The 288,358-nt window shown below is 40.3% G+C and overlaps 3 protein-coding genes across 10 annotated transcripts; 2 read left to right on the forward strand and 1 right to left on the reverse strand.

Moving 5' to 3' along the window:
• The first annotated feature begins 14,619 nt into the window (after positions 1 to 14,619).
• Positions 14,620 to 210,039, forward strand: LOC132819011 (single-stranded DNA-binding protein 3). Of its 8 annotated transcripts, none has more exons than XM_060830250.1 (18): positions 14,620 to 14,769; positions 15,099 to 15,171; positions 15,401 to 15,462; positions 21,513 to 21,597; positions 160,806 to 160,895; positions 168,450 to 168,530; positions 174,180 to 174,239; positions 180,732 to 180,798; positions 180,882 to 180,955; positions 186,043 to 186,131; positions 186,430 to 186,478; positions 197,002 to 197,037; positions 199,491 to 199,545; positions 202,065 to 202,135; positions 202,371 to 202,449; positions 202,786 to 202,814; positions 207,418 to 207,519; positions 209,114 to 210,039. In XM_060830250.1, the coding sequence occupies exons 1-18, from the start codon at positions 14,714 to 14,716 to the stop codon at positions 209,213 to 209,215; spliced, it is 1,260 nt and encodes a 419-aa protein (XP_060686233.1). In that variant the 5' UTR covers positions 14,620 to 14,713; the 3' UTR covers positions 209,216 to 210,039. The 8 variants fall into 8 exon arrangements, with proteins under 8 accessions (XP_060686233.1, XP_060686234.1, XP_060686235.1 ...); XM_060830251.1 differs by having other exon boundaries at positions 186,067 to 186,131; XM_060830252.1 differs by having other exon boundaries at positions 209,060 to 209,207.
• A 23,543-nt stretch (positions 210,040 to 233,582) lies between these two features.
• Positions 233,583 to 251,947, reverse strand: mrpl37 (mitochondrial ribosomal protein L37). Its single transcript, XM_060829731.1, has 7 exons — positions 251,535 to 251,947; positions 245,393 to 245,576; positions 242,680 to 242,795; positions 240,769 to 240,954; positions 240,300 to 240,454; positions 238,124 to 238,327; positions 233,583 to 233,890 (listed from the first exon to the last, which is right to left on the reverse strand). Exons 1-7 carry the CDS (start codon positions 251,857 to 251,859, stop codon positions 233,813 to 233,815), a joined length of 1,248 nt encoding a protein of 415 aa, XP_060685714.1. The 5' UTR covers positions 251,860 to 251,947; the 3' UTR covers positions 233,583 to 233,812.
• A 157-nt stretch (positions 251,948 to 252,104) lies between these two features.
• LOC132818700 (NADH-cytochrome b5 reductase-like) lies at positions 252,105 to 267,246 on the forward strand. Its single transcript, XM_060829732.1, has 7 exons — positions 252,105 to 252,206; positions 258,872 to 259,048; positions 260,121 to 260,278; positions 263,755 to 263,842; positions 264,078 to 264,182; positions 264,809 to 265,012; positions 266,214 to 267,246. Exons 2-7 carry the CDS (start codon positions 258,875 to 258,877, stop codon positions 266,415 to 266,417), a joined length of 933 nt encoding a protein of 310 aa, XP_060685715.1. The 5' UTR covers positions 252,105 to 252,206; positions 258,872 to 258,874; the 3' UTR covers positions 266,418 to 267,246.
• The last annotated feature ends 21,112 nt before the right edge of the window (positions 267,247 to 288,358 follow it).

Here is a 288,358-nt window from a genome sequence, read left to right on the forward strand (position 1 = left end):
AGGCAGCATCCAAGGGATAGGAAATTCGACATTTCGGGCATAAGCCCTTCATCAGGCTTATGCCCGAAACGTCGAATTTCCTGTTCCTTGGATGCTGCCTAACCTGCTGTGCTTTAACCAGCAACACATTTTCAGCTCTGATCTCCAGCATCTGCAGACCTCATTTTTTACTCCTCTTTTTAAGGTCAGCTGGCACAATACAGACAGGAGTCTAACATTTCTTTCTTTTATTTCTGATCTGTCAGACTTATTCAATAAAACCATCCAAGGGGCTAAGTTTTGTTGGCCCTTCATACAACAATGCCTCCACTTCTAACAAGTTCACTGGCTGTAAAGCACTTTGGAATGCTTGAGGTCGTGTTCGCAATATACAAATGCAAGATTTTTTTAAAGTAGATATAGTGAGATCACCAATGCCATATTGTCATCCCTTCACGGCGGGTATCCGCCTGAATAATGAAATAGTGTAGTACAGGATTCTGTCGGCGGAATCAGTGGGAAATACAAGCACAGTTCCTCCATGCTGCAGTCTTTGATCCTGTGGCTGTTCAGAAGAATCCACTGGTGGCGAGACATTTATGAGAGAGAAGTGAGATGGCAAAATTAAAACGCGACATCCTCCAGCCCACTGCAATTTCCGAAAGGCTTTTGCTGAAGCCAATGCTTGCAGAATACTGAGGCGAGCTGCTGTCCCTGGGGCTACAGTGAGTGTGACGCAAGAAAGAAGGACTACTTGCGTTCACGCTGCAGGATTACAACTACATACTTCAGCGGTCACCACAGCGTTCACTGGCTCTGGTCCTGGCAAGTTAGTGTTAAAACAATCGCCGTAATAACGTCACATTTAAGGTCCTTACATCTGTCCCTCAGTTAGAGCGCTGGTGATTCACGCTGCGCCTGTGGGTGTGCTATGAAACCGCTATCAATGAATCATAGAATCCCCACAGTGTGGAAGCAGACCATTCGGCCCTTCGAGTCCACGCCGACCCTCTGAAGAGCTTCCCACCAGCCCCCGACACTTACCTCCCTAACCCTGCATTCCCCATGGCTAATCTCTCTAGCCTGAAGTGGGTACTGGAGATTAGAGTGGTGCTGGAAAAGCACAGCAGGTAAGGCAGCATCCCAGGAGCAGGAAAACCGACATTTCGGGCAAAAGCCCTTCGTCAGGAATCTGGAAACGTGGACTCGACGGGCATCCCACCCCATAGAGTCAGAGAGGTGTACAGCATGGAACAGACCCTTCGGTCCAACCCGTCCATGCCGACCAGATATCCCAACCTAATCTATGGGAAGAAACCGGGGTGAATCCCAAAAGCAAGCTTTCTGCAAAGTGCATACTCTGCTGACTGCAGGTGGTAACACATCGCCTGGTGCAATACCAAACTCTGCTCGCCAGGGACTCCCGCCTAACCTGATTTCTATGAATGCTGAAATTCGATATACAGCAGGATGACTCCTGGTTAGGGAGGAGGGTAAAAACAAGTCAAGGTTTCTAAAACGTCTCACTACTCCGTGACTCCTGCTACCCACGTATCAGATAACAAAACAGTCAAGGCTCGGCTGGCTTGTTCACACACATCTAATGCACAAGCAACAGCCAGTTAGATAAGATACAGAAAATTCCCATTGGCAGTGCATTCTTAAAATCGGTTTGTTCCTTTTGAGGGAGAGGTTGGGAGACAGTTCAGATTCAGCGTTAATACATTAAGTTTCGTTTTAAAATAGACGCGTGGGCTTCCAACACGGCCAGTCCCCCAGTATTATAAAAATTCCCTCCTGAATGAGATTCTCAATCCCAGCCACAGAGTTAAATGTGGGTTACAATGGTGCCCATTCATTTGTCTAATTTTCGCAAATATTGTTTAATGTGCAGGAGGTTTGCTCAAAACCTACAAATGTGCTATTTGTTTTGGTTATTTTAGCCATTAGAGTTCAGTAACCTCAAAGGCAATCCTGTTAACAGGGGACTTCCTGTAACAGCTCATTAATACCACAGCTTCCCCGCCCGCAGTCTGACTCAGCACAAATGGAACTAAGTGACACCAGGATTCATTGTGGGGGCAGCAAAATCGCTGCTATAACTGATGCACGGTGGAATATAGAGGTTACGGTTTGCACGTGGGCTAACACACCTTATAGTTCGGGGAAATAAAAGATGAAAAATTCCCCACTCCCAGGCACTATTCATTACTGTACTAACTCTCCATAACTTTGTGTGTCCTCTATGTCTCTGGAGGAAGCTAAGTGTTATCTTTTATATAAACTATGTTGAAAAATGTGTTGCTGGAAAAGCGCAGCAGGTCAGGCAGCATCCAAGGAGCAGGAGAATCGACGTTTCAGGAAGAAGGGCTTATGCTCCTGCTCCTTGGATGCTGCCTGACCTGCTGCGCTTTTCCAGCAACACATTTTTCAGCTCTGATCTCCAGCATCTGCAGTCCTCACTTTATCCTATAAACTATGTTGGCCTTCGTTTAACCCTCATTCATTTTGCTTCTTCCTATGCTCTGTTTGTGTTTTAGGAAAACCCTCCCATATTGTAGGAATTCTGATTGAACCCAAGTGAGATTTAACTGAATGCCCACATTCTAATAGATTTGTCGCAGCCTGTATTGTCTGAGAGCAACGATCAAAAACCCTGAAATATATTCAGAATCATGTACTTTTCTCACAAAAAACAAACTGAAAATGGAATTTGGACTTTGAGCATTGTAAGGGAGATCTCAGGTGGTTCAGATACAGTATCTTGAGTCTTAGCTACAATAAGGGATTTTGTTAATTTCAGTATGATACATCTAACTGAAAATATAAAGGAACATTCATTCCGTAACTAAAGAAGCATCTTGATTCTGGAATTGCCCTTTATATTGGTCACTGATCAATGGTAACTTTGAAGAATTTATTATGCTCTAATCTTTTCCATTCAAACAGAAAACCCCTTCACTTGATCACATTTAAAAACAATGCAAATAAGCTTCAAGAAAGTGAGGAAATACAATAGATAAAAACTGAAAATAAGACTGTTCAGTGGTTTTTGGGAGAAATTTCACTCTGGCTTTGTACTGAGCCACACCAACCAGGTTGATTCCTCAACTGTATTGAGCTAGCTGAAGTCTGTTGGTAGACAAGCAAGAAGAACACAAGGAGGTGGAGAAATTAATGTTTCAGGTGTAATCCTTCTTCAGTTAGCAAGTCCATTAGCATTGTAGGTACAAATTATATCTATACTTCTGGGTAATGTTTCAGATGTCACCTGCTCAGAGTGCAAGTTGAAGTATATTAAGTGAGGAGAGCATTAAGTTGCCTTTGATGGCCTCACAGTTAAATAGACTATTTCACATTTAAAAAGGTTCTTATGTGTGATATGAAAAGGAACCCAATGCCTTGGAACTGGAAAGTGTTGGTCACCTTCTGATACCACATTCAATTGGCTATTCTCTGTATGTGAGCAAGTTGAGAAAGTGATTATCAGCAGAGTTTTTAAAAAAATCCTTTTGTGGGATGTGGGCATCGCTGGCTGGCCAGCATTTATTGTCTGTCCCTAGTTTGCTTTGAGAAGGTGGTGGTGAGCTGCCTTCTTGAACTGCTGCAGTCCACCTGCTGTGGGTTGACCCACAATGCCGTTCGGGAGGGAATTCCAGGATTTTGACCCAGAGACAGTAAAGAAACGGTGATATATTTCCAAGTCAGGATAGTGAGTGGCTTGGAGGGGAACTTGAAGGTGGTGGTGTTCTTTAATTCTGAGGACATCACAAGTGATGAACAAGTATTCACTTTTAAGAAAGTAAAGCATTAAGGATACTGAGAACATTGGCTGATTTCCCCTTCTCTTTTGCACAGAGACTGCACGCCCATGTTTCGTGTATATATCTTTGAACTTGTCGGTGGCAAACTGAAATGGATCCCAATAAGACTCCAGTTAAAGTCTATGACTAACTGTTTTAAGTAGACTGATCTGTGTTTTCTAAAGCTAATGATGATGGCCAATTCGTGGAAGCAGGCCAAGCTAATGTTTGCCAATGTTTGTTTTAGCACAGAGCTTGCTGAGTGGTAGAACACACCCAATGAAAGGCAAGAGTGGAGATAGAATATCAAATAACACAGAGCATTATGAACACTCACTTACTATAAAGCATGCAGGGTGCACAGAGGGAACAAGACAGCCAGTCTTCTTCCAGAGTTCTCTACCAGGAATCAGGTCCAACCCACAGCGCCATGACCTCCACCCACCATTAGGGCAAGGAGGCAGTACTCGATCTATCCTGGGCAGAATAAGGCTTGAACTCCATGCTATTGGCATCATTCCAATTCACACTACCACTCCAGTCAACTGAGCCACTGGCTCCAAAGTAATCTGAGTTTCTATGACAACATACACTTTTAGTCACATGTTTGCAACCTGGAGCAATGGATGATGATGGTAGAAGGAACAATTTATTTTCATCATATGGCTAACCATGAATTTCTGATGCTTTTGCCTCCTGCCATTGAGGTATGTTGGAAGGATTTACAAATTGGTATTCAATCTGTGCTATCTGTGCCATCTTCCATAGCCATCAAGTCCTACAGTGGAACTTGAATCCAAAAGCTTCTCATTTAGAGACACAGATGTGATCACTTTGTCACAGGATCTCTCAAGGCACCCTGTACCTCATCAAAAAGAAACAAAAGGTTACATTTCAACAGCGAACAATAACTTGAAAAATCCAACATTAGCTCACTGCTGACAATATCATAGCTCTTGTCTATTGTTTTGCACATGGCAAAAAAACATATGAGTTTGTGGTTCACACAACACCATAGTTTGGAAATATGGCAGCAAGTCACAGCAGATAGTCAACTATTGATCACACAGGGCTTTGTAGATAGGCAAGTCATCTGTTCATTATTGAATAGTAAAAGCTTTATTTTTGCCATGTTTTCTGCCTTATGTGGATAAATGAGGGAACTGTACAGTAAAGTTTATAGAGATGTGAGGTTATCTATTTTTGACCAAAGAAAAATCAGGCTATTTTCTAGATGGTGTGAAGTTAAAAACAGTGGATGTCAAAAAAACTTAGGTGTTCAGGTACATAGATCTTTAAAATGCTATATACAGGTCCAGAAAATAGTTATGAAAGCTAATGGAATTCTAGCCTTTGTGTCTAGAGGACTGGAATATAAGGATGCAGAAGTTATGCTGCAGTTATACAAAACCCTGGTTAGACTCACATGGAGTACTGTGAGCAAATCTGGGCACCATACCTTAGGAATGATAGATTAACCTCAGAGGGAGTACAATGTAGGTTTACAAGAATGATATCTGGACTTCAGAGGTTAAGTTATAAGGAGAAACTATATACATAAGCCAATTTTTGGTAGAATTTAGAAGGTTAAGGAGTGATTTGATTTAAAGTCTTCAAGACATTAACAGGAAAAGACAGGATAGATAAAGATAAATTATTTCCACTAGTTGGGGATTTTAGAACCGGGGCCACAGTCTGAGAATAAAGGGCAAGACCATTCAGGAGAGATGTTAGGAAGCACTTAAGAATCTGAGAGACGTACTGCACAGAAACAGACCTTCGGTCCAACTCATCCATGCCGACCAGATATCCCACCCCAATCTAGTTCCACCTACCAGCACCCAGCCCATATTCCTCCAAACCCTTCCTATTCATCCAGATGCCTTTCAAATGTTGCAAGTGTACTAGCCTCCACCACTTCCTCTAGCAGATCATTCCACACACACACACACCACCCTCCGCATGAAAAAGTTCCCCTTAGGTCTCTTTTATATCTTTCCTCTCTCACCCTAAACCGATGCCCTCTAGTTCTGGACTCCCCCACCCCAGGGAAAAGACTTTGTCCATTTACCCTATCCATGCTCCTCATGATTTTATAAAACTCTATAAGGTCACCCCTCAACTGCCGATGCTCCAAGTTTGTGAGACATGATTTCCCACGCACAAAGCCATGTTGACTATCTCTAATCAGTCCTTGCCTTTCCAAATACATGTACATCCTGTCCCTCAGGATTCCCTCCAACAACTTGCCCACCAAGGTCAGGCTCATTGGTCTATGGTTCCCTGGCTGGTCCTTACCACCTTTCTTAAATAGTGTCACCACGTTAGCCAACCTCCAGTCTTCCAGCACCTCATCTGTAACTATCGATGATACAAATATCTCAGTGAAGGGCCAGCAATCATTTCCCTAGTTTCCCACAGAGTTCTAGGGTACACCTGATCAGTTCCTGGGGATTTATCCACTTTTATGCATTTCAAGACATCCAACACTTCCTCCTCTGTAATATGGACACTTTGCAAGAGTCACCATCTATTTCCCTACATTCCACATCTTCCATGTCTTTTTCCACAATAAATACTGATGCAAAATACCCCTTTAGTATCTCCCCCATTTCCTGCGGCTCCACACAAAGGCCACCTTGCTAATCTTTGAGGGGCCTTATTCTCTCCCTAGTTACCCTTTTGTCCTTAATGTATTTGTAAAAACCCTTTGGATTCTCTTTAATTCTATTTGCCAAAGCTATCTGATGTCCCCCCTTTTTGCCCCCCTGATTTCCCTTTTAAGTATACTCCTACTGCCTTCACTCTCTTCTAAGGATTCACTCAATCTATCTGTCTATATCTGACATATGCTTCCTTCTTTTTCTAAACTAAACCCTCAATTCCTTTAGTCATCCAGCATTCCCTATACCTACCAGCCTTCCCTTTCACCCTGACAGGAATATACTGTCTCTGGATTCTCGTTATCTCATTTCTGAAGGCTTCCCATTTTCCAGCTGTACCTTTACCTGCAAAGATCTGCCTCCGATCAGCTCTTGCCTATTACCATCAAAATTGGCCTTTCTCCAATTTAGAACTTCAACTCACTTCTATACACAAGTGGTGGTAGATGTTTGGATCTCTCTTCCACAAATGGCAGTGGATGCAGGATTAGTTGTTCATGTTAAATCTGAGAGAGAAACATTTTTGTTAAGCAGAGATATTGAGGGATCTGGCCAAAGACAGGTATATAGATTTAGGCCAATGATCAGCTATGACCTTGTTGAATGGTGAAATAGACTTGAGGGCTGAATGGTTTACTCCTATGCCTGTATTCTAATCTATGTACATAAACGGTTTACTTTCATATTGTCACAATTTGGTACTCTTTGTCCCACAGTGTAGTTAGAGGTGAGGCTATAAAACAAAAAAAAGGCAATTAATTGAGTTAAGATTCAATACTTAAATGAATAGATTTGATAAAAAAAATCTAAATGAAAATAAGGCAGTGATAGAATTAAAATGGATATTGCTACACCTCTACCTTGTGCACGTAACTTAAGATGCCCTGAAAACCAGTTATAATCAACTCTGTCTAATGCAAAGAAATAACATGGGCAAATTACAAACCTTGAAACTGAAATTATACAATAAGCAACCAATGTCTGGGAGCATCTATCTGTGAAACTTTGATTGTGATTGAATGTGACCTTGATTGCTGGAACGGACACATTTTTGAACATGATAGGCAGATTATGCCAGAACACAGAGACATGAACCCAGCACTGACCTTGGGGAACCCTGTTGATTTTCTGGTTTGTCCTTAGCTCTCTGATTAAACAGAGAAGAAGTGAACAGTAGGCATGACTTCAAAAAAGCATATCTATAACTAGTTTTGGAGAATCCCAATCCGGAATACTCAGTTCCTCTTCATTAAGAATGTCAACAAATATGTAGAGACTGTACAGTAAAATAATGGATTGAGGAAAAAATCAGAAAGGAAAGTAAATTTCATAACAAAAAACTGACAAAAATGTCCTGAAGCACAGGGCAAATGGCGCATATTTGGCAGTGGAGTAAGTTCTAAATAAAATAACAGGGTATCAAGAAATGTTTTCATTAATGAGAGTACAATCCTCAGTAACTTGTCAACAATGATCTGTATCTGCATGATATGTCTTGAAATTATAAACTGATCCCTATCTTCCTCCTAGACTTCATTAAGCTTTACCAATAAGAATCACAGCCACTGCAATCAACGTATGTATTTTAGTATACTTTAAAACATGTGGCATAATGAGACATCTGCAAGAAATTTGGATAAGAATGTGAAATAACATGCATGTTTAGAATAAACCAAAGAAGCCATTGCTGTTTAAGAATTATTTCAAAGATCAGTTGTTACCTGCAATTGCTGAGTTCATCATGTTGAACTGGCTGAGAGGCCCAAATTGGGGAGATTTAATGGAGTCAACTGTTTCAAGTCTTTCACTGAATTATTGAAATAATTGAGTAGCATAATCACAAGAACGAAAAAATATCTAGGAGTCGAACTACAAACGATTGGCAAAATTCTTGAATCTCTTTGATTAAATGCGAGTTTCAAAACTTGTCATCCACCTGGAAATTTCGTCCTACCTTACACAAACATTGTGAAAATACATTATGAGATACATGAATAAGAAGTAAGTGCAAGAACTTGAAGATTATTTTTGGGCCATCAATAAAATTACGTCATGAACAGCTCATTCCAGAACTGAAGGAATTGGCAGAACTTGACAGAAAACAATAATAGTCTTCCAAATCCCAACACTTGACCAGCTAAATTCAATAATAATAAAGCATGCACTTCTTTGGCTCATCTACCACATTGTTGAGTCTGCTGGAGAGGGCAGGCTTAACTCAATTTCCCATCAGTAGAATTCATTCTTAAGGAAACCACACCTGCATAGAATATATAAATTTCGAACATACACAGGCCACTCAGCACCCCTCCCCAAGTCTGTTGCACCATTCAATAAGATCATGACTGAATCTGATTAGGTCACACTTCTGCCAACTTAGAGATCCTTCAATTTCCCCTGTTATCAAGTATCTATTAAATCTTGCCTTAAAATCATGCCAAGGCACTGCTTGAATTGTCCTTTGAGAAAAAAAGTGATCACACTCATAACCCTCTGTCGAACTATTCTCTTTATCTCTGTCTTAAATGGGTGACTACTGGTTTTAAATAGACATCCTCTGTTCTAGATTGTCCCATAAGAGGAAACACCCTCTTCATATCCAACTTGTCAAGACTCCTTGGTACCCCATATCTTCAAGGAATGTCCAAGCTGCAATGGTTATAAGCCTAGTCGGTTAGTCTATCCAATCAATCCTCATAAGACAACATGCTTGCTCCAGGTAGTCGTCAAGTAAACCTGCTCTAAAATGCTTCCAACACATTTACATCCTTCCTTAAGTAAGAAAGACAATACTATACACACTAGTCAACATGTGCTCTCATCAATAACTGTGTAACTGAAGCATAACCTCTCAATCTAAATTCACCTTGCACTAAATGAAACTTGCTAATAACCTTCTTAATTACTAGTTGTATCAATATGAATCTTTTGCAATTCTTGCACTAGGACACCTACGTTCCTCTGCATTACAGAGCTCTGTAACCTCTCGCCATTGAGTTAATGTAGATCTTTTTTATTCTTCCTGCTAAAATGCACAATCTCACCTTTTCCCACATTATATTCCATTTGCCAGACCTCTTCTCGATCTCATAAACAATCTATATTCCTTTGTAGTCTCCTTATGTGCTCTTCACAATTTACTTTCCTATCTATCTTTGTATTATCAGCAAATTCAGCTTCTGTCCCTTCATTCAAGTCATTTTTCTAAATTGTAAAATTATGACCTCAGCAGCATTCACTACATTTTGCCAACAAGAAAAAGACCCATTTATGCCATTATATATTTCCTGTTAGCTAATTAATCTTCCACCATGCCAATATGCAATCCCTTATACTGAACGATGAATATTTATTTTCTGTAATAACCTTTGGTGTGGCACTTTATCAAATGCCTTTTGTACATATAAGTACAGTTCATCCACTGGTTCCCCTTCGTACATTGCACATATTACTTTTAGAGAACTCCTGTAAATTGTGGATGTAGGTTTGCTTGCTGAGCTGGAAGGTTCATTTCCAAACATTTTGTCCCTGTACTAGTTAACATCTTCAGTGGGCCTCTGGGGAAAGCAGTCCTGATGATTCCTGCTTTCTATCAGCAGTGCTTTGCCTGTAGGCCAAATGAAGATGTTACCTAGGAGGGTGATGAAATGGCTGGAAATGAACCTTCCAGCTCAACGAGCAAACCTACATCCAGAACCTCAACCTTAGCTACAAATCTTCTCAAAACTCCTGTAAATTGGTTAGTTTTTTTTGCACAAAACAATATTGACTGTGTCTGTTTTCTATACCCTGAACTTTTCTACATATGGACTTCAGTAAGGTGTTTGACAAGGTTCCCCATGAGAGACTGATTAGCAAGATTAGGTCTCAAGGAATAAAGGGAGAACTAGCCATTTGGATACAGAACTGGGTCAAAGGTAGAAGACAGAGGGTGGTGGCGGAGGGTTGTTTTTCAGACTGGAGGCCTGTGACCAGTGGAGTGCCACCAGGATCGGTGCTGGGTCCTCTACTTTTTGTCATTTACATAAATGATTTGGATGCGAGCATAAGAGGTACAGTTAGTAAGGTTGCAGATGACATCAAAATTGGAACAGCAAAGAGGGTTAACTCAGATTACAACAGGATCTTGACCAGATGGGCCAGTGGGCTGAGAAGTGACAGATGGAGTTTAATTCAGATAAATGCGAGGTGCTGCATTTTGGGAAAGCATATCTTAGCAGGACTTATACACTTAATGGTAAGGTCCTAGGGAGTGTTGCTGAACAAAGAGACCTTGGAGTGCAGGTTCATAGCTCCTTGAAAGTGGATTCACAGGTAGATAGGATAGTGAAGAAGGTGTTTGGTATGCTTTCCTTTATTGGTCAGAGTATTGAGTACAGGAGTTGGGAGGTCATGTTGCGGCTGTACAGAACATTGGTAAGACCACCGTTGGAATATTGCGTGCAATTCTGGTCTCCTTCCTATCGGAAAGATGTTGTGAAACTTGAAAGGGTTCAGAAAAGATTAACAAGGATGTTGCCAGGGTTGGAGGATTTGAGCTACAGGGAGAGGCTGAACAGGCTGGATAGGATAAATAGACAAAATCTTTTCCCTGGGATCGGGGAGTCCAGAACTAGAGGGCATAGGTTTAGGGTGAGAGGGGAAAGATATAAAAGAGACCTATGGGGCAACCTTTTCACGCAGAGGGTGGTACGTATATGGAATGAGCTGCCAGAAGATGTGGTGGAGGCTGGTACAATTGCAACATTTAAGAGGCATTTGGATGGGTATATGAATAGGAAGGGTTTGGAGGGATATAAGCCAGGTGCTGGCAGGTGGGACTAGATTGGGTTGGGATATCTGGTCGGCGTGCACAGGTTGGACCAAAGGGTCTGTTTCTGTGCTGTACATCTCTATGACTCTAATTGCCTTGCTCTAACTTCTTTAGTTATAACTTTTAAAATTTTCCCTGTCAGATGTTAGGTTTCTTGTGCCCGGAAGCTTCCTGCTATCTCTTTTCAGTTTTGAACAAGTAAGTTATATTTGCTATTAACCAAAATAATGCAATCTTCCTGAACATAGGAAATCTTTGGAAACTTAGAACCAAAACATCAATCATCTCACGAACTATTTTTAATTCAGGACAGCCTGCAGCCTACAACGATTTGGTTTAGTATGAGCTCTCTGAGATTTTAATTTTCTAGATTTCCTCCATCTCTTCCATTTCATGATTTACAGCTATTCTGGGATATTACTTGTATCTTTTACAGTGAAAGTTGATACAAAATATCTGTTCAATTCACCTGCCATCTCCTTATTTTCCGTAAGCAATTCTACAGACTCACTTTTTACAGAATGAATGTTCTTTTTTTTATCTCTTTTAATATCTATAGAAACTATCATTACCTATTGTAATATTTCATGTTAGTTTTCTCTTGTACCATTCCTCCTGCCCCATGTTGTTAATCTTTTGGTCTTTTTAAAACATTCTGTCCAAACATATATCACCCACCAACTTTGTGCAATTATGTGTTTTTTTCAAGTTTTATATCATGTTCAACTTACTTAAAATTAACCATGGCGGGGGTCCAACCCTTGTTTTTTTTCTTTCTTATTAGAATTTATTCTATTATACTCTGAAGTGTCTGCTTCTGCATCACTACTAGCCTACCTCTTAACCTAATTAGCTAGCTAGCTCACTGTGGTTCACTCTGCTTTCATATTCTCACAATTGCTTAGAATTGAATAATTTAAAGGTCCCGGTCTCTGACCCACATTTCTCTCCCTCAAACGAATGTAAGATTATGATGGTTGCTACTTAGGAGTACCTTTTCCATAATATAGTTATTAATTTTATATTATCGAATGATGCAAAGTTTACATAGCATGGAAGGTGGTGTCTAAGAAACTAAATGAAGCAGAAATTACATAAAATTGCAGGATCCAAAACAAGGTATGTTGACATATTGAAGTTTTTTTTCTTATCACAAATTATTAAATGATTTGTGGGAAAGGAACCTTACCTGAGGGCAGGACTTGGAAGCTTGTTCTTAAATTTTGCACTTAAATTAGTGATATGAACTAATAAGTCTACACAAAAGAAAATTTTAAAATTAATGCAAAAATGACTAGTAAATTTTGGTCTTAGGACTTTACAGGACTGCTGCTGTTAACTCAATTGTGAAAATTTGTAAATACAAGGAATCTGAAATGAAACCAAAATTTTATGTTAGTATCCATAAAAACAAGGGCAAGTTCCAGTTGTTAAGTCTTTGTCAGAGTAGCTGTTGAATAGAAATCTTCAGCCCCTAAAGCATAATGTGCCAGACGACTTTAAGAGGTGAGTATGGAACATAGCAAAGAATTGTGCTAGTATTCAGTTGCAGCTTGCATGGGCTGTGGTTATGCAAATTATATTAGGTATTAGGTTCACATATGAACACTTCTGATAGTCTCCCCAAATTCAGATTCCGCAGGCTGACATTAAAAGTAATTAAAAACGAGCATTTTAAGTTAGCTATACAAACCTCGATTCACTGGACGGGTTTGTGCAGCATACTTAACACTACATAGCGTTAAGTTTAAAGTAAAGGTATGAGGATATTGTTCAAGATTTGGGCTTTTCGTCTTAATAAGGAACCCTCGAAATAATTGACTTCAAGGCAATGAACTAAAGTTCAGAATTAAAAACGGTGACATCTTTAAAAAGGGATAGTTTTGATTTGCAGAATAATATTCGTAAAACAGTATTTTAACTGGGTTCTATTTCTTCGTGGTTACACGGTTATATCTACTTAAAAAAACAGACTTTGTCAAAAAAAGTTAATTTAAAGCCGCCCCAAGGCAAGGCTCACCGATTCAAACAATAATTCTGGTTGTAGTTACATAAATTACCGATTAATCTGCATATAGTTATCTACACAGGAAGCAGTTCTGAATAATTTACTAATCCTGGAAGCTGGAGAAGTTAAAGGTTGAGTCTAGACGGTTAAAACTCGCTTTGATTGTGCACAGGATGGCTCAAGCTTTTTCACTGTGTTTGGATGGAAGTCTGATATGGTTAAGATCTAAAAGGCTTTAGCAAACTGGGAAACGCCACTGCTTCCCGGGTATCTTCCTGAATGAGTTGCAATTTGGAGAATCAGGTCCATCTTAATGGAAAACTACTGTACTGCACATCACGTGCGTGCAAACCGGTTTCGATCAGTTCCAAACTGTTGCATTTCTCGTTCTCTTATTCACACAAGGGAGCCTTAAAAGGGGAGCTAAATGTATTCCGCCACACAAGAAACTATTAGAGCATTGCGAATAATGAATGAGTTTTTGTGCAGCTCAATTCTGGAGTCAGTCCGTCTCCGCGCGTTGTATTTTTACCTGAAGCACATGCTTTGCGCTGCATGCGCTTTTGTTCATGAGTTGGGAATTTACAACATTGATTTCAAAACCGAGTGCTCAGGATCGGATTTTCTGCAGATCTCCAGTTAACTCTGTATGAACCTTCTCTCTCCTTTTCAGTGCCCGAGGGATGGGGTGTGCGGTGGCGGCTAGGGGGAGGAGGAGGAGGTGCTGATTGGGGGGGGGGGGGGGTGGTGGAGGTGGGAGGTAGATATTGTTAAAGCAGAGAATTTACTTTTGAAATAAGCATCGACAACACGCTGACTACTGAGCGAAAATAACTAGAGAGAACAAAAACGTAACATGCAGGAAGCTGAAGCACTACATAAAATGAATGCACCAGGAGAAAGGAGTGAGAGTTAAACAATAGGATTGTGTTGAGTGTTTGTTTGGAGTGAATGCTGTACTCCGTCCCAGGTTTTCACAGCAGCCACTGAGCAGGGGGAATGCCGCCCTCGCCCGGAATAGCATAAGGGGAGGGGGTTTTAGAAACTCCCGGGCGCGCAGTTTCGAGGCTCCCCCCTTGTCGATGTATCTGATCCGCCGACCAATCAGCGCAGCCGGTCTCTGTAACCAAACCGGCCAGTCACTCCGGCGGGAAGCTCCCGCCCACCCGCCCGCCTCCGATTGGCGGAATCGGGAGCAAGCGGCGGCTGACTGACGGGCCGTCCCGGGTGGCGGTTGGTCTGCGCGGACGATTGACGCAGGGCGGCGGTCGCCGGTTGGCCCTTGCCCCTGTCACTCCGGTTGGTTGGAGGGGTGGGGGGCGGGTCCCGCGGCCGCCCTTTCCGCTGCCGGGGCTGGGCTGCGTGCGCGGACGCGGCGATGGGGTCGCCCCGGGTTTGATGGTTTGACAGGTGCCCGACTGCCAGGCAGCTCCTTCCCCAAAAAAGCATGTTCGCCAAAAGCAAAGGTTCGGCGGTGCCCTCGGACGGGCAAGCTCGAGAAAAGTAAGTTTAATTTTTGTTATAACAAAGATAAGGAATTTGCTCACCGTTTAACTGGCTCCCCGGGGCCAGACAGCGGCCGCTGCAGATCGTGGGGATTAAATCTCTTTTCATTATTATTATCATTAGTATTTATGTTTGACTCGCACGCTGTGGGTTTCCGCTTCTCCAAAGAAACTGAATGAAACATTGTGTCCGGCGGGGCTGCCTGGGTGTAGTGCCGCTCGCTGACAAACCCCCCAGCTCCTCTCCTGCTCTCTCCCTCTCTGCATTCCCGTGTAATAAATAGAAAGCCCTTGTAACCGGCTCCTTTGTGTCTCCTTCGCCCGCAGGTTGGCTCTGTACGTGTACGAATATCTGCTTCATGTCGGGGCACAGAAATCCGCACAGACCTTCCTCTCAGAGGTAACTGCATGTCTCCATCACTCCGCTTTAGCCTTTGTTTCTCAGGCGGACAATCTCGCCTCCATTTTGAATTGTGTTAACCTTTTGCCATTTATTGTGGCTACAAAAACAAAAAAAAAATCCATTCAGCTGACTAGTTCTCAATGCAGCCTGCCCTTGCTCTCTTCTTACCACCTCCCCTCCCCGTTTCCTTCCGTGCTTACTCTGAGTTTTTTTTTAAATTTTGCAGATACGATGGGAGAAAAATATCACATTAGGAGAACCTCCTGGGTTTTTACACTCCTGGTGGTGGTAAGTAGATAATTTTAAGTGTCCCACATTGGGCTTGTGCAGAGTTTCCATCATCGCTCCAAGTAATAAATATAGATACTTTTATTCTGTTTTCTTTTTGTAACTTTTTGGCAACATTGTATCAAAAATACTGATACTGGGGTCCATACAAAGGGCTTTACTAGCAACAGGCATCTCTTGTTAAAAATCGGAAGTTTTGGTGCTGATTAAACGCCTTTTCGTTAACGAGTTTATAATTTATGGGCTTTTTGAATCCAGCTTACACAAGTTGTTTTCATGATGCGTTTTGAGCCATGCAGCTTTATGCTAGGGTTTCGAGAGTACATGAGATCATTTCACAAAGATCGCAGAGACAGAAAATGTTACCTGTATTCTCCCTCCCCTCCCCCCCAAGTTACTGTACTGCGTAGCGTTTACAAACTCGAGTTGCTTTGCTGTTGATTTGGAACTTTCGGGTGCAGTGTATAGGAACTGTTTACTATGTAGATTTAAAATGCAAAACGACTGCTCTCGGACCCTCTTGTTACTTTGTTAACATGGATAGGAATCTTGACTATTTTTGATCGGTTATTGTTGTTGGTTCAGTGCAAAACTGTGCCTTTTGAAGGTTGAATCCCATCCTGGCTTGCAACTTTTGTCCCCTTTTATTGAGCATTCCACCTTTAGCTCAGTGTGGGTTCCACGGGTGGGAGCAGTTTTCCCAGCTCCTCATCCCAAGTAGTCAGTGATTAATCTGGTAATACAGGCAAGTTTGATTGGGTTCTTCACTGAACAGAAAAAAAGTGGATGCTGGAAATCAGAGGGAAAAAAAACGATTTGCTGGGACAGCTGAGCAGATCTGGCAGCATTTGTGGAGAGAAACCAGAGTTAACATTTTGGTCCAGTGAGCCTTCAGGAGTGAAGGAGCAAAGTTCTGAAGAAGGTTCACTGAACCTGAAATGTTAACTCTGCTTTCTCTCCACAAATGCTGCCAGATCTGCTAAGTTTTTCCAGCAATTTCTTTTTTTAATTGGACATTGGACAAGAACCCACGTACGTCCATTTGCGATAGTACTTGGAATGTTGAATGGGTACCATGGCTAGTTAACTAACAGCTTCAAACCCACTACTCCCGAAAACATTGTCATTGTGCCATCGTGCTGGATGAGATCAACCAAAGACAAATTGGAGACTGGAACTTGGAATCTCTGCATACTGTGGCTCAGTTTTACAGCAGAATTACTTTATTGGCATCACTTTTACTGTTGGCTATTTGTTTATGGTCATGTGGTGGTTTCTCTGTTTTGAGGGCAGAAGGGTGAGCTAATATTGCTCTCACTCAATACTATATTCAGCTTCCTAGGTGCAATTAAGCACCTTAGTGAAAAATTGAGGAGTCCCCACAGCGGTATTCCTTCTATTAACTGATTGTAGTGATGCTGATTGCAGCTATGTAGCCACCCACACAGTCCTGTTGAAACTAAAAGAGGAAATTGCAGCTGCTTGGGAATATATGGGGGTGGGAAAGATCCAAGAGAATTTCATACTGGACATATTTAGTGAATTGGGAGTTCTATTGCCATATAAGTGATATGTATCTATGATCAGATTGAGATATGTACAGCTGTCATCTTAATAAGCAGACTTTTAGTATTGAACAATTTGTAATCTGTCAGATAATTAACATGTTGGCAAACATTTATTTGTATGCTTATTTGTACATTTGCGTAGCATTTTGGGCAGCCTTAATTGACAGTAATTAGTCTTTTTGCATCATTTACTGTGGGCTGGATGCCAAGATGCCCAAATGAAGTTTCGGGAATTTTTGCCGATGTTTTCCATCCTCCCTGCACCCCCATTCAATCCCCTGTGATGGGAAGGACATCCACTTTTGCTAGATAGCCTCAGACAATATCATTTGTTATTGACTGTTAAACAAAGTGGTTAGCACTGCTGCCTCTAAGCGCCAGAGACCTGGGTTCAATTCCCGCCTCAGGCGACTGTCTGTGTGGAGTTTGCACATTCTACCCGTGTCTGCGTGGGTTTCTTCCGGGTGCTCACGTTTCCTCCCACAGTCCAAAAATGTGCAGGTTAGGTGAATTGGCCATGCTAAATTGCCCGTAGTGTTAGGTGAAGTGGTAAATGTAGGGGAATGGGTCTTGGTGGGTCACGCTTTGGCCGGTTGGTGTGGACTTGTTGGGCCGAAGGGCCTGTTACCACACTGTAAGTAATCTAAATCTACAAAATCAAACTTGTTCTGAAGTGTTGCTGGATTGAAACATTAACTCTGCTTTTCTCTACAGATGCTGCCAGACATGCTGAGTTTCTCTAGCAAATTTCTGTTTTTATTTCAAATCAAACTTGGGGCCCATATCTTCCTAGTGTTTGATTTGCTTGGTATTACATATGAAGGATTAATTGCTTTAGCGATTAAGTGTACATAAGAATGTTATAAGCCATCCAAAATTCTTCTATGCACGACTTACTAAACTGAATTCAGTGGTGGAGTCATACCACTTCTATCTACCCCCCCCCCCCCCCAAAAAAAAAAATCAGGGATGACTTACTTAGACTCTGGTTGAAAGAGTTCTGAGATGGCTTATCAGTCCAATGTGTGCTCTGCAAACTTTATCGCATACTACTCTGGTGGTGCTTGAAGGGTTGAGCAGATGAGTTGTTTTGGAGGTTTGTGTTCTCACTCCGTAGCTTCACACATGCACAGTTCTAAGCCCCACAATGCTTTCAGTGCCTTCCTAGATGAGCCGTGTCAATTTTAATTGGTCAAGAGTCAGGGTCTCCCAAGAATTGGGGTATGATTTACCTCTTTGGGGTGTTCTGGGAATATTCTTAAAACATTTTTGCTATCTTCGTGGGAATCCCCTGGGACCAAGTTCTAATTAGAGCTGTCACTTTGAAAATCCAGTATTTGCAGACAAATGGCATGTTGCCCAGCAGAACTGGTTTTGAATGATTTGTGCCTTGATGCTGGGTAAGTTGACTTTGGGGAGGATGCTGCTGTTGGAGTTCTTTTCTTGCCACTGAATTTGAAGGATCTTGTTGAGCTCTTCGACTGCTTTTGAGATACTTGTTGTAGGTTGTCCATATCTCAGTGAATGGAGTGTTGAGATCACCATTTTTTGATACACCAAAGACTAATGTCATAGTGTCTGACCCTTGTTCTCAAAAACTCTTTCCCCATTTGGCTGAAGATTGACCCGGCACATGTTACTTATTAGACTGAGAATCCCATGATCTAAAGTTTTTAATTTTCAGCTTCTATCTTCACTAAAATACCTTTGTAACCAGGAGGCACAAACAATTATGTGAATGTGCAAGTGCATCATTTCATTATTGCTCTATTGGTAACTTGATCAGCTGTTGTTTGTCTTGTTTTTGGGAAAGTCTGATATATTGTTGAATATAGTCCACCCTAATTCTAGACAGTCAGTGGTTTTCTTGGGTCCTTGTATATTTTGTTAAAAATATTAGAGAAACTGAAGCCACCTTGAAAATGTAACTTAAAAGGAGTCCTCATCTTTACATATTAAAGAGCCTAAACCAGCATATCCCATCCTAAAAGATGCAAGACTTGATCTGAAGAAGGTTTGTTTAATATATCATTCCAACTAAGTGACACCGTAACCCTTTGGTTCTAAATTCTGTCTCTTCTGGTCCTGTTGCACCACCATCTGACGAAGAGGCAGTGCTTCCAAATAAACCTGATGGACTAGAACCTGGTATTGTGATCTTTAACTTTGTTCATGCCAGTCCAACACCAGCACCTCCAAAGCATTGTTAAAAATGAATCTTCAAAGTGACAATGATTGCAAAAAATGGCAGCTAATTTGTTTTTGTTCATTTGCACTCGAGTATCTTGGGTTCATTTATTGATGAAAGACAAAAGATGATGTATTCACTTGTTCTGCTTTTCAGGCTTTGCTACTGATTATTTGTTTTACATTTTTATGCTGAAAATTATCTATGCAATCCCAGTGGAACGCTGATGTTTGGAACTTAATGTACTTCTGTAGAGATTGTAACATTTCTTTGGGCTTTGTCTGATTATGTGAACCAATGTGTCATAATTGTGTGAATCACATGACTATATTTAAGCTGTTGGGCTGTGTACCAAAAAAAATTATCATGTTAAACACTCAAAGTGGAAAAGTAGCATAGAACATGCAGCTGCTCTGGACCGCCTCTACACTTTTTTTTTGGGCAGGTCTCGCGTAAAGGTAGTAAGGCTTACCTAATGACCTAAGACCTATGTGTAGGCCGAGAGGCAGCATTGGCTGACGGCAAATGCTGTTAGCAGAGCAATGTTCTAATATTTTTCACTGAATTAATACTTCAAACTTTCCTGGCAGATGCTTGGGCTAGATACACTGTGTGAGATTTGAATCATATAGATCAGGTTCAATCTATGCTTTTGCTGATCTCTGCCTTGATAGTGGGGTGCCATAGTTGTCCTCCATGACCCCAGGCTAGGGAGGGAAGGACCAGCTAGATTTACTGATTATTATGCATGAAATCCTGTTGGAAGGGTGTGTTAAATGGAGGCAGATTCAAGGGAATATTCTGAGTTTCAGCAAAATACCAATTAAAAAAAAGTTAATAGTTGAACCTCAAGTAGACGGACTGAAACATAAACTTAATGTAACTGAAGTCATTCTGAACCAATGTCACTTAGCATCTTGCACAAAGTAATTAGAATTGCCTTTCAACTGAGTCTTGGTGGCAACTGCTTGGGAGCCATTCAAGAGGCAGTTGTATGGGAGATTCAAAGTTGTATAGTTGAACTAAATTATGCAGTGAGCTTTTGTGTTTTGTGAGGTGGGTAAATGTAGGATGAGGGTTTATTAAGAATAAAAGGCTCTGGGACGTCACAATGCGGAAGTAGCCCGATCAGTTTCAGACTGATACCCCCAACTCTGAGCAACATGTGGGAGCAAAGCAATATCTCCCCCTTTCTATTCCTCATCCTGGGAGGGAGAGAGAAGAGGGAAGGCACTGTACACTTGTACCAATTGGTGGCGGAGAGTGTAGAATGCAAGCGAAGGGGTTTCGGATTCGCTCTCTCATCAGGCTTTCTGATCCTCATGGCATTTATCAGAACTGGAACGTGAAAAGGGTCAGAGATTTGTCCAGTGTTATTAAATTGTTAAATATTCAAAAAAAAAGAATAAAAGGCTCTGACACGGCTCTGGTGGAATAGCTTGCTGTTACCATTTAGATGGACAGTCTTGTCTTTTAGCAGATGATAGTGCCTGTGAAATTGAACCTCCTTATGAAGATGTGCTTTCTGAAGAAGGTTGGAACTTTTGATAAAAAGTAGGGTTAGGAAGTTGGTTTTTATCATATTTTCAATAACTTGCTTTTAATTACTAGAAATTAGGGACCCTTACAAGTAGGTCCGCTTAAGATAAGGCAGGATTTCAGTTTGAAGGCTGTGAATTTGTGTAGTAGTACAATTTGGAGAGCTATCAATGGGACCCTATTTATATAAAATAATGATTTGACTAGTTTGCAAATTTATGGGCTCAGTCAGGTAAATGTTTTAGTTGAGCATCTGCAGGTAGAGGCCTGTGGTGGAACCTGGGGATTTGTGAAGTGCAGCACACACTATGAATGGGACTAAGCAGATGCCTTCACAGAGACTGAGAAGTTATGCGTTGGAATTGTAATTGTTTTCTAGCAGCTAGTATTTACAGTCTAAGTCGGGAATCTTGGAATTATTTAGATATTACTGAAACAGAATACTATTACCACTTTTAACTCCTGTCATTTGGTGTAAATATACAACTGTATACTCTTTAGTCAGTTGCTTTTTAAACCCGAGTCTATTAACTACTACTTAAAGTTGTGACTGCTTTTGTGGTTTTGATGCCAGTATACACCTTATATTTATATGGCTTATCATTGAAAGCTGTGTTTTCCTGAGCATAATGTATTGCAGCATAATGAGCTATGCTAACAAACAGTATCAAATGTTTTTTGCATGTGCATGCCTGGAGTATACTTTTGTTTTGCCTAGAAAGAAATAGTAACAGATCTTTTTTCCTTCCCTATAGTGTATTTTGGGACCTTTACTGTGCAGCTCCAGAAAGGCGAGACACGTGTGAACATTCAAGTGAAGCGAAAGCCTTCCATGATTATGTGAGTTTCAAAAATTCCTGCGAATAATTGTAGGCTCTCAATAATTCTGTGTGCAGGGTATGCCAAATGGAATGCCAGTTTTGAAATCAGATGCTTTTCTTTGCAGGAAACTATTTCAATGCTGTGAAATTTGAGATACAATCTCATAATTTATTGGTGTGTAGTCTGAAAATGGTTGATTGTGGTTTTCTGGCCTGAAATTGTAATGGTTGATTAGGAAACAATTTTGGTTTTGAGAATACTGTCGAATTGTGTGATCACTACTTTATTACATGAAGCAAGTGAAAAAACATTTTGAGGACAACAATTATACAAATGTGGACCTTGTGTTTTAAAAGTTCAATTCAAAGGAATTTGAGTTACTTTGGGTTTGCTGTGGCTTTACATGAGCCTTGCCTTCTAATCTGTTTAAGTGGAAGTTATTTGCCACTTGCCTTTTGGAGATTGTGTACTGGTGCTTGTAACTTTTGGTAGGTGCCTGGAGCATATCAGTACAGTGAAATAAGCTTGCATTGTTTCCAAAATCTAGAATTGAAACTTTCAGCATTGATTATTGGAGATTTAGCTATCATTTAAGAATAAGCTATGGAAATGTTTGACACAGAATGGAACTGATTTTTGTGCAAGATCAGGAATAAAATAAACCTTGTGATGGAAAAGGAAAGTGGAAGCTTCTATAAATTGACATCTCGATAGATTTTAATATAAGCATTTTTGAAGTTACTTAGTGATTGTGCACAGAATGGAAATGAAATACATAATGGAGTAGAATTTGTCACAGATTTTTAGTTTACTTTGTTTTCTTTCCTTCTGGTGAGTGGCAATGGCATGTCCGTGTTAATGAATGGCGAATAGTGCAAACTGCATCCTCAGTGTAAAGCTTGTACTACAAAAGTAAGCTGCCTTTGTGGGATTCACTTATTTTGGAAAGTGTTGTCATGTGTTTTAAGGCTTTTTCAATAATTCATTTCTTTCATTTTACAGCTGTGTCCCAAATTAGACAGTTGGGTCTGAATGGTTGCTTATCTGTAGACTGTTTTTAAGCATAACCGTCATGAATCTTGAAATATACAGGATATCTGTTAACATTTAGGCAATGGTGTTTTCTTTTAATACTCTTGATGCGGGCATTGTTGGTTGGCCAGCCTTTATGGCCCATCTTGAGTTGCCCTTGAGAAGGTGATGGTGAGCTGCCACCATGACCTGTTCAAAGTCCACAGTAAACCCAGAATGCCACTAAGAAGGAAATTCCAGGATTTAAACCCAATGACAGTGAAGGAACTGTGTTGTATTCCCAAGTCAGAACAAAGTGGCTTGGAGGGACCTTGCAGGTAGTGGTGGTCCTATGTATTTGCTGCCCTTGTCCTTCTGGATGAAAGTAGTAGTGGGTTTGGAAGGTGTTGTCTAAGGATCTTTGGTAAATTTCTGCAGTGCATCTTCCATATAATACATATTAATCCTGGATGTTTGTGAACGTGGTGCGAGGCAAGCAGACTACTTTGCCCTGGTTGTTAGGTTTCCTGAATGTTGTTGGATGTGCTGTTATTCAGGCAGGTGTTCCATCACACTTCTGACTTGTCTTGTAGATGGTGGACAGGTTTTGGACAGTCAGGACATGAGTTACATGCACAGTATTCATAACTTCTGACTTCCTCTTGTAGCTGCTGTATTTATATGGCAAGTCCAGTTCAGAGTTTGGCCAATGGTAACCCCAGGATGGTGTGCTAGCTTTACTGCCACAACTATTTAGTGTGCTGTTTATTTTAAAGTTAATTGGTATGTCTCTCTGGTTCAACTGAGTTGGACCTTTCTGTCATCTGCTTGCTAATGGAACCTGAAGTAGAGTTAGTGTGCTTGTATAAGAGTGAGAGCTCTATCTTCTCAGCATTGTTGTGCTAGAGACTAGAAAATTTATAACCCTAGCACGAGGTTTTATTTGTTGACCAGGTGACAACAACCTGTTGATGATTAACTGAACTGTAGGTAGGACTGAATGGTTGGAGCCAGGCTAAAGCGCCCGATTGAGTATCAATAGTTTGAGAAACCAGTTTGAAAAGGTATTGTTGAAGTGTACTTGTCACATAACATTGCTTATATTCTGCACACATCACTAAACTTGCAGTTTGACATTGTAAATTATTCTTGTTTTTAGTTTTGCCGGTAGCCTCTAAGTGGAATGATATTATGTATTTTTTTGTTTAAGTATTTGATTTACTTTATCTAAAAGTGTAAAATGAATATAGAACTTCAGGTTTTACGGACTTTCAGAGCATTCATTGCTAAAGTTAAGAAAATCACAACTGCAAATGTTGTCGAGTACTGTGTCTAGTTTTCAGTAAATATTGGTTTATAATGTACAGCTGTCATGGAAAGTTATTTCTTTGCCATATAATAGCATCTGAGGTGACTAATTTTGAATGCAAAAGTTGACACATATGGACAAGGCTTGACAGTTTTGAGCTAAAAGGTACATGATTAATCAAAGCTTGCTTGAGATTTAACAAACTTAATGTCTGACTGCATTGTTTTTGTGGTTTTAAAGGATTAAAAACATGGGTGATGTTGCTATCAATCCTCTTGATAAGTTAGCTGTTTGTCCAGCAGAACTACAATTATGGTGCTTTAGTTGTCCTCGATACTTCTTGGAAATCATAAGTGTAGTGCGTCAGTTTTCAGATGACACTAAAATGAGTGGTAGTGCAAAGTGTGCAGAGAGCTCAAAGTCTAGAGAGGGGTATAGATAGGTTAAGTGAGTGGATAAGGATCTGGCACATGGCATACAATGTTGGTCAGTGGAGAATTATCCATTTGGGTAGGAATAACAGCAAAATGGACTATTAATTGTGAAAAATTGCAGCATGCTGCTATGCATAGAGACCTGGGTATCCTTGTGCATGAATCACAAAAAGTTGATTTATAGGTGCAGCAGGTCATTAAGAAGGCAGATGAAATATTGCCCTTCATTACTAGAGGGATTGAGTTTAAAAATAGGGAGATTATGCTGCTGTTATGCATGGCACTGGTAAGGCCACCCCTGGAGTACTGTGTACGGTTTTGATCTCCTTACTTGAGAAAGGACATACTGGCCCTGGAGGAGCTGCAGAGGAGGTTCACTAGGTTGATTCATGTAGTTGAGAGGGCTGGCTTATGAGGAGAGATTGAGTGAGTAGACTGGCACTCTACACATTGGAATTAAGAATAATGAGAAGAGATTTTATAGAAACATAAAACTAAGAAGGGAATAGGTAAAAGCAGGGAAGTTGTTTCCACTGGTGGGTGAGACTAGAACCAGGGGGCATAGCCTGAAGATAAGGGGGAGAACTTTTAGGATTCAGTTGAGGATGAACAACTTCACAAAAAGGGTTGTGAATCTATGGAATTCCTTGCCTCGTGAAGCAGTTGAGGCTACCTTGTTGAATGGTTTTAAGGCAAAGACAGATGTTTGAACCCCAAAGGAATTAAGGATAATGGTGAGCAGGTGGGTAATTTAAGCTGAGTCCACAAAAAGATCAGCCGTGATCTTATAGTGGCGCAACCTCGATGGGTCAGATGGCTTTCTCCTCCTATTTCGTGTTTTTGTTTCTTAAATGGCTGTGAAGTTAAGTTGCTACCTGGTAAGGTGTGATCCCTGGTAAAAGTCTCATGGTGCAGTGACACTGTCACTACCTCTGGGCCAAAAGGTCTGGGATGAAATTCAAACTCTGATAAGATGGCCAATATATTCAGTGAAACATGGATGACCGAGGAGCTCAGATACCAGTTGAGCTGTGTACCATTGATGTCACTGCTGACAAATGAGAGCAAAAATAGCCTTTACCCCAAAATCAGATTTTCCGTTTTTGTAAAGTAAGCTTGCGCACAGTCAGAACCCAAAGGTTGCTAATCCTAACCTTTCTTGAGACTTGGTTTTTGAATTGAATCCTTGCTTGGTGTGGCTCAAAAACAAACAGAGTTCCAGGTTTAGTCATGGTCTGATCTGGGTTAACTGTTCTTTAACTGAGGTTGAAGTTAGGGTATTAAAATTTGGCTGCCCACCTCTTGAGTGGAGAGCATAGCACCAGCTACTCGTATAATGATTCCTACTGGAAATTGAACATTTGATTAGAGCAGAATTGGGCTAGTCTCTGACACTGCCTTGATAACTGCATTAAGAATGTCCATTTGGATGATTAGTTGACTGCAAAAGGGAGAGAATTTTGGGAAGTAATAGGCCACTCCCAGAATTGAAATAGCACTGCTTATCCCCATTGTCCAATGCTGACAGCATTCATAATAAGCGTTTGTAGAATGTTGCTGTGATCATTTTCACAGCCATTTGGCCAGTGATTCTGTGGGAAGGCCAGAAGACATCTCCACATTGGCACAGTCAGGATCATCTTTAGGAAATCATTCTAATGCAGGCTCACTGGAAGCTGGAGCCCTGACGTTCTTCTGGAACACATGATTCAATGGCAACTTGCCAGATCCATAAAATATGGTTTTTCAAATTATTCTGAATGTTTATGGACTGGATACTTTCTAAAAAGGCTACAATTAAGACTGCCCCTTAAGGCATAACGTTCACGTTACTGTACCTGAAGGAATTATGGATTTGCATCTTGCATGTCTGTGTGTGGGTGCTTTTGTCGTGGAGGATCTATGCCCAGAGTTGACTGCTTGCCTTCTCTCCTTGAGATTTTTCCATGATTTGAGAGCAAAGTGCTGAAAATTTGACATAAGAACAGAAAATGCGAGAATTACTTTGGCTTTGAGAGTGGGAAATCATGTCTTACAAACTTGATTGAGTTTTTTGAAGAAGTAACAGAGGATTGAGAGCAGAGTGTTAGCTGTGATCTATATGGACTTCAGTAAGGCATTCGACAAGGTTCCCCATGGGAAACTGGTTAGCAAGGTTAGATCTCACGGAATACAGGATACAGAACTGGCTTGAAGGTAGAAGACGGAGGGTGGTGGTGGAGGGATATATTTGAGTGGAGGCCTGTGACCAGTGGAGTGCCACAAAGATTGGTGCTGGGTCCACTAATTTCATTTCCAGAAAAGATTTGGAAATGAACAAAGGTATAGTTAGTATGTTTGCAGGTGACACCAAAATTGGAGGTGTAATGGACAGCGAAGAAGGTTACCTTAGATTACAATGGGATCTTGATCAGATGGACCAGTGGGCTGAGAGAGGCTGATGAAGTTTAATTTAGATAAATACGAGGTGCTGCATTTTGGGAAAGCAAATCTCAGCAGGACTTATACACTTAATGGTAAGGTCCTGGGGAGTGTTGCTGAACAAAGAGACCTTGGAGTACACGTTCATACTCCTTGAAAGTGGAGTCGCAAATAGATAGGATAGTGAAGAAGGCGTTTGGTATGCTTTCCTTTATTGGTTAAGATTATTGAGTACAGGAGTTGGGAGGTCATGTTGCGGTTAGGCCACTTTTGGAATATTGCATGCAATTCTGGTCTCATTCCTATCTGAACTATCCTATCTAATCTAATCTAATCTAATCTTAAAATGAACCTGAAAGGGAGCTATAGGGAGAAGTTGAATAGGCTGGGGCTGTTTTTCCCAGACCGTTGGAGGCTGAGGGGTGACCGTAAAGAGGTTATAAATCATGAGGGGTATGGATAAGGTAAATAGGCAAAGTCTTTTCCCTGGAGTGGGGTAGTCCAGAACTAGAGGGCATAGGTTTAGGATGTGAGGGGAAAGATATAGAAGAGTCCTAAGGGGCAATATTTCCGCGCAGCAGGTGGTGCTTGTGTGGAATGGGCTGCCACAGGAAATGCTGGAGGGCTAGTACAGTTGCAGCATTTAAAGGCATTTGGATGGGTATATGAATAGGAAGGGTTTGGAGGGATATAGGCCAGGTGCTGGCAGGTGGGACTAGATTTGGTGGGATATCTGGTTGGCATGGACGGATTGGACCAAAGGGTCTGTTTCCATTCAGGCATCTCTGTGGAGAGAAATAGTTAAAAGCTTCAGACCTGCAACTTTCTGTGAATAGTTCTGGTGAAAGATTGCAGACTTGATTCTATGACTGTTTCTTCCACAGATACTGCCTGAGCTGCTGAGTGCTTTGTCTATGTCTGTTTTTATTTCTCAGTTGCTTGTTTTAAGCAACCAGAGCCTTTACTGTAAAACCTCATCTTGCTACTCACCTAGTAGTTAAAATATGTTCGAGCTATTATCAAAATAAGCACTAAATAAATGTTTTATGTAAATTTACAATGATTTGTATACGTCTTGTGAATTGATGGTGTAACTTGTGTACTAAATTTCCGTTGCTAGCAATTTCCTGTTTTGCTTTCTCTCAGACCTCAAAGTTGGGACCCAAATGCAGCTCCAGCTTAAAGGGTTTCACTCATCAGAAGTCAGCACTTTATCCATTTGCTTGCTCGTGTTGGTGTTGATGGGCAGTTTGGCTCTGGGCACAGCAGTAAAGTTTGTTTTCACCTAATGTACATAAACACTTTTTTTTCTGGTAGGGATCACTGGATGTAAGAACCTTTCTTAAAATTGTCTTTTTTTTAAACTTGTAGCCTGGGAACATAAAACTAATTATTCTAAGTGCAGCAACAGAGATAACCTGACTGATATTTGGATTTGATACCCTTTAGATTGCGTCTTATAGTATCCTATTGGGCAATGTGTTTAATTGCCAAGCCATTGAAATAGATGCATTTAGCTGAGGCTTATCACCATTTTGCTCTGTTTTCAGTAATTCAATGCAACTGTCCATGTTTTAGCACGATGCAACTATTTGTGATGTATGTGACGTAATCTAACTTCACTGTTCTGCTGTGTGTGTCGATTACAATGGTGAGAATTGGGGTTAATTACCTGTTTAATCAGAGCAATCGTTTGGTTCAAAATTGAAATGCACAATTATCAGTACTTTTTTGCTGCCAGCCCCAAAGCTATTGACTTGAGCTTGGGCATAACTATACAGCTGCCAGATTTGGGTGTATATGTGAACTATGATCACAGGCTACAGGACCACAAAACTGCAATGGTTAAACCTAAGCCGAGCTTGCTCATTATCTGCTTGCAATCTCTTCCTGGTTGTCACTGGCTCCGGAATGTGGATTTTTTTTCTTGCTCTCTGACTCTGAGGCAGTTCTAAGTATTTTTGAATCGATCTGTTCAGACATGTTATCGTACATCTCCAGAGCTGGTGGGACCTGAACTTGGGACTTCTGGCTCAAAGATAGGGATACTACCATTGTGCAGCAAGTGTCTCTGAGGCAGCTCTACACGTAAAAGTGTCACGTCGAGGCCCCATCTGAGTTCAGATAGTCGGGACTTTAGGACGAAATGTTATCGAATTATAGCCCTCCCTGGTATTTTACTTTGGGTACATCCACCAACAACTCAACATTAAAGAATTCTAGTTTGCCTTGAACATAATGTTCTGAGTTCTGTGAAGTTCATTGCAACCACTTGTCTGGTGTAATTTATTCTGTAACATGCACCAACTATACCATTATTCATGTGAGGAGTGTGTAATTGTATGTTTGAATTTCTGAGGTTTGAACTTCATTTCGTGAAAGAGCTTTTTAACCATAATGACGAAAAATTGAGCAGTTACTGCAGTTTAATTTGTCATGGGTTTTCGCTGGAGTGAGTCAGTGAGGTGATAGGTGACTGCCGGATTGAGTTTCTGTTGATTTCAATTGTTGGACATGGTTAAAAAGAGTTATTTCAAAAGGGCGCTAATCTTTGGGGTGGCATGGTGGCTCAGCGGTTAGCACTGCTGCCTCACTGTGACAATGACCCAGGTTCGATTCCAGCCTCGGGTGACTCTGTGGAGTTTGCACATTGCTCCCTGTATCTGTGGGTTTCCTCTGGGTGCTCCAGTTTCCTCCCAGAATCCAAAGATGTGCAGGCCAGGCGAATTGGCCATGCTAAATTGCCCATAGTGTTTGGCGCATTACTCAGCGGTAAATGTAGGGGAGTGGGTCTGGGTGGGTTATTCTTTGGAGGATCGCCATGGCCTTGTTGGGCTGAATGGCCTGTTTCCACACTCTAAGGAATGTAATCTTAAAAAAAAAGTGAAAATTATGAACCATCTTGATGTTTGTCATTCACCTTTTATTGTGTTAATGTACAATATGATCAAAATACTCTGGGATGTTTAAGTTTTCTATATTTTGCTCAACCCAAGTTTTAATTAAAAACAAACGGTGTAGAGTGACCAAAAGTGCATTTTGTTTTGAATGTGAAATTATAGTATTTTAAAATTTGCCACTATTAGTTATTAGCTTCCTGCAATTTATTCAGTGTTCAAACAGCAGATGCCCCAGGGTTAAGAGGGTAGAAATTCATTGCTTTCCTTTTCAGTTCCTGTTCAGTCCCACAAATGACAGAAGCAATTACCTACCTATCAAACTGTCTCTCGATATTATTGGAAGGCTTTTTGACTCTGGAAGTTACTCAATTTGAATCTTTGGTAGTTATTCTAGTATCACAAGCACTTTCCCAGTCATGGTTGTTTCCTTTTCTGACTGTATTGCTGACGCCAATTATAGCAACTGTTATCACCCTGACTGAGTGCAGCTAGCTCAAAATGAATGTGGGAGTTAACATGGTGCTCCTGTTTTGTACTTCGTTGCTTATATCTGGGCCACTGAATGAGCTTTGAAATGTATTTTTAAAGAGTTCTGTTGTGAAAACTTCAGAAATCTCTAGTATAGGAAACAGACTAAGTAGGTGGCGTACAGGGATTATTGAAAAACTCAATAATATAACCAGGGATAGCACTTTGCCCACATCCTGTGCAACATGGGAAGGAACAGAGAGCAAACGGAGAAGAATCCACCCTTTGCTTTTCTTAAGAATGTATTTAAGTGGACTGAATTCTTGACTGAACAGCATTAATTACACATCAGATTATTTTGGCTTGTATATTTGCAGTCTTCTGTAACAAAAAAAAATAATACAAAGGAATCATGAAGTTAATGTGTCGACCACTGGAACTGTGTAATGGGTTAATTAGTGTTGGAAAGAGTGGGGACAGGTTAATATTTTAACTTGGAGGACTGACTTGGGGTTACAGTGCAGCATCAGTGCAAACACAATGCTGGAGAAACCCAACAGGTATGGCAGTATTTGTGGGGGGAGAGAGAAAAACAGCATTCATGTTTTGAGTTCAGTGTGTTTCTGGGTTTTTGAAGAAAAGACATAATAGATTCAAAATGTTAACTGTGCTTCTCTTTGCACACATCTGCTAAATTTCTCCATTATCATTTAGATTTCTACCATCCACAGTGTTTCGCCTTATTGTACCATCAGCATTGTGTTATGTTGTCCACTTTTCTGACTACATGAACTAAAATGTGAAGGTTGGGTGGTGCTGATATAAAAGACAATGAATGACCAACTGTTTCAGGCAACTGACCGTGTTTGTACTCCTGGTCTCTTGGAAATGGTTTCAATGATGCAGGTAAACACTTGATACAGCATTGTATGGCTGTTAGGCATGCAACAGATGGTTCAATGCATTAATTATTTTATTACAACTTCTCCCTATAGCTCTACAAGTAGCTGAGCTTAGTTTAATTCTAGTGCTGATGGTTGGATTCAGCTGCATTTGGAAAGGCAAGGAAGAGGAGGCACTAAAATTGGCCAAATTTTCATTTGAGTTAGAAGATGCAAGGTGTTTTGATTCTTAGGAGTCTTGCTGGAAAGTGCATTTTGTGTGGATTGGTGAGTACTTAATCTGAGCCCATTTTGGTTCCCTGACTTTGACAACAGCTATCCATGATGAATGCCTGTTCGGGCAAAATACCCAAGGACATTGTGGAACTGGGACCCAGTAATGAGCCATCAACTTCAAAAAATATGGTGCAGGGAACGTTGGAGATAGAGGGGGAATAAAAATTTGGCTGAAGTAGTCTGTCACTGCGGCCGCTTTCTATTTTGTTTAAACTGAATCTTTAAAGGGAATGTATCTTAGTTTGGGAACAAATCTTCATATTTGTCCTTTGAGAAATTTTTAAACAGATCTGTGCAAAGTGTTCCTCAACTGTACAAATGTTAAGGAATAGCTCATGTTGGGTTGAAGTAGATTGTCAGTTTATTGGGATTTTGGTGCAAGTTGTTTAAAACCTTTTTATGTAATCAACTTAATAAAAATGGGCGGCATGGTGGCACAGTGGTTAGCACTGCTGCCTCACAATGCCAGAGACTTGTGTTCAATTCCCGCCTGAGGCGACTCTGTGTGGAGTTTGCACGTTCTCCCTGTGACTGCATGGGTTTCCTCCGGGTGCTCTGGTTTCCTCCCATAATCCAAAAATGTGCGGATTAGGTGAATTGGCCACGCTAAATTGCCCATAGTGTTAAGTGAAGGGGTAAATGTAAGGGCATGGGTATGGGTGGATTGCACTTCGGCGGGTCGGTGTGGACTTGTTGGGCTGAAGGGCCTGTTTCCACACTGAAATAAAAAAGTCATTCTTTATGAATTTGTGGATGAATGGATTTGATTGTATGAAGGAAGTACTGCTAGATTTTATAAGAAAAATTGATAATGGCCTGCTAACAGTGCAGAGAAGCTGACTTGGGTGTAACTTTTTAAAATTCATTTGCAGTATGTGGGCGTCACTGGCTGGGCCAGCATTTATTGTTCACCACTTTTGATATCGTTACATTAATATAAAAATATTGCTACTTGGGAGTTCCAGGATTTTTATCCACTGACTATTGCTAATTCTGCACATATTTCCAAGTTAGAATGATATTTGGAGATGACCTTACAAGTACTTGTGATAAGATATATCTGCTACTCTTACCCTTTCTTGGTAGAGTTTGCAGATTTTGAAAATGCAGTCTAAATATCCTTGGTGAGTTGTTGTAGCGCATCTTGTCAATGGGACATGATGCTATGACTGGTATTGGTAGAGAGATTGAATGTTGGTGTTAGATGGGGTCCCATCAAATGGGTTACTTTAATTTAGGTGGTGTAGCACAACAAGTGTTGTTACAGCTCCACTCATCATTCTGATAAGTGCATTAAGATGTCAGCAAAATGAAGACGTTCTGTTTTTCACAGACTTATTATAATTGGGATATGTTAAATTTGCAAAATATGTAACACCTTGTCAACATTCTGGTTTACCTCATTCTTTTTTTCCACCTCACCATATGGTTTCTGACACTTATAATGTTTGTTGTCACAAATCTATGAACCTCCTAACATTATTGTTTCTGACTTCCGCGAGTTGCTCGAGGAGCTTTAATAGCCATGGGTTCCCTTTCCTCGAGGAGCATCTCCTCAAAATGGTATTGTTACCAAAAGAGTTGTTTGTCATCTGTGCACCTCACATTTTAAAGGGGCATAATTTCACATTAATTAATTTGGAAGTGCATTGGTAATAGAGCACCATTATCTGAACAAGAATCCACAAACAACCATGAGATGATATGCTGATTAGTTTTTGTGACAGAGATTTAGAAACTATAAAGAAATTAACTCATTTCAACATTTACTTCAACCACTGGAGCTAGTAACCAACTGGTACTTCGTTTAATCCTGCATCTAAAGGATAGCAGGACTACACAACTCATGATACAGTACTTCCTCAATGCTGCAATAGGGTATGAGCCAAGTCCTGGTGTGTTGCATGAATCCATAATTTTCTGATTTTGGAAGTGAGGTCAGTAATTAACTGAGCTTAATAGATGTCCAGGTGGTTACGATATGTTGATAATTGTACAGACAGCAAAATACAACTTATACTGTGCATCAAATGCAATTAATATTATATATTGGTAATTATTGAAATTGGAAACATTTTCTGTCAATCATCACCAATCCTCCTCCCCACGACAGAGCCGTGTTCTGTCGGAATCTCCTTCCACAAGGACCTCCTGCTACACGTCAGTGGCTATTCGTTTTATTGTCTTACTATATTGTGTGTGTCAGCTATCTGATTGACTGTGGCATAATGGGAGGAGCTGATCTGATGCTCATTCTGTAGGTGCACTGGCTATGACTTGGAGGAGATACCTTGCTTTGTACTTTGCCTCTTTTTTTTGCTGAAGGGCACTGAGGCCACAGGTAGTGTTTCAACTACTACCACAGGTTAGATTGAACACATTGACTTGCAATGCTTATTTTGTACTACAGTTAATGATCAAAATCTTTTTCGAAGCTTGAAGAACTCATGGAAACGTCAGCATTCAAGCTAAAAATTAACTGTTAGTAGAATGAACAAAAATAGTGAATATTCTGTGTTCTTAGAATTGATGCTTTAAAAGGCAAAAAAGAATGTTGTTCAGCTCAACAAACTTGTCAGTTTTTTTTGCCCCAGCCAGCTTCTATAGCCCCATACTTTCCATTCTTATTAATAGCTCTCCCTCAAACAACTAATCCATTTTATTTTGAAAGAAGAAATGAACCCTGATTCGTAGGGTGGAACATGGAAATGTCCCAGTAATGCAAAGCTTCAGCATGACTTCCGGAAGGGAAATGGCTTAATTCTCTGTATCCTTTTAAAAGTGGCACCCAAACTGCACACTGGTCCTTGCATTTGACAACTAATGATATTGAGCCATTCAGTAAAATGGATGGGGTATGCAGTAAATAATAGAATGAATTGTAACAACTGAAAATGAGCATATTGTCGAGCTCCTCCATCATTCTTAAAAACGTTCTTGCCGACACTTTTTCATTTTGAGACCTTCTGTTTTGGAGCCTTTAAATCTATTCCCCTTTGCCATAAAATGACATAACTGGAATGTAATAGCAATTCAATTTGAGCTCAACGGTGACAATTTATAAAAGGAACCTTTTTTTTAAAGAGCTAAGAGACTATTTGAGCTCCTGCTACAGCCAGGACAAAGATTATGTCTTCTATGCAGATTGTTATGTGGCTTGAGATTTGTCACCTGTCCTCAGATATAAGGCTGTGAGATTCAAGATGTGGGGAGTGGATGCACTGGTACGTCAACAGCCAAGGGTTACTTTCAGCTCTGCTCCTCCACGACCCTGGAATGTTTATCAGCGTTTAGAGACGCGCCTTGGCAGTGATTCTCATGTTTATTCATCCTTCCTTCCCTGGTTTACCTGAGTGTTAGCAGATTTTTCACACTAAGAAACGCATCTGAGAAGTTTCTAGCCTTATTGGTTGAAGTGAAATGTTTGCAGGATCCAGCATTATCAAACAATTGTTTAAAAACAGTGACAACATGTCAGATTGGCTTCCTGCAAGGGGATCTCTCACACAGATACACACAGCCTTGGGGTAGTAGCATTGTTTACCAGGGCAGTGTAGCAACTAGTTTTGAATCCAGTGCTTGATTTTTGTTTCCTCCCACTGGTTTAAAATATTGCAAGTAGGAGCAGGAACAATCCCCCCCCCCCCCCGCCCCAACGTCTGTTTGTCTGTCCGTGTCTCTCTCTCTCTTCCGCCCCCCCCCCCTTCCCCAAACAACAAACCAACCTTGAGCTGAGAGAATGTTTGTTTTTCATGTCTGCAGAGCTTGGCGTAGCTGATGCCCACTGCAAGCTGCCTTTTGTTTGTAGAATGTTGCTCATTGTGTGCTCCCAGGATGACATGGCCACGTCTAATACGGGCCAGCGCTTGGATGAGTCTTTGTGTAAATTTGGGGCAGTTATTGCTTTTTAATTTGTACTCTGAGCTGTCTAACTCTCTCCTGGGAGAATAGGGTGGGGTTTTGGAGGGTGGGGTCAGCAGCCTTGGGGTTTAAAAAAATCCTAATAACAAATTTGTAGCTTTAGATGGTGTTTGGGCCTCCATCCAATTCTTTCCACGATCTCTGTTTCTACAGGACAAAAGGAAGACAAAAGAGGGAAATTTGCAATTCGTATTGGGGGCTGCAGCATGATTTGCTTTGTGAAACAACAAAAAAAAGCTTCAGTTATTTAGACTCTTCCATTCAAATCAGGCATCTGCCCCTTATGTGCTCTTGGTGAAACATCGTAAACTCTTTGCTTGCTTTCAAAATTAGTGGTGTATCTCGATTGATTTTTCTTTAGTTTGGAGTTTAGAATGTCGGGGGAGGGTTGGTCAGCCACGATCCTGCTGAGTTTTCTAGTGAGCACTCAGTGTTAAACCCTGGTGCACCGTGGGCTGGTTATGTGGGGGAGGGGGCTTCGTTAAGGCACATCTTACCTCCAGGATTTTGCAATCTTCCACTGATTGGGTTTGTTCAAGGTCTTGTGAAATATTTACTTATTGGTTCAAGCAGAGAACTGCTTCAGCAAGTAACTACTGCAATGAAGTTTTTGAGATACTGACTCAACTATCCTTTGTGTCATGCTATTCAATTGCATTGTGTATCCCCACATTGAATGTCATCTCCAAGTACGGGCTGACGTGGTTTTAAAGTTACTTTAAATTTAAAACCCATATTTCTAAGGCAAATGGGCTGTGTTTGCCATCAAAATGCCAAATTTAACCGAGGGGACCTAAGCAAATGTTGCCTGATAAACCTGATTTTGATCTCTCCTAATATGCCTTTTCCAACTGATATCATCAGCAAATGGTTGGTTTTCACCCTTTGCCTGTCTGCCCTGTAGTCCCCAGTCTTTCCAGATTAAGCCATTGAGATCATTTGGAGTGCCCCCACGACTGCCTGAGCTAAACTAACACAGCAGATCATACAATTTTTGTAGCCTATTCTGCTGCACAGTACTGTAAATAGGAGGAGGTAATTATCTACTAAATCTAACCTTGGCCAGGTTTTTGTAGCTGACTTTTGAAAAGTGCTAAATAAATTAAATTGTAGAGTCCCTGTGACCTGTTTTTATAATCCCAGCAAGCCTAAACATATTCTTGTGGCTTGAAACCCCTAGTTAAGTGGTGTCTTGAAAAGTGCCTGGCCTTACGCCTGCGTTGTGAAATTTGGCATTCTTTATCATTTGAGCGATTTCTGTAGGAAGAGAACCGCGTTTTTAAAATTCTGAGCTTCCCCAGATGTTAAGGATTTTATCGCACAGTGCTGCCTGGTTGGTCAGCACATACTAAAAGCTCTTCATCAGATCTTAACTGTTGTAAGTGCCTTTAGCACAGTTTAGTCCTGACCCTAAGCTCTGTTTACATCTCTGTAGAAGAGGATATTCCTTCATTCCAGATTCTTGCCTAACCTGACTCGTGACTTCCTTTTGTCTGTTCATTATGGAATTCACTTGGGACAGCACTGCTGTATCAGGCAGACTGTCGATAGATATTGTAGTCTAGCACAAACCTCTCAACTTGCCTGAAGATCAGAAATATTTCATTTGCATTTAATTATTGAATTCCAGGTTTTTTTATAATTCTATAAGTGCGTTTTATTTTTGACCTGAAGGCATTATCAACGTTTTGCAACTTACCTATTTCTGAAAAATTTCTCTTCACTGAGTCTATTATTTAAATTAGCCACTACCTCACCTCCATATTTACTGTTCTTATTCCACAACTTATTTTCTCGGCTACCAACTGTCCACTTAAACATCTCCCTCACCCCTCTAGCAATACAAGTCATCTGTTTACTGAGGCAGGAATCTGTCTGCTTGCACAGTCGTTAATTTGCATTTCATCATTAAATACAAACTTCAGTTTGTCCTCTTCATCTTAATCGACACTTTTTACTGGGGAAACATTTTTAGAAAATATTTTAGCGACCTATTCAGGGATGTTATTATATACTTCTCTCTGAGGTAAAAATTTTACCATTGCACCATAAGAGCCTCAAAAATTGGCCCTTTAAAATTCATTGGATATGGGCATAACTGGCTATAGCAGTATTTATTGTCCATCTTTAATTAATGAGGGGACAGGTAAGAGCCAACCATGCAGCTATATATCTGAAGGCCCATGTAGTCCAGAGCAAGTAATTACAACAGATTTCATTTTGATCTCTTTGTCTTTATTATCACTTTATAATCCTTCTGCCATTTTGCTAAACAGTGTCTGAAATCCAGTCCTGTCTGAGTCATGGCTTCCTCCAATTAAGTATTGGGAAGATGGAAGACATTGCCTTTTGTTCCTACCACAAACAATGCTGTTACTGACAATTCCATATCCTCCTCCTTTTATTGTCAGGTTATATTACATGTCTGAAAAGTGAGGTGCTGGAAAAGCACAGCAGGTCAGGCAGCTTCCAAGGTGCAGAAGAATCGACGTTTTTGGGCATAAGCCCTTCTTCAGAAATGTGATGGTGAAGGGCTTATGCCCGAAACATCTATTCTCCTGCTCCTTGCATGCTGCCTGACCTGCTGTGCTTTTCTAGCACCACTCTCTTCGACACTGATCTCCAGCATCTGCAGTCCTCATTTTCTCCTGTATTAGACTATTCACAAATACTAATTCTAATTAGTTTCTTGACCTGCCTGCTCTGTTACTATTAAAATGTGTCCTGTCCCATTCACTCATCACTCCTGCTTCTCTGTCTGACTTTAGCTGCTTGGTCTCAGATCTCCAACTTAAAATTCTTATTCTTGTGTTCGCATCTCCTTTTAACTCTCCCCTTCCAAATTTGTATTCTTATGACCCCTCTCTCTTCACTGCTTCCAAGAAATTTTTATTTCTCAGTCCAGATTAATTAGGTTAGTATAAATTCATGACGTGAGCACTGTTCCCTGGATCAGTATTTATTGCCAATCTGTAGTTATCCTTGAAGTTGTGCTAGACTGCCGCCTTGAACCACAGCAGTCCATTTGATGAAGGTGCACCCATGATGCTGTTAGGGAGGGGATTCCATGATTTTGATCCAGTGACAGTGAAAGAATGGTGATATATCTCCAAGTCAGTTAATGATCGGCTTGGAGGAGAACTTGCAGATGGTGGTGTTTCCAAGTATCTGCTGTCCTTGTCTTTCCAGTGGTAATGGCTGTGTGCTTGGAAGGTACTGTCTAAGGAACTTTAAATTTCTGCGGTGCATCTTAGAAATAGTTGCTACTGACCATTGGTGCTGGAGGGAGTGAATATTTGTGAATGTTGTGCCAATCAAAATGAGCTGCATTGTCCTAGGTAGTGCCAAAGTGTGTGGTGCTGAGAAAGCACAGCCAGTCAGGCAGCATCCAAGGAGCAGGAGAATTGATGTTTTGACCAAAAGCCCCTCATCAAGAATGAGGGCATTGCTTTTCTAGCACCATGCTGTTTGACTCTGATCTCCAGTGTCTTCAGTCCTCCCTTTCTCCTTGTCCTAGCTATAGATGTATAGCATGGAAACAGACCCTTCGGTCCAACTCTTCCATACCGACCAGCTGTGCCCACCTAATGTAGTCCCATTTGCCAGCGGTTGGCCCTTATCCCCCTCAACCCTTCCTATTCATATACCCATCCCAGATACCTTTTTAATTGTTGTAAATGTACCAGCCTGCGCCACTTCTTCTGGCAGCTCACTCCATACACACACCATCCTTTGCATGAAAAAGTTGCCCCTTTGGTCTCTTTCATATCTTTCCCCTGTAGTTCTGGACTCCCCCACCCCAGGGAAATGTCTGTTTATCCTGTCCATGCCCCACGTGATATTAAACCTCTATAAGGTCACCCCTCAGCCTCTGAAGCTCCAGGGAAAATAACCCCAGCTTATTCAACCTCTCCTTATAGCTCAGATCCTTCAACCCTGGCAACATCCTTGTAAATCTTTTCTGAACCCTTTCAAGTTTCACAACATCCTTCCGATAGTGTCAAGTTGGAGTTGCAGTCATTCAGGCAGGTGGGGGAATATTCCATCACACTCCTGATTTGTACCATTTTTTAAATGGACAGCCTTTGGGGAAGTTGAGAGATGATTACTTGCTGCAAGATTCCTGGCCTTTGACTTATTCTTGTAGCCACTGTATTTATATGGCTAGTCAAAGTTACGTTCTGGCCAATGGTGACCCCCATCGTGTTGGTCGTAAGGTATTCAGCAATGACAATGCCATTGAATGACAAGAGGCAATGGTTAGATTCCACCTTGTTGGAGATGGTCATTGCCTGACTCTGGGTGCAGATGCTACTTGTTAGTCAGAACCTGGGTATTGTCCAGGTCTTGTTGCACGTCGGCACAGACTGCTTCAGTATGTGAAAAGTCACGTGTAAGGCTAAACATTGTGCAATTGTTCAGCAAATGTTTGCACTTCTGACCAACTGGCAGAGCGAAAGTCTTTGATGAGGCTGCTGATGTTGATTGGCCTTAGAATACTACCCAGAGATGTCCTGGAGCTGAGATGACTGACACCCAACAACCACAGACATCTTTATCTTATAGACTATGGCTCTATCTTTCTTTGTGCTCGGCATGACTCTAAACAATAGAAAGCTTAACCCCAGTTCCTAATGAGTCTAGTTTTGCTCGGGCTGTTTGGTGCTGTATTATTGTCAAGCCTTGATGTCAAAGACAGTCTCTCACTCCTCTGGAAGTCAGTTCTTTAGATTAACTCGCTACATAGCTGTCCAAATGTTTTGCCATTTCAAGGCACGAGTCAGGAGTGTGTTAGGATCAATGCAGCTCCAAGAACATTAAATAAACTTGACCTCACCAGGTCAAAGCAGTTCTTTCAATTGGTGACCCATCTACCACCCTCAAAAGTCATTCCCTCCATCCTGATGTGCAGTGGCAGCTGCGTGGAGCATATACAAGATGTACTGCAGCCACTCACCAAGACTTAGAATTTCCCAAACTTGCAACCTCTACTAGCTAGAAGAGTAAAGGCAGCAGTTGCCCCCACGTTCCTCTCCAACAACTCACCGAGCTAACCTAGAACTATAACATTATTTCTTCACTGTCAAAAATTCCTACTTTGGGCATAACTAGAGCACACTGCAGCAACTCAGCAGCATCATGTCTATGGCATTTAGAGATTGACAACAAATTCTAGCCTGGTCAGTGAAAGCTGCATGCTATGAAAGAATAAGAGTTGACCAGACCTATTTCCTCCCTGACCCCTCCATTTTCCTGACCTACTCAAAAATCCTTCTCTGAACAAGACTTTTGATACCTTTCCTTGGAATGTTTCCTCATTTGGTTGGACATCTATTTGTGTGTCTGTGAAATAACTTTTGCTCCATGAATTGAAGGTAAGAATACGTATTCCAAACTGATTTTTAAAAAAATCAGAGTAAATATTCAAGTATATTAGATACCTAACCATCCCGCAAAAATGCTTAAAATTGTTTTGGATTTACTGTAGGGCTGAATGTATGTCGTTCTAATGATTTGATTTCTAATTTGATGGTCGCCTGTGAGAAATCAAAGAAATAAGTGAAAGGACCAGCTTTTGTGTCAAATATATTCCGCATCATCATGGTGTACTTAAGACATGCCATGAATGCCAATTTTATAAAAGTAATTGTTTTTTAATAAGCCAACCTAAAAAAGGTGCAGCTGCAAGGGAACTTGCTTGTATCCCTGCTTGTTTTTCATCTTTGAGTGAAGCAATTGGACCTCTGCTTTTTTACAAAGATATCTGCCTTTGTTAATTTGGATGAACTGTGTACGTTTTTTTTCCTCTGTAGTAAATGTTGAGCGTTCTTCTCAATTTCAGACTTGTATAGAATGTGCTAAACTTGAAATTGCTGCAAAAATTACACCTATTATGATTCTGAATCTAGAGATTAATGTTCCCACCTTTCCTGTCAAGGTACTTGTTGTTTGTCTGCCTTCTCAGTGTGAATGGTACATCTTATATCATTACAGTGGAATTTTTTTTGGTCAATCTTTGCTGGAGGAAGGGCAAGGTGGAAAAGACACTGCTAATGAATTGTGTGTACTGACAGTTTGTAAAAATGGTTGGTTTTCCAAGCTTGAGAAGCTCATTTAGCAAGTTTTCCGTTTCTTGTTGACAATAAGTATTGTGTGAAGAGAGAAAAATAAGACTCCAAAGAGATCTGATATTTGGTTTCCCTTTCGTCTACAAAGGAGAGAAGGGATACCATATAAATGATTTCCCTTCTGTTTATCCCATGGATCCATTAACTGAGAAATTGGCAGCAACATTTCGTCAGCAGATGTACTGCTGTTAACTTATTTGGGGAGGTGGTGAAAACTGGAAATGTCCATGTAGGATTGGATCTGATGTTTAATTATAGAGAATACAATGATTTGTGATGTTTGAGAGAGGAGAAAATACATGGTGAAAAGTTAAGCAGCGTTGCAAAATGATTTTAATTACTTTCTTTTAAAAAAAACTCTGGTTCCTAAAGTGGTGGTATTTGTTTTCAAGTTGATCCCAAAAATAAAATGTAAATGATCCTTAATATTCCTTGATGGGGACCAGGCCCTTGAAAATTAAGTGGTTTCTTTGTATTCATGGTGAAGTGCTGATGGAATTGTGGACAGGAAGCTTTGCCATGTATAAACAGTCTGGTAAATCGGAAGCCTTAAACAAAAGCAAAAAGCGTCCATCTAAGTGAAAAGGTTTAATGTTTCAAGGGAAGAATCTTGTCAGACATGCAATGTTTTCTTGGCTTAATATTCTACATGACTGCATAAAGTCACTTTAATATTTTAGTGAAAATGTTTCACAGGATAAATGTAGATTGTTGCCTTCCTTAATCTACCAACAGATTGCCGGTAAAGCATGGATCCTGATTTGTTGCTTGTATTTGGTTCATGTAGCATACAAAATGAGGTTGGTTAGTCTAGTTTGAATAGGCAAAAGTGAGGACTGCAGATGCTGGAAACCAGAATTTATATCAGAGTGGTGCTGGACATCCACCAATGTCATTCTATCTGTTGCTCCTGACGTGGTCTCATCTACACTGGGGAGACTGGATGCCTCCTTGCAGAGCGCTTCAGGGAACACCTCTGGGACACCAGCACCAATCAATCCCACCATCCCAGTCCTAACTTTTCAACTCCCCCTACCCACTCTGTCGAGAACATGGAGGTCCTGGGTCGCCTCCACCGCCGCCCCCTCACCACCTGATGCCTGGAGGAAGAACGCCACACCTTCCGCCTCGGAGCACTTCAACCCCAGGACATCAGCATGGATTTCACCAGTTTCCTCATTTCCTCTCTTCCCTCTTCCTCCCCTTCTTTCCCCCCCCCCACCCCCTTTCCTCAGTTCCAACCTTCCAGCTCAGCACTGTCCTCATGACCTGTCCTACCTGCGAATCTCCCTTCCCACCTATCCGTACCCACCCGTTTTTTGCCCTGGAGGCTTCCTGCCTCTATTCCTGATGAAGTGCTTTTGCCCGAAACATTGATTCTTTTCCAGCACCACTCTGACCTAAAACCTAGTTTGGATGCCAAGAGTACTTGAATTTAGCAAAATGGAAGTGACCTTATACTCAGAACCAAGTTTGCTGCAATCATATCTATTGCCAACTTGTTTGTTTGGGACAAAGTGATGTATTTGTCTGGAGCTGTTATGATTTGGATGTAACTGCTTTTTCATGGACAATGCACGGCTTTGTTATTTGTTCCTTATTTTTGTTTTTCTTGTCTTGCTGTCTGTCTGACTCTTGCTGTTCTGAAGGGATTCAAGTATGTGGTTTCTTGACACTAGTACCTTGCCTAAATTTGCTTTTCTTCACTTGTAACCTTTTGTGGAGTATCAGAAGGCTATTTAACAGGGGAATGCAGCACCCAATTACATCTTGTCCTCAAATGATGTTGCCATGTGTACTTTACAGGGTTCACTGCATAGTAGTGAGGAATGGGAATTTGGACATTTTTGTTGCAAATCTCCTGTTTTCACCCACATTTTGCTTGGGGATATTGTAACAGTACTTGCTGTTCATTTGCCTTTACTGAAGCCAGGTAACATAACAACAGGCATGAAAAATTGGACATTCCTGCACACTTGACTCAGTCTCGTGTCCCGCAGTATCATTCATGGAAAGTACACTTTCTAAATGTTGTGGGAATCCTTTGGCTATCTCCTAAAAATATTCTGAAATGAATTCATTGGGTACATGTAATTTGAATGGCAGAAGGTTACTGACGTGGTTGTTTCATAAAGATAACACTATAAATTAACATAGTTATTTTCTTGAAGTTCAACATGATTTCACTCATACATTTTTTTCAATGTTTTGGTAAAGCACTTGCATGTCGGATTGTTGATCCACACAGGACCCATCAATTAAACTTTTATGAAGGATTGTGTGGTGAAGCAGTAGTGGTACTAACCTTTCCAATCTTTCCAGTCAAACTCGAACCAAATCCTGGGATGAAAATCTCTATTGGTTACAAAATGACAATGATTCCCAGTGTGTACTGATGCAACATAATACTGTCTGAAGTTGGGCATATACTGATCAGCTAACTCAAAGTATTAGCCACAGCATGAGGATATATTTGCTGCTTCTGATTACCATTTGTAGAACTGAGGGAAGACAGCTGTTCCTTCATTGAAGATCAGATGCTTAGAATAAAGTGTACAGGATGTACACACTTTTCCACAGACTTCATGCTTTTCAAGTGTATAGCTTCAATTTTCATAATTGTGCCCCAGCACTGAAATTCCAGACAGCATGAGGGTCATGGGTAGAAGGAAATGATGGCTGGAGGGAACTTGTTGGGGTGATCTGGCCTGTCTAAAATTTAGTTGAACAGACTGCCTAACCATAGTAATGTGCTTGATCTACTTGTGATGTTCAGTGGACTGATGGAGGTACATCCTCATACTTCTGAGGTCTCTTGAAATTTACAGATTTGTATTGCAGCTAGAAATGACTCAACCTTTTATCTATGGCCTCAATGCAACATTAAAGTCTATGAAGACCTTTGGCATTTTTATTGAAGGATCTGCGTGAATACAAGAAATTGTTCCTGAAGACATTTATTCGATTTAGCTGTGCATCCAGCATGACTTGCGTATATGGTCATGAGTAAAGTACTTGGTTTAAATGAAATTTGATGTCTATGTATTGCCATTACTTGCATCTACAAGATCTTTGTGCACTTTTAATATGTAGTCCATTAAGATTGATTGCCCTCTTTGTAGAAAAATGTATGTCTTGTCTGCATCCTTTTTGGCTAGTCATTTCTTTCGTGAAGATGTCCAAAGGTCTGCAGAAATGTGCTAAATGTATTAATTACACTGATAGTGGGTGTTGCAGCAAAGAATGTTCAGTCTAGTGTGCTTTCTGTCTCTGGATAGCTCCACACTTGTCATGGGCACTAATCACTGCCTCTGCTTTCATGCATAAATGTTTTTCTCATGACAGGAGCAATTAAATATATCTGTTGAATTGACCCAATGAGGTTTTGGGAAATTTGCAATCTGAATTATTGTGTGCAAGCCATTAGCAATTTTGTATAACTTGCTTGATTCTAACACTAGGGGATAAATGTTCCAAACTGGTTATAATTGTGGGAAGATTGTTTTGCTAAAGTTAATTATACTTTAGGTTCACAGAGGCATTTTGATGTCTACTGAATTGAAGTATTTGTGCAAACACAGACTCCCTCAAACTAGATGAAGGGAGTGTGCCTCGCTTTGGGGGTGTGGATCATGGCTGGCTTAAGTTACAGGTCAAGTTCATACAGAAACTGCATTGTTGAAACAATGTGCATCTTTCGCAAGTTGTTCACAAGTTAATAGTAATATTTGTCTGAAACATGCAGTCATCTGTAAATTTGCCCTTCGTTCCCCTGAGCGAGGGAGGGAATAGTTGGCTGTGGTTCTGGCCCACAGACAGAACTGGCTTGGCTCTGCTGCCCTCATTGGGCAAAATCTTTCTTGGCATCTTTTGCAAAAGGAATGTAACATCTACAAGGACATGAATGTCTGCCAGTGGAACAACTGTACATTGCATGAAAGACCTTCAGTGCATGCCAGCACTTCAGATCACATTGGCCAGTACAATTGGAATTTGATCCTGCAGCACCTTGGGTGTGGTTGGATCTCTGTGTATGACATGTTTGCATTTTTAAATTTCACATCTCTTCCTTGTATTTTCGCCAAAATATCTAAAACCCTCCCCAAAATGTATGGACCTATGATGATATAGGTATTTGTAGTGGATTGGAACCTTGCTCAAGTGGATACATTTCCCCCCGCCCCATCTGCCAGCTCCCTGTTGCCCCACCCACCAAGTTTAATGATTTGAAAGGATATGGTTATCCATGACAGCCCATTGCTTTCTGGTATTTTTCCCTAGTGCACCTTTTCTTATGAGTTTAATGAGGATTTGCAACCTACTGGTTATAGAAAATAACATCAGAACCAAACCAAATCCAGTCAAAGAGGAGTGCACATGCAGATCACCAAATAAGTTGCTTAATAGCAACAAGAAGAGGGTGCCTGGGACAATTGTAGTACCCCCCTCCTGTCACTTCAGGCAAGAATTGCTCATTTGGAGTAGATTAGAGATGAAGAATGACTCTTTCGAGGTTCATTGAATAGTTGTTTACAATCACTGTTGACCTGTTACATAGCAAAGCTACTTCATTACTGCATATGAGCTTTGACAGTGATCATTGACAGGTTATGCAACCTGGGAGCCATGTCAAATTGGCCTTATTCTACCCTCCTTTAGTGTTCCCATGTGTGTGCTTAACAACCAAGTTTTTAGATAGCAATCAGGAGGAATCATAATTGTTCCCAACTTAGAAGCATGTACAGCAGTTGTACCCTGTGCCATTGCCTTAGCCAAGAATTGGTGAGCTTGGCCAGGACCAGGGATAGACTACGAGGTTGACCAGAAACGAATAACCATGCAGATGGGTCAGGGTGCTGACAAATCTGAAACAATGTTTATATATAATATGAACAAAAAATTTGCCCTGGGAAGTCTAAATGTTTTAGAAAATCTTATGTTCTTACCCTGCAGTTAATCTTCCAAAGTAAAGTAGGATCCTACCTGTGTTTTGTTTTGCTTGGTTAAAATTGGCAGTAAAATATATTCAGTTGTGAGGGCTAGTATGCATCTTGTCCACTTCATTGTCTGCTGCAGGGGACCAGTGTGTCTCCAGTTTGGAAGGATACCATTTGTTCAGTGTGATTGGATTTGTGGGGCTAAGGGCAAGTGAGCATCTCTGGGTGGGTGGATGGGCAGCATGAAAGGGAAGATGGGTATTGTTATTGGTATATATGGTTGTGCTGGTGGCGAATGAAGGTATTTTCAGGAAGATGGTGAGTGGTGATACTAAGCCACTTTCCTGATGTGTGACCATTGGGACCGTTCTGTGGGATGTTCATGTCATCCTATTGACACATGCAGCTACTTGATACGTTTTTTGGTTCTGCTGTTACTAAAATGCATGAGCATGGCCATAGAGGTTGCCAAGGGAATTGACTAAAAAACACTTCACAATGTGTTTTATTTTAACACCAACTTTGCAGCCTCAAGTGCTGTCAATAAAACTGAAAGAATGTCACCTGTCCTCAAAAAAATTGAGGATCCAGCCTTGAAAGGTTTTTAAGTGAGAAATAATTTTGAATATTGATAACAAATTTCCTGTTAATTGTGTATGCAGACTTTGAGATTTTTCATGTAAATGCATTTATTTTTGGAAGGGAAGTACTTGAGTGTGATCTCATTGAACATATCTGTCTGTTATTTTTCTTTTGAGTACAGCTTGCATGGAAAAAAATGGCAGCAAATATTTACCTATGGTGCACATTGCTTCCCGCTCTCTCTTCCCTTGCCCATCTGCCCTTCTCCTTCCAATTGGATAGTTATATTACAATGCAGTTCTAATGTTTTAAATTTCTAGGGCATGTATTGAGAAACTGCAAAGTATGGCTGGTGGTGAGCCCCATAAATTATTTCATACCGTGTTGTTTATAACATTTAACCATCTTAGTCTTATTTCATTCTGTAAAGATGCTCTTAGTGTCAAGTTCCTTTGCCACTGGTAGGAACTTGATGTGTTTGTTATATTGTGATTTGTTGAATGCATGTGGTTTGAAGTTATAGATAAATAATTTTAGTGAAGAACAAATAAAGTCAAGTGGCTGGACTTGAATACCAAAATGGTTGTAATTTAACAGATGTATGATGTGTACGTTGGTGAATATCTTCCAGGCAGGGATGGAAAAGTGACAGATCTTGCACTCAATGAGAAATGGACTGGATGTGAGTTCATCCACTATTGTAAAATGAGCTGCTCACAATTGATCCCGAACATTGTGCATATACCCTCATCCTGGAAAAAGTGAGGACTGCAGATGATGGAGACCAGAGTTAAAAAATGTGATGCTGGAAAAACACAGCAGGCCAGGCAGCATACGAGGCGCAGGAGAATCGACATTTCGGGCATAAGCCCTTCCTGAAGAAGGGCTTATGCCCGAAACGTCGATTCTGCTGCTCCTCGGATGCTGCCTGGCCTGCTGTATTTTTCCAGCATCACATTTTTCAACAATATACTGTCATCCTGTCCAGTTAGGCTAAATTCAGATTCACTTGCTTGTTGGGCAGGTGCTAATATTGCATTTAGAAGGCAGATACTCATTCCTTGCGATGAAGAAAATTTCAACTGATATAGTTTGGTGTAAGTTACAGATGTGGAGTGGAGGCAACTGTGAGTAACTTGGATGAATTGGTAAGCACTGTGAGGTGGAATACAATTAATGAAGCCCTAATTATACTGGCAGACAGATTACTGCCCTCTAGAGTTGGAATGAAATAGGTCTAATTTGTCCAATTTGTAAATGTGTGAAACATATGCTTCAGCCAATTCCAGTTTTCCTAATGTAATATTTTTTGAATGTACACATGCATGCATTGTTCACAGCTCAGTAAATAAATGGACTGTGGTATGGCCATGCATTATAAAGGTCAGGGGAACTTATGTAGCAAGTGCCTCATCAGCACTTGAGAATGGGGGGGTGGGGTGGGGGAAGCTAGGATGAGGAAAGGTAGACCCTGAGCTAATTCTGCCTTCCTATGAATGGGTAGAAGGATGCGGTGATGTGATCCAAGGTGGATATGAAAGGATAATTGTGGAAGAGGTCCATTTGGAAGATGCAGGATAGTATGCTCTGGTGAAACAATCAGCCAAGTTTCTTCTTCCTGGTCTGGAGGTCTGCTTTGGAAGAACACTGTCTCTGGATGTTGGTTTATGACTTGATACAACTTAGTTGTATTTGTCCTATGTTTTCACCTTGCTCAAATTGAATTGCTGTCTCTTTCCTGACTGCGATTTTACAACCTTTTGTTATGTTCTATATTACAGCTAAAATGCAATATAACATTAAAAGACATAATTATAATTGTCATTGTGGTACAAAGGTCTCAGTTTCCATCTTAACTGGGGATTGTTGAAGCATCACATGTTGACCAAACATACTACTGTTTAAATCAGTTTGTAATATTAGCCCAGAAAATTAAGTGCTTGTGATGGTAATACATATGTATACTTAGATCTATAATGAATGTCTGTTAAATCTGCTGTGTTGCTCATGTTTAGTTCTTGTGGGAATTGATTGTACCTGATGAAACAAAACATCAAATAACCCTACAAAGGCAAAAGCTCACATGACAGATCACCTTTAGAATAAGGAGAAAGTGAGGTCTGCAGATGCTGGAGATCAGCTGAAAATGTGTTGCTGGAAAAGCGCAGCAGGTCAGGCAGCATCCAAGGAACAGGAAATTCGACGTTTCAGGCATAAGCCCTTCATCAGATTCCTGGTGAAGGGCTTATGCCCGAAACATCAAATTTCTTGTTCTTTGGATGCTGCCTGACCTGCTGCGCTTTTTCAGCAACAGATTTTCAGCACCTTTTAGAGTAAACCTCTGAAGAATTAATTTGCTTACATGACTTTGATTTTGCATTTATATCAAAGTACGAGTTTCTGTGAGCTTTGATAATGTGCAGTCACTTCTTTATCAATATGGAAGGATGCATTATAAGTATAAGATTATATTACATGAGTTTGTGGCAGGTGACTAGAAGACTGGCAAAAAAATTATTTATTTCACCATTTTCTTATTTGGTCAGTCAATTTCAAAACTGAAGTTTCTGCTCAAAGGATTTTCTCTTGCTTGCTTTTGTCCTTGGTGTCTTTTCTTTTCATAACGAGCACTGTTTCTCATTTGGTATCTAAAATTGATTTGAATAGATCTGCCATCCTGTTTTACATGAACACCTACCAAAGTTATTTAAAAATCCCTCATTGAAATGTTGTGTGATCACAATGATAAGTGAGACACAGAGGACCTTAATACTGTGTATTGGTCTTTGTCTGACAGCCAGGTTTACTGCAACAAAAAACAGAAACTCAACAGGTCTGGTGGCACCTGTAGAGAGTTAATGTTTTGAGTTGGATGACCCTCTTTCAGAATAACTGCATCCAGATGGTGTACTTCACAATTGTCCTCCACTTATTAGGGAGCCAACTCCCTATTGGTATCGTTTTAATGTGAACTTAGAATCAAGGATTTTGCTGTGTTCTTGAATCTGAAGTGCATCTAATTGCTGGTTGTTTTTCTTTACTTTGTTATATTCAGTTCTTTCCAAATTGAGTGTTTATCATTTTAGCATTTTATCAATAGCATTGTGCTTATTGCCAACTTTGTCAGTAGGACCAAACCCATTTACTGATAAGCTTGGTGCTGAAATAGGGCGCATCAAAGCTATCACAATCAGATTATTTCTTGCTGTATATCATGCAAGCTTGTGAATGGTCTAAAGCTGTCACTATCAGTCCTGAACAGTGCCCAGTCTACCTCAAATTACCCGAAACAGTAATGTGCCTCGAAGATTTGAGTAAAAGGTCAAGTTAGCAAACTACTAGTTGAGAATTTCCAGATCTCTGATTATTATCTGGCTTAAAACAGTTTCCTTAATTTATCTTTTACGTTTTCCAAGACCACTCATTTGAAAAAGAAAACTTGTGTTACCCTGTTAAAAAGGATCTGATTCCAAATCAGAAGGCATTTTTCTTCCCCTAGATTTTTGCAGATCATGAATTTACATAGACGGATGCATATAAACTGTGATTATTAATGGAAGTCCTGACATTAGTTCATTGATTTGTATACAATAGGCTGTATACGAAGTTGTAGAATATGCTAAAGAGGTCCTTGGATGATGAGATGTTTGGGTTATACAACTTTTGTGTTAATTTAAAACTAAAACTAAATTTTTCTTCAGTGCTACAAAAAATTGCATTTTCACTGTACCGTTTGTGGCAATGGCATATCTGAGTGCTTTTCTGTTCATTAATTCACTGTTGCAATGCAAGAACTCTGGCAAGCAGATTGTTCAACAATGTGTGATAATGGCCAGATGTATTTTGTGATTTTTTTTGAGAAATAAATATTGACCAGAAAATAGCAGGAAGATTGTCATGCTCTTCAAAATGGAGACACAAGATCCCTTATACCCATCTGAGAAGCAATTGGTTTCTCATCTGAAAGGTAACATTTTGATAGTGTAGCACTCCCTCATTATTGTCCTGGAATGTCAGCCTAGATTGTGCTTCAGTTTCTGGAAAAGGACTTGAACGTCTTGTTTCAAAGAATGTTAGCATTGAACCAAAGCTGACAAATGTTAGGTCCAAAAATGTTTTCTTCAGATGATGCAGTAATGCAGAAGGTTTGTATATCTTGGAATGTGCAATGATTAGCTATTTGGTTTAAATGTGCTGCAGTTAAATTATTTTCCATGGCTGTACTGTGTTGGGGGGACAGTCAGCTCATTTGTCTGTACAGTTGTTTTGCAATGCGGAATGCTATCGATATGGGTTCAATTCCCACTCTGGTCGAGGTAACAGTGAAGGAATCTCCTTTTTCACCTTTTCCCTTTGCCTGATGTGTGGTGACTCTTGGGTTAAGCCACCACTGGTTATGTCTCTTTGAGAGAGCACTCCTGTGATGGTAAGAGTATGGTGTCTTTACTGTATTTAGCGTTGGTGTGAATTTTATTTGTTAATGCTATGCAGTATGGAGGGAGGTCCTGTTGGTTAATTGAAGCTGACAAGTGTTTAAATTGTTGTCAGCTTGCACGAAAGCAGTTCTGTTTGGGTTGGTTACTCAAGATCATGCAACAAATTACTGTACATCCGCATGTGTGGATTTTTTTGCTCTTGTATAATCTTTCTCTTCTGTACTGAGGTGAGTTTTGGTCCTTGAATACACCCAAATTTGCTTTGCTTTGTAACTATAAAATAATTAGAACTGGTCAAGTGAGTATCTCTATTGATTTATGTGGGCTGCTGTGGAAGTTGGCTAAGAGACGTGTTTTTATGGTTTTGGATGCAGGGTGTTTTGATGTATTATAGCTTTCGACTGCTTTTGATGCACATTTGGTTTATTGAAAGGTGAAAATGAATGGTTAAAAATTGAGTTTGTGTTAAATGGAGACAAATTTAACAGGAAAGCCTTGCATAATTCCAGAACTCTGCTCTTTGCCACTTTGCAGTGTATTTAAATCTGGTTACAGTTTACATTGTGCTTTGCTGCTTGGTTGTATTGTTTTACACTGAGAAGCCTTGTGTGAGAACTTACTCCATTTGAACTGTGAAATGATTACAATGAATTGAATGGTGACTCATCTTAGAAGTTAATGTGTTCTGAGCAGTGAATATAATGAATGCAAGAACAGGCCGAGGCCAACTTAGCCCCTTGAGTCCATTCTGCCATGCAATGAGATCATGGTTGATCTGCAACCTATATATATATCCTTCTTTGCCCAGTATCTGTACAATTGCATATTATATATTAAACACAAATAAAAATGCACTTCATATTAAATCCAGTTTTTGTAAATGAGTTATTAGGTTTTGTTATCTAAAGATATTTTTTCTATAACGCTCTCATTTGTGATCTAATATCAGCTACTGACCGAGTTCAAACTTGCATAGAACACCGATACAGGCACTTCGTGCCCTGTGCTTCTCTTTTAGGTGGAGATATCTTTCCTAATTTCAATTCTGAAATGTCTGGTTCTGTTTTTTAGACTACTCCTGGAACTAGATGCTCTCCATCTATTCCATCAGTTCCCCTTAACATGTTGAGAACTTAGAGAAAGTTCTATATTTCAGGGTATGCAACTCTAGTTCATATAATAATGGTAATTTAACCCTTTTGAGCTAGATATGCAAGATGATAACATGTGATAGGAGTAAGAATAGTCACTGAATCCATTATCAAAGTGTACTGCTGGTAAAGCACAGCTGGTCAGGCAGCATCCGAGGAGCAGGAGAGTCGACATTTCGAGCTTAAGCTCTTGAGTAGGAACATGGGCACTTAGGCCTCCCCCACACTCCTGATGAAGAACTTATGTTCGAAACATGGACTGTCCTGCTCCTCGGGTGCTGCCTGACCAGCTTTTCCAGCAGTGCACTTTTTGACTCTGATCTACAGCATCTCTTCGCTTTCTCCTAGTGAAATCCATTGAGCCTACTCATCCATTTATTACAATTGTGGCTGATCTTGGACTTCAAATCCATTTTCTTACTGCCTCCATATTCCTTGAAACATTGGTCTACCTCAACCTAAATGCAGCCTGAAAAAACATGAAAATTCGATCTGAATGAATGACACTCAGTGCACAAATCCTGGAGTGGTCCCATCTGAACTGCTCAGTATGTCCTTCCCGAACAGGTGTGGGCTATTTTCTAATCAGGCGTTATCTCAGTAGGACTCGAACCCAGGCCTCCTGGACCAAAGCTTGGGATACTAACATTGCATCATAAGAGACCTAAACGTTTGTTTTAACCAAGGTTGTTATAGGTGAAACATGTCTTTTACCCTCTAGACGGCGAGATGTTCTAGCTCCCCTGCCTTATTAGGATTTTAGGATGAAGCCCATCAGGACCAAGCTGCCTGTCAGCATGCAGTTCTAATAATATGTTCAATACCACTTCTCTGTGATTATAGTTTTCATGAATTCCTTCCTTCCTTTCCATTTCCTGATTTACAGCTATCACTGAAATGTTACTAATCAGCCTGGTCAGATGTGTTATGACACTACCTGGTGGGATTGAACCCAGGCCTCCTGCCTCCGATATAGGGACACTACCACTACACCACCCTGTATCTTTTCTAGTGATGGACAATACCTGTTCAATTATTTTCTGTTACCTTATTTTCTATTATAATTCTAATTATTAGACTCACCTACAGGACTAATGTTCACTTTGCTTTTTGACCATCTGTAGAAACTCTGATTGCTTTTATATTTCGATCAAGCTTTCTCTTGTGCTCATTTTTCATTATTCAGATTAATTATCTGACTTGCCACTCACTTTTGGACAAAAGTATGTTTTTTATTTCAAAGTTTGATGTTGTCTTTTAACTATTTTTAATTAACCATCCATGTCTTGTGAAACATACTCTGCATTAAACAGTTCTGTGTTTAACTTCATCAACTTGCATTTAGCTCAATATCCTTTTCACATTGACAGATCTCGGCTACTTAATCTCCAGTTTAGCATCATTATTATTTGGCAAGCAATTTCTGTTTTTTGTAGTAGGGTTTTCTGTATTTTCACTCTTTGCATACAAAAGTATGCCTGGGCTTCTCTCATGAATGGCTTTCCTTTAACCTTAAGGACATCCTCCGTACTAGACAATGCACGTTTTCCCCCCCCCCCCTCTCCATTCTCCAATAGAATGTGTTTCCCTACCAACCCTATTGGTTCTCTTTGAAAATACTTAATCAAATTATCACTTTTCCAGGAAATGCAAAGCCAGTTTGTTCAATCTTGCTCACTTGCGCGCGCACACGTGCAAACACATAATGTGGCTGTTGGAGCCCTGATAATATTCTGGTGAATCTGCAATACACTCCTTCCAAGACCAACATATCCTTTTTAAGGTATGGTGGCCAGAGCTGTACACTGCTCCGGATGTGGTCTGTCTAAGGCTTTGTATAGTTGCAGCTAAACTTCCTTCCTTTTATATTCCCATCCCTTCATAATGATTAAAATTTCATTAGCCTTTTTGACTTCTGTTTTGTACTTGAATACATGTTTGTGACCTGTGTTTGTAGAGCTTGAAGTCTGCTTGATTCCCCACCGATTCTATTTTATGCCATTTTAAATAAGGGCACCCTTGTGTTCTTGCATTCACATGCATCCACCACATGTTTGCTCGCTCAATTGATCAATCAGTGGTCCCTTATAATTTTATATTCTCCTCTACACTGTCTGCTTTGTCACCCCGAACACCCAGCTCTCACTTCAATTTGGATAATTCTGTCAACGCCAGTATTTATTGCCTCAAAAAATGGTGTTGAGCCACCATTGTGAACTGCTGCATTTCTGTCTGTCAGAGCTGCACCCACGGTGCACTTTTAACCATTCCAGGATTTTAAGCCACTGATCATGAAGGAGCAGCAATATATTTCCAAGTCAGAATAGGGTGCAACTTGTAAGTAGTGGTGTTCACATGCATCTGCAACAGTTACTTTACGTGTATAAAGTTCAGTTAGTAGTTGAGGCCCCAGCACAAATCCTGAGGACACTACCAGTCATATCCTTACAATTTAGATACATACTTTTTACCTTGTCCCATGTGTCCGGCAGCGCTCTAATCTCCTCACCGTGTTGTCAGTTCCATGTTAATTGTTATGTCGCTTATGTGAAACCTAGGATAGCCTTGTCTGAAGCTTAGAGTAAACAATGATCTGACTGAAGTTAATGAGACCCTAAATAAGCTTGGTAAAGTGGATATGGATAAGATGGTTCCTCTTCTGGGGGAGGTCAGAACTAGGGGAGTTGCATGGTTTGTGATCTCTATGCCTAATAAGGTGGAGGCAGGGTCAATGAATATTTTGAAATTTGGTAGTGAGAGTCTAGGGACCAGGTTCCCATATTGGTTCTAAACAAAATGCCAGTTGAAAATCAATTCTTAAACCAAAGCATGTGTGATCTCCTTTTTATAAACACCTTGGCCTATCTGGGAATAGCTAAGTTCACCTCTCTGGCTACAGCCACAGAACATACTGAATAACTGAGCATCCACATTCCTCTGGAGTAGAAAATTCCAAAGGTTTGCCATCCTCAAAATGAAGAAGGTTTCCCTCAACTTAGTCTGAAATAGTAATTCCTTTACCCTGAAGTTGTGCTCCCTAGTTGTAGACTTGGTCAGGGAAACAACCTTCTGTATATACCTGTTGAAACTCTTTTAGACCTTGAGCTTCAAATAATTTATTTCATGGTTTGGAGATGCTGGTGTTGGACTGGTGTGTACAAAATTAAAAATGACAGCATCAGATTATAGACCAATAGATTTAATTGGAAGCACTGGCTTTTGGAGCGCTGCTCCTTCAGGTGATTGTGGAGCATAAGATTGTAAGACACAAATTTATTGCAAAATTTACAGTGTGATGTAGCTGAAATTATATATTGAAAAATACCTTGATTGTTGAAGTCTCTCACCTGTTAAAATTCTTTATAATTTCAGCTACATCACACTGTAAACTTTTGCTATAAATTCTGTGTCTTACAATCTTATAGTCCACGCCACCTGATGAAGGAGCAGCGCTCCGAAAGCTAGTGCTTCCAATTAACTCTGTTGGTGTAGAACCTGGTGTTGTAATTTTTAACTTTATTTCATGGTTCAGACTTGCTTTCAGCAGGTTGAAGCTATATGAGAACCATGCCTGATTTTTTTTTTCATTTTTTTTGAGGGACTACTCTATAGTCCTTAATTATCAATGAAATTGACTTAGGTGTATTTTGCAAGATTGCGCATCTGGAAATTATGTTCAAAATAGAATATGCAAAGAAAGGAGCTACATATAGATATGGGCCAGTGGATCATAATCACTGAGATTTGTTAATCCCATATCATACTAAGTAGATTATGAGTACTTGAATAATAGAGCACAAAAAGAAGCCATTTCACCCTTCTTTCCAATTGTATTGGTTTGTGATTGTTCTGATTTTTCACAAGCTTGACATCCCCTTGTTTGCTGGATTCATTTTTCTTTAAATGTACAATTTCAAAGCATGTTTGTGAAAGTCCAGGAGAGTATGCCTTGAATACACCAGTAATAGAAATCTCGAAAATTGGAGCAGTGAATGGGGATAAGGGTTCACTTCCAGGTTGGTGGTCATGATGAGTGGGACTCCACAGTGATCAGAGCTGGGACTGCAACTTTTTGCAATATGTATCAATGACTTGGAAAAAGGAAGGTAATGTACTGTAGTCAGGTTGTAAAATGGTTACAAACACATAACCTGCACATCTTTCGACTGTGGGAGGAAACCTGTGTGCTCACATTCTGTGTATGTTGAGGGGGTGGCTAGAGCTCTGTAACCTCTTGAGACTGAGCTCAACAGTAGTGTGCTGCATCACCTAGATAGTGGTTAGCACTGCTGCCTCACAGCGCCAGAGACCCGGGTTCAATTCCCGCCTCAGGCGACTGTGTGGTGTTTGCACATTTTCCCTGTGTCTGCGTGGGTTTCCTCCGGGCGCTCCGGTTTTTCCTACAGTCCAAAAATGTGCAGGTTAGGTGAATTGGCCATGCTGAATTGCCTGTGGCATTAGGTGAAGGGGTAAATAAAGGGGAATGGGTCTGGGTGGTTTGCACTTCGGTGGGTCGGTGTGGACTTGTTGGGCCGAATGGCCTATTTCCACACTAAGTAATCTAATCGAATAATGGAATTGTTTTTGCAGTACTTTTTAATTCTTACAAGACAAAAGAAGTGTAGGAAGCTAGAAACCAATGCAGACACGGGGAGAATGTGCAAACTCCACAGAGACAGCTACCCAAGGGTGGAATCAAACCCAGGTTCCCGGTGCTGAAAGGCAGCAGAGCTAACTACTGAGCCACCGTGCTACCCACTCTAATCCTCTTGCCATGAAAGCCAACATGTCGTGGGTGCCTTCACCTGCTGTGACTAGTGTGCAAAGACACCCAAGTCTCGTTGCACATGCACATTTTACTTCATCTGCCATGTGTTTTCTTGCTCACTAAACATGTCCAAACCACACTGAAGCATTTCTGCATCCTCCTCACAATTCACCCTCCCACCCAGTTTTGAATCATTTGCAAACTTGGAGATGTTATATTTATTCCTCTTATCTAAACTGTAACTGTATATTGTGAATAGCTGGAGTCCAAACATTGATCCCTTTTGTACGCCACTAGTTATTGCCTCCACTCAGGAAGAGTCTCATTTATTCTTACTGTCTGCCAACCAGTTCACTGTTCATGTCAGTGCACTACCCCCTCATATCTTGTATTTTCATTTTGCATGCTATTCTCCATGTGGGACCTTATCGAAAGCTTTCCGACTATCCAAATAGATTACATCCACTATCTCTCTCTCTCTCTCTCTCTGTCTGTCTGTCTCTCTCTCTCTCTCTCTCTCTCTCTCTCTGTCTCTCTGTCTCTCTGTCTCTCTGTCTCTCTCTCTCTCTCTCTCTCTCTCCCTCTCTCTCTCTCTCTCTCTCTCTCTCTCCCTCTCTCTCTCTCTCTCTCTCTCTCTCTCCCCTCCCCCCCCCACTCTCCCCCCCCCCCCCCCCCCCCCCCCCCCCCCACCCCCCCCACCATCTTTACTAATTACATCCTGGAATGTCTAGGAGATCGTCAATCATGATTTCCATTTCTTAAATCCGTGCTGATTCTGTCTGATCCTGCCACTGTTCAAGTGCTCTACTATTGAATAATTTATAGTGTGCTCTAGCCTCTTTCCCCATGTCTGTTGTCAGGATAGCCTGTATGTAATTCCCTGTTCTCACCCCTCTTTTTAAAAAAAACGATTACATCAAATACCCTCCAATCCTTCAGAGCTGTTCTAGACTCCACAGAACCTTGAAAAAAAACTGTACAGACTTTGGACCTGTTTCTTTGGAATTCATGGAATAAATTGGAAATTTAAGAAAATGCATTTCTCATATCTGACAAATATGCAGGATGATTGCAAACAAATACTTCAAATTAAAATATACTTTCATTAAAAACCGGAAGTAGTAGGGCCTTGTGTTAGCTGTGCTCTGTTATTGAGAATTTTGCTCTTTGTTTAGCATTGCATGATTTTTCACAAATGACAGATGGAATTTGCTTGCTGCTTGGCTGATATGTAATCGCTAGACTGTTGAGCAATGCCAATGCTGAAAAGTTATTTTAAATTTCTGGTGGGGGCCGCGGATGAGCAGTCTGGGTAATCTGCACACGAGTGTGTAAGCTTTTTGTGTGGGTGTGCGACTCTGAGCTCAATTTGAAATTATGGTTATAATAATAGAACTGATTATTAGCCAATGATCAATTTTTTGACAAAGTATACTTGTAGCAAACTATTTTTTAATTCTGAATATGCTATTTAGGAGCCATATTTGACGCTTGTATGTAGTTTTGTTTCTCTGTTTCAGCGAGTATATTGTTCTTCGTTTTATAGTGTGAAGCAGAGTTGTTTTCAATGTTGCACTTGTCTGGACAGTCCATTTCTAATTTCAAAATTAGTATTTGAAATGGAGTGCTGTCCAGAGCTTTACATGAGGGGTCAACCATTGTCATTACCTTTTCCATGGAGTAGTGCCTCTGTTTGAAGAGTGCAGCTGAGACCAGGATCCATTATTTAGAAAATTTGGAATTCAGGAGCAGGATAACATCCTATATGTTGAGGGTGTGGCTAGAACAAAGTCATCTGGAAACCACCACCACCTGAGACCAAGCTCAACAGTAGTGTGCTGCATTATCTCGATAGTGGAATTGTATTCGCAGCACTATAATCTTTTTAATTGTTAGATGGCAAAAGAAGTGTCGGGGCTATAAATCCCATGTGGTTGCCTTCTGAGTTTGGTTTTTATATATATATATTATAAAAGTTTTCTCTTTTACCAAAACAAACCAAAAGTTATACAAGTACACAAAAGTAGAAATAATATCGTGCTATTATACTATGTTACAGTAACATTGACAATAAACTGCCTACTATTATTCAAGATACCATTGTCTCATATTTTCTTAACCCAAGTTAGCATAAATTCAAATTAAATAAAATAACCAAGTTGCAATCCACTAAAATTAAATTACATTGCATTGGACTGTATTACATTACTTCAGTCACTGTGCCTCCATTAAGACTCCAGTCCATGAGAGCAATGGTTATTATTGTACCTGTATCCCCGGACCACCACATACGTGCTCGTAGCTATAAAGGCCCTAGTCAGTACTGCTGACAGATCCATGTCTATGTAATTTAGAAAGGGCTGCCATGTCTTATAAAATTGCTCTCTTCTGTGACACACCATCCTCGTCAGGTAATCATGAGAGACGTGCTCCATCACCAGTCTGTGCCACCCTGCAAGATCTGGAAACTTTTCTGATATCCAGTTCAGTAGATGTTCTTCCTCCCACAGTGTAAGAATATTGAATAACCTTTTCCTATGCTCACCCAAAGAGGAAAGTTTCAGTAGTCCCAAAAGGAGGGACGCAGGTCCTCCCTAACTTCCATTCACAGGATCCTCTCCAGCTCATTCATTGTGGCCCCCCAGTACCCGTGGATCTTGTAACAGGACCAAAGTAATACGTAAGGGTGCCAACATGGTTTTTACGTTTGGGACATTTCAGGAAAGATCCTTTCTTAAACTTCGATAACCTCTCTGACGCCATATGAACCCTGTGGTGGATCTTCAGTTGAATCAATATGCCTTATTGCATATTGAAATTTTCTTTACATTCCTCCATATGTTCTCGCATGTTTCAGATGAGATTTCTTCCCCTAATTCCTGATTCCAAATCTCATGGGGTCTCTCCTTATCCCTGAAGGCATTCCCTCTCTGCAGATGATATGTGGGACTAACTGAGAGAGCGCCCTCACACCAGAGCACTCTTTGTTCTGTATCTGACTTGTCGGGCTGGGCCAAGAGGATGGTCACTTTCTGTATGTAATCCCTCACCTGAAAATATCAGAAAAGGTCCCTATTATGGATTCCGTATTTCTGACCTAATTGGCTGAAAGACGTCAAGACCGTTCCCTTAAATAACTCCCACAGGTGATTCCTTTACCCTCCCATGCTCTGAAGCTGGAGTGCATTGACCCCAATCTAAATCCTGGGGCTCCCACTGACTGGGTGAACGGCGAAGTCTTAAGCAAATTGCCCTCACCCGGCCACATTATCCTCCATGCTTTTTATAATAATTCGGATTCTCTGTGCTCAACTGCAGATCTCATCTTATCCATGGAACAGTAAGTTTATGAGGGGACATCTCACCTGCGAGGCCTCCACATCAAGCCATATCGACTTCGAGTCATTCCACACCCATTCGTCCACATATGACAACAGGGTGCCTATTTGGTATCTGTTCGGATCTGGTAGGACCACAACAGGCCCCCCCCCCCCCCCCCCCCCCCACACCCATGTCCCCTCCTTAATATCCTGTGAAAGTTGTACCATGGTAAATTTAATTTGGGGGCACATATGGCACGAAATAAATGATCCAAGCTATCCTGCAAACCTCCGCGGCACATGTTTGTGTAATAACAACAGGAGCGTCCTTATAGGATATAACAGCCGCGTAAGAATGTTCGTCTTAATCAAGGCTATACGGCCGAGCTATGAAATGGGTAGTCCCTCCCATCACTGCAATCCTGCTTTATTCTCTCAAACAACTGCACGAAGTTAGCTTCGTACACCTGCGAAAGTAAGGGGTAATAAAAATTCCCAGATAGAGAAAACCTTTCTGTGACCATCTCAAAGGAAACTCTATTCCGTCTTCCAGCTTCGGTACTTCCACCAATCTCCCCACGGGCATGACTTAGGGTTTTGTGAAATTTATCCTGTATCCCAAAAAGCAGCCAAATAATTTAAATTTTTTGTATTAGCAGGGGTATGGACTTTTCGGGGTTGTCAAAAAAAAACAGAAAGAGTGACTTTGTGTTCCCCAACTCCCACCTTTGGTGCCATTATTTCAGGGTCCTTTCAGATAGCATCCACCAGTGGTTCAAGTACCAAGGCAAACAGCAGCAGTGAGGGGGACATCCCTGTTGGCTGCACCTCCTCACTGCTTGAGTTAACCCCATTCGTGATAACTGCCACCTTGGTGTCTTTGTGTAACACTGCCACCCACCTGGTGAAGGCCCCTCCCAGGCCAAAATAATCTAGAGCAGCAAAGAGATATGATCATTCCAACCGATCAAAAGCCTTTTCTGCATCCAGGGAGATCACCGAACCAGGAATCATTCTCTACTGACATATTTGCACTAATTCAACACCAGCCTGATATTGTTGGAGGAGCTGCGGCCTTTGATTAAAAACCCGTCTGGTTCTCTTTTATAATAATGGACAACACTTTCTCCAACCTCCGAGTCAACACCTTTTGATTGGACTTTAAAATCCACATTCAGCAATGAGATGGGCCTTTACAATGTGCAATGCTCGGGGTCTTTCCCTCTCTTTTAAAATAAGGGAGATGTTAGCCTCCCTTAGAGAGGGCGGAAAGCAGTCCTGGCTATACATCACCAGCAGTGGATCAGCCAACATGTGTATGAACTCCTTGTAAAACTTGGGAACCCGTCTGGACCGGGTGTCCTTACCACCTTGGAGCTGCCTTACTGCCTCTTACACATCCTGTACTGTCAGAGGTGCATTTAAAAGGGAGGCGTGAGCTGCGTTTATAGTGGGGAAGTCCAAGTTTTCAAAAAAGGATTCCATTCTCGCTTCTCCATCCCCACAGCCCTCCGACTGGTATAACTCTGCATAGAACTCTCAGAATCTGGCATTGATCTTTCTCAAGTTCATTGTGACATTGTCAGTTCTCTCCCTGATCGATGCAATGGACTGCGGAGCATTTTTCTTCCGGGCCAGGTATCTACCTGGCTTATCCCCATATTCAAACAGTCGTTGCTTTGCAAAGGAGACCCTTCTCTTCACCACTTGTGTGAGCACTGAGTCCAGAGCAGCCCAGAGAGCCATGACCCATTGTAATTTGACCACGGATGGTCTTGTGTAATATGCTGATTCAGCTGCCTTCAGCCAGGCCTCAAGCATCCGCTGCTGCTCTTCTCTCTGCCCACTCCTTCTCATTGTTGAGTATGAAATAATTATACCTCTTAAAAATGCTTTGGTGGTTCTCCCAGAGCACTGAGGGATTACTGGCCATACCCCAATTGATGTCTCAAAAAATCCCTGAGCTCCCTTGTGATATACTGTACAAAGTTGTCATCCTTCACCAGAAAAGGACCCATGCACCAGTGCCACGTGCTTACTCCACTACCTTTTTTGGTTTTAACATCTAAATATACTGGCGCATGGTCCGAAATGGTTATGCTCCCATTCCTGTAGGCCAACTCCAAGTCCAAATAAATTGACGGAACAAAGAACATATCAATTCTTGTGTGGCACTTGTGTGGGTTTGAGTACAAGGTGAAGTCCCTCCCATTCGAGTGGAAACGCCTCCACACATCCACTAACCGCAACTCCTCACGTGTCCACTAACTGTCGAGATTACCAAGGTGTACCCGACAGCCCTGTTGGCATCCTGTCTACCGCAGGGTCCATGAGACAATTAAAGTTTCCTCCTACAATTGTACAGAGCCATTAATTTAGAGACTGCATCAACTACAAATTTGAGAGGATGCGTCTGGGACAGTGAATGTTCAGGATGCTATTCTCTTCTGTGTATCAGAGCCTTGAGAATGACGAACCGTCCATACGCATTCTTGATTTGATCTGTCACTTGAAATGGGCGTTTCTTTCCTATCAGTATGGCCACTCCTTTGCTTTTGGAATTAAAGATGGAAAAGAACACCTTATGGTATCCCCCTGCTGTAACTTCAGATGTTCCCCATCAGTCATGTGAATCTCTTGCAACAGCACGATGTCTACCCTTTCCTTCCTAAGATTTGAGAGCATTTTCTTTCCTTTTAATGGGGAAAATGGCTCCCCTTTAATATTCCAGGAGCACCATCTGAACAGATTGCTAACCATGACCGCGCACGACAGCCTGCAGTACCCTGAAAAGAAGATGCCCATTCAATTTGTGACAAGTGGAGGAGTAACAAACTTTATCAAATCTAAAGACTATTCCTACAAACACTACCAAAACTACTAAAACTAAAAAAGTTACCTCTACTCCTGACTTGAACAAATAAACACAAAAAACACAAATCTCCAGAGATGTTCCCTCTTACCCATAAGCGGCATCCGCTCACAACCATTCTAGCACTTTCTAGTTAAGGCTGCGCCCCAAACCCAACCAATGGGGAAAAAAAATTATCTACGTGCCTACAAGTTAACAATGAACGCCTATCTCTCCCCCTCCACATCTCAACCCCACACACTCCTTTACATCAAAGGAGTAACCACCCCTCACCCAGCAAAACAGAACAATAAATGACTAATAACCACCAAACAGACATAATTTAAAACATTCTGGATTTTTCACCATAGCAATACCAAGTCTATAAGGCCACAGCCCCAAAAGGCAAAGAACAAAGAGGAAATATTTTTAAAAATTATGCCACTGTCTGCATGTGTCTTTTCCTCCTCCTCCCCCTTGGCCAAAGTCTATTATTTCAGCGAATTCAAAAATTATTTTACTTTTTCCACCGAGTCGAAGTTGTAGACAGTTTCCCCCATAATTGAACCGTAGTACTGCCGAGTACCTCAGAATATTGAATGTTTAAATCACTTAATTTTTTTCTTTAAGAAAAGGAAGACCTTTGATGTAATTATGGCCCAGAAAAGTCATGAAAAACATCAACTTTTAACCTTTATAAGCCAAGGTCTGTGGATCTCCTCCCAGTCGTCTGGCTGTTTCTGTTATTAATTGCTTTTCCTTGTAATGCTGGAGTCACACAAGGACCAGGTGGGGGCATTGGGCTGGCTCAGACTTGAGCGTCGCAATCCGGTGGGCCCGCTCCACACACACCCGGCCTGACTCCATCTCCAGCCCCAACAACTCCAGAAGCCATCTCTCGAGAAAGTCAGCCAGGTCCTTCATGCTCCAGTAAGCCCAAGGTCAGTAGATATTTTTTTCCCTTTTTAACCTCTATTTTTGAGGTAGTTTACTTGTTCCTGCAGGGCCCGTACCTGGCCTTCCAAGGTTTGGACCTGCCTCTCTGAGCTCTCCCTCGCGGCCTCTGAGGCCTTGGTCCTCTGTTCCATTGCTTCTACATGCTAATCCAGAGTCCAGATCTCCTGCTCATGCTTTGTCAGCATGGCAGTAATGGGTTTCAGCGCTTCCTTGATTTTTTCCATAGAGTTTGGCGAACTCGGTGATTAAATGCTGTTGCTCCAATGAACTTAAGGGCGCCACCACCGAAATCAAGGTAACAGCTGGGGGCGTGCCTGACATAGAAGGGGAGTGCCCTGCCTTTTGCGCTCCCTTTGCTCTCTTTCCCTTGGATCTATTCATTTCAGCTCAAAATCTGTCAAATCTTAATTTAAAAGGGTCCTAGGTACCAGTTTACATTACAAACTTTCCTCAGGCGTGGCTAATGGGAAGGTGGGGGTGGGGTGGGGGGGTAGGTAAGATCCGACTTTGCTTGGGGTATGGCACAGAGCCCAACACAGCAGACTGTTTGGACTGCTGCCATCTTGAATCTCTCCCTGAGTTTGGTTTGATCTCTTAAAGAACCATCACTTTTTTTCAGTGATCAAAAACCTGTCTGTGGTACTATTTGGACCCTTTTTTTTTTGTCATTTTACTACCATTTATTTCACAAGGATTCAGTGCAAAATTTTCCTGTTTAAAGTGTTTGAATCATGCTGGTAACCTGCTCCTGGATAGTTGGCGAATTTGTTTTAGCACTGTGGATGATGGAAATTCAGTGATACAAGAGAACATGCAGGAGGACAAAGTGGAAGGTTATGGTAATTGAACAATAGTAGAGTTACAAACTGGGGTTCAAATCTCTTGAAAATGTGGATGTCATTGAATGTCTTGCAAAAACTTGTGCTGTAAGAAATTAATGGATAAGGTAAGTATTATATGAGCAATCCATACGGCTGCTGATTGTTATAAGAGTTGGCTGCATGATTGCTAGAAGATGGATTTGTAGTCACCATCCTCTTCTAGGGCAGGGATCTACAGGGCTTGTTTTACCATGTGTGGCAGAGGAAAACCACTTGTTAGTCTACTAAGGAGAGGGTTTTGACAGTAACTATGTAATGTTACATGAATATGAAAGACATGATTTGGAGGTGCCAGTGTTGGATTGGAGTAGACGGAGTTAAAAATCTCAGATTTATTTGGAATCACTAGCTTTTGAAGTACTGCTTCTCACCTGATGAGGTAGTGAACAAAGAAAATTACAGTACAGGATCAGGCCCCTCGGCCCTCTAAGACTGTGCCAATACATATCCCCTCTCTAAATTGCCACCAATTTTCTCAGGATATGTATCCCTTTGCTCCCTGTCCGTTCATGCATCTAAGTACATCTTAAATGATGCTATCATTCCCATCCCTTTCGCCTCTGCTGGCAACGCATTCCAGGCACCCACCACCCTCTGCGTGAAGAACTTTTCCCCTCTCACTTTGAACTTGTGATCCCTAGTAATTGAGTCCTCCATTCTTTGGGGTGGGGGGGTGGTGGGGGTGGGGGATGGGAAGTTTCTTGCTATTCACCCTGTCTACACCTATCATGATTTTGTAAGCCTCAATGAGGTCCTCCCTCAACCACTTCCTTTCCAATTAAAAAGAGTTCTGCAGATTGATAACTATCTCACTACTTACTTACAAGTTATGCATGAGGAAAAGTGGCCACTATAGGCCATTTATATGGCCAGTATAAGTTTTGTTCATTCATAACTATTAATGATAACCATGTGAGAAATATTAGTGTCTTCACATTTCCTTAATAGACAAGGGAACCTGTGAGACAAACACAATAAATGTGGTTACCTGACTGCAGGGGAGTTGCTCATGAAATTAGATTCTCATTTTAGCATTAGTATCAATGTAGAAGTAAGCTAAATCATGCAAGAGAGAAAAGCTTGACTGGTTTTGTCACAATGTGCCGAATAGTGGCCTCCTGTGCACTAAATGTCTGAGGATAACTTATTGTGATTACTTATTGTGGTCAATAGTCTGTTAATCTGGCAGCTGTGTTTCTTGCATCAAGCCTTAAGGTTGTGTCACTGGCCAGTGGTGTGAAGTAATGAATAATGTGGAGTGGGCTATGAAAATAGAGGAAAGATTGCTCACTGCTTGATGTTTGATTTTTGTTTTGAAAGACTGATCATGTACTGAAGAAGTTTCTTTAAAGTTGAATATCGGGAAATTGCCAAATGGATTAAATTTCTAGTAAAAGCTACAAATTATTTTCCCTTTTACATGCTATATTTGTAGTTCCCACCCATTTGAAACAATTGCACAAATCTAAATATGAAAAGGTTGGTGTAGGGTCTGATTCTCAGTTCTGTGAAAGCTTTTAGGTTTGTCAACTTTTACTTGTAATTGAGACTGCAACGATCAGAAGATTCCAGTGTGCTGGTGCTGACTGTCGCAGGATTTTTGAATATCCTAACTGGTAAATGCAGAGCATCATTTCACATTCTTGCTGTTACTGTGCTGCAATTATATATTTTTCTAAACACGTTTCCATGTTATTGCACCATTCTGCTGATAGAGATGGGAGTTGGAATGCAGTCACTGTAACATCTCTTGATGAACTCTTGGTTTCTGCAGCTGCTGTGCTGTGCGCTGGTTATGTCTGTTTCCTATTGAAACAGAATTTGGTGCCAAATCATCTGTAAAGTTTAAACTTTTTAAAAAATTGTGCCAGAGCATTAGGGTGCATTGTTCTTGACATTGAACAAAAATGTTCAGATTTTCTTCCAAAAGTTTGTTACAAACAATTAGAAATTGGTGTAATTTTTTTATAAGATGGAAATTACAAAATTCTTGAGTGTAATCATTGTTTTGCTGCTGTAAACTGGATGTTCATGGAAAGTGTCGATGTGTAAGTGAGATTGTAATTGAAGATTGTCAAAATTTTCTGGAGTCAAGCAATTGTTTAATTAAGGAACGAGTCTTCAAGATGGAATTTTTTTGTGGCGATGTGAGATTGAGGTTTGAAGAATTAAGATTCCGAAGATGATCTAGATTTGATGGGTCATGCTGAGACTGTCTGGTCCCTAATATGGGCCAGATCAAAATTTAAATGCTTGTACATCAAAATAATCTCTTTTAGAACTGGATAAAGGTGAGGTCCGTATCCTCAATTAATTTCAGCAGATTTTCAGCTATGTAAAGCAGCAGGAAGCTATCACAGATCCCACTGCACACTAATTGATAACCCTTGCCCTGTTGCTTTCTATAAATTTCATTTTTAAGCTGTAGCTGATGCATGTTGACTGCATTAATTATTTTAATGACAGTTAATTGAATTTAAATTGACTGGTTCTTATACAATTTTTAATTTGGTTCTGACATAGACATTGAGAGAAATTTTCTGTTTGTTTTTTTACATCTCGGCCTTCTATTTTCTGTGTCTTGCTATCTGTCTCTTTCTGCTTAATAGTATGCGAAGCAGGGTATAGTATTGTCTTTTTTTGTGTGTTAACTTGTATATTTTAGCTACTTGGAGTCATTGTATTTAGCCATTAAAGGAGCCAGCTAGCATCATAAACTGGATGTTAATTTTGTCATCTAAATTCTCTCCAGTTTCTCCTAGTTGCAGTTTATGTACATGTCAAAATTTATCGCTGGTAGGTTTTGATGGTATTAGTGTCCACTTTTTTGTTTTGAAAATGTGAAGCAAGTCTTACACAGTTTTTGCCAACAAGAGCTGTGCAGGATGTCAATTTCATTTTTAAAGAATATTTGTAGTTTGGACAAGATAGGGGTGACACCACTAACTTTAATCATTGTGTGCTTATGTGAAATCTACTTTAATGATGCCAATCCTATATTATTGATATTTTCATGGGATATGAGTAATGGGACTTCTTCCACTTCTGACATTAGAGTTGAACATGAAGGTGGTGAGATTGGGCTCAGTGTCTGGCTACCCATAGTGGAATATGTTGTTACTGTTTCGTTGTCTAGGCTCCATGGATACATCAAGCATTGCTAAGTTCCTGGCATAATTGGGAAAACTGTAGCACAGGTTAAGGAGGGGGACATTGCAGTTGTGGGGAAAAAGTGTGTTAGGAAGATAACTGAACACTTTTTAGAGAAGAAGAAAAGAATCTTGTGATGAGATAGAGATAACCTACTGAAAGGACCAGGAGCTCTTGAGTCCAGTGGTTTATCCTTGCTCATGCAACAAGTAGCATGTTCACATCTATGGTTCTAAAACATTTCCAGGAAGATGAGTCTTTTTATGCTATTGTCAAACCCAGGTGTCAACAAACTAAATAGAATGTTGAAGCTATTGGATTCAATAAGAATGTTTCTAAAAACCGATGAAGGTCTCGATTGAGCTATGGATTTTCTACTTTGGTCCTGGCTGTAACTCATTGAGTAGGCCTCGAATCTCAAGTGCATGCTTCTCATATCAAAAGAAGGTCTTCACTATTGATAAAATATTGTGAGACCCTGTTTTGGAGAAAGGCCAATGTCATCAGCATTTCTCTTTTAGGAGGATGAGGGACATCACAAGTTCAATCTCTTGACTCTGTGATGTCCTGTTATTAATTGAGAAGCAAATTTTGACAATATTGGCCCAGATCTTCCAATAGAAAGATAAGACCATAGCTGAAGAAGCATACATGAGTTCCAGGTCTGAGATTATAAACACATCCTGTCAGAGCCAACTTGGCAGGAATTTCCTGCGAAGTTGAAATTTCCTGTGGATAATTAGCTGGCTTCTGGAATACTCTGCAAAATGTCCCATCTCCAAGTAAGAGTCAGAGAATTTGGAGCGTTCCAACTCACTTACCAGTAAAATATTGGCAAATTAAAACCCACTTGGGAAATTTCAAAACTGGTGGCGTTAAAGGTGTGTGAAGAACTATGATTGTTCAAGGTGAGAATGCCAAATTTTGAGGTACTGTGAAGGAATCCGTTCTCAGCATGAATACATTGCTAGCTAACTGGTATGTTTGTAACTACAAAGTTAAAAATCGTGCATAACCAGGTTCAAGTCCAATAGGTTTATTTGGAGGTACAGCTTTCAGAGCACTGCTCTTTCGTCAGATAGCTAGTGGGGCAGGATCATAGGGGACAGAATTTATAGTAAAAGACCCACATCATGAGACAAAAAGCACAGGCAACATCTCAAAAGGTAATATTTCAAATTTTCTTCCTAAGAGTTGTTCCATATGATAGTGTTATCGTTGTCATTTGTGTTCCATACAATTTGTGTGTATATATTCATTTTAGTTTATCTCTTTATTCAGTGAAAGGGGACTGATGTTATGGTGTGTGCTTATGAATGTTTCAAGTATCCTGATTTAATTATGATTATGGAAATAGTCACAGGAAGTGATGTAATGTGACAGATACATCAGCCGTCTTAGTTGGTCTGCACAGTGAGCAGTGCAGATAGCAACAGGAAGAAGCCACTCCATTAAAGATCTGTGTCTAACCTTTATCCCTGCCATCAGCTTCTCTTATAATGCAACACAACAGAAACAAGCTTGGCAATCGAAGGATTCTACTCTAATTGGAAAACACTTGTATAATGTTGCAAAATTTAGTTTTAATTTTGAGATATTCAAATGTACTTTTGCATTTCCTTTACTTGAGCAGAGGCATTTTCTCAGTTCAGATCAGGTGATATTGATCTTTTAAAAGGTGCATTAACTTATTGTTGGAATAATAACCAAAGTAAAATAGAACTTCCTTTTCATATTTTGCTCAGTCATATTAATGGCTGCATATAATTAATGTCACAATTGTAGCCTTTTTGTTGATGCTGGGATTTTAGTAAAGATTTACTGGCGGATGTGAAAATGTTATTTTGACTTGGGGGGAGAATCAATCAACACTGTTACTAGGCTTTATCTTTTCAAGTCAATTTTGCTCTGGAAAAAAGATTTGAGTCGTGTAACATAAGGATGAAAAATTGACAGCATGTCTTGATAGTAGTGTAAATGATCACGAACTTGCATTTAGATTCCACTTCTCATGTCCTCAGCATGTTCAAAAAAGTATACTTTTGAAGTTGGATACTGTTAGCTTGACGAGCATAACGGGTAATTTGTGCACACCAGAGCCATGAGCAGTTGAGAAATGAGTGACCAATTAATCTGATTTTGATGACATTTGGTAGAGAGATAAACACTGGCCAGGACACTGGTAATGCATTTTGATTCAAAATTGAATATTGAATCACAAAATACAATTCCCACAATGTCTGTCTACCAGTACACCTATCTAGTACCAGCAGTAGTAACTTTGGCTTTAGGAAATAGTTCCTTTCTGCTTTTTATTAAAATATGTAGTAATTGGGCTACAAGTCTAATCTCTTAACTTTGATTTGTGCTATTAACCAGATACTATTTTCTATCTCTCTCTCTTTCCAGCAACCTACAGACAGTTTCACCTGTATTAAAGGTCCTGGGGATATTGCAGGAGCATTTGGCATTTTTTTCAATTGAATTTTTTTTCAACTTAGTGTTCCAAATTTAGGACTTAGATTAGATTAGTTGAAATATTTATGAAATAATCACCTTGTGCTTAACTGTAGCTAAGGAAGTAAAGTACAGAACTAAATTGGTGATTTAAATTGATGCAAATCAGAGGTTGCTAAGGCCAGAGTTTGTCTTCAATTCTAGTTACCTGATGTTAAACATTTTTGTATTAACAGAATTACACTGAGCAGTCAATATTGTATCAAGATTTTAAAATTGGTGTTGTCAAATCTCTCCATAACCTTGACACCTGATCTAATGTTAGCGATTCCAGCCCCACAGCCCTCCAGGATGTCTACACGCTTCTAATTTTGGCCTCTTGAGCATCACTAGTTTTAATTGCTTCACTTTCTGCTTTCAACTGCTAACATCTTAAACTCTTAAATTCATGTCCTGAATCTGTCTGCCTGTCTTTCCTCCCATAAGATTCCTTAACACCTATCTCATCAAACATTGAATCATCATAAAATTGCATAATTGTTAGAGCATGGATGGAGGCCAATTGACCCATCATGTCTGTATCATTTTTCTGGATGAGCAATTCATCTTGTGCCATCATTTCCTGGTGATCCTACTTCCTTCCTATCTACCTTTTACATCTTTTTCAGACAGTAATCCAATTTCCTCTTGAATTCTTCAAATGACCCTTCCTCTACTACACACACTTGCAAGTGGCTAGGATCTGGAATGTGTTGCTACGTGAAAAATTCTCTCTTCATAATATCATTGCTACTTCATTATTCATGGGATGCTGATATCACTGGCTACGCCAGCACTTTTGTCCCTTAATTGACCAGAGAGCAGTTAAGAATTAGCACCATTGCTGCGGGTCTGAATCATATGTAGGCCAGACTAGATGGAATGACAAATTCATTCCCTAAAGGGCATTAGCGATCCAGAGATTTTTTTCAACAATTTACAATGGTTTCACAGACCTTATTAAACTTTCTTAATTTCTTTCTTTGCGAGTTACTTTAAATCTAATTCCTCAGTTCTTTGATCCTTCCATCAATGTGTTCAGTTTTTGCCTGTCTGCTCTACCCAGGCCCCTCGTGATTTTGAAAACGTCCATGAAATCGCCTCTCGACCTTGCTCCTTTATGGAAAACAGTTCCAACTTCTTCAGTCTACGTAACTAAAATCATCTTTAACCTTCCAGCTCCAGGGAGTACAACTCTAGTTTGTGTAAATTAATGTATACTAAATAACCTCATAAGTTAAACCTTGGTAAATCTGCTGCACCTCATCCAGGATATTCTTCCTAAGGTTTGGTTCTTAGAACTGTTCGCAATAATCCAAGTGTGACCTAACTTGTAAAACTGAAACATTTAGTTTCTATACCCTTATCATAGTAGGCTTTGTAGAAAACGCAATTGGAGAGGGATAGGGTAGCCCCAACTTTCTTGAATTATTTCACCAGATTTCTGCTTGCCTCAAGAACTGCCATTTCATCAATGTTAAATACATAAGAACTAGGAACAGGAAATTCAGCCCCCTGAGCCTGCTCTCCCATTTGATACAATTATGCCTGATCTCATCTCAACACCACTTTCTACCTGCTCTCAATAACCCTTTAACCCATTTCTAATTTAAAAATCTGTCTATCTCCTTAAATTTATTCCATGTCCCAGTATCCACAGCACTCTCGGGCATTGAATTCCATAGATTCATGACTCTTTTGAGAGAAGTAATTTCTCCTTGTGTCTGATTTAAATCTGCTATATTTGATCCTACAATTATGACCCGTCATCCTGGACTGCCCCACATGAAGAAACATCCTTATATTTACTTCATTATCCTCTAAAGTATCATGTATCTTGTGGGTGGCACGGTGGCATAGTGGTTAGCACTGCTGCCTCAGCGCCAGAGACCAGGTTCAATTGCTGCCTCGGGCAACTGACTGTGTGGAGTTTGCACATTCTCCCCATGTCTGTGTGGGTTTCCTCCCAGAGTCCAAAGATTCACTAATTCAGGTGAATTGGCCATGCTAAATTGCCCGTAGTGTTAGGTGAAGGGGTAAATGTAGGGGTATGGGTGGGTTGCGCTTTGGTGGGTCGGTGTGAACTTGTTGGGCCTGTTTCCACATTGTAAATATGTAATCTAATCTTCTCGAACTCTTCTAAACTCTAGAGAGCGTGGGCCTAAATTGCTCAATCTCTCTTCAGAGGAGAAAGTCCTCTGGAATCAACCCAGTGAAACTTCTTTGAATTCTTATGCAACTACGTCCCTCAAGTAAAGGGACCAAAATTGTACGTAATACTCCAGGAATTGTCTCACTCATGCCTTTTACATTTGCGGCAAACTGCCCTACTTTCATAATCTATTCCTTTAGCAATAAATGCCAAAATTCCATTTGCCTTCCTTATCATCGATGCATACATAATATTTTTCCGCATTTTGTTGTATAAGGACACCCAGATCCCTCTGTGCTGAAGCAATCTGAAGTTTCACTCCATTTGGATAATAGGTTGCCTTTCTTTTCCTCCATCCTAAAATTACCTCACACTTATCCATGTTTAACTTTATCTGCCAGATTTTACCCCATTTATCTAATCTATCCATATTCATTTGTAATTTTCTTCTTTCTTCATTGCAACTTACTTTGCCTATTTTCGTGTCATCTGCAATTATGGCTGTCATGCTTCATGCCCACCTGTAAATCATTAATGTAGATGGTAAATAGTTGGGGTCTAGGATCAAGTCCTGTGGCTCCCCACTAGTTATAACCAAAAACAGGTGTATTAAACCTGATGCTACTTTTTGTTGGTTAGCCAATCTTCGATCCAAGCTAATAAAGTATCTGTGACCTTTTCCTTTATTAGCTTTTTGTGTGGCACCTTATCAAATGCCTTCTCACAGTCTAGATACACTACATCTATAGTATTCCCATTGTTCATATTGTCTACTATATCTTCCAAAAACTGCAGCAAATTAGTCAAACATGAATTATCCTTCATAGCACTCTGAATAGTAATTTGACTTGCCAAATCTTTTGGTAATACTTCCTTACTAATGGATTTTAACAGTTTTCTAATGTTGCGTTAAATTAATTGATCTATAGTTTCCTCCTTTCACCTCCCCTTTTTGAATAAAGGTGTTACGTTAACATTTTTTAAGCCATTGGAACCAGTCCTCCTTCAGTGAATTTTGGAATATTATAGCCAATGGATGACTTTCTCTGTACTATCTTTTAAGATATAGGCCATCAGCCCCTGAAGACTTGTCTACCTTCAATCCCAATAGTTTGCTCAGTACTTTTTCCCTAGTGGTGGTGATTGTTCTAGGTTTCTCCCAGAGGCTGAACAGGCTGGGGCTGTTTTCCCTGGAGCTTTGGAAGCTGAGGGGGTGACCTTATAGAAGTTTACAAAATTGAGGGGCATGGATGGGGTAAATAGGTAAAGTCTTTTCCCTGGGGTCAGGAATCCAAAACTAGAGGGCATAAGGTGCGAAGGGAAAGATATAAAAGAGAACCAAGGGACAACATTTTCATGCAGAGGGTGGTACGTGTATGGAATGAACTGTTTGAGGAAGTGGTGGAGGCTGGTACCATTGCAACATTTAAGAGGCATTTGGATGGGTATATGAATAGGGAGGGTTTGGAGGAATATGGACCGGTTGTTGTGGTTCTGTTCGCCGCGCTGGAAGTTTTTGTTGCAAACGTTTCATCCCCTGGCTAGGCAGCAACATCATCAGTGCTTTGGAGCCTCCTGCGAAGCGCTTCTTTGATGTTTCTTCCGGTATTTATAGTGGTCTGTCCTTGCCGCTTCCGGGTGTCAGTTTCAGCTGTCCGCTGTAGTGGTTGGTATATTGGGTCCAGGTCGATGTGTTTGTTGATGGAGTTTGTGGATGAATGCCATGCCTCTAGGAATTCCCTGGCTGTTCTCTGTCTGGCTTGCCCTATGATAGTAGTGTTTTCCCAGTCGAATTCATGTTGCTTGTTGTCTGAGTGTGTGGCTACTAGGGATAGCTGGTCGTGTCGTTTCGTGGGTAGTTGATGTTCATGTATGCGGATTGTTAGCTGTCTTCCTGTTTGTCCTATATAGTGTTTTGTGCAGTCCTTGCATGGTATTTTGTAAACTACATTAGTTTTGCTCATGTTGGGTATCGGGTCCTTTGTTCTAGTGAGTTGTTGTCTGAGCGTGGCTGTTGGTTTGTGTGCCGTTATGAGTCCTAAGGGTCGCAGTAGTCTGGCAGTCAGTTCTGAAACGCTCCTGATGTATGGTAGTGTGGCTAGTCCTTTTGGTTGTGGCATGTCCTCGTTCCATGGTCTGTCTCTTAGGCATCTGTTGATAAAGTTGCGCAGGTATCTGTTTTTGGCAAATACCTTGTATAGGTGTTCCTCTTCCTCTTTTTGCAGTTGTGGTGTACTGCAGTGTGTTGTGGCCCTTTTGACCGGTTGCTGGTGGGTGGGCTAGATTGGTTTGGGATATCTGGTCGGCATGGATGCGTTGGACCGAAGGGTCTGTTTCCAGGCTGTACATCTCTATGACTCAATGACACTGCATTACTTGATGGTACTAATATTCTCCTCCATGAAAACATAATGAAAATATTGATTTTTATATTGAAAACATTTCATCATACATCTGTTCTATTATCTCTTATATGGCTGAGTCTCACCTTTTTGATAATTCTCCAATGACTTGAGATGTTTAATAAATCAAGTGTATATATCAAGATAGGGTCAACGTTTTGGCTGCTGGACCACATTTGGTGCAGGGCATGAATGCTCAAGAAATGAACAATTAATTTAAAGATAGGTTTTGGTATGAATAAACAGCAAACAAATCACAACCTTCATCCTGATGACTATACCATTATAACAATACTTGAAAATAGTAATGTAACTGAACATAACCTCTTTTTCAAGTATTCTTGACTTGATATGGACAATGCAGTTGGTCACCCCTCTTGATGGCATCAAAGCTCAGATTGCTACTTTTTGTCTCACTCCATAGATGCTGTTTGACCTGCTAAGTACTTGCTGCACTTTTTTCTTTATTTCAGATTTCCCAGTATTCACAGTATTTTGCTTTTGTTTTGCCAACATAAATGGTACTCATGTTCCGATCTGCAATGTGGTGTTGTAAGAACCACCAAGAGAACAACAGTGGGAAAAAAAAATAACATATGGAGGGACCAAATGTTATTTCTGAGGCAGTTGCCATGTCCTGGGGACGACTATGATCAGTATCCGCGTGCTCTTAGCCCCAGTTTTCTAATGTTCTACATCTGGTTACACATTCCTGGTTTTAAAGTAAAATTGCAAAATTAAAAACCCAACTTCCAATCGTACACTTAACTTTCCAATACATTGATCATTCTTCTTCAAAAAAATCTTAAACCCTAGCTGCATCTCTGGTAGGAACAGATGATGCTTTCTGTACTCTAATCTTTGCAAGTGCATAAGCAACTAAAAACAAAATACCTCATCTCTTAAAATGTAAAACATCAGCTTGTGGAGACTTAATTTATGACTCTGTGACTGAAAAAATATATTTTGCATTTGTGGATTTGCTTCAGGTAGTAGCATTTGTTTCAATATTTCAACCCTTTGTCCAGCACCTAAACTGGGGAAACAAAGCTATATCAACATTGACTTAGGTTGTAACAATATTAATGAAACATGTGGAAAAATAATTTGAAATATTAAAATTATGACAGTACACACTTGCAAAACCAAAATACAAATCAAAATTGCAGTGTTCTAACAAGTAATCTAAGCAGTCATACACTGACTTTCGCTCCTTTACTTGTCTTTACTTTTTTTAATATGCACACTCCATCCACAGAAAAATCCCAGCTCTAATCACTGGTTAACTTCAACTTTCCTGCCAGTACTTCGGTTGCCTTTAAATGACCGCTGCATTTTATTTTAACGGTAGCACCTGACACTGAGGGGCCAGATTTCATACACATTGAACATACACACTTGGTTTGCATGAATGTCTCCTCACCTTCATTTGTATAAATCATTCTCTTAACTGGTCTGGTTACATGCTTTCACTAGTGTAGCCCTACAAATGAAAATTTTCAGGGGTTGCCTTTTCATAAATGCTTCAATAAGAAGTTATGAGACAAAGCTAAAGAAATTGGACTGATCTTCATTGAAGAAGAGGTTTTATGGTATGCAATGTAAATTTTTTTCTAAGGTCTGAGCAAGCTAATTTTGAATAATTGTCTAATATAAAAATATTACATTTCTTGAGTTTGAGTACATTACAGTTGCAAAAACAAAGTTAGGTGGAGCCATTCCAGTCAAGGAATACAATGCAAAGGAAGGCAATTGGAGTGAATGGTGAAAATGGGTCTAAGAGATCGTCTGATAACTTTAATGCGAGTTCATTTCAAAAAAAGTTAGGTGATCTAGTTGGGTTGAAAACTCCAAAACGGGTAACTGGTCTTGTTGGTGTTTTCCTATACTGAAACGTATTTTTGCTTATTTGTATAATAGGCATTTTGAGGACATGGACAACTTTGGTCAAGTTGTCTGCAATAGGACTACAAACATGTACAGGATTCTGGTTCTAGCAGGAAAAGTTAGTTCAGCAAAGTGCTTTGTTCTTTATTTTCTAAACTGTCTCAACCTCTTTTTAAAAAAAAAGTACACTTCCATAGGCTGCAATTCATTTTGTTTCTAAAAATGTGACTATTCAGGTTGCTTCTGGTATGGTATAAAGACGTGATGAACAGCTGACTCAAAATGGATTCAACAATAGAATAATGAAGTTTGTGATCAGGCTTCATAGAACTTCAGTGGCAAACTCACCTGGTTCAGGAACTAGGTAAAGACTAATTTCTATCATTGCAATTCCAGCAGCAGCAATTGAGCACCTTTTGAGGAAATGTGAAGACCACCTCTCTTCCACTGATGGATGAATGCACCTTTATGGATTGGTATTAAGATATTGTTTCACATTCAGTAATCTCTTTTTTTAAATAAAAGAGAATAGGATGGGTACGTAAAAGGGATAAAGAATTATGAGCATTAGGGAAGCTACTGGGGAATGGGGCGAATGGATATTTCGAAAAAACAGTTGGTATAAACACAAAGGGCTGAATCTCCTCCTATGCTGTATCATTGGGATTCTAGGTATAGCAGGCAAACCCTTGGTTTAATCTTTAATCTGTACAATTTTGCCTAATTAATTGTTGAGGTTGGCTTTGGCATCCATAGAGGAGGAGAAAATCAGCTGGGGTTCCTGCTCCTGGTTGCTGTCCAACCTTTTCTGGAATCTATTTGGATTTGTGTAAGTGTCGTGTGCATGGGCTGCTGGCTCCCCAAGATCTCATCTAGCAACTGTAATGTAAATCTGTCAGGTTTGTTAATGCAGGTGTAGGGGGGAAAAAAACTGATGGGCAAAGAAAAAAAAACAATCTCAGTAAATCTAGTTTGTTTAAGCTATGGTTGCTGTCAGCTTTAAGTTCTGTAAGTGAAGAAAAATGAGTTCAAGCAACCACCAATTCTGGATGATGGAATGCAATCTGGGCTTGGCAGCACAGGAATGTCAGTTCTTGGGGATTTTCCTTCAGGTGAAAGTGGGAGGGGCTAACTACTCCAGATCAAGACTTGCCATGACCTCAGCAGTTAAATGGTAACTGCACCAGGTGGAATATGTTGAAACATGCCCCATGTTGACAATCTTTGCGACATGCATTAGAGTCAACAGTTATTGCCTTTTAACCACTGGAGTGTCGAATCGGTAATGTCTATCGGAGCTTAAACTACAAACTGTCAGAAGGATGCTTTGTTCCAAACCTTGAGAGAGTTGATCATGTAAAGTGTTGACCTAAGTTTTCAGGCAATTCAATTCGATGGCTGTGTAGTTATTTCTTCCAGTTTGTATCAAAAGTTGGATTTTAAGTCCATCCTTTAAAGGGTTTTTAAAGTATGTATGATGTATGCCAATAAAGCACCTATAAAATATTACTTTGAAAACACAAGCTCAGCAGAATTTTTATGAAATTCAAAAGAGCATGGGTCTGCATTATTTGGGTGTAATTAAGCAATGTATCACATCCAGCTGTGTTACTGCTTGAGCAACTGCCCACTCTCCCTCCTATTAAGGAAGTTGTTGATGTATATTGAAAATATTACATTTAACAGCATTATCAGTACGTGGATAAATATTGTATTTATGGGCATTGATGTTTATATACACTGTATAGAAGAAAATTAGGTCTACATAGAGGTTCAGGTAACTTTAAAAATGTTAATTAAAGCAATGGTGTAGCATTTGAGCTGTAAAATGTTTGCTGAAAATCCTTGATCATCATGTTAGAGTGCATGTAGGTGGGTGGTGGAAGGGGAAGACAGGAGGATATTTATTCTATTCATTTTCTTGTTGCTAGCAGCTGATTATTACACCAATGCTCAGCCTTGCAACTTAAAGTTTCAGTCTTCATTTTACAGCACAAATAGTGAATGTAGGGCTTTGGGCATGGTTAAAAAAGCAGTGGGCACTCATTGCTGCACAATTGCTCCAGCCGGCAAGTTGCAAATTTTTCTGAACCAGATGTGTATTTGGCAACATTTTCTTAAAACCATGCGGTGGTTAATTGCAGTTCTGCTTGTAATGGAAAAGATCTATGATAATCCTGCACGAGGAGTAGTACCACAAGCAAGGGGAAATGTGCATCACGTTTGGCTGTTCTTATTCCATTAGATGACTTGGGAGTGGTGCAGAACATCGGTGCAGCTGTAGTGACTCTTGTGTACCTAGCACGTTATGAAGGTTTGGTTTAAGCACTCTTAACAGGTACTGCATCAGTCATTATCCAGCAGGGGACTGATTATGGCTGGATTGTACTGCTGTGGATGAAGTCATCTTTAATCTGACCAATTGGTGTCATGGTTTTGAGCTGCATCAAGTCGAGGAGCAAGTGATGGAATTTCCATCTCATTTGTGAAGTACAGAACTCTCTCATGAAGCTCATCTGGAGTAAATTAGGTGACCATGTCAATACGTTTGAAAATGACTTTTAAGAGTTTTTTTTTCAATTCTGAGTAATATTCAGGGCAAGTCCTGACCTGGATTGAAGTGTCGATGGATGAAGGGCACGCTGTAAAATGAGTTTAGAGAGCCAGGACGTAACCTGACATCACGGCTCCATTTCAGAACAGCATCCCTTACTGCGTGACACTTTTTCCCCCACATTTTGTTAACTGTCCTACTGTCTATTTTAATATTATGAATTGTGTAACATTGAGTTCTTCACCCACTGTGACCCATTTGATTTATTTTCCTTTGGGAACCTTATAAGCAAGAGTCCTTTCTATCACTGGGTGGTTCAGAATTCAACTGTTCCAGATGCCAGAGAATGTTGCTGTAAGTCATGGCATCAGTCAACTATTCTGGCGGGTTGATTATTCTGATGATCAGTAGTCTGCTCTTATAACTACTATATCCTGCTGAGCATGTTTGCTAACCATCTTGATGGTTGTTGAAAGTAATGCTGGTTGATTGAATAAGTCAGTGTCCAATTTTGTTGCCTAGCTTTAGACAGATACTGGCAGTATTCAAAAACAAGCAGGAATGGTATGTGAATAACTATGAATGAACTCTGTTAACTCTGGTTGCTTTGTTTATATTTTTTTGAGGTTAATTAACAAGATGCTGCAAGGAGAGAGTTACAGAATGCTTGCAGTTTGTCTTAACGTTTTTATTAAGCAATCATGTATTTCAACACAAATTATCAGGGAGTGTTTGTGAAACACAATAAATATTATACATTCCTTGAACTGGCTAGTACCAATTGGAGTAAGATTTAGACACTTGTAAGAATTGTGATGTTTCAATTACCAATTAGTAAGAGATTTATCAAATCATGAGGTGAATAACAAGGGTCTTTTGACTAGGGTTGGGGATTTAAAACTAGAGGCCATATTTTTAAAAATGAGAGTAGGAAGTTTCCAAAATGTCTGGGGACAACATTTTTTTGAGTGGTTCATGTGTGGAATAACCTGCCAGAGGAAGTGGTGGATGCAAATGCAGTTTTAAAGTTTAAAAGTGTTTTAGATATGTTTATGTGTGGGAAAGGTTTGGACAGATATGGGCCAAATGCAGGCAGGTGGCACTAGTCTGGTTTGGGAACATGGCATGGACAAATTGGACCGAATGGCTGTTTCTGTGTTGCATGGCTCTATAATTTTGTCCTGAGCAAAGAGAAAGCTGCTGCTTTCTGTCTGCAAAGGGTTAAAAAGGGAAGAGTCTCCTCAGCATAGGCAGAACTACAGCAGCTGCAACTTCTACCACATTTGCATTTACTAGTATTTTTGGAGTGACAGTTAAAGATAAAGAATTAAATGTTTATCCGGTGCTTTCCGTATCAAATCAACGAGTGGCAGGCAGATCAAAATTTTAAATTTCTTACAAATTGACATTACAACAAAGAAAACTCATGATGCATTTTAGCTTGAAGCTACTCTTGTAAAGTGAACAAGAGCATGAACACAGTGATTAAATGCTGCAATAGTTTTGTGGACATACGTTTGATGGAACGTGAACTGTTTTTTGCTTCAGTTCCCATTTGGCCTTTGCAGGAAGGCATCTTCAGTAACTTTAATTAGAAATATTTTGTATCATGAATGCTTTTTGCAGCTGACAAGCAGGATACCAGTTGCTTTTTGCCCTGCACCCTTCTGGCCTCCTTTTGGTGCACTGTGATTTGTCTTGTTGGAGTTGTAGGACCATAAAAGATTGAAGTCAGTTTTATTGATGCTGGCTGCTGTGTTTGACTTGAAAATGGCATCCCGCTGGGACTTGTGGTCAATGTTGTCATGTGATTGATGCCTGCCAAACTGCCAGTTTAGCAGATTGAGAGGGGTGGAGAACAGCAGATGCTGGGCTCTGTGTTCTATATGACACAGACTGCACTCGAAACAGCAGATGGGAGCACTCTCCTCTGTCTTGAGCAGCGTATTGCAGTGCTTTTTTTGTTGGAGCAGAGCAGCTCCCACAAAGAATAACAAGCTCTTCAGACACTTTCATATTGATTAAATAGCTAACGTTCAGTGAGGCTGCAAAAGAGTACTGAGCAAGGGAATATATCTTTCCATGCTAAAATTTTTTCCCCACCTTAGTTGGAGTGGGAAGTAGTGTGAGGGAGGGTTGTATAATCCACCACATGGGGAACGGAAGCCTTGGCAAAGAGCCACAAAAGATGAGTTGTGAAGTAACTGGAAGGTTGTTTATTATACTACTTGAACTGCTGCTTAAAGCGATGGCAGGCAGGAGCAGCATGAATGGGCTAGCTTCGCTGATGTGGAGCAGGGGATCAGTTTTTTTTAGGGGGGGGCACATCACTTTTAAAAAATTTTCTCAAGGGCTCTGGTTTGGTTTTCAGGGGCTGCATTTTCATTCTCTCTCACTCCTTTATTAGGTGCTGCAGTCACATAGTAACATTACCTTCTGTATTTGTATTGACATATGGGTTATTGCCACTTTTGGAATATTGCATGCAGTTCTGGCCTCCTTCCTATCGGAAAGATGTTGTGAAACTTGAAAGGGTTCAGAAAAGATTTACAAGCATGTTGCCAGGGCTGGAGGATTTGAGCTATAGGGAGAGGCTGAACAGGCTGAGGCTGTTTTCCCTGGAGCGTTGGAGGCTGAGGGATGATCTTATGGAGGTTTACAAAATTGAGGCATGGATAGGATAAATAGGCAAAGTCTTTTCTCTGGGGTCGGGGAGTCCAGAACTAGAGGGCATAGGTTTAGGGTGAGAGGGGAAAGATATAAAAGAGACCTAAGGGGCAACTTTTTCACGCAGAGGGTGGCACGTGTATTGAATGAGCTGCCAGAGGATGTGGTGAAGGCTGGTACAATTACAACATTTAAGAGGCATCTGAATGGGTATGTGAATAGGAAGGGTTTGGAGGGATATGGGCTGGGTACTGGCAGGTGGGACTAGATTGGGTTGGGATATCTGGTCAGCATGGATGGGTGGACCCAAGGGTCTATTTCCATGCTGTACATCTCTATGACTCTATGAACTTGTACAGAAGTGGAATTAGAAGACTTCAATAATCATTGTCGCTCCATTTAACTTAAAGCCACAGCACACAAGCAAAGTATTAATATTCTAGACATCATAATATTTAATTTGGCACAGCGTTAGGCATAAATTCTCAGCAGATGCATTTTTTCAAAAATAAAATAACTGAGACACTCCAATGACCCACAAAGCCATAACCAACATGTGCATTTTCCATGGAGTGGTGAGGTAGCAGCTAACCAGTTGCATCTTTGTGTTGAACAGTCATTGCACCTTGAGTAATTCAGTGCCCAATCGTTTCAAAAATTACATTTATGGGATGTGGTTGTCACTGGCTGGACATCCTGAGTTGCCGTTGAGAAGGTGGTACCAAAGGCAGCTCACTACCATCTTAGAGAACAACTCGATGGGCAATAAATGCTGCACTAGCCAGTGACAGTGAGATACGATAATACACAGAATATTTATGGAATAAATTTGATCTAAATTAAATTATCAAATTGACAGTCGCTGTTTAAAGTGCACCCACTGCGTCACTCCCCATGCTTCCACCCACCATAACAATTAGTAGCAGTGAGACAACAGGGTAGACAAGCCACTGTAACAGAGCATCATGCAGCTCTCTAGAAGATATGATCACCAGTTCAGGACAAGTTACCATACCTTCCAAAGCATTACCATGAAGTTTGAAATGATAATTTTATGAACTAGTGAACTTGTCTTTGTATTATGATTGAATTGACAACATACACCGCCACCACTCTCCACCTCTTCCTCCGCTACATTGATGACTGCATTGGCACCACCTCATGCTCCCGTGGAGAGGTTGAGCAATTCATCAACTTCACCAACACATTCCACCCTGACCTTAAATTTACCTGGACCATCTGACACCTCCCTCCCCTTCCTAGACCTCTCCATCTCCATTAATGATGACCGACTTGACACTGACATTTTTTTACAAACCCACCGACTTCCACAGCTACCTGGATTACACCTCTTCCCACCCTATCTCTTCCAAAAATGCCATCCCGTATTCCCAATCCCTCTGCCTCCGCCGTATCTGCTCCCAGGAGGACCAGTTCCACCATAGAACTCACCAGATGGCCTCCTTCTTTAGAGACCGCAATTTCCCTTCCCACATGGTCAAAGATGCCCTCCAACGCATCTCGTCCACACCCCGCACTTCCGCCCTCAGAGCCCACCCTTCCAACTGTAACAAGGACAGGGCTGGAGGATTTGAGCTATAGGGAGACGCTGAAGGAGCTCCTGGTGCTCACCTTCCACCCTACAAACCTTTGCATAAACCAAATCATCTGCCGACATTTCCACCACCTCCAAATGGACCCCACCACCAGGGATATATTTCCCTCCACACCCCTTTCCGCCTTCCGCAAAGACCGTTCCCTCCGTGACTACCTGGTCAGGTCCACACCCCCCTACGACCCACCCTCCCATCCTGGCACTTTCCCCTGCCACCGCAGGAACTGTAAAACCTGTGCCCACACCACCTCCCTCACCTCTATCCCAGGCCCTAAAGGAGCCTCCCACATCCATCAAAGTTTTACCTGCACATCCACTAATATCATTTATTGTATCTGTTGCTCCTGATGCGGTCTCCCCTACATTGGGGAGACTGGGCGCCTCCTAGCAGAGCGCTTTAGGGAACATCTCCGAGACACCCGCACCAATCAACCACACCCGCACCAATCAACCACACTGCCCCGTGGCCCAACATTTCAACTCCCCCTCCCACTCTGCCGAGGACATGGAGGTCCTGGGCCTCCTTCTCCGCCCCTCCCTCACCACCAGACTCCTGGAGGAAGAACGCCTCATCTTCCGCCTCAGAACACTTCAACCCCAGGGCATCAATGTGGACTTCAACAGTTTCCTCATTTCCCCTTCCCCCACCTCACCCGAGTTCCAAACGTCCAGCTCAGCAGTGTCCCCATGACTTGTCCGGACTTGTCCTACCTGCTTAGCTCCTTTTCCACCTATTAACTCCACCCTCTCCTCCCTGCCCTATCACCTTCATCCCCTCCCCCACTCACCCATTGTACTCTATGCTACTTTCTTCCCATCCCCACCCTCCTCTAGCTTATCTCTCCATGCTTCAGACTCACTGCCTTTATTCCTGACGAAGGGCTTTTGCCCGAAACATCGATTTCGCTGCACTTTGAATGCTGCCTGAACTGCTGTGCTCTTCCAACACCACTGATCCAGAACATGTACCTATGTATAACCATGTACATCTGGCTGGGATGTGTTTTTATCATTGCAAAATTGGGGAGTGTTATGTCTCAGTTAGCATGTCAGTAAATTTTTGAGAAATGTTCATGATATCATCACAGTTTTATAGCACATGACCTGAGGGTTTAAAGGTCTCATGTCATCTTAATTGGAATCACTTGAAGCATGACATTCCAATAAAAGTGTGCTTTTTTTTTGTAATCTAATACCTTAATATGAGCCCAGACATTCATCTGTTATTGTAAATTAGTGAACAGTGTGGTATGGCAACTGCTCTTCCCAAGATCTCACGAAACTACAGAAGATCGAAAACACAGCTCAGTCCATCACTCAAAACGGTCTTCTATCCAGTGACTCCGTTTATACTTCCTGCTGCCTCAGGAAAGCAGCCAGTATAGTCTAAGGCCCCTCCCCAAAAAACCCTGTGATACTCTTCTCCATCATCATTCATCGGGTAGAAGATATAGAAGTTGAATACATGTACAAACAGATTCAAGAGCAGCTGCTTTGCAATTGTTATCAGACTTTTGAACAGACCTCTCAAATGTGTGTTGTGCTCTGTCTACAACTCTGCAACTGTAACACTCTGTTCCACTACACTGATGCACTTTGTATGGTACGATCTGCCTGTACAGCACTCCAAATAGTACTTCTCACTGTATCTCTGTACATGTGACAGTAATAAATCAATGCAGACTTTATGCTGACTGTGTCTTGTTTTGTTTTAATGCTAATCAAAATCCCTAGACTTGCCAACTTCTCTTTTGAATCTAATCAACAATAGAGTTTCCACAAACGTTTGGCTTGGAGAACTCCAAGGATTCATCACCCTGAAGAAATTCCTCAGAAAAACTCTCATCTCAGTCTTAAATAGCTTGCTTCCTTTCCTGAAATTGTGATCCCAGGTTCTGGAGTCCCCAGTTGAGGGAAACATTCTATTTATAGATACCCTGTATTGACTGCTCCCAATGTTTGCCTACAGTCTGTACGTTTCCCTTGGCTATGCTGCTCTAAGATATTTAACTACGTTAACTATTATGAAGTACAATAGTTTATCCATTACTCACCAACAGCTCCTTCTGTACTGAAATAGAAGCCTGATAATGGATAGTGAACAAATCAAATAGAGGGAGAAAAGAAATCACATCCTCCCCACGTCATTAAACTCACCTATAAAACTGTAAGATTCAGGAGGAGACGGTGGCTGTTCAGGCCATCAAATCTGCTGTGCCATTCAATGAGATAAAGATTGTTCTGATAATCCTCAATTCAAAGTTTCCTGTCTTTTCCCTGTAACCCTCAGTTCACTTACTGATTTAAAATAGGTTTATCCTAGCCTTGAACATAGTTAATGACCCAGCTCTGTTGCCGCCTGTGGTAAAGAATTCCACAGATTCACTCCCTTCAGGACAAAATTGCTCCTTTTCACCTTGAATGGGTGGCCCCCTATTCGAAGATTATGCCCTTTGGTCCAAGACTATTCCACAATGGGAAGCAACCTTTCTGCTTCTAGCCCATTAAATCCTCAAAGAATCTTGTATGTTTAAATAAGGTCACCTCTCATTCTTCTAAACTGTAATCAGTATAGACTCAACCTTAATCCCTTTATTCCTGGATCAGCCAAGTAAATGTTTTTACAGACTGCCTTAAATACCAGTATATTTTTCCTTTGATAGAGTCTCAAAATTTCTGCTTGAGATCTGCACTCCACTTGTACCTCTACTCTTGGGAGCTAAGTGCAAGAACTAGATTGAATTTGTTGGCTGAATTAGCTAATCAGCCTTGACTGGTGGAGCCTATTTGCCCTGTATAAGGCTGGGAAAAACTTGATTTTCATCAATTTTTACATCCTTATGTGAAATGTTTAAATGCTTGCTACGTGGTATATCCTAAAAGACAACTGTGTTTAAATAGCACACTTTTGAGAGTTTTACTTCAGGTCGCCTCACTCCAGAAAACACTTACCCCATTGATTAAAAGCTTTGCATATTTCTTAAAACCAATTTGAGCCCAATTAACTCTTAATATCCATCACCCATTCCCTCACTCCATTCGGTCTTAGGCATTCCTTCACACCATATTAGATACTAATAGAAACGGAAATCGCTGGCAAAACTCAGCGGGTCTGGCAGCATCTGTGGGAAGAAAGCAGAACTAGCATTTTGAGTCCACTGATGCTTTCATTCAATTGTTTTTGTTTTAGAACCCCAACATCCGCAGTTCTTTTGTATTTTAGATACTTACAGATTCCGCTTTTAGAGAAATCAGTCCATTCTAAGAAAATAAAGTGACGACAGATTATATTCACATTTTTTCTCACATTAAATTTCCAAGTGCCCTTCTCTGCTCTGCCTGACTATATTACAAAGAAAGCAGCAAGTTCCAAGTAACTATCAGCTGACTGCTGCTGTCCACCCATTTCAATTTGGGAAGATTCCATTCTGTCCAGCTGTTTTAAAAATCACTATCAATCCAAGTCTCTCTTTCACGCACTCAATTTGTTTGGCTTATGTTACCTATAGTGACTCATCTTTATGTAGCACTTTGTTGGGCATAGCTGTTGAATCAATTTCTTCCAATAAATTTGCTAAGAAAATATCTACCACTTCACCAAGAGTGAGAGTGTCTGTCCGGATCAGGTACAGTTCAGAACATTTCTGATCTTTTCAGCTTCCCAATCTAAAGGGCAACCTTCCTTTCTCACAGGAAAAATTTTAAACCCTCCTGCACTTGGGAACCACCAGAGATTGACATAAGCATCACTCAAAGTAATAAGTTTCATGTATCTTATCCCAATAATGGAAACTTTACAATGCATTTGTAACTTTTTTTTTCAATTGTTTGCACAAATGATAGCCCCCACCTTGGGAATTTTTATAGTTGCTCTCAACTCGAGTACTGGTACCTGGACTTGTGTGCTGTCCCGTTTGACTTCGCAATTCCTTCATTCGGTTTTGGAGGCCACTGCATCTTTTTCTGAAGCTGTACTTTGACTCTCAGCAATGGGGTTAACAGTGATGCAAAGTGACACTGATCCATTCTGCCTGATTTCTAATTGAATGTACTCAAAGGCCCCAAAAGCCTGACTTGCAGCTTTGAATTCAGCTTTAAGTGCATTTATGACAATACTTCAAATTCATTACTCCAGCCTGCAGAAAACCTATGTGCATCATAAAGATGCCTGAAAGTTTCTCTCATGATGACAGTAAAGCATGCTAGTGTTTACTTTTAACTGAAGAAACCCAATTTTAATAGGACAGATTTTACTGAGAAGCGTCAAGCTCTCCAACCAGAATTTAGGCTCTTGACACATTTATTTAGCTTAGAATGTCCCGACCATGTTTGCTTTTTGGAAGATGAAGATGCAGTCGTCACTTCAGCTTATGTCAATACACCTTTTAATATCAATTGATTTATACTCTCAAGTACTTATTAACAAAACAGAAAAGGGTTTCAGAATTGCCATGGGTGAACCTATCCTTGTATCTGATTTCTCTGTTTTTCTTCAAAGCCTTATGCCCCAACTCGTCTTGCTTTGTCTTTATAAATCCAAATTTATGAAGGTGACAAGGGTCACCTTTTTCCATAAACTGACCTTTTGTGATGAGGCTGGTTGTCACCTGTTGATATCTCTGTCTATTCTCTGAATTCTCTCCAACTTCGTAGTTCTTGTTGTTTGGCATCTTTTATTAATTTTACTTCTAATTTGTTTGAGGCTACTGAAGACTTCTCAATCACATGGGCTTCTGCTCCTGGTAGTATTCCTGGCATATACTATACTTGACCTTAGTAAATTATACCCTCTATATTTCTGCCATTTTCTGCACTGTTACAGTTTGACCACCCCTTCTTTAAATAGGATTTCTTCCAATGATCATGTCATCTTTCCAGAATAAGTTCACTGCCATGCCCATTGTTTGAGCTTATGCATAATTTTCTTGCCTTTGTACTTCATATTCCCAATCTATAAGTCTAATCTTCAGTCCCTAATCCTCTACATTCATCGAGCTTTTATTTTCCAGGAGCTTTCTCCATTTCCCACATTTCTCCATAGACTGGCCTTTTATGGTAAATATTTGACTTTGGTATTCACTTTTGATAGTTGTCCCTTGGGTCCAATGGCTTCATGTTGACCATCAGAACTGACCTGCCACCATCAGACGAACTCTCTGTGACGGTTTTAATCCTCTGAACTCTGCAATATTTGGGTATACTCAGCAATCTTGAGCGTACTGGAAAAGTCTAATTATCATGCTTTATTATTTTTCCATTTTTAACCATAACCTTCTGCCACACTCTTCAATCTTCCACCCCTTCCCTCATATTCTCTTCCCAGACTGAAAGTGGTTTTGAATATCTCTTCTTGTATCCTTAAGACTTGCCAAATTCTGAGACTTGGACTTTAATGAAGGCCTTTCTGCATGGATAACCTCTGCTGGTGCAGATGATTTAAATTGGCTTATCTGCCAAAATGTTAACTATTTTGCCAACTAGCATGTTCTTTCCCCATGTACCCCATTACTAAAAGAGTTTTCTGCTGCAGTGTGCATAACTATTAGGTTCATATTTACACCTCTCAAGTTGTCATGAACAAACTCTCACCCCACTCTTTTAAAAAAAAATTCAGTGAGAATTTTTTTCCCAGTGGTTTAGGTCGGATCCTGTCCACAATCCTTTTGTTTTAATCTTTACTCGATATTATTGTTTTTGACCAAATCTACAAAGTGCAAAATGAACATTTTTATCTTTATCCCATAATTTTAATTCAATGATTGCCACCACCTTGGAATTCCAAGGATAGACTTACAATAAGACTGTGACAGTGTCCTTAGCTATTTCTTACAAAACTCCCATCCATCATGGTGTCTTCTCCGTGATCTTATCATATAGCCTATCCCCTATTCTTGAATTCTTTATTAAGAGTTTTAATTATTTGAATCAGGTGAACAAATTGCCTATGTATTTTAACACTTGTAAACTTCTACACCTCAATGTCATAACATTTCTTAAATGGAGAAAGTATCTTCCATTAAGTGACTGCAGCAGTATCCTGATTATGTAAATCACAAATGCACAGACTCTCCAAATAGAATAGTTTTGTTATCCATGACTACTTCCATCTTCATCAATGGTTTCATTAAGAACAAGGCTGTTGAATCAAAGATTTGTGTCATCAAACCCCCCCCCCCCCCCCGCCTCCCCCTGCCAAAATAACTTGGGAGTTGTGTTAGTTGTAAAGTTATTTATCCCAGTCGTCATTACTGAGTCTTGGTAGCATTTGAGCCAGACTATTTTGCACATCATAGACATGCATTATCTAATGCTGCATGTTTGAAAGACTCTGCCATCGAAACATTTTATCACTGGGATGAAACCTCTTGTGACCAGTGTAGTGCCCTCTTTTGATATATATCTTCTTCATCTTTCTCTAAATTTCCCTTTCGTTTGTAGTTATGACTACCTTTATTGTTGCATTTGGGGGGCAGTTTGTGGTGTAATGGTAATTTGAATCACACTCAAAACATTAGCAGAGTAGCCTCACCACCACCATGAGCATATCTGGGGTTTTTTTTATTTTTGTAAATCCCAAATTCTCTTTTCTTCTCAAAATTATCAGTATTTCTGTTGTCTTTTCTGCTACAGTTCTCTTTTCATACTTTTTCCTGTGCTGTATAATTGGCAATTTTGCCAGTTTAACATTACGTACTGCATTATCTGTTGTATTACAGATTGCCCCTGTATGCTATGAGTGCTACTGGGAAGGGTTCATTTTCTAGAATTTTTTAAATGCTTCTGACATTTATTCTAGTAGTATGTTTATGACCAAATTTACTTCAAAACAAGCAAGCTCATCCATGCCTAGTACTTTGGCATTGTCCAGTGACTTAAATATCAGCACAAATTGGGTAACTTTCAAATGATGTTTGAGGTCTTGCATACAACCTACCGAATTCCATTATGGCCTCTTCCATGGCACTGTCATCAGTCTCGCTATTTGTCAAAAATCTGACCACACTTAAAGGCAATAATTCAACTTATTAAATAAGTTTTATCCAGGTAAGTTAAGTCTGTCCAAACCTTCATTCATGTTCAAATTATCACATTCCAATTCCAGAAAACAAACTGCTTCTGTCTGGTAATGAAAGTACTAAAGCCACAAAACACACTGTCCACTGATGAGTAGCTCCCCATATTTATACAAATAATTCAAATCCATTTAACTCTTAATATATCCATCACCACCTCTCACATTCCATTAGGTCTCAGGAATTTCTTCAGAATATCTGGATGCCACACTACAAAACCAGTTTTCCAAAGATATTGACACTTCACAACTTAGCAGAGTTTGATAAGTGCTATCCACCCCCTAATGTATGTTATGAAGGAATAAGTGTAAATGAATGGGAAGGGTTTGGATGGATATGGGCTGGGTGCTGGCAGGTGGGACTAGATTGGGTTTGGATATCTGGTCACATGGACGGGTTGGACCGAAGGGTCTGTTTCCATGCTGTACGAATCTAAGAGTCAAATTGCCCTAATCCTACAGGACCATAGGTTTGTTCTCTTGATAAAGAGAACTTGTTTAACCAGAGAGTCACCATGATTCAGATGAGGGAAGAAGTTGAGCACGTGAACCCTTCATGGTAACCTCAACTGGTGCAAGAATGTGTATCTCTCACTTTGGCATGACTGTATATCACAAACCAGCTGTCTAGCTAAACAAGGTCACCAGCACTGCCAAGGATAACATAGGTGTTGCTATTGTCAGATAAAACACTTTGAAACAAACACAGAATGCTGGAGAAACTTGGGTCTGGTAGTGTCAATAGAGAGAGAAAAACTGAGCTAACGTTTTGAGACTAGTATGACTATATTCCTCAGAACTGGATTTTGATTTACAACAAAGAACTCTGCTGGAGTTGAAACTGACATCAGTCATTATCTCAGTGACTTAATATTTATCTGGTTCCCATTTAAGTATTTCATTGTTGAAAAATGTTAAACTGCTCACTCATTCCCCATCTTTGTATTCCCCCCCCCCCCCCCCAATGGTCAGCAGCCTTGTGGCCTACCTACCCCAGATTCTTCTGATGAGCTTATTAGCAGCAAATGTGAGAACACTGGTCTTTGGAGGAGTGGTTCCTTGGGGATTCTGACAGTTCCATGTGCATGGAGGTCAACTTTCTCTGATTAGTCATTCATATGCTTGAATTTTTCCAAGTTTTTGAAGCCTTTTGAGGACAAACATGCTCTCTGCAGCCATGGCCACTTTGTGGGTAGAAGTGGAGCAAATATATTGTGCATCAGTAAGTCTCAGATTATCTTGGATCGTTCTCAAGATACCTTGCTAATAAAATATCTATTGACTGGAAGTTCAAACACCTGCAGGCATAAGTTTGAGGCAAATTAAATGAAGTGTCAAAATGCTAATGTGCATCACATTTAATTTGATTTTTCTGAACATGAGAATTACTTGTGTTTATTTTATTTCCTCTCCTTTAGATGCTCTTAGAGGTGGTGAGGCTTGCAAGAGGAAGTTAAATATCTTTCAATTCTTTAAGCACCTAACCAGCATTGAGCCTCTCAGCTCAATAGGACATGGGTTTGATGTAATGCAAAACCGCTCTGCATACTCATTAGGCATTTCCAAGTTGAGTAATGTGGCGATTAGTGGTACAACTAAAATATGTCTCCCAATAGCATTAAAATTTGTCCAATTGCAACAAACATATGTCCCATCTGCCAAGGTTGGCATATTCTCTGTCTTCCCCTCACCTGTCCACTTGTTCTCCTTTTCCTTTCTCTTTGTATCTTTCTCTCCAGCACCACCCCCCCACTTCTCCTCCTCCTCCTCCACCCCCCCCCAAAGAAAAAAGTCAAATGGAAAAACTTGAGGATTTGCTTCTCTTTTGAAGCACATTCTTCTGAGAAGTTCATTCATTTAAGGATTTTAATTTTTTTTTAGAAAGCTTGAGCATTTATGTAGGTTGTTTAAAAAGCCTAGATTTGGTAACATAGGAACTAGAGCATGAATTTCACTTACTATTTAACAGAGTCATACAGCACAGAAACAGACGCTTTGGTCCAACTCATCCACACTGACCATGGTGTGAAACTAAACTAATCCCATCTGCCTGCATTTGGCCCATATCCCTCCATACCTTTCTTATTCATGTACTTATCCAAATGACTTTTTAATGTTGCAACTGTACCTGCGTCTACCACTTCCTCTGGTCGTTCATGTCATACACAAACTATTGTATTTTAAAAAAAAGTTGCCCCCCAAAAAAGTTGTCTTTCTAAAATCTTTCTCCTCTCATGTTTTTAAAAAAAAGCCTCAAGGTTTGAACTCCCCACCTTAACGAAAACACCTTTTGCTGTTCACCCCTCTCCATGCCCCTCATTTTATAAACTTTGATAAAGTCACTCCTCAACCTCCTTTGCTCCAGTGAAAAGTATTCTAGCCTAGTTTTATGCTCAAACCTTTTATTCTCGGCAACATTTTGATAAATCTCCAGTTTAATAATATCCTTCCTAACACAGTGACCAGAACTGCACACTACTGCAGAAGAGGCCTCACCAACATCCTGTCCAACCTCAACATGATGCCGCTAATCCTATACTCAAAAGGTACGAGCAATGAATGCAAGCATACTAAATACCTTAACCATCCTGCCTATCTGTGATGCAAATTTCAAAAGATTATGTACTTGAACCACTAGGCCCCTGTTCTGCAAGACTGCCCAGGACCTTACCATTAATTATATATGTTCTGTCCTATTTGTTTTCCCAAATGCAAATAAATTCACATTTATCCAAATTAAACTTCATTTGCCACTCTGTAGCCCATTGACCCAGTCGACAAGATCTGTGATCTTAGACAACCTTCTTCACTGTCCACTATACTATCAATTTTGGTGTCATCTGCAAACTTACTAACCATACCTTGTATATTGTCATCCAAATAATTTATATACATGTTAAACAAAAGTGGACTCAGGACAGATCCCAGTGGAACACCACTGGTTACAGGCTTCTAGTCTGAAAAACAACCATCCTCTGTCTCCTACCAGAAAGTGAACTTTGTATCCAATTGGTAAGCTCATCCCAAATCCCATGGAAACTAACTTTACTAATTAGTCTGCCATGTGGAACCTTATCAAAGGCTTTACTTAAGTCCAAGTAAACAACATCTATCCCTCTGCCCTCATCATTCTTTTGGGTTACTTCCTCTTAAAAGGTCAATCAAGTTTTTGAGACTCCATTTCCCCCTCACACAACCACGCTGACTATTCCCTAATCATTCCTTCCTTCTCGAAATATGTGTAAATCCTTTCTTTCAGAATCACTTCCAACAATTTACCCACCACTGATGTCAGACTCCGGTCTATTGTTCCCAGACTTCTCCTTACAACCTTAAAATAAAGGCACTACATCAGCCACCATTCAGTCCCCTGGCACCTCACCCCTGGTTATCGGTGATACAAATGTCTCAGGAAGAGGCCCTGTAATTTCCTCCCTAACTTCCCACAACATCCTGGGATATACTTCATCAGGTCCTGGAGATTTATCCACCTTTCTAAGGTCTCCAGCACTACTTCTATAATATGAATTGTTTTCAAAAGATCAGTATTTATTTGAGTTCCCTAGCCTCCATTTCTTTCTCTACAGTAAAAACGGATGCAAAATATTCATTTAATATCTCTCCTATCTCCTGATGTTCAACATAAAAATGTTGTCTTTTTGATTTTTAAGGGGCCCTATCCTCTCTAGTTGCTCTCTTAATGCACTTGTGGAATCTCTTTGGATTGTCTTTGGCCTTATCTGCCACAGCTATCTCATCCCCTCTTTACCATTCTGATTTCCTTAAGTGTGCCCCTACACTCTTTATACTCTTTAAGAGATTCAGTTGCTCCCAGTTCTCTAGCTAATATGATTCATTTTTATTCTTGATTTAGAACCTCAATATTCTTACTCATGCATTGTTCTGTAATCCTACCAGCCTTACTTTTCAATCTTAACAGGAACACCATGTCTCTGAACACTTGTTAATCACATTTTTGAAAGTCTCCTACAGATGCAGAAAGACAGTCTTCTATATATAAAAAAAACTGAAGAACTGTGAAAGCTGGAAATCTGGAACAAAAATAGAAATGGTTAGAGAAACTCAGCAGATCCAGCAGCCCCTATGGAGAGAAAGTTGAGTCAGCGTCTCTGGTCCAGTGACCCCTCACCATGCGGATTCTGAGGAAGAGTCACCGGACCAGAAATGCCAATCCTGATACCTCTTCACCGATGCTGCCAGACTTGCTGAGCCTCTCCAGCAATCTCTGTCCTTGTTACAGCCTTCTATAATATGGAGTTGTCTACTTCTTGGCACCAAATGTGTTCTAACCAAGGTTCAATCAAGATTAGTGCAGACTATCTCTGTCTGCTTTTAGAGCCCGTTTTAGAAGAAATTAATACCCACCAATGTTTGTTTTAAAGACTTGGTGACCTGCATCACTGCTTTTAGTGGCATGTGTCTGATCCCCATGCTCTTCAACCTGTTAGGACATTTGTTTTCCCAGGAGTATGTGGCCAATTTATTCCTCCAACAAAAACTGTCTGGGTTCATACATAGTGAGTAAATTAGCTAATCGTATGCCTAACCTCTACAGGTTTATTAGTGCCGTCCGATATTTTGTCATAATTCTACTCTTTTATAACTACCATGCCCATCCAACTAACTTGGTGTCACCTGAAAATTTATGTTATATTTCCTGTGTGAGTCGAAAGCATTTCTCGAAGGCAGCTACTCTTTTGGATTGAAATTTAATTGAAATAAAATCAGTTTAAATCTTAAAACTACATGTCAAAGTAGTCTTTGATTCTTATTACTGTTGATTATTTGGCATTCAATTCCTTAGTTTTTTATGTCTATTTCTATTGTATTTAAAAAAAAAAGCCCATTTCAGGAATCAAGACATGGTTCAATGGAGTCAATGATCCAAATGGTACAAGCAACTCTTAGTTACTTCAACCAAATGAGTATAATTTTGATAAAATTGCTGATCTAACTTCAAGTTGAATTTCCTTATTCCTGTATGTGATACATACCTTGCTGGTAAGGCTGGTATTTGTTACCCTCCCCAAAGTTGCCCTTGAACCGATTGGATGTCTAGACTATTTCTGAGGGCTGTTAAGCATCAACGAGATTGGGGGTCCGGAGTCACATGTTGGCCAGACAAGTAAGGACAGCACATTTCCTTCCCTAAAAAGGACATTAGTGAATTCAGTGGGCTTTGCTATTGAATATGAAACCATGATCCTAATAAAGATTTTGTTTCTATTTGTGAAGTGCAGCTATAGATTGCCTAACTGATGTTTTCAGAATTGTGAAAAGAGTTGAAAGGAAAAAGAATTGCTGTAGTTGGGCACACATTGAAATGGTGCAGCTTGGCATCGTGGGGAAATTGGGTGCGTTATCCTGCATGTGTAGGGTTAATGTTGTAAAGTTAGTTATCAAGTGGAAGTACCTTGGAGGAGAAGCACTTATGGATTCGAAAGACAATTGACTGAAGTAAGGGGGAGTTGGCAATTAAGAACAAATTTATTAAAAGTATTTTTTCCAATTCCTAAAATTCTCACTGTTGAGTGCAAATCAAATTCATAATTTTTCTTTTTAGCTGTGAATCTACCAGCTCATTTTAAATGTGGTGCATATTTGGCAAGATAATAATTAGAAACTTTCTTTTGAGAAAGTATGTTTTGAACATTTGTGTGTTCTGTCTCTCAGATTTAATGAATCAAGTAGAGGGGGTGTGTTAGCTTCACAAGTAAACCAGTATTTTCACTTTGCATGTTGTTTGAAGTTGAGTGCAATACCTGCCTGGATGGCAATACTCAGCGCCGTAGTAATTATGGCAGTTGATATCAAATGTAATACTGAGCCAGGTGGGTCCTTGTCTTCAATGTATTAGAAGCTGCAATATTTCTTTGGCTTATGGAGGGGCTGGTGGAAAATTAGCCATTGCTCCTACTTCTCACTTTGTGATACTTTTACTGGAAAATAATTCTCATTCTACTGCAGAGAAGTTGTTGTGCCTAGTAGAATAGACTCCTTGTCCTGCATCTTGTTTAACCAGGTGATCGTTCTTAATGCATCTGATGAAACCTAGTGCAATATATCAGTTCAGTTCCAAAAATGGGTTTGGGAGGGTGAACCATGGATAACCCATGTGAGTTCTTTTTGGGTGTATTCCTATACAGACTGCTTCCTTGCTGGTTTTGGCTGAATTAGAACTGACTGTACATTTGAGTTTGGCCATTTACAATTTTTTTTGGAATTGTAGCTCCAGAAATATGCTGAAAGAGCTTTCCTTCCTTGCTAACAGCACATTAGAAACCATCCTGGTCTGCACAATTTATAATTTTTCAGCAGTTCCACAAGGTATCTGCGCAGATCCCATTCAGCACTCATTGGGGATAACATCCAGTTTTAGCTCTTTATTGCAGTTTTGACCAAAAGATATTATTTGTCTTGTTCTTCTAGTAATTGGCGTGACAGAAGTTGGAACAGAACAGCAGGGCTTGGCCTATGTAATGCCATAAATTTATTTTTACTGTGACTTGCTGGCTATAAATCTGATGTTGGTTGGATTCTTTATGCTTCGACTCATTCCTCCAAAGGTTGAGATTTCACATTGTGCTTCTATTTTCTCAAGCTTGGTTGAAAAATAAACCGCTGTCTTTTAAATGTGCATTCAAAGCCTGCATAATCCCTCTCCTTCCCAGAGCTGGTGCTCAACAAATTGGTTCTTTTCTGACTTTCTTCTTAATGGCATAAACCCAATCAAGACTTGTTGAAATTTGACAGTGGTTGTCTCAAGGTTCTGGAGAATGTATTTCCAGCTTTGTATCTTCAGAGAACAGTATACTTTCTGTGAAATGATGGTACTTAATTTCTTGGAACTTCTCTGGAAGACCTAATCACTGTTCCTTTCACTAGTTTAAAAACTTTGGGTTCCCTGTGTGTTTAAGACAAAACATTTATTTTCCACTTCCGAAATATTCTCTTTATATCCATTTTGATTTACCAGCAATCTACCCAACTAATGACAGACAGTGAAATTGCCTCGACTAACAGGAAATTGTGTGTGTGGCTATATCATCTGGTACATGCATTGGACTTACCCATTTGCCACTGTTTTTTGATATAAAATACTTATGTGGAACGTCAAAGTAGACCAACGTCTGGGAACGTAGCTACCCATTGGCTCTTGGAAAGTTGTTCTGCTTCGTTTCCCTATCAATTTTGGTAAGTAGATACTCTCTGCAGATGAGATAATGGCAGCAAAAATAAGAATGTGCTAACGCACGTTGGTATCAGTGCACAACACTCTTTGACTTCCTTGAGGTTCCCCAAGAGTTCCAGTATTTCCCTGTCATAGCTGATCTTCTCCACTGTGTTGTTGTGACCAGGGAGGTCAGATTGAGCAGCCTCAGTGGGCAGCTAGCCATTCTCCAGCTTAGAAGGTGGCATGGGTAACATAGTTTCTGTTCCAAGGGCACAATGTTGTTTTTTAAATAATTGGGCTATGGAGTGAATATATTTGATTTAGGACTGTATTTCAGATCACAAACTATTGCACGTAGAAGAATAAATTAAATGACCCTACAGGCTGTGATGTGTGTTGGAGGTAATATACTGCCAATCCCCCCCTCCCTCCCTCCCTGACACCAGTGTTTAGCCCTTCCGTTCCCCAGGGCTCCATCATGATTATCACTGGATTGAACTTGAGGCAGTCAAATAAAGGCCGGCTCCTGTAAATCTTGATAACCAGTCAGACCCCTGCACTCTGGGGAGTTGCGATAGTCCATGTTGAATTTGAAGAATTCCATTAGGCTGTGTCACAGTTGCTATGATGGTCTCTGATCGAGTGACCCCAATGTTCCCCTCAATTCCACCAGGAGGGAGTCTGCAACCCAAGGATGTGGGGGGCCCCCAGTCTAGCACAGCCTCTGGAGTGTGTCCTGTCTTGGGTACAATGAGGTAGTGCTCCAGCATCTTTCCAACAGTTGAAGATTAACTCCCGTGCCTTTCAATAAAATTGTTCTTCTTTGTGCAAGCTCCTGGCATTCCATGTCTAAGGACAGATGCATATTCTGGAACAGATATAAACAATAGGCACTGGTGCACTGCCTGAAAATTTGCTCAGCTTTACTTTTGAGTGGCTCTTTGTGCATCAGAATCATCTTAATCAGATCTCTCTGTAATTAATGAGATCAGACGGCTTGGCTTCAGTGACTGGTTTCATTGCCACGGTGGTAGATGTGAACCAGTTTAGCAGTTTGATAACCTTTCCTTTACATACGGTGTGTGGTATTGTAGAGAGGGTGCATTAACGAACGTTGTACTTAAGGACTTCCAATCTGTGGGAATTCTGGATATTGTTTCCTTAATTAAGTTGAGGAACTGTTGACTTTCATCTGGGTGGATAGTATGGCTGATGTTGATACAAGGATGCCATTTCTGCTTTGAGTGAAAATCTTTCAAGGGTTGCATCTAAATACTGGTGCACCAGGGCAATGTTCTATACACTCAGCACTGACTGCGGTAATGAGAATGTTGTTACAGAGCATAGTGTCAGTGCCAATGCCCTGATCTTTGCTAATTCCATGACACCTTATGGTATAGTTTGTTCTGAAAGAAGCTGTTACTTGCACACAGCCTGACCATGTTGACCAGTGATCTGGAACACTCAACATATTCCAACTTCTGTGCCAAGGAATTAGTGATCATCTGACCCATCACACATGTTCTCGCTCCTTCCTATGCCTCTAAGGTCATAGCATCACCAAATTCAATATTCAAATATCATTCTGCATCATTTCTACACATCAGCAGTGTGGTGCAAACACAATCGCTCATTCTATCACTGTCAGCCATTTATTCAGCCACTTTGTTCCTACTCTCTGAAACTTTAATCTAGTTCCCTCTGTATTGTTATCTTATTCGTTGTTGAAAAGTCAACTGACTGACCGACAGTCCTCATTCTAATCCCTTCCCCTGTTTTATGCCATGCTATATGTATTGTATTCCTTTTTATTGAACGGGAAAGAATTCTGAAATGCCTTCCACAGAGAGGCTTGATATGCTAACACTTAACAATCTTGCAACAAAGCATGCATATCTTTCTCTCTGACTTACTCCCTCTTGCCCTGTCCTGCTGCCCATACTTTGTTTTGTGGTCTCCTTCACCCCCCTCTCTCCCTCTCCCTCTTGCTGCCCCCCACCCACTTGTTTTTCTAACTTGCTTACATACAGACCAGCAAAGATCAAAATAAATTTTTGTCAGTTTGTCTACATCACACAGCCTCTAGGCCATGTGTGTCTGATCCTGCTCTTGAGTTCTCACTACGTTCAGTTGAAGAGTGGACATCCTAATTGTAAACAAATCAAATTCTTCATGATTGTGTTATCCCAAATAGATCTAAAGGAATGCCTTCTCCATTCCACTGAGAGATTTGCATGGACACTGATTATATTCCAAGTAGTGTTATGAACCATGTGTCCATACCTCAACAGAAACCGTTTTTTTAAAAACTGTCAAACTCAATTTTATTAAATTCTCATGTCCACATGCATACTAATACAATCTTGACATAGTGTTTGAGACTGGATGTCATTGAGAAAATGATTGCTCTGAGTCAAAGCAATAATTTGGGCTACCCTTTCCTCCATTTTTCTGATCATTCCAAAGGGACAGTTTCCTTTCTGACAACTTAATCCACTCACTATGGGATGACCCACAAGACCACATCCCCTTCCTTAAAACATTTTTCATGCAAGTACAGATTTACATTTTTTTTGTCTCTTCTCTCCTAATCATCCAAGGTCCCTAACACTCCTCCTAGGTAAAACAACGACTTACATGCATCTCTTGCAATTTAGGACACAATGCTGTATTGCTGCTCACAATGCAGTCTCACCATGAGGTAGCCTAAAGCAGATTGGGTGACAGTCCTATAGGACTCGGTCTGCAAGCATTACCCAAGCTGCTGATGGCATGGCCTTTTAATTCCCCAATTTGTTTTCAGTCCACATTAGTGTTCAGTTAAAGCTCAAAGAACAGCAGCTTGTCTTTTGATTAGGTACTTTATAAGCTTCTGAGCTCAACTTTGAGTTGTGCAATTTTAGTGTGTTCTGTATGTCCTCCCATTTTTGTCTCATTTGCTTTGCATGATTTTCTCTTCTCTACGTGTGTTTCGCTTCTGCTTTCATATAGCAATTGTTCATTATTCTGTCCTTTATACCTTCTTGCATCTTTACTTATCCCATTACTATGGCTATTCCCAACAACTATTTTGTCATTCAATGACTCCTGTCTTTTGGAAGACTTCCCTTTTTTCACACCCCACCCCTCCTTCACCATTTCATCTCTTTAAAAGCGATTGCATTTCTAACTGTTCCCAGTAATGTCTTTTAGTTCAAACTCCTAGTATCTGACTATTTTGCTTTAAGAAAATGTACACCTTACTGAGGAATGGGGAGCTGACCAAAAGTTACGCTGCTTTCTGGCATTGAGTCACAATAATGAGGAAAGTCCAGATTCAGTTGGTTGTTGGTGTTGAGTTGGTGGACCTTAGGATGCAATATCATTGTCCTCCAGGTTTTCTGGTTAGGAATACAAAATGTCTACTAAATATAAAAGAATGTCGTTTAAATTTTGCCAATTGTAATAATGCCTAAATGTATGTGCCTGTGCACAGACAATTAGTCTGTGCCTTTATGTTGTAATAAAGTTGTTATAGCAAGAGATCCCAGGTTCAGTCTTTAGTTGCAAGTTGATCGATGATTGTTGAGTTTACTAGTGGACATTTGACGTTGTTCTGGGCCATGATTTTTGGTGAACATTGTAGCCTCTTGCTGTAATATATTTGGCAACAGTGTTGATTTCCATAAGTTACTGTGCTTCACAAATAATTTATTGGGTGTTGGGAATATTTGTGCATGTTAATGACCTATTATGGGGATATAGAATCCCTACAGCATGGAAACAGGCCATTCAACCCATCGAGTCTACATTGACCCTTCAAAGAGCATGCTAGCCACGCCTCCTCTCCTCCCACCGCCGCCCCCCCCCCCCCCCACCCCCATCCTAACCCGGCATTTGCCATGACAAATCCAATTAGTTTGCGCATCCCTGGACACTATGGGCAACTTAGCGTGTCCAGTCCGCTTAACCTACACATCTTTAGACTGTGGAAGAAAACCAGAGTACCCAGGGGAATGCTCTGCAAATGTGTGGAATATGTGAAAATTTCATGCAGTTGCCCCAGGCTAGATTTTAACCTGGTGCCTGGCACTGAGGCAACAGTGCTAAAGCACAGAGTTACCTTGTCAACTTGAATGGTACTATACAAATGCAAATTTGCTGTTGGCCAATGTGTTTTTTTTAGCAAAAGTATGTGTTCGCAAGTTGATAATTTTTAGGAAAATGTGGCATTTGTTTACACAAATGTAGGGAAGGTGGAGTTGAGCGGTGCTTAGCTTATAGTTGTAGTTGTGACCATTTGGAATGTTTAGGATGAACATCTTTTGTGATCAAAATCTAAACTGAACTGAATTTTTAATTCTGGGATCTATGAATCACTGGAATGTTAGGAACTCTACTTTGCACTTGGAAAAACACCACCTAGTTTCTCTTGAAAAAAATGAATATCTCTGAATTTTGACAGTCTTTTGCAAAGGACCAAATTTTTTTGATAAAGGATCAATTGCACGGCATTTAACCAAATAAATTGGCTTTATCCATTTGGACTTTTATCTAAAGACACTTTCTGGGAGCCAAATGAATTAAACTAATTGTTTGAATTCTGCCACTATTGCAATCTGCAGAAATGCAGCAAAAGAACTTGGGTTTATTTAGTTAAAAATCACACAACACCCGGTTATAGTCCAACAGGTTTAATTGGAAGCACACTAGCTTTCAGAGCGACCTGATGAAGGAGCGTCACTCCGAAAGCTAGTGTGCTTCCAATTAAACCTGTTGGACTATAACCTGACGTTGTGTGATTTTTAGCTTTGTACACCCCAGTCCAACACCGGCATCTCCAAATCTTGGATTTATTTAGTTTTTTTTCGCACCTTTTACAGTTAGTGTCACATGTCTGAAGTTTAGTTACTCTTTTATTTAGGGAAACTTGACAAACTGATTTGCACACAAATCGGTCCCACAAAGAGTGGATGAAATCAATAAAATGTTGATTTGTTTTCTAAAATTTGAGTTAAATATTGGCATGAACACAGTTGCATCACAATAACCGGAGAATGGGTTGACCATTTTAGACTATAAGACTGTAAGGAACAGGATTAGGCAGTTCAGCCTCTTAGAGTCATAGAGATGTACAGCATGGAAACAGACCCTTTGGTCCAACCCGTCTGTGCTGACCAGATATCCCAACCCAATCTAGTCCCACCTGCCAGTACCTGGCCCTTATCCCTCCATACCCTTCCTACTCACATACGCATCCAGATGCCTTTTAAATATTGCAATTGTACTAGACTCCTCCACTTGCTTTGGCAGCTCATTTCATAAACTCACCACCCTCTATGTGAAAAAGTTTCCCCTTAGGTGTCTCATCTTTCCCTTCACCCAAAACCTATACCCTCTTGTTCTGGATTCCCCCACCCCAGGGAAAAGGCTTTGTCAGTTATCCTATCCATGCCTCTCATGATTTTATAGACCTCTATAAGGTCACCCCTCAGCCTCCGATGCTCCAGGGAAAACAGCCCTAGTCTATTCAACCTCTTCCCTTAAGTTCAAATCCTCCAAACCTGGCAATGTCCTTGTCATCTTTTCTGAACCCTTTCCAGTCTCTCAACATCTTCCAATAGGAAGGAGACCAGAATTGCACGCAATATTCCAACAGTGGCCTAACCAATGTCCTGCAAAGCCACAACATGACCTCCCAACTCCTATACTCAGTGCTCTGTCCAATAAAGGAAAGCATACCAAACGCCGCCTTCACTATCCTATCTACCTGCGACTCCACTTTCAAGGAGCTATGAATCTGCATTCCAAGGTGTCTCTGTTCAGCAACACACCGTAGGTCCTTACCATTAAGTATATAGGTCCTGCTAAGATTTGCTTTCTCAAAATGCAGCACCTCACATTTATCTGAATTAAACTCCGTCTGCCATTTCTCAGCCCGTTGGCCCATCTGATCAAGATTCTGTTGTAGTCTGAGGTAACCGACTTCTCTGTCCACTACACTTCCAATTTTGGTGTCACCTGCAAACTTACTAAATATGCCTCTATGCTCAATGCACATAATTTATATAAATGATGAAAAGTAGTGGACCCAGCACCAATCCTTGTGGCAGTCCACTGGTTACAGGCCTCCAGTTTGAAAAACAACCCTCCACCACCACCACCACCCCCCTCTGTCTTCTACCTTTTGAGCCAGTTCTGAATCCAAATGGCTAGTTCTTCCTATATTCCATGAGCTCTATCCTTGCTAACCAGTCTCCCATGGGCAACCTTGTTGAATGCCTTACTGAAGTCCATATCGATCTCACCTACCACTCTGCCCTCATCAATCCTCTTTGTTTTTCAAAGAACTCGAGTTTGTGAGACATGATTTCCCTCTTGAGTCTGTTCTGAAATTGATAGGATCACGGAATAAAACAGAATAGTAATTTATTGTCCCTTTATATTTTTTACAACAAAAGGTGAAAAGTGTTTAAATCGCCATACTACAGTGCCTATATTAATAACAGAAGCATAGATAAGAAAATACTAAGACAAAGTCCATCTTAGTTCACTTCATGACTTCTTGTCTTGGGTGAAGACATGGTTGCTTCACCCTTCCTCATCCATTTTCCTGCCCTTTTCCTGTAATCCTCGGTTGCCCCACCGATGAATCTTCGAGGAGAAAGTGAAGTCTGCAGATGCTGGAGATCAGAGCTGAAAATGTGTTGCTGGAAAAGCGCAGCAGGTCAGGCAGCATCCAAGGAACAGGAAATTCGACGTTTCGGGCATAAGCCCTTCTTTCAGGCTTATGCCCGAAACGTCGAATTTTCTGTTCCTTGGATGCTGCCTGACCTGCTGCGCTTTTCCAGCAACACATTTTCACCACCGATGAATCTATCAATCTAGTCTAATCTCCAGTTCGGCATGGAGTGTGCGACTTCCAGAAATGCACTGTCTTGAAATGGTTATTGAATCTGTCTTCCCACTCATCTGAGTGTTCTACCAATGAGCCAAGGTTCACATGCTGGCTTAAAATCCTGGAGTTTCCTATATAATTCAACTCACTTAATTTGAAGAAATCCATTATATTTTAGCATTTTTGGAATGTAGTGTCACTGCCAAGGTCAGCATATACATTTGCCCACACTACTTGCCTTTCACAAAGAATTAGTGGGCACTCTTGCACTGCTGTATTTAGTACTTTGAAAGTGCTCCCGTAATTCTACTGAGAAAGGAAGCTTGAACATTTTGTCCCAGAGCTGTTGAAGATATCATGAAATAAATTGGATTGGATGATTTGACTTGGGAATGAATGTGATCCCATCTCCCTGGGACCTTGCACTTCAGTGGTGGAGGTTGTGTGTTTGGAGTTGCTGCTGAAGGAGCCTTGCGTTGGTTACACCATGTTTTGTAGCTGGTGCGCTCCGTAGTTATGATGTGCCAATGGTGGAAGAGTGGGCATTTAGATGAACCGTCTATCAAGATTATTATTTTTCACTGGAACTGGATGTCATCAAGTTTCTTGATGTTTTGGAACTGTTCAGCAACTCCTCAACTTTTCAACTTAATTGAATCCTTTGTCGGGGTCAGTTAGTTCAGTTAGCTGAATGGCCATCTTGTGGTTCATAGTGATGCCCACAGTTTAGGTTCAATTCATGCATCAGCGGAGGTTACCATGAAGGGCTGTCCTTCTCAACACCTCCCCTCATCTGAGGCACGATGATCCTCAGGTTAAACCGTCAGTTTTGTGTCTCTAATGAGAGGAGCCCTATATTCTGGTAAGACTACAGTGACTTTATGGTACAAATAAAGGTATTCTTTCTTGTTTAGAAATAGATGAGACAGCATCTGTGGAGTGCATGTTTTTAGCATGTTTTCATGTGCCTAGCCTGCACATACAGCCTTCTGGTAGCACTTCAAACGAAAGTGGGACTGTTTGCCTGGAGAGTACATTTGAAATCTTGTTCCCTAAAGGTCAAAGTTTAAGTCCTAATCACATGTTGAAACAACAACTACCTTTTAACATGCAATCCTATGCTGCCATAGAGCATCATTGCGCTGTTCAATAATTGGGCATTCTGTTTGGTATTAAATTTGATGTGAATGTCAGGATGACTGTGAATTGTTGACGTGTTACTATAGGGGAAGAAGAGTGAGAAAAATCTGAAATCTCAGTTTTACGTTTTGAGAACAAGACTTGGGCTATCGTATTTGGATGCATATAGTTATCCTGTCACAGATGTACTGCTCTGTATACAAGTTGAAAGTGTTCATCAGCTTCAAGCTGAATATAGGAAAAGGGTAAAAGGGACATCATGCTCCATTTCACTTGCCCTTTTGTAACCTGTTACTGAAGGCAGGAGGTTTTTCGTTGCTGAAGGCAAAACAACCAGTGTAATTCCTGTATAGGGAGAAGTGATCAGAGTTGATGATTAACCAATCTGGTCAGGGTTGATGGGACAGAGATCGTAAAAGTTGTTGCCTTGGGGGAGGGGGAAATTGAAGGTCTTTCTGTATTGATAGACTTGAACAGTCTCATCAAGGAACTGCCCAAACCTCAGTGGGAATACGATATGTTTGAAGCACTGAAGCATTGGTGCCACTTCCTGCAGTTTTTACAATGGATCCTGATAAATTGCTGCTTCCCAGTTCCTGCTCCCTTTATCGGATGCAGTGTTTTAATGGGGCTGTCCAGGTAGCCATTCTAAAAACTAGCCTGACGCAGATTTGTTATGTACTTACAGTATTTGTACTGTCTGTACCAGTGGGACTGTGCAAGTGTGACTAATCCTCTAGGCAGTGCTCTTGGCTATTGGCACCATTCCAAAAGAAACTTGCAGACATTTGTTCGAACCCCCTGTGCCTAGTCTATAGCAAAAAAAAGGGGTATGGAAGGAAATAAGACCCAGTCAGCTGACAGGCTACCAATTCCTGTTTACTAATTCCTGCATTTTGGCCAGTAATTCTAATGTTGCTTGTTTTTTGGTGATTTTCATCTTATCTACTCTCTAAGCCCTCTGATCCTGGTATATTTCCATAGGCCATAGCGGGTTTTGATGTATATATTAAACAGTAAAATTTAAGCTATCTGTTTGGACATTGTTTTAATAACAATTCAACTGTGGAAACTTGACAGTTGGACTCTGCTTTTCTGGGGCAGACATTCACATGTGTGAATGCTGTGGGATGAATCATTGGATACTGTCAAATATAGAAATCTGTTGTAAATCCTTATTCTAGCGTGGATCTTTGAAGCCATTTGCAGTGTCCTACTGCTAGCCTAGCTGAGATCATTAAGATTTAAAGTGGGTACTTATATATTTAACTGAATATCACATGAGACATTTTGGTATTAAAAATGCAATTTTTTGTGCCTTACTGATGATCCTTAAGGTGGATGTTAAAATTTCCTAATTAAAGAAATGCAGCCCTGTTTATAAAGAAATTGTAAAAATCAGTAAACAATGTTTCAGTTTATAAACTGATACAAATATTGAGCTCCAGTGGGGCACAGAGTGGCTAGTAATGAAAGTTTCAAAATTAAACAAAAAGCAGTCTCCAGCTAACGGTGTGGAACGCTGAATAATTCATATGACTAGTGACTTGGTTCCCTTTCCTCCAGCCATCCCAACACTCTGAAGTGATCAATGCTAAGCTGGAGCTGATCTTGAATATTATTTGCAACATTGACCTCTTACGTTTTGGTGTTAGCTCTCCTTCTGTGCCCCTCTTCTTACAGTGGTGTTAACCAATCAGCAGTATCGAGGCTCTGTGCAAGGGACCTGTACGTCTAACAGCAGATAAAAATGTTGAAAAGTTTGATCCAAGCCTAAAAAAATCCTACCTTTCTGCGTTTAAACTGCCTCAAACTCCTACCCTGAAAACTTTGGAAGGTTTAAAATCTGTATAATGGGTAGAGGCTAATTGGAAGGTACATGAAAGACCTTTATCACTTCCCAGAAATGTGTATATCTTATTTACTCATAGGTGGGGTGGTGTATTTTGACCTTGCTTTGCACTTTCACCCTAAACCCTTTCCTGTTTTCTGCTCAAAAGGCAGTTTATATTGCAGGGGTGTCATTGGCAGCAGGTGTTCTACCATCTGCACCATACAAATAGCATGGAGATGTTCATTTTTGTTGGTTGCTGTCTGATTTCTGTGCCTCTTCTATACAACAGAATTTGGTCCTTTCCACATGGCCATATGTCATGATGTAAGCTGTACTGTCAACATATGTACTGCTTAAATGTCGGGGATTTTGTGGTCAAATCTTGTGTTCCAGTAGCAGTAAATAATAAGGCAAATTTGGGAACTGCATTGCTGCTATGCAGGATTGTTGCTCAGCGTAATAACACCTTTCATAGTCTTGTGACATCTTGTCAATGTAGGCTGTGTAGCTGTACACAATCATCAAGCAGAAACCAATGAAGTAGCTGACTGAATTATCTGTTAAATAATGTTGGTTCAGGGATAAACCTTGCTCCATAAAGATTACTCTGCTTCTCTCCAGTTTGTGTCATGGGATCGTTTACATCTAGCTGTACACGTATTTGCAAGCCACAGACAGCATGTGCTCAATGGAAAACTAGATTTCCCTCTTCTGTCCCATCAGCTTGAACAGAGACTATTATGTATAAAGTTCTCAAAACACCAGCCAAAATGCAGTATAACCTCACTCTGTACTGATCACCCCCATTGTGCTGTTGTTCTGTTTCCATTTTCTGCACCAAGTATCTTGTGTGAGAATGACTGTCATTTTTTAGATTTCCTACAGTGTGGAAACAGGCCCAACCAGTCCACACCGACCCTCTGAAGAGTAACCCACCCGCCTCTGACTAACGCACTTATCACTATGGGTAATTTAACATGGCTAATTCACCTGACCAGCACATCTTTGGACTGTGGGAGGAAACTGGAGCACCCAGAGGAAACCCACGCAGACACTTGGAGAATGTGCAAAATCCACATTTGAGGAATCGAGCCTAGGACCCTGGAGCTGTGAGGCAGCAGTGCTAACCACTGAGCCACCATGCCGCCCCATTTAATGCCATTTGGAATATTTTGATATTGTGAAGTAACACTCATTAGGAGCGTGGTTAGATATTGCTCCAGCTCATTTTATATTTCGAGCCAGCAATTGGGGATTTTCATCCTTTAGTGCAGATGAGTTATAAGTTAAACCTATTAGACTAGCTCTTTCATTGCTTGATGCAGGATTGAGATTTAAGTTGTTACACTTTCAGCCAGTGGAAAATGGGAATATGGGAGTTCCATGGTTAACAGGGAGCCTGTTGCTACATGGAAACTTGGAATTTCTGCAGAACATCACCTACAATCATGTTTTGCTTTGGAGTTCACCAGAAGCTGCGATGTTTTCTGGATAATTCTGCAGCTAAATCCGTAAATCTTAATTTCAGTAATTTTTCTCCTGAACTAACTCTGGAATAGGTGGCCTTCTGAAGATTATTGAGGAAAGGTCTTCAACTGAGGCTGACGACTGTAACCCTTCTGATCAAACATTGACTCTGAACAGGTCAAAGATGGAACCTTGAATCACCTTTTCTCAATAATGCACCCTACCTCTTCTCAGCTTTGCCCTGTTGGATGTGAAATTGTGACTAGGTAGTTGGCAGGGCAATGGAACTTTTATTCCCAATAGTTGGAGCATTGGTAACTATTGTGTATGGGGAGACAGGTGATGAGTGCCTGTGGTGTAGATGCTGGCAGTAATTTTCCAAACTTTAAAACTTGTCCAGCTACCCTTTCCAGACCTTCACAGAACATAAGATCATGGTCCTCCATGGCCAGGTAAATTTCATGTCGAAAGAGAAAAGTTGAATGAGTAGATGTAGTTGGTGATCATGATGTGGAGCTGTCAGTATTGGACTGGGTGAACAAAGTTAAAACTCTCTAAACGCGATTACAAAGGTCTAGGGATGAATTTGCATTTGCAGATTTCTATTGCAGATGCATTCTATTTTGTTCAAAAAACACATAATCTGTAGGCAAAAAGTCCATGTGACAGTGGTTCTGTTCGCCGATTTGTGTTGCAAACGTTTCGTTCCCTGTCTAGGTGACATCCTCAGCGCTTGAGAGCCTCCTGTGAGGCTTCTCCCAAACTTTGAAGTCCATGTGACATTTTATAAATTCCTACTTTGGAAATAGAACCCGTCTGACTCAAGGTTGGGATGCAGACAGACTCTAACCTCATACCTTTAATGCATTGTCTGAGCAGAAATGTCACTTTTTAAAATAAAATCTGAAGTTATCTTAAGACTGTGACTTGAAAGAATTTCTGGGATTTACATATTAATCCCCATTCTAAATGATTAAGACTTAACAGCAATCTAGGTTTGTTAATACTTTGCATCTGTTGTATGACACTTTGATCTTTTGCTATAAATTCTGTGTCCTATGATCCTGTCCCACTAGCTACCTGATGAAGGAACAGTGCTCTGAAAGCTTGTACTACCAAATAAATCTGATGGACTATAACCTGGTGTTGTGTGATTTTTAACGTAGTTGGAGGTGTTATTGCTTCTATGTCGATTCCTCATCTAGATGCTGACCACATTTCCTGTTCCTCGTGTGGGAATGGTATTGCTTGTGTCCGTGCTGTTTGTGCACCAAAGCAGCTACTCAGTTTGGAAGTTTGTGAGTTGCTCCTTTTTTTTCCCCCTGTTTGCTTCCTCCGCATCACCTATAACCTATCAAAGTATTTACTAACGTTACAGTCATGGTTAGCACTTTTGTTGTGAAGAACTTCAATTATGCAAAATCAGCAGATTAAAAATCACTTTGCAGTGAAATTCCTGTAACTGATATCAATATTGTATCCCGAGTCTCTCATTTTACATCTCGCTGCTGTTCTCCTAGTTGGAGAAACTTTTCAGAATAGCTACAGGCTTCTAAGTCCATCAGGCTTGCTTTTTTTTTTGAGTAACGCCTCCAACCATTTCACTATACTCCTCAAAAATCTGCACCGACACTGCATAGCTAAAGTAAAACCAGAAGTGCTTCAGACATCGAATGATATGTCATTTTTCTCATTTGTTACTAAAAGAATGAACTTGGAGTTTAATTTAGATAAATGTGAGGTGTCATGTTTTGGTAAGGCAAAACAGGGTGAGCTGGATGGAGTTAATCGTATGATCCTGGGGAGTGTTGCCGAACAAAGAGACCTATGGGTGCAGATTCATAGTTTCTTGAAAGTGGAGTTGCAGGTAGCCAGGTAGTGACACAGGCGTTTGTCATACTTGCCCTTCATTTGGTCAGAACATTGAGTACAGAAGTTGGGAAGTCATGTTGCGGCTGTACAGGACATTGATGAAGCCACTTTTGGAATACTGCATACAGTTCTGGTCATCCTTCTATACAAAGAATGTGAAAGGATTTACAAGAACGTTGCTTAGATTGGAGGGTTTGAGCTATAGGGAGAGGCTGAACAGGCTGCGCTCTTTATTCCCCCCCCCCCCCCCCCCCCCCCCACGAGCATCTTACGCTGGGGTGTGATTCATAAAATAATGAGATGCATGAGTAGGGCGAATAGCCAAGATTTTTTTCCCCCCAGGATGGGAGAGTCCAAAACTAGAGGGCATAGGTTTAAGGTGAGAAGGGAAAGATTTAAATGAGACCGAAGGGGCAACTTTCTCATGCAAAGGGTGGAATGAGCTGCCAGAGAAAGTGGTGGAGGCTGGTACAAATATAGCATTTAAAAGGCACCTTCATGGGTACATGAATGGGAAGGGTATAGAGGGAAATGGGCCAAATGCTGGAAAATGAGACTAGATTAGGTTAGGATGTCTGCTCGGGGTGGACGGGTTGGGTCGAAGTATTTGTTTCCTTGCCATATGACTGATTTTAACCCGACTCGCTCTTCCTAATTTTAATTTTTATAGCACTAGAACCTTTCATTGTAATTTTTTCCCTTTGTTAAAGGGGTTCCCTGTTATTGAGAGAAGAAATTAGCTGTAGACTCTGGGATCTCTCCTCTTTTGGCGACAGGTTGCTGTCCTTCGTTTGGTTTATTGTATTTAGGTATGTGACGTTTTCTTTTAAAGAACAAGAACACACAATGGAGCTATTGAAAACTCTGGTGCTGTTGATGGTGCAAAAACCTATTTTTAAAGTCAGTTGGCGTTGTCCACAAATGAATGCATATACTTTTGTAGACCTTTGAGAGGCAAAGCAATGAACTTGATCTGAAAGTTGCTGTATTTAACATTTTTGACATGTGCCGGTAATCGGAGTCAAGAGTGTGATATTGGATTCAGCTGCTGTGAAGAATGGTGTAAAACTGCCGTCCTGTTGCTAAGACTGTGTCCAGGGCTCAGGCTGTGAAGCAGGAAAATCTCTCCTTTCTTCAGCTTTGGTGGCTTGATGAGGTTTAGTGATAAAAGCCTTACTTAAGGGTGTAGGAAGAAATCTTGGACCAGGCTAAAAGCATTGTTAATTGTGACTGTACTGACAATGAGACCCAATCCCCAATCAACACTCATTGGCCTTGAATTGGAGGTGGTAAGACAAGAAATGTACCTTTATAGTTTTTCAAAAGTAGTGAATTGGGCAGAGTTATTGTCCAAAATTGTTTTGCGTATGGCTGCTTCTGTGGAATATCTGTTTTGTTAGCACATTCCAGGTTGAAAAGTTAGGTTTGAAAGGAGAATGATTTGCCCAAATGTTTTTTGAAGTCATCCATACTGGTGATATCAATAATGGGACTTGATTTATCGTATGTTTCTATCTGCGCACAGTTGATTATGGAGGAGTGAGCTGGACTTTCCTCCAAACCAATGACTGTGTGTGTGAAATTTAGTCCTTAAAGCAGCCTTTGATGTTTTGCCACATGAAAAATGCTGTGTAAATGTAGCTGGTGTACAATGTTTTCATTTATAACTGCCTGAGTCTTGCCACAACGTTCATAATTCACACAGTCGAAATCGCATACCAGGCAGCCAAGGTGCTTTAGTTACAGTTGTGTTAGACAGAGGTTAGACATGGTTAAGCAGGTGATGGCACACTGATTTACTTATGGCTCTGAATGTGGTCACTTTAAAAATTCATCTCCTATCATGGAGTGAATGGAGTTACCAGCTGGATACCTTCCATTAGGAAAGGAACAAAATGGCTCGCAGCTTAACCCGCAGTAAAAACATACTTCCAATTGCCAGTCGTCCTATTGTGTGGCATTTCTCCTGCTGTCTGAAGCACTTTCAGTTCAAGACTAAGGTCAGCTGCATGTTTTTTTTGCATGTTTTCCCTCTGTTTTTCTGTGTACTGACTTGCTCACAGCTGTGGCCCAGTGGGTGGTAGCTTTTTCTAACCTCTAGCTGGCAGATGTGAGAGAGAGGACGGTCTGGTGATAAGCCTCTCCTTTTGGCAGGAGCTTTAGGTACCTTCTTGTCTCAAAGAATACACTAAGACTGAATACTGAATTTGTATCACTTCAAGAAAGTTGAACTTGAGGAAGTGATTTTAACCTATGGTGGTTCTTTGCTACAGGAAGCAGGCATACCTGGTTTGCAGTCGATCTGCTGGCTGCTTCCCTGTTAGCTGAATGAAATCATAGCCCAGGCAGTTATAACAAGATCCTAAAGATTAAAGTCCTCCTCTTAACCTGTTTACAATTCACAAAATCTAAGCTGGTTAAGTAATTTGCTTTATTAAAGCCTCTGTAGTGTCTGTCACCTGCAGTGTCTCATGGTCCCTGAAGGTGCTGATAGCTGCCTGTTAATCAGAACTTCATCTCTGTGACCTGCATGTCATTTAAAGTGGAACTGTAATTAACTCGCTGTCTGGAGAGCAATTCTAAATCATGCTTTCTCTGTATTTGCTTGCAGCTACTAGCTCCTGGCATGTGGGCCCCATCCAGCAAGTGACAATCCTAAACTAAACTTAGCCTGATATTGTAAAAAATGGATGGACAGGAAGACCCAAATTCCCAGGCTCAAGTTGATGAAAATAGCAAGCTGCTTTGGATGGCTCGGTGAGGCCATAACAGTAGTGTTCTCACCAGGCCTGCTTTCTCCCAGGCCTTCATCACCACTAAACTAACATAAAAGCAATTTGCGATTTTTGAGAAGATTTGTTGCTCAGGTTGTAAGTTTACTTCCTGAGCTGGCAGGTTTGTTTTCAGATGCTTTGTCACCATGTTAGGTAACATAATCAGTGAGCCTCCAGTGAAGTGCTGTTGTTCTGTCCCACTTTCTGTTTATGTGATTTGGTATGTTAAGGTGGGTGATATAATTTCCAGTTCTTTTCCTTTGTGGTTGGTAAATGGGGTCCAATTCAATGTGCTTATTGATGGAGTTCAGGTTTGAATGCCAGGCCTTCAGGATTTCCCATGCGGATCTCTGTTTCGCTTGTCCCAGGATGGATGTGTTGTCCCAGTCGAAGTAGCGTCCTTCAATAGGATTAAAAACCTATCAGACTGACCATTAACAGACATGGAGAAAGCCGTCCTAATAAGAGGGATGAACTACCACTACTGAGACCTGGTCAAAAAGGACTTACCATTAGAATCAACCCTGAAAGACAACAGACTGTCATGAGAAATCCAGCAGACCATTAGTCAGACAGTGGCATCAACACCATGCAGGAGGAAGAAAGGGAATGCCCTCAACATAGAGGAAAGGAAAACCCTAGAATGACTCGGAGGACAGAAAGTTTGAAATCTTACCAGCAGGCAAAGAAGGTATGACCATCATCCTAAACAGAACACAGTACATTGAAAAGATGAACTCACTGCTTGCAAATACTGACACTTACCAACAGGTGGCGATAGATCTGACTCCACAGCTTGAAACCAGTATCACAGCGACATTGAAGAAGCTTCATACATCAGGCCAGATTAACAAGACACCTCTTCAAAACATGAAACCTGATGGATCCAACACACCACGCTTCTATGGATTACCGAAGGTACACAAGTACTCCCCTCAGACCCATAGTCTCACCTGCTGCCACACTGACCATACAGACTAGCAAAAACTGAAATACCTAACAGCCACAACATCTACTCCACCCAAGAATTCCTGAACATCATCAAAGTTAACAAGATAGAAGAGGATGAAATAATCTTCTATGATATAACTGCCTATTCCATCGGCCAAAGAAAAATTGACCACACCACTAGACAAACCAAGGACACAAATATCAGACAGCACTAACTTCATCAGCAGAGTCAATATCCTCAGGCTAGTAGACCTGTGCCTCACTACCCACTTCACCTTCAATGACAAGACCTACCAACAAATCAATGGAACACCCATGGGATCACCAATATCAGGCTTCTTAGCAGAAGCAGTCATGCAGAGACTCGAATGAACATCCCTCCCCATGATCGAGCCCAAACTTTGGGTCCGCTACGAGGATGACATCTTTGTCATCACAAAACTGAACAAATTAGAGGAAACCGATAACAACAAAATTAACATCCTTACTGGCATAAATTTCCCAGCAGATTAGGAGAACGACAAAAGACTCACCTTTCTAGATGCCACAGTGGAACAAACAGTTAATGGAGAACTGCAGACCAGTGTATACAGGAAAGCAACACACACAGACCAGGTACTTAACTGCAGAAGCAATCATCCCAACAGCCACAAACAGAGTTGCATCAGGACAGGCCACAACCCACTGCAGCACCCGGGAACAATGCGCAGCAGAAGAAAAATACCTATACAGCATATTCAAGAAAAACAGGTACCCACTGAACACAGTCTGTCGATTCTTAAATAATAAACACAGCAAATAGACAGAAAGTCTAGGCACTCGACCATATATCAAAGACATCTTGGAGATGACTACCAGACTACTCCAACCCCTTGGCATCATGTAGCCCACAAACCTACGAACACACTGAAACAGCTCTTGATGGACCTAAAGACCCTCTACCAATAACAAGCAAAATGAATGTAATTTACAAAATACCGTGCAAGGGCTATCAAACATTTTGTGGGACAGACAGACTGAAAACTAGTTGCCAAGATATAGTAACACCAATTAGCCACCAAAAGACGTGACCTGCTTTCACTGGTGTCCTTACATACAGGTGAAGAAGGATAGCACTTCGACTATGACAGCCTATCCATCCTAGGACAGGCTAAACAGCGACATGCACGGGAATTCCGAGAAGCTTGGCATTCAAACCGAAGCTCCATCCATAAACACATCAATTTGGATCCCATTTACCAACCTCTGAAAAAAACAGCTGGAAATGATATCACTCACCTGAACAAACCAAGACACACAAATAAAAAGTGGGACAGAACACCAGAGCTTCGCTTGAGCCTCACTGATGTTACCTAGCTTGGTGACGAAACATCTGAAAACCTGCCAGCTCTGACCATAAAAGCAATTAGTCAGTTTCAGAAAGGTGATCTTCAAGTCCTGCACTCAGATCCAAATTTGTCAAATACACTTTGGTCCAGTTCCTCTTTCAAACCACATCATCGGGCTTACTGGACCTACTGGCCTCCTATCATGTCACAATATAATACTTTTCTTTAGAAAATAAAAGTAGCATCCATATCTGCGATCAGGAGACCAGCAGGAAAGGTGAAAGTGTTACTGCTATTTAAAGTTGTCAGAACATGTGAGATAAAAACAATGACTGCAGATGCTGGAAACCAGATTCTGGAATAGTGGTGCTGGAAGAGCACAGCAGTTCAGGCAGCATCCAAGGAGCAGCGAAATCGACATTTCGGGCAAAAGCCCTTCATCAGGAATAAAGAAGGGCTTTTGTCCAAAATGTTGATTTCCGCTGTTCCTTGGATGCTGCCTGAACTGCTGTGCTCTTCCAGCACCACTAATCCAGAGCATGAGATGTCGAGAGTGTGGCGCTGGAAAAGCGCAGCAGGTCAGGCAGCATCCGAGGAGCAGGAGACTCAATGTTTCGGGCATTCCAGATGAAGACCTTCTGCGCGAAATGTCATCCTCAGATGCTACCTGAGCTGCTGTACTTTTCTAGCACCACACTCTTGACTCTGATCTCCAACATCTGCAGTCCTCACTTGCTCCCTGCACATGTGCGATTGACACTGAAGTAGAAAAAGGGCAGCAGATATAGGTTTTGGGTTGACTTGGTTATGGGGGTATTGGATCAGATGGTAGGTGTGTGTTTCCACTCAGTTTTGAAGCCAGTGTTGGGAAGGTAGTTCCTGGTATTGGTGCTGAGTTTGGAAGGGTGTGGGGTCACTTGCATAGTTAGCCAAGAGTTTGAACAGGTTTTAATTCCTCTGCCTTTTCCTGGGAAATGGTTACACTAAGTCAGTTGAAACGCTCCCAAGTTTCTAACTCATACCTGGGGGCATTTTCTGATCATTCTAGATGCCAGCTAATCACCCATTGGAAGTTGCAATTTCCTGGGTAATTCCTCAGGAGTCAGCTATGTCAAAATGATCCTGATACATAAATCCTCTGTCACAGATAAGAGGGGAGGTGAATTGAATTATTACAGTCCTCCTTTCCACTCCATAAGGGAGGTGGGTTTAAATTTTATTTTCTCATTTTAAAAAGGTATGCGATTTGTACATTTTCCCCAAAACCTGATTGAAGTTTCATTTAAAAATGCTAAGCAGCAAATTGAGGGTTAAACCAATACGTTGATGTCCAGTTGTGATTCTTTCAGTTGATTTTGCTATTTTGTAGGATCCAGATGAAGTCTATTACTGATGGTGTTATAATTGTTAGTTGAGAATTGGTTCACTTGACAGGTGAAACATTGGTTTGTTTTCAGGAATCAGATTTTTAAGAGGTAGTAAAATCAGGTGGACAATTAGTTAAGTCTGAAGCTGTTTACTCTTCAGGTCTTATGGGCAGTCTGGCGAACAAAACTTAAAGCTCTATAATTGTTCAAACTTGCCAGTTTCAGTCACATGACTTGGACTGAGTGGAAACACCATGTATTTAGATTTTGATGACCCCCACCTCTGAAACCATTGTTTTGAAGCAGATAACAATGGAGTCATTTGCACAAAGTCAAGTAGTGCCTTTTGTTAGTCTCCTTTGTTCAGAATTGACTGAGGTAGGACAACTCGTCTTCTGGTCCATTGTGTTGGCTTGGTAGGAGGTGATGAGTTTGCTTTTATCCTCCTAATTGGAATTTTCTGGAAGGAGTCAACTTGCTCATTCTATTTGGTGTAATAGCTGTTCTTCGAAATGGAATAGCTGACTTTGGTTTTAAAAAAATTAAATAGATAATGTTGGGCCAGTCAGCTGAGAAGTGGCAGATGGAGTTTAATTTAGATAAATGTGAGGTGCTGCATTTTGGGAAAGCAAATTTTGACAGGACTTATACACTTAATGGTAAGGTCCTGGGGAGTGTTGCTGAGAACAAAGAGACTTTGGAGTGCAGGTTCATAGCTCCTTGAAAGTGGAGTTGCAGGTAGATAAGGTAGTGAAGAAGGCGTTTGGTATGCTTGTTTTTATTGATCAGTGTATTGAGTACAGTGGTTGGGAGGTCATGTTGCGGCTGTACATGACACTGGTTATGCCACTGTTGGAATATTGCGTGTACTTCTGGTGTCCTTCCTATCAGAAAGATGTTGTGAAACCTGAAAGGGTTCAGAAAAGACTTAAGGTTGCTGCCAGGGTGGGAGGATTTGAGCTACAGTGTGGAAACAGGCCCTTTGGCCCAACCAGTCCACACCGACCCTCTGAAGGGTAACCCACTCAGACCCATTTCCCTCTGACTAATGTACCTAACACCATGGACAATTTAGCATTGCCAATTCACCCAAACTGCACATCTTTGGATTGTGGGAGGAAACTGGAGCACCCGGAGGAAACCCACGCAGACACGGGGAGAATGTGCAAACGCCACACAGACAGTCGCCCAAGACTGGAATCGAACCTGGGACCTGGTGCTATGAGGCAGCAGTGCTAACTACTGAGCCACCGTGCCACCCCGTTTGGAAGTTGAGGGGTGACTTTAGAGGTTTATAAAATCATGAAGGGCATGGATAGGAGAAATCTTTTCCCTGGGGTGGGGGAGTCCAGAACTAGAGGGCATAGATTTAGGGTGAGAGGGGAAAGATATAAGAGACCTAAGGGGCAACTTTTTCACGCAGAGGGTGGTAAGTGTATGGAATGAGCTGCCAGAGGATGTGGTGGAGGCTGGTACAATTGCAACATTTAAGAGGCATTTATATGGGTATATGAATAGGAAGGGTTTGGAGGGATATGGTCCGGGAGCTGGCAGTTGGGACTAGATTGGATTGGGATATCTTGTTAGCATTGTTGAGTTGGACTGAAGGGTTCGTTTCCATGCTGTACATCACTATAACCCTTAAGATTTTTCTCTTCCTGCCTTCTGGGCATATCACCTATGCTGCTGCAACAACTGTTCACCCACTGGAAGATCTGGGCATAAACGTTAATAGCTAGACTTCCACATTAAATGGTGACCTGGGGGCGAATGGAGGGTTGGATCTGATATGAGGTGGAAGCGGGGAGGTAAGGAAACTGGTGAAGTCGACATTGATGCTGTGTGGTTGGAGGATCTCAAGGCAGAAGATGTGACGTTCTTCCTTCAGGTGTCTGGGGTCTTGGATTTGGCAATGGAGGAGGCCTAGGACTTGCATGTCCTTGGTGGAGTGGGAAGAGATGTTGAAGTAGTCTGCCACAGGACAGTGGGGTTGTTTGGTCCGTGTATCCCAGAGATGTTCCCTGAATGTTCTGCGCGTTGGCCTCCTGTGACCCCAATGTAGTGGAGACCACATCGAGAGCAGTGGACACAGTAAATGGGGTGTTTGGATGTGCAGGAAAATCTCTGCCGGATGTCACGTGGAACTGGAACCCGAATGAGGATGGTTCTTGCTCAGTCATGCTTTTGTACATCTCATAAATAGTTAATCAGCATGCATCAGTTTGTCTTAGTAAATGGTTGAAGCCTTCGTTTGTCAAAAAAATGCCTGAATCCAGACATGTTATTTGTAAAGCCGTGGAGGGTGCAGGGACAAGGTAATCATCTTGCTTAAAATCTGCAATCATGTTGTAGTTGTGTTCTCAAGGTTGTCAGCAGGATTTGGGTTACTGCATAATAATAAGTCTGCATGGTGTAGCTCATTGCACACAGCTTGTATTTTGTCTCTGTTTTCTTTATCAAAGAACCTTTGCCTCAGTGAAGTAATTTCTTGTTTTAATACCAATCTACTGAGATTTTTCAAATCATTGTGTGTCTGGAGTTTCAACTTGGGTGTCCATGCAACTAGGTCCTGAAACTTGCTTCTCTATTCAATAAGATCACAGCTGATCTGCTTATGACCTCAACTCCATTTTGTGCCAATATTTTCACCTTTTGGTTTTAATGTAAGTCAAGAATCATTTAGACTCGCCTTTGGTTCTGCCCTCACTGATCTCTGGGGAACAGAATTCCACGGGCTCTTAACCGTCTGTGAGAAATCAATTTCCTTGCCTGCGTCTTAACTGGGGAGACCCTTTTGTGTTTAAACTTTGTCCCTGAGTTCTTTGCAAGTCTTTGTCTTGCAAAGGGAAACATTTCTTTCTGCATCCACCTTGTCAAGCTTCGTCAGCCTCTGATGTGCTTAAATGAGATTTTCTGAACTCCAAAGGGTACAAGTCCAATCTATCTAATCTTCCTGCACAGCGTAACACCCTGCTCCCAGGAATCAATCCAGTGAACCTTTTTATGAACTGGTTCTAATGAAGTTAAGTCATTTTAGTGAAGAGCTCAAAACTGTACACAACTCCAAAGTGTGACCTCACCAATGCCCTAAATCACTAGCAAAACATTCTTAAATTTTATATTTATTTTCCTTACAATAAGCTAAAAAGATTCCTAATTGCTACCTGTACCTGCATGTAACTTTTTGTGATTCATGTACCAAGACATCCAGATTCCTTTTGTACTGCAATATTCTGCAATTTTCTCTGGTCAAATATCTTGCTTATGAGTAACCTTTCTTTATTGTTTTGCAGTCTCTCATCATGTTCACAACTTCCTGTCATAGTCGTACAACACCGAAACCTGCCTATCTTAATGTCATCAACAAAGTTAGCAAATATGCATTCAATCCCTTCATCCAAACCGTTGACATGGATTGTAAACAGTTGAGGCTGCAGCACTAATCCCACTGGCAGTCTGTAATTATAGCTGCCTACCCAAAAAGATCCGTTATGTATACTCTGTTTCCTGGTAGCTAACCAATCCTGTATCGGTGCCAATATGCTATCCCTGACACTTCAAGCTCTTGTATTGCGTAGCATTGTGGCACCTTGTTGGCTGCCTTCTGGAAAAATCATGCAATATATTAGATTAGATTATTTCCAGTGTGGAAACAGGCCCTCTGGCTCAACAAGTCCACACCGACCCTCCAAAGAGCAACCCTACATTTACCCCTTCATCTAACACTACAGGCAATTTAGCGTGGCCAATTCACCTAACCTACACTACTTTGGACAGTGGGAGAGAACCAGAGCACCCGGAGGAAACCCACGCAGACACTGGGAGAATGTGCAAACTCCACACAATGCGGGAATTGAACCTGGGTCCCTTGCGTTATGAGGCAGCAATGCTAACCACTGTGCCGCTCTAAGTCTACAGGTTTTTCTTTATCTGTTTCGTTTATTTAATGTGCTGGTTAGAATGATTCTGCATTTGTTCCAAAAAAGTCTTGCAGTTGTAAATTTGTCTTTTCACAGCCACTAGACAATTCAGAGTGCATTTTAGCAAATTAATTATTGCAAAGTAATCACTGTTGAAACATAAGGATCGTTGTATAATTACATTGTTAACCCCGTTCAAGTAGTTTCCTTACAGATGTAGCTGCTCAGTTATGTTGTCCTCCTGGTTTATGTAGATCCTGTAGGAAGTGCCGTTCTACTCCTTGAGTTTAGTTTTTTGTTAAAAGTTGACTTTGTTGATATATTGTTTTATTTAATGTTAATAAAATCATGACAAAGTTAAATCTCACAACACCAGTTTATAATCCAACAGGTTTATTTGGATGCATTAGCTTTCGGAGCGCTTCTCCTTCAGATAGTTGTGAAGCAGGACCACAAGAACAGAATTTATCATGAAAGATTAGTGTCATGCAAGCAAAATGATATACAGAGGAACCTCAATTATCCACATGAGTTGGTGGATAATATTTTGTTCGGATAAGTGATCATTTGGATAATCGATTTGACCTTAAAAAAGGGAAGCCATCTGATCTAACACTGTGCTCTACAGGAGAGTTTGTTTAAATCGATAATTTTGATGAGTCTGCTTTTTAAACAAGCTAATCTTTGCATTCTGCAATTTGCAGGTTAAACTGAGAAGGACTAAACCCTTACCCTCAGATAAATATATGAAATCCCAGCATTAAGCAAGGTCCTGAACAGGTCCTACAATCATAAGCATTTTTCAGTTTCCACTGAACTCAGTGTTGTGACAGAAAGACAGAAGCACTGCCTCACACATGCATTTACTTCCTTTGCCATTTTTTTCATGAACGGCCCAGTAAAGTGACAGGAATAAAGCATTTACTTTTGCAAAGGGCTATGTAACTAACTGTTACATAAAAAATAAAAATCCAGTTGTTGTTGCTTGAGGTGCTTGTGTTTCTTTCTTTTTGCCAAGATTTTCATGTTCTTCAGTACAGGTAATCTGAATTCACTTACCTCTTTGTAATGTTTTTTTATGGGACCTTGAAATCTTGTTTGGATAATCCAGAATTCGGATAATTGAAATTCAGATAACTGAAGTTCCTCTGTAACTAACAAACCTAGATTGTTGTTAGCTTTTTCATCTTTTGGAATGGATTACAGGTTGCGGTTCAATAATATGTAAATCCCAGAACTCCTTTCAAGTCACATTCTAAACAGGAGTCCATGGTAAGCCTGATATCGAGATGAAACTCGTTGATAATACTGTGTAGTTGTCTCAAAGTAGATCTGGTGGATAGTGTTGGTTGAAGGTCCTGTGCAGCAAAGAAGTCTTGTTCGAACCTGTGCATGAAAATGTTGGTATATTCGGGTGAAAATTTTGTCTTGATGGCTTTTGTGTGTCTCTCTAGGTGAAGAACTGGTTGTCAAAGGTGCAAATGTTGTGGTTGAGAATGAAGCGAGTGAATTTTAGGATGATTCTTGGAGATTGGTTGTTCGTATTGAGTGCTGAAGCTATCACAGCGATGCTGTCATCATGGGGGATGCTGGTGTTGACCTCTGAAACATCCGTTGTCACGTGGAATGTTCCTGGTTCAACTAGTCTGTGGGTGCTGGTTTTCTGTAAGAAATCTGTAGTGTCGTGACAGAATCTGGGGGTCCCCTGAACAATGGGTTTCAAGATGCCTTCGGCATAGCCAGAGAGGTTATCACATAGGGTCCCATTGCCTGATACGATGGGACGTCCTGGTGTGTTGGCTTTATGTATCTTTGGAAGGCAGTAGAAGTCCCCTACACAAGAAGTACATCTGATGAGGGTGCATTAAGGATCTCTGAAGGATTGGATTCAAAGTCCGGATAAATGTGTTTAGTTCATGGGTGTGCTCTTTGGTTGGATCAGCTGGTAGTTGCCTGTAGTGTTCCTGATGGTTCAGTTGTCGGCACACTTCTTTGCAGTAACCTGCTCTGTTCTGAATGACGATGGCTCTTCCTTTGTCATCAAACCAGCAGATAATGTTGCGATTGGTTTTGAGAGCATGGGCGGCATTGCATTGTGATTGACTGATGTTTTGCTCTATCTTGTGGGTGTGGCAGTTGAATCTTGCATTAACATATTTCCTGACTGTTTGTTTGAGTGTACACGTCAAGCACAGGACAGCAGCCCTCTGGAGGGGTCCAAATCGACGATTCCTCTGGTTGCTCCTCTATGGATCTCAGGGATAACTGTTCTGGTTCCTTGGTGGGCTCGTTGGGATTACTGCTGACATCTTGGAAGAATTCCTGGAGTCTCGTTTGTCTGATGAATTCCTTAGTGTCTGCCACAAGACCAGTGGGTCCATTTTGGTGGTGGTGCAGAAATTGAGTCCCCAGCTGAGGAGTTCAGTTCTTCTGGTTGAAGGGTGCAGTCCGATAAGTTGACTATCAGTATCCCTGTGGTGATAACTCTGCCGATACATTCTATTTTGCTCAAAAATGCATGACCTGTAAGCAGTCAATCCATATAATATTTCGTAGAATCCACTTTGAGAATAGAACCAGTCTGACTCAAGACTGGGATTCAGGCAGACTCTGACCTCCTATTTAATGCATTGCCTGAGCTGTCACCTTTTTTAAATATAAGACCTTAAGTTATCTTGAGAATGTGACTTGAAAGAAGTTCTGGGATTTACATATTACTGAACCAAAACCTGTAACCCGCTCTAAAAGATGAAAGACTTAACAATCTAGGCTTGTTAAATATATAATTTTGCTTGCATGATTTTGTAATTTTTCACTATAAATTGTGTCTTATGATCCTGCTCCACAATCACGTCAAGAAGCAGCAGTGCTCTGAAAGCTAGTGCTTCCAATAAATCTATTGGACTACAACCTAGTGTTGTAATTTTTAACTTTGTCCACCCAGTCCAACTGGGTTGTCCACCCATTTTTAACTTTGTCCACTCAGCTCCTCCACATCATAAAATAATGACATTTGTTGAACGTAAATAAAACCAAGATCAGCAGTTACTGGAGATCAGAAACAAACAAAAACAGAAATTGCTGGGTTGTGTCTGTTGTGAAACATCCCAAACAACTAACTGTGCAGTGTTTCTTTTGTATTTAGTGATTTATTTTGCAAGTTATTTCTGCTAGGAATACACAATATTCTGGTCTTGGGGTTCAGTACTTCTAATTGTACATTCACGTTCTGAGCAGGAAATGTCTGAAAGAACTTAATTCCAGTTGATTTCTGTGAAAACCTGTGATTCACTTAGCCACTTAGCTTAACATCATTGGTTTTCAGGAGCACAATAACATTAAGTAGTGACTTGCCTTAATGGACCCAATATCATTAAATCATAAAATCTCTACTGTGTGGAAAGAGGCCATTCACCAATTGCGACTGAGCCCCAGCCCACACCCTATCACCATAACCCCAACCAATTACCTTGGCTAATCTGTCCCTGGATGCTGTGGGCAATTTAGCATGGCCCATCCACCCCCTAACCTGCACAGCTTTGGACTATGGGAGGAAACCTGAGCCTTAGAGGAAACCCATGCAGAGATGAGAATGTGCAAACTCCATACAGACGGTCTTCCGAGGGTGGAATTGAGCCTGGGCCCCTGGCACTGAGTCCCACGCTGTGTAAAACTTGATGACTGCAACACTCTGCCCCAGTTATATCAAGAGCAAGTGTTTAAGTAACACTTGTTTTTAATGCTGAAATTCAAATAGAAATAAGATTTTCTGGAAACTTGGAGATGGTAAATCTGTAAAGAGAGCACATGATGTAGCTGTACAGCCTTCACCAGAGCTGACCTGTGCTTAATTACAGGACTAAGATTTTGAGAGTATTTCAGATGTGAATGTTTTAGTTCTCTTGGAAGACACACAAATCACCACCTCTTTGTTCCTTGTTAAGATATAAAATTTTTTACGTCCAAGCACAGATGTGATGGTACTGTGTTACCTCCCAATTAATTGGAACTTTTAAATATATGCCTGCTATCAAACCATTAATGTTATGAGTTACTTGGAAAACTGCTATCAACATTAGTCAGTGCATTTCAAGAACTTTTTTTTTGTTTGTTACTGAGCTCTTGCACTGATACTTCGGATAGGTTTAACCTATTAACCTCCTTGGGTTTTGTATGTAACACCACTGATCTCAGCTGTTGCCGCCAGATATAGGATCTCAGCAGTTCAAGGAGAATGCCCTGAGGGGTGAGGAATGGAGAAGAGCTGCAGCTTTTACAGAGCTGTCCAGAAGAGTCCAAATGGGAACAGTTTATAAAATAAAACAAAAGGATTGCATTTATCATTTTAACCTTTAAACACTTGTCCTTTGCATCTCTTTGTGAAGTGGTTAATTCAAGATCCCGCTCTTTTGCAATGCAATGATAAAAATTTCAAATCTTCTGGATGATCTAATTCTAGGAAAACCCTGCCTCAAAATCCATGTACACACAAACCTGTAGAATGTTCATGAAGGAGCTGGAGTTGAAGTGTAGCAGCTGTCACCAAAAGAAAATGTGTGGATTGCAGCATACTAACCCAAGAAAGTAATGACCTGAATGTAGGCAGCTCTGGTCAGTTAATGCATTGAATATTGTGCACAGTTCATAGACCATAAAGATGTACAGCACAGAAACAGACCCTTCAGTCCAACTCGTCCATGGCGACCAGATATCCCAACCTAATCTTGTCCCAGCACCCGGCCCATATCCCTCCAAACCCTTTCTATTCATATACCCATCTAGATGCCTTTTAAATGTTGCAGTTGTACTCGCCTCCACCACTTCCTCTGGCAGCTCATTCCATAAACTCACCACCCTCTGCATGAAAACGTTGCCCCTTAGGTTTCTTGTAAAGCTTTCTCCTCTCACTCTAAACTTATGCCCTGTAGTTCTGGACTCCCCCATCCCAAGGAAAAGACCTTGTCTATTTACTCTATCCATGCCCTTCATGATTTTATAAATCTCTAAAAGGTCACCCCTCAGCCTCTGATGCTCCAGGGAAAACAGCCCTAACCTATTCAACCTCTCCCTATAGCTGAAATCCTCCAACCCTGGCAACCTTCTTGTAAATCTTTTCTGAACCCTTTCAAGTTTCACAACATCCTTTCAATAGGAAGGAGACCAGAATTGCACACGGTATTCAAAAAGTGACCGAACAAACATCCTGTACAACCGCAACTCGACCTCCCAACTCGTATACTCAGTGCTCTGACCAGTAGCAGAAAACATACCAAACACCACCTTCACTATCCTATCTACCTGTAACTCCACTTTCAAGGAGCTATGAACCTCCACTCCAACCTGAACCTCTTTGTTCAGCAACACTCCCAAGGACCTTACCATTAAGTGTATAAGTCCTGCTATGATTTGCTTTCCCAAAATGCAACCCTTCACACTTATCTGAATTAAACTCCATCTGGCACTCTTCAGCCCATTGGCCCACTTGATCACAATCACATTGTAATCTGAGGTAACCTTCTTCACTGTCCACTATACCTCCAATTTTGATATCACCTGCAAACTTACTAACTACACCTCCTCTGTTCACAACCAATATAAATGACAAAGTAGTGGATCAAGCACCAATCCTTGTGGCATTCCACTGGTCATGGGCCTCCAGTCTTAAAAACCCCTCCAATGCGACCCTCTGCCTTCTACCATTTGTGTCCAAATGGCTAGTTCTCCCTGTATTCCATGAGATCTAACCTTGCTAACCAGTCTCCCATGGGGAACCTTGTCGAACACCTTACTGTAGTCCATATAGAACACATCTACCGCTCTGCCCTCATCAATCCTCTTTGTTACTTCTTCAAAAAACTCAATCAAGTTTGTGAGACATGATTTCCCATGCACAAAGCCAAGTTGACTATCCCTAATCAGTCCTTACCTTTCCAAATATGTGTAAATCCTGTCCCTCAGAATTCCCTCCAACAACTTGCTTACTACTGAGGTCAGGCTCACTTGGTCTATAGTTCTCTGGCTTATCCTTACCACCCTTCTTACAGAGTGGCACCACATTAGCCAACCACCAGTCTTCTGGCACCTCACCTGTGACTATCGATGATACAAATATCTCAGCAAGAGGCCCAGCAATCACTTCTCTAGCTTCTCACAGACTTCTAGGGTACACCTGATCAGGTCTTGGGGATTTATCCACCTTTATGCATTTTAAGGCATCCAGCACTTCCTTCTCTGTAATCTGGACATTTTTCAAGATGCTACCATTTATTTCCCTACATTCTATATCTTCCATGTCCTTTTCCACAGTAAATACCAAAGCAAAATATTTGTTTAGTATCTCCCCCATCTCCTGCGGCTCCACATAAAGGCTACCTTGCTAATCTTTGAGGGGCCCTATTATTTCCCTAGTTATTGTTTTGTCCTTAATGTATTTGTAAAAACCCTTTGGATTCTCCTGAACCCTATTTGCCAAAGCTATCTAATGAATCCTTTTCGCCCTCCTGATTTCCTTAAGTATACTCCTATCTTTATATTCTTGCCTAATACCGTCAAAATTGGCCTTTCTCCAATTTAGAACTTCAACTTTTAGATCTGGTCTATCCTTTTCCATCACTATTTTAAAACGAATAGAATTATGGTCACTAGCCCCAAAGTGCTCCCCCAGTGACACCACAGTCACCTGCCCTGCCTTATTTCCCATGAGTAGGTCAAGTTTTGCACCTTCTCTAGTAGGTACATCCGCATACTGAATCCACAAACTTTCAGACAATAAATTCCTCTCCATCTTAAGACTGTCATTTCTGGTCTATTCTTGGAAAGTTAAAATCCCCTACAATAACCACCCTATTATTCTTACAGATAGTTGAGATCTCCTTACAAGTTTGTTTCTCAATGTCCCTCTGACTATTAGGGAGTCTATAATATAATTCCAATAAGGTGATCATCCCTTTCTTATTTTGCAGTTCCACCCAAATAACTTCCCTGGATGTATTTCCGGGAATATCTTCCCCAAGTACAGCTGTAACACTATCATTTATCAAAAATGCCACTCCCCCTCCTCTCTTGCCTTCCGTTCTGTCCATCCTATAGTATTTGTCCTGTCCTTCCTGTAGTATTTGACCTGTCCATCTCTGAGTCAAGTTTTTATAATTGCTATGATATCCCAGTCCCATGTTCCTAACCATGCCCTGAGTTCATCTGCTTTCCCTGTTAGGCCTCTTGCATTGAAACAAATGCAGTTTCATTTATCAGTCCTAACTTGTTCTCCGCTCTGTCTCTACCTGCCCTAACTGCTTGATTCATTTCTTTTCTCAACTGTACCAGTCGTAGATTGGTCTCTTTTCCTCATTGTCTCCCTGGGTCTTATCCCCCAACCTACTAGGTTAAATCCTCCCGAGAGCTCTAGCAAATCTCCCTGCTAGTGTATTAGTCACTTTGCAATTCAGGTGCAATCAATCCTCCTTGTACAGGTCACTTCTATCCCAGAAGAGATTCCAATGATCCAAAACTCTGAATCCTTCTCCTATACACCAGCTCCTCAGTCACTCATTCATCTGCTCTGTCCTCCTATTCCATACCTCTCTAGCTCATAGCACCGGGAGTAATCCAGATATTACTACCCTCGGATCTTTTATAATTCCTGCTTAACTTTCTATATTCTCCTTTCAGAATCTCATCCTTTACCTTCTTATGTTGTTGGCTCCAATGTGTGCGATGACCTCCTGCTGGTCCCTCTCCCCCTTGAGAACATTCTGCACCCTCTGAGACATCCTTGATCCTGGCACCAAAGAGGCAACATACCATTCTAATTTTTTACTGCTGGCCACAGAAACCTCTGTCTGTGTCTCTGACTAGAGAGTCCCATTACACAATCAATCGCTTAAAACCCTCATTACATTATGGTCTCGGTACCAGCAACTTGGCTGTTCATGCAACATTTCCTTGAGAATCCATCACCCCTACATTTTCCAAAACAGCAAACTTGTTTTGAAATGGAGAAAGCCCATAGACTCCTGCAATAACTGCCTATCTCTCTCACCTTTCCTGGAGTTACCCCATCTATGTGACTGTATCTGCAGCTTTCCTCCCTTCCAATAACTGCTATCCATCCCATCCCTTTGCTCTTGTAAATTCCTCATTGTTTCAAATAGTCGCTCCAACCGATCAATTCGATTTGATAGGATTTGAAACTAGCGGCATTTATTGCAGATATGATCTTCAGTTACCTGTACACACTGTCTAAACTCCCACATCTGACGAGAAGAGCATATCACTCTACTATTTTTGCTTCTTCCAATCTACATACCTAGAAAAAGCACAGTATTATTCTTCTGCAAAACACTGTTTCAGGCTAACTTTATACTTATGACTTCAGAGGCATATCTAAATAAAGAACCCACTTTAGTCACTATTGTAGATTTACAGCAAGGCAATACTTATTGATTCCCTTATCTGTTTCTGTGCTGCTACCTCTCCCAAACAGCTTCCTCCAAGATCAGTTGTGAATTTTCCTGCTTGTTAATTTTCCCAGATGCACTCAGATCTCCAGCGATGCATGAATTCAAAACAGCAAAGGCAGTAAATGCACAGGTTCACTGCTGTGACAGTTAGCAGTGTGGGTCTCTCTCTTTCTCCCTCTTCTCCCCCTCCCCTCTCTTCCCTCCCCACCCCTCCCCCTCCCCCTCCCCCTCCCTCTCCCTCTTCTCTTTCCCCCCCACCCCACCCCCACATAAGGGACGTGGTGTAGCATGAATAGAAATTAAGGGGATAACATCGTGATGGATTTCCAGTTACGGATGTCGGTGTTGAGGTAAATCTGTGGAAGCTTAACTTTTCAGTTTTGAATGTGGTGTGGAAAGGTGATCCTGTGGAAGTATGCGAGAAAGCAAATGGTATGGAGAACTGCCAGAGTAGGACAAGGAGTCACAGACTGAAAACAGTTAAAGGCAAATGTAGGATGTGTATGAAGAAGTTGTCAAATGTACTTCACAGTAACCTTCCAAACCCTGGAATTTGACAAAAAATCAACTAGATGTGACAATGAATCAATGAGGGAGAACATCTGGAATCTTTTTGGATACATAAACAAAGGTGGACTGATTGTGTTTTTTTTTGTTTGTAATATCTTTGTATGAAAAGGGAGTGCTGTGTTTTGAAGAACTAAATTTTCACACCTCTTTAGGTCTGCTTAATAAAACCTTTTCCTGCAGTTTACTGACCTAACATGGAATCAATTCAGTCATGTATCTAGCCCAAGAGAAAAATATTTTCAAATATATATCATGTCTGTGGTTGAGTCTTTAAGTGCATTTGTTACCCTCTGGGATTAATATAAAACTTTGACCTGGAAGTGATATAAAGAAATTTTAAAACTACTGATCTCTCTGGGGCAAAAATGGCATAACCAATCTGGCCACCAGTAAATAAACTTGAGAAATCTCTCAAAATTGCAGCTTCCCTGACCTTGTGCCACAAACATTTAAGGGAGGGACCTTTGTTCTTCTCCATCACATTTCCAAGTAATTTTGTTATCTCTCCATTACATACTGTGTCCCTGACAGGCAGTACTGATCTCAACAAAGTATGTTTGTATTTGATTCCTGATGAAGGGCTTATGCTCGAAACGTCGAATTCTCTATTCCTGAGATGCTGCCTGGCCTGCTGTGCTTTGACCAGCAACACATTTGCAGCATGTTTGTATTTGAGTCAAGAAATCAGCATGGATTCTGATTGATTATTGAGTGTCACTGTTAGAGATATGAACACGGTATTGTAGTGAAAAAGGTATCACTCCATCATCTGATACATCATGTTCTGACTGTAGGATGTGAGAGCAAAAGCAGGCTGTTCAACCCATCAAGTCTGCTTTGCCATTCATGGCTGATCTGGTAATCCTCAACTCCACATTAGTGTCCTATTTCATAATGCTTGATTCATTTACTGATTTAAAAATTCTGTCTGAGCCTTGAATATAGTTATTACCCAGTCTTGACAGAGGACTGTGGTAAAGAATTTCACAGATTCACTACCTTTTGAGGGAAGAAATTCCTCCCATCTCTCTCAAATGTGACTCCCTCACTCTGAGATTATGCTGTCTAAGCCTAGAGTCTCCTACAAGGGTAGCACCTTTCCCACGGTTTCCGTAAGGCCACCTTTCATTCTTCTAAACTCCAATGAGTACAGGCCCAGCTTACTTAATCTGTCCGTTAATCATTCCCTCAGGACCAGGATCAACCTAGTGTAACTCCTCTAGGCTGTCTCCAGTGCCAGTATATTCTTTAGAAAGCGCTTTCTTGGTATTCTAGGTTTCATCTAGCTAGTGTCTTGTATAATTTTAACAATGCTTTCCTAATTTGATATTTCCATTCTTTTTGAAATAAAGTTCAATGTTCCATTTGCCCCCCTCATTATATGTTGAACTTGTATTCTGGGTTTTGTGATTTATGTACAGGGTGCCCTAAATCTCTCCATTCTGTAGATTTTTGGATTTTTTTCCTCCATTTAAATATCATTCTCCATTCTCGTATATTCCTCATGCTGAGGTGCATAGCCTTACATTTTCCCAATTTATATTTCATTTGTCACGTTTTTGCACAATTACTTAACCGGTCTATATTTCTCTGCAGACTGTCATCCTCACCACTTGCCTCACCGCTGTGACATCTGCAAACTTGTCTATAGTGCATTCACTTTTCTCTTCCAAGTCATTACTATACACAAATAATTATGGCCCCAAAACTGATCCTTGTGTCACTCCACTAGTTACAGGTTGCCATGCTGAAAGTGCTCTCCTTATCTCAGCGCTGTCTTCCAATCAGTAACCAATTCTCTGTCCCTGCTAATACGTTCACAGCTCTGTGACGTTTATCTGGTGCTTTAGAGGATAGTTGATCCTACTAATGTTCTATCGTGACACCTCTTTTCATGTTTCACCAGCTCTATCTTTTCCCACCTGATTCCCGTTATTTTGACTGCTTGTTCTATGCATAAATATAAAAGAGAGCATATTACACGATTGCTGACTAAGCAAGATCTGGTGATTTGATCTGCCTTTACTACCATAACTGGTTTAAAAATGATGATATAAATCCAGCATTGGGATCTGACTTGATTTGATATGAAACAGAATGAAAACTCCCAAGAGGAGGAAACTACTTTGCACAGATGCTACAGTTGTTGTGTAAACTGATTGCTGTTGGCATATGTTAATTATAATTCAGTGGAGGTGATTAGGAGAGATTCTACCTATTGGGTACCCAGTGGAGTGGGGCTGTTTGTGAAAATTAAAAATTAGAAATGTAGTGTGTGTTTTTTTTAATGTTTTCCCCTCCCTTTTTAACATATGCTGCTGCAGTATTATCAATTAGAGTACAATTGTGGAAAAGAAATCATCCAAACTGTTCCTACTTCAGCAGTTCCGGATTGCACATAAACAAACAATGTGTTTTAGATGTCCAGTGTGTGTGCGTGTGCCCCTGTGGGGGGTTGTGCATGCATGTGTTAGCATATACACGCAAGGCCAAAGTGCTCTGCAGCCAAAAATTGGCTTTTGAGTATTGCTATCATTGCAATGCAGGAACCATTAGAGCCAATTTGCACACAGGAAACTCTTTCAAACTGGAGTTTGAAAATGAGCAATGAATTTGTTTTTGTAATGTTGATTTAAGGATAAATATTGATAACAAGGATAACTCCTCTGCTGCTCTTGGAAATAGTACTGAGGATCTTTGACTTGCACCTGAGGGGACAAATGTGGGCTTGACTTAACCATTGTAAGATTGGGAAGTCAATATAGCTTCAATGAAAGGAATACCAAATGGGCAAAGTGTCTAAAATGGACAAAGTCTTGTTGCTTTGATTCTGAGATGAAGTCATGACTGTGAAAGTGTATTTTCAGTCATACATGAGATGGCTGACATTTTTAAAGTCTACGGGCTAGGCAAGGTTAAAGGGTTGTTTTTTGAAGTATAAAGGATGTTTGTGAAGGGACAATCTTTATAAAACAGGACAACCTCAAACCTTCAGTTAACAGTATATCACAGTTGACAGGGTATGGCAATCTTGGATGATGCTGTGTCACCCTGTTTATGCAGGGACAGGAATTCAGTTTCAATTTCACTAGTGGAGGAGACTATACTGCATATTAACATTTGCTGAGAAAAATCCTTCATTGATGTTTCAAGTGTTTAACTTTGTGATGTCTGACTGATATTAGAAAGTTTGCTTTTGTCCTTGGCAATTGGAGTTTTTTCCGTTATTTCACAAGATCTATGGACTTTTTGCCATATAGTTATTTTGTCCTTGATTAGATATAAAAATTATTCCAAATTCAAGATCTGGTGAAGTTGTTACAGTCCTGAATTTTTTTAACTGATCTGTTTACTGGAAAACTGATACAACAGACATGAGTCTGTTGTATGAAGTTTCTGAAAATAGCATAGTAACTGTTCCTTTTATTTGACTCTTTGCTTTTTAAAAAAGGCCTTGAGTACACTTTCATATGACCACTAAGCTGTAAACTAAAGACTCTCTTTCTGATTGCATTTTGACATTCGGACAATTTGGATGCCATTTGCTTTGACTTCCAAACGCTGCTTTCAAGTATCAATCTGTTTGTTCACATTTTGGGGTCTAATTTTTGCAATGGAAGAATCATTTTCTGAACAGATGGATCATTAATAATCAAACCTGCCATTCATAAATAAAAGCATCCGTTCTATAAGTTGAGAGGAATTGACCATATTCTCCCTCTGGTCTTGTTCTTTCCACTTTGATGCACATCAAGCATTTTACTTCATGATGAGTATTGAGTATCCCCAGAAAAGTTGTCTGGGCAGAAGTTGGTGTTGAAAGGTCACAATAAAAAAAACCCACAAGATGGAGAAGCAGAATTGGGCCGTCCGGCCCATTGAGTCTGTGCGACCATTCAATGAGATCATGGTTGAACTGATCTTCAGTTGCATTTTTCAGCCTTTTCCTTGTAACCCTAGATTCCCTTACTGATTAAAATATCTATCTCCACTTTGAATATACTTTACGGCCCTACCTCAACAACTATTCTCGGTAAAGAATTCCACAGACTTACAAAGAGATGAAATTGCTCCTCATCTCAGTCTTAAATGGGCAGCTCATTCATTAGCACTGATTCTTGTGGCACACCATTACTTACAGGTTGCAATCCTGAATACACTTCCCTTATCCCAACTATCTGACTTGTACTAATTAGCTAAGCCTCTATCCATACTAAATTACTACCTCCACTACCATGAGCTCTTGAGTAGCCTGATGTGCAATACCCTCAATGAACACCTTTTTATATCAAACCATATTACATCTACTGGTCACTCTCTTTATATCTATACATCATCAAAGAGCTGCAATAAATTTGTTAATCAAGACTTCCCTTTTATGAAGCTGTACTGACTGCTTGATTTTTAAGATGTATTTCTAAATGCGCTGCTATTCCATCCTTTATAGTAGACTTCCCCAATGATAGGTTTTAAGCTAGCTGGCCTATGGTTACTTGTTTTTCTTGTTTCTCCTCTCCTTTTGCGTAAGGTGTTACCCTGGCAGTTTGCCAATCCTCTGGAGTTTCTCCTGAATCTAAGGACTCTTGGAAGCTCATGACCAGTCCACCTGCTATCTCTGTAGGTACCTCTTAAAATCGTAGGATGTAGTGAAAGAGGAGTGCACAATTAGGAAATAGGTTTTTTGTCTGCAGAAGTGTGTATTTCCTTTCTACAGTCCCTTTTGTTTCAGTATTTTAAATGAAGTTGGGGCTAAGTTGTTTCAGTAATTAAGATAGTTAATCACCTTTTACAGTTCCAAATTTTAATGCTTCAGCTGAGTTCAATGTGCAACTCGTTGGACTCCAAAGTGTAATCAGAAGAGGGAGCTCAAACTGCAAAATGAGTTGTTCTAAGTTTGTCTGTATTAAACTTAATCATTGTTTAGCCATGTCAAATGCCTTACTTGGGATGGAGAAACAGATAAAATAATCCATTGTATTACAATAGATTAAGAAATCCCAATAGAAGTGATTGCTGGGCCTCTTGCTGAGATATTTGTATGATCGATAATCACAGGTGAGGTGCTGGAAGACTGGAGGTTGGCAAATGTGGTGCTACTGTTTAAGAAGGGTGGTAAGGACAAGCCAGGGAACTATAGATCAGTGAGCCTGACATCGGTGGTGGGCAAGTTGTTGGAGGGAATCCGGAGGGACAGGATGTACATTTATTTGGAAAGGTAAGGACTGATTCGGGATAGTCAACATGGTTTTGTGCGTGGGAAATCATGTCTCACAAACTTGATTGAGTTTTTTGAAGAGGTAACAAAGAAGATTGATGAGGGCAGAGTGGGAGATGTGATCTATATGGAGTTCAATAAGGCGTTTGACAGGATTCCCCCCCATAGGACACTGATTAACAAGGTTAGATCTCGCAGAATACAGGGAGAACTAGCCATTTGGATCCAGAACTGGCTCAAAGGTAGAAGACCGAGGGTGGTGGTAGTGGAGGATTGTTTTTTCAGACTGGAGGCCTGTGACCAGTGGAGTGCCACAAGGATCGGTGCTGGGTCCTCAACATTTTGTCATTTACATAAATGATTTGGATGTGAGCATAAGAGGTACAGTTAATAAGTTTGCAGATGACACTAAAAAATTGGAGGTGTAGTGGACAGCAAAGAGAGTTACCTCAGATTACAACAGGATCTTGACCAGATGGGCCAACGGCCTGAGAAGTGGCAGATGGAGTTTAATTCCAATAAATGCGAAGTGCTGCATTTTGGGAAAGCAAATCTTTGCAGGACTAAAACACTTAATGGTAAGGTCCGAGGGAGTATTGCTGAACAGAGAGACCTTGGAGTGGAGGTTCATAGCTCCTTGAAAGTAGAGTTGTACATAGATAGAGTTGTGAAGGAGGTGTTTGGTATGCTTTCCTTCATTGGTCAAGAGTATTGAGTACACGGGTTATGAGGTCATGTTGCAGCTGTACAGGACATTGGTTAGGCCACTGTTGGAATATTGCGTGCAATTCTGGTCTCCTTCCTATCGGAAAGATGTTGTGAAACTTGAAAGGTTTCAGAAAAGATTAACAAGAATGTTGCCAGGGTTGGAGGATTTGATCTGTAGGGAGAGGCTGAACAGGCTGGGGCTGTTTTCCCTGGAGTGTTGGAGGCTGAGGGGTGACGTTATAGAGGTTTACAAAATCATGAAGGGCATGGATAGGGTAAATAGGCAAAGTCTTTTCCCGGGGTGGGGGGGGGGGGGGGGGGGGGGGGGGGGGGGAGGTAGTCTAGAAGTAGAGCGCATAGATTTAGGGTGAGAGGGGAAAGATATAAAAGAGACCTACGGGGCAACCTTTTCACGCAGAGGATGGTACGTGAATGGAATGAGCTGCCAGAGGAAGTGGCGAAGACTGGTACAATTGCAACATTTAAGAGGCATTTGGATGGGTATATGAATAGGAAGGATTTGGAGGGATATGGGCCAAGTGCTGGCAGGTGGAGCTAGATTGGGTTGGGATATTTGGTCAGCATGGACGGGTTGGACCAAAGGGTCTGTTTCCATGCTGTACGTCTCCATGACTCTGACTTTATGACTCTATTACAGGAGGGGATTGGTCTAATTGACTTGATATTTAACTAATGTGTAGGGGTGCCCATCAAAGTCTAACGGAGTACACAGTCAAAGCAGTATAGTATAAGTGAGAAGATCATCTCTGAACAAGTTGATTGGAAAATACCCACAAGTCCAAAGAACTGAAACTGTGGTGCTTAGATCAGATGACAGCCTCAGTACTTGTGTCCAGTTATGGCCAGTTCAACATGATCAAAACGTTATACTGACAAACATTACAGAGAGCCATAAGACTGTGCTATCAGAGAACACTGGACAGATCTGGTTTTGGAATGAGGATTTAGCATAGTTACTTTAAGTGCATAAGATCGTTACTGATAAAACTAGAAAAGTAAATCTGGAATATACTTGAACACGAAATGAGTGGAATAAAGATTTACAGACTTTTACTACTAAAAGACTAGTTAAATTTGAACCAATACCGTTTATTTGCACACCGTAACCAACACATGGAATGGACTTTTGGAAAGAGTTGTAAACTTCCTAGGATATAAACTTTCTAGGATAATTGACGAATCAATACTGCATGATTGGGGGTAGTTTAGCATCATTCAGAGAGATTGAATTAAGAAACACTAAATAACCTTACTAATTTTTTTTGTTTTTAAAATATTGGCGAGGAAGATATTTTTCTTGAGTCATTTAAGGAACGCATTTGGAACTAGACAAAATCAAATCAGCTTTTTTCTGTTGGGAAGGAGAGCAGTGTGTTTTAGGGTTTGGGGAGAGGATGTCTTTTCTCTGATTTCATTTGGTTGTTTGGGGCACAGAGAAACTGCACTATAAGGGCTTTTAACCATTTAGTAGTAAAAATTGAGAATATTCAGTTGTGGCCTGAATAGTGCACATGTGAGTGCATCATTAATCTTTGGCACATGTGAAGGCCTTGATAGGTTTCCCTGTACAAAGAACTGGCATTTCTGCTTGTTCCTTCTGCTGGCATGCCACTCTGGTTAGCAGGTTTCTGGATATGCAGCCAAATCAACGCACTCATTTGTACCCTGGTGTCAAGGGACTGTGTGAATGGGGTCCTACAAATAATGTAAGTACACCATTCTATCTCATGTTTTCTCCTAGAAGTTGCGACCTACATCATTCTCTATTGGAAATGCTGTACTTCCAGGCAACAGTAATAAATCAATTAATGACTCCGAATCATTTAATGGCTAACACAATAACATGAAAGCCAACAGCTTGTGTCTCTGCAGTAATATTAGAGACCGCTTGTTGACTGGAGTAGAGCGCTCAACAGTGCTTGTTATCTCAATTAGCACAATTAGTGTATAATTTGAATACAGGCTTTACACTGCATCTGCTTGAACCTAATTTTGTTCACAAATTTTATTTACGCAACAAAAGTGGCCCCAGGACAAATGTTGTACCCGTTCATGTTTTCACAAAATTTACTTAATTACTAACTTAAAATTTACTTAAATACACTAAGCTCATCAAAGAAAAGGGTTGGTGGCAAAAAATTAAAATTTGTTGTATTCTACAAGATACTTTCAAGTTTTATCCAAGTTAGAAACAGCCTGTCGGGTGGGTTATGTAAGATGCACCATTGCGCTGGATTCAAATAAAGCTCTTCCTATTCCACTTGGAAACTCTGGTGAAACCACAAATGCAAGCAAGTCTTCTACTGTACTGGTGTGATTTCGCTTTCACATGGCCAGTAAACCCCAGTAGTTTCAGAGATTGTTAGTTTTAAACCAGGATACTGGCAGAATTGAGATGTGGGCTGACACGTTTTAAGAGCAGAGCTGAGATATTTTCTCTCATCCTTGGTGCAAGTGGAACTTGAATCTGGGTCTGCTAGCTTAGAGGCAAGGACACTACCGCTGTGTCACAAGAGCCCCAAGCAGCAGAATTTATACTAACCTAGCCAGCTTCCTTGAAACAGGAGGCCGAGGAAGCCTTCAATCCAATCAACACAGGCAATTTTGATCCCCAGTAGAGCAAATGGAGTTATATCAAATTAACTAACAATTCTCATTAAAGCCTATTTGTATTGGTAGCACTTGTATGGTTCATTATCTAATTTACATACAAAGGTATGTGTTCTCCAGAGAAACCTTTTAGAATGCAAAACATGTAAGTCTGTTATAACTAGCAAACCATTGGATAGTAGTAATCCAGCAGCAAGAATACGATATGAGTGCAATACTTGTTGTTTATACTCAATCACATTCAGTTGAGGGGAAAAAATCACACTCATGACAATGGCTTAGTGTCAAAGGTGAGATTAAATTATGTTCAGGTGGAGGAGCAAATTGCTCAGAATCCCTCCTTGTTTTGATGTGTTCTGAGAACTTTAGCACAGTAATGTTTACATCTTTTTGGTTTGTATCATTACAAAATGTATGACTTCTGGTTGTTTAATAGGTATAAACTGTACACCAGGGCAGTAGGCTAGTGGACTCACCAAAGGTTCCTTTGATGTGCAGCAGGTCACTTTCATTGTCAAATATTTATGATGGAGCTTATGGGTAACTGGGCTGATTTCGTGTGAAACTGAACCATCCAAGAAAGTCCAAGATCCTCGGCAGTGATTCATTACAAGTAATTGACCTCTCTTAACTTTATGCTTTTTGCTTCTTTTGTAAGCCAGTACGGGTTGAAATGCCCCATAATGTGAAAAACGGGTGCAGCTACAATGCTCTTCATGCATGACTGGCCGGAATATTAAGCCCATCTTTTGAAGGATAATCTCTTGTTTGTGAAGTGTTGAAAAGTGGCTGACACACAAAGCTGTACCTTGTAGGACAGCAAACTGAAAGAGGGAGAAATTCCGCAATTTTAGAAAAATATTTCATTTTAAAACTTCCTCCAGGTATAACTGAGCAGCCAGGTTTTTATTGTGATTATTATGCCCACTTACGCAGATAATGGCGGCCATGTCTTGAGATGAAATAGTTGGAGCTTTGCATGTAATTGTGTACAATTTCTAACAGTTATAAAGGAATCCTAGTGTGTTGGATGGAGGAGATGAAATACGTTTGTGTCATTGTGATAGTGTGGGTGTTACTTTGTCATCCGAAAGTGTTAAACTACTAGGTTGAATAGCAGAATTTTATAGACACCATAACTTGTTAACGTCCATGTTTACCCAATACGCTGCAGTAGGGTCTAATCATCCACTGTGGATATTATTGATAAAGGCAGACACTGACTTATTTTGATTCAAGATTAATGCATTAAGTTTTTAGCGAAAAGTAAAACAATAGGATAGAGGTTTTCCAAAACCTATGTCACAGAAGGTAACATTTGAGTTATTCATGCACCATTTACTGGTAGCCTTGATTGAACTGAATCTTCACGGTGGTAAACACCATAGTTGACTGAATACTAGGCATGTTGCCTATGTTCAGTTCAATCCCTTCTACGGAAAGGTGGGGCGGGGGGGGAGTGGTAGATGACCAGAAGATATAGGAGCAGAGGAAGACGATTCAACCCATCGAATCTGCTGATTTGATAATACTCAACTCCACTTTCCAGTCTTATCCCCATTACTCTTAACTCCTTAAATGGTTAAAAATCTGACCTACTCAGCCTTGAATATTTTTGTGTAATTTTAAAACATTCAATCATGCTCTGTGCTGCTTATATCTCAAAAGGCTTTCAATTGCTGTGTGCCACTGCCAGTCACTGAGTCCTGAATCGGAAGGCATGGTTATTTTAATAATGTGTCATTATAAAGGAGAACAGAGCTCGGATATTGGCAAAAATACAACCCATTGGACATGATGAATACAAGCTTCAGCAAACAAGGTAGGATGGTGGCACGGTGGCTCAGTGGTTAGCACTGTTGCCTCAGTGCCAGGGATCCGGGTTCGATTCCAGCCTCGGGTGACTGCCTGTGTGGAGTTTGCATGTTCTCCCAGTGGGTTTCCTCCAACAGTCCAACGAGGTGCAGATTAGGTAAATTGGCCATGCTAAATTTCCCATAATGTTCAGTGATGTTACTAATAAGTTCAATAGGGAACTTAGGAGAAAGTAAGCTGTTCCTCCATGTATGTTCTGAGAATGTCAAGCCTGTTAGCTCACAGATTTGCTAAAGCAAACAACATAGATGCATTTCGGGGGAAGCTAAGTAAACATGCAAGAAATGGGAGGATATGACGATCAGACTGAGTAGAGGCTTGAACAGAAATTGCTGGAAATGCTCAGCAGATCTGGCACTATCTTTGGACAGAAATCCAAAGTTTAATGTTCCTCAGAAAAGTCACTTGACCTCAAGTGTTAATTCTGATTTCTCTCCACAGATGCTGCTAGACCTGCTGAGTTTTTCCAACAATTTATTTTTGTTTCAGCTTTCACAGTTCTTTCAGTTTTTGAGTAGAGGCTCGTGTGGGCTGCCAACTTGTTGACTGTTTTTTAATACTATGCAATTTGCATGTGGTTTGTTGAATAGTAACCCCATTTGGGACTTTTTTATAAAGAATCCTGACCGTGTGGAACAGGTCCTTCGGCCCAACAAGTCCACGCCGATCCTCCAAAGAGTAACTAACCAAAGCCCATTCCCCTACTAATCTCTGTATTATCCCAGACTAGTGTACCTAACCTATACATCCCTGAACACGAGGGAAATTTAACATGGCCTATTTACCTAACCTGCACCATTTTGAACTGTTGGAGGAAACTCACAGGGAGCACGTGCAAACTCCACATAGACAGTCGCCCGAGGCTGGAATCGAGCCCGGATCCCTGGCATTCTGAGGCAACAGGGCTAACCACTGAGCCACCATGCTGCCATCCTACTTTGTTTACTGAAGCTTGTATCCAACGGGTTGTATTTTTGCCAATTTCCTTCCTCTTCAAATCACCCTTTCCACTGATAGTGTGTACTTTTGTTAACTTATTGTGGATGATAGTAGTGATAGCATGATCTTAACCAAAACCTGGCAGAGGAATGTTAACACCATTCCCTTCGATGTAGCCTCCCCATCTAGCTATACCCACTGCCACTTGCCTTGTCAAAACAGATTCCTGTTACTTAACAGAATGCTGTCCCTTGGTGACATAATCTGAGAGTGCAGCGTCCGTTTTCACACATACTCTGAGATCACTGAGCTGTACCTCACCACATCTCTTTGGATGATTCCTCTCCTAAGAACGTAAGAAATAGGGGCAGGAGTATTGTGTTTGGCTCTTGAGGCTGCTCTATCATAAAATAAGTGTACCTAATATGATTGTGGTCTTAACTCCACTTGCCTGCCTATTGTCAGTAGATCAAGAAAAAAAGTCTACAAGTTGCTGCTTTGCCAAGGTCAGAAAGGTAAACCAGGGCAAGAGGCAACCTTTTTGGCAATGCAGGTATGCTAAATGGGGAACCCTCCTTAATGTTCAGAGTGGCCACTTGTTTTGTGGCTCAAGGTGGTGTTGGGGTGAAGTTACTAGTGAGTTAAAGTGGGGGTTGCAAAGAAGAGAACTCTTTCAAAGCTGTTGTCAAAGCATATCTGTGCTGATGAGATAGGAAATCCCTGAGGTATGAATTACTTAAAAATGAACGTGGTATTTCGAGCTTAATGCTGCACATGTAGGAGCTACTAGGGAAAAGATATAGTAGATGTTATTGTAACAAATGCTGCCAAGTGTTAAATTTAAATCTAAGATTAAGATTGGAGATGCAGTAACAAGTTCAGTAATTACCTGGTTAAAATATCCCAGTTTTGTCCGTATGTGGTAGAAAGACATTGATGACCTGACCAGTCTATAAAGGTGTGTATAAGGTGGTGGCCTTCTTTGGTTGATGTCTGCCCTGCTGACAACACTGAAATATGCACTCTCACTGACATCTGGAGCTTTTCTGATTTTAGCTTGTTCATTTTTGGTGATTGTGCATTTAGCTGCTGAAGAGGTAAAATCTAGAATTTCTTCCATGAACTTCTCTGTCTCCCGACAAGATTCTCCTTTAGAATGATTTCTTTGATCACGTTTTTTTAATATTCCCTTATGGTTAGACCAGCAATTATTGCCCAGAAGTCAGTTAAGAATCAGCTACATTGCTGTATTTCTGGAGTCATATGTAGGCCAAACCAGGTAAGGATGACAGATTTCCTTCCCTGAAGTATATTAATGAACCAGATGGGTTTTTCAGACAATTGATAATGAATTCATGGTTATCGTTAAATACCCTTTATTCCAGATTCTTTACTGAATTCAGATTCTACTATTTGCTGTGATAGGATTTGACCCCAAATCTCCAGAATATTAGATGAGTTTCTGGATTAATAAACTAGCGATTCTGCCACTCCTATCATTGCTCCCCCCCTTTTTAGTTGCCTGTCTCCAGGTTTCCTTATGATGTTTGCTTTCAAATTTTGTTTAACATCCCAGCGGAGTACCTTTAGAACACTTTTACGGTATTAATGGTGTTACGCAAGTACTCATGTTTATGCAAAAAAATGCATGTAGACACTGCACCCCCAAAACTGTTAAATTGTGCCATTTAAACTTTGCAGCATCTTTATGGAGCACTCTGAATTTGCATTTCAAGTTGGTTAGCTTTTATTAATGGGTCACTTAGTTTTGCTACCTGCTTCAAAATCAAGCAACGCTTCGAAAATTTTTTTTTCAGTTAACCCAGCTTGTTAACTGGGGTGCCAATATGTTCAAGGCTTCCAGGGGTTAACTTCCAGTTCTGCATTTAGTGATTCTTCTCTTTTGCCACGTTTAGTGGTGGAGGAAGCAGGCAAATTATATGCTTCCATCTGTTCCCACAGTTATATTTCCCTGGAAATGGGACTCTAATTTGGCACCGGAATCTAGACCAAGACGCATCACCCCCCATCGAGCATTGATGACCAGGAGACATTTGCTCTCTAACCATTTACCATAGACATTTTGGAAAGATTGGTACACATCCTGCTTAGGAGAAAATAAGAACTGCAATTGCTGGAGATCAGAATTGAAAAGTGTGGCGCTAGAAATGCGCAGCAGGTCAGGTAGCATCCGAGGAGCAGGAGAGTAGACGTTTCGGGCATAATGAAGAGTCTGCTTTGCTTTTCCAGCATCACTTTTTTGACAATGCATCTTCCATGTCCATTAATTTCTTGGGTGGGGCTCTAGCCCAAAGCTTCTGTCTCAGACACAACCGGTGCATCATGAGACAACCCATACAGTTGTTTTTTGGGATACTGAAAGTTTTTTGACTCTGGTAGGAATTCTCAATGGCCTTCTGGGCTATGATCCAGTGGACTTGATTGGTGTCTGTCTTTGTATGTCTCTATTTGCAGTTGAACTGAAGGATACTTTTTTTTAAAATGGCTTCTCTGGCAGTATACAAAGGTTGCTTTGCATCTCTGGAGCCATCTGTGACTTTAGGAGGAGGGAAGAAAGTTGGGAAACTACAAAATTCAACTAATTCAATCACGTGCTCAAACTTCAAAAAAATTGGGTGGCTGATTGCAAAATTATTCCCTGGCACAATGTACCATATTTACAACGTAAATGTAACTTTGTTTTATGTAATTTGCATGAGGTGTTGGGACTCAATCTTTGACACTGGAGAAGCAGACTCAGCCTCTGCTTTGTTGCAGTGGGTTGGGGACCTCTCATCCAATTTACATTCAATACATTGATTAGTGAGCACATTGATCAGTTTCAAATGCACCTTGAACATCGTAAGCAGTGTACCCTCTGTGTGCCTTGGCACATGTGAATCTGTGTTAAATGGGCAGATGTTCAGGGACTACCAGTAAAAATATTTGCTCTTTTGTGAATTAGGCCTTGGAAAAACTGTAGTATAATCCAAAAAGATGTCTGCTTTGAGAAACTGTGTTGTACATAGGAATTATAGGATTCTTTCTGAGAAAACTCTGGAGCATTTTGTGTTTTCTGAGATTGAGTTCTGATTAGCTTAATGAACATGTTTTTGATTTGATTATTAAATTGTCAATTATTTGTCAATGACCTTTCAAAAAAGGCTGTGAAGACAGCTTGTAAAAATTGTAGAATCTACTGAAAATTTCAAGCAGTATTTCTAAAAGGTATGTGTATTCTTTCTGTTAGTACTGATGATGGCTTTAGATACTGTCCAGGAAACATTGCTGAGGGCTTCTGACAGAAATTGTAGCTAAGAATTGTTTGATCTGTATCCAGTGACCTCTGCAGGAAATTGAGTGCATGGACATTGTCTAAGATTGTACTGGGTCTTTGCTGTAGCATTCCCAAAGTCAGTTTGCCATCTGTCTAGATCTCCTGTCACCCAGAAAGAGTGACTGCTTTTTAAGGCATAGGAGGGCTTCTATAGCGTAATGAGAACTCTTGTCCTACAATTCATGACTGTCTTCCATAGGGATTGAAATTGCTTCATCCTTCCAATATATGTAGGTTTAGCTGATATGTGGGCGCTAGTATTGTCTGCCACTCCTATGATGGGAGTGAGCTCTGCAGGTTATCTTTTTTTAAAATAGAACTTCCATACATCTAAATCAAAAATTGTGACCTTGGAGCAAAACAAGTGTTGCATTTCATCAGAGAGACTGTTTCAGACCTTGTTTAATGGTACAGGTAGTTCTTCTATAATGTGGTAGTTGTGTTCCAGGGCAACACTGTTATAGAATATCATTCAATGTAAATAAAGGGGCCTATGGGAAAAACAGGGTTACGGGTGAGCCACCAAAAATATTAGTAAAAATCAAAACAAAATAGTAGTTAGCTTAACACCAATGGTACCACAGTCTAAGTAAATCCTAAATTATATATTTTAATGAAATAATACAGTAGATGTAATCACTGATTACAGCACTACCTTTCGAGAAGCTCTTCACCAGAAAACACGTGAGCCAGCTGACCACGTGATGCTGATGAGGAAGTCCAGTCCAGTCCTCTTAAAGGTTCTCCCCTGGTTTGAAATAAATTTCCTTCTAAACGTAGACTACAGTTCCCAGTTTCAAGGCTTGCAGAGCTGATTGTATTTCCTGTTTTAGCTGAACACACTGAATTTGCATTTTGCAGACAGAGGATCTTGAGGTTAGGTTGTGCTGTTCAACTGATGCCGGGGATAGAATTGAGTAACAGCAAACGAGAGTTCACCTTATTTAAAAATGTCCATTGTTCACTCGTCACATTGCAACCAAATTGTTTAATAAATGCATGTTATAGGAGAACTACCTGTCGAGATTTTTGACGTTGTTTCAGTACATTTTCTCTCTTCTGTGCTGAATAACAGCTTGTATTCATAGACCAGTTTAGCATGGCAAAACATTGTTTCGCATCATATGAGCAAATATTAAAACTCAAGTGTCGTTTGAGGAAAAGGGGCATAATGTTAAAGCTTTTCCTATTCCATGTGTTAGGACAGAATTGCAAGAAAATCAAATCTCAACGAGTGCAGGAACTGCTATTTTGTTGGAGAAAGTGGTGCTCATTTGTTGGAAAAAGGTCCTCTGCCAGAGTTGATTTGATGGAGAGTGCACCAGGAAACAGTTAACAGCCAAGCTTTGGTTTCAATTCACATCAGGCTTTTGTAGGCTGGTTGAGTACAGCAAGTCCTCTGCCTGATGCGAATGACCCAAGGGTATGGTACAACCTGTCAGTCTTTAGGGCATTGCCCTGTACACCTGGCATTGCACAGGCATTGAAATTCATATATTGCCTTATACATTGATATGTAGTTTGCTGGGTTTTTTTTAAGGTTGGTGACATTATCTGGTTAGTGAAGAATGTCACCTTTAGTAATATAGAGTGACAGCATGGAGTGGCTTTCTCCCTTTTTGCTCAAATTTCAAGATACCTTCCCCTGCTTGGATAATCTGAAGTAGACCAAATGGTTTTCGGTTAAAAGTAAAATACTGTGGGTGCTGAAAGTCTGAAATAAAAAAAGCAAAAGTGCTAGAGAAATTCAGATTTGGCTACATGTGGACAGAGAAACAGAGTTTGAGTTCTTGATGCTTCTCAGCCCTTGGACATTATATGCAACCTGACCAGGGGATGCCGTTATCGCACAGGATAACTTTGCACCTTGTTTTGGCACAGTGAGTAAACAACTCGGGCCCGCGTTAGAAGATTATAGCAAAGGCCAACCTTTTAGTCTGTACAACTGTAGGAAATCCAATCTGCATATTGACCACTGAAATTAAATTGCGTTTGTGGTGGACAGTAATAGAGAACTAATTTGTGGGATTTCTCAATTAACACTTCAAGGAGATGGAGCTTATTTGACTGCTTTGTTTCAGAGGTAAAATCAACATTGTCTTCTCATGCAATATAAATTGTTGAGATTTCAGATTCTTAAGCTTCTGACCTCATCAGTGCATGGTGGAAAAGTTTGATACCATCCTCTCTCTTACTCATGATCTCTCTCTTTCAACAGCGCCCAGTTTCTGTACTATAAAGAGACCAAAAATATTAGAACATTCAACCAAAAAGCTCCATCAGAGATGGGGTTTAAGGAATTTCTTAAAGCAGAGAAATGGAGAGTTTTAGTGAGAGAGAGAACCTTAGCACAGGTAACGCTGCTCCATCATTGATGATGAAATGAAAACTAAGGATGTACAAGAAAAGTTTGGAATGATTTCCCATTTTACATGGTCTTAAATTATTTTAAGATGTTCTCTAGGGTGTAGTTTTGCTCGCTGAGTTGTAGGTTTGATATCCAGGCGTTTCATTACTTGGCTAGGTAACATCATCAGTGGTGACCACCAAGTGAAGCGAAGCAGTTGTCTCCTGCTTTAAATTTGTATGTTTGTCCTGGATGGGGTTCCTGGGGTTTGTGGTGATGTCATTTCCTGTTCGTTTTCTGAGGGGTTGATAGATGGTATCTAGATCAGTGTGTTTGTTTATGGCATTGTGGTTGGAGTGCCAGGCCTCTAGGAATTCTCTGGCATGTCTTTGCTGAGCCTGTCCCAGGATAGATGTGTTGTTCCAGTCGAAATGGTTTTTTTCATCCGTGTGGAGGGAGAGAGGGTTGTGTCTTTTTGTGGCTAGCTGGTGTTCGAGTATCCTGGAGGCTAACTTTCTTCCTGTTTGTTCTACGTAGTGTTTGTGGCAGTCCTTGCATGGTCTTAAAAGACCCAGTACAACCCATGGACAAAACCAACGTCGTCTTCTAAAATTCCTAAAAATCATCAAAAACACCAAAATAGAGGAAGGCGAAACAATGATCTCATTCGACATAACAGCACTGTTCACCTCCATCAACATCGACCTGGCAAAGGAAACACTTACCACACTTTTTTGGAAGAGGCCATCTCACACACACACCAACCACCATCAATCACATTACCAACAAAAACATCATGAAGCTAGTGGACCTGTGCCTTACCACCCACTTCACCTTCAACAACATAATCTATAAACAAACCAACAGCACACCCATGGGATCTCCGCTATCAGGATTCAAAGCAGAAGCAGTAATGCAAAGACAAGAACAAACAGCCCTACCAACCATCAAACCACAAATCTGGGTCCGCTACGTAGATGACATCTTTGTCATCACAAAACGAAACGAGTCTAGAGACATTTAACATCATCATCAACAACACCCTCACAGGCATAAAGTTCACCAAGGAGGAAGAAACCGACGACAAACTCGCATTTCTGGGCGTCACAGTTGAAAGAAAGGACAACGGAGAACTACAAATCTGCGTATACAGAAAACCGACAAACACTGACCAAATACTTAACTACACCAGCAACCATCCAAACACACAAACAAAGCTGTATCAGAACACTATTCCAATGAGCCACCACACACTGCAGCACAGATGAACTTCGGAAAACAGAGGAGAACCACCTATACAATGTATTCAAGAAGATCGGATACTCAAAAAATACACTCCGCAGATTCCTCAAGAACAAACCACGACAAGCAGACCAAACACAGCCAGAAACCCTAACCACCTTACCATACATCAAAGAAGTTTCAGAAATGACAGCCAGACTACTAAGACCCCTTGAATTCTAGTAGCACTCAAACCCACCAACACAGTCAAACAAAAACTAGCAAACTCAAAAGACCCAGTACAACCCATGGGCAAAACTAGTGTCATTTACAAAATTCCATGCAAGGACTGCCTCAAACACTATGTAGGACAAACAGGAAGAAAGTTAGCCACCAAGGATACATGAACACCAGCTAACCACAAAAAGACACGACCCTCTCTCCCTCGTAGCCCTCCACGGATGAAAAAAACCACCATTTCGACTGGGGCAACACATCTATCCTGGGACAGGCTAAGCAAAGACATGCCAGAGAATTCCTAGAGACCTGGCTCTCCAAACACATAGATGGTATCTAGATCTATCAACCCCTCAGAAAACGAACTGGAAATGACACCACCACAAACCCCAGGAACCCCATCCAGGACAAACATACAAATTTAAAGCAGGAGACAACAGCTTCGCTTCACTTGGAAGTCGCCACTGATGATGTTACCAAGCCAGGTAATGAAACGTCTGGATATCAAACCTACAGCTCAGCGAGCAAACCTACACCCTAAACCTCAACCTGAGCTACAAACCTTCACAAACCTTGCAATAAGATGTTCTCTCCTTGAACGATTTGCACAGCTTACAAACGACTGTGTTGTGAACTGGCTTGTTTGAGGCGTAAATGAGCAGTGATAACAAATGCAGAAAATTACCGCAGGTCAAGCAGTATATGTGAAGAGAGAGGAAGCAAACATTTCAATTCCGAATGACTCTTCGTAATGTATATGAGTAGGTTGTACTTCTCACTCACTTTCACTGCGTGTTCTTCACCCTTTTTTGTGCTTATTTTGCTGCTTAATTATAGAAACAGATCAAGTTTTTGGCATGGTGTTAGCAATGCAGCACTACCACAAGATTACAATTAGAAGTTACATATTTTCTTTGTTGACTTCTGGTCAAACATAAAGACCATTTGAGTTTTAGAATAATTTGGATATTTTTATTTATCCTGTGGCCTCAATCTTTATAGAATCAGGTGATCTCACATGACCACCTATCTCATTTGGACTAGAGCGAATAAAATAGTTTCTGTAAGTGTGTGGCAACACTAAGTATGATTTCATAGCACAGTGAGTGTGCTGACTTTCCATGCACATTTTTACGTCAAACCAATCTTTTTTTGTAACTAAATACTCTCTGAATATAAGTAATGGATATAAATGGCTTCTGTATTGCGATGAAGGGTGTTTGCATTCATTGGTGGCTAAGGGATATCTGTCCACTGAAGCCCTGTTTTCCTTTTGTGGGTTCATTGAGTGACTTTGGCTTGGATTACTGTGGTACTGTTAGACAATGATTTTTTTCGTTTAATCAGATGAATGCAATGCCAGGTGTACTGCTACTTGGAAAATCCAGTTTCTGCGAATACGATTATTTTGTGATAAATGCTTTCCTCTTACTTTTCAAAAATAACATTTATGAAACCATAAAATTTAAGGACTGGTGAGTGAATTTTCTGAACACTGATTTGAAGGTATTTAGTTGCTTGATTTTTAGCATTAAAAAGGAGAGAAAATCAAAATCCAAAAATCTGAGTAAATTTTAGGGGACATAAATCGATATTAATCTCGTTCTTTTAGCCTTCAAGGAATTTGGAATTCTTTTGGTGGAGCAGTAATCCCTGAATGTTTGTTTATTGCAAATAGTGAAAACCAGAAAAATGTAAACAAAACATTAAGTTGTAATAATGCCTCTGATGTGTGTCACACAGAAATTTACCCGAGTGGTAGGAAATTGTGGAAATTTAATTTCAAAAGACTTGGTGCTCAAGAGCAATACCAGCAAGTTATTTCCCATTCCAGTTGCTATCAGGAGTTGGTAAGCCTTCCATTTGTCCATGAAGGTGCATCCACATCCTACTAAGAAGGAAATTAGAGGGCTTTGACCCAGTGATTCTGAAATAACAATGCATTTCTTAACTGGGGAGATTTGAATCTGATGGTGTTTTTGTAGAGCTGGATGCTCTGCTCCTGTGATGTGGAGGAGCCAGTGTTCGACTGGGGTGGACACTTAAAAATCACACAACATAAGGTTATAGTCCAACAGGTTTATTTGGAAGCACTAGCTTCCAGAGACTCCTTCTAGACATTGGAGGTTGGTATTGTTGTTAGATTAAAGCAACCTGTAGGTCATGCACCCAGATCATGTTCTCTCTTGTTTGTCTTTGTGTGTGGCCCTTTGTTGTATCATATGGTTCCTCTAAGGATGTGCAGCTATACACATGCTCAGCTTGTAGAGAGCATCTGTTTTGTGTGACCTGTTTGTTGCATGGCACAATATAATCCAGAATCCTGCATTGCATCGCCCAGGTTTAAATGCAGCTATGCTAAGCTGGTGGTGGAGGGAGTAGGTGCTTTAAGGTGGTGAATGAGCTGCTGAACAAATTGATAGCTTTGCCCTAAGGACCACTGTTTGGTATTATCAGCATTTCTGTTCTTATTTGCATCGTTTTTCTTCACAAAAGAAACTTTCAATACCAGTTTAAGGGCTGAAATATTTACTAAGATTTGCACCAATGTTCAATAAATTGAATCCTGACCAAGGCAATACTTTGCCGCAAAATTCAGGGCTGCAATTCTTTTCGCCCTCTGAGTTTTGTTCTCTGGTTTTATCATGGTTCCCTCAGGCAGATCTGAAAAGCTCAGTCTTGTATACAAGGGATGCACTAACTCCAACTTGGGTTGGATTTAAAATGAATTGCTTCGGGCAGACTTATAATTTGGATCTATTCAATTTCTTTGTTTAATCCATGTACTCAGTATTCCTTAATATGAAGTACAGTTCTCCAGCTGAGCTCTGCAAATGGGAATATCCAGTTTATAAAATCCAAATGGCAGTTTCAAGTTTTGAGAAAAGAGCTGATCTAGTGGCTAGGATTTTTGCGAGCTGAGCACTTCCCGTAATTGAGTACTGTGTACATGAACTGAATGCAAAAATAGAGTGGATTCAAATTATAAATGCAGCCTAACAATTCGCTTCAGAACCAAATCTGTTTTACAGCCATCATCGATGACAGACTGAACCCATTTCTGTTCTGCTGTCTGCATTCAAACTGCTGTGTGTTGGAGGAATATGGATAGCAAGCTTGTAATACTCTTCACTCCCTCCTCTCTCTCTGTCTCCCCAAAGCAAAATACACCGTGATTTGCCAAGTATAGGGAAAATGCTGAGCTTGCTGTCAGAAGCAGCACCTCCCCCAGTTCCTGCCACCAGGATCAATCCACCATCGTTCCCATAGCTTGTGGTCCAAAGCCTGAGTTTGTATTCATGAGATGAGGGCATCGCTGGCTAGGCTAGCATTATATTGCCCAGAGGGCAACTAAGAGTCAATCACATTGAGAGTCAAATGTAATTCAGACCAGGTAAAGGCAGCATTTTCCTTCCTAAAAAACATTAGTGAGCCAGATGGGTTTTTCCAACAACTTGCGGGGCATGCAGCACAAATGGAGATGGAGAAACAGTCCATGTTTTAGACACATGGCCTTTTGTCACCATTGTATATTAACACACTTTCACAGATGTTGTCTTATCCTTCAAGTATCGCAACATTTTTAGCTTTGATTCGGAGAATCTCATTGGTGCTTCTTGAGAATTGCTGCGATGTGTATATCTTATGTGCTGTAGTAAACTGACTCTGTGAACAGGCAAAATGTTGGTCTTGAGGATTATGTAGGGCAAGTTATGATTTTGAAACGACAGTATTAAATTTGGCCACCCTATTTATAATGCTTTAATGTTTTATCTTTTCATTTGGCTTTCCATTTAGTGCCTTAAACATTTTCTGAATAGCCAGACACCTTGGGCAGATGGTGGAATTGAAATTAAATAAAAATCTGAAATTAGAATCTAATGACGATGAAATCACTGTTGATTGTTGGGAAAATTCTTTTGATTTGCGAACTGTTGTTCTTACCTGGTCTAGTCTGTATGTGACGAAAGAAGCTGAGTGATATAGCTGTCTCTTAACAATAAGTGCTGGCCTAGCCAGTGATACCCACATTGCTTGAATTAGTCTGTTTGGAGATCTTGAGTATTTCTCTGAATGACGGAGAGGAATAGATGGTCTGATCCATCACGTCTGTCCCAAACAGTCATATAGAGTCATAGAGATGTACAGCATGGAAACAGATCCTTCGGTCCAACCCGTCCATGCCGATCAGATATCCCAGCCCAATCTAGTCCCACCTGCCAGCACCCGGCCCATATCCTTCCAAACCCTTCCTATTCATATACCCATCTAAATGTCTCTTAAATGTTGCAATTGTACCAGCCTCCACCACTTCCTCTGGTAGCTCATTCCATACATGCACCACCCTCTGTGTGAAAATGTTGCCCCTGAGGTATCTTTTATATCTTTCCCCTCTCACCCTAAGCCTATGTCCTCTAGTTCTGGACTCCCCCACTCCAGGGAAAAGACTTTGCATATTTACCCTATCCATGCCCCTCATAATTTTGTAAATGTCCATAAGATCACCCCTCAGCCTCTGACGCTCCAGGGAAAACAACCCCAGCCTGTTCAGCCTCTCCCTTAGCTCAGATGCTCCAACCCTGGCAACATCGTTGTAAGTCTTTTCTGAACCTTTTCAAAGTTTCACAACATCTTTCCGATAGGAAGGAGACCAAAATTGCACGTAATATTCCAACAGTGGCCTAACCAATGTCCTGTACAGCCACAACATGACCTCCCAACTCCTGTACTCAATACTCTGACCAATCAAGGAAAGCATACCAAATGCCGCCTTCACTATCCTATCTACCTGCGACTCCACTTTCAAGGAGCTATGAGCCTGCACTCCAAAGTCTCTTTGCTCAGCAACACTCCCTAGGACCTTAGCATTAAGTGTATAAGTCCTGCTAAGATTTGCTTTCCCCAAATGCAGCACCTCACATTTATCTGAATTAAACTCCATCTGCCACTTCTCAGCCCATTGGCCCATCTGGTCCAGATCCTGTTGTAATCTGAGGTAACCCTCTTCGCTGTCCACCACACCTCCAATTTTGGTGGCATCTGCAAACTTACTAACTGTACCTCTTATGCTCGCATCCAAATCATTTATGTAAATGACAAAAAGTAGAGGACCCAGCACCGATCCTTGTGGCACTCCACTGGTCACAAGCTATCTAACAATATGAAATTTAGTGTTAACTCCACCTGGGAGTCGTGCACTTTTTTGTGAAGCAGGATATCAGATTTTTTTTTTAAAAAAAGACAGGTCAACTTTGTTTTTGAACCAGTATTAAACAATGTAATGTTGCTGAACTGCCAGTTATAATGATAGGGGGTGCAATAGGTGCTTTAGAACTTTGGAGTAAGGAGGGAAAAATATTTGCTGAAGTTCTTGAACCAGGCTATTCTGCACTGATATTTGCTGTAAAGTTGTATATCGTTCTATATGAGAGAGTGAGTGGGTGGTTGTGACTAATTTTTTTCCTCCTCCACCATTATATCTGCACACATTGCATATCTTTCAAAATCGCTGGTCCCACCACCCATTACCTGGTTGTGAAGATTGGCTACCTGGATAATGGATGGTTTGGGTGCCTGTGGAGCAGCACTGCATTGTGTACCTTTTTGAGGTTGGCAGACGATAATTTGTTTGGGTTGATCGGGATTTCGGTGTTGGCTACCAATCTACCTTGGTGGTCATTCTGAATTTATAGAGCGTCCTAATCAATCTGGTTCAAAGATCTAATGACACACCACCTGGAGCAGCTGGGACTTGAACCCAAGCCTCCTGGCCCAGGGATAGAGACACTATCACAGTGCCACAAGAACCCGTAAGCTGATTTTATATGATTGGCACCACTTACTTGATCTTTTAAACATTAGGAGTTTTAACTTCATTCCAACTATGCTTCCTGCACGTGTAAGTTAAGGATTCTTTTCTGTTATGCATTCATACTTTCTTTGTCAGTGTTTCACTGTTTGCTATTTGTGAAGACTGAAACTGATATTTTCCCTTTATAAACTCAAATATGTTCACTGAGTGGAATGAAGATGACCGTTCACAAAAGGAATCCAAAGTTTGCAATGCTTGATTTTCTGAATTGCATGTTCTGGTGTGTGTCTGTTTTTCAAGTTTCTGGCAATTCGCTGTCTGACCAGTTGGGAATTCTACCTCCCAGTATCTGCTGCAATCTCCTGAAATGTGTTTAATATTTAATGGCCTAAGTACTGGCTGCTTTGTAAGATTGTAAAAGAAAGCAAAGGGAAAAAGTGATGCAGTAATTCCCTGTGTAGATTTTTTAAATGCTAGTTGTCTTGTTAACAAAATTGTAATTATTGAGAAATGCTTTAAAGGTAGCATTGAACAGTTTTATTGCTTATACAAGAGGCTGTATCGCTCCTTTCTGTATTGCCTCTAAGCAATGGAGGGCATGTGTGACCCAGCTGGAGATTATCATAGCTCTGGCAAGCCACTGAAAGGAAGTAATGGGGGATGGGCAGACGTTAAAATGGAATCCTCTAAAAACAACTAGTTTTAATAAGGAGCGACTGAACACACAAGTGAAAGCAGTTTCGCATACAAGAATGAAGGGGCAAAACCAGCTTGCAAAATCAAAACTGCTCAGCATTGTAATGACTAAGAACATAAAAAGTAGGACACTTGGGGTTTGTTCATCTCTTGGAAACAATGTTTTCAAGATAAAATAAACTCTCAAGCTCTGGAGATGCACAGAATGAGTATTGTGCATGGAGTTACACTAAAACATGCAGAAGGTCCTGACTTGATGTGTCATCAATACTAACTTTACTGACTCTGAGACACACTGGGCAGTATGGTCACTGTAATAGTCAAAGGTCTCCTGGACTAAACAGAAGATAAGGCAGGATCCTTCTCTCTTTGCTATCTCCTTGAGACATCTGTAGTTTTGGCAAGAATGCATTCATTCCTTATCTTTAATTGTCCTGATAGGCCTTGTACTGTAAGGACTATTATACATTTATTTTAGCATGGATTTGAGAGTGGAGCCTTGAGTATGCTTGGCAGGTTCATGGTTAATTTCATAGGAACCTCTTTTGATACTGGCTCATATTAAATTTAACTTTTCAAGTCTTCATGATGTCGCTCCAGTATTGTACCATAACTACTACGTGGCAACACTTATCGTTGACTGACCTCCTTGCTGCTAAATGGCCAGCCCTCACTGCCGAGGCTAAAATGAAGAATAAATAGCACTTTGAGGTAGTATAAATGTTGGTGCCCTAGACACTTAACGTGGACCTGTAACCTTGCGAGGAAGTTAAAAATCACAGAACACCACGTTATAGCCCAACAGGTTTATTTGGAAGCTCTAGCTTTCAGAGCGCTGCTCCTTCAGGTGGTTGTGGGACAGGATCAGATGATTGAAGGAGCAGTGCTTTGAAAGCTACTGCTTCCAAATAAACCTGTTGGACTATAACCTGGTGTTGTGATTTTTTAACTTTGTCCATCCCAGTTCAACACAGGCTCCTCCACGTCATCCTCAAGAGGAAGGTAGGGAAGGAGTCATTGAACAACTGGTTTTATGGCCTTACTTCCACTCCTATGTCTTATGGTCTTTATGGTATGAGGGTTAAGGTGGTATCAAAAGTATGAAATGTAAAATCTCAGTTTAAGGTCAGTGCATTGGATTTTCCGTCCAGTAGGGTATTTGGAGGAATTGCCCTTCAATATCTTGGAAATCCATTTGAGGCAGCGGAAGTCAGTTCAGTTGTGACTCTCATGTTGACTCATACATGTTGCCTCCACGTACAGTAGTGAGTAAGGGTGCATTGGAGCTTCAAAATCTTACACTGGTTCAGTGTGAAATTTAGGCTTCTACAATATTTCTCTGATATCTCCCAAACTCTCACTTCCACCTGATGGTTTCTGGTTGACTTAGTGCCCCATTATGAAGAATTAGAATCTTGTCCGAGTGGCTGATTTTCTTCTGTAATGTTGGTTAGTAGCCTAGTTGATTGTTATTGAGACAGACCAAGTTCAGTTCAATCTCCTGTCAATATTTTAAATATGTGAGAGTTCCTGAATAATGATGAAGGAACTCTGTTCTTCTGAACACCCTTGACCAATAAATAAGATTGTAGCAAATATATCCTAGTCAGTTAGGTACTGTTTGTAATGTTATAAGTTATTATACATTGAATTCTTGACTGTTGAATGTTTTGAAAGGAAAAATTTATTTTTAATTATCAACCAGACATAATCTACTATTACTTCTATTTTTGACTTCAGTGAAGGTTTGAGTATTTTTGTAAACTGTGATCCAGTTTTGTACTTTCTTTCACATATGGTTAGTCAGAACAGGAGACTAATCATTTCATTATTCTTCCATTTTCTATCCTCTGCAAATTCTCATCCCACCTGTCCTGAAGATAGATGCTTCTGCTACGATGTCTATTTTCACAGTTGCACATTTCTCTAGCAGTACACTGATTAGGATTTTGGAAATCAAAGTTGTTAGCCCCGAATGACATTCCCGTGAAATAGATTCTGAAGCTGTCATGACCAGAGTTGCTGGACATAAAATTTACTTTTCTTCCTTAATTTAAGTGTCATGGTCATGATCCTTCAGAAATCTCACCCACTGAGAGTGGGGTCCATTTTTTTCAAAAGATTAGTTTGGTCTCATGAGGGCAATCACCCTTGGATGGATGGATGGATGAAGAAAATGCTGTTTCCAGCCATCTTTTAATGGAACTGGTAAATCCCCTCTTGTCCACCAGCCCACCACTATTCCAGCAAAACGCCTTGCATCTGGTTTCTTATGACCCTGGTCTGTCGTATATGATTACATCATTTGGTCTCTTGATTTTACTCTCTCCTCTTCCACCAACACCAAATTCTAATGCGTTTTTATTATACTGACTTGTTTCTGTCCACTTGGGTCTCTGTTTTAAATTACTGATGGTTTAGTTCTGATTTTAAACCAAAGCAACAGTGGGGGTGGGGGGAGAATGATAAGGTAATTAATCAAATCCGTCAAAACTAAGGCATTTATATTGTGAATTTAAAGCCCTCTGAATTTAAAAGTTATGGATTGAAATTGTGTAGATTTAGAATAATTGCATTGCATTCACCATGTTCCTTTATTGCTTAAAAAGAAATAATGCTGCTGACCAGCTTAGTTTTATTTAATAAAAGTCAATTGAGGAGCAAATCTGTCTCCCAGTTGTAAAATTATGCTGCTAGCAAAGGTTTTTTTTCTTTTAGAGCAATTGACAATCCTTTTGTGTGAAATTTGAGTGCATTAGATAACTGTAACTTGATTAGGAAAAAATTCAAATTATTTTATTGCAAAGTTGATACCAGCTCTCCTCTTGAGCCCAAGTATATGCACCAACATCTGTTGGGGTCAGCCATGACAGGCCATCAGACCGTGTGCAAGTCTTTTTTCTGCAGTTTCTTTCTTGTCTGCTAACGGTGCTGTTTCCCATGTGCTATTAACAAACGTTGTGAACTTTACCCAACCGATCATTCTTCATGCCAACAAGTCATTTGACTGCTGAAGTTATCAAAGCCAAAGGCTAATCTTTGATATGCCCTTCCTACTTGTGTACGTTCAGGCAGTGGATTAGGATTGAAGATTGATCAGGAACAGCATCTGATAATAAGCTGTATGTTTCCTGTTGGAAATGGAACTGTATCATTAGCCAATCACCCAGCAATATGAATGTCATTCTAATGACATAGTCATAGAGGTGTACAGCACGGAAACAGACCCTTCGGTCCAACATGTTAATATTGCTCAAGTAAACTGGAAATTTGAGAATGGTGGAAATTAAGTTCGTCTGTAGTGCAAATAAGGAAGTTAAGTGGTGCTTACACTTTGGGGGGGGGGGGGGGGGCGGTGTGGAACGACTTACATTTTTCATTCTGCCTCTCACAACCACGAGATGACCCAAATCATGTTTCAGCTAATTAAGGAATTTTAGAACTGTGGGCACATTTGTCATTTAGGAAATGCAGCAACTAACTTGTACACAAGAAGCTCCTGCAAGTAACAGTGTGATAAAGGCCAGATCATCTGCTTTAGTGGTGTTGATTGTGGGACAAATGTTGGCTTGGGCACTCGAGTTAGTTCCCTGGCCGCTCTTCAAAGTAATTCCTTTGTATCTTTTGCACTGAGGGGCAGATTATGGGCCTCCAATTCACTTCTCAGCTGGAGCATCAATACATATTTTCTTTGTGAAGCTCCAGAGTGGTACTTGAACCCACAAGCTCCTTGACCCTCTGCTGACATTGTTCATACTCATAATTATTGTTTATTCCAAGGTCAATCAAAACAGAGAATTCTTTTTTTGTTGCCAGGCTGAACAAGGTACCAAGAGATGTCGAGCGAAACGTGAAGGCATAGATGAAATTTCTTTGATTGAGTTATTAAGAAAACATGGCAGTGATGTGTTAGAGTTGCAACTTCACAGATTATTGACTGTGCTCCTTCATTCTCTCAAGTTACTATGTTTTTGAGCTATCCCAGTACTGGACAGTCTACCTTTCGTCAAATCACACCAGGGAGAGACGTAAGAGCCAGGTTACTAGTCAAACATGTATGGAATCTGGGAGGGTCTTCAGGAGGTAAATAATATTCTGCAGTTGAGGAGTGAGGAGAGAAGAAACTATTGTTTTCAATACACCAAGAGGCTTGTAAAGAGGATCAGAGTAAAAATTGATATTTACAACATGGTGTGAGAGAGAGGACCAGTTTTTCACGTGGAAGTACTGTAATTTAATGCTAATGGATCAGTGGATGTTGAGCTTGCAAAGCAATGTAGAACTGAACTGTGGTAAATTAGATTCAAATTTATCTCTTTCCTTTTTGTAAGGAGACCACTTGGTGTGGTAATGAATTGTATAGGCCACAGATGTCCCACATTTGAACCCTTTTCTGTGCTAAGATGTGAAAAATCACTCTGGGTTCCCACTGATTACTCTCCAGTGACCCCTACTGGAAAATTCCCCCATGGACAGGTTCAGTTCTGATGTTCCTGATTGTAGTCTCCACTGGCTATTTGACAACCAAATTTGAACACCAGAATGGCTGTTCTTTTACAGTGAAGGTATGAGGTGTACTTCAGAAGAATTGGAAGCATGATGTGAAGATTTTAAGGATGAAATAAAGGGAAGAGGTTGCCATTTGAAAGTTTGAACAAAGAAAATGAATCCGGTACAATGCTGCCACAGATTCCCAGTGGGACCAGCATTGCAAATTTGGCATTTGGCAGACAATCTGCCTATAGGCGGGCTGAGAGGGTAAGAAACTGTCCATTTGTAACCTTAGTGTGTTTTTCTTTCTTACAGAGTGCAGCTGCAGCGCCAAGTCCTGTACTTGGAAACATTCCTCCAAATGATGGGATGCCAGGAGGCCCCATTCCTCCAGGCTTCTTTCAGGTACAAAGATTATCATCCTTTCTTGAAACTGTTTTGAATTGATTTTTCCTTAGTGAATCAGATTTATAAAAAGTTTCAGTTAATGTATGAGACCTATTTCCTTCGCATTTTGTGAATTCTGAGTGTTGGGGCTATAGGAAGGATTACAACCTCTCCACTACCCCAAGTAGATTTTAAGATTGGTTGGTACACTGGCTGCGGGTTGATGTGCACAGGAGATGGTGAGTTGTGTGTAACTCATTATTTCTTTCCAAGATTTATGTAGACTCTGACTTTGAAGCATTTCTTGCCTGTAGTGATACGAGGCAGACAAAGCATGCATTTATGGCTACTTCCGTAGGCAAGGCTTTCCAGAATAGGTTTCTAACTGGTCACTAGAGCCTACAAGGTGTGGGGTGTCACTCTGCTTCAAACATCATTGACCAGGAGACTTTCTCTCTGTTCCTGCTTGTCGTAGCCAGATTGAATGGATTTACAGACTGAAAATCAATCCCATAATAAACACGTCTCCCATGGCCTAGTCTTGGATTTGGACTCAAAACTGGGAGCTCCTGGCTCAGAGGCGGGGACACTTGCCATTGTATCACAAACCCCCTACAGTGTATGTATCACAGACCAAAGTGAAATGTATTGGAGACTGGCAGAGAAACCCAAGATACATGATCCCATGTTCAGAGTTGAATATTCACAACGCCGAATCTCCAGCTTTTAAAAGTGCTTTTTCATTCTTTTGTCTATAAATCCTGTCTCCAAGAATCAGAAATATTCTCCAAAGGTGCAGTTAGATTTAAGTCATCCACCTAAAGTTGACTGCGCACTGATTTTCGTTTAACAAATTCCACATGAGAATCTTTTATCAGGGACAGTGACTGATGAATCAGAGAAAGAACCCTTGAATTTTTTGGCTGTTGTTTTAAAATGCAATCTTGGTTGTGGTATAGGGATGTACTCCTTGTATGGTCAATTCCAAAGGGTTTTAATGTCTGTGGTGAAGAAATATATGATCGATCGCTTGTGTGTGGTTCAGTGCTGGCTGATTTTTAATTTTCCATTCAGGAATTATGGGTATATCAAGCATGAATAATTGTGAAAATTCTTTGGTTCATTGAAACAGGTACACACAGCAACAGCATTAGGAATGAGAATAGTTGACTGTATTTGCTATTCATTGTTCATAAAATTGAATAATCTAAAATTTCGCTGTTCATTTCCCCTCTTTCCCATCACTACTTCTGCTACTTCTCACTCTGTTATCTCTCTCTTGCTTGCTCTCCCCCCAAAAATTTGGATGAGTTGATGAAAAACAGCAATGTCTGTGGAATTCTGTTCTTCCATATGTCTGAATCTTGAGAAAATCTCAGTCCTACAGTACTGAGAGGCTGTTTCAGTCCATCATGCTTCCTGCTGGCCTTTGAAGGATCTCTTCCAATTATTACTGGATTGATCCAATTCATTCTTTGCTTCCCCACAGCCACACCAACTTCTTTCTTTATACTTAAATATCAGACAGCCTTAAAATTTATAATTCAACATGTATCTCCCACCCTTTTAATCTGTATATTGATATTTGCAAGAATTGCTTTATCCCAGAGATTGTTTAGCCCAGTAACTTAGATCTGTGACCTCTGGTTACTAACTCTCATATTAGCAGAAACATTTACTTCTATAGTCCTGTCAAAATGCTTTATGGCATTGAACGCCTCTTTAAATCTGCTGTAAATTTTCACTGCTTTAAGAATGAGAATCCCAAATTCTGTGATCCTTCTGCTTGGAGCTCCTCAACTCTGATATTTTATTGAAATCTTCTGCAGAAATGGAATAAAAAGACAAGAGTATTTAGGAAGTAAAATGCTTTGTGATAACAGTTACATCACCTTGTGTAGACTGGGTTAAGTTTGTTAAAGATTTTTTTTCCTCGAATAGGAAATTTTAATTAGCCTCTTATACAGCTTTTAGCTGTGTCCTTTATCATTGCCAAATGACGTTTGAAGGAATAGATGCTGCTTGTTGTGATAGGCATCATGTCAGAACCTCAGGAGGATTTTATAACAAACACGCAGTCAACTCACCAGAGAGCAGGTTTAATAGGGCCACATAATGGAAAAGGAAAAATGACATTCAGCACAAAGCCAGCAGGCAGATGTGTTAATTATGCAAGCACAGGAAATATGTAAATTTGTATTAATCTCACTTGGGGTAAGAAATTCCATAAACCCCAGACTGGGACCCACTAAAATTATTCCTAAAATTTTAAACCAATGGATGTGCAAGAGAAATAGTAAAAAATTCTTTAGTGTTCAAGAGAGATCATAGTGTTATACTATGAACAATGTTATTAAAATTACCAGTGTGATTATGCCCCAAAGCAACCATATTGATGGAAGGCACTTCTGGATATCCTGCATTCATAAAAGGTGCCATACAAATGCTAAATACTGAGGCAATTCTTGAGATTAATAGACTTGTTACAGGGTAATAATCTTCACATTTGTGTAAATCTAAGTGTGAATTGTCTACATTGTGCACTTATGGACTACGTGAACTAGTGGATTATATTGTTAATATGGAGTACGCAAAGAGAATGGTTGCACAGTTCTGATCTTCATCTTTAGCTACTCAACACAGATGCAGGGAGGTTCCTTGTGGGGAGGGAAATTTAGTTTCCCTCACCCATTGTCACTGCTGTATACTTTCCTGAAGACTTTTTTCCAGAGGATTTAAGAGTGGTGAAGAGTGGTTTTAATGGTGACTTGAGAGAAGATTTCCGTGTGGATGCAGTTTTATTCATTATAACTGCATGATAACCAAAGAATGCAATTTTAGATTCTTCCATCTCCTAGAGATGCTGATTCATGCAGGAATGTTCTTCCATTGACTCAGGGCATTTCCATATGAGTTTGGGTGATAAATGTTGACAAGCTTTTCAACAATTTGGGGATTGTACAGGTCATGACCTTGCACATTTTTCTCTCTGGAAATAATTAGGCATTTTGCATTTGTGCACTTTTTTCAGTATAATCTCCATCAATGTTTATAATGAAACCTGCTTGTGTAAACTCATTCACACCATCCTGCCAGTGGAGATGCTGCAACACTATGATATAATTGAAGCATGTAAAGTTTACATTGGTTGTTCCCATTGTAATTTACACAGCAATTCACCATAGATCGTTTTTGTAAAATGACAATGTTTTGAACCTTGAACTAATTTGTGTGTGATGATTTAACCAATTTCTGCCCGAGAGTAACTTCTTTTCACCTCTTGACTCTCTTTTGTGTAGTCTCACAGCAGAATAAATTAGTTTATATTCTCATTCTTTCTATAGCTATTAGATAGTGATATTAGAGAGCAGACAGTGTTCTGCCTTGATCATTACCTCAGGGCGAGTTGTTGCACCAATGTTTCAGCTTACGTACAATCAACTTGGGCAAACAGAGCATGGAAACTGACCAATTCCAAATGCGACGAACCTAACAGCTTGTTTGGTAGTGCATTCAATCAGTGAGCCACTGTGGGTTTTGAATTGATGCTCTGTTTTGAGCATTGTTTTTGTTTTGAGCATCTTTAGAATCAAAGATAGAAGTTTGGCTGTTGCATGCATTTGTGGGTTGGTTCCTCGCTACTCCAGAACACTGAAACTGGCTTTGCTGTCCCCTATGTGCTGTCACCAATGAGCTGCAAAGCATTGACAGTTCTACATTACATCACTGAAGAGGCCACTTGTCATTTATGAACCCAGATAGTCAAACTTGGCGAGTTCTTCTGTGTCAGGGCATTGTAGGCATTTAAGCCTTCAGTTGATATACTTGACATGTGCATAAATGCACCTTCCAATAGCATAACTAATAGTGATAGCAGTGGGAGCCCTGAAAGAACCACCTCCGCCCACCCCAACTGGTGTTGATTGGTATTATCATCTCTATCTTCTTCCCCCCCCCCCCACCCCAACACACACACACACACACACACACACACACACACACACACCCCATTGGATCATGACAATGCTCATTTTCCAGATTTGCATGGTAAATCTAATTATTTAATCTCTCCTTGTTTTAAAGATAGTGAACTATGAAGTTATGGCATTTCTAATGTCTGTGGTATATGTTTTGTATAGAATAATTGATGGGAGATTTATATTTGTTTTGTTGGAATTTGGAAAGTTTTAGACTGCAGCAATTGGATTTTCTCTTTCCTATGGAAACTAGCCATGCAGAGTTTGAACCTCCACTGATGAAATGGAAAGTTGCTCATAAATCAATGTCCACTGCTGTGTTTGCTATGCATCAGCAGTTAGTCTGCAGCACGTTGAATAACAAAGCAGCAAGGCTCATATGCCAACACTGCCCCCTAGTGGTTTTTGATGCACTGCTAAGAAGTGAACAATAGATACATTATCTAAATTTGTGCCTATCCTGGTGAGATTTTGCACCAATCTGAATGTTTCCAAAGTGGTGTTCGTGGAAGGATGTATTAGATACAATATTGAGTAATATACACCTTGCATGCACAGTAGGAAGGGAACGATGGGTTAGTTAGATTAGATTATTCCATTGCCAACGCAAAGATTTGATGGTCCACTGCCACATGCGTGTTTGCACTTTTTACTAATGTGATTCTCGTGTTTTAGTTTGTATGTGCTGCAGTTGCCGCAAAATGTACCACAATACCAGAGCGCACAGGACCAAAATATGCTGATGCTGATTATTGCCACCAATGTCAATGATTTAGACATGCTTTGACAGAATGTCTGCAGGAGGGCATACTGAAATTCTATTTAATAATGAAAATAAAATGAAATCACTGAATGCAATTCTATATCACTGTAATCATATCTGATGATTTTTCAGGCACTTTACATTCTTCAAAATAGAGCCATAATTAAACATGAACAAGATGTTAATTGTTATGAGTTTATGTAAGCATCAATCTGTTTATGATATGGTACAAACTTGGAGCCCCTTTCAACTGTACTCTGACCATACTCTGACTATAATGCACCTAATAAGACTGACACAAATGTCCAAATTGAGTTAATACTGCAAACACAGGGCTACATGTACGTTGTGTTGTCTGTTTAATATCATGTGCAGGGCTGTTTCTACATTGTCAATGTTAATACCATGTATGCAGGTTCGTATCTGTATTGTGCTGCATGCTGGGTCATTGTTTACATTTTGCCATGTGCCCCGGCTCCTACATGGGCAAGATTATGCTGTACTTTGTTCAAAATTAGGCTCTGAGCTAGTTTCAAAATGGTGAGGTCATGAGTTCAGTTTCCACTCGTCCATCACTTTCTGAACATGTTGCCGATCATGCCCCCACCCCCACCAATCTTCCTCTTCCCCTTCCCCACACACGCGCGCGCACATACACACCCATTCCAATATTCCAAACTGGAAAATTGGCTTAACTTGTAGATACATGGATAGGTTTATTTTAGAAATAGATTGTCTTTAATTTATTTAATTTTGAATGCACTTGTAATCTGAAACCAGTTGCATTCCTTCTAAAATCTGCTGGTCTCATATGCATCCTGTTTCTCAGTTGATCTGTGGAGGTGCGGTGCTGAGTGTTTGAATACAGCATCTCTAGGGAGGCTTTGAGGAAGTGGAGAGCCAGAGTTTTTAAAAATGCTTTTGTTGTGCAGACAGCTGGGCCCTCCCACCCCGGCATGGTGAGTTTTCTGGAGGATGTGATGTTTGTTGAAATGTTTACTTTGATGCTGCATCTGCAGTTACATTATCCGGGAAATACTTGTCAGAAGCATTAGTGCAAGAGGTCACAGTGGCGTGAGGTTTTGATTCATGCCTGAGAAATTGCTGCCAATTGGAAGGTTTTGCAAGGTCTTGGATTTCATGGGAGTTCGTGTTTTATGGGTTTCTTCAAATGCTTGCAGAGATACGTTAATGTTGAGAGTAGCTCTTGCATATATGTCTTCAAGTTTATTGGAGCTGTCAGTCATTGAATCCTTACATGAATATGTTGACTTGGCGCATAACCAATACTGTGCATAGATTGGAGAAATAGGTTTGTGATCTGCCTCAAAGAATGACTCTTTGAATATTCCTCAAAATAAATATTTTAGGAAAGAAATATTTTGAACTTTGAAGAGGATTACATATCAAACAATGTATGTTGTAGTTTGTTTGGTTCAAACTTGTTTATCTTGGTGGGATGAGAGAAATTGACTTTTTAATCCGAATGCTTTTAATTAGGAAGTCTTTCCTTCAAATAACTAGTACCCTTTCTTTGGAAACATGTTAGTCCCTCTTGTTCTTTCTAAGTGGGCTTTCCCCATTACACTACAATAAGTCAAATATTCACTTTCTTTAAAAACAAACAAACCACCTGGTTCAGTGAGTAAATGCACCACCTCTTGTGTTTGTGACACTGAGGCATACAGATAAGGAAAATGCTAAGCTCTGTCACAGGCCTCTGCTGATGTGGTTGACCTCAGTTTGGGCAGAAGTTGTACACTGATAAAAAGTGGCAACACTGAACTTGAAGGGAGAGGATTGCCAGACTTATGCTTATGAGTGTTTTGTAGGGCTCTTGATGGAAAGTGTGGACAGGACAGAACTGGGTGTTGTCAAACTGTAGGATTAAAGGGCATGTCAGGTTTACTTCAAGGAATCATGTCCCAGGAGGAGGAGAAGGGACAGGTTTCCTTTCGGCATCTAATTATCGGAGTACTCCTGATGAATTAACGTGAAGCAGTGCAATGTTAAGGTATTTGTTGAAGGTGGTGGAAGCTTGCAGTCATTGATTGCTCCCATTTCTGTGGAACATGTTCTTTTTTTTTAAACAACTTCATGGTTGTGCGCAAGCTGAAAACAATTTAATTGGCCAGGTGAGGGAGGAGTATTCTTTTCGGTCTTGATTTCTCTGCCTCTTTCCCTTCTGTTCAAAAAAGTTTTAAGATGTAAAACTTGAATTGCAGAATTTTTTTAAGATGTTGAACCTGCCAGCAAGTGTAGTGACTTGCTGTGAAGCTGCTCCTTGTCAGTCAAGAAATGGAAGTGGTTGGCTCAGTCTCGAACTAATTGGTCCAAAAGCTTTATTTACTGCGTTTCAACAGGAGTCTTTTAATGAAATGATGAGATGTAAATTCTGTAGTGTGTTCCATTCTCACCAACACAAAAGAACTACAGGTGCAAATGCATTCCGGCTTCATTAACTTCCACTCCCTTTTAATTTGCGTAATTTCATTTTCTCTCTTGCTCGTTGCTGTTAATTAGGGCATCCTCTAATCAGTACTATTTATCACAGTGGTACTCATGTTTGGTAAAGCTGCTTTGCAGAAATGCTAAATGGCTAATTAATGTCTGTTAATTAAGAAAATTGCTCGTGGTAACAAACTACATTGTCGCTGGCAGCAGCCTAGACACTAACACTTGTTGAAAGCACAAACATGGAAGGTCTGCAACAGCTGTTACACTTCTTTTTTTTAAAAAAAATCTTTGAGTGGCTCTGCGGTTCTCCGAGCCTTCTACAACTTGATGCGCTGACGCTATAACCCCCCTCCTCTGCTCTCTAACCTCTCGCAGGGACCCCCAGGTTCTCAGCCCTCGCCACATACACAGCCGCCTCCTCACAATCCTAACAACATGATGGGACCCCACAATCAGGTAATGAGCTGGTGCAATTGCTTGGGTTCATTTAATTCAAAAAGGGCGAGAGTTTCAACATTCGACTAATGATTTGACTTTGCTTGCTGTCATCTTACGTACGAGACTCCTAATCAGGTTGTCCCCAGAAGTGAAACTTCCAATTAAAGGTCTTTTAAATTAGATGGATTTTTTTTGCCTTTTATCAGCCCACACCACCTGCTTTTTTAAAAAAAATCAGGTTTTCTTCCCCATTGCTCTCCTACTTTCTCCTGAAGGCATGCACGTGATGTGGTTATATAGTATTGGTTCCTCTTCGATAATCTGCTGATTGGCCATTCTGATCCTTAGTGAATGTGAAGAGGTTGTTTGCCTCTGGAAGGCATCACAGTCAAGCTCTGAACTGCCCTGCCCCGCCCTGCCTTGCCATCTATTATAGAATGCACATGCTTCTCCACAACAGCCAATGCAAAGCAGGAATGCTGATCGATCTCCAGTCTCCCAACCTTGCCTCATAACATCTTTTTTAATATCACCTCCGCTTTCTCCTCTTTCCCCCTCTTCCCCCAAAATGCAACCCCTCAAAAACAACCCACTGATGCTTTGCCTTGGCACGGTCCATAACCTAAACCTTGGACTTAGTAGTCCACTTGGTTCAGTATCATCCTGTACGGTGCATTTATTCACTGAGCCATTGGGCAGGGTGAAGCCCTTGTCTTAAACTTGGTTATGTTAAGTCAGTCTGGCATGTTAGCATCATGGGAACATGTGCAACTGCAGACAGAAGGGGGCAAATACTTTTTGTTTTTGAACAGTAATGACCTGTTGGTCAAGACAGAATGATCCATGGGAGTTAGGAAGGTTCACTCCTGGGATAATCCGATTAGCCTTTCTATAATTTTTCCTTCTGTGATTGCAATTACTTTCCTATGTACTCAGCTTAGTGAGTAGATCACTGCCTTGATACTGGACCTGTGAACATTGTCATTTCTTTGTAACTGTGTTCCAAAAATACGTGTGTTTGAAATGTTGACAGCTGAGTTACGTTATTGGTATGTGTATATGTCTGTGTGTACATGTGTCGATATAAAATGTGCAATTCCTGTTCATAGCATTCTTACAGATTGTTACATCGCCTTACTCTGCAGTGTTGAAGAATGTCATCACACACTTTCCAACCAAGTTCCTCAGTCAGAGTCCATTATATTGAGAAATCATTGCCTGCAAAATTGTATACATTTAACTTGTGTTGAATCCTTTAAATACGAGTCAGACGAGAAGCCATTAATACTCCTGATGACCTGTATATAAATACAATTTTATGATGCAAAAACTTAATGTCCTAAATTATTGGTGATTACAAATAGGTTTTTTTTCCTTTATTCCAGCAAGAAATCCAAATTTGATATTTTTTCTTCCTTTCTTCCTTTGTCCTCTGGCTGCAACAAACTAGCCAATAAGAGGTGGCCAAGAGAAGTCTGCGTTGTTTCCAAATTCCCCTTCTCTTTCTGGGAGATGGTTGTCTGTTTGCAAAAATTCAAGAAAATTGATTGACTGTATAACTGTCGATCTTGGCCAATGGTATGCAGGAATTTAGTGCATAAGTGGATATATCACATATTTAATGGGGAGCCTCTGAATTAGATTTTTTTCTTTTTGCGAGCCTAAGATTTCCAGTATTCTCAGTATTTTTTGGTTTTGTTTAGATTTATTGTAGCTTTACTTATTGAGAGGAAATGTTTGTAAATATCTATTTAAATATATTTGTAAAATTGCTTAGTTTGCATTTCAGATTTGTAAAGTAAGGCAAGTTCTTTGTAACTGAACTGATACGGAGTTTCATTGTTGACCTTTGCAACTTTACTGATCTGAACATCCCAAAGTTTAGCTTCAGCAGCAGCGGCTTCTCAACAGTGGCAGATGCCTTAATTTGCCAGAAATCAATGTGTGAACTGTTTTACTGTTTTTGAGCACGCCTGACAATTGACAATGTAGTGCATTGTTTAATTATCGCAACCAGTTTGCTACTATATGAATCAAGGTTGTTCAAAGTTAAAGCTACAAGCACCACCATCACCACCCCCAATTCCCCATTTTTTTTTTGGGAGGATCAGGGAAATTGAGTGTGAGCGTACAATATCCAGTCAGACAGCTTTCTTTGTGGTGCTTACATCAGGGCATTTCAAGGGAAATTGAGATAGTTAAAAGCAAAGGAGAAAGTGAGGACTGCAGATGCTTGAGATCAGAGCTGAAAATGTGTTGCTGGAAAAACGCAGCAGGTCAGGCAGCATCCAAGGAACAGGAAATTCGACGTTTTGGGCATGAGCCCTTCTTCAGAAATGAGGGAAATGTGTCCAGCAGGCTGAGATAAAAGGTAGGGAGGAGGGACTTGGGGGCGGGGCGTTGGAAATGCGATAGGTGGAAGGAGGTCAAGGTGAGGGTGATAGGCCGGAGTGGGGGTGGGGGCGGAGAGGTCAGGAAGAAGATTGCAGGTTAGGAGGGCGGTGCTGAGTTCGAGGGATTTGACTGAGACAAGGTGGGGGGGAGGGGAAATGAGGAAACTGGAGATATCTGAGTTCATCTCTTGTGATTGGAGGATTCCTAGGCGGAAGATGAGGCGCTCTTTCTCCAGCCGCCGTGTTGTTATGGTCTGGCGATGGAGGAGTCCAAGGAACTGCATGTCCTTGGTGGAGTGGGAGGGGGAGTTGAAGTGTTGAGCCACAGGGTGGTTGGGTTGGGGTCCAGGTGTCCCAGAGGTATTCTCTGAAACATTCCGCAAGTAGGTGGCCTGTCTCCCCAGTATAGAGGAGGCCGCATCGGGTGCAGCGGATGCAGTAAATGATGTGTGTGGAGGTGCAGGTGAATTTGTGGCGGATATGGAAGGATTACTTGGGGTCTCGGAGGGAAGTAAGGGGGGAGGTGTGGGCGCAAATTTTGCATTTCTTGTGGTTGCAGGGGAAGGTGCCAGGAGTGGAGGTTGGGTTGGTGGCGGGTGTGGACTTGATGAGGGAGTCACGGAGGGAGTGGTCTTTTCGGAATGCTGATAGGGGAGGGGAGGGAAATATATCTCTGGTGGTGGGGTCTGTTTGGAGGTGGCGGAAATGACAGCGGATGATACGATGTATATGGAGGTTGGTGGGGTGGTAGGTGAGGACCAGTGGGGTTCTGCCCTGGTGACAATTGGAGGGTTGGGGCTCAAGGGCGGAGGAGCGGGAAGTGGAGGAGATGCGGTGGAGAGTATCATCGATCACGTCTGGGGGGAAATTGTGGTCTTTGAAGGAGGAGGCCATCTGGGTTGTACGGTATTGGAACTGCAGAGACGAAGGAATTGGGAATATGGGATGGCGTTTTTACAGGGAGCAGGGTGGGGGGTGCTGGAGATGTAGTCTAGGTAGCTGTGGGAGTCGGTCGGTTTATAATAAATGTCCGTGTTGATTTGGTCGTCCGAGATAGGAATGAAAAGGTCTAGGAAGGGGAGGGAGGAGTCTGAGACTGTCCAGGTAAATTTGAGGTCGGGATGGAAGGTGTTGGTAAAGTGGATGAACTGTTCAACCTCCTCGTGGGAGCACGAGCAGCGCCGATACAGTCATCGATGTAGCGGAGGAAAAGGTGGGGGGTAGTGCCAGAGTAGCTGCGGAAGATGGACTGTTCCACATATCCTACGAAGAGGCAGGCATTGCTGGGACCCATGCCGGTGCCCATGGCAACTCCCATGCATACCTCGACATGGTCCTGTCCCCCTTAGTCCAAGAAATCCCCACCTATGTTCGGGACAGCACCCATGCCCCCCACCTCCTCCATGATTTTCGCTTCCCCAGTCCCCAACGCCTTATCTTCACCATGGACATCCAGTCCCTGTACACCTCCATCCCCCATCACAAAGGACTCAAAGCCCTCCGCTTCTTCCTTTCCCGCCGCACCAACCAGTATCCCTCCACTGACACCCTCCTTCGACTGACTGAACTGGTCCTCACCCTGAACAACTTCTCTTTACAATCCTCCCACTTCCTCCAAACCAAAGGAGTAGCCATGGGCACCGGCATGGGTCCCAGCAATGCCTGCCTCTTCGTAGGATATGTGGAACAGTCCATCTTCTGCAGCTACACTGGTACCCCCCCACCTTTGACCCCCCCCCCCCCCCCCCCCCCCAACCCTGCTCCCTGTAAAAACGCCATCCCACATTCCCAATTCCTTCGTCTCCGCCACATCTGCTCCCTGGAGGACCAGTTCCAATACCGTACAACCCAGATGGCCTCCTCCTTCAAAGACCGCAATTTCCCCCCAGACGTGATCGACGATGCCCTCCATCGCATCTCCTCCACTTCCCGCTCCTCCGCCGTTGAGCCCCGACCCTCCAATCGCCACCTGGACAGAACCCCACTGGTCTTCACCTACCACCCCACCAACCTCCATATACATCATATCATCCGCCATCATTTCCACCACCTCCAAACGGACCCCACCACCAGAGATATATTTCCCTCTCCTCCCCTATCAGCATTCCAAAAAGACCACTCCCTCCGTGACTCCGTCGTCAGGTCTCACACCACCCACCAACCCAACCTCCACTCCCGGCACCTTCCCCTGCAACCGCAAGAAATGCAAAGCTTGGGGCCCCCCCCCCCTACTTCCCTCCGAACCCCCAAGTAATCCTTCCATATCCGCCACAAATTCACTTGCACCTTCACACACACCATTTACTGCATCCGCTGCACCCGATGTGGCCTCCTCTATATTGGGAAGACAGGCCGCCTACTTGCGGAACGTTTCAGAGAACGCCTCTAGGACACCCGGACCAACCAATCCAACCACCCCGTGGCTCAACACTTCAACTCCCCCTCCCACTCCACCAAGGACATGCAGGTCCTTGGACTCCTCCATCGCCAGACCATAGCAACACGACAGCTGGAGGAAGGGCACCTTATCTTCTGCCTAGGAACCCTCCAACCACAAGGGATGAACTCTGATTTCTCCAGTTTCCTCATTTCCCCTCCCCCCACCTTGTCTCAGTCAAATCTCTCGAACTCAGCACCGCCTTCCTAACCTGCAATCTTCTTCCTGACCTCTCCGGCCTATCACCCTTACCTTGACCTCCTTCCACCTATCGCATTTCCAACGCCCCTCCCCCAAGTCCCTCCTCCCTACCTTTTATCTCAGCCTGCTGGACACACTTCCCTCATTACTGAAGAAGGGCTCATGCCCGAAACATTGGTTCTCCTGCTCCTTGGGATGCTGCCTGACCTGCTGCGCTTTTCCAGCAACACATAGTTAAAAGCAAAGCACGTTTAAAAAGTGAATTACGATTTTCCTTTCAATGACGCCACAAAGTCGTCATAATTTTGGTCCAGATCCAATATGCAACCATGGGTTCGCTCTCAAGTAATTTATTCCTACAAGTCATATCACTCAGTCTCTATTTTCATTTTCTCCGTGGCCTTTTATGCGGAATCATACCACTTGGGTAGCAAATTGTGCTGATCACACAACAAGTTAAGGAATTCAAAGTGTTTGATGTGATATCGTACCTCAAAGTGCCAGGTCACTTTGCTTTCACTTTGGTAATTTATTTAATATTGCAGGAGTTTACAGGTTTTCAACTTTGATTTACTTAAGAACGTACTGTTAGAAGTTTAGCTGATTGGAGACTTAACCAATTCTGTGTAATTGCAGCCTTTTATGTCACCGCGATACGCAGGAGGTCCAAGGCCCCCTATCAGAATGGGAAGCCAGGTACTGTACCAACTGTTTCTCTCACTGCCACAATGGTGCTAACTGTATTTAGCTAACTGGCTTGTTAAGATTGTTTAATACTGAGTGAGTGAAAGAAAGTTTGGAAGAAGAGTAGGTAATTCAACCCCTTTTGCCTGTTTTAAAACTTCACGAGTGGGATTGATTTAATTTCATCCACCATTCTTTACTACATACCCTTTTATATTTTGTCTCTCAAAAACCTAACAATCTCAAGTGTAAAGTTATCAATTGAGCTATAATCTCGTACTTGTGAGAATAGATTTGATATTTTCACCACTCTGTTTCACTTGCATGCAGAAATATTCCTTGGCTTGTCTCTTAAATGACTTGGCTGTCTTTCAGGTTGTTCTTAGCCTAAACTCCAATTGTTGGCAGAAAAGTTTCTCTCTATCTGTTCTGTCATTTTGTTTTGTTTTCAAATCCTAAACCTTGGGGTCAAATTATCCCTTAACTACCTGTTCTCAAAGGAATGCATGTGAAGTTCACATGTCCTTATCTCTGTTGGATTTTGGGAATAATTTCAATGTGTGTTGTGTTTCTTCCAAGCCAAACACAGCCAAAGTTGCTGACAGACTTTGCACAATACTCCTCCAGATGTAGTCTAACCAGAACTTGTGGTGGGTCATAGAATTTTATCTTACCAGTGCTCTGGTCCTCAAGATGTAAAGGTTGACATTCCACTCTATTCCACTCTCTTTTTTGCTGATTGCTTTTATATTTTAGAAATCTGTGGCTATGGATGCCTCAGCGTTTTGGCGATCCACTATTCCTAACTTTTAAATAATAATGAAATGTTGCCATTTTATTCAAAAGTGTATTAAACATGAGCTGTGTTGTGTTTGTTGTCAAACCAACTGTGCAATTTTTTTCATAGCATTTCTTCTGCAAATATTGAGTTATAACCTCAGTTGGTTTAAATGTCAGATTTGTAAAGATAGAGCTGTTTAGTTTAGAGATTAGTGTCATTAGTTCCCCATCTGAATTTCAATATCTGGGACACTTCAGAACATAAGAACTGGGAGGAAGAGTAGGCCATTCAGCCCTTCGAGCCTATTCTGCCATTCATTAAGATAAAGGCTTATCTTTTTGTGGACCCACTCTATTTCCCAGCATTTTCACCATATCCCTTAATTCCTTTATATTTCAAAAAAGTATCTATCTCAGCTTTAAAACGGATTACTGAAGTAGCATCAACTACTTCCCTGGGCAAGGAATTCCATATTTACAACCCTCTGGGTGAAGAAGTTCCTTCTTAGTTCAGTTTTAAACCTGCTTCCTCTAATCTTGAGGCCATGCCCTCTTATCCTAGTTTCACCTACCAGTAGAAACATCCTCTCTATTTCTGTTTTATTGATTCCCTTCATAATTTTATTTATTTCTATAAGATCCTTCCACATTCTTCTAAATTCCAATAAATATAATCCCAGTGTACTCAGCCATTCCTCGTAAGCCAACCCCCTCAACTCCAAAATCAACCTTGTGAACCTCCACTGCCACTACTTTCTTCCTTAAGCAAGGAGACCAAATCTGCATGCCGTACTCCAGGTGTGGCCTCAACAGCACCTTGTACAGTTGTAACATTAGCCCTCTGCTTTTAAACTCGACCCCTTTAGCAATGAAGGACAGAATTCCATTTGCCTTCCTAATCACTTGTACTTGCAGACCAACCTTCTGTGATTCATGCACAAGGACACCCAGGTCCTTCTGCAATTCAGCATGCTGCAACTTTTACCATTCAAGTAGTAATCTATTTTGTGGTTACGCCTACCAAAACGTACGATTTCACATTTGTTAACATTTGTATTCCATCTGCCAGACCTTTGTCCACTCACTCTATGTACCTCTGTTCCTCTGCAAAGTTTCACAGTCCTCTGCACATTTTGCTCTGCCAGTCATCTGAGTGTCATCAGCAAATTTTGACACCGTACACATGGTCCTCAACTCCAAACCATCTATATAAGTTGTAAATAATTATTGTCCCAACACCGATCCCTGAGGCACACCACTAGTCACTGATTGCCAGCCAGAGCAACACTCATTTATCCTCACTCTTTGCTTCCTGTCAGTCAACCAATCCTGTATGCTTGCTAATATTCTAGCCCTACCGCCATGCATCCTTGTCTTTTGGAAATCTAGGTACACCACATTCACTGAGTCCCTGTTGTCCACCTTGTGAAATGACTTCATAGAATTGCAAAGGATTTGTAAAGCATGACCTGTCCTTCATGAACCCATGTTGCGTCTGTACAATGGGACAATTTCTTTCGACATGTCCTGCTACTTCTTCCTTGATAATAGACTCAAATATCTTCCCCACTACAGAGGTTAAGCTCACTGGTCTGTAACTTCCCTTTTTTTTGTCATCATGCCTTTTTGAAACAGTGTGATCACATTTGCTATTTTCCAATCTGCTGGGACTGCCCCATAGGGCAGCAAATTTTGGAAAATTACTGCCATTTCATTTAGTACCCTGGGATGCATTCCATCAGGGCCAGGAGACTTATCTATCCTGAGCTCCATTAGCTTACCCAACACTACCTCTTCCATAATAATAATAATTGTTTCCAGGTCCTCACCTACCTTTGTCTCTTCGTCCCTTACTGGCATGTTATTCGTGTCCTCCGCTGTGAAGACTGATGCAAAATACCTGTTCAATTTCTCAGTCATTTCATCATATCCCATAACTAACTGCCCCTTCTCATCCTCTAAAGGACCAACATTTAATTTAGCCACTCTTTTCATTTTATATATTTATAGAATTTTTTGCGATCTGTCTTAATATTCTGTGCTGGATTTTTTTTCCTTTCTGATGGCCTTTTTGAAGTTTTCTCCATCTTCTAAATTCCTGCTTTTTGGTCACTTTAGGTGCCTTCTCTTTCACTTTGATAGCCTGCCTTATTTCCTTAGACACACATGGCAGATTACCCCTGCTCTTACAGTTCTTCCTGCTCACTGGAATATACTTTTGCTGAGCACTTTGAAAAATTTTTGGAAGGTCCTCCACTGCTCATCAACTGTTGCACCACTGTTTCCAATTTATTTTGGCCAGGTCCTCCCTCATTCTATCATAGTCCCCCCAATCCAAGCTCACAACCCTGGTATTGGATTTTATCTTCATACTATCCAGCTGTATTTTAAAATCAACCACACTCTGATCATCCCTTCCAAGAGGATCCCTATGAGATCACTAATTATTCCTGCCTCATTACACAGAACCAGATCTAGGATAGCTTGCTCCATCATCAGTTCCATTCTATGCTATTCAAGAAAACTATTACTGATATACTCAACCAACTCCTCCTCCAGGCTACCCTGACCGAACTGATTCAACCAATCTACATGTAGATTAAAATCCCCCATGATAATTGCCGTACCATTTTTGCAGGCATTAGTTCTTTCTTTGTTTATTGTCTGCCCAATATGATATTATTTTGTGGCCTAAAGACTATGCTTCCAGCAAATATATGTTGAAACATGCAGCACGGTATCTACACAGCAGTAAAAGATTTTAGGAATTTGAGCTGAAAGTCTGGTTACAGAGATGGTTTTCCTTAGTTACTTGCATGGTGGGTATGTCTTGGGATTTGAAACCAATACTTTTGAGAGCATGTTCAGTTTCTTTGAAAAAGACAATAGTACCTAAGTTGGGAAATAATAACTTGAATGTCGAGGTACACCTTGGATTTCAAAGTCAGAGTATGGCTCCTTGTGGTTTGCAATCCCTTCATTTAAAGTACTACCTTGTAGTGCCCAAAGGTGTGAGTGTTACGTTCCATAACAGCTTTCAAGTCACCTTGGAGAGACATGTTTCTGGAAGCAGCAGAGAACAGCACTAGTACCTCTTCAAAAGATCAATCTTCAGTTGAGTTAAGGCAGTGTGAGGACTTATTTTGTTTGTGGCATCACAACTGAATGCTATTAAGCACCTTTACTGTTCTGTAACTCGATGCTCAAGAGTGGGAAACCTCCCAATTTCAACATCCTAGCATTTGCTACCAGGTTATGGTCTGTTATGTCTCCTCTTGTTCCTTCACCTCCATCTGCATTTCCTGTCCTGCCACTTCACAAAAGATTTTTTACCCCATAAGGAAATATTTTTAATTTCGCCAGCTACTGAAAACAGTGAATACATTTACTGGATTGATTTTTAAATGCATTTACCAATGTTAAATTAATTCAACTTTTGTTTTTCTTTAAAAAAGCTAAATAAAGATGATGTGTTTCTCTTTTTTTTTACTTCCCTGTCATCCTTTTAACATGGGGAGCTTTTACAGATTTAGTTCGCAGGTTTATTTCCATAGAATGAGCACAGTCCTTGCAATGTGCTTGCGCTCCCAATACCCTATGACCAATTGAAATGCTGCTTTTATTACTATGTTGCATAAAACTCATTTGTTATTCCTTTAATGGATGTTAGTTAATAGTTATGATATCATTGCCTGAGACCCCACACTCTTAAAAAGATTCAAATAACATTAGCTACGTTTCAAGCCTTTTTTAAGTAGTGAATTTGATATTTTCAGGGGGTTTTCCTTGACGGTATCTAAAACTGCCGAAACTGTTTACTGTCAATTCAGTTGTTACATTGCAACAGCAATGTTCACTGACTTTTCTACCTCTAGGAGCACAGTCCTCATTCATAGTGGGAACTGTTGGATGTAAAATGGGATTGCCTGTATGATACATGTCCTATTTCAGTTAGATCACAACAGACAATTGCCAAGCTTTCCCAGGTCAGGTTAGTGTTGCCTATGTGTAATTTTAAAAGCAGCTTGGTTTTGTTTAGAAAATGGAGTAATCCAGCTGGAGAGCACCGATATGAAGTCAGTAATGTTGAATTTCAGTTTGGTCTATTATTTGATAACTAGTTTGGCCATGTGTCGAATATGTAATACATTGTGGAGACATTGAGTAGAAATTTCTCCTGAGCCTTGTGAAACTGAGGTGAGCCTTCAACAGCTCCAGGCAGTATCATGAGTGCTGCTGCATTAGGAGAATTACTTTGCTGTTCAGCACTGCACCCAAGTGAGCATACTCTAGTGACTAGCGTATACAGTAAAACTAATAGCATCATAGCAACAGAAGTGAAAACTGAAATTGTAGAGTTCACTATTTTGTTGTGTGATTATGCAAAACTTGGATGTTAAGCTTTTTCCAATGCAAATTTTTTTTGCTATCAAATTTGGGGAAATTTTTAGTTATGCAATATGTGTTTTCAATGTGGATTTTAATATATATGTTTTGAAGCATTGAGTACAAGTTGCACCCAGCCAGAATTGTTGCTGAGTTCATGATTCTGCAACAATGCACTGTTTGCTTTGCTGCCAAAATAATTAGTTTGGCCAGATTTCTTAATCCTTAATCAGTTTGTTTGGATTTGTGATGGTTTGAAATCAAATCATTTTTTGGGAATTGAGAAAATTTCTTTTGATAATGGATCAGAGACATGTCATCCACTGATCTAACAAATGGTTCATATGCATTTATTTTAAAAAATGTTTCCAAGTAATATCCTTGATCCTCAGCCGCCTTTTACGTTTTAAAAACCTAAGACCAGTCTTTGTTCGTTTTGTCATGAGCTTGTTTTCATTGTGTTCTCTTCTACTGGAGCTAGGGTATGATGTAGGTCCCCCAATAGTTCTGTGGAGTTGAGCCTTGTGGACCAGGCAAGTGTAATCCTGCAGTTGCTACTTGATTATTGATCTGAGCAGTAAGAGTGTGTGTGTTTCACTGACTTTTGAGGTTCTGGCTGAGGCTAGATGGTGTCCTGTGCTATAAATGTAAATGATTCTGTCAGTCAGAGACAAAATCTGTAAGAATTCCCATACCAAGCTATGATGCAATGTCTATTGATGGAAAATGTTTGTCTTGAGATTAGGGGAGTGCAGGATTGGATTGGTTTGTAATTTTCCCAAAAGTTCAAACAGCGACACTGTCTAGATGACTTCGACAAGGTAGCAAACAGTGGCAAGTAGCTTATGGTACCATATCCTGGTGATAGTATCTGCTTTCTGGAAGAAATCTGGATATGGTTGGGGTCATTTTGTTACTGTATATTTTGTGGTGTTACTTTGTTAGTCAGTTTTCTGTGCAAAGCTATAGGTTTTTAGACATCCATATTGTAGGCATATACAGTTCTGTATTGCTGACAACTGGAAGGTGTGTATCTGGAAGTACTGACTACAGGGCAACCTCAATTATCCAAACAACGTGGGCAGGGAGTATTTTGTTCGGACAATCGAATGTTCGGATAACCCTGTTTACCCAAGCATCGCGATCTTGAGATCTTGTTCGGATAATTCTAAATTCAGATAATTGAAGTGGTAGTGTACTTGGGAGTGGGATGTTTTGGTTGTCTATTTAACCCTCTATTAACTTTCCTTCCTATCACTTTACAGCTTGTATATAAGCCATCATATACATCTCAATTGGAAGTGGAGTTATGATATAGTAATGTTTTAATGTATTCAGCCCCCAGGTGGTGTTCCAGGTGCACAGCCATTGCTACCCAACACATTGGATCCCACGCGACAACAAGGTGAGGTGTGTTCACAGTCTACTGAGATTTTAAAAATATTTATGGGCTCAGGATGTGTAAATAGTTTCTTCTGCCGTCTACAGGGCACCCTGGTATGGGTGGACCAATGCAGAGAATGAATCCTCCCCCACGAGGAATGGGCCCAATGGGACAGCAGGTAAGGGACACAGGCTGCGACATTTCACTTTCTGGTCATTGAATGTACTGCTCTGTTAGTATTGAAACGCCAAATTAATTTTTGTGCCCACCAGTTGACAGTCAGTTAGCTGCCACCTGTTTTGCAATTTCTCTGTGTCCGTGATTTAGTTCTTACATCTTGTGTTTAGAATATGTAGGTCAGTTGCAAGGTTAAATCTGTTTTTGCTGATCTGAAAATGTAACAATTGTTCACGGTACCTCTAATCTAGAGAAAATAGTAAGAAGAATGACTACATCCCTGTTAGACTGGCCTCGCTGTGTAGTGTTACATCCTTGAATCAGAAGTGATGATTTTGACTCCCACACCAAAAGGTTTAGCACATGACCTAGGCTGACTCTTCAATGCCATACGGAGGCAATGCCATATGGTGCCTTTTTTGAGATGTTAACTTGAAGTCCTATTTACCACTTTAGGTGGACTGATAAAGCTGCCGTGACATTATTCCAAGCATTCTCAAGGCAGATATTTACTCCTCAACTATTGTCACCAAAGCAGAGTATCTGATTATTTATGTTAGTGCTGTTAGTGTTGTATCATGCTGACTGTCTTCCTTTTGTCTTGTGCTCATTACACTCCAATGTTCGAAATACTGTATTTCAAACCCTATGGTATAACAAATTATTCTGGCCAGAGGGAAAAAGTAGAATGGTGTTGTTTCTCTGGTGCCAGGATCAAGGATGTCTCAGAGGGTGCAGAATGTTCTCACGGGGGAGAGGGGCCAGCAAGAGGTCATTGTCCACATTGCAACCAACGACATTGGAAGAGAAAAGGTTGAGACTCTGAAGGGAGATTACAGAGAGTTAGGCAGAAATTTAAAAAGTAGGTCCTCAAGACTAGTAATATTTGGATTACTCCAAGTGCAACGAGCTAGTGAGGGCAGGAATAGAAGGATAGAGCAGATGAATGCATGGCTGAGGAGCTGGTTTATGGGAGAAGGATTCACAATTTTGGATCATTGGAATCTCTTTTAGAGTAGAAGTGACCTGTACCAGAAGGATGCATTGCACCTAAATTGAAAGGGGACTAATATACTGGCTGGGAAATTTGCTAGAACTGCTTGGGAAGATTTAAACTAGTAAGGTGGGGGGGGTGGGACCCAGGGGAATAGTGAGGAAAGAGATCGATCCGAGACGGGTACAGCTGAGAACAGAAGAGAGTCAAACAGTCATGGCAGGCAGGGACAAGGTAGGAGAAAGGGAGGACTGCAGATGCTGGAGATCAGAGCTGAAAATGTGTTGCTGGAAAAGCGCAGCAGGTCAGGCAGCATCCAAGGAGCAGGAGAGTCGACGTTTCGGGCACGAGCCCTTGGATGCTGCCTGACCTGCGTCTTTCCAGCAGGGACAAGATAGGACTAATTAAACTGCATTTATTTCAATGCAAGGGGCGTAACGGGGAAGGCAGATGAACTCAGGGCATGGTTAGGAACATGGGACTGGGATATCATAGCAATTACAGAAACATGGCTCAGGGATGGGCAGGACTGGCAGCTTAATGTTCCAGGATACAAATGCTACAGGAAGGATAGAAAGGGAGGCAAGAGAGGAGGGGGAGTGGCATTTTTGATAAGGGATAGCATTACAGCTGTGCTGAGGGAGGATATTCCTGGAAATACATCCAGGCAAGTTATTTGGGTGGAACTGAGAAATAAGAAAGGGATGATCACCTTATTGGGATTGTATTATGGACCCCCCCCCCAATAGTCAGAGGGAAATTGAGAAACAAACTTGTATGGAAAACTCAGCTATCTGTAAGAATAATAGGGTAGTTATGGTAGGGGATTTTAACTTTCCAAATATGGACTGGTACTACCATAGTGTTAAGAGTTTAGATGGAGAGGAATTTCTTAAGTGTATACAAGACAATTTTCTGATTCAGTATGTGGATGTACCTACTAGAGAAGGTGCAAAACTTGACCTACTCTTGGGAAATAAGGCAGGGCAGGTGACTGAGGTGTCAGTGGGGGAACACTTTGGGGCCAGTGACCATAATTCTATTCATTTTAAAATAGTGATGGAAAAGGATAGACCAGATCTAAAAGTTGAAGTCCTAAATTGGAGATAGGCCAATTTTGAAGGTATTAGGCAAGAACTTTCGAAAGCCAATTGGAGGCAGATGTTCGCAGGTAAAGGGACGGCTGGAAAATGGGAAGTCTTCAGAAATGAGATAACAAGAATCCAGAGAAAGTATATTCCTGTCAGGGTGAAAGGGAAGGCTGGATGACTAAAGAAATTGAGAGTTTGGTTAAGAAAAAGAGTGAATCCTTAGAGTATAAATTAAGTAGGAGTATACTTAAGAGGGAAATCAGGAGGGCAGAACGGGGACATGAGATAGCGTTGGCAAATAAAATTAAGAAGAATCCAAAGGGTTTTTACAAACATATTAAGGGCAAAAGGGTAACCAGGGAAAGAATAGGGTCCCTCAAAGATCAGCAAGGCGGCCTTTGTGTGGAGCTACAGAAAATGGGGAGATACTAAATGAATATTTTGCATCAGTATTTACTGTGGAAAAGGATATGGAAGATATAGACTGTCGGGAAATAGATGGTGACATCTTGCAAAATGTCTAGATTACAGATGAGGAAGTGCTGGATGTCTTGAAACGGTTAAAGGTGGATAAATCCCCAGGTCCTGATCAGGTGTACCTGAGAACTCTGGGAATCTAGAGAAGTGATTGCTGGGCCTCTTGCTGAGATATTTGTATCATCGATAGTCACAGGTGAGGTGCCGGAAGATTGGAGGTTGGCAAATGTGGTGCCACTATTTAAGAAGGGCAGTAAAGACAAGCCAGGGAACTATAGACCGGTGAGCCTCACCTCGGTGGTGGGCAAGTTGTTGGAGGGAATCCCGAAGGACAAGATGTACATGTATTTGGAAAGGCAAGGACTGATTCAGGATAGTCAACATGGTTATGTGCGTGGAAAATCATGTCTCACAAACTTGATTGAGTTTTTTGAAGAAGTAACAAAGAATTGAGGGCAGAGCAGTAGGTGTGATCTACATGGACTTCAGTAAGGCGTTTGACAAGGTTCCCCATGGGAAACTGATTAGCAAGTTTAGATCTCACGGAATACAGGGAGAACTAGCCATTTGGATACAGAGCTGGCTCAAAGGTAGAAGTCAGAGGGTGGTGGTGGAGGGTTGTTTTTCAGACTGCAGGCCTGTGACCAGTGGACTGCCACAAGGATCGGTGCTGGGCCCTCTACTTTTTGTCATTTACTTACACAATTTGGATGCAAGCATAAGAGGTCCAGTTAGTAAATTTGCAGATGACACCAAAATTGGAGGTGTAGTGGACAGCAAAGAGGGTTACCTCATTACAACAGGATCTTGACCAGATGGGCCAATGAGCTGAGAAATGGCAGATGGAGTTTAATTCAGATAAATGCGAGGTGCTGCATTTTGGGAAAGCAAATCTTAGCAGGACTTGTGCACTTAATGATAAGGGCCTAGGGAGTGTTGCTGACCGTGGAGTGCAGGTTCATAGCTCCTTGAAAGTGGAGTCGCAGGTAGATAGGGTAGTGAAGAAGGCCTTTGGTATGCTTTCCTTTATTGGTCAGAGTATTGAGTACAGGAGTTGGGAGGTCATGTTGCGGCTGTACAGAACATTGGTTAGGCCACTGTTGGAATATTGTGTACAATTCTGGTCTCCTTCCTATCGGAAAGATGTTGTGAAACTTGAAAGGATTCAGAAAAGATTTACAAGGATGTTGCCCGGGTTGGAGAATCTGAACTGTAGGGAGAGGCTGAACAGGCTGGGCTGTTTTCCCTAGAGCGTCGGAGGCTGAAGGGTGACCTTATAGAGGTTTTACAAAATTCAGGGGCATGGATAGGATAAATAGGCAAAGTATTTTCCCTGGGGTGGGGGAGTCCAGAACTAGAGGGCATAGGTGTTTAGGGTGAGAGGGGAAAGATATGAAAGAGATCTAAGGGGCAACATTTTCACGCAGAGGGTGGTACGTGTATGGAATGAGTTGCCAGAGGATGTGGTGGAGGCTGGTACAATTGCAACATTTTAAGAGGCATTTGGATGGGTATATGAATAGGAAGGGTTTGGAGGGATAGGGGCCGGGTGATGGCAGGTGGGACTAGATTGGGTTGGGATATCTGATCGGCATGGATGGGTCGGACCGAAGGGTTTGTTTTCATGCTGTACATCTCTATGACTATAATTGTTTGTCCTTGTTAACTTGCACTAATTCCTAATGTATGCTTTGATAGACTCATCTTAACAAGTTCCTTGAACTCACCCAATCCTACCTTTGCAACCACCTGTAAACTTAGTTCCCCTCCCATGTTCTTCAGTATTCCACCCTGGCTCTTATTTATCAATCTTCTCCTATGACTAGTGACAGAGTCTTTACTTACCACAGCTCAAATTTATTGAATCTTGTTCAATTCTCTTTGTGCCTCTTTCTTTTCAAAATACGTCTTTGCATCCAAACCTTTAATCATATCTAAACACTTTCGGATTGGTGTTCTGTTATTCTCTCTATTAAATTGCCTTGGAATGTTGCATTTTTCAAACATGCACATGATTGGGTAGATGTCACAGGTGATCTTGCCAGTTCTCAGGACTTTTTCTCTCAACATTTCTAGTTGTGTGAATGAAAATTCAGTGCCTGAAAACAATTAATTGATATGCCATATCGCAATTCTAACTGTTTAATATTTTAGTAGCTGTGAATGTTTGTCGGTATCCAATATCAAGGCCAGTATAAAGCAAAACATTTAGTGAATGGGAGTAGGGGAAAATTACTGTAGTGATTTGTGAATTTATTGGGTCAGTGATTGACTTCAATCCCCACTGCTACTCAGATCAGAGATGGTGGGGGTGGGATGGGATGATGGAAGCAAGTCACCATGGGATTGTAATATCCAGTTGAGTATGCAGTTGACCCAAAAAATCTTTTTGCGTCAGACCTTGTTGATTTCAATTGGTGCTGTTTTGTTTTGAGCCCAAGTCTTGGGACCTGCATAATAACTTAACTAACCTTCTGTTTTTCTCCCCTTCCATCCCTTTCTCTGGTTTTCTTCTCGTTACGGTAGTCTGATCCTTGGTTATCATTGCAGAACTATGGCGGTTCAATGAGACCTCCACCCAATTCAATAGGTCCAGGCATGGCTGGGATGAACATGTAAGTCTCTACTGTGTTCAGATAAGTCATTGATAAAAGTGGGGAAAGTCAGTTTTAATCACTTTACACGATATGATCCTGTTCTTAACTGAGGAAAATTGAAGTAAGTTTTTGACTTTGAAGCATTTGGAACTCAAATATAATTATGGGTAAATGTAGGTGTACTGTATTTTAATTTTTGGCAAAGGTAGGTGAAGGATTTAGTGAAACCACTGCAGACCTAATGATGTAAGAACAGGTTGTGTGTGTTAATAGATTGTGAAAATAAATGGAAGTAAATAATAAATTTTCATTGCAGGGGTCCAGGAGCTGGGCGACCATGGCCTAATCCTTCCAATGCTAATTCAGTAAGTAGTACAGTATTTAGTACACAAATAGACCTTTTGTCCCAACAGGGTTTCTGCTCCACGTGAGCTTCCTACCACCTCTCTCGAATCCTGTGTCCTTCTATATCTTTCTTCCCAGTTTACTTATCTGGATTCACCTTAAATGAATCTATCTATTAGTTGTCTTAACATTTGAGTTAAGTGGCATTCTGACCACTGTCATAAGTTACTCCTGCAAACCCTAGTGGATTTATTAGTGCAAGTGGAAACATTTTCTCTCAAGTTGATCCAATCAAATCCTTCATAACCTTAAAAGTAGCTATCAGTTTGCCCTCAGGGTGTGTTCTGTTTTGACCTAATTGACTTAATTTGGGGTATCCTTTTTCTGTTGCATATATTCTCTATTTAACTAATATCGAGTGTTCTGTTTAAAAAATCATTTTTTTAAAAAAATGATGTAGCTACATGCTTTATGAAACAATTATTATTGTGCATTGATTTGAGCAATTTCCATCCAATGCAGGCCGCTCTTTATGGTGTAAACCTACGGTGAAATACATGTACTTTTCAATGGCCATCAACTTTAACAAGGAATTGGTGGAAAAGCCATTCGTTTTGATTATTAATCCTTAGAGAAACTTTTTTATATTGATTCAACATGTATTCAAACAAAATGTTACCTGCATCTGCCCATTACGATGAGCTCTTCAGTTTTTAGTTTCCATGTACCATGAATACGTTTGGCAGTCCAGCAGGAAAAATTATTACAGATTACTGTTCCAGTAGGAGATAATCATTCAGTACAGTATGACCTTTCTCATCCTAATTCCAGTTCCTACATATCATGATTCTGTTCCCTTGCTTCTATTATCAATTACTTTTACATTTCTTCAAATAGTAAGAGAGAGATGCCTTCATTCTTATCAAATTGTTTTTTTTTCAATTGTTGTTATGCTTTGTGTTCCATCTCGCATGTATTTCTGTGGCTTCTGACATTTAATGCTAATTCTTTTCACTGTATACAATTGACGAATCTTATGAATCCCTTCTATAGTGGGAAGATAGATAGGACTAGACTTAGTGGGTTTAAGATGCTGTTAAAATTCAAAATGGCTGAACTGGCAATTCCTTATTGATTTTACAAACAGCATGAGAGTTACTTTGATCCAGCCTTTCCTTTCCCAGGGTGCTTGATGAGCTTTGCCATGAAACTCTGGAATATCCTGCAAAGCCCCTGTAGCTATTGAAAACTGAAAGTTTTATTCTTAGTCAAGAGTTATACTTGCCATATAGCAAGTGCAATGACCATGTTACAACAGAATTATTGTTCTTGTAGTTTTATTCTTTTTGTTGGCGGTGACAGAGTGCCTTTACGTAGAATATGTGCAGTAATAGGCCACTCAGCATTTACATAGCTCTCCACTTTGTGTTTTTTAGGTTCTGGTTAAATGCATCTGTACTATTCACTTCACTTCAACTATTCCATATTCTGGCACGCTCCACAATCTAACCACTCTTCAATTAACGACGTTCCTCATGGATTGTTTTGGATGCATTACTGACTGTCTTATTTTCATGGGTCTTATTTTAAATTAATGTCCTTATGTTTTACACCAAACTGCTTAAACACTTGATCGTTACACGTTCTCCACATGAAGCTTTCTTGATTCATACTTCACACAAGGATCAGATTACTTCTGAATGACTTATAAAACCAAATGATGAATTGTGTGCTTGGGAGCTTCGAAACATTACTTCTCTCTTTAACAGATGTCTTTGAGGTACTTATTCTGAATATCCCAGCTCTAGAACATTGCTTAGTTAATGAGAAGGACTGGTTTTCGTTTTCCTTAAATTATCTGGTGCTCTTACCCCGCTGCAAGATGCATTTAATAAGTGATTTTATAACTCCAGTGTCTGTGTTGATAATGATACCTGCAATAACAGCCATAGGAAACAGCATTTTCAAGTAGTTACCCCATTGATGGGTAAGTGAATGTAGAACTTTGGTGGTATTAGGTAAAATGTGGTAGGTGATGCAGTTGATAGCCACCTTCTTTCTTTGTGACAACAGGAGTGACATTGAAAGTGCTACAATTGATGTGGCATCAACTTGCATCAATTAGATGAACATCCAGAGACTGGATCCCAAATCACGGCACGCACTTCAGTCTGAACTATGACAGCACTTCACTTTCAAATGAGACATTTAACAAACATTGTGTCTGCCCTTGCTGATTGACTTAAAAGATTCTATGACACTAGTCCTGATCAATATTTATTCTTCAACCTACGTCGCTGAAATATGTGATCTGGTCATAGGGCAGTTTAGTGGTTAGCAAGGCTGCCTCACAGCACAAGGGACCCAGGTTCCATTCCAGCCTCTGCCTGTGTGGTGATTGCACGTTCTACCCACATCTGTGTAAATTTCCTCGCACATTAGGTGGATTGGCCATGCCAAATTGCCCATAGTGTCCAAGGATGTGCAGGCTAGATGGATTAGCTGCGGGAAATGCAGGGTCACAGGGATAATGTAGAGGGTTGGTTCTGGGTGGGATGATTTTGGGAAAACTGTGTGGATTTAGGGGCCTGAATGGCCTGCTTCCTCATTGTAGGGATTCTGTGAGTCTATGATTAACACAGTGCTGTTTGAGAGATGCATTATTTTCATTAGTCAGTTTTGTGACAACTGAAACTCACTACTACGATCGGTCACAACATAAAAATGCATTTGCCAGTTACTAAGTTAGCCTATTAAATACCTTGCAACAGATTTTAAACAAAGATTATTGACCAGGTTTCTTAATAAATACAATTATTGGCTTACTATCAAAACAATGTATTCAATGAAGTTGCAACAATTAGGTATTTTATAAAAAGAAAATTCTGCACAGCTTGGCTTTCTAAAAACCTTTTACCAATTGATTATTCTTGAGTGTAAAAGGATAGCACATAAATTTTCAATATTTGTTCGCGTATGTTGTTGGCTCAGCTAGCATTTATTGCCTGTGCCTAATTGCCCAGGAGAGGATGGTGGGAAGTTGACTCCTTGAACTGTGGCGGTACTTGGGTATAGGGTCACCTGCAATGCTGTTAGGAAGGAAATTCCATGATTGTCACCCTGCAACAATGAAGGAAATGGTGAGTGGCTTGGAGGGGAGCATACATTTATTGATTGATCCTCCATATCTACTACCTATGTCCTTCTACGTGGTCGAGCTTGTGGGTTTGTAAGATGTTTTCAGAGGATCATTGGTGAGTTACTGCAGTGCATTTCTACATGGTATAAGCTGCTGCCATTGTGTTTCTGTGGTGGATGGTGAAGCTGATGGATGGAGTCAAGCAGTCTGCTTTGCCCTGGATGGTGTAAAGCTGCTTAAATGTTGTAGGAGATGCATTTGGGAAGTATTCTGCCATATTCCTGACTTGTACTTTGTGAATGTCTGTCAGATGTTAGTGAGACAGGAGGTGAGTTATTTACTGCAGTGTCTGACCTGTTCTTGTAGCTATAGCTTTTATATGGCTAGTCCCAGTTTAGGTTCTTGTTAGTGGTAACCCTCAAGTATGATAGTGGGGTTTTCAGTAATGGTAATGCATGTCAGGGGTTGATGGTTAGATTTTCAATTGCTGAAGAGATAGCCATTGCCTATCAGAAAAGTACTGAACTTTGTGCAATCGTCAGGGAACATTTGACCATATGATGAAAAGAAGATCGTTGAAGCAGCTGAGTATGGTTGGGTTAGTGACATTCCCCTGAGGAATTTTTGCAGAGATGTCCTGGAGCTGAGATGATCAACAACCATAGCCGCCATCTTTTTGCTCGTTATGACTCGAGCCAGGGTACTGTTTGTCCCCTAATTCACATTGACTCCAATTTTGCTAGGACTGTGATGCCAGGCTCATTTTAATGCTGCCTTCATTTCAAGGGCAGTCACTCTCTCATCACTTCTGGAGTTTAGTTCTTTAGTCTACATTTAGACCAAGGCTGGAATGAGGTCAAGAGCCAAGTGGTCCTGGTGAAACCCTAAGTGAGTATCAGCAACCAAATTATTCCTTTGCAGGTGCCACTTGACAGCACTATTGATCCCTTCCATCACTTTGATCATTTGAAAGTAAATTGGTCTGCTGGTAATTAGCAAGATTGGATTTGTCCTGATTTTGTGCAACATATATGTCCAGGCAATTTTCCACATTGTTAGGCCAGTGCTGCTATTGCAGCTGTATTGGAACGGCTTGGCAAGAGGACTGTTGTCACAGTCTGTTGCCTTTTCAGTGTCTGTTGTCTTCTGCCATTTCTTGATACCGTGTGGAGTGAATTAAATTTGTTGAAGACTGGCATCTATGATGGTGGGGCCCTCAGGAGGAGGCCAAGCTGGACCTCCTGAACAGCACTGCCTGGAGAAGATTGCAAGTAGTTTAATTTTGTATTTTGTACTGATGTGCTGGACTCAACATTGGTTATGGATATTGGAGGGGCCTCCACTCCTGTCAATTGTTCCTCCATTATCATTCATAGCTGACCGTGGCAGGACCATGACGCTAAATTCGATCTGCTGATTTTGGGATCGCTTTCCTATACTGCCTGCTGCTTCTGTTTGGTAAGGAGTCCTGTGTTGTAGCTTCTTCAGCCTCATTGCTCATATTTAGGTACATCTGGTCATCTGACATGCCCCCCTCTACTCTTGATTGAATTAATGTTGATCTCTTGGAATATTGGAGTGGTGAATATACCCGTCCATGAGATTGCAGACTGTAGTTGAATACAATACTGTTGCTGATGGCCTGTGGTGTCACATGGAGGCCCAGTTTGGAGTTGCTAGATTTGTTCAAGATTTGTCCCATTTAATTCAATGGAGGCTATTCTCTGTGCAAAGTCAAGACTGCCTCCATAAGGACTCATAAATGACCCTCTGGACAAATGTGTATGTGACAGGTAGAAAAGTGGGGATGAGGTAGATATTACCCTCTTGTTAGTTCCCTCATCACTTGCCACAGACCCAGTCCAGCAGCTATTTAGAGCTCAGTCAGTAAGGTGCAACTGTACCACTTTTAATAATGGATGTTGAAGTCTCTCACCCAGAGTACATTTTGTGCTCTTTTCACTATCAATTCTCTCCCATGTTTCGAATTAAATTTCTACTAAGTTCCTGATTCTAGACCCTGTAGAGTCTTTCCACATTTTCCAAAATGCCCCCTCTCTGTAGATGAGATAAAGCACTGATTGAGAGAAAGTGCCCGAACACCGGAGCATTCTTCTCTCCATGTCAGACTTATAGGACTGAGCAATAAGTGTGTAAATAATCCCTCATCTAAAAATACCGCAAGAGGTCCCTACTAGGTAGCCCATATTTATGATTTTAGCTGGTCGAAAGACATAAATAAGTCTCCCAAACAGGAGATTCCCTGAAAGCCAGAACCCATTTCTTTAAAGCCAGAACCCATTGACTCCAGCCTAAATCCTGGGGCTCCAACTAAGGGGATGAACAGTGAGGTCGTATGTAAATTATCCTTGCCTCATCATTCTCCATGCTTTGATTGAGTTTTTACAATGCTTGGCAACAGATTTCATCCTGTCTATAAACAGCAAGTTAAGGAGGGGGCACTTTGCCTGAGAGGCCTTGATATCGAGCCATGTCAACGTCTAATCCATACATGCCCAGTCACTCACATAGGTCAATAGGGTGCTTATTTGGTACCGCTTTAGTCGGGGAGATCCTTTACTCAGAGGTAAAAAGAACATTCATTTTAATCAAGGCTATTGAGCCTAACCATGATATTGGTAACTCCCTCCCAACGCTGCAGATCCTATTCTATCCAATCAAACAAATGCACAAAGTTAACTCTGTACAGTTGGTGGAAAGTGTGGGTAATAAAAAATACCCAAGTAAAGAAAGCCCTTTTGTGGTCAATGGAAAGGAAATTGTGTACCATTCTCCAGGTCAGGCATTCCCACCAAGTCTCTTCCCCCTCCCCCCCTCCCGGGCATGGCTTCTGTTTTTTTAATTAGTTTTAAACCCAAGGAAGTGCTGAATAATTTTATCTTTCATATCGGCCAAGGTACAGATTTTTCCGGGTTAGCATAATTTCCAAATAGCCTCCGCCAACATTTCAATTAATGAGATAAATGGCAGCGGTGAGAAGGAACACCCCTGTCGGCTGCCCCTCCCAATGCTAAAATTGACTGATTTTACGCCGTTCGTGAGGACCACTGCATTGGGGTCATTATATAGCACTGTCACCCACGTAGCGAAGACTGCCCCAAGACCAAAATATTCCAGGACACCAAAGAAAACGACCATTCCACCTGATCAAAGCCTTTTCCGTGTCCCAGGAGACCACCAAACGTGGAGTTGACCTCTGCTGGCATACCTGTATTATATTCAATACCATCCTGATATTATTGGAAGAGCCACGACCCTTGATAAAACCTGTCTGGTCTTCCTTTGAAGGTATTGCCCGCTACCATAATCTCAGATCTAGCATTTTAGGATGGATTTTAAAATCTACATTCAGCAGCAAGTCAGATCTACATGAGGGACAATCCACTGGATCTCTCCCTTTCTTTAGAATAAGAGAGATATTGGCCTCCCTCAGAGAGGGTGGAAGGCAGTCCTGACTATATGAATGATTGAGCCACTATTGGGTACGTACAATCAATATGTTGATGAACTCCTTTTAGGACTCGCTCAGGATTCTGTCTGGGCCAGGTGCTTTGCCACTTTGGAGCTGCCTTACTGCCTCTTGCGTCTCTTGTATTGTTAAGAGTACATTCAAAAGGGAGGCTTATTCTGCACTTTTACCTGGGAGATCCAGATTCTCTAAAAAGGATTCTACTCTTGCAACTCCATCCTGACAACCATCCGACCGGTATAACTCCACAACAAATTTCCAGAGTACAGCATTAGTCTTTTCTTGACTCGCAAGTGACAGTGCCAGTTCTCTTTCTAATAGACATGATGGACTGCAGGGCACTTTTCTTTCTAGCCAGGTATGCCAGATAATCTACCTGCCTTTTCCCCATATTAGAATAAAACTTTGCTTTGCAAAGGAGAGCTCCCTCTTTGCTGCCTGGGTAAGCACTGAATTCAAAGCACCCCAGAGAGCTGTGACCTGCTGTAACTTACTCTCAGATAATCTATCATCATAAGTCAATTTGGCTGCTTTCAGCTATGCTTCCAGTATCCGTTGCTGCTGTTCATTCTGCCTTCTCCTGATTGCTTGGTATGAAATAATTAAACCCCTTACATTCACCTCTGTGATCTCCCAAAGCATCGATGGGTTACTTGCCGTACCTGAGTTGATGTCCCAGAAGATCGTAAACTCCCTTGTGGACTACTATATAAATTTGTATCCTTCAAAAGTAGTGGATCCGTGTACCAGTGCTGAGTATCTATTCCGGTACCCCTGATCTTAACATCCAAGTACACTGCCACACGATCCGAAATGGCTATGTTCCCAGTCCTTCAGGATAGCATTAAATCCAGACAGGTCGATGGAATAAAAAAACCTATCCATTCTCGTGTGGCACTTGTGCGGGTTGGGGCAAAAGATAAAATCCCGACCATTCGGATGGAGACATCTCCATGTCCACCAGCCCCAACACAAGTTCACTAGCTGCCTGGATTGCAGGGAGATAGATACCAGAGAGACCCTTTGGCATCTTGTCTACCTCAGGGTCTATGAGAGTGTTGAAGTCTGCTCTTATAATTGTACAGCACAACGCTAGAGCTGTTAGTTTGGAGATTGCGTCAGTTAAGAATTTAAGGGGATGTGCCAGGGGACAATAGACATTCAGAATGCCATACTCTTCCCGGTGTATTAAGGCCTTGAGGATGATGAACCGCCCATGTTTGTCCTTAATTTGCTCTATTATCTGGAATGGGAGGTTTCTCTGTACCAGTGACGGCCACTCCTCTGCTTTTAGAATTCAAAGAGGCGAAGAATCTACTAAATCTTCCCAGCTGTAACTTCAAATATTCAATGTTATTCAAGTGTGTTTCCTGTAACAGGGGCAATGTCAACCCTTTCCTTTCTGAGATTTGAGAGCACTTTCTTTCTTTTGACCGGGGAATAGCTCCCTTTTCCTAAACAAACCACTCGTCATCACTGCCCAGAGTGGCCCGCGGCCCCCTGAGGGGAAGAAGTTTACTCATTGTGCACCAAGTGGAGAAAGCACAAAATTTATCGAATCGAAAAGCTACCACTACAGATACTACCAAATCCAAAAAAACTAACTACCACTCCTGAATTAAACAAACAAACATGTAAACAACAAATCACCAGCGATTTTCCTCCTCAACCGTAGGGGTGTCCCAAATGTTACAACCATCCTGATTCCTTCCAGCTTTGGCTGCACCCAAACCCAAGCAATACAGAAACAAAGCAAAGCTATTATTTACATAGGTGAGAGTAAAAAGTGGACTCCCTTCTCATCCCCTCCATACACCAACCCCATCTGTCTTCAATAAACGAAGTAACCACCCCTCACCCAGAAGAAACAAACAAATAACAAAAATTACTAAAAGAAAACAGGAGAAAAGGGAGAATTTTCCATCAGAGCAATGCCAGGCCTCTAGGACCAACAAATGCGAAAGGACAGGATATGCCATTGTTCATAACTCCTCTTTGCCTCTCTGACCCAGGCCATTTATTTCAAAGAGTTCAAAATATCCCTTGCTATCTCTGCTGAATCAAAATTGTAAAAAGACCCTCTATTGTTGAAGCTGGGTACCTTGCAAAGTATTCGATATTCAAATCTCTTCCTGACTTCTTCATAAGATTTCTTCCTCTTAATTATAGCTCCAAAGAAGTGTAGAAAAAATATCATTTTTGACCCTTTGAATACCAGAGCCTGAGACACTTTTCCCAGCCTTCTGGAGGTTTCCATTATCAGCTGCTTCTGGAGTTGCACTAGGACTGGGCGGGGTCGCTAATCCAACCCAGACCTGCACATTGTGATGTAATGGGCCCACTTCACATGCACCTGGCCCGACTAGACACTCAACCCCAGAAGCTGCAGTAGCCAGTACTCCAGGAAGGTGACCAGGCTCTCACCTTTCTCACGTTGCGAGAGCCCGATTATCTGTAAATGTTTCTTTTGACCTTGATTCTAGAAGTCGTCGACCTGGCCCAACAGGGCCTGAACCTGGCCTTTCAGTGTTCAGATCCGTCCCTATGAATTCTTTGCCACAGTCTCCGACACCGCGATCCTTTTGTCCGACTGCCTCAATGTGTTAATCCAGCGTTCAGATCTCCTGCTCGTGCTTCTGTAGCATGGCAGAAATTGGTTCAAGCGCCGATTCGATTATCACTTGGAGACTAGATTCTGCTGCTCCAACAGGTACAGACATGCTACCATGGGAGTTGGGGCCACGGTCATGGGTGCGCCTGACACTGTAGGGGAGTGCCCTGCTTGCTGCGAGTCTCTCGCTCCCTTTCCTTTATTCTTCATCCTATTGTTCCCAGAACATTAGAATCTGAGTTTAAAATGTCCTAGGTATTTTGTATTGCTTTGTTTTATTGATTTTTTTTTATTATGGATGATTAATTGTGCGGGGGGGCAGGGGTTGTGAAAGCCCATCTTACATGGAGTTTGTTGCAGAGCCCTATCATAGCAGACCTATCAGTTCGCCGCCATCTTGGTTCCCCCCGGAAATGTAATCTTGAGCTGTTCGTTTAATCATTGTTTCAAAAGAACAAATAGATTTCGCATTGAACTCAATAGAGGGCTTCATTTTCAGAAATGGGAGGGATCACTTGGACAGTTTGTCTTCTGTTCCCCAATGCCACTTGTTGACAGATGGAAGCTGAAGAACCAAATAAAACAAGCACTACTTCGAGTCCCGTTATTGTTCACAAGTTTCAGGAAGGACCTACAGCAAAGCATGTCATGTAATTTACAGGAAGCCATGTTTTAAAAATTGTCAATGCCCACAGTGAACTTTGCCCACAATCTATTGCAAACATTTCCATAAAGCTTGAAATAAGTCAATTTTCCATGATCCTTCTAAGCATTAATTCTCCAAGGAATATTTAGTACAAGAAATCATCTGTGGAAGACTTTGTGGTACAATGATAGCACATCAAAAGTAGTCAGTAAAGTTCTTTGACTTAGCCTGAGAAATACTTGCATTCTTATCTAACACCTTAGTCCCTATGGGTTGAGGAATTTTATTAATCTGTTAATTGCTGCCTCAAATTGTTTGCAGTGAGTGGTGATATTGAAATTGTCTCATTCACTGCATTTAAATATTTTTCAATATTTTTGCCAGTTTATGTGAACAATGGCCATTAGGACAAGTAATGTATGGAAATGAGGATTTAAAACAACAAATTGTTACCTGTATGCAACATATTGCTTTTCTATTTACAAAGTAGATATTAAACTTCTATTATTTTAGATTTTGAGGTAAATGGTTGCAATTGAAGGTGCAAGGATTTGCTCCAACCATGTTCATAATCCTTGTGGAGAGTTTATGATTGGCTTCACTGATGTTGAGTAAATTTGACCTTAAATCTCACAAATATGATGTTTTCACTTGCAGATTCCATACTCCTCCTCATCTCCTGGTACATATGGGGTATGTATTTCTATTTTGAATATATTTGCACTGTTCAAATGCTTGTTGATGTTGAAAAATACAAGGCTCCTGTAGATGACTTGAAGATTATTGTCGGAAATTTCAGTCGTTAGTATTGAGTCTATTCATTCCTGAGGTGGAGGAGCTGGTGTTGGAGGAAGGTGGACAAAGTTAAAAATCGCACAACACCAGGTTATAGTCCAACAGGTTTAATTGGAAGCACTTGCTTTGGGAGGGTTGCTCCTTCGGGTAGTTGTGGAGTATAAGACACAGAATTTATAGCAAAATATTAATTTCATGCAACTGAAATGATATTGAACAAACCTAGGTTGTTGTTGGTCTTTCATCTTTTTTAGAATGGGTTGCAAGTTTCACTTCACTCGTGTAAATCACAGACCTATATTTAAGTCACCTTCTCGAGATAACTTAAGGCGTTAGAACGAAAGGTGATATCTCACTCGGACAATGCATTGAAGGTGAGAGGTCAGAATCTGTATGTCTCCCAATCTTGAGTCATACTGGTTCTATTTCCAAAGTGGAATTTACGAAATATTACATGTATTTACTGCTTACAGATCGCGCAACTTTCGAGCAAATAGCACGTATCTGCAAATATAATTCGGTCACTGCAAATGCACCTCATTGTGTGTGCGTGCATGAGAGAGAGAGAGAGAAAATGAGTGTATGTGTTGCATGTGTGTGAAAGCTTGGTAAAGTGTGGGTGTGATGGAGTATAAGCCTGTGAGAGGGTGGGTCAGGGTGTGGAGTGTGTATGAGAGAGAGAAAACGTATGTATATGAGGGGTCTGTGTGAGAATATGTAACAGTGTGCATGTGTGTGTCTGTGTGTATAGTGTAGTGGGGTCACCTGTAGTTTGACATGAACCCAAGTTCCTGGTTGAGGCCATCCTTATGGGTACCAAGCTTGGCTACCAGCCTCTGCTTGGCCACTTTGCGTTGTTGCCTATCCCAAATACATTCTCTCTCACACACGGGCTTATACTCCATCACACCCACACACAAACTTTTCCAAGCTTTTACACCAAACTGTCTGACATGCTCTCGCACTCACATGCATACGCTCTCGCGCTCTCTCTCGCGCTCTCTCATGCACACACATAAGTCTATGGGGTAAATTTGTATTTGCAGAAACATTCTATTTTACTTGATCTGCAGGCAGTCAGTACATGTAATATTTGGTAAATTCCACTTTGGAAATAGAACTAGTCTGACTCAAGATTGGGATACAGACAGACTCTGACCTCTCACCTTTAATGCATTGTCTGATCTGAGATGTCACCTTTTGTTATAAAACTTAGTTATCTTGAGATAGCAACTTAAAAGAAATTCTGTGATTTAGAGGAACCTCAATTATCCAGCATTTAATTAACTGAATATTGGTTTATCCGACAAGATCATGATGTCCCGATGCTCAGCTAAACTACATTTCGATTCACTGAACGAAATACTCCCCACCTGTGTCCTTTGGATAATTGAGGTTCCACTACGCATTAATTAACTGAAACCAGCAACCCATTCTAAAAGATGAAAGACTTAACAAACGATCCAGGTTTTGTTCAATATATCATTTCAGTTGTACGACACTGTAATCTTTGTGCTGTAAATTCTACGTTTCATGATTTTCTGCTTCACAACCACCTGAAGAAAGAGCAGTGCTCCGAAAGCTAATGCTTCTAAATAAGTCTGTTTGACTGTAATCCTGGTGTTTAACTCTCTCCATTCCTGTAAGATGTTACAGAGGGAAGGGCAGTTGATGAAAAATTCTCATGGATCTGAGTTTTAAAGGAGATGATTGTATTGAAGAAGCATAAGGATGGTGTACCTCTGACTCCAACTGTAGATCTCACATCAATTAAATAATGACTTATAGTTTAATATGCTACAATATGCTAAAGGCTACAAGTTTTGAATGATAACTTTTTTTAATTTTGGAGGAACTGTCGTAATAGAATATTGTGCTTCAGTTAAGTTTGAAAATATGAATGTTTTATTCTAAAAACTTTTTAATTGTTAAATTGTCATAGTGACATTTAATATTACTAATTTGGTGAGTAATTTATGCAGAGCACTGAATTTGGCAGTATATTTGGTATTGGTTGTAACAAAAGAGTTACAAAAATTAAACAAGTCTCCCTCTTGGAAAGGGTTCATGAAAATAAAACAACTAATCAAAGGGAGATGTTTCAACCATATTTCTAATTGTTGATCTGCAACGTTTACAGTCAAGAGACAGTAAATTTGATTTGACATTTGGAATGGTCCCCAAAGTTCCTTTGGTCTCTCAGAAATCCCATTATATTTCAGAAGGCTGCTTTGTAATGTTGTGTTGAGAGTATTTAGCAACACACCAAATCCTCATACCAGAATGCAGCAACATACAAAGTACTGCCTTTAATAATTCAATAGAGGCTGATTTGTGTGTTTTGTTCATAGGGGCCCCCTGGTGGTGGAGGTCCTCCAGGGACACCGATAATGCCAAGTCCAGCAGGTACATTTTACCCATGAGTGTCTCAATACTGCTGTTAAAATCTCAAATGCATGCTAGTCTGAATTCTTGTCATTCTTGTAAAAATTGTACAAGTACCACTACACTTTAACCTAACCAATGTCCAGTCAGTAATCCTTTTCTTAAAAAAAAGTCAAAGACTTGTCTGCTCTTATTCTACCCCAACACCAAAAAAGTATTTTTGTTCAAACAATGTGCTGATCTCACAATTTTGTCACTGACAGAGAAGGCCAACAGTATGAGCAATGTTATAATTTTTCTGTATTGATGAGTTCCCCCATGTGTTGGATTTAATAAGTACTCCAAGCTAATACCCTCAATTGTGTCATCAGCTCTTACTGCATGGTTTAATTACTTTTTTAATTGTACAATTGGATCAAATAACCTTTTGATCGTAAGCAATGTTTTCTTAATAACACACTACATCACACTTTACTCATTTCCGAACTGTTACATTTACGTGAAATGTCATATTTTACCTGAGCTATATGTTTGACTCTGTTGAATTAATTGTACGTGAATGGTTCTCTTGAGTCACTGAAGAACCATTTAAATTATTTTTAAAACCACTGTGTGCAATTATTGGTTTCTATAACCATGGGACATGTTTGAACCACTTCGCTAACCAGATTGTGCCATCCAGACCTCTTGGGGTAAAGTGCCTGACTTTACATCATCTTGTAATATTTTGATTTTAAAAAAATCCAAATCTGTTCAGGTGTGTTATGACACTTTGGATCAGGTGAAACCTGAATTTTGACCTTCTGGTTCAAAGGGGCATTACCAATGCATCAGATAACCCCTAACTGAGTTGCTTAAGTTGCATTCAGTGAAATAAATTTATGAAGAGATTCAGTTAATTACTCCTCAGTTCTTGGTTTCTGTAAGTAGGTCCCATGAGTTACTGTTTAATCACGGGTCTGTTGTAATCATGTGATAGGAAAACAGTGGCTAGGAAGACTGCAGCCCTCATTTCCTGTACCAGTAACATACTTGCAACACCACGAGTATTGTGAATGTTTCAAGTGAATGGCAAGTGCAGAGTTTGATCCATGATATTAAAATCTGGTTACATTTTACAAATTTTGTTTCCTTAGTATCTCTTTGAAATCAAAATTACTATGAGGTGGTCTAAAAGTCTCGAGGAATGGCTTTTGACAGTGCACCGTAGTTTGATATTTCATTGATTTGAGTTCCTTTAACTGTTCTGCCTTAAGCTGAGGTTCATTAACAATTAAAACTGGATACAATCAGCACTCATAATAAAGAAAAAGGAGTTAAAATGTTGAATACAGCTCTTGATCTTCTTAAGAAAGATCCTGAACTCCTCTTCAATACAAAGTTAGTTACCAGCACCATTAGATTAATCCACTAGATGATTGTTGTATAACAGAATTGGTGGAAATCGTAGGTTAAACCATCTGTGAGCTGTAAGTTCAACAATGTCTCCTGTGGTGCATTTGTGTGGTGAAAATAGGTGAATTAGGTAAAGGTAAAATCGTCAGAGTCTTACCAAACCGTAAGGCATCTCTCTCATTAGAGAGAGACGACTGGTGGCAGTGTAATCGGAGAGTCACTGTGCCTCAGGAGAGGGAAGAGCAGAGTCCTTCCTACTAGCCTCAGTGCAGAAACTGAGCCCACACTATTGGCATTGTTCTGCATTGTAAATCAGCCATCCAACCCACTGAGCTAAGAGGGTCCCCAGTTAAGAGTATAAATGCATATATTGGCAGTGCAAATTAACATCATTCTTTTAAAGCAGACGAAGCAATGGTGTTTTTTAATGGATGGAGAGAATTGACAAACTGAGAAGTTGCATTAAACCATGGTTAGACAGCATTTGGAATACTGTATAATCTGCTTGACATATAAAAGGATATAGAGACATAAGAGGAGGTTAAACAATAGCCTCACCAAGATATTATAGGCGAAGAGATTATATTCATCAGGAAAGTCTGAAAGGCAGGGATTCATGGAGAAGACTGAGAGGTGATCTGATATGTCTTTAAGATTGTGAAATAATTTGAGAGGGTTGATGCAGCAAGGATATTTCTACTTACAGGGAAGACCAGAACTAAGGGTGATAAGTGTAAGGAGGACTATTTTCTTTCCCTGGAGAATGGTCAGAATGTGGAGCTCACTCTGTCTAGTAGTTGGTGAATGGTATAGATGCATTTAATCAAAGGCAGGTAAGTACAAAAGGGATAGAAGGCTATGTTCATTTGATAAAAGATGAGAGATGCCTGTATGGATCAATTGACCAAAATGACCTTTACTGTGTTTTAAGTATTATATTATGAACAATGTAGCCGAAACAAACCGTTTCAATGCCAAATGACTTGCAGCTCAATAAAGGTTACAAAAATGTAAGCCTTGGTTTTGAATGACGTTTAAGACCAAGAAACTTGGATTTGCTTGCACACGTAATGCAAATGTGTTTCTGCACATATGTACAAATGCGATGTTACCTATGTTGACTTTTTTGTCATCTTCAAATACAGATTCAACGAATTCCAGTGACAACATGTACACAATGATTAATCCAGTGCCACCTGGAGGAAGCCGATCAAATGTAAGTTTAGTTTGCAAGAAAGAAAACAATTCCCACAAGGAAATAGTTAAATCTTTTTGGTATTGTCTTTTCATTGCAATTACGAATTATTCCAATTTTGTGTGTTGGTTTTGTTCATTGCTAAACTCTTGAACTCTTGTCTTAAACAGTTGGTTTGCTAATTGTCACAACTGGATTAACCTAAGAAATTGTGAGCATGTATTTTTCATTTCTTTTAACTTTTATTTTTCCTCAGTTCCCACTAGGGCCTGGTTCTGAAGGTCCAATGGGTGGAATGGGAGGAATTGAGCCACATCACATGAATGGATCATTAGGTAACTTGACTTCCTACTAGAAATAATGATGAAATAATGTTTATGGAATTAGTGTTTAAACTGAACCCAGTCTGAAAGTATAGAATTCATTGTCCCTAAGTAGGTTTCAAACTTCCTTAGTGACAAGAAGGTAATATAGTCTATAAAGAGAAGAATGTGGATTTTTTTACTTGTAAGTGTGGAATATTTAAATATTGTATCTTTGAACCTTGTAAGGTGTAGAAACCTCCGGATTTCACAGCAATATTTTTCCAATATGGTCTTGTGTTATCTGACGTGGTGATTGATAAAAGACAAGCACATTTTAAACTAAATGTTTCTTTTTATTATCCATAGGATCAGGAGATATGGACGGTATTCCTAAGGTACAAATCTAGCTTTAAATTTATTCAGTATAAACTGAGATGAGCTTCTGGAATCACAACTGGAATTGGTGGACAGTGTGGCTGAAAAAGGAGATAAATATTATGCTTCCACTTTTATAAATGCTGCGCAATATTGTTCATGTTTGGCTGCATGAATTTAATCTTCTACACGAGTGTATAATGTTTAGTACATCAGACTCGTTCAGAACAGCTGGTAAAAGTACTTTATTTTCTTTAGATATAGCATGTGAATTGAACAGCTAATCTACAAATTTCTCAATTTGTTTCACACCAACCAAAGGTGATAAATCAGTCAATCACTTTAACATGAATTAGTTTATTGGAACATTCCTGTAATTTACAGCTGACTACATATATAAAATTACCATCTAGTTTTCTTTAAATGTGCAAGGAAAGTCATCTCCCAAAAGGACCCCAAGTTGATGGACTGTCTTTCACCTGACCACATACTGGGCCCTGAGTCAGGACATTCTTAAGCTGCATAAAATCTGCACAAAATTCTGATTACAGTCAGGGAAACCAAGGTGTCGTAGAAAATGTGGAATTTTGTGATTGCCTAGGAGTGCTAGTGATTAAATGACAGGTTAAAATGATGTGACGAAAGGATGCGAGATTAAGTGAAATTTAGAAAAATAAACAATGTATCCAAAAACTATATGAATGAATAAAGCAGAGTAGAAAGGGGAAAAGAAGTGCAGAAAACCTCTAGAGGTGGAGCTAGCTGCAGTCATGCAGGAGCTGGATAGGAAAAAAGCAGGGAGATACCATGGATGATCATCCCTAACATTACCCAACCACCCCCCCCCCCCCCCCCCCCCCCCAGTCTTTGGAAACAGTGATGTCCCTACCCTACATCACCAAAACAAACTGAGAGTAATTGGGAACTGTGGTAAAGGTCTCCAGTTTCTGAAATCATCATTGTGACCAGAAGAACATGACACACAGAATGACAAGCCCGCTTTGAGCTTCTTTGGAACCATGTGGACAACCCAGAGCATAGAGTTTGGAATGAGAGTGCGATGAGGATTTCAAGTACCAAGCGGAATGTTTGGGGAACTGAATGAATACTTTGCATCAGTGTTCACAATGGAAAAGGATAATGCGGTTGTAGCCAATTGCAGTGGGGAACAGTGAAATGTTAGAAATAATTAACTGAGAAAGAAAGAAAGTGCTCGTGGATTTACCAGCTTTAAAATTGCATAGATGTGTAGGCCCAGATGAATCATATCCCAGGCTGTTGAAGGAAGGCAAGGGAGGAAATATCAAAAGTCTTGTTGATTTTCTAATCCCCTCTGGCCGCAACTAAGTTGCTAGAGGACTGCTAATGCTGTACCATTATTTTTAAAAAGGGAGGATGGGATCGACCATGAAATTGGCCAGACAGGTGGTGGTGGTGGTGAAGTTACTAGAAAGAATTCTGAATGATAGAATACACTTTGGAGAGATATGGATTCACCAACATGAATTTGTAAGTGTGGGTGGTATTCAACAAATTGGACTTTTCTTGAGGGGGTAACCAAGAGTGGTGCTGAGTAATGCATTTGATTGGTCTACATGGACTTTAGCAAGGCTTTTGATCAGATCCCTCAAGGCAAACTGGTCAAGGAAGGAAGATGCCTGGGATCTAAGGAAAAGTGACAATTTAACCGAGATGTAGGAAGAAGAGGGTGATGGTAGAAGGCTGTTTTTCTTACTGGAAATTTGCTTCCAGTTGGTTTCCATAGGGCTCTGTAATGAGGTCTTTGCTGGAGTCCATTAATGATTTTTGACTAAGATGTAAGGGATATGATCAAGATAGTTGTAGATGAAATGTGGTAGGGTGGTAAATAGTGAAGGTGGCCTTAAAATGTAGGAAGATATCAGTAGACTGGTCAGGTCAGCATAGCACTGGCAAATGGAATGCAACCCAGAAAAGTATGAGGTAATATACTTGGAGAGGGTTAACAAGGCAAGGAATTGCAGAATGGAAGGTAGGACCTTTGGGATCTTGGTGTGAATATGCACAGATCCCTGAAAGTAGCAGGGCAGTAGGTAAATTGGTTAAGAAGGCATATGGGATACTTGCCTTGATTAGCTGAGACACAGTACAAGAATAGGGAGGTTATGCTGAAATGGTATAAAATGCAGTTTAGGCCACAACAGGAGTACTGCATGCAGTTCCCGTTACCAAATTATGAGAAGAATATGATAGCACAGTGCAGACCCCGGATGCTCCCTGGGCTGAAGGGTCTGTGCGATGAAGAAAGATTGGATAGGCTGGGGTTGTTTTCCTTGGAGTAGTGATGGTTGATAGGGAATCAGATAGAGGTGTGTAAGATAAAGAGGAAGATAGGTTGATTCGGAAGGCACTTTTTTCCATTAGTAGAGGAGCCAAAAACCAGAGGGCGTGGGTTTCAGCTAAGAGGTAAAAGGCTTAGAGTTGAGGTATTTTGTCACTTGGAGGATGTGAGAGTCTAGAACTCACTGCCTAGAAGGTTGAATCAGAAACTCTAACATTTAATCAGTAAATCGATATGCCATAGCCTCCAGGATATAGGCCAAAAAGTGGAAAATGGGATTTGTGCGGTCTTTGACTGGTGCAGACATGATGGGTTTTCCTTCTGTGCTGTAAACATCTATGAGGAATTCTGACTAAATAAAATAGAAGAACATTTATAAATGAGAAGTATAACCATGAATAGCCAGCCTGGATTTCAAAAATGGGACAATCATGTTTGCCCTATCTTACTGAATAATTTTAAGGAGATTAACAGACAAAGTGGTGGTAATTCAGGAAATGTAACTTACCTGAATTTGCAAAGGCCTTCAAAATGGTGCCCCTAATAGATTAATGAATGAAGAGGCAGGGGACTAGTGATGGGAGTGGATTGCTAAGTGGCTTCATATCAGAAAACAAAGAGTATGAGAAGGACATATTATCGAACAAATAGAGGGGCATTGGAGAGAGTGCAGCGAAGAAAGGTAGCAATGTTACTAGATTAGACATGCATCAGTTTACCTATCCTGAATGGATTGTCAGGCTGCCTCTGTTTTTCTCCTGGAAGCAACTGATGAGAGGTGACCTAAAATAGGATTGTCGGCAATTATCGAAAGTAGGTACAGCGAGAAAGTTTGCTCTTGTAGTAAATGCATAACTATAGGTTATCGGTATGAGTCTACACTAAATCTTGTTGGGAATTTAGAAGAACTTTCTTTATCAAAGAGTGGTTAAAAATACGGAACTAGCTCCCACAGTGAGTAGTTGAAGCGAATAATAAAGATGCATTTAAGAGATAACTAGATAAACCTAAGGGAGAAAAGAATAGATAATTACGATAGCAGAGATAGATGAGAAATGATGGAACAATCAGAAACTGTGCATGGACTGGTTGGGCCACATGATCTATTCTGTGCAGTTTAATCTTCCAGTTCTGACAAAAGGCTAGCCCTGTCCTTCCACTCATGAGAATCACCTGAATTACAGAATCTTCCCAAAAGTTTTTTGCTCTTATTTCAATTTTTGCTGCTTCAGATTTTTGGGGGTTTTTAGGCCTGTATTGCAAAAGGATTAAAGTATTTTGTGCAGATTTGGTCTCTTTATTGACAGAAAGGAAATGCTTGCCTTAAAAGGAAATTAACAATGATTGATCAGACATATTCCTGGGATGGTGGGATTGTCCTGGAAGGACAGAATCAGCAGACTGCACCTGTATTCTTGAGAGTTTGGAACAATGAGAGTTGATATCTGAATCATGAAAAGTTCTTCGAGGGTTTAACAGGATAGATGCTGAAAGGATGTTCTGACTGCCTAGATTAACTGGATTGAGTATCAGAATAAGGTAGACCATTCACAAATGGAACTAAGGAATTTCTTCATTCAGAAACCAGTGAATCTTAGGAGTTCTGTCTACCTAAGAGTACTGTGGTGTTTCCACAATTAAGTATATTCTGGATGAGATTTCAGGGGTTTTAAGGAAAAGGTAGGAAAGTGGAGTTGAGGATTGCTAGATCAGCAATGATCTTCAATGGTGGCATAGAATTGATGGGCTGAATGGCCTACTTCTCTCTCCTATGGTTACTAGGAAAATGATGTTGAGAAAGGTCAGTCATAATCTAGCTGAATGGAAGAGCAAATTCAAAGAGCTAAATGGCCTACTGGTACTATTTTCTACATTGCTTTGTATCTTTGGACCATTCTAGTTAGGAAGTGGGGCACTAACAACTCAATGCACTAAAACCCAAGGGTTAAGAATTGCCGATGTAATCTAGCGACTGACTGACCTACCAATAATCATTTTCAAAAATAGGAGCCCTTCCAGAATTTTGAGTTGCATCACTCTCTCTGTGAGCTGATGTACCATGCTTAAGATTAAAATCTAATCAACCTCATACATCGAAAACAGTGGGGTGGGAGCTACACATACCATGATGAAGGTATAAATTTCAAATTTATCCAGGCAGCTTCAGCCATTTAAATTCCAAGTTATGATTTTGAAGTAGTGTGGTTTGGCTTTGCTTGCTATACGTGATAAATTAATTGTATCTTTACAGGGAGAACTGCCCTCATTTTATTAACAGTGGAAATCATTTCTTTAATTTTCAGAATTCTCCCAACAACATGAGCAGCATTACTAATCCTCCAGGCACTCCAAGGGATGACGGTGAATTAGGAGGCAATTTTCTCCACTCCTTCCAAAATGATAATGTGAGTATCTGTGAAGGTCAGAGAAGAATGCTCATATTACAAGTAACCATGGCAGATTTTGCTTCGTATAATTTCAAAGAATGAAATTCTTTGTATCACTCAATTTCCTTTCTGGCATATTTGTTAAAATACATTTATTCAAAATTACAAGATGACCAGTTGTTTGATGGTTAGTTGTACCTGCTTTGTATACAACTGTCTGTGTTAGAGACAATTGAAGTTGCAAAACATTTGTCTCCTTCAACATTTCTTATCTATGTGCCCAACACAAAATTCCTCCAACTGGAAACAGAAAACTGACCAATTGAGAGTGGGATAGCTTTGGATTTAAATTTCAGTTTGTGCAGAGATGGTAAGCCTCAGCTACAATCTGCCCCAGAATTCCATGCTGAAGGAGAGCAAGTGCACCAGTATGGTCATTAAGGAAGAATAGGATTAGGCTTTACTGTGACACTTTATCGCCACTAAATAGATTGAAGTATTTTACAGAACAGAGCAAGACTTTATGGCCCATTAAGCATGTTTGCTCTCTGCAAACATCATTCCCCATACACTCTCTCTGTTTTTTTTATCTTACAAAGTGTCCTTTCTCATCACCCTTCTGGTGATAGTCAGCAAATTCTGTTTTCAAGTCAGCCATGATTATTAGAATCCATAAAAATAGATAGTTTCAACTATTATGTTCTTTCACTTGCTGAAAATATTTGTAATCTTTTACTTGATCAAAACTGTCCTGTTGAAGACTTCTGTAAAATTTCCACCTAACTATTGAGTTCTAATGAAAAGAATCCCTAGTTTCTAATAAGAGTCTGAAATGCTGAAAAGCTGTCAGAACTTGAAGAAGCCAAGCACAAAATGAGTCATTACCCTTGGGAAGAAAGATTAAGGACGGGAAAATGGAGATGGGTAAAATCGATTTTTAACAAAAGACATTTATTTTAATTCCCAAGTGCTGGTCATTTTCCCTTTTTGCAGCGAGGATTTTACACGGATCACAAAATGCAGTAGTGTGCTGAGGTGAATAAGGTGGGAATTACTTATCTCAAAGAAGAAATCAGTAACTTCGCACAACAGTCAGTTTGCAAGAAAAGATCTTGAATTGAAGATACAATTTTTTTCTTCCGAATGGAAGATCCAATTCTTTAGTAAATATTTACTAAATTGTTGAACTCGAGCTTGTTCTTGCATGGAGCTCTGATTCTGTTGGAGAGGGTAGGAAGTAAACATTAGAGAATGGGAGGAGTTGGGGGGTGGTTACATGAAGGTTAAATTACACTCATGCCCCTGGCTTGGAACTCCTACAGTTATTGGAGACCCATAACTTGATTGCTCAGCTTTCTGTCAGTATGAAGGAGAGGGGAATCTGTCTTTAAATGAGGGAGCAATTCCCTCCATGGTAGTGGGGATTGAATGATTGCTTATGGCTGAACAGCCAACTATATTTGCAGATCTGCCATGTTTAGTAGAACCCAGATTTTCTGAATTGGTCTGGTGAAGTTGTATGGTTCCAACCCATGTAATCTTTGTCACTTTCTTTCAGTATTCCCCCAGCATGACGATGAGCGTGTGATTTTTCCCCTTCCCCCTTCTCCAGGACCAGAATGATGAAACGGCTGCCCTCTGGAAGATTAAAGAACGTATGCAAGAAGCAGTTCAACGTGTTGACGAGGAACTGGGGGCAAAACCCCAATTTTGAGTTTCACGCAATAAAAAGGCTGAACTTCTTTTATTCCATAAACATGAAGGACAAAAAAAAATTCAAGACATAAAAACCCTTCTCCTGGAAGGACTGTACGTTACACATCGCATCTTTTTGAAGCAAAGAAAAAAAAATGTAAACGCCTCTAGCACCCGAACAGACCTCCTCTGCTTCATCCTTTGAACCCGTGTATTTTTGTGCTGAACTGAATAAGGCGCTAGTCTAGGTATAAGATCCGATGTTGTCCATATTGTAGCCATTTTATCTGGGACGTTTACACAATGTGGTTTACTTTCGAAGACCTTTTTTTTTGGTGGCACAGATTTTTTTTTCTTGCTTCTGTGAGCCCTCCTCTCCAGTTGCAAGGTGTTAATCAGTGGCTTGTTCCATACCTGTGTAGCTGAACGATGATTTGTGCAGTGGGTTGCAGATTGAGAGGATCGTATATCTTTTCCCCAACTCCCGCTATTCTTCCTTCCCCGCGCCCACACGTACATTCACACCTCGAATCTGGATTGGTTCAATCCTCTTAACCTTTATCGATCCAGAGGAAAACTTTGTACGCAAGAAAGAGACAACTGCAGACACGTGATTGAGAGGATAATAAACAGTTTTAGTGGCACTACAATCGTGCTGGGATCTCTGTACAGTTACACTACCTGTAGATGGTCTTTTGTTTAAACCCACTTCTATACAATGTGTATCAAGTTATGTAAAATATTATCTTGCCTGGACAACCCTTGTGCTGATTCTTGATAACATTGTAGCTGTTCTGTGTTTCTTACCTTGTAGTCTGGTTATAAAAAAGAAAAAAAATTCTACATTGTAGTTTTGTGTTCAATATTTGTTGCTAATGTTTTATTGAGGGATGTTTTTTCTGCACCCCTTTACAGAGTTTTCAGGAACGTCAACTGTGTTTATTGTGCTGACTGCAGGTTATGGGATGTTACCATACTTTGTTTTTGTTTTTTGGGGGGTGGTGGGGGTTGGGGGAAATAGCAAGATCTTTCTAAATGAATTGCCTTTTTAGATGTGTTTAAAATCATTCTAACTGTGTTTAGCTGTAGAGTTGCTGAACAAGTATGTAAATCTCCTATTTGCAGTCAGATTGGAACATACTGATGAAATTTTGGTGTTTTACTGTAGATTTCGGTCTTCAGCAAATCGTGCATTTTAAACTGAGAAAAAAAGACAAGTCTGGCAAATGTAATTTTACAAATTCGCTAAATTATTGTCTTCATTGGGTTGGTTTTGAATGAAACGGTTCTTTTCTCCAACGCTGTAATAAATATAAACATAAAACTTAATTTTGATTCTTTTCTGCTAACTCGTTGACACTTGCTGCCTAAATGATTGGTGCAAGAGGTAAATTTTTTTTTTCCTTTTAAAAACAAGTTCTTCCTCTTAAGATTTTGGCAAAGTTAAGAGTTTCTATTGAAATTCTATCCCTCCTATTCGGTATAGGAAAGTGGAACACAGTAGCTGGAAATGGCTGTTTGTTTAAGATGTGATGATCGTACAAGGAAGATTCCTTCAATCATTAGATAAAGCTCTGGAATTTTCACCTGAAAAGGGCAAAAGGAATTTGTTATGAAAATAGGAGGCTGGGGAGAGTGCACAGTGGACCAACTCCGCACAATGCACTTTTACCCAAGTAGCTGGGCTTGAATGTAGACCAAGGCTAATGATCAAAACATGGTTATGTGGAAATGAGTTTCTGAGGTCTTGCCTTGACTTGTAAGAAGTTGAAACTGTAGCATAAATTGCCTGAATTGGAGACAATGTTGGTACTCTGAATGGATATAGGATGAGAAGGGAAATAAAGATCACACATTGGTACAGACCAGATGACAAAGGAAATTTTTTTTAATTTTGGGAGAATTGAGAGTGTGGAAAAAGCTAGCTAAAAATATAAATTTAATAACTTTTGCAAGTATATAAAAAGGAAAGGAGTATCTCTAGTCCCCCACGAGACTGGGGAATTAGTACTGGGGAAAAAGAGCAATAATGGAAGAGTTGACCAGGTACTTTGTACCAGACTTCACTGTGGAAACACACAAAATTCCCAAGAATGGTTGAAAATCAAGAAGGAAAAGGGAGGAGTGAATGTAAAGCCAACAGATCATTAGATGCAAGGGTAATATATTGGAGCTGAAAGTTGACGAGTTTCCTGAACCTGATGGCCTGTATCCTAGAGGATTAAATAGCAGCAGAGATAGTGAATGCATTGATTGCAATTTTCCAAAATTTCCTGGATTCAATGCCAGTCACAGCAGAGTGCAAACTGCAATCATAACACCTCAATTTAAGAAAGTAGGAAGACAAAAAATGAAACTATAGTCCAGCTAGCAGTGTTTACCATAAGGAAAATGTTCGTTTGTTATTAAAGAGACAGAACATTTAGACAATAGTAATATGTTCTGACAGAGTCAAGATGGTTTTGTGAAAGGAAAATCATATTTGACTAATTTCAGATTTCTTTGAGGAAATAGCAAGCAGTGTGGATAAAATAGAACCAGTTTGTTTAGTAAATTTGAATTTGATAAGGTATGACATAAAATATTAATGTACAGGATAAGAGTCCATGGCATTAGCAATAGCATATTAGCATAGATATAGAATTGGATAGTTCATAGGCTACAAAGTGTCAGGCTAAATGGACCATTTTACAGTTAGCAAACTGATGCTACAGGGATCAGTGCTGGATCTTCAGCTATTTACAATCCATATTAATGACCGATAGCTGAAGACATGAAAATAGGCAATTATGAGGAGGACAGACTCTACAAAGCGATATAGATAATGAGCAAACATTTAGCAAGTGGGGTATAATTTGGTTGGAAGAACAGAAAAACGATATTACTTAATTGGAGAGAAAATTCAGAAACTCTTGGTACAGAAGGAGCTGGTTGTCCTATAAATGAATCCCAAATCTGCGCAATTACATCATGTACTTAGGATGCCAAATGAAATGTTATCCTTTTTATTCCATTCCCTTGTAATAAAGTAGGGAAACTTTTGTTAATAACTATATGGGAATCAGTAAGGCTACATCTGGGGTAATACAATGGACTTTGAGAGAGATAATTGCATTGGAAGCAGTTTGGAAAGGATTCACTTGGGCTGATTCCTAAAATGACAGGATTTCTTTCCGGGAAAAGGAAGAGCCCTATTCTCATTGGAGTTGAGGTGTTTTTTAAAAAATAAAATTATTCGTAAGGTATGGGTATCTCTGGGTAGGCCAGCATTTATTGCCCATCCCTAGTTGCCTTTGAGAAGGTGTCAGTGAGTTGCAGCCTTGAACTGATGCAGTCCGTTTGCTGTAGGGACACACAGTGCCATTAGAAAAGGAATTCCAGGATTTTGACCCAGTGATACTGATTAGAAAGACAGTCTATTTCCAGTGAGTCACTTGGAGGGGAACTTGCAGAGAGTATGTATCAAATGCCTTCGTACTTCTAGATTGTAATGTTTATGGGTTTGGAAGATGCTGACTATGGATCTTGGGTGAGTTTCTGCATTGCATCCTATAGATTGTTTATACTGCTGCTGCGATTCATGGTGGAGGGAATGTTGCCCTAGTCACCATGGAGTTTACATGGATATTCCAGTTCAGTTGGTGATCCTTTTGAAACATCCACTCTGAGGTGTTTTGGGAGGGTTTCCCTATTGTGGGGACACAACTTTAAAGGGATCTTCTATTTAAGATGGACATGAGGCAATTCTTCCAAGCATTGTGAATCTTTGGAAATATCAAAGATATTGATATTGAACAGTGGTAGCTGAGTCATTGAATATACTTAAGAAGGAATTAGATTTTTGATTGATAAGGTAGTTGAGGGTTATGGGCCAGGAAAGGAAATTGAGTCATGGCCATAATTTTATTGACTCATAGAACAGTCTAGGTGGACCGAATATGATACTTGTGCTCTCATTTCTTCTGTAATGTAATTGGAACTCTTTATAATGTGATATCTTTTGAGATATTTGAGAGACCATGCTAAAATGTTGTATTAAACCATTTTGTCTTTTACCTGTAGCCTGACACAGGAGTTTATACTGGGTGCCTGAGACTAGAAGTATTCTGTTCTTGCGCATTAAGATTTCTTACCCGAAGTGTAAAATTTTGCAATGAAATACTCAGGAATGTCCTTATCAATCCTAACTGAAATAGGGAGACTTTTGCATGGGAAAGTGCAATTTGTAATGTGGAGTCAAAATGATCAATAAATTGATAACTGCAAACATTCAGAATAGGAATATAACATTACAATCACAGCCTCATTAATCACTTGCAAAAAATATTTTCATGCTTTAATTTCAGGACGTGTGTTTTTCTGTATTCACGGTTCTAATGCTAATCCTGAATCTTCAGTCCATTACTTATTTGTACACAGGTTTTCAAGCACTCGCCACCTTTAAAAACCTTTTGTAACTTTGGAAAATCTGTTGGTATTAGGTGGAGAGCCTCACCCATGTTGAATACACAGATGGTATCGCCAAGGATGCAAAGTAACACCACCCTGACAAGACCATGTGACAAAATTTCTCCAAAGGAACCAGCGTGGAAAAGGAATGAAAAGTGAACAAAATCTTGCCTGTATGGTGGACTCCAAAGTAATGCATTTGAAATTAAAACTCTAACTGCATTCCTCTGCAAGTATTATACAACAACTGTACTGAACAAATGTTCTATTAATTTGAACAGTGTAAAAGGAAATAAATTTATAAATTATTGAACAGGAATACAAACTAATAAATTAGGAAGCGCAAATCAGAAAATAAATACAAATGCTGAAAGTAAATGAATGCAGAGAAAATTAGCTTCCAAATTGCAGAAAGGAGACAAATGAAGCTTATAAAGCTAGAAAATCAAATGCGTGAAAAATGGTGAAGCCAGTTAGCTTATGCATTTAGTCAGTGTTAAACTTATGCATTTGCTTTGCATTGTGAAATTAAGGATGACATAATCCTGAATTTAATGTAAGGCAAAGAGATGAATTGACTGTGTGCAAACAATTTGTTAAATATGAGAATATTTACTACTATGGGGAGAATGGAAAAGCAGAATATTTAACTGTGAAAAGAAAACAGAATGAAGAGTGATCTGGGATGCATCACAGAATGTTCATGTATAAGGATACGGAGCTTTGGCCTTCCTGCAAAGGGGCTGGAGTATAAAAATGGCAAAGTCTTTCTAAACCATGCAGGATATCGATAAGACCATGCCTAGGGTACCATGTACAGTTTTGATTTTCTATACGTAGCAATATGTACTTGGAGTGGAGGCACTTCAGAGCAGTTCAGTAGTTTGACTCCTACGCTGAAGAGATTACCTTGTATAAAAAGACCGATTTCCATACTCATTGGCATCTAGCAGAATGAGTGGTGATCTTATTTAACCATAAGGTTCGGTAGGACTTTACAGGGTAGATGCTGAAAGGATGGTTCTTTCAGTGAGGAATTGGGAAACAGGAGAGTTTCAAAATAAGGAGGCTCCCATTTAAAATGAAAATGAGGCATCTCTTGTGGAGTGGGGAGGGGTTGTTAATCTTTAGTATTCTCTATCTCAGAACAGTGGGTAGAACACTGAACATATTCAAGATGAATTTAAAGACAACTTTTTGATATATCTTAAATTGAGATTATTTGGGCAGGATTATGGAATTAAGGCCACAATTAGATCAGCCACAATGTTATTGAATGGTGGAGCAGATTAGAAGATCCAAATGACCTATTCCTCTTCCTCTGCTTTAAGTAAATAAGCCTGGATCTCATAAATTGTTTCTGTGCATTGTTTTATAGAATAGGTTAGTCTGTTTGTAGCAGTATGGTGAAACATCCTTTTGCTGTTTCACAGTTGCCTGTATTTATTGGAGTAACCATTGTAAAAGTTGCAATCAACGCAAACTGGGAATCTGTGAATATTGCAGTTGCATTTGATGGAATTCAGTCATTTTTATTTTGTATTTAGCATGCTGGTGATATTTCCTGTAGTAAATACAAAGGTATGCCCAGACTTAATTTTGGTGGGGAACTTCAGTTGAAAAGCCAGAGTCCATTACAGCAAAACATTACCAGTTTTGGAAAGTAAAGGGCTGGTGGCAGAAAGTCAAGTCATTACATTGTTAATTTTAAGTATTAATAAACAGGATAAGTGCACCAAAATCAAGAAGTTCTCATTTTGAATACCACCATTAGAGGCAAAAGAATTGATTTGACATGATTCATTTGATGTTGGTTTTGATGAAATTCAAAACTACTTGCGTTATTTTATTTCCAGAAGATGTTTCAATTCTAATAATGTAACCCTTAGTGCTCATTTTGTCTTTAATAAAACATGTTCAGTTTTTAAAGGGGAAATGTTAAGTGTTGTTTAAAGTTTGTGTAGAATCTTGAACGTTCAACTTGAAAGTACCAAATCATATTTCCCTCTTTCCCCTATCACTCATCATTTCGTGCCTCTTCTGAGGTTCATAGGAAATTGACTATGGTCTACATGCCCTTTATCCGTGCTGCGCTGAAGGTAATCAGTGGGACTTCAAAGTCTTGAAGTTTGTGATACATCTGTGATTCTACAGCAGGTGGCATTGCTCCATCCACCCCAGACCTGTCAACGTCTCTTTCTAGGAGAATGTAAGCAAATTGCATTTATTGATTTTACGTCCAGACTGAGATCAGTCAACTTTGCACAGAAATGGACCTCTACTGGACAAATTTGAAGATTTTGAACATGTCAGGTTGTAAGTTTGCTAGCTGAGTGGGTAGATATGTTCTCAGATGTTTCGTCACCATGCTAGGTGACATCATCAGTGAGCCTCTGATGAAGCGCTGGTGTTCTGTCCCTTTTGCTATTTATCTGCCTTGGTCTGTTGTGATATCGTTTTCCATTCTGTTTCTGAGAGGTTAGTAAACGGGGTCCAAATCAATATGTTTGTTAGTGGAGTTCCAGTTTGAATGCCAGGCCTCTAGGAATTCCCGTGCATGTCTTTGTTTAGCCTGTCCCGGGATGAATATGTTGTCTCACTTGAATGGTGTCCCTCTTTGTGTATGGATAGTACTGATAGTTGGGCATGTTGTTTGGTGGCTAGTTGGTGCTCTCATAACCCAGTGGCTAGTTTGCTGCCCGTCTGTCCAGTGTAATGTTTGTTGCAGTCCTTGCAGGGTATTTTGCATATGATTTTGTTCTCCTGGTTGTTGGTACAGAGTCCTTAAAATTCATCAGGAGCTGTTTTAGCGTGGTGGCAGATTTGTGGGCTACCATGATACCTGGGGGCTGGAGTAGTCTGGTAGTCATCTCCAAGATGTCTTTAATGTAAGGCAGGGTGGCTAGTACTTCTGGGCATGTGTCGTCTTGTGTGGGAATCTGTGGACTGTGCTTATCGGATGCCCGTTCCTGGATACGTTGTGCAGGTAATTTTTCTCTACTCTGAAGGGAACTACAAGAAGCCGAGAAAACACATCTGTATACAATGTATTCAGGAATAACGGGTACCTGATAAATGCAGTCCACCGGTTCCCACACAAGTCAACACAGTACACAACAATACTAGCCACCCTGCCATACATTGGTTGTCATGTCAGAGATGTCTTGAGACTACTACAGCCCCTAGGCATCATTGTCTCCACAAACCCACCACCACACTGAAACAGCTCCTGATGATTTTAAAGAACTCCATATTTAAAATCTGATTGAAGATTTGTAGCTCGGGTATCCGTTGTTGTGGTTCTGCTCGCCAAGCTGGAAGTTTTTGCTGCAAACGTTTCGTTCCCTGGCTAGGGAACATCATCAGTGCGGTGGGAGCCTCGTGTGAAGCGCTGCTTTGATGTTTCTTCCGGTATTTATATTGGTTTGTTCTTGCCGCTTCCGGGTGTCATTTGTGTCAGTTCCGGGTGTATCTGGACCCCAGATACAAATCACTGCAGCTGAAACTGACACCCGGAAGCGGCAAGAACAAACCAATATAAATACCGGAAGAAACATCAAAGCAGCGCTTCACACGAGGCTCCCACCGCACTGATGATGTTCCCTAGCCAGGGAACGAAACGTTTGCAGCAAAAACTTCCAGCTCGGCGAGCAGAACCACAACAACTCCATATTAACAACTAGGAGAACAAATGTCATATACAAAATACTCTGCAAGGTCTGCAACAAACATTACATTGGACAAATAGGCAGGAAGCTAGTCACCAGAATGTGAGAGCACCAACGAGCCACCAAAAGACATGCCCAACTATCATTAGTATCCATACGCACAGACGAAAAGGGACATTAGTTCGAGTGAGACAACACATTCGTCCTGGGACAGGCTAAACAAAGACATGCACAGGAATTCCTAGAGGCCTGGCATTCAAACAGGAACTTCATTAACAAACTTATTGATTTGACCCCATTTACCAACCTCTCAGAAAAAGAACTGGAAGTAATATCACTCACCACAACAGACCAAGACGGATAAGTAGCAAGTGGGACAGAACACCAGTGCTTCATCAGAGGCTCACTGATGTTACCTAGCGCAGTGACAAAACATCTTGAGAACAAATCTACCTGCTTAGCGAGCAAATTTACAATCTGATCCAAAACCTGAGCTACAAATCTTCTCCAAAATCACAGTTTGAACATGTAACTACTAGACACTCATGTTCAGTAGAGCTGATTGCATTGAGAGAATAATTAATATTAGCAGATTTTTTTAAAATTGAGACTGAGTAGTTAACTGAGGTATCTGTGATATAAGAAAAATCATTTCCAATCAAACAAATTGTAAATCAAAAAAAAACTCATGGGAGCTGATAAATATGTCAGTTGTTAAACTGTCTATCTTGGCATTTCTGGTAGCTGCCTCCCAGATTACCTGTTATGTCCCTCTTTGGTGGGGAAATATGCACATTTAGATCAAGTAAGTTTTGAACTTGTAGCATTAAACATGATGTGCTTAAGAATGATTTGTGTTAATATTTGATCAATGGTTCTGATTCAGTGATTTATTTTTTGTTCTGTTCCTAAATTATTAAAGCATGACCGGTGTTGAAGCATCTCTTTTTGGAAAATATTGTAAAGAAGTAACCTAATTTTCTCAACTGCTGCTATTATTTTGAAGCAAATGTGAAGGAAATAGGAGTTGTTCAAAAGCATTTTTGTGTAAAATGTTAATTACATTGCTGAGACACGCACTATCCCTTCTGTAATTCGCTCTTTCCTCCTATTCTGAACTTTACTGGCAGCAGTCATTAACTTTGTACTTGTTGTTTCATGTAAGTTTTTGAAGCTATGTAGCAGAGTGCACCATAGCATGTACTCTACTCACATCCAGAAGTCTTTCCATAATCCTAATTGCTTGAAAACCCTGTTTGCACAGGGTATTATGTTGGGTCAGAGACTTCTACATCTCATTGGAACTGTGTGATTTGTCATCATAGAAGAATATGTTTACTGAAAATAGTCAAATGCTGGATTCAATAAACCAGGTGGGAAGTGAGTGTAAGTGTAACCTGTTTGAGAGTGCCAGTTATACAATAAATTATCGGTACAATTCATTAAAGCAAATAGTGCAAGCTTGTTTAATAGATACTTAGTAAATCTTTGCAGAACAGAAATTAAGGAATGAGACAAGGTTGGTGGAAAGGATCGCCACAAAGAATGTGAAACAAGCGATTCAGCCCAACTGGTTATTGCTGGATTTTAATGTTTTTGCAGCAAACTGTTGAGTCCACTGGTCTCATGTTAAAAATGCAATGCATCAGCAAACAAATTGGAAGTTGGTGCATGCTGATAAGATTGTAAAATCCAACCTTACAAGAATGAGAGATAAATAAAAGGAAAATTGGCCCAAAAATATGATCCAGATGGGAAAAAAATTGTTTGTGTTGCTCTGCATACAACTAATTATAGATACATTTATGTCTTTGTAGTGAATATAGGTTCATTGTGTTTTCTACCTTTTAAAAAAAACCAAATAGGATCAGTTGCATTGAAGTTATGAAAGTGTTTTTGAGAAATTCTGGTTCCACTGTTTCCACTGTTTTAAAAAAAATCAATTCTGTTTCACTCCATCTTGTCTCTAGTTATTTTCTTGTGGCTTTTTAATGATTATCATTAGAATATGTTCTCAATACTAATTGCAGTCACTGATTAAATCTGCTTTCTGTATATCATTATAAATATGAACAAATCTTTTGTGAGGAAACCTTAATAGAGGTGGATTTGTGATACTTAGGAATATTGTCCACTTAATTCTACTCCCTTTCAAATGTCACTGTGTAATGTAAGTTGCTGCATACTGATGACTGACATTTTGAAGAGTGTGTGCTGCCATTGTATAATAAATGCTCTTAGCTGGAGTGAGTCAGTCTTTATGTAACACTTAAAAGTAAATTGGGTTTGACAGTGAATTATTCCAAACAAACTGTCAAGTATGGAATACTGAGTTCTATAGAAATGTTTTAATGTTGCATTGAAGGCAAATTACTACTTTAAATGTGCAATCTGCTAAAGGAAAGTAAAACTATATTTACATGTTCTATCCTGCATTTTACGGACATTAGTGTCATAGTCTGTTGCTACTTTGTTAAATGTCTTCTCGAAATCTAAGTATACCTGTGCACAAGTTCCCTTTGTGTTGCTTGTTACTGCCTCAGTTTTTAATTAGTTTCTCTGCATTTAAAAAATTTGCTTCTCTAAAAATAATTAATTCTACTCATAATATATGTATTCTGCCAATATTTGGCCGAGTCAGTTAACCTCTTTTTGCAGATTCTTTGTGATTGTATAAATCAGTCAGGGTCTTTTTCAATTCTAGGAGCTTTCCAATCCTGATTGTATCTTCACTTTGATCATCTTCAATATCTGTGATTTCAAACTTACTGCTGCTCTATATGATCATTTCAGGACCTTCCTGCTGATTTACTTTTCCTTCTTGGAAATGTTCATCTCCCGTTATCTCTAAGTGATTTTTTTTTACTTCAGACTGAGAGTTGCTTTTGTATACTGTGTCCAACAAGTCAATGTTATATGTATCTTGTGTATAAGTGAAGAGTGTTAGTATGTTTTCTGCTGTTATTTGCTGGTTTGCTCTTTTTCAGCCTATCCTACTGGTCAGCAGTAATGTGAAAAAAAAGAGTCACATGAACAAGTCCTTATCAATACACAATCTCTCCAACAGCAAAACTCAACTCTTCCTCCTCATAGTGACACGAGACTGGGCCCCTTACCCCAAGGATAAAACTTTAAAGACAACACTCGGGAGGTTTGGCACCTAGACAAGCAGTATGGGCACACCCTGATGTTTAACCAAACACCCACTTATGGTCTAATAGCTCTACTGCTTTGTAGATACCTCAGAAAAGCTAAAGGCTAAGAAAGTAAATACTGACAGAACTTCTGGAGTGGAACTGAACTGCGAATTGAATGTGCTATTCTAGTTCCGGCTATTCCGACATCCAAGCTGACACTAAACATTGTGTTTTGAATTTCTTTGGACTCACTGGTGGTTGATAGGTTGAATCTGATGTTTGTGAGACCCAGTGCTTCTGTAAATTTGGCCCAGTCTGTAGTTGCAGTTTGACTGTAGAGTATCAACAGGGAATACAGTAGCCATGATAAGCCCAACCTAATTGGTATTAAGAACAGATATTATGGACCTCCTCCAATGGTGAGAAGGACAATGGTATTGCACTTGTCAGCTACCAGCTACTTTACATTGGGCAGCTGCTGACGAGTAAGATGCTGACCTGCCATAGGCCATCTGTTTCAACAGGTTCTCAAGTTTCGAATCATTATTCAACCAGTGTTGGAATCCATGGCACCAGAAAACAAAAACAAAAAAATACCTATTCTTTGAGCTGGAACGTAAGTACAACGTACATGAATTGATGGGCAATTGGCAGCACAAGATTGTTAGAGAACGTGAGAAGCTGAATATAGGCATAACTTCCCTACAAAAGACCTGTTTCACTGAACGTGGATTGCTGAAAGAAAATTACGTGTTCATCCAACGGGGAAGGATTTCATAGGCAGAGAGAGTCTTTTCTGTTTGAAACACAATACACTCATTTATAGGCATCTCTTCCTCAAAAATAAGGTTCATAAGATGTGTTCTCCATTATGTAACTGTGCACCACTACAGAGGCAAAATACCAGGCCTAGAAAGGGCTTGAAGCCATTATCAATAAAACACCTAAGTCAGAACATCTGGGGGATTTCAGTGTAAACTTGGGCATAGACAATGAGACAAGGCCCTTCTGTTTAGATGTCATGGCTATGAAAGGGTAAATGAGAATAGATGGTCTGCCTGCAATTTGCTGCTACAATAAGCAATATGCAATTAATGCATTGTGTCAGAATAATTCATGCCAGAAGACACACGAGATCAGGCATTGGCACTGTCTAGCTGCGCCCCTCTGAGCAGAAAGAAATGCCATGATCTTATCTAAGTCGGCCATAATGTCTGCTCAGACAAAAGCCGACAGTTCCTCAGCTTCACTGAAAAGGTACTTTGTAGAAATTTCAAAGAATGCTGGAATGAAGTGGAACTTATATTGAGCCTCCACCTACAATATCAAGCACTCAACACGTGAAACCTGGAAAACTGATGAATTATTTGAGGTTGGCATCACTACGATGTCTTTGAAACGAAGTGGTCCACTTGCTAAATACAAGAGAGATCTGAGTGAGAAGACTCTACAAATGCACCAAGTCAAGTCCAACAGACTACTACGTGTACCAACGATTACTGCTAATAAATTTTCCAGAATGGCCAAATGTCCTTCAACACAAGAACTGTTAGGGATATAAATGAAGGGATCAAAAGTTTAGACAACAAGGGTGGCCACAGCGATTGCAACACACTATCAAGACATGTTGCTGCTTAGTGTTGAGGGAGAACTATTTGCCTATGTCACCCTTGGCAGACAAGATTCCACTGTTTTGAACAAGCATTTTTGAACAAAGTGTTACTATACAACATTTGAAAAGTAATACAATCTGTAATAATCTGCATTGTATTTCTTAACACCTAGAATTTACATGCAATTATGGGTCAAACATAGAATGGTGGAAAAATGCAGTAATTCTGAAAGATGTTTGAAGTTTTTAAATATTTTTGACAGAGGCAGAGCCCAAGTGCAAGAGGAGTTGTTAATAGTGGCAAAAGAGAATAAGAGATGTCAATTGAGGTGTGAGAGGGAAAGAATGAATCCTCTACTAAGAGCAAATTAAACACACAAGACAAGAAGTGGAGGGAGAGAATCTAAGAAAAATAGAGAACAGACATTGTGATCAGTTTCTGAAATTAATGAATTCCATATTGAGATCGCGTGACTGTAAAGTGTCCAGACAGAATTGTTTCTTGAGCTTGCGTTGTGCTTTGTTGCAAAATTGCTCAATATTAACTCTTTCTATTTCCACAGATTGCTGCCACACCTGCTGAATTTCTCCAGCATTCAGTTTCAGATTTCCAAAGCATCTGCATTTTTTTTCTAAATTGGGAAGAATTGCTGATGCAGGAATTCAGAAATAAAAACAAATTTTTGGAAAAGCTCAGCAGGTTTGGCAGCATCTGTGCAGAGAAACCAGTTAACATTTTGGGTTCAGTGACCCTCAGGACTGCAGTTTTTGTCTGTTTTCTCTTTTTTTAATATATCCAGAGATACTTTTACACACTACCAAAGTTTCTTTTGATTTCCCCCAACAACATCTGATCACCCATTTTACATTCCTTCTTTATCCTCCACCACTAAACCACCTGTATTTCCAATTAAATTGGAAATTCTGGAATCCACAGTATTTTGCTTTTATTTGAGCAAACTGTCCTGCCTGCTGAAGCTGCTCAATGTGATTTCCGCTTTACTTGACAGCATGGCATTGGTGGATGTGAGCAGAAACAAAGAGGTCAGCTGGCTGAAAAGTGAGACCTGAAATTAAATAAACAGTGGAATCTCGATTATCTGGCATTCAGTTATTCGGATTTCAGATTATCTGAACAAGATAGCAAGGTCTCGATGCTTGGCTAAACTGTTATCTGGCATTCGATTAACCGAATGACATACTCCCTGCTCCTGTCCTTTGGACAATAGAAGTTCCTCTGTAATGGTGCACCTTTTCATCTCAATGTTCCTGTGCAGCAAATGTAGCATCAGAGTCAAGATTGGAGTGGTGCTGGAAAAGCACAGCAGGTTAGGCAGCATCCGAGGAGCAGGAAAATCAACGTTTCTGGCAAAAGCATTCATCAGGAATCAGGAAACATCGATTTTCCTGCTCCTTGGATGCTGCCTAACCTGCTGTGCTTTTCCAGCACCACTCCAATCTTGACTCTGATCTCCAGTATCTGCAGTCCTCACTTTCGCCTAGCAAATGTAGCATGTCAAAGTGGAGAGCTTGAGCTACACCAGGCAATGCTAAACAAACTATTAGCTTATGACATGGAAGCTTGCCCTTGGAGTTCATTGCTTAATGTGTTAAGCAATTGAAACAGAGAAGGATTTCTTCCATTTAGAGCTGTGGAATTTCAGTGGATGCTTGCTTTTGCTGAACAGGTGAAACTGTTACGATATCTGGAGGATCTTTTTTACATATTTTGACCTCCTGGAAACTATTCAAGAAAATATTTGTCTGATCAACCCCTTCACACCAGGCTTTCAACCTCTCTGGATATCCACTTTATGAACCTCCTTTTCCTTCACACTATTGAAATCACAGCTCTCCTAATATTAATTTATTTTTACCTGTGAGCTCCCTTTTGGCATCATTTAATCAATACTTTCTACTCATCCTCTTTGTTTTTATTGGATGCCTTGGCCTAAGATTAGTCAGTTCTCGAGTTTTTTTTAACCTCTGTGTAAGTTGTGAAAGTGTGTTCATATTTCCATTCATTCGTGGAGATTAATGTTAACAAGCTTTCTTTCGGATGTTGATAAACCCTGCATTTCCAGCATTTACCCATTAATGTTTTTAAATTCATGCTTCTGTACAAAGTGATTGGTCTAATTGAGGTTGGTTATATATGAAAAGGAAAACATACAAATTATGACAGCAACAAAAGAGAATGTCAAGCACAAATGAAATGAATACATCAGCTGCTTGCACAATGCATCATGTAGTATCTTACAGCAAACATCAGATGGCACTAGCAAGTTTCCTTTGCAGCTTTCACAAAACATATAATTAGCATTTGTTATATTTGGTTATCAAAGTGAAACCCAGGGCTATTTCTATAATGTTCATTTTGGATTAATGTGGTAGTCCTCTTGCAAATCAATGTCTTTCTAGACTTTTGTTGAAAACAATGTAATTCTGTTACAGAACATCTTTGACATGTTATTGTAAAATTCAATTTTCCTTCAGCGTACAAGAGGCAATTGGCAGATTATAATTCATCCACTGGTCATACACCTGACTTGGCTAAGTCCAAACATGATTGCAAGCATAAAGTACTTAGTAGCTTTTCCAGCAAGGTTATGTGGTATAACATGGGTGGAATTCTGATCTTGGTGAAGTCTACTGTCTCTCAGGATGTCTGGTCATTCATCAGACCTCGGAACAATATTCCAATTTAAAATGTTTTGTGTGTGTTTCTTGTGCAGATTTTCATGACTTTTCTCTTTAAACAGAAAGCACCGATATCAAATAGTATGTGCCTATGGATTCATAGTATACAAGTGCATTTCTTTAAACAATCCCTTTTCGTAGACTAAAAAGGTTGCTTGCACAATGGTTTGCAAATTTCATTCTAGCTAGTTCCATTTTTGACCATCGTTGCACATTCATTCCATCATAATCTTCAAAGCATTCAGGTATTCTAATGGCACATGCAAGTGTGCCAATACCACTGGACAGAGTTTACAGTACAAAAACAGTGCTGGAGAAACTCAGCAGATTTGGCAGCATCTGTATGGAGAAAAAGTGACACTTTGTCAGAGATAAAGACTCTGAAGGGTCACTGAACTCAAAACACTGATTCTGTTTTTCTCTCTGCAGATGCTGCCAGACCTGCTGAATTTTTTCCAACACTTGTGGTTTTATTTCAAATTTCCAGCATCCACAGCATTTTATTTTTTATTCTACTGTTTGCAGTAAGCACGTGTAGAGGTTCATCCTCTAGCAAAGATCTTGTTTAATTTGTGAGGTAGTTAACAAAAACTACAACATGCTCTGCTTTAAAATCTGTTGGTTTCGACATCTCTATTGCAGCTCTTGATTTATCTGGATCAAGGCAAAGTTCTTTCACTGTCAATATGATTGATTGGACTTCTGTGACCTCCAAAGAAAATGATTTTCAATCATCATATTATAACACCTCTGGGACAGATGTTACTTGAACCCATGCCATCTGGGCCAGGTCGGGACACTACCGTTCTGCCATAACACCTTACATTTGTTATCTTTGGCATAATTTTCTTCACTTTGAGGTTCATCTGATCTGGCTTCTTCTGTTGCATCTCCACATCCAAAGACTAGCATATCATCCATGATTGCTTTTACTCCAGTAGCCTGATTGTCGAATGCTGTGGATGCATTGATACAGTGGAAATGTGCAGCTTGTGTAACCTTGCCTCCTGAAGGTTACTGAAAACTGTTGCTTCCAGCTAACCTCATTTTCTGGTCTAGACTTGATGGTAGTTCTTTTTCCCTCGGATGGAGAATTTCAAGACTGGGGGCACATTTTAAGTTGAGAGGAGCGAGATTTAAAAAAGACATGAGGCAATTTGTTTTACACGGGTGTTTCGTGTGTAGAATGAACTTTCTGAGAAAGTGGTGGATATGTGTACAATTACAACATTTGAAAGACATTTGGATAGATACATGACATACGAAAAGTTTTGAGAGATGTGGGCCAGGAGCTAGCAGCTGGGACTAGTTTAGTTTGGGATTATGTTCAGCATGGACTAGTTGGACCAAAGGGTCTGTTTCCATCCTGTATGATTTTATAACTTGTGCTTCGGCAGGTTGTGGCAACATTTCCTCAATGAGGCTGACGGGAGGTAGTGAGATATTGTCAAAGCTTTGAAATCATTTGGAACAATGCACACTCGATGCTTGTCAGGTCTTTTTTCACAGCTACTATCCTGCTAATCCACTTTGTAAAGTTGTCACTTTCTTCATCACTCCCCTTTTTGTTAGCTCCTCTATCTTGTTTTTCAGGCTGAATGTGAAGGTAGCTGGAACTCCCCTTGGCAGATACTGACCAAGTTTCTCATCCTTCTCTACTTTGAGATGAAAACATCTAAGATCAGTTAAAATTTCTTTGTAATTTTCCTTGATTTATTCAGCCTGGTGCCCTGTGGAATGTTGCAAGTCCTTTCTGGTCCAGGTAACTGTGGAATAGAGCACATTTTGGTAGCGCAATTTGGCTATAACGTTGCTAAGAATTAGGGAGCAGTATTTTCGAGAACACTTGGCTTTGTTTGTACTAGCACAATTCCAGCAGGGATCAGTTCACGTGCTTGCTCTGCACATGTGTGATGTCAGCGCCGGTCTTCCTGCCGTTCTGCACCTGCACCAATGTCAGCTGTCAACAGAGCAGCTTTCTTAGAGGGGTACTGTACAGGCAGCAGCTTTCTTACATTTTTAAAATGTATTTGTTAAATTTACTTTTCATAATAAATATCTCAATTTTCACTTAGGCTATGCTGTACTTTGTGTTAGACTTGAGTGATTTTTTTGCTGATCTGCCCCTAACCCCACTTTCTCCATAGGCCCCATTATTTATATTAAGCGATTTTATATTTAGCAAGCTTTCACTGGAATGCAACTATGGCATTATAGGAGAGCCACCTGTATGTGTAGGGTTGCCAGTTCAAGCTTAAGACTTGAAATACTCAGGCTTTTTTCCTAACCGCAGGTGGAGCCTAATCGACAGTTCTTTGAGGTGTGACTACTGCAACAAAAGTCTGAAAAGTTGATACTTTTTTTTCAAAAGTGCAGTTTAAACATTAGCTACCACACTCAGCTTACTGCTCAGTAGCTGAAGGCTATCCCTCATCAATCATGCTCAACAACTCGCATACACCCAAATGCTCACTCTGGTGTCACATGAAGTCTCAAGTATTAAAAATGGTCATTGGAAAAAACTTTGGGAAATATTGTCTTATTCAATTTGGGAGGTTGTTTGTAGAGGTTTAGGTCTTCAGGTAGAAATGTTTAATGAAATCGTTCAAAGGAAATTGAAAATTGTGAACAGAACTTTAAAATATAAAACTATATTTATTTCATTAAAATTTCAAAATCAACATTTCAAGCATAAACTCTTTGTTAGGAGAGCTGATGAAGAGCTTATGCGATGCTCGAAACGTTGTCTCTCCTCCTCGGACGCTGTCTGACCAGCTGTGCTTTTCCAGCACCACACTTTTTGTCTCAAAAGACTGAATGGCCTACTTCACTCTTTTCCAAATTATAAAGTTGTGACAGATAAGTTTAATGTGTGTGTGTGTGTGGTGGGGGGTGGGGGGCGCTGAGACTGAGACAGAGACACATCCCCGTAGAATTCTTTACAATTATGAAAGGTTTTGATGAGAGGAGACAGTTACAATGATAGATTAAAAGGTGTTTGGCCCATCAAAGCCAGTTCTTGTTTTCTAATGCACAAACCAACCTTTTCATTTAAACTAAAACCAGGATAGAGATGCAATTCACAGTTTAATTCATATCTTCAATAAGAATTAAACTTAGAGATGAAATTCAATCTTGGTTATAGGAAAATAAAACAGAGAGGATTAGAACTATAATCTTTTTTATATATAGACAGGAAATAATTCTTCTCTTCTTACTACCTCCTTCCCTTTTCCCTCTGCATAAACTGAATCTGCCTTCACCAAACATTGAAATGTGGATTGCAGATCTTAACCCCATGCTGCACAAAGAATCTGTTTTTTTGCTGATTTCAATCAATGTCCCTTCCATTAAATTGAACAGTTTGGTGGAAGGAGTATTTGATATTCTAGTCTTCTATCTATTCTGTCTTGATCCCTCATAATTTGAACATTTCTGTCAGGTCTTGTGTCAACTTTCTCTCAGGAGACCAATCACAGTTTGTCCAAGTAACTGAAATCCCTCTTCCTTGCCATTCCTGTGAACATAGAAATAAATTAACTCCTAAAGCTCAATGTTGTGTGCATGTTGGAAACCTGACTGAAAATAATAAGAAATGCTGGTAACACGCATTAGCATTCATGTCGAGAGAAATATGGTCAATGCCACCAGATTGATGATTTCAATCAGAACTGCAAAGTTTTAAGTGTTTCCAGCAAAAGAAATGAAGCAGGACAGAAGCTCTGTGGAAGGCGGGGAAGGTTAAATGATAAAAGGTTGATGGAAGATAAAGGGGGAGTGCAAGTGCAAGAAGTAAATAAACAAAAAGATGTGTTAAATAAATTAATTGCTGTATATGAATCAGAAGCAAGTGGATCTGTCTTTCCTTAGGTCTGGCAGCATTTGTGGACAAAGAAATAGAGCAATTACTTCAGATCAAATGAACCTCAGTGTCCCCAATGGCGGGGGGAGAACAAATTAATAGGTCATGATCATCCAGGAAATGGAGAATACTGAAGAAACGTCTTTACTCAAGAGAGGTAAGAACTTGGTACCGTAGTGTGTAGTTGGGGGAAAAGCTCAAGAAGGATATGAAGGAGAAAAAAAATGAAGGTTTTGTGCAGAGTTGATTATGGATGGGAGGAAGCTAGAATGTAGCATTCCACTGGCATAGACTGGTTAGTTGTATAAACTTGCTTTATTTTCGGTAATGTTGAAAAAAAAATGCATTCTCACATCAAGTGATTTGTTTAAAATTACTGTTATCATACATGTACTTTGAGTAATGACATGTCCTTGATTTATAATCTTCATGTCACTTTGCCTTGTGTCATCACTCAAGAACAGACATTACCTAAATATTGTGTGAATGCCAGCTGAACAAGGGGTTTCACAGTCGAGACAGGGTGACTGTGGACTGGAGTTAGTGGGAGGGGCTGGGGGTAAAAGCTGTCTTGTGACCTATTCAAATGATTTTTGTGTGGTGCAACATAGTTTGTTTTCCTTAGTATAATAACATTAATATTCTTTTGCTGAAAGCAAATTGACATTCTGTTGTGAATTGGTTTAGTAATTGATCTTCAGTGAACGAAAAGCCGAATAAAACTTGTAGTCTATCAACCCAAGTCACGTTTTGGGATCTGACTTGCCTTGTCAAACCAACTTTCAGTTCATAGAGTCATAGAGATGTACAGCATGGAAACACATCCTTCAGTCCAACTCGTCCGTGATATCCTAACCTAATCTAGTCCCATTTGCCATAGCCCTCTAAACTCTTTCTATTCTTATACCCATTCAGATGCATTTTGAATGTTGTAATTGTACTAGCCTCCACCACTACTTCTGGCAGCTCATTCCATACATGCACCACCCTCTGTGAGAAAAAGTTGCCCCTTGGGTCCCTTTTTAAATTTTTTCCCTCTCACCCTAAACCTATGTCCTCTAGTTCTGGACTCCCCCATCCCAGGGAAAAGATCTTGTCTATTTATCTTATCCATCCCCTCATTCTATAAATCTCTATACGGTCACCCCTCAGCCTCCGACGCTCCAAGGGAAAAAACAGCCTCAGCCTGTTCAGCCCCTCCCAATAGCTCAAATCCTCCAACCCTGGCAACATTCTTGTAAATCTTTTCCAAACCCTTTCAGGTTTCACAACATCTTTCCGATAGGAAGGAGACCAGAATTGCATGCAATATTACAAAAGTGGCCTAACCAATGTCCTGTACAGCCACAACATGACCTCCCAACTCCTGTATTCAATACTCTGACCAAAAAAGGAAAACATACCAAATGCTGCCTTCACTATCCTATTTACCTGTGACTCCACTTTCAGGGAACTATGAACCTGCATTTCAAGGTCTCTTTGTGAACACTCCCTAGGACCTTACCATTAAATGTATCAGTCCTGCTCTGATTTATCTTTCCAAAATCCCGATATTACTATCCTTAAAGACCTCCTTTTTAAATTCCTGCTTAATTTTCTATATTCTCCCTTCAGAATCTCATCCTTTTCCCTTCCTATGTTGTTAGTTCCAATGTGTACAATGAATTCCTGCTGGACCACCTCTCCTTTTTGAGAACATTCTGCACCCTCTCCTAGAGATCCTTGAATCTGGCATAAGGGAGGCAGCACACCATTCTAATTTGTTGCTACCAGTTCTCTGCTAAAACTGTATTTCAAAGCTATTTAGCAAGTTAATCTCTTTCTGGAAGGTAAAAGTTGCATCTATAACAAAAATCTCTCACATCAAGTTCTTTACAAGTATCTCTCAAGGGTTTTTATTCACTTTCTGGATAGCAGCTGACTTTTCTTACAGCCTTTCATATTCCTTTTTTCTTCACACTTGCCTTTGTTAAATATGATTTCTAAAGATTCAAATTCTAGCACCTGTTCTATGTATTTTCCTTCTATAAAATATTTGAATATTTGCTGATTTTGGCACATCTAACACCTTTGTGTGCAGCTTCTTGTCATTCTCCTGATAGGTTTGCAGCATTTAATAAAAATTGATGCAATGTTTTTTCATTAATTCTAGATACTCATCTATTCCAACTGTTTTTACATTTCATTTAGTACCACTCTTGTCTCACTCTCTGCCACTGTCTGATCCAATGAAATAAATGTGAATATCACTTTTTCTGGCTCAATCAATAATTTCAGGGTTTTTATTTTTTGCATATGGGCCCTCTTCACTATGCATTTTTGCATCCATGAAGTATACCGATTCTAACTGATCCAATTCTTCAGCAGATTATATTGCTCCTAACACTTGTTCTTGTGTCTATATTATTTTGTTACAGATATTTGTAGTCTGGAGCTTTTCTCAGTCTAATTAAGGTACAGCCTTATCCAGCAAAGTAAATTTAAAGTTATAGTTACTGACATTTTTTTTTAAAATCCAGAAGGCATACAATAAAGAAACAGACCCTTTAGTCCCACTCATCCCACCTGCCTGCATTTGGCCCATATCCCTCCCATACCTTACCTATTCATAGTTAACAATCACACGACACCAGGTTATCGTCCAACAGGTTTATTTGGAAGCACTGCTTCTTCAGATGGTTGTGGAGCAGGATCGTAAGACACAGAATTTACAGCAAAAGGTTGCAGTGTTATGCGGCTGAAATATATTAAATTACGGTTGTCTTGCACCTTCTAGAATGGTTTTGCTAGTTTTGGTTCACTAATATGTAAATCCCAGAACCTCTTTTAAGTCACATTCTCAAGGTAACTTCAGGTTTTCTAACAAAATGTTTGATCTCAGCTCAGACAATGTATTAAAGGTGTGAGGTTATAGTCTCTGTGTCCCAATCTTGAATCAGACTGGTTGTATTTCTAAAGTGGGATTTACTGAGTCTTATATGGATTCATGTAGGATATGCATTTTTTTTGAGCATAATAAAATGTAATTCAGCAAATCAGATTCACCTCAAACTTGTGTGAGAAAGTTTGGTAAAGTCTGGGTGTGAACGTGATGGGTTGTAAGTCTGTGAGGGTGTGTGGGGGTGTACGTGTGCACGAGAGAGAGCTTGTTTATGAGAAGGGTGTGTGTGTGTTTAGTGGGGTCATCAAAAGTGTGACATGAATCCAAGGCACTGGTTGAGGCCTTCCTCATGGTTACCAGACTTGGCTATCAGCCTCTGCTTGGCCACTTTGTGTTGTCGCTGCAGGCAAGGATATCCTGAGGCAAGAGACATTGGTGAGACCAAGCGAACACTATAACAACGAATGAATGGATACTGCACAACAATCATCAGGCAAGGATGTTCCCTTCCAGTCAGGGAACACTTCAACAACGGTCTGGGATATTCTGCTTCGGACCTTTGGGTGACCATCTTCCAAGGTGGACTTCGGGACAAGCAACAATGCAGAGTTGCTGAACAGAGGCTGATAGCCAAGTTCGGCACCCATGCGGATGGCCTCAACCGGAACCTTGGGTTCATGTCACACTATACTAGTGATCCCACAGCCCTATACTCCCATGTGTACCCCCCCCCCCCCCATACTCACACCCACACACGCACCCTCTCACAGGCCTACACCCCATCTCTCTCACAGAGTCACTCCTGCATATGCACACAAGTTTATGGGGTGAATCTGTTTTTGCAGAATTATATTTCATTTTGCTCAAAAACTGCAAAACCTACAGTCAATCCATGTAAGATTCTGTAAATCCCACTTGAGAAATAGAACCAGTCTGATTCAAAATTGGGACACAGACTTTAACCTCACACCTTTAATGCGTTGTCTGAGCTGAGAAATACACATTTTGTTCGAAAACCTGAAGTTATTTTGAGAATGTGACTTAATATGTAAATCCCAGAACTCCTTTTAAATGAACCGAACCTAGCAAAACCATTCGAAAAGGTGCAAGACTTAATCTAAACTTTTTGCTTTAAATTGTCTTACAATCCTGCTCCACAACCACCTGCTGAACTATAATCTTATGTTGTGAATTTTAATTTTGTCCACCCCAATTTGGCTCCTCCAAATCATTACTTATTCATTTACTTATCCAAATGTCTCTAAACACTAACTGATACCTACATCCACCACTTCATCTGGCAATTCATTCCACACACTAACCTGTGTTTTATTTAAATTGTACCTCTTGTCCTTTTTAAATCTTTCTCCTCTCACCTTAAAAATATCCATCCTAGTCTTGAATTCCCCCACCTTAGGGAAAAGGCCTTTCTTTTTCACCTTATCTGTGCCCCTCATGATTTATAAACCTCTAAGGTTACACCCAACTTTCTTTGTTCCAGTGGAAAAGGTCCCAGGCTATGTTTTTTTTAATTCATCCCCTCCAGTTCTGGTAACATCCATCCTTTGGCAGGGCAAAGAGAATTGTACACATTATTGCTCACCCAACGTTTTGTACAACTGCAACATGATGTCGCAACTCATGCTCGAGGAAGGCAAGTGTGCTAAACACCTTAACTACTCTGTATGTGGGATGCAAATTATGAATTATGTGTCCGAATCCTTGGGTGTCTCTGTTCAACAGCTTTCCCCAGGGCCTACTATTAACTGTATAAATTCTGCCCTTGTTTGCCTTACCAAAATGGAAAAAAACTTCACATTTATCCAAATTAAACTCCAGCTGCCACTCTTTGGCCCATTGATGAAGATCCATTTGTAATTTCAGATAACCTTCTTGACTGAATACTATACCACCAATTTTAGTGTCATCTGCAAACTTACTAACCATGCTTCCTAAATTCTCATTCAAATCATTTACTTAAAAGGACAAAAAACAGTGCATTTTGACACTTGGTTCTGTAATTTCTGTAGTGTACATGCTTTCTTTGAAATTGGGTATAATAAAGATGAGCATTAAACAGATTGTGAAAAAATATTTAATGAAGTAGTATTATTCATATAAATTCCTAATTATGAATTGAATAATACTTCTGAACATAATACATTTGCTCCAATTGGAAATAACAATTATTTTGTATATGTTTATAGTCGTACATTTCTGGTATCCAACGAAGATCCTTTGTTTTCCTGACACCATCAGGTAGGTAACAACTCTTTGCGATAGCATTGCTCTGTTGTCCATGTGGTTCTACACAGCACCATGCAAGTACATGGCAAGGAACTTACTGAATGTCTCTGGACAATATCCAGACAGGCCCGCAGGAACCTAGGGAAAAGAAACCTTCAGTCTCTGAACACAAGCTGATCGGCTACTGTACATTTTTTTCAAAATTGCATTCATGGGGGATTAGCATAGTGGCTGTTATTAGACTAAATTAGTGAGTATTCCAAGTGAGTACAGAAATAGAAGGTCAGACAGGCCAATGCGCAAATGCAAAGGTGGTTCAGGAGGGAGAGCTTTAGATTCCTGGAACACCAGGACAGTCTCTGGGGAGATAATTCTGGTTCTGCTTTAATGGTACAGGTGCTGACTTCCTTTTTTTTTGGGGGGGGGGGCAAGCTTTGCTAGTGTTGTTAGGGTGTGTGAACCAGCACAGCATATTAGAAAGTAATGAAGTCTAATATGAGGTTACATTTAATCTATGTGAATGAATAGAATAGTTACTAAGACTAGAGAGTTAGAGGTGTGAGAAAATTTGTAGCTTGGGTGCTCATTGTTGTGGTTCTGTTCGCCAAGCTGGGAATTTGTGTTGCAGATGTTTCGTCCCCTGTCTAGGTGAAATTCTCAGTGCTCGAGAGTCTCCTGTGAAGCGCTTCTGTGATGTTTCCTCTGGCATTTATAGTGGTTTGTCTCTAACGCTTCCGGTTGTCAGTTCCAGCTGTCCGCTGCAGTGGCGGTATATTGAGTCCAGGTCGATGTGTTTGTTGATGGAATCTATGGATGAATGCCATGCCTGTAAGAATTCCCTGGCTGTTCTCTCTTTGGCTAGTCCTATAATAGTAGTGTTGTCCCAGTCGAACTCATGTTGCTTGTCATCTGCATGTGTGGCTACTAAGGATAGCTGGTCGTGTCATTTTGTGGCTAATGGATACGGATTGTTAGTTGTCTTCCTGTTTGTCCTATGTAGTGTTTTGTGCAGTCCTTGCATGGGATTTTGTACACTACATTGGTTTTGCTCATGCTGGGTATCGGGTCCTTCGTTCTGGCGAGTTGTTGTCCGAGAGTGGCTGTTGGTTTGCGTGCTGTTATGAGTCCTAGTGATTGCATAGGATCGCAGTGAACTGACAGCCAGACTACTGAAACCACTAGGACTCATCACGCCACACAAACCAACAGCTAACCTCTCAGCCAACAACTCCCCAGGACAAAGGGCCCGATACCCAGCATGAGCAAAATCAATGTAGTGTACAAAATCCCATGCAAGGACTGCACACAACACTACACAGGACAAACAGGAAGACCGCTAACAATCTGTATCCATGAACACCAACTAGCCACGAAACGACCCGACCAGCTATCCTTAGTAGCCATGCACGCAGATGGCAAGCAACATGAGTTCGACTGGGACAACACTACTATTATAGGACTAGCCAAACAGAGAACAGCCAGGGAATTCCTAGAGGCATGGCACTCATCCACAGATTCAATCAATAAGCACATCGACCTGGACCCAATATACCTGCCACTACAGCGGACAGCTGGAACTGACAACCGGAAGCGTTAGAGACAAACCACTATAAATGCCGGCGGGAACATCACAGAAGCGCTTCACAAGAGACTCCCAAGTACTGAGAATGTCACCTAGACAGGGAACGAAACATCTGCAACACATTCCTGAGTTAGAGGTGCAAGATTGCCTAATGGGATTATATGGCAGTAACTGAGACTTGGTCTAAGGAGGAAGAGACCATAGTGCTAAATATTCTTGGTTACAAGGTTTGGAAACTGGTTTTAAATAAAAAGCAAGAGAAGAGACAGGTGCCATTTTTGGTTAAGGAGAACAGTGGATTGAGAATTCAAGGACAGACATGATTTGGCTCGAGTTAGAGCAAAACAATAAGGAAGTTTAATACATTGTTCAGTAGCATATACAAGCCAACTAGTGGAAAGGAAATAGAGGAACAAATCTGCAAGAAAATTACAAGAGGTGTAAATATCAGAATAAAGCAGGACTTTAATTACCAGGCACAGTGGTACTGTGAAGGACAGTGATGGACAAGCAGTCCTTGATTGTTTAGATTTAGATCAGATTACCTACAGTGTGGAAACAGGTCCTTCAGCTCAACAAGTCTACACTGACCCTCCAAAGAATAACACACCTAACCTATGGGCAATTTAGCATGGCCGATTCACCTGACCTGTACATCTCTGGACTGTGGGAGGAATCCCACAGACACTGGGAGAATGTGCAAACTCCACACAGTCGCCCGAGGCTGGAATTGAACCAGACAGCCTGGTGCTGTGAGGCAGCAGTGATAACCACTGAACCACCCCTAAGTGTTCAAGACAATTTTCTACAGCAGTGTGTATCAATTCCCCATTGTGACTTGAATGACTTTCCTTCTCCTTGTTGGAAAGTGGGAAGTGATCACTGTATCATAAGATCTAGGATATTGGTAGAAAACAACAGTGATCAATCAAAAGTAAAAATAATTAACTTGCAGCGGGTGGTTTTGAATGGGACAAGAACAGAGTTAGGCCTGATAACCTGAAACCAAAGGTTGTCAGCAATAAACAGGAGCCAAACAGTGTGTTGTCTTTCAAGACGAGATGGTTTGTGTACAGTGAAGGTAAACGAATCCAGAGCTGTCTAGGTGACAAAAATTAAAGAAAACGTCTGCTTATAACAGTTGTCAGGAGAGAACAAGTTGAATACATAAGGAGCTAGAGTTTTCCAGGAGTGCTGATTGCCACTCTTGTTCTTTTGTGGAAGAGAAACAGGCTCCTCCATAATTGCGGAGCCATACTCCAGTCAGGCAGCTTGTTCTCTGTGCAGAACTGTTGGGAAAAGCTAACTACACTCCCTGCTGTGGGCTGGAATTTAAAGTGGCTGACTAGAATTCTGGACCTTTGGCAACTATTATCAAATGGTAAGTACATAAGGTTAGGACGCTGAGAGGGTGCCAGATGGGTCTGGGGGCATTTCCAGGATGGCAACACAATTAGTAAAGTGCCACAGCCACAATCTTTTACCCAAAATATAAATGACTTGTAACCATTCTCATAAACCTTCACATTCTTTCATCATAATCATGAGGGGTCTGACAGAGTGGGTTGGGAGAAACCGATCCAACTTGTAAACAGGTTGAGAAACAGAACCACAATATTTGTTTTCCAAAAGAAGCAAAATGTGAGGCAAGAAAGCAATTTTTGTCCACAGTAGGTAGGGCTACAGAACTCATTGCCTGGAATGTAATGGAGGCAGTTTCAATAGAGTGTTTGAGGGCATTGGAATGATTAGGAGTGACCGTAATGTTGTGGGTTCCCTTGAGGTCAGCCCCAAATTCAATTCTACTTTCTCTCTAATTGACAGGTCCCTATTGATTGTGCCATCCTTTACTGTAGACAATGGTGTAAAATGAATCCCCTACCTCAACAAGGATTTGTTGGATTTAAATAGAAACAATGTGCAGGCTTAAAGGGAAAATTAGAGTGCTCAGAAATCCAGTAAAGAGGTGAGCTGATTAGCTTCCTGCACCATACAATTCTGAGACTCTCAATTGAGTTTAAATCCCACCATCATGGTAGCTGGGAGTTTACTTAATCTAATTAGAAACACTATTTACAAACTGGTAGCAGGAATGTTAACTGTGAAACTACTAGTGTAGTAAAATACTTGTTTTACCCTCATCTTTAGCCAGTCTGGCCCTCCTGTGACCTCAGACCCACAGCAATATGATTGCCTTTTTATTGTCTCCTGAAAGGACCTAGCAAGCCACCTGTTGTATTCAAGACCCCCACAGGTCCCCATTACTTTCTTCAGGACAATTGGGATGGGTAATAAATATTGAACTTGGACAGTGATGTCCATAAACTTTATCTCCAATATTTTATTCATTTAATTTTTGTTCCTTGTTAAAATAATCCAATTTGTTTACTGTGAAACTTGCCTACTGGGTAATACTATGCCAGCAACAAAAAAGCTTACTTTGAGCCTTACTTAGAGTCCACATTTATTGGACCAATAAAATTGAGCTAATTTATCTAGTGTCATGTACAGTTAGTTTGTTTCTAGTCTCAGTTGATCATAGTCATTGTAATGAGACAATAATGTGAGAGGAGGAGAGTGGGTGGTGAAATAAACTCAGTCAATGATGTAATATGTGGAATAGGGTGTGACACATCCACACAGGAACTCAGTTGTCAATATTAACTGAGCAGCCCAACAGGAAGACTATCTCTCTAGATACAGACATCAACAATGCAGGCAGGGAACTACAGATACAAAATGTCACTGCCTTTTACGGAACAATTTACCAAAGTTCAAACTGTACTTACCTGTATCATTTTCTTTCTGATCACTGGGAGGCACTTTGCATAGTCATATAGTAGCTGATCTTGATCTAGCCAAATTAGGTTTTTTACACCATTTGATGATTGTAGATCTGTGGTATTTAACTGCAATACCAGGAATTGGAACATCCTTCCGTTTGTGGCAATGCATTGTACTGTGATAGGATTATCCAGCACCTTTGGCTCTTCCTGTGAAATAAAACAATAAATCAAGATGTTTATCTAATTGGAGTGTATGCACATTCACAATGTAAAAATGGCTAATGCAATCAGTGCACTTGCAGTTGCACCCTGTGGTATCATGCCAGTACAAGCTTTGGTTACACAGCAGCAATTATAATCCATGTTTAAAGATGATAGAAGAAAGTCTCCAGTTTCAACTTACTGGGGATTGATTAATTGTCATAAAACATTACAAAAAAAGTAGATCAGGCTATTGAGCAGTCACCAATTTGTAAAGGAATGTACAGACATTGTAATGACTGATTTCCCAGATTTTACAGAATTCAGTAAAAAATTGTTGCAGACTGGTTATTTGTTTCCTGCTTATAATGAATTTTATCATTGAGTCAGGACTAACTCTCACTTTTCACATTTGCAAACCTTAACTCCCCACCTGGTGGTGTCCAGATTTACCTCAAACAATCAGTGCAAGAAACAGGATTCTGGATTTTCAGCTATATTCACTTATGTGAAAAGAGAAGGCAGACATTTGCTTCAAAGTTCACTTTAAAATATTACACTATTAACAACTGAATATAAATATATATACAATACTTGATCTGCTCAGTGCATGAGAACTATGTTAGGATAAATTATGCTTGTAGTTTTGGAAAAATCCAATTCTATTTTTGTCCCGCTGGGAATACTTTTCTGAATCAATGTTTTCCTTTTCATCCAGTCACAGCCTGTTCCTACACGCAGTTGTTAGTATATACAAAAAAATGAAATAACAGTACAGGAAGTTAATCCATTTAATCTGCACCAGCTCTTCCAAAGAGTAATCCAGTTATTTCCACTGGTTCCCCATAACCCTGCAATTTTAACTACAAGTATCTATCAAATTCCCCTTTAAATTGTAGCATTTAGAATTCATCTCCCAACAAGGCAGCCATCACTGGCTGTGCCAGTATTTTACTGCTGAAATGTCCTTGAGGTAGCTTGAACTCCTGCAATCCCTAAGTTGTAAGTAAGTACATCCACAGTACTATTAGAAAGAGTTTTGACCCAGTGACAATTAAAGAATAGCAATATAGTTTCAAAGCAGAGTGGTATGTGACTTGGAGGAGGAAATGTAAATCATGGTGTTTCTGATTCTCTTGTCTTTCAAGATATTTAGTGACTAGCTGATCAGATACATTATGATCCCTGCTTGTAACTTCTAAAAGAAATTCAAACCTCCACTTAGCTGAAAGAATTGTATGCCTTTAGAAGACCTTTAATTGCCTTTGTGAGTTGTAAACTATTCGTTTACATACATTTCCCATCTTATTTCATTCTACTGCCCGCTACTTTTTATATTCAACCTGCTCTATTGCAGCTGTCAAATGTTATCTTAGGCTTTCTATTCCCTCCCTTGTCATCAGGAAGCTCCAACTTTGGTTGCTTTCCCTTTGTTGTATCCCGACTGTGCGTGAAGCACACCCTCTCCAAAGGCAGTTCGTTGCTCAATTACATTACTACTAGCCATTCTTCAGCTCCAATTTAGCCAACCTGATCCCTGGTCAATTCACTGGAGTTAGCGCCCACCCCACCCAACCCCGGTAAAGTTTTTATATATATACTCCTGTCCTTCCGCATAACTAACCTCACCACACTATGATCACCATTTCTTCCATGGTCCCTGACATTCTGTATTTTAACATCATCCACAAGGCATAATGCCATAAATTCATAAAGCAAACTGAGAAAATTGTTCTGAACACACTTCAGAATTTTGTCCCTCTTTAGTGTTAACACTGAGTGCTTGTCAATATAGGGGTTCTTGGTGTCTCCTTTTATCACCACTCTATAGCTTTTGCAACTCTCATTTCTTTGGAAAGGGTTAGAGAAACAAATTTGCAAAGTGCTTGTTCTACAATATTGTCTCATACCATTGACATCGAGTTGAAGTTAAATGGAATTGCTACTTCATTAGTTACCAAATGAAGTAAATACTTACACCATATAGCAGCTTGGCCCTTGCAAAAGCACTTGCAAATGTGAACATGATCATCTTGGCCCGCAGTGGCTCAGGTTTGAACCTAGCTGTATGAGCAGAACACTCTGTAAAATACAGTGTGTGCGCGTGAGGAAAAGGGTACCCATCACGGAAGCCTGTACCAACACAATTAATAAAAATTGTAAATGGCTGAGAGCAATGTAAAAGTCCTAATCCTCCAAAAAAACTCTTATATGTAAACCACATTGACATGAATTTTTATATCAAGCATTCCAAAGTCACAAACAATATTTCATTCAATTGAACTAATTGATTTGATTAATCATATCTCTTTCTGCACCATGAGATATTTCATTCCTTCCATTAGTCCCTTCAATCAATCAACAAAAACAAAGGGTGCTCAGTGTTTTGCCAATTCCAAAAATGAGTGGTGTTAAGCTGCAAAATAGCTAATGTATCAAAAACTTACCTGTATCATTATGTACTTCATAGATATTAGTTTGTTGCAAGTCAATGTTAGGAGAGATGGGATAGAAGGTTGGAAGGACATAACTTTCAGTGCTTAATATCTCTTCTTTTCCTGCTGCTGTTGGTAAAGGTTCCTTACTACTCAGGAGGATTCCATTTAAACCACTAATCCGGAAGAGGTCAGATTCTGCAAAGAAATTTAACAGTCATCAATCCATGTGCTAACCACCGTGTTCCATTTGCTTGTCAGAAGATCTGCAGTTAAATACTATCCCCTCTCAATCATGTGCAAATGAAAGAAGAGTACAAAAATAATATGCAAAATGAACAGAATACATGGACATCTGAAACAAACTGGATGCAGGTTTGATCATTTCTAGTTAACTATTTGCTGACAACTTCAACCTGAGCAAAAAGTAATTTTTTCAGTTACTTAATAAAAAAAAAATCAAGTGACCACAAGCGCTACAGACAAATGTAAAGTTCAAATCCACTTTTTCTTTGAGATAAATTGCTTATTTTTGGTTGAACTGCAAAATGTAAGTTCAGCATGAACACATTAATCTTATTAGAAGATCAACCAACTGTACTGACATTTATTTACATTTTGGAACATCACTAATAATTACAATTACTATTGTGTTATAAATATAGGCTTATGTCACATTAATGTGATAATTCATTGGCTAGTTTTAGACAACAGACTTTTTAAAAGATACTAACTGCAAATGAGGATCATTACATCCACTCAAGCATACAGATGAAGCCTTAATTACGGTAGCAGCTTTGCAGCTACAATTCTTCCCTACGACTAAACTGGACTGTCAGCTGAATCCACATGTTTGCAACCCAGAGGCAAAGGTGCCATCAACTGTGCAACAGTTGATGCTCAAAACAACAGAGGAAACTCTATTATCCGAAAATTGGATTATCCGAAGGAGATCGTCAGGTACCAAAGGAAACATTACATCAAAGATGTGTTTCCAACAAATTTCCCTTGCAAGTTACAGTAGACGAGAGGGAAAATGAAAAGGAATCTTTATCCCCACATTGGTAAGACATGGAACAAACAACCTGGAAGAATGGATAAAAGCAGATATTCTTGCCACTCTGAAAGGCAACTGGAGATGCACTATAAAATGTCTAAGTCAGAAGTTTTTATGACTAAATTGAGAGATGTTTCAAAGAGCTATGACTTATAGCCTCCTTGTGTAATGTTAAAAGATTAAATTGTACCATCTCTCTGGACATTAATCTTTTAACATTGCATTAAATTGTTCTGTCTTTCTCCAGTAGCTGAACATTTTGGAAGTGGGTGTGGATGACTCACTCTTTATTTAGCCAGCCACTTACTACTACTCTCCTGCTATCATCAAATTAAACTCTCATTCAGTCCCTTCCATTCAGAAATGCTTTCACAGCCATCCCCCAAAGCTAGGGTATAACACACTTACATTATCTTGGGGAATCACTGAGTCTAATTATTCCTAGGATTAGGGCATTGACCATTTACATTATCTCCGAGGATGACCTCATCCTGCCACTGTACCTGGTAATGGGGAAGAGGCCTCATTTTGACTTGACTTCGCACAACCAGCGAAGAGTGTCAGAGCGGTCACCTAGCTTCTGCAAGCTTAAATAAACTTTAAGTTTTGCAGAAGTTAGTGTGTGCAAATTGCATCTTGTGTGAAGCCTCTGGAAAAGAACCTAACACTCTGTGCTTAAGATTCTATGATTATATATTGTTGGAGGTTTCCAAAAATGGGCAAAACAATTATTTTACTAGAAATTAAGCCAATGAGTGTTACATTTGTGTGACCTAGTGTGGAGTATTCATGGCTTTTACCATTGAAGAGAAAGGACAAAGACATTTTTACACATTACTACTTAAACAGAAGTCACATTGGCTAACCTCTCTCCCACATTGCAGTCACACGGTAATTTTCAGCCAGTGTCCTGTTTCCAAGTGCAGGAAATCGGGGCTGCAAAATCCTGCATAAGTGTAAGAGGTTCTGCAGCAATACAGGGCTAAAAATGAAACACAAAGGTTAGATAGAAAATGGAGAGGAGTAAGGTATAGTATCCTTATTAAATGTTGTTATACATTCCAAGATCAATATATCCAACTAGATCCATGCTGGTTTCTCCTTAGATTATACAAATATATTGAGTTTTCACAAATTTTTTTGTGGTGCAATGGTAGTGTCCCTAATTATAGACAAGGGGGCCAAAGTTCAAGTCCCACCTGCTCCAGCCATAAGAAAATATCTATCCAACTAGATGAAGATCTGAAGCTTTCTCTGCAGAATACTGAACTCCGAATAATTATTCCCAATAAAATTGGATGTGAAATATTCAATTTATGTTACAAGTATGCAACCTTTCAGAGGGAGTTTAAAAAGTCTGTGCCATGGGTTTTGCTAGCAACTAGGTCAAGACTGAGAAACATTTCTCTTAGATTACAAGTGCATCAAGAGCTTATTTCACCAGCTGTTAGCCATGGTTTAACGGTGCACCCTTTGGTCTGAGAAGACAGTGGAGTTCAAGTCCCACACCAAAATGTTGAGCACAAAATCTAGGCGGACACTCAATTACAGTACAGGAAGTGTTATTTACTGGAGGGTGCCTTTTTTTTTGGCTGAGATATTAAATAGAGTCTCATATCGACTGCCACAATTCAAAGAAGAATATTCTTAGTGTTCAGGCAAATATTTATCATTTAATCAAAACATTATCTGATTAACTCATTGCTGTTTGTGCAAGTTTGCTGCCAGGGTTTCCATATTAAAACTTACCATTTTACAGTTAAATATTTATTTTTAAAGTGCTGTATAAACATTATTTTTCTTTCAATATGGCTGGGTTGATGTAAAAAGATTGATAACTAACTCTACTATTCTTCAATTTTAAAACTCAGAAGGAATTATGTTAGGGCACAGCCACCCCAGCCAATAACCAGGAAAGGAAGAAGAGGGAAAACACTGTTTCTGCTTCCTTCGGTGTTATAACTGTTATGTAGAAAGGCATCAGGAATATCTATGCATGTGCACCAGACTCTCATGATGGAAACCAAGGGAAAAACAGCCTGAAAGAACAAAGGGAAAGGCAGAATCATGATTCAGGGATGGAAGGAAATAGTGACTGACAAAAATAAGAGATATGACTGAGTCAGAAAGGAGGATGGAGACTACACAGTGTCTTGTGTTCCTTACGTTGTGTGAGCTGTGCATTACTGCATTGCTACTAAATGTAGTTGCTTCCTATTTGTCAATGTGTTGCTTCCTATTTTTCCAGTTCAATTAAATTAATTAATTTAGTACCCAGACAAAGTGATCAGGAATATAGTTTACTGATTCCTAACTGGTACCATTATCGAGATAATGGACCTAAACCAAATGGGCAATCATGCTCTGCAGCATGAACTAGCAAAGCATCAGATTTAAGTCATCAATGCTTTAAATTGGCATTGGATCTGTTGAAAAAGTTAGTTGGTGTCACTGCATATTGGTTAGAAACGTGGCTCCACATATTCAGCATATGCATAGACTGCCTTTACCAGCGATATCTAAGGTTACAATATAAGAACATGATAATGATTTGCAGATAGAATCAGGGCATATCCAGGATCACATATCATCGGAACAGTATTTTACTGCAAAATGGAGATATATCCGTAAGTAAAAGTAAGTCTTTCCTGGTAACTAGTTTAAAAAATCCACTGAAATTAATTTAACAAAATGGCCACCAACACAATAACAATATAAAAGCAGCTCAAGGTAAAGATTAGATTAGATTACTTAGTGTGGAAACAGGCCCTTCAGCCCAACATGTCCACACCGACCCGCCGAAGCGCAACCCACCCAGACCCATTCCCCTACATTTACCTCTTCACCTAACACTACGGGCAATTTCAGCATGGCCAATTCACCTAACCCGCACATTTTTGGACTGTGGGAGGAAACCCATGCAGACACAGGGAGAATGTGCAAACTCCACACAGTCAGTCACCTGAGGCGGGAATTGAACCCGGGTCTCTGGTGCTGTGAGGCAGCAGTGCTAGCCACCGTGCCGCCCACTAAGAATATTGCATTATGTTTAGCTGTCATCTTGGCTAGGATCAAATATAGTGCAAAACTATTTTAAACATTAACATTTTAAATACAAATTCAGCCTGTAGTCATGCCATATCTCAGGCTTCACCTATGGACTTTACATACCAAAACATGATAAATTGATGTACCAATTAATACAAAGTTGGCAGCCTTTGGACAAATAAATCTTGTTAAGAATTCAATATCAGGCTACAAATAGTATTGCATTAAAAACCCTTTTAATGTAATACTATTATGTTCGACTCAACTTCTAGATTTCTCATGTATATGGTCTAGAAGTTCCACCAACCATCCACTTTATCCAACACTACAAACATATTACAGCGAGTATTATGTTTTCCTTCCTTGAAAGTGCTGCCTTTTCAGACTGGAAAGTTTCAAATACAATCAGGAATATCTCTTTCATTTTTGGTAAGAATTCCATCATTTTTACCATTTACCATATAGAATTTCTCAAGAACTGCACATCTAAAATTCCAGCTTTAATGTTAATGACAATATTTTTCTGCTTACCAAAACCGATTTCTTTTAGGACGAATTTCAGCGGTGCTCCAAAAACGAGCATGACTGATAGCTGCCTTAACCCTCTCATCCTGGTCCTCAATATAATTTGCAGAATCTGCAGCTATCCTTAGTATCTGCTTAGGAAGACCCTCTATTAATTTAGATTTGGTCAGCCAAAGAGCTTGTTTAACACCTGGAAATAAAAAATAAATCCTAATAAGTGCAAATTTAAAAAAAAGCAACACTATTTCAGTCAGCAAGAATGATTTCATTGATACATACTAATAAGTTTCCCACAGTATTGTTCACTGTCAATTATTGAATAAAAGCTTTTTTTTACAGACAAATTAGAAACAGAATTTATAAGAATTTAAAAGATTACTTCACAAAGCTACATGGTAGCCTCAGTCTGAAAGGACAAAATGTTTACAGCAAAATTGAATGGAAAGCAGTAGGCATACTAAGGAAGTAATCCTTAGACCAGATCTAAGCTCTGCACTTTTGCCACATCCACTCATGCATGCTGATGGATAATCAAGCAACCAGTAGAACACCTTGCTAAGATCTTCAAAACTGAGCCCCAACACACCAGTATAAAAACAAGACTGAAATTTATTTGCAACCATCTTTAGCCAAAAGTATCCAGTAAATGATTCATCTTGGCCTTTCTTGTGGTCCTTCAAACAATTTGATTCACTTCACCTTATTAATAAGTGGCTGACACTGGATGCAACAAAGTCTATAGGGTCTGAAAACATTCATGCAATGTAAACGAAGACTTCTATTCAGAACTAGTAGGTGACCTAGCCAAGTTCCTCCAGTCTAGCTACATCTCTAGCATCCACCTGACAAAGAAAATTGCCAGGTAGGTACACAAAAGGCAGGGCAAATCTAACCCAGCCAATTGCTACCCTAGCAGACTACATTGATAATCAGCAAACTGATAGAAGGGGTCCTCAGCAGCTCTGTCAAGTGCACCTGCAAAGGAAATACTTGGTTGCTGCTGTGTTAGCCTTATACTGGAACATGGTTCAAATGTGGATGAAAGAGCTGAACTTCAGAAATGATATGAAAGTGATTGCCCTTGACATCAATGCAGCATTGAACCAAGTACGGCATCAAAAAGACCTAGTAAACCTGGAGTCAATGGGTTCAAGGGAAAACGCTTCCTGGAGAGTCTCCTTTAGAGTCATGCCTAGCAGAACAGATGGTTAAATGTCAATCATGTCAAAGGGACAGACTCAGAGATGGACAGCATGGAAACAAACATGTCGATCCAACTCGTCCATGCTGACCAGATATCCTAACCTAATCTAGTCCCATTTGCCTGCACTTGGCCCATATCACTCCAAACCCTTCCTATTCATGTACCCATCCAGATGCCTTTCAAATGTTGTATTTGCACCAGCCACTACCACTTCCTCTGGCAGCTTGTTCCATACACGCAACTCCCACTGCGTGGAAAAGTTGTCCTTTATGTCCTTTTTAAATCTTTTCCTTCTCATCCTAAACCTATGTCCTCTAGTTCTATACTCCTCCACCCCAGGTCTATGTATCCTATCCATGCCCATCATGATTTATGAACCTCTATAAAGGTCATCCCTCAGCCTCAGACACTCCAGGCAAAACAGCCCCAGCCTATTCAGCCTCGCCCTGTAGCTCAAAACTCTCCAACCCTGGCAACATCCTTGTAAATCTTTTCTGAATCTTTTCAAGTTTCACAACATCCTTCCAATAGAAGGTAGACCAGAATTGCATAAATACTCCAAAAGTTGCACAACCAATGTCCTGCACAAGTTTTCTTCTGCTTTTATGCTGTCCCTTGTTCCCTTGTCAGCCATAATTGTCTCGTTCTCCCATAGTGCATTTCTTCTTTCTAGGAATGAAACTATGTTGTGCCTTCCAAATTACTCCCAGAAACGTCTGCAAGTGCTGCTCCACTGTCTTCCCCCCTCGTCTCCTCTCACAACAATTTTTGGCCACCATGTCTTTGTTGTTACTTTTACTCAATTGTTATCTTGTTAATCTGATTCTAGCTTCGCCCTCGCAAACTGCAAGGTGAATTCTGTCATATTTTGGTTATTACTTCTCGGGTTCCTTCACTTTAAACTCCCTAATCAAGTCTGCGTCATTACACATCACTGTCTGTGCCCTAGTGAGCTCTACCACAAGCCACAATCTTGTGGACATTCCATGAATTTCTTTTCTTGGAATCTACTACCAACTTGCATATTGAAGTCCCCCATGATTATTATAATAGTGCTTTTCTTACAAGCCTTTTCTATCGCCTAATTTATTTTCTGCTCCATACCCTGACTATTGCTAAGAGACTTTAACACAACTCCTGGGATACTTTTTTCTTTGCAGTTCCTCAACTCTTCCAATATAGATTCTATGCTTTCTGAACCATTATCATTTCTTACTATCAATTTAATTTAACTTCCACCCTCTTCTGCCCATTTGCCTGTTCTTTCAATAGGACATGTATCCTTGAACATTTAGTTCTGAGCCCTGATTCCCCTAACAACTGTGTCCCTGAGATATCCACCTCATACCCACAAATTGAGCTGCAAGCTCATTTACCTTTGTTTCATATACTACACTTAAGTACAACACACTCAATCCTGCCTTGTCCACTTATCTGCTTTGATGGATGATGCCTTTGTCATCCCAAAACATAACAAATTAGAAGAAACCCACAAACACATAAACAACATCCTTACTGGTAAAATGTTCACCAAAGAGGAATAGAACAACAGACCCCCTTCCTGGACATCAGAGTAGAATGAAAAACCAATGGAGAGGTGCAGACCAGCATTTACAGGAAAGCTACACACACACACTGACCAGATATTCAAATACAGGAGGGATCATCCCAATACGCACAGAAAGAGCTGCATCAGGACATTATTTAAATGAGCCACAACACACTGCAGCATCCAGGAACTATGAGAAGCCAAGGAAAAACACCTATACAACATATTCAGGAACAATGGGTAGCCAATACGTGCAGTCTGTCAATTCCCACACAACAGACCTAAACAAGAAGACACAATATGCCCAGAGACTCTACCCACCCTGCCATACAGTAAAGACATCTCAGAGATGACGACCAGACTACTCTGGTCCCAAGACATCATTGTCGCCCACAAACCTACCACCACACACAACCAGCCAGCAGAACGAACATTATATATACAACACCCTGCAAGGACTGCAACAAACATTCCATTGGACAAATGGGCAGGAACTAGCAACCAGGACACAGGAGCAGCAACTAGTTACCAAAAGACATGACTAACTATCACTAGTATCCACACACATAGGCAAAGAGGGACACAAGTTCGACAGGGACAATACATCCATCCTGGGACAGGTTAAACAAAGACACGCACAAGAATTCCTAGAGGTCTGGCATTCAAACTGGAACTCTATTCACAAACATATCAAGTTGGACCCCATTTACCAACCTCTCAGAAACAGAATTGGAAGTGATATTACCCACCACAACGAATGAAGACAAATAAATAGCAAGCAGGACAGAACACCAGTGCTCCATCGGAGGCTCATTGATGGTGTTACCGAGCATAGTGATGAAACATTAGAGAACAAATCCGCCAGCTCAGTGACCAAACTTCTGACCTGATCCTCAACCTGAGCTACAAATCTTCTCCAAAGTCACAATATATAAAACATAAATGAATCAAACATTTTAGGGAAAAAAAATGAGAAATAGGACTGTGGATAAATTTTTTAAAATATTAAACTACAGATGATTTAGGGTACAAAGTTTCATACAGTTGCATTTACAAGTGATAGGGATACATAAATGCAACAATAACTAATGCAGATAAATACTCATAAGCTAACAAGTTATCCACAAGTACATTTAAAAATAACAAATATAATGAACATGCTTATTATTAAAAACATTAAAAAATAATATTTGCAGCCAAAGTAATTTCAGAGCTATATTAATCTAATAGACTGAAATACACAAATGCAATCTTATGCAGATGAATATTTCCACTCACTATCCAGGTCCAGCAACATATGTTCTACATTCAATGTTTTTTGCTGCAAGACGAGGTATTTGAACCTCTTCTCTCAAGTCCAGCCATGATCTTACCCAAAATAACAGGACAGATTTTTTAAAAAATCACTTTGAGAATCTTTAAATTTTGTTTTTGTGTACAGTCCTAATTTGAGATTGACGTTTGAAAAACATCTGTGAATCCATGTTGATTCAAGTTGAAAACATGAGCTTCTCATGAATTCATATAAAGTTTCTTGACCTGGGGTTGGTCTCATGCTTTATGAAATGGGGATTGGCATCACTGGATGTGAGCCGTGTTGTGGAGACAAACAGTCTAAGTGATAATGTCTCACCAATTTGCATCATTTTGTTTGCCCTGTACATAGATGGAGGGACTGCAAGCTATGACAAACTTTAGAGCTTGGAATAGGGTACTGAGAAGAATATCATTGGTTAGTCTTACATTCAATTCTATTTGAAGCCTCTAATTCTGAACCAATATTCACCGTGTTTTGCATAATCAGAAATAGACAACTTCAACATATTCAATCTCTCAACTGGTCCCTTTTTCCCCTCAAAGTTCATAGATTGCATCATAAAGAGGGCCTCTTGATCAAAGAGGAGGGGAACTCTCCTCCTGCGACTCAGTGGGGTAAGCTGGACTCCAATCTTTGCTCCACAAACTGTACTAAATGGCCACTTAGGGCAGTGAAACCTGAACTAATCACAGCAGTAAAAGCTGTCCCATTGAGGAACTGGTTAAGGAGGGACAAGAAATTGCATGCTGGAGGAAGTACTGAAAATACTCACTAAATGAATCCGTAGGTTTGAAGAGACAGCCTGAACAAATTAGGTCGATATTCTCTGAAGTTCAAAAGTATGAGAGGTGATCTCATTCAAAATTACACAATTCTGAAAGGTTATGACAGGGTAAATGCTGAGTGATTGCTTTTGCTGGTCAGGGAATCTAAAATGCAGGGCACAGTCTCAGAATGAGGAATTGTACATAAAAATAATGATGTTATGCTTCAGTTGTGCAGGACACTGGTAACGTCATGTTGAATATTGTCTGCAGTTTTTGGTCTCCTTAGTTAAGGAAGGATGATAATCAGCTGGAAGCAATTCAGAGGAAGTTTACTAGCTTAGTACTTGAAGTGAGCAAGTTGTCTTAAGAGGAGAGGTTGGACAGAATAGGCTTGTTTCCACTGGAGTTTAAATAATGGAGGAGTGACTTGGTTAAAGTATATAAGATCCTGACCAGTCTTGACAAGGTGAATATGGAAAGAATGTTTCCTCTCGTGGGTGAGTACAGAACTAGGGAACGCAGTCAAGGAGAAAATTGGGCAGCACGGTGGCTCAGTGCTTAGCACCGCTGCCTCACAGCACCAGAGACCCGGGTTCAATTCCTGTCTCAGGCAACTGTGTGTGGAGTTTGTACATTCTCCCCATGTCTGTGTGGTTTTCCTCCGGGTGCTCCGGTTTCTTCCCACAGTCCAAAAATGTGCAGGTTAGGTGAATTGGCCATGTTAAGTTGCCCGTAGTGTTTGGTGTATGGGTGGGTTGCGCTTCGGTGGGTCAGTGTGGACTTGTTGGGCCAAAGGGCCTGTTTCCACACTAAGTAATCTCATAAAATCTTTCCCCTCAGAATTGAGGCACTTTGGAACCCCTTCCTCAGAATCACTAGACACTTTTAAGGCAGATGTGGGATTGTTCAGCAAGGGAATCAAGTGATGGGAATGTATTTCAGAACACAAACAAGTCAACCATGATCTTACTAAGTGGTGTAGCAGGTTTGAATGACATACTTCTGTACCCAATTCGTATTTCCATACATGAGAATCGATTATTTAGGACTGAAATGAGAAGCTTCTTCACTCAGTGTTGTGAACATGAGCAATTATCTTTCCTTGAAATTAGTGAAGTTTCCATTGTTTAGTATGTTAAAGGCTGGGGCAGACATATATTTTTCGTGTCTCAGAGAACGTGGGGTATAGGAAATGACCAGGAAAGTAGAGTTAAAACCCAAACCCATCCATGGCTGTAATGACACAGACTATATAGCTGACTCTTGCGCCCACCTATCGTGTTCTTGTACCCAAACAGCCCTGTCCTTACCCTCCAACATCTTCGTTCTCTGGTGAAACGTGAAACACGGCTTCTCCTTGTACATTGGCATTTCCTCATATTTAGGACCCCGGCGATGCCACGGGTCTTCCCATCCTCTGTCCCAGGGTGGGCATTTGGGGTCGGCTAGGCCCGGCACGTAGTGCATTCTGTCCCAGTAAGTGATGGGCTCCAGTCCGGGGATTTCTACCGGCTCCGGCATTTTCTGCGGTCGCTGGGCTTGGGCGGATAACCCAGCGGCGACATGGAGGGAACGGCAGCCTGACAAGGCAGGGACTAAATTTACCACTCGGACATGACAAGCCCCGCACCACATAGTGACGAATTAAAAATAAAAGAAATCTGCTGGTAAACCCGAGGCTTCAGCAGAAAAGTCAGGCCGGTTCGCGTTACTGTGGCAACAAGGTTCCGAAAGGCGTGACGGGAATTAAACTTTGACCTCAACGGTTAGGTTTGAGTGACATTGGAGATGGCCATACAGATAGAAAGAACCGCCACATTTCACCAATGAGAGAAGAGCCTGTCTAGTGGGCGGGACCAGCGGTGACGGTTGGAGGTGTTGGGATTGACCTGGTTCTTGGTGCACCGTATCCTGAGCCTAGACCGAGCAGCTCAAATGGGATTTGCAGTCCAACTGCTGTGCCAGCTGAGACCACTTCATTAGTGAGCTCTGCCTTACTTTAAAATAACGATTTCCTTTTTTCTCTCCGTAGACTTTGTATCATTAAAGTACCAGTTTCGGTCCTTTGAGGCTCAGATGTTTTGCTGAGTAATTTTCGCAAAGGAGACATTGAAGGAATGCGCTTTTGTCAAAAGTCCTTCATGTTCTTGGGACATCCCATGCGTACCACAGGCCAACGAACCTTTCGAAGAATGATTACTTGTTCTGTCTGATTTCAAACACGGCTGCCAGTTTGCAAACACCGAGGTGGTGGTAACCTGATGAAGGAGCAGCGCTCTGAAAGCTAGTATTTCCAAATAAACCTGCTTTCTCCCCACAGATGCTGTCAGACCTGCTGAGTTTTGCCAGCAATTTCTTTTTTTATTATTGTTGGGTCATTGGTGTTGCTGACATTTATTGCCCATCTCCAGTTGGCTTTCAGAAGGTGATGATGACAATCTTGCTCGATAGCTCAGAGTACAGTTGAGAGTCGACACATTAATTTGAACAGATGTCACACATTGTTAAAACATGGTAATGAACACCATAAGACATAGGAGTGGAAGTAAGGCCATTCGGCCCATTGAGTCCACTCCGCCATTCAATCATGGCTGATGGGCATTCAACTCCACTTATCCGCATTCTCCCATAGCCCTTAATTCCTGTGACATCAAGAATTTATCAATCTCTGCCTTGAAGACATTTAGCTTCCCGGCCTTCACTGTACACTGTGGAAATGAATTCCACAGGCCCACCACTCTCTGGCTGAAGAAATGTCTCCGCATTTCTGTTCTGAATTTACCCCCTCTAATTCTAAGGCTGTGTCCACGGGTTCTAGTCTTCTCGCCTAACGAAAACAATTTCCTAGCGTCCACCCTTTCCAAGGCAAGTATTATCTTGTAAGTTTCTATTAGATCTCCCCTCAATCTTCTAAACTCCAATGAATACAATCCCAGGATCCTCAGCCGTTCCTAGTATGTTAGACCTACCATTCCGGGGATCATCCGTGTGAATTTACGCTGGACATGCTCCAGTGCCAGTATGTCCTTCCTGAGGTGTGGGGACCGAAACTGGACACAGTACTCCAAATGGGGCCTAACCAGAGCTTTATAAAGTCTCAGTAGCACAACAGTGCTTTTATATTCCAACCCTCTTGTGGGCGGCACGGTGGCACAGTGGTTAGCACTGCTGTCTCACAGCGTCTGAGACCCGGGTTCAATTCCCGACTCAGGTGGCTGACTGTGTGGAGCTTGCACGTTCTCCCCGTGTCTGCGTGGGCACCCTCTGGGTGCTCCGGTTTCCTCCCACAGTCCAAAGATGTGTGGGTCAGGTGAATTGGCCATGCTAAATTGCCCGTAGTGTTAGGTAAGGGGTAAATGTAGGGGTATGGGTGGGTGGCGCTTCGGCGGGTCGGTGTGGACTTGTTGGGCCGAAAGGCCTGTTTCCACACTGTAAGTAATCTAATCTAATCTAAATGACAACATTGCATTCGCTTTCTTAATCACGGATTCAGTGAATCCTCGACTAGCACTTCCAGATCCCTTTGTACTTTGGCTTTACGAATTTTCTCACCGTTTAGAAAGTTGTCCATGCTTGTATTCTTTTTTTCCAAAGTGCAAGACCTCGCATTTGCTCACATTGAATTCCATCAGCCATTTCCTGGACCACTCTCCCAAACTGTCTAGATCCTTCTGCAGCCTTCCTACTTCCTCAGTACCTGCTACTACCTACTACCTGCCTGTCCACCGAACTTTGTATCATCGGCAAACTTCGCTAGAATGCCCCCAGTTCCCTTCACCCAGATCATTAATATCTAACGTGAACAGCTGCGGCCCCAACACTGAACCCTGCGGGACACCGCTTGTCACCGGCTGCCATTCTGAAAAAGATCCTTTTATCCCAACTCTCTGCCTTCTGTCAAACAGCCAATCTTCAACCCATACCAGTAGCTCACCTCGAACACCATGGGCCCTCACCTTGCTCAGCAGCCTCCCGTGTGGCACCTTATCAACCAGTTTTGTTCACTAAATGACACTCATGAACCAGTGAAGATTCACTTTTACTGATCCAGTTTTATTTATTTCTGTACTCTAAAATGCTGATTTACCCTAATCACTGACTCGATATGGCATCTATCTGCTATTGAACCCAATTGTTTGAAGGCTTGGTGTCATATTTGACCTCAAGATGTACTATCAATCCCATCAGACTGATGCGAAGGTGCCAATGTTGGACTGGGGTGGATAAAGTTAAAAATCACACAACACCGGGTTATAGTACAACAGGTTTATTTGGAATTAGAACCTTTCAGAGCGCTACTCCTTCATCAGGTAGCTAGTGGGGCAAGATCATAGGACACAGAATTTATAGCAAAAGATCAAAGTGTCATGCAACTGATGTGATGTATTGAGCAAACCTAGATTGCTGTTAAATCTTAATCACTTAGAATGGGTTGCAGATTTTGATTCATTTGATTTGCCAAATCCCAGAACCTCTTTCAAGTCACATAACTTAAGGTTTTATCAAAGAAGGTGTCTCCTCAGCTCAGACAATGCAAGTGTGATGGGAGTATATGCTTGTGAGAGAGGGTGTGTGTCTGAGAGAGCATGTGTGAGAGAGACTGTCTGCATGAGTGTGATTATGTGAGAGTGTATAGTGTAGTGGGATCATCTGTAGTGTGACATGAGCCCAAGATCCCAGTTGAGGCCATCCTCATGGGTATTGAAGTTGGCTATCAGCCTCTGCTCAGCGATTCCACCTTGTTGAGTATCCCAAAGTCCGCCTTGGAGAACGATCACCTGAAGATCCAAGGCCAAATGTCCTTGACCGCCTGTTGTACCTTCATAATACAGTCTTACGCTATGCCTATTCGCGTTCACCTGCTGTTGAAACCTTCCTCCATGCATTTACTGTCTTCAGACTTGACAATTCAAAAGTACTTCTGACCAGCTTGTCATGTTTGCCTGACATTGTTCATGGTGCTTTCCTGATACTCATCTTCTATTTTTGCCAAAAACAGACTCTGACCGCACCTTTTCTGATGATATTATGTTCTCAGCTCAACTTCTTCAAACCTATGAAATGCTGTTTTCCTGTAGAAGGGCTCATGCCCGAAACATCGGTTCTCCTGCTCTTTGGATGCTGCCTGACGTGCTGCGCTTTTCCAGCAAGACATTTTCAGCTCTGATCTCCAGCATCTGCAGTCCTTCCTTTTTGCTCTGTCAACCCTGATTCTAAGGACTGTTCGTTAGAATCTCTTCTCATCAGCCTTATTTTCAGCTCACACATCCATACAGCTTAATGGATAATAATTCACACTATTTACTACTAACTGTGTAACTGTTGTTTGACATTAGCTCCCAGATGCCTCAATTGTAAAATTTACATTCTTGTTTTCAAATCCTTCCATAATGTCCCTATCTCCTTCAGCCTCTCAATGCTCTGTGATATTTGTATTCCTCTAGTTCTGACTTCTTGAGCATCTCCAATTTTTAATTTCTTCATCATTGGTGCGTGGGAAATCATGTCTTACAAACTTGATTAAGTTTTTTGAAGAATTAAGCTAGGATTAATGAGGGCAGAGCAGTAGATGCGATCTATATGGACTTCAGTAAGATGTTCGACAAGGTTCCCCATGGGGGATTGGTGAGCAAGGTTAGATCTCCTGGAATGCAGGAGAACTTGCCATTTGGATACAGAACTGGCTCAAAGGTAGAAGACAGAGGGTGGTAGTGGTGGGTTGTTTTTCAGACTGGAGGCCTGTGACCAGTGGAGTGCCATAAGGATCAGTGTTAGGTCCGCTACTTTTTATGACTTATATAAATGATTTGGATGTGAGCGTAAGAGGTATAGTTCGTAAGTTTGCTGATGACACTAAAATTGAAGGTGTAGTGGACAGCGAAGAAGGTTACCTCGGATTACAACAGGATCTTGATCAGATGGGACAATGAGCTGAGAAGTGGCAGATGAAGTTTAATTTAGCTAAATGTGAGGTGCTGCATTTTGGGAAAGCAAATCTCAGCAGGACTTGTACAGTTAATGGTAAGGTCCTAGGAAGTGTTGCTGAACAGAGAATCTTGGAGTGCATGTTCATAGCTCCTTGAAAGTGGAGTCACAGGTAGATAGGATAGTGAAGAAGGCTTTTGGTATGCTTTCCTTTATTGGTCAGAGTATTGAGTACACGGGTTGGGAGGTCATGTTGCAGCTGTACAGAATGTCGGTTAGGCCACTGTTGGAGTATTGCTTGCAATTCTGGTCTCTTTCCTATCGGACAGATGTTGTGAAACTTGAAAGGGTTCAGAAAAGATTGACAAGGATATTGCCAGGTTTGGAGGATTTGAGCGATGGGGAGAGGTTGAATAGGCTAGGGTTGTTTTCCCTGGAGTGTTGGAGGCTGAAGGGTGACCTTACAGAGGTTTATAAAATCATGAGGGGCATAGGGATATGGATAAGATAAATAGACAAAGTATTTTCCCTGGGGTGAGGGAGTCCAGAACTAGAGGGCATAGGTTTGGAGTGAGAGGGGAAAGATATAAAAGAGACTTAAGGGAGAACGTTTTCACGCAGAGAGTGGTACGTGTTTGGAATGAGCTGCCAGAGGAAGTGATGGAGGCAAGTGCAATTGCAACATTTAAGAGCCATCTTGGATGGGTATATGAATAGGAAGGGTTTGGAGGGATATGGGCCAGGTGCTGGCAGGTGAGACTAGATTGGATTGGGATATCTGGTCGGCATGGATGAGTTGGACTGAAGAGTCTGCTTCTGTACTGTAATCTCTATGACTCTATGGTGGCAATGCTTTTGGTTGCCCAGGCTCTTAGCCATGGAATTCTATCCTCATAAATCTCTTCATTTCTAGACCTCACTTACCTCTTTCAAAATACTCCTTAAAATCTGTTTTCAAGCTTTTTGGCATTTGTCCTAGTATCTGCTATGCATCTCACAGTCATATTTTGCTTAGTAGTGCCACTGTGCCTTGGGGTATTTTCTTACAGTAAAAATATATAACTACAAGTATGTTAATTTCTTAATTCACTGCTATGCCAACTGGTTCTTTCATAAGTTCTTCCAATGCAACTTGTTCTAAAATTGTGAAACACAATAAACAAAGACCATTAGCTCTGGTGTACACAGTTGTGAAATACTGAGGCAAACTAGCAAAGGAGATCAGCAAAGAAACACAACAACATTTTTTTTCTGAAAATTACACAGCAAGATAATTAACTGATGTCTTATAACAGCAGGCTGAAATTGGATAGGTTGCAGTTAACTTTTGTGTCAGTTTTTAGTACCTCATTAAAACCTGAACCTAATTTGGAACTTGTGTGAGGAAAATGTTCTTATGTGTGTATTTTTATAGCTTACATTGATTTTTAAAATGAATTGTTTAAAAATTCATTAATTGTCCTTGATAGATGGTTTTGTGAGTGGCCTACCTGAACTCTTTGTGGTACAGGGACACCCACAATGCTATGAGGAAGGGAGTTCCAGCATTTTGACCCAACAATATGAAGGAACAGTTGTACAGTTCCAAAGTAGGATTGTGTCTCCTGTAGGGAAATTATAGTGGTAGTATACATGTATCTACTGCTGAAAATGTGTTGCTGGAAGAGCGCAGCAGGTCAGGCAGCATCCAAGGAACAGGAGAATCGACGTTTCGGGCATAAGCTTAACCTACTGTGAATCCTCTTGCAAGGATGCCTTCCTTGAAGAAGCTCTCTTCCTCCCTATACAAGGATTCCTGCTGCGCTCTTCCAGCAACACATTTTCATCTCTGATCTCCAGCATCTGCAGTCCTCACTTGCTCCTCCTACATGTATCTACTGCTCAATGTAGTAGAAGTTGTGCATTTGAATAATGCTGTCAGTGAATCTTGGGGAGTTCCTGCACTGCATCTTGTTTGTGGTACACATCATTGCTACTGTTTGTCAATAGGAAGGAAATTAATGTTGATGGATAGGTTACCAATCAAACCAGTTGCTTTGTCCTCAGTGGCATCGAGCTACTTGAGTGTTGTTGGAGCTATACTCATCCAGACAAGTAGAGAATCACACTCCCGATTTGTGCCCCATTAACAGGCAATGCAGGAAAAAGAAGTTACCTGCTCCTAGAATTCTTAGTCTCTAACTTGCTCTTATAGCTACACTATGGCTGGTCCAGTTCTGCTTCTGGTCAGTGGTAACTCCCAGGATGTTGATAGTGGGGGATTCAGTGATGGTAATCCCATTGAATGTCAAAGTGACAAGGTTAGATTCTCTCTTGTTTGAGATAGTCATTATTTAGCATTTGTATGGTAGAAATGTATATCGATTTGGCCTGCATTTTTCAACATGGGACTGAGGGTGTGATAATAGACTTATCTAACCACTACACTATAATTCCAGTGAAGACAGTGAATATTTATTGAGTTTGCACAATTATTTCAATATACCTCTGCGTTAAAATGTATTGGTAAATGACTACAAAGTCTAAAAATAAATTTTGTAATGTAATTCAGTGTTCTCTTTGGTTGTAGCCTTAACTTGAAAATTGTCTTCAAAATTCTCTGCTGTTGAAAATACAAGATATAATTTGTAAGATCTGTAATGAATATTCACATTTCTGCGCTGAAAAAGTTAAAGATAAGAGCTACAGAGTGTGTCAGTTTTTTTAATATTGTATTTTGCAGGCGATGGCTTACAGTGAGGATGAATGGCTTTCTCTTCGACCCCAAGAGCCTCTGCCTTCCCAGTGTTGTGGTAGTGGATGTAAACCATGTGTATTCGATATTTATGAGCGGGAACTCAACCAATGGAAACAGGCAAAAGCAAAAGGAGACCAAAGTTTTTTGAGTCAGAGCTCTGAGGTAACCTTAATGAAATGTGTGTGCCTGATGAAATCTGGATCAGGTTTGATATTACTTCCACATAGAGTGATAACCTGTTGTGAGTTGTCTGAGTCACCTGCAACGAATTCTCATTTGGCTATTAGACCGCACTATAAATTTAGAACCCAATGAAAGTTAGCACCTGTTGAAGAGAAAGTAAGAATATTAGTGCAAAGGATTGACATCCCTTCAATCCTTGCATCGAAAATAAAACAATTCGTATATTGTACCCCTGAGTATAGTTACTAACTTTAATATATATATCATTTGAATATAAGTCAGGCCCTTGATAAGTTGTGAAAAACCTGGATATTCAAATTGTGGCCAACATGAAAAAAGGATATAAACTGAATATAGTGGGGATTTGACAAGATTTAAAACCAACAATTTCAAAATTCTTTGGTGGCTAGATCATTGGAGAGATTTTGGGGTCATGGGGCAGGTTAGGGGTTGCACTATTGTTTGGATCAATCCCAGATGAGAGTACGAAATATTGATCCTGGAACAGGTCAGACAGGGAGTAGAGTTCAGTGGTACTGACTCTGCAAAAAGGGTCAATGCATGTCCAAATACAAGTTCAACCTGTGTATAAAGCACACATTCTAAGACAATGACAAGTTTATGTAGTAGACATCTTTTTGGTATTTGGGACAGTCAATAGTAAAATATTTTGGAACTGAAAGTAAATTGCTTCTATTAATCCTACAATCATAACAAACTTTCAGTTGCACAGTATGTTGTTGTATGATCATAAAATGATCATAAAAAGAAACATTCCACTTTGATGATAATACTCATCAGGATCATTTTTTAAGTATAGAAGAACATTTACTTTGACAAATTAGAATAACTATGACATGGATGGCAAGAAGGTGAATCCAAACACTGGATTATGGTAATTATCTCAAAACCATCTTAATTTGTGCACAAATGAATGGATTTATAGATCTTAATTTTCCTTGTTTCAGTTTTGAACTATCCAAACATAACAGAAATCTAATGACATTGGCCATTATTAATTAGAAAAATTTTATTTCATGTCTTGTTTCAGCCAACACAAAATGACTTGCAAATAATTGGACCTGAGAAATGGAGTGCTTTTCAGATAGAGTCTGTGGAACAGCTGACAGCTGACACTTACCTGTATAGATTCCAGCTGCCCAGTGGCTGCTGTCTTGGGTTAACTGTCGGACAACACATTGTAGCTAGGTAAGATATCTGCAAAGTATTTATGAATATTTAAGGTATTAGATGTTCGGAACAATTTGTGGAAAAGATTAAAAACGATTTAAATTTATATGGAAGGTTTCACATCTGGTGAACATCACAGATGGCTGGTAAAATTCTTTTGAAATGTAGTCACTGTTGTTATAGAAGAAATACTACAGCTAGTTTGCACACAGCATTTTGATATTGTATAGAAGTTTCTTTTGATGTTGGTTGGGACTTAATTATTAGGGTAAAAAATGAGGTCTGCAGATGCTGGAGATCACAGCTGCAAATGTGTTGCTGGTCAAAGCACAGCAGGCCAGGCAGCATCTCAGGAATAGAGAATTCGACGTTTCGAGCATAAGCCCTTCATCAGGAATCTAAATTATTAGGAAAGAGTGAGGACCGCTGATGCTGAAGATCAAAGTTGAAAAGTGTGGTGCTGGAAAAAGCTGATGAAGAGCTTATGCTCGAAACATCGACTCTCCTGCTCCTTGGATGCTGCCTGACCAGCTGTGTTTTTCTAGCACCACACTTTTCGACTAGGATATAATTATTAGCCAGTACACTGTGGATAATTTTTCTATTTTTCAAAATAATGCAATGGGATCTTTTATGTCCTCTAAATAGGATCTTAATTTAGTCTCTCATGCAAAGGAGAACATCTCCAACAGTGTAATATGGTTTTGGCACTAGAATGTCGGCTTTAATTTTTGCACTCAAGCCTTGGATTTGAAAACTTCTTTAAAGAATGCTACTGAAAATCACAGTTACCAGAGTTATCAGATTGGAATAGAAGGCAGCTATAACCAGAGCTGCTGCACCTGATTTTAACTCTTGCAAATATATAGTTTTGGGTTTTTTAAAATTTCACAACATTTTACCAACTAGTTTGTTTGTTGCAATGAAATTTATGGTTTGTGACTCAGTTGTAAGTTATTGGCTGCCTTTTTCAAATGTAGACTTTCTGTCTTTCTCCCTGTTTATTGATACCCATTAATATCATCAAACTATAATTGATTCTTGAGACGATAGAAGGAAGATTTTATTTTAATCTGATTATAATGGTAGCTGTTCCAGTGGCAAGATGTTTGGAGCTAATTTGATTTAATCTAGATTGTATGCTGAGTTTCAGAACATTTTACTGGACTGTTTTCGTTATAGTAGCGCTCTTGATGACAGCCCCAGTTCCAGTGGATGTTCAACTACAGGAGAGTTTCTATCATGTAGAAATGGTAAAAGTAGTGGAATTGGGGGAGAATGGGGGGGGTCAGGGATCACTATATCAGTAATTGAGATACGGGCATAAAAGGAGGGGCCATGAGAGATGCTGAGGTTAAAGGGATGATCAAGTATCTGACCTAGAATGTTTATAGGATGCATGAGATTGAGGAAAGGAAGGGTGGTTTGCTGCAAATGAATTGAGGAAAAAAATGGGGCTAGCAGGGAATACTTGAAGTTACTATGACTGAGGTCTGATTCCATGCAAAGGCTAAATGAAGAGCAAGCAGAAAACCTATTTATAGTTAATACACTTAAAAACAAACTTTTTCTAAAGATTTTGAGTTGGAACTTTGAATAATCAGAGAAGGAGGAGAAACCAAAGAAGTATGAGGAGCCTGCATACAACTTGGAGATGAGAACCATGCCACAGCGATGATTATTTGGACAAAACACATGTAGCCAAACAGAGAAGATTCTGCAAAGAGGAAGGATCATGTTTTTCGATGCTGGGTATCATCTGCCATGAGCAAGTGAAGATTGTGCTGCATCTTACTGCTGCAGCCTTTTTCTACTTTCACAGCCAGTGAGACATTGATTCTTCCTTATTCTGTTCTGACATTGAGGACTTTTTGCACTGCACTATTTCTGGCACCACATCCTAGCTTTGCTATTATTGGTGGTAAAGACCTTCAATAACATCACTCAAAGGGTTGTTGGAGAGTATAAGCCTCTGTCAAGGTGGTGATCTGCTCTATATTCTGCAGACAAATGAAAATTGCTTTGGATGCTCCTTGAATTGGTGACTTTATTCCTGTTTGGTTAACTCTGATTCTATTTATTTACAAGGGCATTCTCACAATGGATCTGGGTCTGATCCAACTATGTCATCCTCCTATTCTACATCTCACATATGTTGAAGGAGAGACACACTGGAATAGATTGTGCTGAAAGAGAAAGAAACTGTTGTTCCAACTTTGGCTTCAGATGGGGGAAGGAGAAGGAGGTGAACCTTTTGAGAAGGGGCAGCAAAATAGGGCCATACAGATATACTTTGAGTACATCCCATGCCTTGGCAATTACCTTTATCATGAGGCTATAATTGATAAACCAAACCAGCTGTGCCATCTCAGCTTTCAACAATAATGGCAGCAAGTATTTGAACAAAAGATTTCTTGCAAGTCATCTAGTGTACTGAGCAACTGTCATGATCACACTCCTACACTGCAAGACTCTACAGCGGTGATAAATAACAGCACAAGAAAAGATCCATCAACTGTGCGTTCTCTGTAATCAATGGAAAGACCGCTAAACAATCAATCGCTAGTGACCTCTTGAAAATAAACTTCACCAGCAATCAGGTAATATTCCTGCAAAATCAACTTGAATGGACTGGACACTGTGGCCAAAAAGCACATCCCCTACCAGGTCCTGTTTTCTCAACTTTAAAATGGCCAACTTTATTATTTCAGAGACACTGCATTGCAGCTGTATTAGCCTTAATGACTGGAAAGAACTTGTTACCAATTATTCAAAATGACCAATAACCTGTCCATTGAACTACATCACACTGTAAGTCTTGATGCCTTGACAATGAGGCAGAGCAGTAGCAGTGAAGGAAAGAAAAGGAAAAAAAATCTGATCCTTCTACCACATGGAACATCCTGCCCATGTGCTCATAAACTGTTGGTCAAGAAACAATCAGTTCAATCACATGAAGTCCCATGTTAGAGACTTCTGACCCTGAGCAGTCATCCTCAAACTGAAAGCTAGCTAACAATGATAAAATGAGAATTGAAGGTGTTAGAGCACTGTTGCCAGAATAAACTAGTGACCCATGCAGGGCAAAACTGAGTCAGTACTAACGACAGTACCTCCGAATGTGGAGGCCCGTGTACAAGAGCCGGGGGAGCAAAAAACCAGCAAAGATAGTAGTTCTACAATTAAGTGTACTTTCTTTGGGATACAAATTCTTTGGGAGAATAAAATGTTGACTTTGAATCTTAAAAAATTTATTGAGTTGCACTAGATCATGAGCAATAAAAAGGAGACTGGGAAAAAAGTGAATATAGTTGTAACATCATTAAAAAAGGGAATTGGTTAGTCATTTGAAAAATAACATAAAATGTTAAGGGTTTAACAGATTTTCCCATCTCGCAAATGAAATTTTATAGTGTGTCCAATATTAATGAACATACATTTATTAGCCAAAGATTATAATTTAACCGATTCCAGTCTTTCTGATTTATTGAAAGGGGAATTGTCAATGATAAACAAATTCAGAGAGCGTACACTCCAGTGAATCCCGTGGATGCAAAAGGTTACTTTGAAGTTCTGATAAAGGTATTGTGTTTTTGCTGTGCTTTAGTCAGAATGTTACACTTTTGTTACTGTACTGTAATTGAGCAATTAATCAGGTAACAGATAAATCTACAGTGCTAAATTTTAATATTTACTATGTTTCATCTGTAACTTAAAACACTCTAAAAGTAATTCAATGTGTGAAGCATTTTAGGTAGTCTTAAAAATGCAATTATGTATTATACACATCAACGGTTTCACTTTGTCTTTATGACAGATTTATGAAGACGGATTGATGTCTCAGTATGTGAAGACCTGGAAGGAGTGGGATAGTGTGTGCTGGCGGGGTCCTTTTGGAGGCTTGCCATACAAACCAAATCAGGTCAACCACTCAGCGAGAGTATTTGCAATTTGGAATTGTTGTAATAATCGCAAAATTTGATAATACACAATAATATAATTCAAAGATTGTTTTGATTAGTGAGAAACAGAAATTATAGTTCTTGTAGTCTTTTTTGGCTCCCCATCATTTCTATAGAAATTACAGTGTAATCTGTGAGACTTATTAACTTTAGTAAGAAAATACATTATTATAATTAACAGTAGAGTGGTCAGTTAGCACATTTGGCCCAATGGCCAGTTTGCAGTGTAGAGTGATGAACAGCATGGGTTCAGTGGACTGAGGTGACCATGAAGGAGTCTCCTTCTTAACTTCTTCCCTCACCTGAGGTGTGGCACCGTAACGTTAGACCACCACCAGTTGTCTTTCTATAATGAGGGAGCAGCCCTGTGGTCCGAAACCACAATCACAACTTTAGTTTAATCCATATACAAACTGTTGTAAAGGAATAATAATATTGTCTCTCTAATTAATAATCTGCAAGCGTTAACTAAGACTGAAAAGTTTCTTACTTTAACATTGACAGTTTAGAACCATAGATAAATTGTACAAAATGTAATGATCAATGGTTTATGGTATATTGACACCATTTACTTTATATTTGGCAGTATGAACAGCTATTGATGTTTGCCTCAGGGACAGGTATAGCTCCAATGATACCTCTGATCCAATATATTGTTGCAAATGAAGAGGATGAAACTTTTGTTACTTTGGTGGGCTGCTTCAGGACTTTCCAAGATATCTACATGAAGTCTCGAGTTCAGGAACTGGCTGCTTACTGGAATGTGAAAACATTGTTTGTTCTGAGTCAGGTAAGATGACACATTAGCACAGACTTTGCAGCTGGTGGCAAAATGTGATTCTCTCCATTGACCTGAAGAAAATTCTCCACAATAATCTAAATTCTGTGCTCTGGATTTTCTCTTTTCTGATGTCACTTTAAAGGTGATGCTATGTCAACAGTATCTTTAGATGTCTAACAGCAACGTATTACACTGAAGATTGTCACACATAGCAAATGAAGTAAAATTTAGAATTTAGATATTCTCACTTCTGCCTCCTTTGTGTCTACACCTACTCTAAAGGCATCTTTAACACATGCATCCTTTTGTCCACTTTCCTAAAGTAATATAAAGGAAAAGGGCATGACAAAAAATGAAAAGCAGGACAATAAGAATAAATGTATGAATAAGGAAAAGGAAGGGATAAAAATGACTAGTCATGAAGCAGGAATAGAGCAAAACAAGTGAAGGAGGAACAGGAGAGATAGAAACCCAAAGGGGAAAGGGAGAATGAAACAAATGAGTGAGGAATGGGAGAATGCTAGAAATAAGAATTGGCTGAAAGAGAGAAAAATACAGTGAAATAAGTTGGCAGGGTGAAAGAAACAGAAATAAAAGCAAGAAAGAAAAATAATAAGACACAAGTGAATGAAGTGAAACAGAATTACAAACATTATGGGCGAATACAGAGTAGAGACAAGGACAGTGGAAGGGGTAAAAACAGACACAAAAGTGGAGGAGATAAAATATGACAAACAAGTGAAAGAATAAGAAAATATGCAAGTGAGACAGCAAAACAAATCTGGAAGAGAGAAATGAAAATAATGAAGGGAACAAAAAAAAAGTGAGAAAAAGGGGAAATATATAAAAGGAAGCAGAAAGAAACATTTTGCATATTTACTAGTCACGTCAATCAAACTAGGGACAATGAGAAATATTTTGGTCCAACTAACAAAGAGCATCCTCAATAAGAGACAATTAATGACAGTAGCTTCTTTAATTTTACAATCATCAACAGATATAAAAATATCACCAGATTTCTTCTGGTTTGTGACTGAAGAAGTAGTTGGTAATTGGAAACAATCTGCTTTTGACAATTTCTTTCCAATTAAAAACAACCAATTGCCTAAGAAATAAAATTGTTGCTGTAAAGGGAATACAAGCAACCCAGTTATCAAACACAAGCCTCACCTACATTTATATTAATTATTGATAACCTAAATTATTTTAGGAGTGCGATCTGGAAACTCTTCCCTGGAGTTATCAAGAAAAATCTTACTGTGGACGTATAAATGAAAATATGGTGAAAGATTTTGTTAATTCATGCAGACAGAAACCATTTGTTGTGGTTTGTGGATCCATAACCTTTAACAAAGACATCCTGAACTACCTCAATCGTATGGGCATCACGGAAGATTTGCAGTTTATATTTTAGACAATTAATAACTTAATACCCATTGACATAAAAACTTACTACTTCTTTAATACACAACAACATCTACCATTATTGGAAGAATCCACTCCAAGAATTAGTCTGTGACTCAATTAAATACTGCTGAATCCTAAAATTGGAAGAAGACCCTGTGTGATAGCCACTGGAAAACAAAGTTGCTGAACAGAAGATTCAGAACATCTCACAATCAAAATGCATCTATTTTAGTGAACGTTACAGGATGATAATCACAAGGAGGAGCATTAGTTATCTGCCAGGTTTTTTTTCCCTCACATCACTACGAAGTTATCTGAAGCATGTACATCACTGCTCCATTTCATAGCAGATAACTCACCATAGACCATAGAAATCAAACCTGGACCTACAGTGGCTGTGCAACTTTGACACTGTTATTATGCTATTAAACAGGTTTGAACCTTTCTTACTACTACAGTACAGTAATGCTGTAGAAACTGTTGCACTGGCTCAAGGCAGTTTTTTTGATATCTATTATGCAAGATGTCTGAAAGGGGTAGTAGTTGTTATATAAGGACAAGCAAGATTAGATATTATGGAAGCTTGCTTGAACCACTGTTGCTTGTGATCATGAAACAGGGACATGGTGCTCTCCTGTGAAATGGCACATCCTTACAAGCCTGGAGTTTTAAACTGTTTAGTTTCCAGTGATGGGTCAATGTTTAATGGTACAGGGTTTTTGTTTAGAGATAATGTATTTCATTGAAATATATTTCTAAATTTGTAAGCTTTTAAACTATCTCCTAAAATTCTTTCATTGTCTTGTTCAATGTATAATTTTTCCACCAATGAAGATAAGGACATCATTACTGAAAACAGGATTTTCATCTGTTATTTTGTTGATATTCATCGCTTCCGGGGTAAGGAAAGATCTCCATGTTGGCAGAACATTTGGAGAAGTGTGCCCTAACTGCCTAAGTGGCAATTGCATTTTTCAATAATTATTTTATTTTCAGAGAGATTAAGGCCATTTACTCCAATTTATGGTCACTTAATGCACTGGATATGTGCCAGTATGAAACTTAGTTTAAAATTACATAGCTTCTTTAAAACCATTGTAAAGTGTTTCTGGTACACCCACCATCTCCAGCTTTAATCTCAATGTCTTTGGGAAAAATAGCCAATCTGTTTACTGGGACTTAATTTATATCCTAATTTGAAGTTTAAGGAGAAAAAATGACATTAAAAATGTATCACTTTCAGTTGCAGTGGACTGGCAAACATCTACAAAGATTTGAAATATGGAGGGTACTTGCTGGTTTGAGTTTATTTTCTTATGTATTCTAATAAATAAGTATTTTCATTTTCTTGTTCATCGATGAAACCTAAGTGAGTTACTTTTTCTTTGATAGTGGTCACAAGCATTTTAAATTGGTCATATTTCATGACAACCTGTGGAATAGTGGGTTTTGATTTCCAGTGCACCATTCCCACTATGGTCATGGCAAGAAGGAAATTGAAGCTTTTGTTTTGACAACCTTGTTGGTAACAACAATTCAAAAATAATTAATCAAAACAATCCTCACTCTAATATGAGTTTGTGCTGTTGGCCTTTTTTGGTACATCTGCTTTTAATTTTTATTTATCTGAACTCAATGCGTGCATTCCAACTACAGTCATTAAATATGTATTTTGCAGTTGTTTGGTCTAGTTATAGAAGCATAGAAACTAGAAGCAGAAACAGAACAGACCTGTTCTGTCATTCAATATGATCATGGCTGATCCTATAATTCAAAGCCATATTTCCGCTTACTCCTCATACCACTGATGCCGTTGATATCTCAAACAGTATATATTTATAGAGTCATAGAGATGTACTGCATGGAAACAGACCCTTCGGTCCAATCCGTCCCTGCTGATCAGACATCCCAACCCAATCTAGTCCCACCTGCCAGCACCCGGCCCATATCCCTTCAAACTCTTCCTATTCATATATCCATCCAAATGCCTCTTAAATGTTGCAATTGTACCAGCCTCCAGCATATCCTCTGGCAGCTCGTTCCATACACGTACCACCCTCCACATGCCCCAAAGTGCTCCCCCACTGACACCTCAGTCACCTGCCCTGCCTTATTTCCCAAGAGTAGGTCAAGGTTTGCACCTTCTCTAGTAGGTACATCCACATACTGAATCAGAAAATTGTCTTGGACACACTTAAGAAATTCCTCTCCATCTAAACCTTTAACACTATGGCAGTCCCAGTCGATGTTTGGAAAGTTAAAATCCTCTACCATAATTACTCTATTATTCTTACAGATAGCTGAGATCTCCTTCCAAGTTTGTTTCTCAATTTCCCTCTGACTATTGGGAGGTCTGTAATACAATCCCAGTAAGGTGACCATCCCTTTCTTATTTCTCAGTTCCACCCAAGTAACTTCACTGGATGTATTTCCGGGAATATCTTCCCTCAGCACAGCTGTAACGCTATCCCTCATCAAAAATGCTACTCCTCCTCCTCTCTTGCCTCCCTTTCTATCCTTCCTGTAGCATTTCTATCCTTCCTGGAACATTAAACTGCCAGTCCTGCCCATCCCTGAGCCATTGTTTCCATAATTGCTATGATATTCCAGTCCCACGTTCCTAACCATGCCCTGAGTTCATCTGCCTTCCCTGTTAGGCCCCTTTCATTGAAATAAATGCATTTTAATTCATTAATCCTACCTTTGTTCCTGCCTGTTTGACTCACTACTGTTCTCAGCTGTACTCGTCTCAGATCGATCTCTTTCCTCACTATCTCCCTGGGTCCTACAACCCCCCCCCCCCCCCCCCCCCCCCATTTAAAATCCTCCCAAGCAGTTCTATCCCAAAAGAGATTCCAATGATCCAAAAATGTGAATCCTTCTCCCATACAAAGCTCCTTAGCCATGCATTCATCTGCTCTATCCTCCTATTCCTGCCCTCACTAGCTCGTAGCACTGGGAGTAATCCAGATATTACTACTCTTGAGGACCTCCTTTTTAAATTTCTGCCTAACTCTCTGTAATCTCCTTTGAGAATCTCAACCTTTTCCCTTCCAATGTCTTTGGTTCCAATGTGGGCAATGACCTCCTGCTGGCCCCTCTCCCCCGTGAAAACATTCTGCACGCTCTGTGAGACATTCTTGATCCTGACACAGGGAAGCAACACACCATTCTGCTTTTTCTCTGCTGGCCACAGTAATGTCTGTCTGTACCTTGGACTACAGAATCCCTTAACACATTTGAACTCTTGGAAGCCGACGTACCCCTCATTGCGTTAGAGCCAATCTCAATAATAGAAACTTGGCTGTATGTGCTACATTCCCCTGAGAACCCATCACCCCCTACATTTTCCAAAACAGCATACCTGTTTGAAATGGGTATATCCACAAAAGACTCCTGCCCTAGCTGCCGACCTCTCTCACCCTTCCTGGAGTTAACCCATCTTTGTGACTGTATCAGAGATTTTCCCCCCTTCCTATAACTGACATCCATCACGTACTGTTGCTGTTGCAAATTCCTCATCGCTTCTATCTGTCTCTCCAACCAATCCACTCGATCTGATAAGATTTGCATCCAACAGCATTTATGGCAGATATAATCCGCAGTAATCCTTAAACTCTCTTTAAAACTCCCACATCTGACAAGAAGTACACATCACTGCAAAGACCATTTTTGCTCCTTCACAATCTACAGACCCAGAAAATAACACCGTTTTATTCCTCTACAAACACTGTCTCAGGTTAAATTAATAGCAATGGCTTATATTTTAAGTTTAATCAAGAGTCTTATCTCCAAAAATATATAATCAAGAAAGAATCCACTATATTCACTAATGCAGCCTTTCTCTTGGACAGACTTAAAACAACAATTAACTTATCTGATACTGTGCTGTGAACTTCGCCCAACAGTTCCTCCAAGATTAGTTGTGAATTTCACTGTTTGTTAATTTTCCCAGATGCACGCCGATGTCCAGCGATACACAAATTCAAACAGCAAAGGCAATGACTGTGCAGGTTCTCTCTCTCTCTCTCTCTCTCTCTCTCTCTGCACTGTCCTCACCATGTGCTTCCTTTGTCTGCTCTTCTCCCTTGTAATCTGCTGTTGTTTTGACTTTTTTTTCCAAAGTTCCAATTCTTTCTTGAATATATTCAGTGATTAGCATCCACAGTTTTATGTGATAGAAAATTTCCTAGGTTCACTATCCTTTTGATTGAAGAATGTTTTCCTCATCAGAGTCCTAAATGGCTTGACCCATAGCCCAAGACTGTGATGCCTGGTTTCAGACTCCCAAAACAGAAAATATCTTCCCTGCATCCAATTTATGCAGCCCTATTATGAAACACAGTTTTTGTATTAATTGACCACATTCATATTTGAATAGTTTCCTTTCTGCCTCAGGTATCTTCATCAAAACTGTTTGTGCCTTTCAATTTGATTGTTATTCAGAGATTCTTACATTCCCTCTTATTTTTTGTTTACTGTGTTGGTTTTTACAGATTTTAGTAGTAGTAGTGGCTTTTTATTTGACATTTCTGTCATATACAATTGATACTGTAAAAGCAAGACAGCGTTCCTCCAGGAACCGAGGGTGCTACTTGGACAGCACAAGCTATACAATCGAACACTGCATAAAGTGCATAAAAGTGCAAAAACATGCAAGTTACAGTGTAGTAGAAGAATGATAAATAATAGACATTTTTCTAGCAGCAATTCAAAGTCATGCAAAGGATTTCAGATGGGAAAGAGTCCGATCATACTGTGTTAAGGAGCTGATGGCTTGGAGGAAGAAACTTGCACAATCTGGCCATGAGAGACCGAATGCTCTGATATGTTCTGTCAGGTGGCAGGAGGGAGAAGAGTTTAAGTGAAGGGTGTGTGAGATCTTCCACAATGCTCTTAGCTTTTCGGATGCAGCGTGTGTAATGAAGGGAAGAGAGACTCCGATGATCCTCTCAGCTGTCCTCACTATCCGTTGTAGAGTCTTAGGATCCGAGACGGTGCAATTCCCCAACCAGGCAGTACGGCAGCAGCTCAACGTGCTCTCCGTGACCCCCATGTAGAATGTGGTGAGGATGTGTGGGAGGTGGGTTTTCCTCAGCCTGTGCAGAAAGTAGAGATGCTGCTGGGCTTTCTTGGCTATGGAGCTGGTGTTGAGGGTCCAGGTGAGATTCTCTGCCAGATGTATGCCAAGAAATTTGGTGCTCTTCACGATCTCCACAGAGGAGCTGTCGATGTCCAGCAGAGAGTGATCACTCTGTGCCCTCCTGAAGTCAACAACCATTCTTTCATTTTGTCCACATTCACAGACAGGTTGTTGGCTCTGCAGCAGTCCATTAGCCACTGCACCTCCTCTTTGTATGCTGACTCATCATTCCTGCTGATGAGACCCACTACAGTAGTATCATCAGCGAACTTGATGATGTGATTCGACCAATGCATCCATTTTACTCCAATATCAAGTCCAACAACCTTACATAATGTTGCAGACATATCAGCCACAATGCAATGCACATTTAAAGCTGCTCATACGTCAAAATTATAACATTAATACAACACATGTTGCTACCATTGGAAGTTTCCGTAAGGTAAAAGAAGTTGTTGAGTCATTGACTTTAAACACAAAGTTCTTCTTTGTCCATTGAATACAGACACATGAAGAATTTAAAGAAAATTAGTTGATTTGTAATAATATGAACAATATGGGCCACATGAGGTCTTGGGAAAAGTTATAAATTGCAGACTAGTAGAAGCTTTTTTTGCATTTATCAGGTGAAAGGAAATTGCTTCTTTTGAAACAACAATGTTTAGCAATATTGCTAAAATGGAAGGCAAAGTTTGTTTAAGTCTGCGGAACAAATCAAAATCAGTCATAACATTTAATAGTGTCTTTACCTTTTGTATTTTTCTTTCAGTATCACTTGCCTGTCCAAAGCTACTGAAGTAGTATCAAGAAATTTATAGCCGTTAGGATAATTGTGAACTGGCAAGTACATATTGATAGACGTTCCTCTGCACTTACCCTTTTCTGTTTAATAGTACTGTAAATGATTGAGTTTGGTTCCACTTATAAGATGAATTGATATTTGTCATTTCAGTTTAAAATAACTGTAGTTGAAATGTACGCAGCACAAACAAATAATGATTTTCTGATTTTCATCTCTTATTTCACATGTAAGTCCTGAATAATTAAGAAAAATATTCACCAAAAGGATTAGGATACTGGCACTGTCACAAGAATTCAAACATTTGATAAACAAGTATTGCTGAATGGGTTATTCGGAGTAGCATGTCTGCAGGATCGATCTGCATTGACCTTAACCAGGTCACAGTTGGGATGCTACAATATTCCAAAATCAAATAGACAATGATTGTCTCATTTCCTGCCTTCCTCCTTCTCTATCTACCTCCCTGCTTTTCTCCTCTACAGTGTTGAATGGATGATTACAAATTGGCAGTCCATTTTGAAATGTGTCCCAATTTTATTTCCATTAAAGTAAATGAACATGAAAGTAGAGAGGTGTGTAAAATGAGCTGCCTTTTTGTGATCATTGATTTTCCACTTGTGCGCAGAACCAGATTTAACTCAAATGTGTGTCATCAAGTAAAGTAAGACTTTAGGATCGAGATTCTTATACAAAGAAAGGTCATGAGTGAGATGACAGGAGAGTACTGGTGATCTTTTGAACTTTTGTACTGAAGCAAAATTCACGAACTTCACAAGGAAGGACAAATTTTAAAAAGTACTGGTATGTGTGAACTGAGAATCAATGAATCTATGAATCAGATATTTATCAGCTGATAGTTATCCTTAATTTTTTGTAGTTTGCAATCAGCTTGAATAAGATGAAAAACAAATGATTATTTACTGTGTCATTTAGTTAATAATAGAAAGCATATTCATTAATAGGAATCCACATTTATTGGAAAGTTATCTTTATGCCATTTAGAATTAATGCCAAGTATAACTGGTACAAAATTAAAAAGACATTTTCAGGGAGTTCAGAAACAAAACATTGGAGCCTGCCAGATATTTTTGGCACAAGAACAAAAGCTAAAAAGATTTAATGTTTAATCAGCTAACAGTTCATTCATTATTTTGTCACAGTAAAGTTTGTCAAAGACAAGAGACATTTTGTCTAAATGCAACCCAGATGGAACTTCCATCCAATTATGAACTAGGAAAAAGGTTTTATTTTTCAGTAATGGTCTGAATTTAAAGCTCTGCACATCCATTTATCTTCTTAGGCATGGATAAGTCTAAAATCAGCATGTTTTGAACAAGTGTGCACCTCCTAGATTGCAGATAAGTTCACTTGTTTTTACTTCTACATGCACAATTTGTTCTAGTTTGGGTAAAAGCTGGTGATATCACCACCTGCAACAGAATACATGAGAGCTGGTTTCTCTAATGGCTAGGTACAGCACGTATGAGATTTACACCTGAAGAATACACCTGTGGGCGGCACGGTGGCACAGTGGTTAGCATTGCTACCTCATAGCGCCAGAGATCCGGGTTCAATTCCCGCCTCAGGCGACTGACTGTGTGGAGTTTGCACGTTCTCCCCGTGTCTGCGTGGGTTTCCTCCAGGTGCTCCGGTTTCCTCCCACAGTCCAAAGATGTGCAGGTCAGGTGAATTGGACATGCTAAATTGCCCATAGTGGTAGGTAAGGGGTAAATGTAGGGGTATGGGTGGGTTGCGCTTCGGCGGGCCGGTGTGGACTTGTTGGGCCGAAGGGCCTGTTTCCACACTGTAAGTAATCTAATCTAAAATTGTACACGCAACAGAAAAGTAAAGCTCCATAAATTTTACTCCTCTAAAATTAATAATTACTAGAGGGACTTCAATGAGAAACATAACTTTCCAAACCTATCCTGACTATACCTCCATGTTTAGCTCAAAAGACACCCAAAAAGACCAATAGAGACATGACGAGACTTATTCTTCAGGTGTAAATCTCATACGTGCTGTACCTAGCCATTAGAGAAACCAGCTCCAACAGCCCAAAAAGAAGAGTCACAGAATTGTCACTATGCAGAAGGCGACCATTCGGTCCATCAAGCCTGCACTGGCTCTATTTTCTATCTTGGCTCTTTAATCTATCTTTCTCTCCTATCTTTTCCTGATATCCCTGTATCACTATACAAAAAAAACCATCTAATGCCCCCTTGAACATCTCAAATGAAGCTGTCTTCCACATTTCCAGGCAGTACATTCCAGACTTTAACAACCTGTTGAGTGAAAAAGTTTTTTTCTCATATCACTTTTGCACATATTTTGCACATCCCTCTTGTTCTTGTTTCTTTTACAAGCAGAAACAACTTCTCCCTATCTATTCTGACTGAACTGCTCATGATTTTGAAAGCATCATTCAGATCTCCTCTCAACTGCCTTTTCTTCTGGAAAAACAGTTCTTGCAGAGATATAGATTGATATGCACGATCCACAAATAGATAGGCAAAGGCAACAAACCCAACCAAAGAAACATTAGTAGGCAAAGCTGCCACTTTCCTTAACCCAAATGAATCTCAAAACCAAGAAATCAGCTGTAATCCATATTGCTAAAGCATGCCAAGAAGCTGTAATATATAAATGTTCTCTTGCAACTAAAATGCACAGTAACTTCATACAAATATGTGTAGTTAGACTTGGAAAAAAATTACCTAAACTTTGAGGATTGTTTTCAGGTTTGAACTGTTAGCAGTTGCAGCTAGTCCATATCTATATATATATATATGTGTATATATCTTATTTTAGGATGTTTCATTAATTGGTAGTGACAGTCGATATGAGTATCCGCTTTCCAGTAATCCATGTATTGGCATTTGATTGCTTCACACAGCAGGATAAATGACCATGGCAAAATTACTGAAACTCAGAAGAGAAGCATTTTTCAGCTGATTGCCAGAAGGTGATCTGCTCACTCTACATTATACTTTGTTACACAGTCCTCTGACTGGTTGTAGGCTGTTAGTCATTCCTGACTTGACATTGATTTTCCTGAAAATAGTTATCATTGAATAACCTTCAAATTAAATACCCTCTGGGTTTGGAAAATTGCTTACCTTTCATCATTAAAAGTTCACTTCCCCCCCCCCCCCCCACCCCCCCCCCACACACACACACACACACACACACGTTGGGAGTGGCAGGCATTTTAGTTCTGTTATTCAGCAACTCTGTTGCTTTGAACACCAACCTTGCAATCTAGGCAACAACAGAATACCATCACGGGATGAAGAAGGGCAGACTTTGCCTTTCCAGAATAGGGATGTTCATCAAAAGCAGCACAGCCAATGTTCTTATTTGTCCTTACCACAGTTGTTAAGCTGCATTCCCATTGTACATTATGGATAGAAGTATGCAAATCAACTATTTTCAGTAGATTTACATAGACAAAGGAAAGAACTATACAACTGCTTATAACAAATTTTACCTACAGCAGGATTAAAAGGAAACTGTTTACTTCTATATCCTATATCTGTGCTGGGTTCAGTGATGTGCATTAAACTTATCAGGCGTATTTATGAAGCACATTCAGTGACGAATATACTTTGGAAAATCATCTTTATTTTTTCACACAGAGCTTGCTACCCTTTTCAAATACATTTCCCTCTCCTTCTAGCTGGCCTTTCTTTAGATATGTTTGAATATGTTTTAGTCAACATGTTTGGATATTTTATGACATAGCTCCGTTATGCATGAGACTTGAACCCAGATCCAGAAGTAGGGACATTACCATTGTACTCCAAGACCATTATAACTTCTAATCCTCTTTTGGCAAAAGACGCCAAAACCAAAATTGAACCGAATTAAGGTAATTATAAATTAGAATTTAAATAAAACAGGTTGGACATTTAATAACACACCTCTGGAACATGTAGGAATTGAACCTTTTGAGCTAGAAGGTGCCACTACCATTGTGCCAAAAAACACTAGTTTTATACATATTAGTATTCCTAGAAATGTACATTTTAATAGATATTTTTGATTCAGCCTGTTCAGAGATGATATGACAGGGTTGTGGATCATGTGAGATGAACCCAGGCCTTTTGGTTCAGAGGTAGGACATTACCACTGTGCCACAAAAGCCCTCTTTTATATATTTTAATACGCTATGGTAACTTACATTCTAATACAAGCTAACTAATGAATTCACAACACCTGTGAATTTGTTACTTTTTGCTCCTGGATATTTAGAATGGTATTAACAGAATTAGATACTAACAGTGTGATGGATATGTTACAGGCCTAGCAATTCTGAAGTTATGAGTATCATTCCTATCATGGCACACTGTGGAACTGAATTCAGTAAAGCTGGAAATTTTTGGGCTGGCATAATGAAAGTTGTAATTATATGGAGTTTGTTATTTCTATCAGTCTGCCTTGTGCATAACTCCAGTCCCACATAGAAATTGAAAAATGAAAATGCATTATAATTCACCTAGTTCATCTTCCACAATCCTAATAGTAGCAAAATACAATAATGAAGGAAATTTTGACTAATTATAGCAATCAAGCCCTATTAATTAGTCTACAGTGGACCCAGACAGGAGTTGACGAAAACCTCTAGTGGGAGAAAGCCTTGGCAACTCAATATCACCTGTTCCTTCTAAAGTATACTTACCATATGTCACGTCTCAAGTTAGTCATATAACATCCCAAAATATTGCTCAAAAAATAGATCCATCTAAATTGCATTGACTTAATCAGCAGTATCTGTTTCCACTGTGTCCTTAGAGGTCCTTTTCCATAAATATATCACTCGCATACTAAAAAGCCTTCCTATTGATTCGTTTTGAAATTACTTCCCAATCTCTTTCAATGCAGTTTATGTCCTGTATTTCTACTATTTTGGACACAATGAAACAATTCATCATGGTCTAATTTACCCAGTCTCTTTAGAATCCTAAAAGCAGCAATGATATCACACAATTAGGAATATGTAGTGAATATGACTTTGCTCCAGAAAATACATATAAAAAAGTGGAATGTGCATACTTACATGTATAAAAGATTATAATTTGGGAGATTAGGTATTAGGTCAACCATTGTTAATAGTAAATCTTTTAGGATTAAATATTATCAACAATGTATTTTCCTCCAACAGTCCTGTAGTTTTCAGATCCTGTTTATGCAAGATATTGGCATATAATCCATATGTTGCTGTGCTATTAAAGTACAATAGACTCTAATTTTTCTCCAAGCTATTATAGTTCCCTATATTCCAAAATCTTCCCATACACAATATGGGATGGATGCAGCATACAGATTGGAGTACTGAAACCGCATCTCTATAATTATTCAAAAGTTACAAATGGTTGCATTTATATTTGTTACTATCTGTACTGAATGCAAGGAACAGACTCATCTTTCAAGGTCATGTTCTCTGCCTGGAGAAGATTGACCAGCATCCCATTTTCTATCATGCTACTATATCTGAAGGCAGTGCTAAACTGTACATGCAGTGTAAACAAGAGGACAAGAAGGAAATACATGCTAAAAAAAATCTTTTCCATGTACAGTTTCTTTACTAGATCAGTGATTGTGAACAAATGCATGTTCAAATCTCAGAGGGGAGAAGGTTAAGGAGGTGGTCTGACAGAGGTATTCAAAAACTTTAACAATTTTGACTGTATAAATAAAATGAAATTCATCACTGGCAAAGAGGTTAGTAATCAAATGACACCTGTAAAAAGAATCTGGATTGACCTGATTAGAGGTTTATCAAATCATGAGGGGCACAGAGAAGGTGAAGAGCAAAGGTCTTTCCCTTGGTTAGGGCTTCAAAATTAGAGGGCATAATTTTAAGGTGAAAGGGGAACATTTAAAAAGGGACTTGAGGGGCAACCTTTTCATACAGTGGGTGGTTCATATGTGGAATGAACTGCCAGAGGAAGTGGTAGATGCAAGTACAATTACAACATTTAAAAGACATTTGGACAGCTACATGAATAGGAGCGGTTTAGAGGAATATGGGCCAACTGCAGGGTTTAGTTTAATTTGGGAAACCTGTTCAGCATGGATGAGTTGGATCAAAGCGCATGTTTCTGTGCTGTGTGACTCAATGACATGAGGAAAGGTTCCTTATTGTAGCAAGTTTCAGTGATCTAGAATGTACTGCCTGCCAATATGGTGGAAGCAGATTCTGCAATAACATACAGACAGGAGTTGAATAAATGTTTGAAGAAAGTGAAACACTTGCAGTGCTGTAAGGAAAAGGGTAGAAGAGTAGAACTACCAAAGTACCAGCACAGGCTAATGGGTTTGCTTCAGTACTCCATAATACTGTAATATTATTACAGTGAACAGCTGCTGTATGTTAACCGCAGAAGAGTTTTTAATCCCTAGTGAACAAACTGGAAGTTTGATAATGATGGCAGTCGTAGTTCTCTATGATTCTGAATTTCTGGCAAGGACTGTCCTCACAGTTATTTGCTGCATTACAGGCACTGTTAGTGAAAATTAAACAGGCAGCCATTCTTTGAAATTAGCTGTTTAATTAATGACCCTGAAAATGTTAGATGTTTTGTTTGTTAATTGAGATTCCTGGTAATTTAGCAATTCTCTAAAGCTAAAGGCTGCTTGACTTTCATCCCTCATGGTGGTATATAAGTAGCCTTTGTATGTTGGCAAGGGAGTTGTTGTCAAGTAGGATATGTAGCTTCCCATTGGCTAATATCTTAACTAATCACTATGGTAGATTGTTGTGACATCTGCTAGACGTCAGCGAGAGCCACATGTTAACATGTGCAGATTGGGTGAATTGACCATGCTAAATTGCCCGTAGCGTTAGGTGGATTAGTCAGGGGTAAATAAAGGTGGGTGACTTTCTCTTCGGAGGGTCAGTGTAGACTTGTTGGGCCGAAGGGCCTGTTTCCACACTGTAGATAATCTAATCTAATATATACCATATGAACCTGCCCTTTAACAATTATGTTAGACTATACCATGAAAACTGCTATCCTGAAAACAATGTGAATAACACATCTCTGTGAACTCCTCAAGTAACTTAAAAAGTAACACAAAAAAAAATTGTTGGAGAAACTCAGCAGGTCTGGCAGCATGTGTGGAGAGAAAACAGAGTTGATGTTTCAAATCCAATGACCCTTCTTCTGAAGTGATAGCAGGTAGGAAAAGGTGGTATTTATGCTGATGACAGAGAGTGGGGGAAAAATGAATGAGTGGATAGGTAGAGAGGAATCCCAGAGATTGAAACAAAAAATGGTCAGACAAAGCAAGTGATTGAGATAGTAAGGAAGAAAAGAAGATAAGTTAGAATGGGGATATGAGTGAGTGAAAATGAGTTGGGCTGTGATAAGTTTAATTATTTTAGAACACGAATACCTTTTTACATTACTCACCCCCACCCCCCCCAGGTTCTACTGTGTGTTTTCAACGCAACTAATCCATTCTCACACAATCATAGCCCTATTATTGCCATTCTGGCTGTTCTTTTTCTTGAATTAAATAAAGAACTGCAAATACTGGACGTCTGAAATACACAAAAACAGAAATTGCTGGAGAAACTCAGCTAGTTTGGTGGCATCTGTGAAGAGAAAACAGAGTTAACGTTTTCTTTACACTTTTGTTTGAATTTGTCAAAGTTTGGTTACCTTCTCAACATTTTTGATAATGCCTTTCTGTCTGCTTTCTCCCTCCTGCTATTTCCCAACTCAGTCATTTCACCCGACTTTCAAAACTAAAAACACATTCCAAATGATAACATGGTAAATCTGCCTCTTCTATATTCTCTGAATACTGGAGAGAATTTTAACCCCCCCCCAAAAACAGATATGTTTGGGTCAATTGTAAGGCTGAAGTGTTAAAAAATCTAAATCCTGACCCCCAACTTTCCTCCAATCCACCCACTTACAGTTTTATGATGGGAATGGTTGCATTCTTCTCCAGCCAGCTTGAAAATGTTCTCCTCAGATGATCTGAGGAGCCTTGTGTCTGTCACCAACTTGGGTCCCCCACCACCACCAGCCAGTTTTGATCCTCTAGACCCAGTGTGTACTTCCTGCAGTGAGAGAAAGAAAGGGATGATTATGATGGAAGTAATTGAAGGAGTCCTTGATGGTAGTATGAGCAGTACAGGTGGTGTGATTAGATTAGATTCCTTACAGTGTTGAAACAGGCCCTTCGGCCCAACAAGTCCATACCGACCGTCCGAAGAGTAACCCCCCAGACCCATTTCCCTCTGACTAATGCACCTAACACTATGGACAATTTAACATGGCCTATTCACCCAACCTGCACATTTTTGGACTGTGGGAGGAGACCGGAGACCCATGCAGACACGGGGAGAATGTGCAAACTCCACATAGAAAGTTGCCCGAGGCCAGAATCGAACCTAGGACCTTAGTGTTGTGAGGCAGCAGTACTAACCACTGAGCCTAATGTCCTGAGTGAGTGAAATATAGAGGTGAGGAAGGTTTAGTAGTTTGGGAGGATGGGATGGGTGAGAGTATTGTATGATTATGATGTATGCAATAGTGAGAGTTGTAGTCATGAATCTTGGTAAGAGGCATGCGTAGTGGCTGAGTTAAAGTGACTGTGTGTGTGAGATAGCATAGAGTAAATGGAAAGTAAATGCAGAGTGAAAAAAGATCTTTCACCTTCATCAAATCACTATAGTATAGAAGCAGACCATACCAACCCTACAAAGAGCAATCACTCAGACCCATCCCCATTACGCTGCATTTCCCATGGCTAATCAACCAACTTAAACATTCCTGGATACTATGGGCAATTTAGCATGGCCAATCGACATAGCCTGCATATTTTGGACTGGGAGGAAAAGAAAGCACCCAGAGAAAATGCCACAGACAGAAGGAGAATGTGCAAACTCCATTCAGAAAGTTATCTGAGGCTGGAATCAAACACAGGTCCCTGGAGCTGTGAGGGAGTAGTGTTAAATACTGAGCCATCTTGTTACCGTGGGCACAACTTTGACAAAGACGACTATCTTGGTCCAAATTGGCTCGAAAAGGTGGTATGACTGTCTTTGATGGTCTGCTCTCCTCTTCACCAACCCATCCATCTACACTTCCATTAATATCCAAAGTTTCACACTGCTTACTGGAACTCAGTGTATCATCAGACTAACAAAATCATTGGCCAGATGTATCATACTCTTATATTTTAGTGCAACAATGTATAATTGATTTGAGGAGCAGCAAAACAACCCCGACTTCCCACTATCTGACATAAAGTCTGGTCAAAACATGAACAGTTAAAAAATGAGACAGATTGTAATAACATTTAAAATATGCACATTCATTTTATCAATATATTTGTTATTTATCTATATTGGGGAAATTGCAGTGTACCATTTTATTCCACTTATATGGAATAGAGAATATAGAGTGATTAAAATTAGGTTAATAAGGAGTCATTTTATCATTAATGATTAGAGGATAAAGAAGACTTCATCCTTTCTCATACATCAGCTGGAAGGGACAAGTGGTATTATGAGGAAAATTGGCAGGCTTGACTTGCATCCGCTAAAGTTTAAAAGAGTAAAGCACAAGTTGATTGAAACAGATAAGATCCCCAGGCATCTTAACTGGGTAGATGTTGAATGGAGTTTTCCACTTGTGGGAGAATCTAGAACTAGTAACTGTCACTGTTTTACAAAAAAAAAGGATCATCCAATTAAGACAGAAATGGAGAAAACTTTTTTTCACAGAGGGTGTTCAGTCTTTGCAACACCCTTTGTTAAAAGGCAATGGAAGCAGACTCGTTGAATATATTTCAAATAGAGGTAGATATATTTTTGATAAGCAAGAAGGTGGAGACTTATCAGGATTCGAAAGTAATCAGATTGGGCATGGTGTTAGTGAATGGCTGAATAAGCCTGAAGGGATAATGCACCATGGGCACCAGCTTTTGAGTGGGACCATGTCTAATTAGCTATTCTTCATGTTTGAGCTTAGATATTGAGTGTTGGCAAGTTGTTCAACTATGAAGATCCTCATTGCTGTGTCTGATAATATAGTTTCCTGAATACTCACACATGCATACTTTTTGGGGTTACCCAGACTGATAAGGTGAAGTTATTGCCACAACAGGAGAAAATTCAATTGAATATGGCAAAGATTTTCAAAAATCGTTATTTAAAATGCACAAGTGAATACTTGATTTAAAAGAGGAGTTATGACGAAGAGAAGTTGGAGATAGAGTGGGGTCTCGTTACCCTGATGTCAATGCATTTCTAATTACAGTCATTAAACCTATAAGTCATTTTGGGACTTTTGTACTTGCCAGTTTAGTACTGGTCCAACACTTGTTAAATTAATCAATTTTGAATGTTGATTATAACTATTTCCATAAAGTATTTAATGAAGCTAGGATTATCCTTAAATTTACAGAGAAAATTTATGACTTGAGTAAATTAAATATTTATGACATTGTTCCAAAGATTGTACAACAAGTTGTATAGTGCAGTGTGGAGGCTGAGGACAGTGGACCTAGTTTATTAATATTTAATGAAAGGAAGTAGAGATGGATCAAGTTACTAATGCAGGCTACAAGTGAATTATTAATGCCACTATTAATTCTACAACCATTGTGTATTACTTCATGTGTTGCTGTAAAGAATTATATAATTTTGCCTTTCTAGTTTGGGTTTTTAGTTGTCTTTATATGTTCAGCGATGCACAATTGTGTAGTGCAATTTGCCACAGGTGTCTTGCTATTGTGGATTATCTGTAGAGTCACAGCCAGACCAGGTAAAACATACGTTGCCTGTGTGTTTGAAATTGTTATATATAGATTCCTCGGGTTTCAAAAGATAAAATGCTATCTTTCCTGCCTTGATGTTAAGAGATTATTTTCAAACTTGATAAGAAAAAAGTGTGATTGAAGTTGATTTCCAGTGAACTGAGGGCTAATGGAGACAAAAGTACAAATTTCAGACAATACATACTGACTATCCAGGTTATGATGTTAACTGCTTTGTCAAAACAGTGTTTGTACTCAGACTGAAATTGTGATTAGAATTTTAAAATGTGTAATTTTGATGAAAATGAAAATCTGGTAATTTTCAATCTATTGTTGAGTTTTATGTCTTTGTCCTTTCTGAAACAATCTACTTGGTTGGCCTTGAATGGCAATTTAAAAATAAAAGTTCTTTCTTATGTCCAATTGGAAGATAACAGTCTCATAGCTGAGATTAAGTAACTCAACATAGGCTAATAGTATTATTGCAATAGGAGTACAGAAGTAGTGAATTCTTGCTTCAATTGTATGGGAGCTTGGTTAGACTACACCTGGACTGCTGTGTGCAGTTTGTATCTCCTTACCTCAGGCAAGATATTATTATCATATAGGGAGCGAAGTGAAGTTCAGCAGGCTTGTTTCAGCAATTGCGGAAATGTGCTCTGAAGAGAGATTGGGTAAACTGGACCTGTATTATCTAATATTTTGATGAATAAGTGGTGATCTCTTGGAAATCTATAACTTATATAAAGGGATAGATTAGATTAGAGATTAGATTCCCTACAGTATGGAAACAGGCCCTTTGGCCCAACAAGTCCACACCGACCCTCTGAAGAGTGACCCATTCCCCATATTTACCCCTGACTAATGCACTTCACACTATGGGAAATTTAGCATGGCCAATTCACCTAACCTGTACATTTTTGGATTGTGGGAGGAAACTGGAGCAACCAGAGGAAACCCAGGCAGACACAGGGAGAATGTCAAAACTCCACACAGACAGTTGCGCAAGGCTGGAATCGAACCCGGGTCCCTGGTGCTGTGAGGCAGCAGTGCCGTCCCATTAGATTCCTTAATAGATGTAGGAAACAAAAATAAATTGCTGGCGGAACTTAGTATTGATGATAAGTCATTAGACTTGCTTGAAAAGTTAACTCAACTTCCTCCCCATGGATGCTTCCAGACTATCTGAGCGTCACAAGCAATTTCTGTTTTTGTTTCAAAACTCCATCATCCATAGTTTTTTGTTTTATTTTTGATGCAGGAAAGATTGTTCCCTTGGTCGGGGAGATTGGAACCAAGGGGCACAATTTAAAAGTGAGGGGAATGTCATTTAAATTTGAATTGAGAATTTGTCTTATGCAGAAAAGTGTGAATCTTTGAAGTTCTGTACCCTGGCTGTTGGATGTTTAATATTTAACTGAGTATGTATTTTTGATAGATTTCTGATTACCCGTGGCATAAATGGTTCTGGGGATAGTGTGGCTACATGCCCAATCAGCCATGGCTTAAGTGGCTGATAGGCCGAACAGCCTATTCCTGTTCCTTTAAAAGGGATGAAATCCGCAGCCTTCCTAAATGGCTCATTATCACACCAACTGCTACATTGTGTCTTGAACTATTAAACTTTTGTCCATAGTTGTGAAACAATGAACATTCTTAAAGCATTAATGCAAATGTTACGGAAAAACTTTTTTTTTTGCTTTCTTTTCCATTAGGAGTTAAATGTGGCGGCATACTATCAGCAGCGAATGGGAATTTCTCCAGCCCTAACTTCCCAGGATATTATCCATATGACACTAAATGTACATGGCTCATTGTTGTTACAGAGGGCTCCTCAATTTTGCTCAACTTCCAGTATTTTGACCTTGAATTTCACACTTACTGTGAATATGATTACATTAAAATCTATAATGGAATGCCTGAGGATGAGGGAAATCTTCTGGGCACATTTTGTGGAAAAGTCTTCCCTCCCCACTTCACCTCTTCTTGGCATGTGATGTCAATCATTTTCCGCTCAGATAAGCATGTTGTCAGCCATGGATTCTCTGCTTCATACCGCAAAGGTTTGATTCATCTGTATCCCATTTTATAAAGTTTACTTTTAAAATTTAATCAAATGCTTAATTGATGAACAATTATTGGCTTTAATACAATTGATGTAATTGAATTCTGATTTTGCTGGGTGGTGCTTTAACAGAAAACATTGGAGCAATAATGGCTTAGAATTTCCTGTTAAATTAATAGCGTTTGACTTATACACACTATTATTCATGTATACGTTGAATGAGGAAGAGGAATATGGAATGACAAATCATCATAGGTTACTTGTCAATTTGTTCTACCCTTGTGTTGCCTTCCTAAAAACGCCTTCTCATTTTTAATCTCCACTTGAATTTCATTAAAATGATGGACTTGCATTATACTCGCCCATTAATCTTGATATACTAGGTTAAGTCTGAGAATCTTGTAGCACATAAAGATGTTCCTACATCTGAGATACAGGGTTCAGGTTGAAGTCCCACTGCTCCAGAGGGGTGTCATAATATGTCTGAACTGGTTGATTTAAAATTACTGTATCTACAAAGTTGGCATATAATTAATAATGTATTTAATTTTTTTAAGAACATAATAATTAAGAATGACTTAATGATCAGTCTCTTTTGCTAGAAAGTGAAGTCAAAAGTAGTCAGTTTTAATCTCTCAGGTTCTGAATTACGACAGATGATTTTAAAATGTTAAATTTTATGTTTTTTTTCTTGCGTTTTCTTTGTCTGTCTTGTTTCTCCTTTCAAGCACACTTTTTGTTTTGAACAGAATTTTACAGGATCACGCTGGCAATTTTACAGAGACTATGTAAAACTCCCCAGGAGACCTGATCAGTCACATGCTCTAGACCTGTGTGCAGCTAAGGTGGTCTACCACTCTCATCTCAATTGAGACCCTTAAGTGACCAAACACTAGTCACATGCTGCTAAATTTTGAGAAGGATGGAGTTCAGGGGCAGGAGAATCCCAGCATGTCACCTTGTTCGAGTTTTGGGCGGGAAAATGGAGTGCATCCTACAAAAGCTGCCTTTCCACATCGGCAATCCTTACCCAAGATCTGCTCAGCATGGTTTCCTTTCTCCCTGGGAATCTCCTTCAGGAACAATGCTCCCAGGCCCACCTCACTCCCCCATTGTAAGACCTCCTCAAATACTGGGTCTTGGACTCATGGACTTAGAAGCAGAAAGTGAGGACTGTAGATGCTAGAGATCAGAGCTGAAAAATGGCTTATGCCTGAAGAAGGGCTTATGCCCGAAACGCCGATTCTCCTGCTCCTTTGATGCTGCCTGACCTGCTGCGCTTTTCCAGCAACACATTTTTCAGTCCTGGATTTAGAATCCAGGAACAACTCATAGTCCCAGCCCTGGCCACTGCTGTCACTGGCACTTCTGGAGTTATGGAATAAATCTGATGGTTGACAGTACTCTGAAGTGGGTCTTCAGCCTAAGTGAGGGACAGATGCCCATACTCAAGCAAAAGGCCCATCTCCAGCCAATGAATGCTCCTCATGGCGGTGAGTGGGAAACTTTGCCATCTGAAAAATCCAGTCCTTTATTTCTGTTTCTCAACTTGATTTGACATTGAATTCACCCTGTTTAGTTCCTTCTCTATCTCAATTCCTTTTCTGTTTATTTCTTTATCCCTAAATCTCTTTGGTTAATGAATGAGATGTTAATCCTGTCATTCATCAAGGTCTACTTGTCAGCTTATACTTGCAATGACTGTGTGAGCAGAAATTGTTTTGAGCTGAAGGATGCAGAAATAAATCCTGCAGAACATATCATCAGTTGTCTTACGAACAAAGGTGAGAAAGACTAGACTTGTATCAGCTGGAGATAAGAAGAGTAAGAGATGACAGAATAAATATGGAGGAGATGTTTCTTCTTAACACTGCTTAAAAGTAAGAGATTGCCCTATTAGAACAGAAATTAGGCAACATGTATTTCTCATAGATGGTCATGAGTTTTTGGAACTCTCTTCCTGTAATGGAAGTGGAAACCAAGTCTTTGAATATTTTAAGGCTGATGAAAAATGAATAATTTCAAATTAATTACTCACATAAAAAATAGAATTCTAACACATTCCAATGTTGAAAAGACTGCCTGAAAGAAAGCCTAAGGTAAAAAAACAAAATAATAACAAATTGGAACTAATAATAGTTTTGTTCAAATAAATACTTATTGTATTATCTATCCTGCCTTAGTTTATCAGTTTCTAAAACTCTTATCCATGCCTGTGTTACCTTCAAGCTCAATTATGCCAATGATCTCTTAGCCAGTCTCCCATCTTGCATCCTCTGTAATCTTTAGCTCATCCAAAATTTTTGCTGCCTTTATCTCAACTCTCATTAAATCCACTATATTCATGTGCTAATTGATCTATATTGGCTTCCAGTTCAGCAGTACTTCAATTTTAAAATTTTAATTCTTGTTTTCAAATCGTGCCACTTCCTTCTTACTTCTATTATATCCTCCAGCCCAAAAGCTGCTAAGATTTCTGAACTTGTCCAATTACAGCCTGCTGAGTATCCCCAGTTTTAATTACTACTCTTTTGGTGCTTGCACATTCAATTGTCTCAACCAGAACTGGCTTGTCCCTCTCCTCTGAAATGTTACTTAAAACCCACCTCTTTCATCAAACATTTGGTCAACTATCATGATATTTCCTTGCATAGCTCAGTGACAAATTCTGTTGGATAATCACTACTATTCAATGACTTCGGATATTTCACAATATTACTGTTGATACATAAATGCAAGTTGTTATTGCTTGATAACCTCTCCACACAGACACAGATCTTGCATTTTTCAGTCAAAGTCTTTAAACACTACAGTGTGATTGATACTAGAATCAGTAATATTGGAGTCTTCGAAAAAGCAATGCATTAACTGGGTGTTGTAAGTGAGAGTCAATATAGGAGGAAGCCAAGTATCTGATGGGGTAGCGAGGGTCCAATAGAGATGAAAGAAATTCTGAACAACAGATGAAAGTTAGCTGTCTCAAACATGCTACTTTGCTAGAGTATATCCACAAGTTGTAGGTTGGTACAATTTCATGCATGCTTCCTCCTGTTTTTTGAACAGTCCTTCGCCCAATAGCGAGTAGAAGTGAAAATCAATTTGATGTTGTATACCTCTCAGAAAATGGCAAAATGGGAGCATTGGAGCAGCATTGAG

Source organism: Hemiscyllium ocellatum, chromosome 9, assembly GCF_020745735.1.
Source record: "Hemiscyllium ocellatum isolate sHemOce1 chromosome 9, sHemOce1.pat.X.cur, whole genome shotgun sequence".
Taxonomy (NCBI): Eukaryota; Metazoa; Chordata; class Chondrichthyes; order Orectolobiformes; family Hemiscylliidae; genus Hemiscyllium; species Hemiscyllium ocellatum.

Coding starts and splice junctions, on each gene's coding strand:
- LOC132819011 (XM_060830250.1), top strand. CDS start 14,714: ATGTTCGCCAAAAGCAAAGGTTCGGCGGTGCCCTCGGACGGGCAAGCT. Junction 197,038..199,490: donor CATCTCCTGGTACATATGGG/GTATGTATTTCT, acceptor TTTTGTTCATAG/GGGCCCCCTGGTGGTGGAGG. Junction 207,520..209,113: donor ACTCCTTCCAAAATGATAAT/GTGAGTATCTGT, acceptor CCCCTTCTCCAG/GACCAGAATGATGAAACGGC.
- mrpl37 (XM_060829731.1), bottom strand. CDS start 251,859: ATGTGGTGCGGGGCTTGTCATGTCCGAGTGGTAAATTTAGTCCCTGCC. Junction 240,455..240,768: donor TGAAGTACATAATGATACAG/GTAAGTTTTTGA, acceptor GTGTTGGTACAG/GCTTCCGTGATGGGTACCCT. Junction 238,328..240,299: donor GGGCCAAGCTGCTATATGGT/GTAAGTATTTAC, acceptor TTTATTTCACAG/GAAGAGCCAAAGGTGCTGGA.
- LOC132818700 (XM_060829732.1), top strand. CDS start 258,875: ATGGCTTACAGTGAGGATGAATGGCTTTCTCTTCGACCCCAAGAGCCT. Junction 260,279..263,754: donor GGACAACACATTGTAGCTAG/GTAAGATATCTG, acceptor ATTTATTGAAAG/GGGAATTGTCAATGATAAAC. Junction 264,183..264,808: donor TGCCATACAAACCAAATCAG/GTCAACCACTCA, acceptor TATATTTGGCAG/TATGAACAGCTATTGATGTT.